This window comes from Musa acuminata, chromosome BXJ2-8, assembly GCF_036884655.1.
Source record: "Musa acuminata AAA Group cultivar baxijiao chromosome BXJ2-8, Cavendish_Baxijiao_AAA, whole genome shotgun sequence".
NCBI classification, from domain to species: Eukaryota; Viridiplantae; Streptophyta; class Magnoliopsida; order Zingiberales; family Musaceae; genus Musa; species Musa acuminata.
Genome location: NC_088345.1, coordinates 5,460,620 through 5,738,633, shown reverse-complemented (window position 1 = coordinate 5,738,633; position 278,014 = coordinate 5,460,620). Strand labels below are relative to the sequence as shown.

Sequence of the window (278,014 nt, the reverse complement as noted above, 5' to 3'; positions counted from 1 at the left end):
CCTCCACTTAAGTCAAGCACTAACTTAGATTAGGTTGTTTAAGTTGTTTAAGTTTATTACCTCATGCCCCTCTCTTGTTGGGATAAGCTAATAGATTTTATAAATAATGATAAAATTTATCATTATTTTGGTAGTTTTAAAATAGATGGGTTAGATATCTAAACTGTTTTATCTTATCTTTTAGATGTAGGTTGATTTTTTTTAAACTTATTTTTGTAAGCCTATTTAAAGAGATTAGTGAAATAAATTTTGTTTCCTCCAAACTTTTCTTCTTTCCAATTAATAATTTGGTATCAAAGCAAGAAGAGTAGATATCTATCTAGAGGGCTAAAAGGCCAGAGATCCTCAGAAGACTATATATAGATCGAGAGAACCAAAAGGTTAAAGATCCTTAAAAAACTAAAGATATGTATAGAAGTAAGGTTGAAAGTAGATTAAAGTCTTAGTTTTTCTTTCTATTAGCCTTTGTTTTGCTACAACATATATCAATGGCTTCTGTGAATTGTATGCGACCCATTATCTCTCGATTTAATGATTGTTATGATTATTGGAGTCTGTTGATGGAGAACTTTCTTAAAGTCAAAGAAGTAGTAGTAGATCATAGAATGTGGAGTACCTGAACTAGCTAGCATCAGGAGTGATGTTGATCGATGTAGAAAAAGCAAAGTTAGAAGAACAAAGATTGAAAGATATCTTAAGGCAAAGAATTGACTGCTTAATCTTAAAAACAATTCTTTGTGAGGACACTTCTAAAGTATCAAGGATCCACTTAGGATGAAACGAGTGCAGCCTCAAGCACTCGTTTATTGAAGATTTCAAAGATATTGATGAACTTACTATTGATGAATTACAAAGGTGTTTTTCCTTTGTTCATAGTAAAAACTCATCTAATAAGACAAAAAAGAAGAAGAAGCCCGGCAAGTAGCAACCATTAAAAAGGGTAGAATGAGAGCCTTAACTATGCTTTGAAAATGGAGAACGAGAGCGAGAGAGATTAAAAATTCAATTACAAATAATCTTATCTTAAAAATAAAATAAAATATGCTATATAGGAATAAACAAAAAAAAAACACTATGAAAAAAGTGAAAAGTTACTATTATTATTATTATTTTTTTAAAAAAAGAACTTGACCTTTTAGCCATAGCAAAATCGAGTTCTAAAGAAATAAAAACCTACAAAACGTGGCCAATATATTGAAGAAGTAATCGTAGGACACCTCTTCACATGACAACATACTTATTGCCTGAGATCCATGAAAGTAGGACATACATATGAAATCAATATTACCGTTTACAGTTGAATCAATGGAAAAATGTGTGTGTGTGTATATATATATATATATATATATGGCCATTCTTCGTGTTTACAATTAATTGTGCCGCAATTGCTGGTATTCCGGTGATTGATATCTTGCATCTCCAGCTACAACTGTAGGTTGCAGTGCCCACCATTCAAACCTGAGCAAGCCAGTAAACAGAAACAACTCGAGTGCTAGACATAAAATTACTTCAGAAGAAACAATGGTGAAAGGAGAAAGAAACTCACAGTGAGTCAAATCCCAATGGCATCCAGAAGATCAGAGTGCTGCGATACAGAAACTAAAGTATTGGCAACTATGGCACCACTAGCTGCCACCGCTGGGACACCGATCCCCGGAAATGTTGAGTCACCACAACAAAAGAGCTGCGGAATAGGCGTCGAATGGCCAGGGAAAGTGGCTTCTCCAGCTTTTATAGCTGGTCCATACGTTCCTCTGTTCCTCCTGAGGAATCTCTGATGTGTCAATGGCGTTCCAACTAATTTTACATCACATTTCTCACGGCTAAATCCAGGGCCAAGAGCACGCTCCACTGCTTTCCACATCACCTGCGACCACAAAACATTTCTCAGTCTGCGGAAAATCGCGAGGACTTTTAATTTCACATGAAGCAACATATCTGAGGAGATTATCGGTCATGAATTCACCAAAATGAGACGGTATAACAACGGTTAAGCAATGCATTCCACATGTGCATGGATTCAAAAGCAGATAGAATGACAAATTCACTTTGTCCTTTGCCTTTGGTTTAAATTATTTTTAAACCGACTGGAAACTGTGAGTTGCTCCTCAACTAATAAATATAGATGAAGGATGTGATGTCTTGCTGATCCTACTTGACGATAAATGGAAGCACTTAAACTAGCATCAAACAAACAAAATGACACTGCAATTTCAATATGTTTGTCTGAGCAGCACAAAAGTTGCTGATTAATTTGTTAATGAATTCTCAATGTCCTTTTTATATGAACTCCAAATGGAGGTTTGACACAAGACAATAGAATAAAAGAAAGAATCAGTAAATACAGGCATACCTGGAAGAAACATATGCTATGGAAGTCACCTGTCAAAAAATGTTGATAAACTGACATTGTTTGACTACCTAAAGTGATATAAAAGCAAAAAATAAAAATAAAAAGGTAACACCAGTAGTGTAGTTATTGTCTACCTCTGATCTCTCTTCCTTTAGTTTTTGATACTCCATGCTTCTACGGTCGAGCCCTTCCCACAAGCTATAGGGTTCTGTACCAGGAGTATAAGCATGCAAGACATGCTTTCCAGGAGGTGCCAATCCTTTACCATGAACACTTGGAACCGAAATTAATACAACATTCTGATCAGCATCCACACCCCTGCTCCAATCATTAACAACTATGTGATGGATCCCTAGGTCTTCCGAAATATTCTGTCAAATACTTAAGGTTAGTCATTCCCCAGAATGGACAAGTATATAAGACTACTAATAATATAAAAAAGAGATTTGTCTGTTGACAATTATGCAAAAAAGTTAATTCACTCTTAGGAATTAGGATACACCCACATGGTATAGTTTATTGCAATGACATGATGGAAATAAATGGAATAAAAAAAACATTGCGCTTGTTTGCTTGTATAATTTCATCTAATCACAATTGTATTAATAGTCATCCCAAGAAAAAGAAGAAAAAAGATAAATTCTTGCTCTGCCCCCGCCAATAATCATCATTCCAGTTCCATAATAGAAATTAATGTAAACGGGCATCTCTGAATGCAAAGAATACAAGAACTTATGTTTGACAAACAACAAAGACCTACAATCGACAATACAGGGAACACAATGATTTCATCTTTTTAATTGACAAGTGAAAAATGCTTTTCTCACTATTGCTTTGGTAACATTCTCATCTGGTCTTATATGGAAAAAGTATATGCTGAAGCCAAGGGATAGAGAAATTCAAACAGCAGATCCTGTTTAGTGTTTATCAAATGCAATAAAATTTGATATTTATGGTGAATTATATTCGAAAAGCAATGTAATTATAAAGGTAAATAATAGTTTACCAAAAAACAACAGACGTCTACATGAATCTTTCATCAGCTGACCTGTGCATCAAATCCCAAATGAAGATGCATGAATGATTCACACTGAGGGGTTGCTTCAACTTGTTCTTTGTAAGTATTTGGGACAACATCTGGAGGAAGTAAATTGAGTGTATCCCACATAGATGCATTGCTAACAACGGCTTTCTTGGCACGTACAAACTGGAAACAAAAAGTACATGCAGATATACTTGTTGATAGTCTCTTCAATTCTCACTTCCAGAAGAGAGAAAACATATATCAAGACCTACATAAAGTGATCACAAGTACTTACGTGCCCACTACTTAATTTAACACCCGTGGCTCGACCATTTTCAACCACAATTTTGTCAACATGACTGCCAAGTGCTAGTCTTCCACCATATTTCTTCAATCCTTGAACAAGAGCATCTACTACAGCCCCACTTCCCTTGAGTGGGTACTCGAGCACACATCCTGGCTTATACCATTCAGCAAACATATAAACCTGAAAATTTCAAAAAAGCAAAATATATATTAAAAAAAAGAGAAATAGGCCCTGTAGATGCAAAGACAGGCAATGAAAATTGGAAAAATTGAACACGATTGTTGACTATGCTCAGTGGTTCAGAGAAAAAGGCTGCCTAGGTATGGTTTATGCATTCAACGGTCTTAATTGTGCTATCTTTGCAATATGTGAAATTGAAACCTCGGATACAGTCAATTCCAATCGATCAAGATTAAGAAGGCTGCTTAAGTTGGAAAATGGTTCTTAATGAGCACAGTCCACTGTCAATCTGTAAGTTTACAGTCTTTCACACAATTCAAAAACTTACAGACAATGAAAAATCATATCACCACACAAATCCTCATAAGGCAAACAGAAATGGACTTACAATTTCTGCTGATATTATGCCATCCGATTTAACTCCTGCAAGTAGAAAGCATAGCAGATCCACCCAATTTCGAACAAAAGGATGTTTCAGCTCAAGAGAATCAATTATCTCTGAGAAGGGTCTCAAAAGTTTTGTAGCACCTAGAGCTCCTTGAGGCCCCATTTGGATGAATGATTTCAAGAGAGATGGAGCATATCTTGCTGCTGCAGTGGAAACAACGCCCCAATCCCCTCGAATAGAAAGAGGAGGTAGAGCCATTGCAGCTGCAGACATTGGAAGAACTGCTTCCTGCAGTGTTATTTTGTAAAACATTTAAAACATCTGGGATCAAAAAACAGTAAGGAATATTTATGCTTCAGTAAAGAAATGCTAAAGTATACAAAATGAACTTGATCAATGAAATTCTGCATGTGCAACTAAAATGCATTTAGGAGCAGTCATACACCAAAAAATGGGTAGTGAGAAAGGCAGGAGATTACTGATCACACATGAAATTTTATAAGTTTCCCTAAGCTAAGATTGGGTATCGTATCTGAGTATACATTAGATTCTGATGTAGTATTACATGAGCAGCTGGCATGGGGAGTTTGAAGGAAAGCTACTTGAACTTGAACAGAAGATTGGGAAATTTTGGTTTTCAACTCAACCTTAGTTGAGACCATAATGGCATATTTCTTTAGGTACGCTAAGCTGAATAACCACGCAGAAAGTTCCCACATATACTTCTCAGGTTCACAACCTATCATAGAAACAATACACAAGCTCATATGCAAGCATAGATATATTTATATTCCACATAAGTAGGTGTCTACAACGTTATATAAAGTATGCAGACTATATACTTTCCATATACATATACATTTAAGTGTATCTAACCAAGTCAATTTAAGACATCACAAAGAAAAGTTAACCATAACTCATCTAAAGAAGACAAAATCTTCCATATTAAAAATATAAAAAGTTAAGAGACTGGCCGAGTTCCTTATGCAATAGCAGTGCAAAATATCTCACAAGCAATCATCTTATAATTACACTTTCGACAAGCAATTCTTGGCTACCTAGTTCTTATAGCTTTTCAGTGGATTGAGATATGATATAAAACTATACAGCCAAAAGATTAAGCAGTGATAAACTCAGGTAATTGGTTCTAGGTTATGTCCATTGAAGTATTTTCAGCTGCATAAAATTGTAAAATTAATAGTCGAGGAAACATTAAAAGTTCAATTAACAATCACATGCACAGGTTCATTATGGTGTGTGGTTTTTCCTTTACAAGTGAATAACATCACTAATCAAGAGTTTGATCCAGATGAATCTGACGAGATTAGTATTTAATAAGGACAACATATATCATCCAAATATGTGCTATGGGAAAAGATATATGCAAAGGAATTTATTGTTCACACTCACAAGAAGCTTTTTCCACTCATCAACAGCATCAAGACTAACAAACGTCTCTAGGTCCTGTAAAGAAATAATCAATCATCAGGTATCTGAAACTGCTACACTGCTCAATGAACTTTAGTGCAAAGGAAAATTTAAACTTCATAGATGAAGGAAAACCTTTACTGTATCACCATGATTGTGTAAAAAAACTTTACAATTCATGAAAAAAAAAACTATATGGCACCATATATAGAATAATAAACTGAGGTTCTCTAACAGGATGGAATTAGATCATTGGCTGTCCATAAGTCCAGTGAAATGACTTACATTATCACATGGCAATTCTATATTTCAGCTGTTCCATGATTATTCTTGTAATTGAAGTTTTATTTTGCCTAGAACAATCTATACCAACTTGCTGCAAGCACAACACACGTGACTGGCACATATCTTCACTGTGCCATGACATATATGCTAGTAAAATTAAAGGGGAAGGATGAAGAAAAGGGGGAAATCTTGGTTCAGGTCTCCTCAACTAGGTGTGTGTTTAGTAAACAAATGACATTTTCTTAAAAAAAGAAAGATGATGCTATAAGATTGCCAAGCTGTACCAACTACCAACACATATCCCAACAAAACATTGGCATACTGTTTTAGATAGAAAGATTGACGTTATTACTTGAGCTTATGCTTCTCCACAAAGGATTTAATCCTCATGTGGAGCAATTGCTCCACCATCCTTATAAATGAAGTCATCTCTTCACCATCACAAAAGAACCCTAGTTCGAGTCTTCCTCTATCTTTGTCAGAACACAAATCTCGAAAGAAGTCCAAGCATGCTTGCCATGCTAACCCCACTTAAGGACTCACTAATTAAACAAGTTCAATCATGATAATTACATGGACCCCACTTAAAATTGACAATCAGGTTTTTACACTGGTTTCGCACAGATTAACCATCAGATCAGGTCGAAATATGGTTACCATATGAGTTCCACTGAGAATCGATGTGTCCAACTTCGATTACCATGTGGGAGTTACATAGGGCTGACCATCATATCAGGCCCAAGCATGGTTACTGTAGAAGTCCTAATTATGGTTAAGCCAGAATCAGATTCGAGAATGACTTAATTGTGGGTCCCACTAATCAGCCACAAGGCCTAGCTATTGTACTATGTGGATCCATCTGAGTATGGTTATTGTATAAGTCCTAATTATAGTTAAGCAATGAATCAGATTCCAGAATGACTTAATTGTGGGTTCCACTAATTGGGCACAAGCCTGGCTATTGTATTGTGTGGATCCAGTTATTTCTGTCATGGTCACACCTAGAATTGCCCATCTGATTAGATCCAAGTACTATTGCAGCTTCAGCCCTACTCATATAAACCAGTGGTGTAGGTTAACTATGATTATTGTGTGCATCACACACATTTGCTTCATCAAAATCTTGATCTGGTTCATTTTACTTGATGTATATCCACATTGTCATTCATAGGGTAACACAGGGCAAAATTATCCCAAACACGTCAACATATAACTAGTAGAATATCCTCTTAGATTTTAATATTGGTTTTGATTGACCACAAAATTCAGAAAATATTTATATTTCCTATCTGGTTAGTTAGTTCAAGAAGTTCTTAGAGAAAATTTTAGTAAATCACTACAAGCATATTTATGAGAATGTAATACTTCCTACAGCCATTTGGTCAAACACTTGTCAAAGACCAACAAATTCAACAAGAATAGATGATTAAATTATATTTTTTTCAGAAATAATTAGTGTGAGGATTTTTGGAATATAATTTGGTCACATTAAAAGGGTTGATTGGTGTTGAAAAAGGCATGACAAAATTAAAGTGTGTTTGACAAAGTGGTTTTATTGAAGTGCTGCCATAGAAAATTCTGATTGCAACCACAGCATGTACAGTTACATATGGTGGACGTCTATACGAGCATGTACTCAGAAAAGGTCAAACACACAAATCAAAGAACCTATTTAGTACAGATTTATTTATACATCAAAGGTTGGATTATTGGTTGCATAATGTATAGATCTGTGTCAAGCTTATATTCAGCAGGTTTTTTTTAAAAAGAAATGGCAGACTAAGTTTTTTGCACCCACTAAATAATCTTTGATATCTTATATAGCTTCATGACAAACAACTGTCGATGCATGTTGTTTTTCAAGAGTTGGATTATGATTTTTATATTAAGCTAGATTTGTAATGCAGTCAGAACAAGGATGATTCTGGCAAAACCATAACAAAAATGAAATTATATAGTTAATATATAAAATCAGAGTCTTGAACTCTTGATCACCTTAAGAAACTCTGTAGGCCCAATCCGTGACAAGAATTCACCTTCAGGAACGTAAACCATCCATGAGTCGTAAGTTGCACATGGAACTGGCTCTCCCAGTGCATCAAGAACCTAAAGTTTATCAAAAGCAAATCAATGACTCATAAGTTGCACATGGAACTGCATCTCCTATTGCATTGAGAACCTGAAGTTTATAAAAAAAAAAATCAATGTTATGCTTTAAAAAAATTGTATATCACTTAGAAAAGAACCCGAGGTTTATGTTCAACATCAATCACAAGATAAATTTAGTAAAAAGTCCAATTGTTATACAGAGGAAGCAAGCATGAAAGCATATAACTAACCATAGATAGATTTTTGTCTGAAAGATAAAGGAAATATAGTTATTCAACAAAACAAGCAAAAATTGCTCCAAGACTAAACTCCTGAAACTGCTTCTCAAATAACAAGATATTACCGTCACATATGATTATGCAATCAACAGATGCATTGACTAAACTATTGCTTTTGCTCAACTACCTAGTTCATATACAGATTATGGTGATAGCAGAAGATGCTACCATGCATTCCCTATCTAAGTTTATAATTAATACATAGTTGCATTTGTTTCAGATGTTGACTAACCCATCTAATACCAAACAGAGAGCTTTGGATGACCACATTGTGCACTATTCTTTTTTTGCTTCAAGAAAAGATCTATTTGATAGACAGATATCTACATATGACATCAGGAATAACCTGTGAAAGAGGATTAGCTTGAGGTCCTCTTGACTGAAATCCCGAGAATAAAGATGGTCCTGAATCAAATTTATACCCCTTCACTTCAAATGAATGAGCAGCACCTCCAGGAAGATCATGACTTTCTAAGACAAGAACATCCTGCTGATATCTAGCTAAAAGACCAGCACAACATAATCCACCAATACCGCTTCCGATAACAACTACATCTGCTTCCAGCTTCCCTGAGCGACACATAATGATTAGAAGAAATTTTCAGTGGAACAGTAATCTAAGAAGTCAATATGGTGACAATAAATTAGGTTTGTAAATTGAAATGCTAGACCAAAGTATTCAAAGGATATATTGTCTAATGGAATAATTGTTTCTGCAACTCCAGTGCACATATCGCTAGCTTTCCCAACTAAAATTACCATCACTGAAGTCTTTACCATGTAAAAAAACTCAATCGGGTGTCATATTATTACAGCATGATTACCTGATTAGATGTAATTATTCCTTAAAACGAGTAAACAATAAATGTAGTTTCCAATGATGAAGTATTGGAAGTAAAGAATTTCCAGTTTCAATGTCATTGTTATTGGTTCATTCCTTGTTGGAGGACTAAAACTATGTTGAAATTAAAACACATGCAAGCACAGACCTGAAAATACGAGGAAACTACTATATGATCAACATGAGGATGCCCTTTTGTATCACAATAATCATGTACATATTTGGAAGCGGTGAAGAAGTTCGTAGATTTTCATGTAGTGAACATTAAAAATCATCAAGAAATCAGCAGATTCAATCATGACAGAAGAGCTAGCTCCAATCCACTGACTCACTGGTCGGTCCACCGATCCAGTGATGCAAGACTTGGCCACATCACTGCCTGATACAGATCTAGTAACTGTGTTTTTGTATTTGTGTTTGTATTATGTCTCTTCGGAGACATCCGATAACATGTTTTTGTATTGTTTCCAAAAAAAATAGTCTTCTAAGGTTTTTCCTTCTCCCTCCTCACACCACTGATCACTAATTATATTTGGGCTAGTGCATCCAAATTCTTCTTGAATTTCTATTTTCTAGTCAGTGACAAGTTAATAGACACAGTATCGTTTCCTATTCTGTGGCCACGAGGAAACAATGATGCAAAGAACGTGACCGATCCACATCCGGTTCTTCACGTTCCACGAGGGTGAGGAACATCATGATTCGCGGCAAGAACCCCTCGATTTGAGCAGATGACGAACTAACCTACTTCACTCTCACCAGAACAAGAAACAAGTGCCGAAAGGATAACGCTCCAGACCAACGCCCAAACATTAGGTGAGATAGGGATGGGAAGAACATTAGAGCAACATCAGTAGCTGGAACCCCTCGATTCGAGCACATCACCAACTACCTGACATGACAACAGCCTCACTTGACGAAGAAACAAGAACCGACATGACAACGCTGCAGCAATTCTTGATGAACAAGGAACGAATGCCCAAACATTACGTGAGATAGGGGTGGGAAGAGGCGGCACCCGGAAAGGGATTCCTCGATTCGGAGGTGGGCCGGCCGCTGGCGGTGAGCGGCTGCTGGCCAACGGAGCCTCGAGCCAAGACCTGCCTCTTCCTCCCCCGCCGGGATCCGAGTCGAGAACGGAGCAGCGCCTTCGCGTGGGACGAGGGGTAACCGCAGAGACCGAGCCCTAGAGACGCCATGGACGATCAGGGGACGAGTCGAGGAGAAGGAGGAGGCGGACGACGAAGCGACGAGGGGAAAAGAGGAGGCAGCAGAGAGAGACAGAGGCGCGAAACGGGAAGAACGAACTCATAAGCTTCCCCGACTTAAACCGCACTTTAGACGGAGGGGTAGGTCCCACCTGTCCATGCCGTCTATTGATCGCCACGCCAACAGGTACAATTTCGGGTACAACCATTTCGGAGGACCGGCCCGGGAGCGCGCGCTCGACCATATCGCGTGTCACGGGCCGCGAAGCCGCCACGCCTCTCGTGTCCGCGACCACTTTGTCCTACGCGGAAAACGCACTGCCTACCAAATGCTCCGTGACTCTCTCACTGACCTGGTTTGCGGGGCCCGTGTGCTCTGGGCCCAGCGATTCGGTACATTAGCGGGCCAAATTTTCGGGGACGGGTGTTTGGAATGATCCTCACATTTATCCGTCTAATTTTATTAGCATATAATTCACACAAATATTTATTATTTGATTCTCTCAGCAGTTATGTTTGAATGAAATGAGTCAATTTTTTGATTATATAATACTTTTAAAATATATATTTATTTATTATAATCGATTAACGTTGGTCATTTTTTATAGATAAAGAAAAAAGCATATATATATATATATATATATATATATATATATATATATATATATATATATATATATATTAAATGGTTCATCAATATATTTATCTCATTAAATTTATATATTAAAATAATTTATTTTATCGATCAGTTATATACGTATTGAATTGTACCAAACATATCAACACACGATACACAAAGCTACATCTGTATCACCCATATAATGGGTCCATATCAAATGATTGAGATATAAAATATTTGAATTAATGAGAAAAATAATTTGATGACACTTCAAATGATGCTATGAAAGCAAATATGGCCACATTATTGTTGATTTATTAGGCCAAGTAATTACTATTACCCGTGATTAGAATGTGATCTAAGGAAGAGCATTCCAAATTGCCTCATTCCCTTCACCGCATTTGGTGTGGACTTCCACCATCCTATCGACCGGCTTGCAGACTCCGCTACATGTCCAATCGAATGATGCAATGCAAATATCCCCACTTTGTATCTTCCATTCACAATCTACAAAAATATATGGCATCCATCATTAAAGTCAACAATAATCCATATATATACATTCTATTAATCAACTTTTTAGAGCATAAAGAATTTAAATATGTTAGTGTAGATATTTTTTATTTTTAACTAAAATCAATTTTCTTAGAGTATAAAGAATTTAAAGATAATGAATGAAAAATTCTTTAATATTTATGTGAGAGAATATACCGAAGACTTTGTATTCGTATTTACATTACATTGTTATGTAAAGCCATAATAATAAAGTCATTTTGTATAACAATAAAACCTAAATATTTTTTTATTAGAATAAAAAGTCAAATCTTTATACAATTTTGATACTAAAAATGGATGCAAGATTAGTGCAATGTTGTGTTTCACATCTCTTAAAACTAATAGACAAGAATAAAGCATATGTTGTTTACTTGATTATTTCATGGATTATTGTTTGGGGTGTGTGTGTATATATACATGTATAAAAATACCAGGAGGTGTTCCACAACACATTCCTCGTTCATCGATGTGCTCAACTTCCAAGCCAATCAACCACGAACCTAAGGATACATCCTCGTTTGCATACTTGTGAAGTATTGGCCTACAAAATATAGAGATTAATGACTCACCACATATAAGATAGTATAATATTTACATGAATATACTATAATATAAGTTATACATAAAACATTTGAGATAATATTATTTAGAATTGACTTAAACCATTTTGGTTCGGGTAGTTTCAATATTTTTTTTTCGATCGATCTTTCGACTCATCTAATTAATTCTTCCTAATTATTAAAAAAAATATATATTTTAGTGCATTAATTTCAAATTATGAAGCAATTTTCTGTAATAATTTCTGAATTTTTGACATAAGAAAATGATTAACTAAATATTTCTTCCACTAATTAATTTTGTACATGTTGCTCTTTTGCAAATATAAGATATTATAATATTTACATGAATATACTATAATATAAGTTAGACATAAATATTTAAGATCATATTATTTAGAATGGACTTAACCATTTTGGTTCGTTTTCAATCTTTTTTTCGGTCGATCTTTCGACTCATCTAATTAATTCATCCTAATTATTAAAATTTATATTTATTTTTTGTCAGTACATTAATTTCAATTTATAAAGCAATTTTACATAATAAAACAAATAACTAAATATTTCTTCTACTAATTCATTTTGTGCATCTAATTTCTTTTCTCCTCTTTTCTTTATTATTCTTTCGCAAATATACAGTAGATTATATAGATATGTATGTATCAAGAATATAGGAGATTTAAACTTACGCATTTGTGGAGATATATAAAGCAAGATCTTTGGATATGGCATAGATTTGGCCAGTGGCATGTCTAAAGTACTTGTTCCCTTCCTCTCCGAACTTCCAAAACTCTGGTTCATGATACTTGGCATCCCTAGAGAAAGAAAAGAAGATATGAGATAGCTTTGCACAAAATAATATGTAGCATATCATGACAAACACAACCTCGATCTTACTTTTGGAACAAAACTTGATCGGATTTCATGCATCCAATGTATACTCTTGGTGTGGTTCGATGTCGAGCAAGGGTTGCGATAAGCATTCCTGAAATAATATAACTCACCTAAGTCGTAAAAGAACAATCTTAAGACTTAAGATCATATGAATTTAAATAATCGATCGAAAATGAAACTTTTAGAATGATGATATATATAATAGGGATGAGAATATTAAGGTAAATATATAAAAATTTATTTAGAATCGATTTATGTCGGAAGAAAAGAATAAACTAATGCTTAATTTATTTATCTCTTACTGAGATGAAAATATTATGCTACACATATAGAATTTTAGGAAAGATTAAAAAAAATATACATGTGAATAATTAGACCTAATTCCGATAAGAAATATTTTAAGATGGCTTGTAGGCGAAGATATGATATAAGTGGTACAAAAATAGGTTAAAAAAGAATATTTTACTAAATATTATAAATAATATTTTTTTAGTTTATAAAGATATTTTTTTGTATACTAAAAAAATCCAAATATTAATTCCAAATAGTTGAAATAGTATGTCTTATTATTGTTATAAATTAGTGTTGATGGAATGAATTTATTGAGCTTTGTAAATTATTGGTTAATTTATATGTGAAAAATCAAATATAATATAGAATTAAATATTCTAAAAAGACCTATAGATGAATAGAAAGGTAAAAATTATTATATATATGTATATTCATTTAACTAAGAATATTATTTTCTATAGAGTTCGATGATGAAAAATTAACATATACAGTTATCATTATTATTTTATAGCGTCGTAAATTAAGAGCTTAATCCGTATTTATTGGTGATGGAATTATATATGGTGAGAGCTGACCGAGATTGACATGCACGTCATCGTCAACCTTGGCGTAGAAATCGGCGTCCCACGTGGCTACCGCCGTCGCGAAGAACACCTTGGTCTTCGTGGAGAGCTCATGGTATCCTTCCAAGTGCTCCAGCCTCAGGAAGTCCTTCGTCTTTGCGTCTTCTTCGTCGATCGCCCGATCAAGAGCTCCTCCGGGCGTGGCACTGCGGCCGATCACGAACCGCACGACCACGCCCTTCTCCTCTTCCAATCTCCTCAGCTTCGATCCTGCAGAAGGAACAGAACGGTACTCCTCGTCCGCTGAGCATCGAAACGAAGAAAGGGAGAAGAAGCCTTGTCTCTACGACCTCTCGGCATCCATGTCGCTCGAACCGATTCCCGCCGCTTCTTGCTGCTGAAAGCGGTGTTGATTCCGACGACGACGAACGCCTTCTTCGGGCCTCCTCCGAGGCTGTTCGTCCTCGCTGCAGCCAGTTCCGTCTCCAACGATGCGACGAACTTTTCCAAGGACCTTGAGATGGATGGATAGAGAGAGGTCGAATTGAGACGAGCAAAGCGGATCATGGCGGGGAGTCCGTGAGAAGTGAGCTCACCGGATTGCTCGACGGGTGTTCGATACTTCCTTCCTTATATCTCTCGGATTGGGTTCGCCTAATCTCTACGAACACACGTAGCAATGGGTGAGCTTAACGTCGAGTCGGGAGGGGGTTAACAGGAAGCATTGCGTACGCGGTTGCGCTCGCAGTCCTGCGAGGAGTTGGCGATGTTCGGATCGCAAGAAGAGGAAGCAGCTCTTGCTCTGTCATCCGATGGCAGGAAGTCGACTCCCCTGCTGAAGAGCACACCCAGGAGGAAGCAGGCCGCGCAGAGCAGGGCGGCCGCCCTCGCGCGTAGCGGCGGCCTGCCGCGTTGCTTCTTCTCCGACTGCTGCTGCGGCCTCTCGATGCCTGCCTTCATCGACCCAACCATCAACAACATTTCAAACCAGAGCAACGATGACGAAGAAACAGCATGGCGATGTGAAGCGAATTCTACCATGATTTGCTTCTCTGCTGGCAGAGGTTGATGGACGCAAGTGCAAGAACCGATAAATGACAAGGTGTTTGAGAAAATGACACATGATAATAATTGCCAATGGCAACACTAAAATGAATGGGAATGGGAATGGGATCATCTCGCAAGACATTTGTTGTGAGCTTGGCTCATGCTGTGTGTGTGAAATGGTGCAGAGTGTTGTATGGATTGGGGACTCTCAGATGTTACAGAACTTCTCCCCAACCATTAGTTCAAGGATTCCATAAGCCAAACCTCTCATAAAACCACACTAACACAGTAAATTATTGTGCATGGCCTGCATAGCTCAAGGATTCCATAAGCCCTGAAGAACTTCCACTGATCCTATCTAAAGATTATGGGTTCAGATTCACCATTTGGTAATATGAAGTTTGCCATCTTAAATCATGACACTTGACTTCTTTTAAGGGTTTGCAGTAACAAGCAATCAAAACCACCAGCTATCAGAACAACATCACTTTCTTGGAAATGTAGGTTTGCATTAGGGCTTAAATCTACAACCTTTAGTAGGTTGGTATCAGAAAGTAGATTCTTAGTTGCATGAAACTCCATTTTGATCCATCAAGAATTTAGAGTATCATGACACCTTCCTCTACATATTTCTCCAATCTGCATGTAAATCTCTTTTATCTTCTTGTCAGCATATCTTAGACAGAGTTTACCAAAGACAGACTGCATGAAGGATTGACAGACTTTGAGTTGCTTTCAGTGGTTTCTTTGTATAAATCACATTGAGTAGAAAAACAAACTGTATTCTGATCACTGAATAATGTCAATTTTCTTTGTTGTTTGATTAAAGTAATATGAGATTAAAGGTCTACTACTCCACTCCCATTTTGCTTTTCTGGTGCAACTGAGACACAGCACTCTGCTGTGCTTTCCAACTGGTCATCCAACTTTAGTTCCTTCTCATCACTATAACATGTCATGGAAGGAAAACAAAGGTTAGTGGATGTTCCTAATGGGATTAGACCTAACTTGCTTTGAACACTCCTTTTATTGTGGGACAGTAACTCAATTATTAAAGGAAGCAAAGCATGATAAAGAGCAGTATCATTCCACCACTAAGTTGGGTGCAGTGCTAAAAAGTTAGAGGAATAATTAGTAAGAGGGTATTGTGGACTTAATGGTTCTTTTAGAGTGGAATATTCTGAGCTTCCATGAGCTTTGAGGAGGTGAAGCTGCTGTAGTCTTCCTCGGCACAGGGCAGGTTGATGGCAGCAGAGTCTGCAGATGGATTGTATGAGTACCATCTGGACCAGTACAGGTAGTTGACGAAGTTGACGAGGCTGAGTGCTGCAAGGAGCCAATAGAAGAGGTCCAATCTGTCCTTGTCCAAGTTGTTGTCACTGAGCCACCCACTCCTGTGAGCTCCGGATGACACCTTGTTCACCAGGGAGACGAGGAGAGAGCTGAGGTAGAACCCAAATGAGTAGGAGCAGTAGGTCATGGCGGTGAGGAAGGACTGCATCCCGGCCATGGACTGCTCGTAGAAGAACTCGATGAGACCCACGGCTGTGAACATCTCCGAGACGCCGAATATGAGGAACTGTGGTGCGATCCAGAAGATGGAGAGTTGCTTGTCTGAGCCAACGGCAAGCTCTCGCCTCTTCTTCTCCACCAGCGCGGCTGAGACCATGGAGAACGTCACGGTGAAGAGGCCCAAGCCGATGCGCTGCAGCGAGGAGATGCCGGAGTCCGTCTTGGTGAACCTTCGAGCGAGCGGCACGAAGCCGATCTCGTAGAGGGGGACAAGGACGATGAGCATGAGGTAGGGGATGGCCTGCAGGGAAGCAGGGGGGATCTCGAATGCTTCGGTGACCTGAGTGTTCATGGCGCTTCCTTGTTGCACCGAGAAGGTCTGGAGCTGGGCCAGTATGGTGTTGAAGATGATGGTGCATGCAAATATCGGGATCACGGAGAGGATTATCTTCACCTGCTCGACTTGGGCGACCGTGCACAGCGTCCATGAGCTCTGCTTCCTGTCGGCCACTCCCTGGATCTGCATGCATGCTTTGTCCAAGAACCTGGAAATGGTTGGGACAAACTTGTCTCAGAATTCAATCGAACAAAAGGATGGTGGACAAAGAATTCGAGCTAACCTGAACTTTTCGGTGTGGACGCTGCCTTGACGAAGCAGCTTAGTGTTGGGGGAAACTTGTTTTCTCTTGATGATTGCTGCCACAAGAACCTGCCACAAGTTCAACAGCTTAAGCGATCATTAATGGCTATCCGATAGAACAGTGACAGGGAATTAACAGAGCTTACTCTTGCAATTGGGGTGAAAAGGGACCCCCGTGGCGGCTTGTTTCTGTAGGACAATATGCCACAGATCAAGCTAATGAGGCCGGCGGCCATGGTGGCGGCCGACAAACTGAAGCCGACATCCATTCCCGACCGAGTCTGGACCCAGACAAGAACTGTTAGAGCGATGAGTTCTCCGACGCAGAAGCTGAAGTAGGCGGTGTTGAAGTACGTCGAGAGCTTCTTGGAGTGGTTGGGATCGTCCTTGGTGAACTGGTCAGCCCCATGAGAGATGATGTTGGGTTTGAGGCAGCCGCTCCCCAAGGCCACCAAGTAGAGTGCAGTGTAGAATACGAGTGCCTCGAATCCTTTGGCCTCCACGCAGCTATCGCCTCCTTCCGACATCATGTTGCAGTGAGGAGGCCTCAGTTGGGGGAGGTGTGCTTGCACCGTGAGCAGTAGGAAGCCCTGACATCGACAACAGAAAAAGCTTGTTCAGATGGTTGTGTTTGGAACCTGAAACATGCAGTTGAAGTGAGAAGACATACCGAAAGCTCGACGAAGCCGAAAGCCAACATAGTGCGGAAGCTCCCAAGATAAGAGTCTGACAAAAATCCACCGAGCAGAGAGAGAAGGAACACAGTGCCTATGAAGTTGGTCACTATGTTTGCCGATTTGGATAGAGGGAAGTGCATGTCGTTGAACACATAGGTTATGAGGTTGTTGCCTACAGCTGCAATGGCCATCATCTCCAGTGCTTGAAGTCCTGCAGCAAAGAAAGAACAAAACTCGAGTATAGACAGATTAGATTAGATAGATAGATAGAGAGAGAGAGAGAGAGAGAGACCTAACAAGAAGGCAGCAGCTCGCATGCCACCATGCTTGGTGGGCATGCAGGATCTGCCCTTCCAATCGAGGAAGACCACGGCATGCATGGATTCCTCACCGACGCTGTGCCTTGCTTGAGCATCCATGTCTTAGCTTCACAGGCACCGAGACGCTCTTCGGAGGCTTACAACCAAACTCAACCAGGAAAAGAGAAGGAGATGTCGTTCCCAACACAACCAGGGTAAATCCTAAACAGCTCGATTCCGCTATTTATATTGTTTACCAGAGAGGGCATCGTGGAGAGGAGAATGATGAGCTTGAAAACAGCCACTGGGTAGTGCTGCTCGCTAATCAAATTTTGTAATGCCATCTTTTGGTGGACATTCCAATAAGTTGGACCTTCCCACAAGCTAGTATAAGAGATGCAAGTACACAAAGACTGCATCTACTGCATGCAAGAATCAGCTGCTGGCTGTGCGGATATGGTGGTTACATGTACGTATAGCATCTACAGAGGGAGGGATGTCGGAGGGTCGAGGTGGTGGCGACAAAAAGGACGAGATGTAAAGCTTGATGTTGAAAATTGAGCCTCGTTAAGCTAAGTTTTCTCAAGGCAAGCGGAAAAGACATAAAAGAAGGTGTCTTCGCGGACATAGTGGAGCATCGTGCATAAGGATCGACCATATTAGAGTAAACTAGCAATGGTGAATGCTATCCTGTGTGTATGCTGTCTCGTTCTCTTTCGGTTGGCAACTAAGGGTTCCTTGGCCAAAAAGTGAACGCCATGTTCTACTTCTTAAGTGCCACCAACTGGGTGATGTCACGTACGTCTGTAGGGTTGGAAAGCCTAAGAGGGGGACACCATCATCAACCCTCCTCCACTGGAGCGTGGCGAAGTCGTCTCACCGATACGATTCATTGCGTGTGTGTGTGTGTGTTTTAACGGAGCAGACACACTTGCCCGGTGCCCACTCGCGCGGTTGCGGTGCAACTTGAAAGGTCAAAAGGGCAACCATACCAGCGTCATGGCTTCTGCTGCACTCCACAACCGCTGGGTCGTCTCAGTCGGTGCACGATTTGGGACGTCGCCATCCCATCATCCAAAAGTGATTTGTCCACGTGGTCGTGACTCGATCGCAAGTGAATTGATCGAGGAATATGCTGGCGAGGGCAGCTGTCCCGGTCAAAATTGATCGAGTATCCCCAGACAGCATGACTCCATAGGGTGATGGAGATGGAAAGTTGGAGCGGACACTCGCCTCTGGATTTTGTCTCCTTGTCCACAAGAACAGAACTTTTAAGAACGGACAACATAGGAATAGAAGATGTTACTGAATGCCGAGGAAACCTGCATCGAATCTGGTGGTGGAATTAATGCAGCAATAAAGTGGGGGCGCTATATGAAGAGACAACTACTTTATGTAGCTCCCAAGTGGTCAACCTGTGCATGATATGTTTTGAATATTATGCAGTTGGATTGCCTGATGTGGGAGACATATCCCACCACCAACACCACCACCATTAACAAGTATCTTCGAACGGCCCAATACAATCACCGGAGCAGCACGCTACGTCATTGCTGAAACCGATCTCTTGGACATAGAGAACGTCAACTCATAAAAGCCATCTTCAAAGTTCAAATTACTTCCAGATTATACATGCTCGATGCAGTAATAGTGGTGGTTCATTTAACTTTGACCACCTACACGATTATTTACTAAAACACAATGGGAGGCATGCAGTTGTCGAGACGGGGAGAACGGCCAAGCATTACTGCGCCATCTAAGCTGCTCAAACTGGAAAGTGAATTATCATCTGCACAAGCAGCAAATCTGACGTAGCGTTCAGATAGCTTGCACGAAAAGCATCATAAACATGAACATTTTATGACAGAGAATGTCTGAGCAAACAAAAAAAAGGTGACCCTGTGAACACAAAAAAGAAGCGGTCTCCTCGTCCATCCACTTCTTCAGATGTTTGTCACTTCTAGCGTGTTGAGGAAACCAAATGGAAAGAGGGTCACATGAACCACTTGATATTCTTCAGTCAGAACAGAGAAGTGAATATTACTGACCATCTCCATCCACGATGTAAGGGCTTCAACTCAAGGTCCGCTTGTTGAATGACTCGATTGTCAAGTTAGCCGTGAATGCAGGAATCGAATTCATCTTCTTTATAAATATCTCAATCTGCAAAATGGAACAAAACCTAGTCAAAATGCCCTTCGGTACAAATGGAATTCCATAAATAAACATATCCTGTATTATAAAACCAACAAACTGCAAGGCATAAATAATTGCTGTTTAAAAACCTTTGAAGCTCATGATACTGGCCTTATGGATATACTCTATACAGAGAGGATCAGAGACACAGCAAATCTACACTTTAAAAAGAGATTTTTCACTACGTCAAAATAAAAAAGGGCAACTCTATATTGCAAAAAGGAACTAAGAATGCACTGCTTTTGCAAAAGAGGAAGTGTGGATCTTTCCAGCAAATTCAACCATACCAAACAAATGCTGCAGTTCTTTTATTTCCAATTAATTCTCCTGATAATCGGCAGCACTTCTGCCTACTAATGGTTACCAAATTCCATATCTTTCTACTACCTGCTAGCAGAGTTCTGTTCACCTATGCACCAATTACTTCACTGTCCAAGTGCCCTTATCTAACATAAAGTGCATATATAATATGTAACAGTTCAAGGAATATGGAGTTCAGACCAATATAAACCTAAAACTACACCAAATTTTGTGTTGGCTATACTCCACCACAAAGTTGAGCATATCGAAACGATTAGGGAAGCATAAGAGGAGTATCCGTGAAATGGTTAGGGAAAAAAAGGTAATCATCATAAGAAAAACATCAAGTTCAAACATAACTTTTAATGCAAAGATCGGGATAGGATCAGGGTGTCAGCTAGCACAATATATGAGACAAGGACCAGAAAATTTAAATAAATTTATATTGTAGAAGAAGGTGAATATGACTTGCTTGTATAGAGGCAGCCTTTCCAAAGCTTAAACCAAAAGGATGTCAGAAGGCATCATTTCATGTAAGTCATAAGTAAAGCTTGAGTGTTTCTGCAATCATTTTTTTGCAACGAAAGTAGCATAATAATCGTTAAAATATTTTTTTTAGAAAAGGCCAAGTGCATGAAGGTCCTGATGGTGCAGGACCTAGAGATGGTTTACATGGAGCTTCACCCTTGCATGCAAAAAAGGCTGCTACCAAGACTCAATAACAAATGAATAAACAGAAGTTAATACAATGAACACTAAACTCATGCATACCTGATGACATATCTCTGGTTGAGAAGAGTAGTCATTAACCTATATCACCAAAATCCAATTCCAGGTTCAAACAAACCAGTGACAGTATAGCAGCATTATATCATTTTGGTAGATAATATTCATACCAATATGTTTGTATTTCCTGATTCATATTCAAATTCCAGCTTTTCATCATCACTTTGAGCATATATAGATTGCAGTGTGAACCGTGTGACAGGAATTCCATCAGGCCGGTGTTGATCATCCATTACGATCTAAAATGACAAAACGCAAGAAGGTCAATAAGATGCTTCACACCAGAACTATGGATCCAACATTGTAGGTTAATAGATTATATAAGAAAATAACATTTGAAAATTGAACACACTGAGTTTACTTAAAAACAGGTTAAAACAGGGTTGTAAAAGATGCACCATGGAGATCATAATATTCACAGGGGTTTGAAAGGGACTCAGAGTAGAGATAGGATGAATAATACTAGTTATTCTGCCTAAAATGAACATCAACATCAAAGAGCACCAGACAGAAGCTCCAAGTAAAGACCAAAAAGAGAGCTTCAAATCCTGAAAGAATCCAGCTATCCTTTCCAGGATCATGCAACCCATAAATGATAAGGTACTAGTAGATATAATTTAGCTGAGCTAGAATATGAACATAGCTGCATAGGTAATATCACCAACAAAATTGCATTTAGTTTCAAATTTTAATACTGCTATCAGCATGGAAAATGTGAGAAACAGCTGTGGAAGAAAGTACAGTAGGCTGATGGCACTAAATCTGGTCCAAGTTTCCACTTCATCAACATGGGTTCATTTCAAGCCTAACCATTAAAACTCTGGCTTAGTAATCAAGAAATGGAATTGAAAAAAAAAAGAAAAAGAAAACATTGTACAACAAAAAGAAAATGGTGGGAGTAATCGATTGCTACCTGCCATAACAAACATGAACAAATTGATATATTTAAGAACATATGCCTTACTAAAAAAAGATTAAAAAATCCAAATAATAAATTTTCTAAACTGACAGTCAAGGAATAAATAACAAACTGACAGATTCCACATCTGGTATGATTGAATAGACAGCAACAGATATACATGTAATCATTTGAATTCTTCCATATAATTGGGATATTACCTTATATCCAAACAACAAGCAACAGGCTCTTCTAAATACTGAAATTTTCTCAGCAAAAACTGCCTTGTATCTGCTTTGTACATAGCACACAGTTATAATAATTCCCCATAACAATGATGATGATAACAATAATAAAAATCTGAACATGTTCATATGGACCAATCTTCCAATCACCTCTCTTCACGTTTCTCAAGTGTTGCAATCTGACCTTTAAGTTGTGCTAGTTTTTCAGGTATGCCTCCATCAATGATATTGGTGGCATCTGCAAAGCATATAACTCCATTAGGTAAACAGAATAAGGAAAAAGAAAAGGCTATTAGTAGTGCAGTCTTGCTAGTCCTTGTGCACACTGGTTCAGGTACTAGTGCAGTGGGTGTACCAACAAGTGCCGACCACTACGAGTCCAGCCACTGGAGTTGAAGGAGATGACAGCGGCATAGAGGACGAGGAGGATGCTGGTGATGAGGCAGGTGCGGAGAAGGTGGCAACACACACTGGGAGCAAGTGGTGGTGGCAGCATGTGACAGGAAGGAAAAAAAGGCGGTGACTTGGCAAGGTGGAGAGGAAGAGAGATGTCGGGGGGGAGAGAGAGAGAGAGGGAAGGAAAGCAAAGGAAAAAAGAAGAGACAATTATCTCACAGGTGCATGTACCAGGCGGTAGGTTTACCGCCCAACGCACCTATATACACCGATCAAACTGTGATCAAACGTGCATCGTACATTAATTGTACTGGATAGTAAACCTATTTGAACTAGATAGTGAAAGTGAACCAACCATGGCTCAGACCTGTGAAAACTGCCTTGCAGTGGCATGATCTTTCTTTTTTATGTTGACTGACGGTAATCAAAATGGTAACCACAGAAATGAACATGCATCAATCTGGAAGCAGCAATGTATTGAAGTTATACTAAATTTATCAGGCATGATAACAACTTAAATATTCCCCAGTTGAAATGAGTAGAAATCTAAATTATGTTATTTCTAATCCTAACAGTTCAGAACTGAATCCCTAGTTAAAATAAATTAATGTGATGTGTTGCAATCCATATTTTTAATCAGCCTAGTTCAGTTATTGAAGCATTGTAACCCTACACCACAGAACATAGATAATTTATGCTGGACAAGAAGCTTTGGATGATCATTATGGTACATAATTACTCTTCATAATTTTCATTAAATGATACTAATAGTAAACAACGATGACAGACAAAGTAGAATAATATTCTCTAAATGCATACCAGTTTTCTGCTACCAGGCAGTTGCACATAACAAAGAACAATTTGTCATGGAATTATACAAAAGGTTCAGTAGAGCAGCTTAAAAAAATCATGTAACAGATCAATGTTCCATAAACAAATATGCAATGCCTGAATCCAAGATTCTAAAACTTGTGTACTGGATCCATGCCAGACCATGGTCGGACCAACATGGGTCTGATCCATACCAGCATAGGATACACTGGTATATACTGTGATACAAAGACGAGAAAAAAGGGAAAAGGGAGATGATGAAGAAAAGCGAAGAAGAGGAGAATAGGAGACGTAGAAGGAGAAGCACCAGGAGGTCCAGCAGCAGCAGATGGTGGGTGGACCTGCTGTGAGGCAGGTGGCAGCACGAGTCACGAGGAACACCTATCTGTGTCCCAACCCTAAGCCTGCTGCTTTACAATATAGAACCAGACCGGAGAACATCCTGTGCTTCGATCTATCTGTAGGCAACTCACAAAATACTAGTAGCTACAGGCCTGAAACTTTCCAGATTCATGAAGATCAACTCATAAAGTACAATGGATCATGTGGTTATTCCAGTTGTCAATAAATGACAACACACATCAGGAATTATGGTTCTTACATGTTCAAACCCACCAAGACTGCAATTATGGATTGGGAGATGCAAAAATCAGGAAAGACACACAAAAACACAATATAAGAAACACAAGACAACACAAAACGAAATGAATGCCTACTTTAATAATTGGCTTAAGTTCTTACTCATTAAAATGACAAGTTTATACCAGACTGTCCCTTCAATTCTTCAACAGCTTGTAGCTTTGCCTGTGTTCTTTTCAGCTCAGCCCTCAGTGCTTCTATGGTATGCTTTGCTTCATTATCGACTGCTAGCGTATTTACCATGCGCAGCACCTTTGTGTTTGCGGCAGAATAATCACCATGTCCCAGCTGTGTTAGAAGTACCAGTTTCAATAGGTACAAGTTATTCTTGGTTAAAACCTGGTTCTTGATTTATGTATACTAAAATGCAGTGGCAAAATAATTTATATATTACCAAGTACCAATATAAGCAGATACAGAACCAAAAAAGAATAGGGAAAACCAACACCAAAGAACCTGGCTAAAGCAAGAAATAATCTTTTTTCTTACCTTTGACTCCAGTAAAGATATCTCAGAACGTAACCGATCACCCTCCCGCTCCAAGGATTTAACTTTTCTTTTTTCAGTACTTAGCTGTTCATTCAAAAGCTTAAGTTCATCATGTAGACGATGAACCATTTCTCGCTGTTCATGCAAATTACTCTCCAGTTCTTTGATCGTGTTTTCCCTTTCAACAAGAGATGACTCCATATCCTATAGTTTACAAAAATAGCAGTAATGTGTGAATACTGAAGGATTAAGTTCATTAAGAGATTAAGATAAAGACCCTTAATAACTTCAAAAAATAAGACGCATGCAGCCTAACCTTGACTAATGTTTCAGTTGATAGTCCACCTTCGCTCCCAATCTTCTGTTTACTTAACATGATAGCTTCCTTTTTCACCCTATCTCTTTCTTCCATCACAGAAGAAAGCTGTTATTTCAAAAAGACAATATCAAACAGTTACTAATACATTAACCACATATATAAAATACAAAATATACAGAGACAAAACTGGATAACAACAAGAGGTATCTCAAGCACAAAGGCATTGACATAAATATGGTATGACTTTTCCCAAGCAACAGCAAATAAGCAGGTCCACACTTATGTCCAAAAATGAGGTTTCACCAGGATAGAATTTGAAAACATTCTGCATGTTTGCACTCTGTACATCAAGCATGGAACAGAGGTATAAACCTATTATCATGTCCTTTCAATGAGTATTACATAATAAGTATTATAAGTAACATGCACCCACAAATTTCTATTGTTGTATAGAACATGAAGGTACACTTGGTGGCAAAGAACAAAATGGACACAAAAAGATGCAGTCTACGACTGGTAGGATACTCCAAGCCATGTGTGGTGACCCCAGTCTGATGGACTAACTAGCCTATCAACTTCATTTGACATAAACCACTGGCCAAAAATGTTTAAGTTGAAATTGATAATAGTACACTCATTAGACCTTTATAAGTCAATCTTAATCTTGTTCACTTCCAATGTGGGACTAATCGGGATTTTTCAATCTTCCCCATTCAAAAGCTTGACATCCTTGTCAAGGTCCGACATAGCCAGATTAAACCCTAGCATGGTGTATGTGAGGCCTAGCTCAGTGGTAGCTCCACGTTGTGATGAGTTTTCTGACTCTATCCATGGGTAGCCGTTTCCTACACGAGCTCCCTCACCGTGCCCAAATACTAGGTAGCCCTAATACCAAATGTCACGACCTGGGCCTGATGGGCTAACTGGCCTATCAAATTTCGTTTGACTTGATAGTAGTACACTCATCAAATAAACCAATCTTAGTATTGTCCACTTCCGATGTGGGACTAATCGAGGTGTTACATTATGTTTAAACCTTCATATGCCTAAGGTCTGTGCAAATAGTCTAGCTTACTACACTCCAAGTAATCAACATAATTGTATGGCTGTTACATAGTAAAATCAGTTCCAACACACACAAGGCAGTACCTACTCCAGTGGCCTTAACAACATACAGGACTACATAAACCACACAAAACTTGGTCAATTTCAACCATTTAACCCACTCATGGCTGTGACCGACGTCATACACAGACCTTTTTATGTGATGATTCAAACCTAATTTGATCCAACAATAGAGTGGCCCTGCAAACCTCGCCTCATTGTTGATCACGGGCTAACCCTACAAATCAATCAGCAAAGACCAGCTATAAAGTGGGTGGCTGGCAGAAGGTATTTCTAGTATTTTTCCCACTGTTTTTTATTTTTTTTATTGCATATATGCTGATGGAACTTAATCTTTCTTGTACATATGCATGTATGTGGCCCTAAGATGTGTTTTTCTTTTTTTGGCCTTGTGCACGCTTGCTCTAAGATTTAGAAAATTAGGATCTACCAATGGGGGAAAAAGATCCTAGATTATGTGGTGCAAATTGGAAGATCAGGTTTCAGCAAAAAACAGAAATCAGTATTTATAATTTATTAGAAATGAAAAATAATATAACATTGAGAAACTCCAAAATATTGAAATTTAATCAAAATACATTCTGTTAGCATTCAGTTGAAGCATTAAAATAATTGGAGCTAAAGAAGCTTTTTGACATTTGTCTCTGTTGATGTACATGCACAATTTTATTATGGACATTTGATTCAATATATATGCTTTTATTTAATCATCATGTGCAAGCATTATTAAATGAACCTATGTCATGTCATTTTTAAATTCATTACCATACATAAATTCTTCTATAAAGAATAATTTACATAACATGTTATAGATTTATAGTATACTATTTATTGGTAGTTATTTACTATATTATGCATGTTTTAATCAGGTAAAGAATAGCAAAGGGAACATATAAATATACTAGAGAAAAAGAAACTATTTAATAGAAAAATGAACAAATGAAAACATAAAAAACATAATGTGTTTAAATAATAATGAATAGAGAATCATTACCAACTAGAACAAAAATAGTTTAAGAAAAAAAATATTGTGAAGATCAAGAATTTGTTAAAAAAAATTGTCTCTGAAGAACAAAGAAGTTACTTAGAGAAAAAAATAAAAAGTATATTCTATTTAAGTAATATAATAATTTAAAGATTATAAAGGATATTGTTGGTAAGGACAATAAAATGTTGTGTTTGGCCGGACCTAAAACCAAGCAAAGATCAATCTTTATGATAAATCTTGTATTTAAGTCTTTTTTTTCCTATCTATTGTTTGTTACTGAGTGCTAAAAGCGACTGTCTGACTCATCAAGGACTACATCTTTCACTAGCGTTTGCCACCGAAGGGTTCACAGAAAAAATATCGTACCCAATGCACGAGACTCCTGCTAATGCGGGGTCTGGGGAGGGTCAATGTACGCAGCCTTACATTTCTTTAACCTTGACAGAAGCCCTACCTAAAAATGCCACAAAGCGGCAATTAGCAGCCACCAGGAGGTAGTACAAACCACTGGAACTCAAACTGGCAGCTTAGATAAGTCATACCCAGATTCTAGTCAATATGGGACCCCAAAGTGACCAATCCTGATTCTTTTAGGGTGTATGAATATTGGCTCCAGCTTATCCTGACACCAATTAAATAGGCTGATCTTTTGAACCATAGCTTAATCATCGTTAGAGGATTGCTTAAGAAATAAACAAACTTTGTGCTACTTCTTCTAGATCCTTCCTTTACATGGGCATCATGGGATGTGAGTGACTGAGATGGAAGAGCTATGTGTGGTGCAGTTGATCACTAATAGTTATGCACAAATTTAGAAGACCAGCAAGACCCTGATGGAGAGTTGTGGACATATGTTTGAGACACCCTATATGGTACATTGCACCAACATAATGACAAAGGATATCGATAACACCAATAGATTAGAGAGGACCATATAAAACAGAGAAATATTTGTTCATAATCACCACTAGGTGTCCCCTACAACGCAAGCATACACACAGGTAATATATTGCGGGAAGCAGAAAACAACATAAATGGTTTGAATATAGCAGCAGAAGCTTTAGAAGATTAAAAATAAAAGAGGGAAATTGAAGTGAAAAAAGGGGGAAATTTGACAAGTAAACATAATATAGAATGTAAGTCATGTTGCTAGTTTTTTCTTTTCTTTTCCTGAAATAGTATAATGAATGACCCATTTCGTAGCAGTAAACAATCAAACAATGTACCCAACATACTTTTGAATGAACCAAATTTCCCAAAGATGGAAAGAAATGAAATATATTTGGAATGGCTCCTTTAAGAGCCAATGAATCAATAAACAACTTGAAACACTAAAAGATGAACAACCAACTAAAAACAAAAACAGCCAAATATCTTAGCAAAGACACCTAATAGGACTAAAATTATATAAAATGTATCCTTTTTAGTCTAAGTTAGACTTGATACCCAACAGACCAATTACAAACTTACCATTAAATCCAAATCCAATTAACTGAATCTAGAGCAGATCCTGATATACAAGACAGTGTGAAATGTGATATTTACTATCAAGTTCAAACGATATATACCAAAACAAGCAATCTGATAACATGTATCAGTCAAAAAACAGTTACACTGCCATATATCATATTAGGAGTAATAATTACTTGGTCTTCTTGGTAAGATAGGTACATACCATAAGCTCAAGACGCCTGATCTCCAATGCAGAATTACTAGCTTTTTCTTTAGCCAATGAAGACTCCTTTTCAGCATGCTGTCTTTTATCCTCTGCCAACTCTAGAGCAACCTCTAACTGTTTCAAATGTGCTTTTGTTTCACCAACCTCCAACATGGTTTGAATTGTTTCGCTAATGAGCAAATGAGACAGTAAAACATGTAAACAGACAAGTTAATGACCAACCTCATAAATGCACCAGAAAATAAGATGGTCCAAAGCTCCATACAGCAACTCAACACACAAAAAGTGGCTTCAACAATTAGATAATGAATTTGAGATTACTCATTATTGTAAAGAATTTCAACATACTTTTGCAAAGCTGCAAATTTTTTGGGTATATCAGTGACAGCTGATACATCAGGTAGCTCATCAAGCAATGATTTCCAAGACACAAGTTCAAGTTCCAAGTTCTGTGCATAAACTTGGGCCTCCTGCAATTTAGATAACTCAGTTTCTGCCTTTTCCCTGCGCCCCTTTTCTTCTAATAGTTTTTCCTTCAATAACTCAGTATTAACATGATATGATTTCAATTTCCTAGCTTCTTGAACTTCTGCCTCCTACAAAAAATAAAAAAGAACGAAAAAAAGCTAATATTCAAAGTAAAGGTGAAAATTAATTGGCAAGATGTACAAGTAATAGAAAAACAAGACCAACAAAATACAAAAGCATCACAAAATATTTGGAAGGCTTATAGACAATGTAAATTATGTAACTAATTCTCTAACAATATCAACAAAGAGAGAAAAGATTGATGAATCAAGTGAAATAAACACAGTAATACAGCCCATTGTAATATTGTAGGACAAAATGCTCTGATCCCAACACGAACATAACAAGGCAAAATAAATTCTTTTTATGGATTTAAAAATAAAAAAAGGAAAACGTGAGGAAGACAAAGATAATAATGACAAAATATGATGATGGAAGTTAAAGGAGACGATAGAAAGGAAAAAATAACTATCAGACTTGCCATAGCTAAAAATTCAACCACCAAGAATCACGATCTCAAACCTGTGCATAATTCACACATGGATAATGGAATTACATCATCAGAAAAAACAATGTGATCCCAATCCATTTACATAAAATGTGGGAAAAGTACTATTCATGTAATCATTCTATAGTCTTCTATTACAATCTCTTTCCAAGTTCAAAAAAATAAAAAAAAATGAAAGAATACATCCAAGAAAATTACTTCGCACAAAGCAAGATGTTTCCTCATTCCTTTTTTTTATATATTTTTTTGACAATACTCTTCTTGTTCCTAAAAATTTGATGAATGGGCTTCTTTCTTTATAAATGCTTTAGTCAAGAAGAGAATTCCTTATAGGAATGAAATGTTATTTCAAATCCAAGACATATATTGTTCCTTTTTTCTTTCGCATCTACAATCAACCCTAAAAATATCTCTGTTTCTTTATTATTTGGCTATCATTTTTCTTCTATTTGCACAATCTATAGTTTCATAGAAGACGTTATCATGTGACAACTTATGATATTTATAAAGGCAATCTAAACTAATAAAATATATTTAATAAAAAATAAATCAAAATGTTCTCACATCAAAGAGGATATTATATCTCTATAAAGTATGGAACTAAGTCACGAACATCATGCCTGAAGGGGGAAAAAACATTGACAAATCAAGCAAACAATAATGGTACAGCTTATTATAATAAGAAGATATTATGTAACCGTTGTTGCTTAATAATATGCACTGAACAAGCTTACAGTCTCAGGTACCAAGATGCATGTATGATTGTCATCCCCATGTTCTCATACAGTCTTTAAACCGCAAATGTGAACTCTTATAAAGTAATAAAAAAGAAAGTTAGAAGTACATCAAACATACCATAAAAAAGGCATCTTTATAGTTTAGATATAATGTAGGAAAACTTATTAAAGCACAAAAAAATCTCAAGTATCAGTTATGTCTCAGGCAATTTAATAGTTGTGCACATATATTCACAACTTACATAGTTTCGGAGCTGCTCTCTTAGATGCTTCACTAAATTATCATCTTCAGAAGTACTTTCTTGTGGAGCAGCAGCATGTGTTACAAGCTTGTGCTCTAGTCCACTCTTCTCACGAAGACACTGATTAAGAGAGTCATCATCATATTTACATGAAATATTGTCTAAAAAAGTTATATTCCTAATGAAATATATAGAAGACAGCTAATGCAAGTTACAATTTTCAGACACAAGCATAATACAGTAAGTTCAGTGATATGACTGCTTCAAGTTGATCTTAATTGGCTAATGTCACTGAATTCAGTTCAAAACTTCCAGAAACATGATGACAACAAGAACATAGCACCCAAATGATAGCTATCATATAATATAGTGCAATTACATACATGAAAGTACCATGAAATACACTGGTTACCTCATCTAGTTGTATCCTCAAATCATTCAACTGCTCTCTTAACAATTCTGACTCTTTTTCTGAATTTTCTGCTCTGAGCTTCATTCTCTCCAGCTGAAACAAATTAAAAACAAAATTCAGATTTCTACAAAGAAACTATCAGACAAGAGTACGACATAAAACACACATCAGCAGCAATTTTATAGGAAGAGAGCCTCGAGTCATCTTGCAGATGTTCAAGTTGTCTCTTGAGAATATTTTTCTCCCTCTCAGAGCTGTCGGATAGCCTCTGAAGCTTCCCTTCCAGATCTCTAGATCTTTCATTAGCCGATGTGATTGATAATTCAGCAATTTTACGAGACTCAATTTCTTTATTGAGTTGCATCTGAAATCCAATAAACCTACCAATCAACTTGCATCATAATAACAAGAAATATATAAGAAGCAGAGTAAATAACTAAATAATGAAACATTTTTAAGTAATAGGCTTCAGCAATATTTTTGCCAGCCAGTAGAACTTCTGATGTAGGGCAAAACATAATGATAGCCTCTGAGCTTAGTGAGACCTTATAGCAAGAAAAAAAACTGCTAGATTATTGCCAAGAAAATCAAATAAGAGTACTGGAACAATGATACAACTAGAGTATAAATTATACAGCAGGTTTTTCAACTTAGATTTATTTTAAATTTAAAATAATCCAGAAGGCTAAATATAAACTATAATGAAGGTCTTTCAACTTCAATTATTTTTAGATTGAAAGCAAACAAGGCTTAATTCTTTTGACAAGCAAAGAGAACAGAATGCAGAAAATAAAAATAAGAATAAGAGGACTACTATATAAATAGTACTATATAAATAGTTGAGAGAACAAGGGGACCATATACTACATAGAGTTTCCAGACAAACCCAATCAGGAACTTCTGAATCATGATCTCCAAGGATATTTAAGACTTCTTCTTTGCACCAAAAAACAGGCTATACATGGTTCATGGGCATCCTGATTGAGGTTTGTAGATAAGGGATTTGATAAGAAATTCTCAAAGGTTAGAAGCTAGGCTCAGGTGCGTCCCTGGCACCTCAAGTTTTGAGGCTTAGGTGCTCTCAAGTTTTGTGCAACGCAACACGGGTGTTGCTCCCTCCCACATTTAGTATCCTTGTGAGTAATGTCACTCTGGAAGTGAGTTCTGCCACAACTTCGTGCAAATGTTGCACGAAGTCTTTGGTGTCTTTCGTCAATCGATCGACTAGGGGCTCAATCTTGTCGATTCGAGATTCAGCTTCTTCTTGCGAACTCTCTACCCCAAGAAGCCTTCGTTGACCTTGGTAGAATTCCTCCAAACTCGCTTCAAGAACATCCAAGCAAGTTTCCGCCGTTGTGAGTCTCTCCTTGTGGCACTTTTTCCCAGTTGGTGCTCTAGATTGTGCCTCCTCCGTTTGCGAAGAGTAGCCAACTTCTCGCTCATCATGTTTGCTGTCGTGCTCCTCTTGAGTGGCTCCAACAGTATGAGAGCGAGTTTGCACTTGCAGCCCAATTGCGGCTGCATGGGGCAATGGTCCGGCTTGCCCCATCTTGCTCAATTCACCACGATGCTTTGTTATGGCGAGATTACGAAGTTTCTTCGTTGCTTACTCGAATTGTTTGCCCGCTTTGATACCACAATGTCACGGACTTAGCTGGAATTGGCTAAATCGTGAGGCACCCTTGCGGCAGTTGTCACGGATTTAGCTGGAGTTGCCAAAGTCGTGAAGCACCCTTGCGCCAACTTCTCAAACTTAGCTAGGATTGCCTAAGCCATGAGACGCTCTTGCGATATTTACGTCCACAAAGGGTCAACCTGGTTGCAACCTCGTGCAGGTCCCGAAGGACCTATAAAACAGCAAGTTGATTAGTTTGAAAATAAGTGGCGGACAAGTCCCGACGTCTCACGAAGAGGGAACCTTTATAAGCAATTCAACGAGTACCTTGAGTGCAAGAGAGAAAACAATGACTTTAGAGGGTTGAACGACCAGTTGCAATTCTACAAACAAATGTTCATCGGGTGTCGGGTGCGAAGGCAAGTTCCCGTTAAGTTAACATGCGAACTTGTGAAGATTATTCAATGCCCGACACTACCCCTAGTGACACTCGAGGGGTTCCAGGGTGCTGAGATGACTGACGTTTCGCGTGCAACTATGGCATGCAGAAAACAGATCGTGGCACGCGGAAACGAAGCCATTTTTGGGCAGTTTTGCCCGACGCGGTTTGCCAAGCATCTGTACAAGTATGCAAAAGCGACGAACGGTTCGTTGAACAAAGTTGTTGCGGGTGCGCAACGACCGTTCGTGACAACACGATACACTAAGGTGTATCGATATACCACCTGTACCGGTCCTCTATCGAACCGGTACGTCCCGCCCATATTGAGCGGTAAAGTATGGTATTGCAAACCATGCATAGAACACCTCACATGGGAACAAAGCCTCTACATGATAACTGACAAATTACTCAGGCCTATTACTTGCACTAAACCGGCATGCTAGCTCAATTAAATAACAAAAAACAATCCCAAAAAGAGAGAACACAAAACTGAAATAGAAATCCAGAATTCTGGACCTTCCTTGAGCCCAGAATAAACTCAATGTTGCAATCAATTTTGGTGCAGATTTGCATACATTGCAGCTTTCTTTGGTTTATAGAATTGGTCCACGATATGGTCTGACTGACCTTTAAATTATATAACTACATGATTATAGAATCCGCCATATATATAAGAAGAAAAATTGGCTCAGTGCACAAGATTCCCACCAATGCAAGATCTAGACTGGGTCACCTTACACAGCCATTATATGACATAAGAAAGAGTCATAAACAGAATCACAGATATATAAAGTAGTTAGATAAAAACTAATCTTTTTTATTATATGGTTATGATTCCAAATTCTGAACAAATCAGTGACTTAAAAAGGCACTCGGGCGCTCACCTAAGCGATTGGGCGAGGCAACTGCCTGCTACTATCCGCGACACAACTCCGCTACCGCTACTGCTGTCCATTGCCTCGTGCTGTCCGCGAGTCCGTTGCCTCCTATTGTCTGCGATTCTGTAGCTTCCACTGTTATCTGCTGCCTACGACTTAGCTTCTCACCGCAACTTCTTCGATCTCTACTCTTCCCTACTGTTAACAGTAAATATACTATTAACAATAGATTATTAATTACTATTCAAAATAATCTTTATTAATTATATTAATAATATACTATTTAGATTTTAACACTGCTAATCTTTATTCTTAATTTAATATCATATTTTTATTTAAATAATTAAATTTATTAATTATATTATATATTTTTTTATATTTTAATATTTTAGAGCGTCGCACTTCGCTCGAACTAGTGCCTAACGCCTTGGGCTGTTTTGGGATCTTGGCGATTAGCGCTTTTTAAATCACTGGCACAATTATACCATGTAGAGCCAAAAGCAAACTTAAAAAATTCTCAATGCTCAAAATGATTCAAAAAACTTATCCAATTTCAAAAACAAGGAACCAAGAATCATGGTAAGCATCCAATAAAGCAGCATGTAGTGGATCAGCATGTTCTGACATCATAAACTGAAGATATGGGATGTATATACAGGCTAGCAAGCCACAATTTGCAGCTAAAACCAAACCAAACCAGCCGAACCAAGCTGGTATACCACCAAGTTTAGTGCAGTAAAAGGATGGGCCACACAAGTTAACATTGAGAAGTTGGAGAGTCATACTATCATTAAGCTTCTTTTGCCCTAATCATGAGTTAGAAGCAGCACCAACTTAAGAAAACAATGAGAATCAAGGAAAAGGAGCAACAAGAGCATCAGCATCAGGAAAAAGTAACCAGTTCTTTTCATACAAATTTTCTATTTTTGTCTTGCTTCCTTCATTTTGTACCAACTGAAATAAAATCTTGCAGTAAGATGTTGAAACAGCTGGATTTCAGAGCACACAGATGCCTAAATATGTGAGACAGGTATCAACATCAGAGAGTAGTGATTTATCAACATATTCAAATTACCAAGACAAACTCTAATGACAGCAACGGCTGCCACACAGCATTACTCTCAGTAGACAATTCACAAAGCTAAATGATATGGTCTCTAGCCTTCTCCATCATAGTTATCAAAATCGTACAGGTCATGGTCGTGCTTCAATTCACTAAATTAATTATTGTTTGAAAAAGTGGGTCAATTGATAATATCATCTAATTAATAAAATACATCATCATAAAATAACATGTTATGACATCTTTATTTAAAAAAAAGAAGGTTCTTTTTCACTTTTTTCTTCAATATTATCTCTTTTTTCTTCCCTCTTCTTCTCCTCCATCTCCTTTCCCTCCTGTTCCTGTTTGCCGTCTCAGTCTCAGTCTCTGCTCTTCATTCCTTTGCTCCTATCTACCCTTCTTTTGCTGCTTCACTTTCCAATGCTCATATTCTCCTTCTTCCACTCTTTTTTTCTTTTTCCTTCCTTTCCTCCTCCATCTCTTCTTTTCTTCTTTGACCTTTTCGTATGTGTTCATTCTTCTTCCTCTCCTCCTCCATACGTTCCCCTTCTTAGGTTTCTCCTCTTCTTTGCTTGATGGTTGTGATGGAATGTGGGGCATCCATAGGCTCATGAAAAAGAAGGGAGCGATAACAAAGATTTGGGATTTTCTTGGATGTTGATGACCATTAAATACCCACTATTATTATTTGATCATTTGATGTGATATAGATGTGCCAGTTCCTACGTATCATTAACCAGCTGGGTAAATCGGTCCAATAAGGGCCTTTTACACCTCCGAACTTTTAGGAGGACTGGACTAGTCACATCTACGATCGGGTAAGCTCCATGAATAAAAGTTAATATAAGAAAATATCAAATAGAATACGTGCATCACAGGAACAGACACTGAAATCCATTTACCAAAAAACATCTAGAGTATGCAACTAGCAATAACTGAAAGTGAAACACAATGGCACATAAACATTAAAAACATCAGATAAACTCAGTTCACTATGACAGTATAGTAACATACCTCTAGTTCACAGCACCGCTTTACTTGTTCCTTGTAGCGCTCCATAGAATCACCTACCTCTTTCAACAATCGTTCTTGTAATGCATGTTCACGCCCTTTTGATGCATCAAGTTCTTGCTCCAAAGACAAAACACGATCTTTATAATTCTTTCTCGCATCCTCTGCAGCAACAGGTATAGAGTCACTCTTATTCATTCTTTTAATATGCATGAGACATGGATAAATTCATTTTCATGCATTCTGTGACTAAAATCAACAGAGTTTCCACCATAATAGCAAGATATACCTTGATGGATCTTGCATGATTAAAATTGGGCGCAAAGATAACAGCATAGATACCAGTAATTATCAAGCAAAAAAAAACATATTAGAAGACACTAGACCATAAGCTAGATAAGACATTCATTCAATGGTCACCAATAACCTTGATAAAGACAAACCTTTCACAAATCAATCTTTTAATATAATAAAGAGAGCTGCCCTTAGGGAGGAACTGCACGTACCACTTTGGCTGAACTCGCTGTTCAGCATCACCAATTTGGCTTCATATTCAGCTACTTGCTTCTCGGCATTATTCAGGGCCACCAGAAAGTCTGACTTGACCTGACAGCTGTAAAAAATCATTATCCATCCAAAGAGAGGGTCCTTTACCAGTCAAAAGTCCAGTAAGCCTCTGTATCTGATTAAGGAAACCATTTCAGGATGAGAGATCCTTAAGAAAACGTTTGATTCATTCCAGGTGCATATTGTGTTCTTCTGAAATTACATATAATCCAAACGGTTGTTACCTCTATGAAAAGTGATCCAAAATGGCATATTCTCCTGTCTTCTGATTTTGAAACCTATTTCCCTCCCATTTACTAATTTTTCCACATAGAATAGTTTGTTTTACAATTCAACAATTGAGAAACTATGCATACATTAACATCCAAAACAAGGAAACAAGATCTGAAACCCTAACATTCTGACTTCTTGAAGCGGCTAACATTCTAACTTCTTGAAGAGGTTAACAAGATGATCAGAAACCAAAGCGACAAACAGATGACAAAGATCACTAGAAGGTGAGACTTAAACAGGAAAGATCTATGCCGCCATACAAGGGTACCAGGTGACAAATTCTCCTCCGTTCTTCTGACTTTGAAATCTATCACATTTCGAGAGTTGAAGCCCTAACAGCCTAACTTCCTAAAGCGATTGAGAGGATCATTGGAAATCGACAAAAACAGAAAAGAAAGTACAATGAGGCGGGCTTAAAGAGGAGAGATCACCATCTGGCGGCAGTGGGAGGTGCAGGCCATCTCATCGGAGGGGTCGACGGCGGTAACCGGCGCCGGACCCTCGTAGAGCACGAGGCGGCGATTGGAGACGGGGCTCTCATGGTCGGTGAGGACGGTATCGGGCCTCCTCTTCTTCTGAGCTGGGGTACGAAGGATCATCTTCTTCACCGGATTCGCGGCGGAGAAACTAGGGTTTCTGCCTCTCGATCCTCCGGTCTGGTCCTTGCCCTCGGTGGCTTCAGCAGCGCGAGGGTAGGGCGATGGAACGCGATGCAGCAAGGCGCTGCGATCGAGAGAGCGAGAGAGAGAGAGAGAGAGAGAGGAGCGCGGTTCTGACGAGGGATTTGAACTCTGGCGTCCCGATGCTTTTGATGGGGGGAACGAGGCCGGGTCGGATAGTTCAAGCGCTAAACCGCACCGGTGAGTGACTGTCCTCCCCAGTTTTGTGTCATTAATCACCTTGATCGCTCGCAGCCAACATCTCAACCATCCATTTAAGATAAATCCACCTCTCCGGGCTCTACACGTCTTGTCGTCTTCGATGGACGGTTGATATGCGATGAGCAAGGGATGGTGAATGGATCTCCAACGATTTATTATATTTTATATTTATTATCTTTGATAAATTATTTTAGATTATATTTTGTTCAGATATTACATTACAAATATTGAAATACTAATGCCACCATGAGATAGCATTAGTATTTTAATATTTACATGATACTAATGTAATTTTTTAATTTTTAAAATACTCTATGATATTATATAAAATCATAAGATTGTTACCATGATTTATGTCTTTTTATAAAGTATAGTATTTTTTTTAATATATTTTTATTTAGTATATATCTAGGTTATACAAAAATTTTGTAAGATTATATATTTTCTTATTAAAAAATATATATATTTTTTGAATACATATTAAAAATATTAGAATGATAAATTCATAACATAATATTTAATAAGATTTTGAAATGTAATTTTACATAATAATAATAACACCAATGCATATTTAAAATATAGTTTTCATATATTATTTACCAAGCACTTAGAGTATTTTGTACATTCACTCAAGTTATTTTCTTCAAATATATATTAAAAATATAAATATATTCATAAATATAGTCTATTTTATTTAAGTTCATGACAAAAGATGATTATATATGCTTCTTATAAGAAAATTATATGTTAAACATTTTTTTGGCAAATAATCATTTCAATGTATTTTGAATGAAAATAATATCACATTATACAGCAAGATTCACCATCTTAATGATAAAATACATCATTCATATTAGATTAAAAATAATAACAAATAAAATTTTCTAATCAATAAATTAAATAAAATAATATTTGATTAAAATTAAAAAAATACGAAGGCACGAATTGTTGTTTAACGAGGGATTCCCAACCTTCATGCTGGTTTGAACAGAAAAATCATCTTAATAAGGCATAAATCAATCCACGAGCACAATCGAGATGTCTCGATCTAAGTAAAAAATAATTATATGAAAAAAAACAAAGAAGGAAAAAAGAAAAATTAAAAGATAAAACTATGGTCTTTTGCATGATAATTTCACTTAGTAAGAATCACATTTTTATAATATTTTTTTATCTAATAAGATGACCATATCTTGACTCTATCTAAAGAAGTTCTTAGGCCTTTTTGGGTTGCACATTACATGAGCAACACAATAGCAAAATAAAATAAATAATATATATATACATATATTTTATATATATACATATATACAAATACATAGATATATATACATATATATACATATATACATATATACATATATACATATATACACATATATATATATACATATATATATATATGTATATATATAAAATATATGTATATATGTATATATACACACATATACACATATATACATATATACATACATATATGTATATATACATATATGTATGTATATATGTATATATATACATATGTATATATACATATATATATATATATGTATATATACATATGTATGTATATATGTATATACATATATTAGATACTTGTTTGGCTCGACTAAGAGTCCCGACAATACAAGTGTGAAGTGAAAATTTAAAGTTTTCTCATTATTATTTCAATAATTTAGATACTAATATAACACACAGGTGAAGGAAATATTTAGAGTTTTCATTAATATTCCAACAATTTAGATATTCTGGTGACGTGGCATAAGCACTGACGAGTCGACTTGATTTCTTTAGTTATCGCAACCACATCATCGGATTCCATTACTTATAGCAATCGACCACATTAGCGGATTCGGGTCGGACCTAGACAGATCCGATAAAGAGAAATAATTTATAACTGGCTTTAATCGCCTGCTTCTTCCGCAAGACAAAAGCTAGAGGTATTTATAGATAGAAGACCGCCCAAAGAGTACTCCCAAAACCTCCCGAAGCCCCTGGCTGCCGAACTCGCCGCCACCGCCGCTGGTGAGCTCTCTAACTCTCTCTCTACCGATTTTGATCTCCATTTATTTGCCTTATCAGTGATTCTCCTCTTTCTATTTCCAGTGTTGCTACGAATCAGCAGGAGGGAGTGGCAGCCATGAGTTTTAGGAACGTCAAAGTCCCGAACATCCCCGGCTCGGGGGCATCGGCGGCGCTGGTGAAGGTCGCGCTCATCGGTGGCACCGTCGTCTATGCTGCTCTCAATAGCATCTATAATGTCGATGGCGGTCATCGTGCGATCGTCTTCAATCGCATCGAGGGCATCAAGGACAAGGTTCGATTACACCCCATTGCACAAAGATAGTAGATCTCAGGTGCTTCTTTGATAACTCAGTGATAACATTGTCTTGTTAGAATATTCATATCTTAGTTTCTCATATTTAGGGTATGGAGCAGCACTTGTTTTCGTGTCGAATTTATTCTATTCGGTATTTCAGGTTTCATTGGGCTTTCCGTTTCCAAATTGTATGTTATGAGACATGTCAACCACGCATTAGTTGCTGTTGTATGGCAACCATGCGCTCCCTGTGATGACATCATCGAACATTAAGTTCATTTAGTTCTTGAAATGATTTTGTTTGACCTATAATCTTGATCTAGCAATCCTTTTATTTTGAGATTTATAACTGTGGTATAAGATTTTGATAATATGGTTAAGTATATTTGATTATCTGATGGAACAAAAGCATCAGGCAGCAGGATTCTACTATGTTTAAGCAAATCACCCCGTCCAATTTTACAGTTACAAAATGAATTATATGGTCATATCTGGTACTAAGATAATATATAAGCATATCAGTATTAAGGTTAGGTTTAATCTATAGTTCTATGCTTCTTTTCGAACAATTCTCATGCATTTCCATTTATTTCTTGAATTATTTCTGTGCAAACCATGGCTTTTGCTTTTATCAAGACAAACCTTATCTGCAGGTCTATCCCGAGGGAACACATTTGATGATTCCATGGTTTGAAAGGCCGATCATTTATGATGTCCGTGCCCGTCCGAATCTTGTAGAGAGTACTTCTGGGAGCCGTGATCTTCAAATGGTAACTTCCCTATTTTTAGTATATTTCCTTTTTAGTAGGAACTGTAGTGTCGATGTTGTCTTCCCAGATATCCTATACAGTGGCCAGGATTCAGCTGCTCTTCTATGTTTCATGCTCTTCAAACAAGTTGGTCCTAAGTGGCTGAGATACTTTTACTTGATTGCTTAATTTATTTGGGAAAAAAAAATATACATTGTTGTTATCATGTTACAACATGACTTTGCATTGTATATGGGTCAGTTTTTTTTTTCACTTGCAAACATACATCCATGTCATAATTTTGGAGACAATTTTCTTTGTTATTTGCCGTTCCTTTTCTTCCTCCTATTATGTCATTAGCACTTCTATTCTTGACTGGAGAGCTAGAAATGAAACATTAATAATTTGTATCCTCACCGCCCTACGAGAGTTTTGAAGTATATGATCTAATATATTGTTCATGTGAGGTGTAAAGCTTCTTGTGGATCTTAAATTTGTCTGTCTGGCTTCATTCCTCTGATCCAATATTTTGTTTCTGTAAGATGTCAAGCTTCTTATTGATATTAAATTTGTCTGTCTGGCTTTAGTGCTCTTAACTCATATAACCAAGCAAACCAAGTTGGAGCTTGGGTTCTAAATGCATTGCTTTTTCATAATTGTCTTGCACATTGAAAGATGTATTCCAAGCCAAAGACCACTTTTTGACAGATACAGCTCACCTAATTTAATCCCTTATACGCACAACAACATATCACTTTGTTTGGATTCAATAGTTGTTGACATTTAACTTATAAGAGGAACATACTACACTTGATACATTATGTACAATCACCAATGAAAAATATAATTTACCCCAATTTTGTTATATTCATTTTTCATGTCATCTTTGTGGAAAGATTATTTCTAGATTGTGTCTTTAGTAAATCTAGCAAGGTCAAAGCATGCAGATGTAATATATCATCCAGCATCTAACCAAAACTCCCTGATTTTTCTCCCAGCAGGTAGCACTTACAGAGATATGTATCTTATGCTAAGAAACTTCAAATGTGTCTTAACAATTGCACGTAAGTTGAACCATCAATGGATGAGTGACCAAATATCTTGTTAAGAAATTTTAATGGGGGAACCAATTGCACATAATGGTTGTCCTTGGAGTATTGGTTTAGAAACCTTGATGCCATGATTTGATCTTTGTTTCTGTTTTCTAAGGACCGTGTTACTGTAATTTTGCCTTGTCCACGAAACTCTGTCATGCCGTTTGATAGACTGTATTCTGTCACTTTTTTATGTGCATTTAATATTTCTTCCAGTAGCATGCCTACTGTAGTCGCCCCACTAGTATTTCAAGTACTGTAACCAGCGAATCTGATATTAGTAATTGGAGTTGGTAAGCAAATCAGTCCAATTTTGATTTGTCTGTTATTTATTCATCTTACACTTGCTATTGCTGATGTTGTATTTATTCATTTGTTTATAGATGCTGTGAGTTGTTGCTTCCTTACTTTGTATGGTATTTTCCACTTATATTGGTTGGTTTTGGCATTTTAACTGTTGATGCTATTATACTTGCACAGGTGAAAATTGGGCTTAGGGTTCTTACTCGGCCCCTTCCTGACCAGCTGCCCACCATCTACCGAAGTCTTGGGGAGAACTACAATGAAAGGGTCCTTCCTTCCATTATTCATGAAACTTTGAAGGCTGTGGTTGCCCAATACAATGCTAGCCAACTGATCACACAAAGAGAGGTATGAGATTATAATGATATTAATTGATTTCGAATTTGGTAGGCATGTCTGCTAGCATAAACAAGGATTAAAAAAAACCTCAGCTTTTAGATGTCAATTGAGTAATATGACTGTGCTGTAGGCTGTGAGTCGGGAAATACGAAAGATCTTGACCGAGAGAGCTAGAAATTTCAACATTGCTTTGGATGATGTTTCAATCACAAGCTTGAGCTTTGGGAAGGAGTTTACTAATGCAATCGAAGCTAAGCAAGTTGCTGCTCAGGAGGCAGAGCGTGCTAAGTTCATTGTTGAAAAAGCAGAGCAAGATAAGAAAAGTGCTGTAATAAGAGCACAGGTAACAAATTTTATATGCTAGTTGAGTGCCTTCATAACTAATATATTTTGTTGTTGGCATGGACTGTTTATCTGAATTGATGCATGGCCAATTCAACACTCTGTTAAGAAGATAATTAACAATCTTTCATTTTGTAGTTTCCTTAAAAGATAGTATACCAGCTTCAAGCCTATTCGAAGCAGCAGTACATTGAGATGTTTCATAATGATCTGGAATGGTTGACAATGTTTTTTCTTTCGCTTACAGGGTGAGGCTAAGAGTGCACAGCTTATAGGTCAAGCAATTGCAAACAACCCGGCATTTCTTGCTCTAAGACAGATTGAAGCTGCACGTGAAATAGCTCATACAATTGCAAATTCATCCAACCGTGTCTTCTTGCAGTCCAATGATCTACTGCTGAACCTACAGGAGCTGAATTTTGAAGGCACAACCAAACTGAAGAAATGAGAATCATGATCTCCTCCTGTTTCTTCAGGAGAACGAAAAAAAACTCCAAAGAGAATAATTCCTGCTTTGAAAGGGTCGATCAATTCTGCATTTTTTGATTTAGAAAAAAAATCAGAAGTCATCGATTGAAGCGGGACTCAAACTGTAACTGCTGAACTTTACCATTTGACTTGCATGTTTGTTTGTTACATTCTCCTCTACCATCCTTTGAAACTTTGCAAGGTTTTTGTGAGCTTCACTGCTCTGTCCAGAGATTCCTTATTCGTAGATGAGCTTCTTAATAGATTTGTAGGATTGTGTTTCTGATTACATGTCATTTCGTAAGGAATTCGTTTCCTTCAGTTGGTCAAGATCAGAGAAATATTCTGGTTGTCAGTTGCCTATCATGCATTACATTGACATAACTCGCACAATTCCTTAGTGAAAGGATGGAGATTTAAACGCCTTTTTTCCTTAATGTTTTGCACTGAAAGGGAAGTTGAACCGTGTTCGTACGTGCAGGGTCATATGAAGGCTATATCACTACGGGTCGGGTTCATGAAGCGGGCTGCGCCCGTCTAGTTGTTGGTAATGGCTCCCCATGGTTACGGATCGGGTCGCGTGTGGATCTGACCCAATTTGAAATCAAGCTTTGAACCATAAACCGAGAGGTACACGGGCTGATCCGCACTCTGTTCACGACGGACCGACCGATCCATAACTAATTTACGGGATCGATCCACCTATCGGCCGATCAAATTGAACCACCGAACCAAAGAAAACCCCGTCCCCATCTTCCTGCGTCGCCTCTGCATCCCGAGGCCGCAGCGCGATTCTTTTACCTCCCTTTCCCTCCTCTCTTCTTCGATTTTGATTCTCTATCGGGAAGCATAGAGCTCTCCTCCCCCTCATCCGATCGCAGAGGGCTCAGGGGCTTGGCGTTCTCTGTTGTCAGAGCGTTCTTCGGGTTCTTTTTGGTCTTGGATGGCTCTCGTGATCTGCGGGGAGCTTTGCAGCGGGAAATCGACGGCCGCGGCCTGCCAAGCCGACGATATCGAGACCATGGACCCCAAACCGACGGTCGGGATCGTTGACGAGTCCTCCTTCCACCTTGGTCGCAATAAAAGCGACGCGGGTACTCGCTCACTCATCTCTATCAATAGCACCATGCGATATAATGTGGTGATTACATGGTGTGCATAGAGTTCCTGTGTATTATATCAGCATTTCAATGGTGCAATTAACTCTATGTGCTCCATGCTAGTATCGCATTTAGCAAAGCTGATATCTCAATACATTAATGGTTCTGAGTCGATTATTACGAAAAATGAAGGAAAGATCCATTGCATCAAATTTTCAGATGGTGAGCTACATGTGTGTAACACAAGTTTTAGATCCATAAAAAACCCTCCTTTGTTCTTTTATGGTAGGTTTTCGGAGTAACTACCGGGTAGGAGGACATCAGAAGTCTTGGTATGTTTGAATGGTGAATATTAGTTGATTTTGAGCATTATTTCGACTAAGCAAATCCTTGACTTCCAGTTCACATAAACCTTCCAAGACCAATTGGGTTGCCTGAGCTCTGAAGCCTGTGGTGTATCTTCATTAAGCTAACAGGGCAATCCAGCTTGACTGGCCCTCTCCCACTATCAGATGTAGATAGTGCAAAGAAGATGTTTGTCAACTGCGTGAATCTGGAAATTGACACAGCTTAACCTCTTCTTTTCAAACTTATGCTTATAATTCCTTATTTGCATAGAGATGATGTTTTGCATATTGCAGATGTTCAGCACTGAGATAACATAAATAATTGAAAGCCTTACTCCTTTATATGATCTTGAATTACAATTTATTCATTCTGATTTAGTTTGTTTTGACTGGTTGTATTTGTTACTGCAATTTGAGAAAAGAGGGAGGGCAAACGATTCTAGGAATCAACAGCAGGAGTCTTGACAGCTGCTCTGTCATCTCGGCGAAGCACCTAAAATATTTGGTTTACAGACTAATTTGCAAGCAGCAGATGGAGAACAATATACATGCAATGCAAATGTGCCACACCATATTGAGCTGATATGCTACCTAACATCTAACAATTTTTTTAAGTTTGTTGGCATTTTTTTTCGTGTGCAGGGTTTTGGCACCTCTACTGCCCTTGGAATATAACTATGCTCGCTCTCAGCAGAGTTACAAGCTTAAATGTTCCTACAGATGAACTGCAGCAAAGAAGAGAACCAGAAGGAAAAAATTCCGGTGATTGACTGCATGACTGAAACTTCATCTTCATCAGAACATCCTGCTATAATGCATGAGGTAACATAAGCTGTCATTCTGCATGGAACTCAACTTACAGAAGGAACAAAATATTCTTCCATCTTGCAGCACAAGTAGTCGTTTTGTAAGGAGCTTGCCTGAATCAGAGGTTCATTGTGGTCGTTCAGCCTCTGATCTTGGATGAAAGTTGTAGGGCCTTGCATCATGTCTCCAAGTGTATCAAGGTCTGACTCTAAACCTACTTCACCTAATGCCTACAATGCTATCATTATTTTCTATTTCTAGGCACTTGATCATATTTTGGCTTTAAACCGACTATCTTTGATGATGCCAAATTGATTATCTTGCTGGAAACTCAACGGTGTTTCAGAAGTATGAAATTTGCCATGGTTTGTTTCATGTCATACGGTAAGTAGCCACCTCAGTTGTGAAGAGTGGTTTTCTGGTTCTCTTCATTTTGCAGCCTTGCATGAAACACTACACCTTCTCCATTTATTAACTCAGCCACCATCTTTGTGCCCTTTGGGGTGATGCCCTTCAACAAGATATTTCTTCTTCACATTGTGATATTATGACCAGGACTTCTGGTTTGATCCACAGCTTTGAAGGATCAGTATGAACTAGTTATCTGCTCACTCAGAACGCCAAAAGCGAAAGCACAGCAGACACTCCTTCAGGTCACAGAGCATAATGGAATCTGTGGTGCCATGTATTTGAGATAGTGGAAGATCACCCTCGTCAACATGTGGATGTTTCAGTAGTTTATTGCTTTGTGCCGCCTACATGATTATGGTGAGACCTGAAGCTTGCCGGACACTATCAGTGCCTTCTTCTGGGTTCTCCTAAAATATGCAGTCTTCTTGATGGGTTATTTCAGCTCATTTGCTGCACTTGCCACTTGTTTGAGTGGGCATCTTTTGCTTCCCATTCCCCCTTCCCTGTCCTACTTCAGTGGCTGTAGAAAGATGTCATTTTTCATCCTTGGATCTCCTGCAAAGCTTGTAGGGGTTTTAGAGGCTTCTTTTACAGGTTTAACTTGTCTTCCCAAGTGAGAGAACCATAAGAACCCTATTAGTTGGATTGAAAAATCAATTAAAAGAAATGTAATTAAATAATCTTATTAATAAATAATTAATAATTAATAAAAATCAATTAAAAGAAATGTAAAGAAATAAGAATAGTTGGATTGAAATAGTTGTATAATCTTATTAGGATTGATCAAAAGAATCTTAGTAGCACCCTCATTGATGTTGTCTTCTAATAAAGATCAAATTATGACTAAAATCTTATATTAGTAATAATATAGTTTCATTTGCTTAAGATATTTGGAATAACATTATGTATATTTCGATGTTAAAACTTATGATTAATAACATCAAGTTCACCTCAACGTGGATAATAAAAATAAATGATTTGTGAAAATTTGTCTATTTTTTTAATGCCATCAAGATAGTTTTTTTTTTACTAATTATGCTATAATATTTAACATTTTAAATAATATCATATTATTATTAAAATTTAGATATTCTTTCAAAATATTTTACTAATATGAATTACTTTTATTTTTTAGTCATTACTATCAAAGAGGCAATTGTTGGGGATGAGATCAGATTTATTGATATTAAACCTTTAATCATACCTCGCCTTTATAATCTTGTACACTTTTATAATCTTGTGTTTTATTTTTTTAGGTTTACTAGTTAATTGTTGATATAAGCACATCTATGTTAATTGACTTGAGATAAATAAAAGACTTTCAACAATTAAGATCGAAAGAAAAAGAAAAAATGATTCCTACAAAAATGAGGCTCTCGTGTCACGAACATAAGAATATAATTTTTCTCATTTATTGATATTTTCTTTATATCAAGAAAGAATATGCAGGCTGATTACAACATGTATAATTAAGAAAATTGATTCTATATAATATTTTTATTCTAATTCATTTCCTATAATACTGATTGAGAATCTCTTAATTATGATGCTATTTTATTTTTTTTAAATTTGATACTAATTTATTTTTTATTGTAACATTATAAAATCACTTAATTATGAGATTCAGAATCTTTTAATCTTTAGAGTTTTTATAATCACATCAACATGTATTCATAAGAGCACGCCAAAAAAAAAAAAAAAAACAAAGGAAATCTTTTCCTATATATTAATATATTAAGTAATGAACACAGTATTCAGTATCTCTTTTTTGTCTGATCTATCCTAAATTATTTCTCATGATAACAAGCACAAATTCTCAACATGAATCAAGAAAATAATCTCTCTACTTATAAAAGTAATACCACATACATTGATCTGACCAATTTTGTATTAATGAAATTCCATTATTCTGAGTTCACTATTTCAAAATCTTATAGTAAAATGGTGCACAAATCAAATAGTATATAATTTTAAAAAATACATATATATATATAGTCCTTGAAATTTTTTTTATTGGTACTTGATTTTATCATATATATCCATGCCAAACTAAAAAAAAAAAAAGAAGCACATATGACATTGTTGTTGTTCACATCAATTGGCCATTAGCAATATGATGTCTAAATTCAAATTGCCATTAATAATCATATAAAATATTTGAAAATTCAAGAGGTAAATAATTTATGAAAGTTGATGGATGATGGAATATATAATATAACCTTAATTGTTACATTAAAAAAAGTCATTATATATTTCCTAAACCACCTATACTTATTAGGAATTTGATTCAATAATTCATTAGTATTTTCTATATTAACATCACAAATAAGGGACTATTTATTTTTTTCTTAAGAATAAAAATAAAGATAAAATCAAAATTCCTTATCTTTTTTTGTAACCCTCCTCATCTCCTTTATAATTTGGTGAACTCCCCCCCTTTATATTTCATTTGACTGTGAGGAAGGATCAGCATATTTCTTTGGCTCCAAGAAGGTTCTGCATATTTTTTTGTTATTTGGAGTTTTTATTTAATGTTTTAGTTGTTTATAATTTATAAGGATTTTGATGGTTATTAATCTTTCATTTTAGATTTTAGATGAATCTCGATGATTTCTTTGTTATTAATTAAGTCACAATTTAATTTTTACGAGACGATAATTTGTAAATCAACTTTGATATCGAAACAAATGTTAAAATTATTTCTAATAGTGTAACATTAGTAGCATATTAATCATATTTAAATGCTTTTTAAACATTTTAATAGTCGTGGAATTGGTACTATGATGCTACCATGTCAAGGTTCAATTTCGATTAATTAGGATTGGTAGTTCGATTCGCTTGATACTAATGCTGTGCCTTCATGTATTTTGATTAGATTTCAGTTGCCATTGTTATTAGAATGTTGTAAATCCTATCTATATGTTTGATATTTCATATTATTTATATTGTCATATTAGAGATTAATTAAAAAAAAATAGATTTACTATCGGGTGTAGTCCAAGTTGACTCTATCTCAATTTAGGATTGAGTCTAGCTTGAATCAAACTCGACTTGTGTCAGATTAGTTCGCTAAGACGAACAAAACTTCGATTACGTCAAGTCCAACCTACCTAGTATTAGTTTCCAACGATAACCCCCATGACATGATGCTTGCGACTCGACGTATCTTGTGATCTAGCATTATGGTTGGTGTGCGTCAACGCGATTATATGCCAAACTACATTAGCCTTGGCTAGTTTAGATTGATTCAAGATAATTTTATTTAGAATATTTAAGCTTATCCTTATTATTGTAAGACTTTTTAAAGAATCCAACTAACTATTATTGTTGAAATATTTTATCACTGCTTATTAAATTAGAGAGGTTTGTGATTGTACTGAAGATTGAGCCACGAGAGCATTTGCAAGGTGAAGTATAGACTCCACCTTGTCGGGATGCCATAAGATTCCTCATCTGTGTTGTTTGAATGATTAATGTGGTTTATATATATATATATATATATATATATATATATATAACATGAAGGGGATTGAAGAGAGGGGGGATGTCCATATCACTGCCCAAAATTGCATGGCACAGGATGTCCGGATCATCTCCAGTGCTTTGCAGATCATCACAGAACGATCTTTGCAAGTGTTGATGTGCAGAGCCACACGAGAGAGAGAGAGAGAGAGAGAGAGAGAGAGAGAGAGAGCGCGTTTGATGTGCAGAGCTGCACGAGGGGGAGAGAGAGAGAGTGTGAGAGGTGTCTGCCATGGAAGATGGTGTGATGCCAATATGGAGCCAAACCCCGCACTGTCCCATCCGCCGCGCCAGTAACGGACACACACCGTTTAGAGCCGCTGCCGTCTTCCATAGTTCGAAGCTACGCCAGCTGCTTATTTGGCCTCCCTCTCTCTGTCTCTCTCTCTCTCAGTCCATTCCAACATTCACTTTGCCTTACCACAAATTGCGACAGTGTCTGCTCTCTCCCGCACTTGCTCTTCATGGCAAGAAGGACCTCAGAATACCCGAAGACTTTTCTCATCCTTCGCTGCAGGATAACTTGATCTCCCCTTCGCCAACTCTCTGAGGTCTGCTTCCTTTCGTTCCTTCTTGGGTAATAAAGGCCCTGCTCATTAATCTTCCTTATCATTTGGTATCTATGTTGGGTATTCAGCAAATAATAATTCCTCTTTCTTCCCCCTTGACATAAGCTATGTTCGCATGCTCATATATCATTTCTGTTGTTGTATTCCCGAGAACAAGTGTTCTGTCTCAATGAACAACCTGTCTCATTCATCAAAAGAAATGGTGTTGTTGCTTCATTGATTTTTGCAGTTGGGATTAGGATATGTTCACTATTAATGAAGTCGTAAGGGATGTGGGTGGGTTCTTCCTTTTCCTTCCAATTGGAAGAATATTTTTTGTTGTAATCACTAAAGTCCAGTAAACATTTATCTTTGCATGATTTGGAATAAGTTATTTTTATTGAAAGTCATTAGACTTTGTGATTACCAGTTGTAAGGATTTAATCGAACCTGATCTGGCTGCAACCTATTACCATATGCAAATCTATTGTTTTGTCATGCTGTCATAGACAAATTCAGATAATTCAAGCATCCTATGGGGTAGTGCAGGAAGAAAAGATAATGAAATGAAGTATAATCTAGCGAATGGTACAAGTATTCTGTCTTTGCATAATCAAAGCAAGCATAATTTGCATGGAACTGCTTAATTTTATGATCTTTAGGAGATGCCAACGCTATATAATCTGCTGATGGGGTGTAAATAATTTGTCGAACAATCTTGCCAGAATTGTTTACATAAATGTATTAAGTCTGCTTCACCTACTGATGATTGTAACTTTAGTTCTGTTTTCGAGAGAATATAGACCTTTTCTGACATTAGATTTTCTGGTCTTCATTTTACAGGTATAGAATCTTCGGGTTGAGATTTATTGAATTTCTCACTATAATTTTCATCTCGTCGATCTTCTCAATGTTGAAATCAACTGTTTGCTTTAATTTCTTGGCCATTCTTCCTGTCTTTCTTGTCATTCCAATCTCTTCATCCCTTTCACTGGAAACCAAAGTGCTCCTTGAAATTAAAAGTCACTTCAAGGATCCTTTCAATTATCTTGAGAGCTGGAGTGAACTTCGATCTTCTTGTGAGTTTACTGGCATCCACTGTGACATTGATTCTGGCCATGTTATTGGCATCTCTCTTCCAAATATCTCTTTATCAGGGGTGATATCACCATCAATATCTCTCTTACCCAACTTGACTACTTTAGAGCTTTGGGAGAATGCCATCTCAGGCGTTGTTCCTTCTGCCATAGCCAACTGCACAAACCTTCAGGTCCTCAATCTCTCAGCAAACTTTTTGACTGGCCAGCTGCCTGATCTTTCATCCCTGCAGAAGCTTCAAGTTCTCGATCTGTCGAAAAATAGCTTCGATGGAAAGTTTCCTGCTTGGGTGACGAAAATATCGGGCCTGGTTAACCTTGTCCTGGCAAGGAACAACTTTGACGCCGGAGAGATACCAGAAAATATTGGTTCTTTGAAGAACTTGACATGGCTTTTCTTGGCAAAATGTAATCTTCAAGGGGAGATACCAGCTTCCATTTATGAGTTGACATCACTAGGAAAATTGGACCTCTCTTACAACCAAATCTCAGGACAATTATCAAAGGCAATATCCAACTTGAGCAAGCTTTACAAGATTGAGCTCTACCAGAATAAATTAACTGGTGTAATCCCACCAGAGGTTGCCAATCTCACTCTACTACGTGAATTCGACATCTCCTGCAATCAGTTCACCGGGAAGCTTCCTCCTGAGATTGGTAGCCTTAAGATGTTAACTGTCTTCCATGTGTACATGAACAACTTTTCAGGTGAACTCCCTCAAGGTTTTGAAGATTTGAAGTTTCTCGTGTCATTATCCTTGTATCAGAATAGCTTTTCTGGGGAGTTACCATCCAATCTCGGTCGGTTCTCGCCGCTTGAAAAGATCGACATTTCTGAGAACAACTTCACTGGCGACTTCCCAAGGTTCCTGTGTCAAAACAACAAGCTGCAGTTCTTGCTTGCTCTTGACAACAACTTCTCAGGTGAATTTCCAGAATCGTATAACAATTGCAAAACATTGATTAGGTTCAGGATTAGTCAAAACAGCTTCACAGGTAGAGTTCCGGATGGACTTTGGGGATTGCCGTCGGCAGTGATCATGGATATAGCTGACAATGGCTTCATTGGAGGGATATCTTCCGATATAGGAATGTCAGCCAGTTTGACTCAGCTGTATGTGCAGAACAATAGATTCTCTGAGGAGCTCCCAGGAGAGCTGGGGAATCTTTCCCAGCTGGACAAGTTATATGCCTCTAACAATTCCTTCTCTGGTCAAATACCTTCTCAATTTGGAAATCTGAAGCAATTGTCATCCTTGCATTTGCAAAAGAATGCACTTGCAGGAACAATACCATCAGAACTTGGAACCTGTGACAGCTTGGTAGACCTCAACCTTGCACACAACTCACTGTGTGGTACGATTCCAGGAACACTAGCCTCTTTGGCTTTCCTCAATTCATTTAACCTTTCACATAATTTCATCACTGGATCGATCCCTAATGGTTTACAGACATTGAAGCTTAGCTCCATTGATTTGTCGGATAACCAGTTATCAGGAGAAGTTCCGGCAGGTCTTCTGCTGATTGCAAGTGAAGGTGCACTTTACGGGAATGAAGATCTCTGTATTGGTACAAGTAATCAGAAGCACAGACAGTTAAGATCTTGTAGTTCGAGCAATAGCTACAAGGATGCAACAAGGAAGCCTATAGTTGTTGTGCTCACCATCTTGCTGGTAATGTTTGTGCTTTTTTTTGGTCTAGGCTTTGTGAGATACTGGAACTTGAAACTCAAAAAATATTTTAACAGAAGAGATTTGAAGGAAGGAGAGGAAAAAGATTCAAAGTGGCTGCTTCAATCTTTCCATCCAATGGTGCTGAATCGTGCAGAAATATCAGATTTAGATGAAGAAAATTTGATTGCATCTGGTGGCATGGGTAAGGTTTATCGATTAGATTTGAACGGGAACAGAGGAACAGTTGCTGTCAAGAAATTGTGGAATACTGTTAGTGAAAGAGTTTTAACAGCCGAAATAGGTATCATGGTAAAGATCAGGCACAGGAACATAGTGAAACTGTATGCTTGCTTGATCGAGGAGGAATCAAAGTATCTTGTCCTTGAGTACATGCCAAATGGGAATCTCTATCAAGCTCTTCGCCGGGAGATGAAGGGTGGACAGCCAGAGTTGGACTGGAACGAGCGCTACAAGATTGCATTGGGTGCAGCAAAGGCCATTATGTATCTTCACCATGACTGCAATCCAGCAATCATTCATAGAGACATAAAGTCAGCTAATATACTGCTAGATGAAGAGTACGAAGCAAAGATTGTTGATTTCGGGATTGCCACAGTTGATGATGGATCAGAGTGGACTTGTTTTGCTGGTACTCATGGTTATATTGCTCCAGGTATGTGCATTCTTAGTTCCTTTAACTGTATTCTGAATCTGAAATTAGTCGTCAACAATCTTTTCATGAACAATGCAGTATTTTGTTTATTTAATTGTTCTGAATATGCCATCAGCGTCTTATTTACAGTATGATGATTTCTTTAGGTGTTTGCTATATTTTTAGTGAGGTAGATTACTTTGCTTCTCCCTCTACTTCTTTCAAAATGCCAATTGAATTGACATGTATATTGTACTTGGTTATTTGATTACCAAGTTAATTGAGTTTGACTAGAACAACATTCGTTTTATTCCAACAATTAAGGAAAATAGGAGCACTGCTCATGTAAATCTTTATTAACATGCAATTACTGCCTTCAGCTTTGCTTCTGAAACCTTCGAGCTTATGGAAAATTAAGGTCATCTCTAAATTTTATCTACTTTTTTTCTTTAGAACTAGCATGTTCGCTTAGGGTGACCAAGAAGAGTGATGTATATAGCTTTGGTGTGGTGCTGCTGGAATTGATAACTGGCCGCTATCCAACTGATCCTTACTTCGGAGAAGAAGACATTGTCTCATGGATTTCTAGCCCCTTTAAAGGCCAAAACCTTTCAGAGGCTTACGATCCAAGGTTGTCGAGTTTCGCAGCAGAGGGAATGGCGAAGGTGCTAGATATTGCTATCCTCTGCACCTCCAAGAGACCATCTTCACGCCCTACCATGAGAGAGGTTGTCAACATGCTTACAGATGCCAACCCTGCTTCAGTTGTCACTACTGGGAAAAGTTCCAGTAAGAATTGGTAGCCTTTTGTCTCAGCAGTTCATGTATTTTGTTTAGGTCTTTCATGACATCCATGAACCAATCGGGGATCTGCGTGCATGAACGACTCAGGGACTATGTCTAGATTTTGTAATTGGGATCTGTATACATGTAATGAACCTAGTTTTTTTCAGCTGTTGTCTACAATGTAATATAGTTTCATGTGCTTATATGCTGCCACAGATGCAGGTTTCTAAATGAATATTGATGTGAGATACAGGGAAGCTATCTTTATAGTCCTTTGAGCAATCTATGTAGGAAGGATTCCAATACTATCATTACAGTGACTGGAGAAAATGCCCATCTTCTTCATGATATTTCCCACATTTCTGAAGATATATTTGACAATAGCCATCCTCTTCAATCATATTATGCTGGCAACATAAAGGTAATAGTAAAACATGTGGTTTTGGTTAAATATTTGAAATGTTGACTTCTTCTTTAGACTGTGTCATAGGTAGTTTCAACTTTGTACATGAAAACTTCTCTTTGTTTTAAGCTGTGCTTGGAGTGTTTTGGGAACCAAAGCCATAAGAAATAGACCACATCATTCATCAATTGGCAATGCCAATTTTTTACAATGTATGTGCATGCTATCTTTTGTTGGATAACAAATCGGTAATGTGGAGTCAACATCTAAATCTTTTGTTGAATGGTAAAGCTAAACATTGTCAGCTCTCTGCTAAAAGAATGACAATATTACCTCAAAGATCAGAAACTCAATATTCTTCAATTTGACTCAGATGTTTTAACCAGATCCAACTATGATAAAATGGAGCTGAAATTTAATACATCTGAATCAATTCTATGGTGTCCAGCATTGCATGTCTCCTGACTTTGTGCAGTTTCAGCATCTGAGCCCTTATTACCCACAATGAGATCAATAAAAGGTGGTAAACCAAGATTTCACACCAGAAAACTCTATTATGCTTCCACACTTACAGTCAGTAGATTGTGCAGCTACACTAACAATTTGAAGAAGTTGCATTACATTACTCTTACCAACTGGGAAGACAGTAACTGCACATCTTGTGCAAACTTGCTAAGACGACACCCAACCATGAACCACACACCCCACAATTATGCCATCCATAGCCTTCATGAAACTCTCTGATCGAACTAGAGTTTGATCTTGAAAAGTTCAGCATGCTTGAGATGTTCAATGATGTCTGCAACCGATCCAATGACTGCGACAAGCGAGACGAACAGACAGACTAAGCTCAAAACCTGCAACATAACCCACTTGAATTGCCTCCTCTTGATCTTTGCTTGGCTCATGTACATGGACATAGGATAGTATACTGTCAATGGCCAGAAACCCAGGGCACCAAGCAAGCCAACAACTGCATTGAAGAATGGCAGCATCATCGCCACCACTGTTGTGATGAGCACGAAGAGTGTTCGTAGGATGAGCTTGCAGAGTGTGAACTTTATGCTTCTTGATTTGGAGAATGGCAAGTTTAGCGTGTAGACCCTTTGAAAGAAGCCTGCATTGAGCCATTTCTTGGCTGACCACTGTTCATAGAAGGCAAAGATTGGTTGTGCAAATAGCTGAAAGAAAACAAAGGAGATAACTTCAGTAAGTAGAAATGTAATCTTCAACTAGGTCTTACGAGATACTGAATTTAGTTTCCAGTAATATCGCTTTTTTTGGTTATTTGTGTTTGTGTAGTTGATCTTCACAGAAAATGCTTGTGTAGAACATCTTTTTGTTGTTCAGCTAGATGAACAATTCTTTGCTGATAGGAAAGGGCTAAATTATTTGTTTCAATAAGCTATTTCTTTGTGCTACAAGTTGCTATTATCTGTCATCGGAATCTTTGTCCATCTGTAGCAACATCAGCAAAAATTTATTGTAGACTCTTACCTGATATGCTCCAAAAAGATGTACGAGGACAGCAAGGTTTGCAATGTCGACGAGCCAAATTGGTTTCCGAAACCCGGTTAGAATGTTTCCAGGGGTGTCATTTCCAAAGGTAGCATAACCGAGACACCCAAGAGATATGTAGAACAATGTCGTCAAACCAATGCCATATATACTTGCTTTCTTCATTGTACCGTTCTCCGAAGGGGGAGATTTTAGTGTATCCTTCAGAAACATAAGCTTGTGAGTCATGAATAGATGATGACCAGTATTCATGCACTTGAACATTTGGAAACAAAAGACCAGTTCTTAGATTATCGGTAACAATCAAAGTAAACATTGAGCGAAAGAGCCTTTACGAGAACGAAACATGGTGATTTATGAGTAAAAAAAGTCTATAATCATCAGAAAAATTTTGTGATAACATCATACCTGGATCTCAATCAGAAGCATTGAAAAGGTGTAAGCAAAAGCTACATTCCCAAATGCTTGGAAAGAATCCCAGATCTTGGTGGTGGAGGAAACATTTCTGATTCCTACCTGAACCCCGGTTAGAGTCCCTTTAAACTTCGGGTGAGAAGAGAATTCCAACAGACACAAACACAATCCAATGGAGGAGTAAGCAAAAGACATTGCTGCAGCAATGTAAGAAAGCACTGTGACTTTCTCCAAGCTGGAGAATTGAGATAGCAATACTTCCATTGCCCCAAAGATCACAACATACAATGTTCCAGAGACCTCACATGAAGCATTGGGACCTTTGTTGCGGAAGCACATTGATAGATCAATGGCCCTCCACATGAATTTGAACAAATTAGTTAGGAAATAGATGCATTCACCAAAATCAAACAAAATAAAAAAGCTTTGGAATAATGAAGAAGAACAAAAGCATTTAGATTCTTCCAAAAAAACAAAATACTCACATCATACTCATAACAGAAGTGATTGTATATCCAACCATGGTTCCCCAGAGTATGCTGTATTGTGTGATTCCACATATTAATACATCCTTTCGACCTGCAAGAACAAACAGCATAAAGCAACTAGAATATAGTATATAGTTTACACTTTATTATACATAATTTAAGTGATTATGTTTCCCTCTATTTTTTACTGTCTAGTGTTAAGCCAATTATTCCCAAATATGTCCAAAAATGCACTAAATTTACCATGATTTGTTGAAACAGGTTTGCGATACCAACTTTGATATTACAATTAAAATAGTTTGATTATTAACTCTCAGTTTTCCCTTCACTTGTAGAAGTCATACTTCTAACTTTCTGCTCAACTAATGATTCCTGAATGATGAAAACTCAACAAGCAACTATCGTGATTCTAGGGGTAAGGCATGGAGCTTCCAAGTCAAAAATCAGATATAACACAGTCCTAGAACAAAGTCAAAATGAAAAGATCCTTACAAAGGATATGAACATCATTTCTTTGATTTAGTGTAGTAGTAGTACCTAGACATGCTCTTATAGCATCCATGTAAGTGTGGTTTCGCTTTCCTTTCGTAGGATCAGGAAGCTGGTAACAGTCCGACAGGAGAGTGGCAGTGAAATAAGTGATGAATGCAAAGAAAAATAGGACAACAGGACCCAGAATCCAGCCCAGCTGGGCAACACTCCAAGGCAAAGTCAGCACACCAGATCCCACAATTGCTGTAATTACATGAGCTGTAGCAGTCCACACAGTCCCTGCAGGTTCAAAACAAGTATCAGATGATAAATGGACTTGAGCTATACTGTTCTCAAATATAGCAGAAAGTTTGACATTTTTACAAGCTCAAAATCAATTCATGATCTGGTCGCCATCCCTGAATATTCCTTCCTATTAAACCAAGCCCGGATTTATTCTCACAATGATTCAGTTTTACAAGCAAGATGGTCAAGTAAAAGAAATATTTTCCCTGATTTTGAATGATAGAAAATCCAATGGCAGCATGAGTATTCATCTCCAGGAAAAAGATTTTATTTTTTTTTAAGCATACAATAATACAATATCTCTGCTATGTTTTGCAACTAAAATGGTTTTCCATGTAATGAATCAAATGGTAGATTCCAAACTGACACATGCCATATGTGAAAGAATGACTGGCTTTAATTTTGTGATTAATGTAGAAAGTAATTTACAAATTTGTTCACGCTATAAATATGTCATTAATAAAATATAATTTATCTATCATTCATCTTTTTGAACACGAAAGAAATTTAGTCTGATTTCTAAAATTATCTGAAAATATATACTAGAAGCAACATTAAATGAGGAATAAAAACTATTTTCATATCTTAGATATCTGCACCAGGAAGCAAAAAAATCACAAGGTTACCTTAAAGGATAAGTTTGTCCAAAAAATAGAAGCAACCCCACATGGAAGCTTATGTAAGGTAGACTACCTTTGAAAAATAATAGACTTATGACAACACAACTAAAGGTAGATTTGCAAGAGAACTCCACCAAGTCTTATTAGCGCTGTGCAAACCAACCTTGAAGGAATGCAGGGGGCTGAGCATGTAACATTATGATGATTGTCAAGATTACAGTGAGGTGGCGTCTCATACAATGATGATATAGGAAAAGGAAGCAGAATGATGGAGTGCAAGCCAAAGATGAAAAATTAGTCATGCAGATGTGTTCAAGTTGAAAATGAAGACAGAGACCATTTATCCTTCACCTGTAAGCAGCTGGTTTGAGATCTGTGTTGTAAAGTTAATTTCTTCACACAGTAAGGAAGCAGGACATAATATCAAACACAACATGGGCGTAAAAGTCACTATCGGACGAAAGAAATCTGAAAGTCTTCCAAAGAACTTTTGCTGTTTCCAATCACAAATGCTCTTAAACAAACATACAATCCACACCAAATTAAAAAGAGGATTCAGGTGAAGAAGAAGCAACATTACCTGTTCTAACGCGGCCATCTTCGCTAGACTCCTCCATTTCCATCTCACCGAAGCAGGGATGATTCCAAGGCCAAAGGCATGTCACCTTGCGCTGCCATCTCCACTCCCATTTATTGTGCATGAGCATGCATCACAGAAACCGATGCAGGCGCCTGAACTGCACCATACACTTGTCATCAACCTGGTTTGGAGTTGAAGCACTCTGCATTTATTGGTTCGCTGTGTTTCCTCTCGAGAGAGAATGGACACCCGAAGCAGTTCTCTGGCTAACTTCGACAAGCTCAATAACCCGACCGAAGATTCTGATGCTGAGAACGAAGACCGATGAAGATAATAGATAGAATGTACTGTTCTCGGCATTCTTGACGTGAAAAATGCAGGTAATGTGAGCACAAGTTGACGATCTGCAACCACAAACTGCGCAACAAAGCAGTGTTCGTATTGGATCATCGAGATAACAAGTAAGCATCATCGACTCTGTTGAGACATTCGACATCTGAGTTAGTTAGTACATTATTATATAAGTGATATATGACATCCGAGTTAGTTAGTTAGTTAGTTAGTTAATGTATTATTATTGAGAAGTAGGGCTTATAAGTCCGTCAGGTCTCTCTTATTCTCAAAGGCATCTTTTATCGTACGAGTACGCCCATCGTCAAAACGGATAATTCCTCACAAGCCTATGAGTCGCACTATTGGTAGACTGACCAAATGGTCCCTTATCAAATTTGCGCTAGAAGAAGGGTTCGATGCCTGCATCTCGACCGAGCAAACTCGCTCCCAAGCCACACCAATGGCTATCAATTATATAAATGATATATCTTATGTGCGAGTCTATAGTATAAGCATCATATATATTATTTGATATAATATATTACAAAATTAATAATTAAACGATCATAGTAAAAAAGGTCATGAGATTGAAAGATTAAGACGAAATGATTAGTTCATTGCTCTCAATTCTACGAGGACAAGACATCCTAAGGACAAGACATCCTAAGGACTAAGTCTAAATCTTACTATAAGATATTATGTGATATTGGATAAAATATTACAAAAATTTCAAATATTTAGGTCATTATTAAGAATGGTAAAATGTTTAGATCTTTATTTAACATTAACTAAAAGTGTTTAAATCTTTGTTTAACATAATTGATGTCGATATCAAATTCGGATGAAAAAGGTGAAAAATTACGGTAAGTAATTGATAGTCAACATAAAACATGAATCTTAATAGCTTTCATATGTATGCATGATATAATATGATTGTAGTAACTTACAGCAAGATGACATTTTACATTCAAAATCACATTAGGAATCTGCCAAGTGCACAAAAGGCAAAGCAACAAAATGGCATTACTCTTTACCCGTTTGCAATGGCACTAAAAGTGTATAATGTCTTGTTACCACCACTGTAAGTTTGCTACTGACATATATCAGGTAGTAGACTTGACATTACCTTCATGTTCAATCTGTTGAGGAAGTAATCTTTTCTGCAATACTAGAAAAGAAGAAAGGAAGAACATTATAAAATCTGAACAAGAAAAACAGGAACACATTTGGATTTAGTTTTCTCTCTCTACTCATTTGAACATCTCTTCCTTGTGGGCAAATCTGATGTGCCTGTTCATCATATTTCAGTTTGATAAACTATGATCTTGCGACTTGTAAAATATAAATTATTTCATGAGTGTCACAACACTACATATAATCGGCACATGACCTGAAACTGGAATGTGATAGTTTACATTTCTGTGGAGGATAAAAGCTTCTTATTAATGTTACAATTTAAGCAAAAGGGTGTTTGGATTGAATACACTGAAATGAGCCTGTCGGCTATATATAACAATTTGGACGCCCATCATTCTGCAGCGGTAAACCTGTATGAGGCGTATGAAAGAGTTCGCTCGGTCCAGCTATGATGAATTAACTCAGCCTTAGCTTTTTCCCCTGCAGCTCCAAGGGCCACATGCAATGGATAGAGATGTTCCGGCGATGGGTGCGCCATTCTTGCATCAGGCGCCTTCTCCTCGTAGTTATTCAGGTCATCATGTCTACCAAAATTGTGGAACAAATGAGGATGCCAGTTAAGATCATGGTCAACTTGATCACTTTTTGATAATAGCAATTCATAAAGTTGTAGGGTGTAGAAAACAAAGCATCATCATTTTCTCGAAACTAAATCAACATCATGAATTATGGGTGGTGGTGCTCCTTACCTCTTATTTATCAGTGACTCCTTGAGCCAAGTATCGAAGTCCAGGGCCCATTTTTCGATAGGTCCATCATCCAAAAGTGCAATACTCAAGTTGTGAGTGGCACTCCCAGACCCAATAATAAGGACTCCCTCATCCCTAAGAGGGGTTAGTGCCTTCCCCATGTTATAGTGGTGTGTCGCACCCTTCTCTGTTTGGAGTGAAAGCTGACACACAGGAATGTCTGCCTCTGGATACATAAGCATCAGTGGAACCCATGCACCATGGTCGAGCCCACGGGTCTTCTCCTCTTTGACATGGCTGAAGCCAGCATTCTGTAGTAGCTCCCTCACTCTCTTTGCCAGCTTGGGTGCACCAGGTGCAGGGTACTTAAGCTGCCATGACACTATAATTTGGTGAGGTAGATATAGGGCTCAAGAATATCACAGAAACAACCTATACATTTTTATGGAACTTTACATGGATCACATATGTACCTTCAAATTCATGCTCATTTCGAATAAGCATACCTTTGCTGCTGTGAGGATACATAAGATATGCCATATAAAAACTCAATAGAGATTAATTAATATAAAATAGACAATCATATGTATAACAAATCCTGCACCAGTTAATGCAACAAACTCAGTGCTCCTTAAATCTAGAAGATCAAGATAGTGTAGGGCAAGGTCTATATAGGAAGCCAGACAGTATATCTTTACAAATTTATTCATTGGGTCACACATAATTATTTGTATCCTCCTGTCATCTTGCAACTTAACAAATATCTTCCCTATATAATGAAACCTGTGATTAGGATTTCTATCGTACTAATGATTGAGTGAGATAAAATAGATGATCATGCCTACAACGAATTCTGTACCAATTAATGCTGCAAACTCAGTGCTCCTTGAATCTATAAGTTTGACATATTGTCAGCAAGGCCTATCAAGAAAGCCAGATGGTATATATCCAGGAATTTGTCCAATGGTCATGCACAGTTATTTGTAGCTCCAGTCCTTTTGCTACTCAATGAACAAACATCTTCCCTATATGATGAAACACATGGTTAGAATTTTCATCTCACATTAGTTTCCTCAGTCACAGAAGTATGGTTTAAGATAAACATATAAACAGGATCCCACCAGAAACTTTTTTGATGAACATGCTGATCTAGCAAGCAACGACATATCTAACCAATTACACTTGTCATTCAGTTTCAACTATCTAGAAAAGTAGCATGTTGATCTAGCGTCTAAAAGTATGACTAATTCAGATCTTTTTCTTAACATGAACTAGGAGATCAAAGACCACAAACCTATCATGCTTACCATGATACTGGTTGGTGTAAACCTTCTATTTGTTTAACATATGTACACAATGAAAGCAATTACTATTATAAAGAAACCATAGAATTTAAAACAGATGATAAGGCAAACATTTTTTTTTTTTTTTTTCATTTTTAGCTCAGCATCATACTTTGAATGTTTATAAAATTCATACTGATAACAAGAAGGGGAGATGAACTCTTTTTAGCTGCTCTTGGTAGAGCCATTATCTGTTCTTTGTATCTATCTACCAGGAACTGTCCGTAGTTCTCATACTATTCTCAAAGTACATCATAGCTCGTAAACTGCTGTCATCTTCTTGCTGATTTGATTCTGTCACATTTCACTTTATATAGTGATTTTTTACATGGTATAGCTGATGAATTCCTGGGTTTAGCTTGAATTGGTCGACTTCATTGACCCCACAAATTATTCAGTTCTTATATGACTTCATTGTTCCCACAAATTATTCAGTTCTGATATGACTTCATTGTCCCCACAAATTATTCGGTTCCGATACCCATTATCATGGCTTGGCCCGATGGAATAACTGACATATTATCTTATTGAGTCTAAACCACTGCTCCAAAATACGTAAGCTTAAATGCTCTTATAAGCCCACTCAATTTTTCTCCCATTTTGAGGTGGACTAAACCAGGGTATGACAATATCAATTAAAGAAAAGGTCTTGATATACAAACAAAATAAGCTTAAGATTAGCTAATATTTGCCTTATCCCTGAATACTTCTTTATCACAAGAACCCTCTAAAGTTGCTATAATTGAAGTATTGTAAATTTTATTCAGGAGGATAATCTCATCGATCATCAAGGACATGGTCAAACCTCAAAATCCATACTATAAAAAAAATCGATGGATAGTCATACAAACCTAGACTAACATCAGCTATTGAATGCACTAATTTCTTGTATGGATCGAAACAAGCTGACAAAAAACCAAAAATTTATCGACCAAACAACGTCCAGACAAAAACAAGATCAAATCTTTCACAGGGAAAAGCCAGCAAGAGATCAAATTTTGGCGTTTCCATCTAATAAAGCAAAGATTAATCAGCCCCAGAGAGAGAGAGAGAGAGAGAGAGAGAGAGAGAGAGGTACGGAAGAGGGAGACCTGATACATGGGCTTGGGGAAGCCGTAGAAGTCGTGGATGGTGTCGTTAGGGCCATCGATGACGTTCACGGTGGGGGAAGCGGTCTCCCAGTGAGCGGATACGACGAGGATCGCCCTGGGCGCCGCCTGCAGCACCTTGGACCGCCACGACTTAAGGAAGGGCCTCGCCGGCAAGCTCTCGTCGATCGACAGCGTCGGCGACCCGTGCGAGATGTAGAACGTCTCCATCCCCCTTCACCTCCGATCGAACCAGAGGTCGAATCCTACACGTCACCCAACACTCCCAACAACGAGCGAAACCCGCGACAGCTTGTCGCGTCGTGCCGACACCAATCTCTCCCATTATATATATATATATATATATATATATATATATATAGTGACTAATATACATTGACTAATATAGTGGCAAATATATTATTTATATATTTTGATATTTAAATGAATAGTTTAACTAATATTAGTATTATGACTTTAACTTAATAAGATAATTAAAATATTCACCATTTGTCCAAAATACTTAAGTCTAAATTAATAATACTCATCAGCCTCAACTCCATGCCTTACCTCACGTTCTTTCTAAGTTTCTTCTTTACTCGAAGCTCTTACTATGCCATATTACTAGTTCAATTCTAAGCTTAAGTTAACAGTAAATCACCCATTAGATCTAATTCTATGTCATGATATGTCATTTAGTTTCTAGTAGAGTTGACTTAATAATTATCCACATATTAGATATAATATTGCACGGATTACAACATGACCGCATAGCGCAGTGGATTAGCGCGTCTGACTTCGGATCAGAAGGTCGTGGGTTCGACTCCCACTGTGGTCGTTTTTTTCGTAGATATTTATATTTACTTGTTTTTTTTTATTTTAGCTTTTTTTCTTTATTTCTGTCCCACTTATGGATAATAATAATTGGATTAAAAATTTCAAGGTTTATTGGGTAATTATGTTACTCTAATTTTCAATATCCAAAATAATATTCAATCCAACATATTTAGAGATTCCTTAAAAGGCGAGCGGTGGAAACAAATCAGACGTCGGCTCGAGCCAACTCATGTCGTCTCGGTCGACGGACCGAGCTCAGAGAGCCCGCGGCCCATCTCCCCCTTTGCAGCCTTCCACCTACAAAGAACTCCTCCGTCTCTCCACCACAACCCGGTCTTTGGTCCTCGGCAAGCTCGTCCACTCTCACATGATCAGGGCTTCCTACAGGCCCGGCCTCTTCATGCACAACGTCCTCGTAAACATGTACTGCCGGTGCGGCGACCCGACCACCGCCCGCCAGGTGTTCGACAGAATGCCCGTGAGAGATGCCGCAACCTGGAATATACTCGCCGCCGGGTATTCTCGAGTCGGGTACTGCGGCAGAGCGTTGGATGTGTTCAGGGAAGCAAGAAGCGCTGGCGTTGGCCTTGACCGGTTCAGTTATGCTGGCGCTCTGAGCGCCAGTGGTGATTGCGGAGATGTCAGGATGGGCAGGATGGTCCATGGGATGGTCGTCGTCACTGGGTTTTCTCGTCGTGCTTTTCTGACCAATTCGCTTATGGATATGTATTCCAAGTGTGGCATGATCGACGAGGTCAGATTGGTGTTTGATCATGCGGAAGAACTGGATGAAGTCTCGTGGAATTCTTTGCTTTCAGCTTATGTCAGCGTTGGCTGGCCAGAGGTGGCCGTGAATATTCTTGTTTGGATGCATCGATCAGGTGTGAAGTTGAACAGCTTTGCTCTTGGTAGCATTCTTAAAGCTTGCTCGGGTATGAGGGATTCAGACGATGTTCGAAGGATGATGCATGGGTGCGTGACGAAAGTTGGATTGGACTTGGATCTTTTTGTCGGCAGCGCAATGCTTGATATGTATGCGAAGAATGGTGGATTGGAAGAAGCAATCAAGATCTTTGAGTGCATACCGAATCCAAGTGTGGTGGTGTTCAATGCTATGATTGCTGGATTCTCTCGATTGGGCACAAAATCTAGTGGAAAAGACAGATTTAAAGCTTTAAGCCTTTTTCGTGAAATGCTAAGGAGACAAATGAAACCCTCAAAGTTCACATTCAAAAGTGTGCTCGAGGCCTGTAAGTCAGTGCGTGCATTTAGATGTGGGAGGCAAATCCATGCCCATGTAATTATAAATAATCTCCAAGATGATGAGTTTATTGGGAGTGCACTGATATCCTTGTATTCAACCTCAAATTTGACTATGGAAAGCTTGAGTTGCTTCCAAATGACTCCTAAGCAAGAAATTTTCACCTGGACCTCCATGATCTCAGCTTTTACACAGAATGAACAGTATGAAATGGCTCTGAGCTTATTTAAAGAATTACTAGGACTCAGAAGAAAGTTGGACCAGGTCATTATGTCATCCGTGATAACTGCTTGTTCACGTATGGGTATGCTACGGATTGGAGAACAAATTCATGGCTATGCCACAAAGTTGGGACATGATAAGTTCACTGTTTGCTGTAATTCACTGATCGACATGTATACCAAAACAGGAGATGTAGGTGCTTCTATTAGGATGTTCCAAGACATTGGAAGCCTTGATGTTTTTTCTTGGTCTGCTATGATTTCAAGCTATGCCTTACATGGCAATGCAGGAGATGCTTTGGTCCTCTTTGAGAAAATGAAAGAATGCAGGGCTGTGCCCGATCATGTCACCTTCCTTGCTGTTCTTACTGCTTGCAGCCACGGAGGCTTGGTGGATGAAGGTTTCAGGTTAATCATTCTCTCTAATCTTTATATTCAAAACTTGCTTATCATGTATTTCATGTCATTGGCTCCCTTTTGGTGACATGTTTCCATCTTATCATGGTGATGGTAGGTATGTTTCTTTCCCAAATTTGTCTGGTCTCTGGAAATACATATCATTAGGCAGATGACATTTATAGAAAACCTGAAAGCTAATTTGCATATGTAAATAGGCTTGTTGGTTTGTATCATATTCTCAAGCACCGATTAGATAATTTTAGAACCAATGTCGAGCTAGTTACTTACTGTGAAGTTAATTGGAAAAAAAAGTAATAAAAGAACTAACAGATGTGCTAAGGCATATCATGCTAGTTAGATAGACATAAGAAATTGTCCTGCATGTTTAGATCAAGCAATCCTTGTGCATTAGTTTTTTCTTTCTTTGCCTCTTTCTATATGATTTAAAAGCAATTTTTGAGAGTTGCTTCCAAGTAGCATGAGCTTGAATGCCACCAAATGGTTTGTGGCTTGTTGCTTGAGGTTTTGACATTAGTCACAAAAGCTACATGGTCTTTTTTTGGTAATTTTGTTGGACTCAAAGTAACACCGCCAATGCCGGTCCCAAGCCCGGATTAAAAAGGTGGAGGGTTTCAAACTAATAGGCAGTAAAAAACAATGAGGATTTTAAGTTCATATTATTAGTACATTGCCAAAAGCTTGCCTCAAGAAAGTTCAAATTTCGGCATAGTATACTTATATATCATGAAAGATGGTTCGTATTTAACAGCATACGCAGGAACGTTAAGTCTTGGTTATGCAGCTTTTAGCAGTAAATCTATGTCTCCATGATTGTTGTGTATCTTGTCTTAATGCAGGTACTATGAAAGCATGAGTAGAGAATATGACATAGTTCCAAATTCGAGACACTGTGCTTGCATAGTTGACCTCCTAGGTCGGACTGGAAGAATTGTTGATGCAGAGGGCTTCATATTGAGCTCAGGATTTGCCAATGACCCAATCCTTTGGCATGTACTTCTGCGAGCATGCTTGTTCTATGGTGACACTGAAAGGAGTATACGTGTTGGGGAAAGCTTAATGGTAATGGAGCCCTTTTCTGCTACGTCATATATGCTGCTGTATAACATGTATCTGGATGTTGGTAAAGTGTCCTTGGCCATGAGAACAAGAGGTTTAATGAGAGAACGAGGGGTGAACAAAGAAACAGGTGTAAGTTGGATTGAGATTGGAGCATCTTTTCATTCCTTTGTGACTAGCAGTAGCTACCACCATCACATTGATTTCATTTATGAAAAGCTACAAGAAATGATGCTTCACATAAAACAAAAGATGGGAAAAGCTGGTCCTAGGATTTTGGAGTTGGAGTACCAAAGTGAAAAGTGGAGAGAGAGTCTAATGAATAGCCATGGTGAGTTGTTGGCCGTCGCATTTGGAATGTCTAACTTGCCAGAGTCAGTTCTGATACGAGTTATGAAGAACCAAAGGGTATGTGGTGACTGTCATAAGACACTGAAGTTGTTCTCGGAGGTTGAAAGACGGGAAATTCTTGTCAGAGATTCAGTTCGGTTTCATCATTTTAGTTGGGGTTCATGTTCTTGTGGTGATTACTGGTAAAAGAGAGTATATCTAAGACACTGTTAATTTCATACTTACTAATAATCACTTGTTTGAACAGTGAAATGAATGGATGCCAGGCATTTGGAATGTTTAATTTGCCAAGAGCCAGTTTCTGTATGAATTATGAAGAACAATAGTGTCTCATGGTGGAGGTTCAAAGGTGGGAAATTGTTGTCAGAGAACCTGATCAATTTCGTCATTTTAGTTGGGGTTCAGGTTCTTGTGGTGATTACTGGCCAAAGAAAATGCATCCGACACATTGTTCATAGTTTTCTTTTATACTGATGATCACTTTGTGATGCTGCAATCACATGGTTGGACGGTGAATAAGAATGTCCGTTAGGCATTTCAAATGTCACCTGTGAGAGTCAGATCTGATACAAGCTCTGAGTACCAAACATTTTGTGGGATAGGGATCATACTCAGAGGTTGAAAGGCAGGAAACTGTTGTCAGAGATCCAGTTCCCTGTCATTATTTTAGTTGGGGTTCATGTTCTTGTGGTGATTACTAAAGGAAAAATGTGTGACACATCGTTCACAATCTCATATTTATCATGATAATAACTTTGTGATACTGCAATCACTTGGTTAACAGTGAACAAGGATGACAATTTGGCCCCTCTGAGAGTTAAAAAGTAATGGAAATCCCAACTGAAACTGATAGATTAGGCAACATGTTATGATAGCTAAAAGCAGTGACATTGGGTCTCACTTAATTTCTTTGAAGCTTCAAAGGTGAATATGGTGATTTTATTTTCTTGGTTTCTAACGTATTTACCAGATGATTGCCATATATCAATGAGCAAGCTGATATTTTGTGCTGGTTCTTTTGTGTTAGTGAAGTGGTGATACTGATAGCCATATATGGCCAGAGATCTGCAATATCATTCAAGTCTAGAATGTTGAAAGGCAGAAAAGAAGTTGATGTAATTGGATTATGAATTGTTTTCATTTTTTTACATTTGCACAGGGATTGACCATGAGAAATGTGTTTTCTATGATAGTTTAACAAAGATTAGTCATCAAAATTTCAAAGACCAGCAAGGAATCAAATAAAATTCTCCTTCAAGAAGTCTCTATTCAATATGTTCTTATCATCAGACATTTTGAATCTGTACATTACTGATGTTGACTATTTGCATATGAAGCAATAGATAATGATGATTAGCTACCCATTACTCAATGTTATGTGATGCATGTATCATGCAATTTTTAAGATTCTAAGAGTGATGTTGGATACAATGTACCAATTTTTATTTTCTTCTATGGTGTAAGAGCATTAACTGATGGTGTTTCTTTATGGGAAGAGTCTCCTATGGAATCTAACATAAATATGCTTATGTGATAGTAATGAAGAGTTATTATATCTCTTGGAAGGTAAAGATAACATTTAATATGGCTAAACTTCATCTAAGATGTAATGGTGGTTTGTCAACTGCTCTTTGCTCAAACAAATACACTGTTTTTTTGAATTCTCAAATCAGCTGTTTGGTTCTCCAATAATTATAGCTAAGCATGGATGTGGTTTGTCAATGTCAATACAATACTTGGTAGACACAAACTACTCATCTCTTAGGTCTGAGCCACTTTGTATTAAACTATGAAGAGTATTGCCTTTGTTTTTGGAGCTGCTTCTCTTGCATTATGTTTGGAAGCATTATGGCAACAAGGAAACATATGGATCAGATTAGCATGTGAGCTTTTAATGTCTCAGGAAGACCTGTCTAATTGAGTAGTGGCATGATGATTAGAAAGAAACAAATGATCATGTGAGTGGCGGTCATACTGCTCAGCCACAAATTAGGAGACTTGTCTATTTCTTGGTATACAATTAGGGAATCATCCATAAGAAAGCCTAAATTAGTCAATCAGTTCCATTGATTCTGTTTTGATCCTTCATTGATAGAAGTATCCTTTTTTCAAGTTTAATTTAGCTTTGATGCTTTTTCTTTTTTATATTTGCTCATCTAGATTTTGGTTCATCTTCTTACTTCTCCCCACCAGAATCAAGAACAAGGCAAGAGGATTACATTACAGGTTGAGAGATGGAGAGAGGTGGAGCTCAAAAAGAAGACATGAGGCAGGGGTGGTCATGCATCAGGTTGGCTGTGGAGGAGCTGTCCTTGTTCAAGCCCGAGGAGAAGAAGATGTCCACCTTGGCCTTTCTGGGCGCCTCTAATCTGCTCCTCCATGTCCTTGGTTTGCTCCCTCCTCCTCCTCCTGTTCTTTGAGCTTTTGTTAGCCTTGAGAATGCATGTAATCTGTTATAATCCTTCTGCAGCCATAAGCATTGCAAGAAGAAGAAGAAGAAGCTTTCAATATTATAACTCATTTATCTTACTAAAGATGCATATATTTGCCTGCAACTATCTGCCTCTTCTTCAATTGCTTTCTTTGATATCACAGACAAGATTGGACCAACAATGATGGTGCTAAGGCAAGACATACTACGAAATATTGAGGTATATCAACTTGCAATGATTGAATCATGTTGACTGATCTACTTCTCTCTTATCTAAAACAAGTTACTAAAACTGTTCAGAGAGTGGAAGAGACATACATGTTGGATCCAAATCTGTATTCAAGTTTGGAAGAGATAGTGCAGAAAGAGGTGGTGGGTGAAGGTTCTGCAAGACAAGATGATAGCTGTTGCAGATCTATCCTATGGCTTGCGAGGTACTGCTACACAAGCATACTTCTTCTTACTGCCATACATGCTCTTGGAAATCAATCTACTCAGACAAACATCTTTTGATTGATCAGGTCGATAACTTTCAGCTTAGCTTTGTTGGATAAGTTAGATAAGAACCCTGAGTCAAGCCTCGAACAAGTGGTGGAAGAGACCTACAATGGCACGTTGAAGCCATGGCATGGTTGGATATCCTCAGCTGCTTACAAGGTACTCTGTTCTTTCTGCTCACAAGTTCATCTTGGTAGCTCTTTTGCCAGTTTCCTAAGCTAAGTTGTGAATGAATGAATGAATGAATAGGTGGCCATCAAGCTCGTTCCGGGGAGAGAAATGCTCATCAGATTGCTGATGGGCCAAGAACAAGATTACAATGACCTGAAACAAGACATCAAGAAGTATGCCTCAGTGATCCAGCCTCTTCTGGATGATACACACCAACTCTTGGTGAGTAGAATTGGCTTCTTTCTGTGAGTTCGTCTTCTTTGTGTGATTGGATTCATTGCATTGTGATTTCTGATGATTTGGTGCAGAGAACGCATGAATTGGACAGGCTGAAGTCTGCCTGATGGTTGAGTTTGATGATGCGTATGCCTCACATGATGTAAGAACAGAGTGTACATTGCTGCTTGCTTAGAAGAAAGAATGTAGCCTACTATCACGAAATAACAGCAGGTTTCATCTCTCTCTCTCTCTCTCATCACAACCAAACATGAGATCGTAGTACGTGGTGGCGTTGCACGTCGTCTGGACGAGGCTGGGGGTATTGGTGGAGAGGGAGAAGACGGGGAAGACAGAGGAAGAAGATGAAGGGAAGAGTAGAAGCCGTGCATGGATTTAGAGCAGTGCAGTGCATGCATTGTTCCTGTCCGGTGGTAGCACGTGAACCGACGGAGGCCGGCATGGACTCGTCCGACTCGTTCGTCGGACTCGGCAACGGTGAGTCGTATGTGGCCTGTTTCCGAACTCATCGGATTCGGATCCGGATCCTTCACCGTCGCAGTGCGGACCGTCCATTAAGATGTCCTTGAGACAAGTCAAACGCCCGTTATAATGACCTCAATCGATCGACGGGCGTCGATGCTGCGGGGCGGCGGCGGAGGAGATGGCGAGGAGCACGGCCCTAACGCGGCTCAGAGACGAGGACAGTGACCGGTGCCAGAAAAGTGGTGGGGCGCGGTGGTCCATAGGGATCACGAGGGAGGCCGAAGAGGGAGGTGGGCCTCGCTTGGAGGAGGAGGAGGAGGAGGAGGATGAGACGTTGTCGATGGCGTGCGTGCGTGCATGCCTGTCATTTCACCATCAGAAAGAGGAGGATGAGCAGGACAAGATGATGAAGAAGAAGAAGATGGTATCACAAGGCATGCAAATGGCATTTCCATGCAGCAGTAATTTGGAGACTTCCCCCTCACTGTAATTTTTGTTACAGGAAAAGGATAGAAGGAGACAACCTTTCCCTGCACAAGTAGATGTAATTTGTTTGACTTCATCTTGAACACCTTCGATGCGATGAGATACACAATGCGATGCTCATTTGTCCTCAAGTCAAAGTTAAGGCTCTCATTAGACCACATGGTCGAGATAAATATTTGGATATTCATATATATATATATATATATATATATATATATTTGCAAAAGGAGACACTATATGGGAAAAAGATTAAAAAAAGATTTTTTTTCCTCCAATATAAGAAAAGCTCACTCATTTTTCATGAAAGGAAAAATAGGGGAATAAAGAGGACACAAACAAAAAGGAAAGCGAAAGGAGAGGAGAGGAGGGACAGCTACTTCACCGAGCTCCTCTCCCGAGTTTGACTGCCTCGGCCTTGACGACGATCCCAAAAGCGACGCGTAACCAAAGCTAGGAATCCTTCTCGTCGGCTTTTCAGGCGCCCACAGCCTCGCCACCTTTGCCTCGTCCGCTTCTGCACGCTTCCCCGACCCCGCCTCCCTCCGTCCGATCGAGATCCGACGGTTCGAACCCCTCGCGCGAGGCCCCTCCAGTCTCCTACGGGCTAGCGGCCATCCTTCGACGACCCGTCCGAGCTGGTGATGGCATGTTCTGCCCTCTGTCCCATGGAATACTGGCAGCCGTCTGATCGCCGTTTCCCCCTCCTCCTCAGCCTTTCACGTAAAATTCCTGATGCAAAGCTGCCACCCTGAGAAATGATGCGTATCTCATACACTGATATGACTTCGCCAAAAGGATCGATGCCAAGAAGATGAATCGAGAGATCATGTCTCATTTATTGACGTTGATAAAAGACTTAAAGCCACAGTACTCCACAAGAATCAAGCAGAGAAAGAACTGACAGTGTGGGCTTGGGGACGGGGACGTACGTACTCCCTTACCTGAACTCATCACTACAAGAAACCCTTGCTTATTCCATGCAAAGCATATGGTTTAGGCGACGCTAAGTAATGCCGCAGCGCCTTTGTCTTCCTCTACATATACCCCATGGGGCTCGCGCTTGTCTCCCCACCGCTTCACCACGCTCGCAGAGATGATCACCTGGGAGGACTTTTACACCGTGATGTGCGCCATGATCCCTCTCTACTTCGCCATGTTCCTCGCCTACGGCTCCGTGAAGTGGTGGAAGATCTTCACACCGGAGCAGTGCTCCGGCATCAACCGCTTCGTCGCCACCTTCGCCGTCCCCGTCCTCTCATTCCACTTCATCTCCTACAACAACCCCTACCAGATGGACTCCCGCTTCATCCTCGCCGACACCCTCTCCAAGCTCCTCGTCCTCATGGCCCTCTCCCTCTGGGCCGCCCTGTCCGCCGCCTTCGCCAGCCCCCGTCGCCGCGGCCGCCGCCTCGACTGGGTCATCACCCTCTTCTCCGTCGGTACGCTCCCCAACACTCTGGTGATGGGCATCCCCCTCCTCCGCGCCATGTACGGCGACTTCACCCAGAGCCTCATGGTGCAGCTGGTCGTCCTGCAGTGCATCATCTGGTATTTTGCCGATAGCTCACTGCGTGTTTCCGTAAGCCAAGCGCTCGCGACTTGCTGCTGATCTCTTCACCATGTGCTAGGTACACTCTGCTGCTCTTCCTCTTCGAATACCGTGCGGCCACGCTGCTCATCGAGGATCAATTCCCGGGTACGGCGGCGGCCGCCATTGCCAAGTTCGAGATAGACGGCGACATCATCTCCCTCGACGGGCGAGACCCGATCCAGGCGGAGTCGGAGATCGACGCGGACGGCCGCCTCCGAGTACGCATCCGACGGTCCACTTCGTCCGCGCCGGGCTCGGGCATGTCGTCTTCGCTCGGCATCACGCCACGCCGCCTGTCGAACGTATCCGGCGCAGAGATATTCTCGGTAAACACGCCGGCCAGGCAGCCGCAGCCGGCGCCGGCGGAGCAGCTCACGGTGCGAGACATCACGTTTGGGTACCGGTCCGCGAGCCCGCACCCGTCAGGGTACGCGTCCTCCGACGCGTACTCGCTGCAGCCCACGCCGCGGGCGTCCAACTTCAACGAGCTGGAGATCTGTACGCCGGTGTGGGTGCGGTCGCCGGCGGTGGCTGGGGGAGTGAAGCTGGCGTGGGAGGGCTGTGGAGGACGATGCGGACAAGTCGACAAGGATGTCGGGGGTAAGTACACTCATGCCATCCGCTGCTGTCAGGTCTCTCTTTGGACTCTGTTTGCCATGGCATCACATTGAAGACAAAGAAAAAGCATCACATTACTCTGACACTGCAGTAATTTACAACACAACTCAAATTCACGGTCTCAGATTCTTCAACAATGTCTCCTTCTTAGAACAGCACTGCTGTTACTCGCATGTGATAGCAGGCAGCTCGGCTGCTGTCACTGTCCAAGGTTGTAGGAGATGCTCTCTCTCCCTGCGTATGCCATGTAACTTAGCATCTCATTATGTCCTTGGTTTGCTTCCATAAAGTCTCATTACTGAAGCTATTCTGTTTCCAGCACATCACAGATACAGGTTTAGTAGAACTCAGTTCATTTCCTAGTTAGGGTAGAAGCATGAAGCAAATCCGTTTGAAGAAGATGACTAATGAGATGTGAATTCATGAATGATGAACTTGTATAGCAGGGGAGAAAGATCTGAGCTTTAGGAGCACCTCAAAGTTTGTGGTTCGCAAAGAAGACGAGATAGAGATGGAGGGAGAAGCTGAGCAAGAGATGCCGGCAGCGCTGGTCATGCTGAGGCTCATCCTCACCGTCGTCGGCCGGAAGCTCTCCCGCAACCCGAACACATACTCCAGCATGTTAGGCCTTCTCTGGTCTCTGATCTCGTTCAAGTAATCCCCTCCATTATGCTCGATGTTACTGTCTCATGTTTTGCCTCACAATGTTGTCGATACTTTCTTTCGGTCATTGATTAGCATTTGAATCTCTTCAGGTGGGATATCAGCATGCCAAGTCTGCTAAAGGAGTCCATTAAAATTATCTCAGATGCAGGCCTTGGCATGGCCATGTTCAGCCTTGGTAAGCTTGTTACACACACACACACACAGAGAGAGAGAGAGAGAGAGAGAGAGAGAGAGAGAGAGAGAGAGAGAGAGAGAGAGAGAGAGAGTACATGTGGGGCTGAAGACCATAAAACAAAACTTGATGAGTTCATGTTCCACTTGCTTCCAGGATTGTTCATGGCTCTGCAACCAAGGATCATTGCCTGTGGGCCAAAGATGGCAGCCATAAGCATGGCGATTCGGTTCCTTAGCGGACCCACGGTGATGTCAGCTGCATCCATGGCGGTGGGATTAAGAGGAGTGAGGCTGCACACAGCCATTGTGCAGGTACAAATCCAGCGAGCTCCATTGATGCTTCTTCCATGGGTACTCAATATTCCTCTAATCTTTCAGGCAGCTCTTCCTCAAGGGATCGTGCCTTTCGTCTTCGCCAGAGAATATGGACTGCACCCTGATATCTTGAGCACTGGGTACGTTCTAATCATCTCATGATAGATCAACACCCTGCATACTCATAATGGAACATCATCGCCATCAAAGTCTGCCATTCTGGTGCTGCTTGTCTTCTTCTTCTTCTTCTTCTCCACCCTCAGTTTACTCTCCTTGTACCTCTGCAGGGTCATCTTTGGGATGCTTGTCTCCTTGCCTGTAACCCTACTTTACTACATTCTCTTGGGTCTGTGAGAGGAGAACACCCAACCATCAAAGTAAGGTGAAGGAAAGCATCCAAAGTGCCCACCGGTACAAAAGCTTCAACAAGCGTGAACACACTCAGATAAAGTGTAGATTAGGATCATTCGGATCATTCAACTGTGTGGTGAAGACTGTAATGGAGTGCACCACCCTGCAAAGCTTAGTGGCATCCGAAAGGAAACTCCAGTGTGGGGTTGACCATGTATGACTAATCATGCCATTGGCTATCCTTTTTTGTGTTTGCTTTCTGTGTTAATGATTGCCTGCTCTGAGATTTAGGAAGTCAAATCTCCATTCTCGTAGAAGGTTTGAGCATTTTGCACTCTGTTTCCCCTGTGTAATTGATGTGGGTTGTCTTGTCCTGTAACAAGGCAATGCCTGAGCACTGTGTCCCTGAAGAAGACAATGAGTCGAGGAAAACGCTTAGTACAGCGAAGAAGACGATCAAGAAATGTCTTAAATTTTTATATTAATGTTCTAAGTAATCATATTGGGGAGAGGGAAACAGCACTCGAGGCACATCCACGCCAACTTCGTCGGGAGAGCTCTCCACCGCCACTCCGTCCTCGTCAACCGTCCCCCGTCGGCATATTACTCCGACCGGGCGCCGTTCCTCTGATTCTTGAGCCTTCCACCGCATTCCCAATAAGATATTTTTCTTTTTGTTGTTGATTTTACGAACGGAAGATATGACATATGGATTAGAATGCCTTGCACCTCTTGTGCCAAAAGTTCCAAATAGTGAAAGCTAGGCTGCATGACAAAATAAGAAGCTGCAGACCGGGAGAAGTGATTAGCCGCCTGCATCCAAATGAATTGGTCCTTGAGGACTAACACCATCTTGGTAATGGTGATTTTCCAAAGGGCGTCAATATCGGGCCATGCGATGAGGCCATCGCCTATGCGGAGGATGTGGTCCTCGACGATGAAGAAGCTGGCGATCTGCAAGAAAAAGATCTAGTGCGACTCAAGGAAGAGAATCAAGGAAGAAATCTATTATAAGTCAAAGATGAGTTGTAATTTGCAATTCTCAAAGTAATATCATAGGAAGCACTCCTCTTGGCCAAGGGTTGTGTGGATGTGGTGAGCATGATAAAAAAGGGTGAGATCAAGGATCGAGAATCGAAGATTTGCCATCAACGGTGGCCACAATGAGATCATTGAAGTCATTGCTCGATTAGTCACTCCCCTCCTCCTCGTGGCAGAGGGAGTATGGATGGTTGTGAAAGATAGGGGTAGCGTCTTTTTATCAGTGAAATTATCTTTTTATCCTCTTTTGCACATATTATATCTTCCGACGTAAAGTCGACGATGTGAGGAGAAACGAGATTAAATATTTTATTTTTATAACTATAGGGATGTCAATATAATTTTTTAAGTTTAAGGATCGAAATACCAAAGATAACTAATTACATATGGTAATCTATAATTGTTCCTTTGGGGTACGCCTCTACCGATTGTAAGAACTTGATATTTTACTCTCTCCATTACTGCTTCTTGTGTCTCTTTTGCTCGACAAGCTAAACGAGGACATGGATGTACTGTTCACTTCAGATCGAGTTAATAGATTATCGTGCTTAGTAATTTACTCATTGATACATAAGGAGTAGCCCTCACCGATCATATTCTCTTCCTTCAATATGATCTTATGACAGTTAACTATCATTCATGAAAAACATAAACACTAAAATTTATATCATATGCTCATATACCTTTTATTATATATAAAACAAGTCTTCGGTGGGGATAATTGATAACATTGGATCTATATCTTTAAGTTTCTTCTTTCAAAAATTTTTTTTTTTAATAGCATGGCCACAAAAGTCACCCCTATAATCCGAGGTGATAATTAAGAAAAGTCCTAGCGACCACTCCCGTCACCATAAAACAATAGCTAGATGCACTTAGCATAGTTTGTAATATACATGTGTGATCAAGAAAAAATCAAAATGCTCTAATGAGGTTGGAATGTGCCGATGTCTAAGTTATAATATGAATACTCTAAGGAAGTTAATAAGAATACAAAATTAGAATATACCACTTAGATTATCTATAATACTCTTAGAATTAGTTTCTATATAAATATGATTGACACCATAATGTGCAACTTAGCATAGAATTGAGGATATAAGGAAGCATGATGTTATTCTATGTGTGTCTCTATCATACGCTTTTATCATTATCTTCTATTACTTAAGTTATCTACGATGCACTTAGAATTATTTTCTATATAAATACAACTAACATCATCCAGAAAAGCTTTAGAGAGGCTATAATTAATAATAGCAACTTCCAAGAAGAGAATGCTTCTTCTTCTCTAATATCTCTTCTCTAATATCTGCAACTAGCAAAAAGGACATCATCAGTATTGAAAGGAGCCATTAGAGTTTAATTGTAGGATTGAGGCCTAGTCCAAGTAATCTCCAAACGAGATCTTCCCTTAGAGACTTTAGGAGAATGTGTCTTCTCATAATAAAAAATAGAAGAAATCATCCTAAGAAAAAATATTATTAGAAGAAGTTTTGCTTTGCTTAAAGATCTGATCAACCTTGGCCCTCCAAATCTACATGAAGCAAGTTGCGATCAATGCTCTTAGAGTGGAGGAGGTTTTAAAGTCAAGATTAGACCCTTCATAGAGCTAGAAACTATCATGCCAGAAATCAAACAAGGAAAAGGAGACCTAAAGTTTGGTTTCATTGGCTTTCCAAAGAGAAACAACTATAATGCAAGAGAAGAAGATATGGATAAACTCTCATCGGCAGCAAGATAGAAAGGACACAAATTGGAGGCAGAGATACCGAGCGTGATAAGTCTATTTAAGGTAGGAAGCTGGTAATGTAACAAGACCAACTAGAGTTGGGAGTGGAAGAGGCACTCCATAGTTGGATAGTGTGAAGTGACTGTCACCCAAATGTTATCATCACTGTTAAGATATTAGGATATTCTTTTGACTTGTAATAAGCTAAAATACTTTCAATACTTGAAGATATGACTCGTCTCTCTACTGGTGGGATTCCATCAGCCATGTGTTTTACTTTATTTCATCTTAAGACTATGGGATTTGTCTTTTGTTCTGCTGTACCTGTTAACCCAATCAGTCTTCAGCAGCAAATAAACCAGTGCCAGATGAGCCACACCAAGCTGGGAAAATCTTAATCTGGTATTGAGTTGGACCCAACCATGGTTACTTCTGTGCAAGCCTGGGATAAGACCAGACTCATATTCACCTCACCTCACCTCACCCACCCACCCACCCACCTTCAATATGGTCACTGATTTAATGCATCATGCTCATCAACAGTTTGCATCAAATGTCTGCCTGCTGTGAGTGAAATTTATCACAAGGATCATTGAAAAGAATGATGTAATCTGTCACCTGTTCATCAGTCTATGTAGTCAGCTACTGTGTCAACCCCTTCTCTCTACACCAAATGAACATAAATGATGTCTTAGCTGTGCTATGCTCTCTGTCCTCTTATGTCATCAAGCTATATTTGGATAAGTAGATTTTTTTTTTTAAAGACCGATAAGGTATAACTCGGACCCACGTTACATCATAATCGATGTCACGTCGTACTATGATCGAGTCAACAAGAGAAGCACTCCCACGTGCTGAGCCAACAATCGTACCAAGACTTGACATGTCCCATCCCGGTAAGCCCGGGACGACGTCGCATGGTGTCATTCCGTACGTCCCGGGACGGCGACCGCACAAAGATACCATCTCACCCCTCGATGATCAGTCGTCATGCCAAATCCACGTACGACCGACTCTCGTACAGTAATATAAAAGCCCCTGGCCGGTATCCGACCAAGGGAGAGAGAAAAAAAAGAGAAAAAAGCAGAACCCCACACTGACATACTCGTTGAGGGGCCACAGTCGGTAACCACCCGACGGGGCCTTCTGTACAGGAGAGCGGTTATCCCCAAAGTAAAATTATCTCGATTAAGAGAGATCGCCTTCCCCCTACACGTCGATCAGCATCCCGATGGAGAGTCATCAACTAACGTCTCGAGCAAGGGCCATCAACCAACTTCCCAACCTCAGCAACTAGCTTAGACGATCGAAGACTCCCAACATCGACCCGTGAACCAAGCTGTGCTGACTCATCAGCTACGGTGCATCTGTTCACCAACGGATCTTATACAATATCATATAGTAGTATAGTAGAGATGAGACTAAACATATTTTTTTATCACTATTATATAATAAATTTTTTTGACTTTTTCTCCAATAAACCCTACCTGATAAGACTATGTTCATCCTCATCTTCCTTCATGTAACATAAATCCAATCCGGCAGAATAGGGTAGTCAGTGTGTCAAAAAACTATGAGCCTGTGATGATTCTTTACCCTCCATAGTCCATTCCACCTCATGAATCACTGTGTGAAGTAAACAAAAAGATTCACATGTTCTTTTTCTTTTTTAATTTTACATATAAATCCCTTGCTCTATCTCATTAATATACCCACTCTACCCCACCTTTCTGCCTAACTTGCAAAATCCTCCTATTTGGATACAGATGTTCAGTATGATTGCAAAGGGATTAATGTTTTATTTTTATGGAAATATCATATGAAATATCACATGTTAGTGATGCTCTTAAATTGTTTTATTAGAAAAATATGTATAGAGTAAGATATCTGACAAATTTTTCTATAAATAAAAATAGAAAAAAAATGTATGAAAATCTCATATATATATATATATATATATATATATATATATATATATATATATATATATGGTACTAATTATATATTACCTAATATAATTAGCTAATTTTAGTATTTCGATTCTTATATTTTCAAAAATTACATTCAGATTTCTATACTTACAAAAATAACATATTTAAATTCATTTCTCCATCGTCTAATCTACTCTACTGATGTACATTATTACATAAAAAAATATACTAAAATAAAATTAAAAAGATAATTTAATAGTGCTATTATCATCAATATTAATTTCTCTTTTTATCATCAATATTAATTTTTTTCGGCTTCAACGAATGAGGAAATAGATCACTAGAAAAAGATCATTTCTATTGAGTGTCTCATTTCGTCTTTCAACAAATCATCAGAGGATAAAAAGAGAAAAGGAGCAATTGAATAGCGCTAGCTCTTTTTATTCTAACAAAACTCCTTTGGATTCATCATATAATTTTTTTAAATATAAATTATAAAATATAAAAAATAATTAATTAGATATATATATATATATATATATATATATATATATAGAGAGAGAGAGAGAGAGAGAGAGAGAGAGAGGGGGTAATGGTAGCGCTCCTCTTTGTTTAGTTATTTTTATTTATTTATTTATTTATTTATATTCACTCCCTCGGTAACCGACTCTCTCTTGCTCTCGCGTTCTCCGATCCAATTCTTGTTCTATTAAACCTTCTCTCTCTCTCTCTCTCTCTTGTTCCGTTCGTGGTTTCTCTTTGCTCGACTCCACAGACTGCCGCCAGATCTTCAGCCAGGGCCGCGATCCCCCCTCGATCTTATCGCCCTCCCGCATGCGCCGCGACCCCCGCCGACAGGATCTAGCGGCGGCTCGCCGATGAGCTGCGCCGTCACCGCCACGGCCCGTCTCCGGAGACCGACGGCGGGGATCTCGTGGTAGTGGCGAAGGGTCTTGGCTAGGTTGTTGTCTTTTGTTTGTTGTTTATTACCCTTATCTGGGTTCCGCTCGGGATGGCGTCCACTGATGCGGCGTCCGCGGGGAGTTGGGTCGAGTCGTATACCGGCATGTCCTCCGATAACATCAAGGGTTTGGTCCTCGCGCTGTCCTCGAGCTCCTTCATCGGTGCCAGTTTTATTGTCAAGAAGAAGGGTTTGAAGAAGGCTGGAGCTTCCGGAGTTAGAGCAGGTGAGAGAGACTCGATCCTTTTGTGTTTCTGGCTGATAATTGTGATATTTTTTGCTTTGCTTGTTGATTTGTTGATCTGCTGTAAATTGTTTTGTTGATGTTTTCTTTGTCATGGTTTGGCAATCTGAACTGCGAGATTATGGTGATGAGCTGTTTCTGGGTGAGGTGAATTGCCTTTCTTATTAGATGTGTACAAGATATGACCATTGTGAAATTAGATCTAAGAAACAAATCTGCTTGAGGAACGATTGAGAACGCCTGTTTCATGGAGATCATTCTGGGTGATGTTCATTTTGGAATTTCTTGTTCAGTAGTGGAAGGTGATGCTATGGATGGACAGCAGGAATTAGCTGTTTGTTGTGTTTCTGAGAATTCATTCAGCATAATAAACTGTGACAAGTTATAGAAAAAAAAAACGAAAAAGAATGCCGGAGAGTGAAAAGAATGCTCACACTAAAAAGAAATGAAAAGTGGAACTTCAATCCACCGTTTACATATATGATTGTTTAGACCGGACTTATGTGTAACATAAATGCATTAAATACAGCTAGGTAAAACACATATTTGGATAAGATTTTTGAGCATTTGACATAGAATTATAGAGTCAGGTGTTGATAAGTCATTGTGTCAGATGTATTTCTAAACTTTACTCCTGTTCTTTCTGGCAATTTGAGTTGTGGATCATAATGCATTTTAATGTATTTAATGATTCAAGGTTCACCAACTTTCTAATACCTTTTTTTTTTCTTCTGATTCTAGACTTTCCTGGAACAAAGAGACCATCTTTGCTATATTTTGTAACTTTCAGGAAGTAATAATGGTTCTGATCATCTGATGTTTTATTATATCTTTCTCTGGAAGAGAATCCAGCATACTAGTGAACAATAATTTGTGGGTCCTTTGCATTTTACTCTCCAGATGCAGGATACTTTTGCAGCTAAGTTATATGGTAGGTGTAGTTTTTCCTTCATTACGTAGTCTCTCTTCACCTTAATTGGAACATATTCTTGGTGATACTGATGGTAATCTAATTTTACTGGATGTAATTAAAATGCATTGAGTGCTTATTTTGCAATTACATGATTTCTTGCATCTTCAGTCATACAATGTTGTAAAGATGTTTAAACCTTTTTTTTTTGTGACTTGACAACAGGAGCTGGTGGATATTCTTATTTATACGAACCGCTTTGGTGGGCTGGCATGATAACAAGTGGGTACTCAGCTGTTGCAGTTATTTTTTTTTCAAAGTTTGATTCATTGGTAAATATTGTTGGTTTCTTTGCCTTTAATTCGACTTTGGACACTCAGATGTGCCGAGACTTGTCTCGAAAGTTAAAATTGAATTCGTCCTAATTTAACAGAGTTTCTATCCGACTGATTCATTTAGAAACTGCATTTTCTCTATTTTTAAGTCACTGCATATTTCTTTTGGGAGAGCCATAAGATGCTTGCTGCTAGTTCTATAGAAGTACTTGATGTGTATGCTATTTCTGATTATTAAGTTTAGTAACTGTTCGCATAGGCTTGAACCATTAATGTATTCTAAGAGGAGCCCTTGTCAACTTATGTTGAGTTCTATGTATGTATAGGTCTGTGGGTATCCAGAGGGTTACATTTAGCATTTATGCCATAGTGGTAGTGGCTATTTCCTTTCCAACTAAATTGGTGGGTTTTTTTTTTCTGATTTGGAGACTGGGGGCGACGTACCCATGTCCAACACGTTCGGACACAGATTCGTCACCAACATGGCAGGACACATGTTCGACATGTGTCTGACACGTTCAGATACGAATTCATCATCGACACGGCAAGACACATGTTCGACACGTGTCCTTTATTTTATTTTTTTTTAATTCGTTGGATACGACGTTCGCATGTTGAACTCGGTGCTCACGTACAGAGGAACCCTTCTTCCTCATCGGTTTTCCTTTTTGCTCACCGTATTGGCTTTCCTTCTTCCTCATCAGTGAAATCTTTGCCCCCGCCTCACCTTTGGAAGAGGAAGGCTCTGCCCCTAGCCCGAGTTCCTCCTAGACCACCACCACTCATCGGCCACCTCTACTCCAACTCTCAAGTGAACTAAAGGTTTTAACCCTCCTTCCTTGGAGACACACCTGCAAGTGACCTGACGACCTGTCACGGACAAACTTCGAAACAGGATGTTTGATGTAATGCTTATGTATGTCCGTGTCTTTTGGCATGTTCATGCCTTGTACAACATGTAGAGGGGCAGCCGAAGGCTTAATAGTCCCATTTTAGTTGGGTTGGTGGCCTCTTTAGGCTTGTAAATAAAGGTTGTGTCATGTGGACACGTGCGAGAGATTTTCGGTCTGTAATGGACCATTTTACCCTTTGTTGTGCCACTGTTCAGAGCTTGTAAAGTCTGTTTGTAATTTGCATTGTCTATGAAGTATTTTTCGGAGATGTTTGCTTGTGGATCCTGATTGAGGCGTTCTCTCTAGCCCGTTCTCTCTCTTGTTGGTCCTAAGGGACAATGGGAGTCTTCGGGGAAGCTGACCTTTGCGGACGGACACGCAAGGGTGCCGCACGACTTAGGCAAAACCAGCTAAGTCCGTGACAGACCGTCATTGCGTTGCATGCTCTCGGGCCCTCCACCCCGAGCGCATCTGTCTATTGCCCGCTGTTATCGCATTGTCGTTTGGCCCTTCGCCCTAAGCGCCCCACCTGCGAGCGACTCAGTGGTCGTTGCACGCCCTCGGGCCTTCGACTACTTCACCAGCGTCCGACGAAGCTTCTTCCTTAGTCGTGTTGCGGAGCAAGGTATACTGATTTTGTTTAGCTTTTTTTACTACTAAAAACACCTATCTTTGATTATTATTTTTTTAGTTTTTAGTTTTGATTGAAGTGTTAACATATTATTAACCTGTTTTATTATTTATTTATTTTTTTTAATCTGTGTTTTTTTATTGCTTTTGATTAAATTGTTATAATAATTTGAATAAAATATCAAGATTCTGTTTCTTAATAGTAACATCAATCACTTGATCCTGTTCTTCTTCAGTATATATATATATATATATATATATATAGACACACACACACACACACACACACACACACACACACACACACATATATATATATATATATATATATATATATATATATATATATATATATATATATATATATAGACACACACACACATGTCCTCGCCGTGTCTATGCCCCATGTCTATATCCACGCTTCTTAGTTTGGAGATGGGTCTTGTATTTTATATCACTAATATGTTTGCAATAATCTGTCATTGAGTTGCAGTATACAAAAAGATATTCTATGCTCATAAATATTTGTAATTTACTATTTCTTGAGTTATCTTTCTTTATAATTCAGTACTGGTCTCTTTGAAAGGAATATGAACTAACAAGTTGTCTTATTTAACAGTGATTGTTGGGGAAGTTGCTAATTTTGCAGCATATGCATTTGCTCCGGCTATTCTGGTCACTCCTCTTGGTGCTCTTAGCATAATTATTAGGCATGTTCTCAATCAACATAATGCATTCTGTTATTTTTTTCCTTGAGTTATTATGAACAAATATTTGTGCTACAGTGCAGTACTTGCACGTATCATTTTACGGGAGAGGCTACACATTTTTGGCATTCTTGGTTGTGCTCTCTGTGTTGTGGGATCAACAACAATAGTTCTTCATGCTCCTCAGGAGCGGGAGATAGAGTCTGTGACAGAAGTCTGGGATCTGGCAACTGAACCAGGTATTGAACCTTTTGTTCTCTTCTTTTAAATAATTTTTAAAAAGACTCATATATTCCTTATATTGGCAATGCCACAATCATATGTGGTTTGCATTCTATCAATTTGTACATTAGAGTGTTTGTGAACAACACTAAGATACTTCTCATCTATTATTGTGCAGCATTTCTATTCTACGCAGCAGCAGTGCTTGCAGCAGCATTTATACTTATATTCCATTTTGTCCCCCAGTATGGGCAAACGCATATTATGGTCTACATTGGTGTTTGCTCTCTTGTAGGGTCTCTCTCGGTATGAAATTTATCTGTTTGATGTATCCATTATGTTCTGGACCATGAAATAATGATCTTATGGTGCCCTTGCTATTTATTTATTGAGCAGGTTATGAGTGTGAAAGCTCTTGGCATAGCTCTCAAGTTGACATTTTCAGGAATGAACCAGTTGGTTTATCCCCAGACTTGGATATTCACAATCATAGTAATTGTCTGTATCATTACCCAGATGAACTATCTGAACAAAGTATGGAACGTTTCTGAGTTATGGCTATATTTTCTATTGATTTAATTTAGTCATGTTTGAATCTCGACTTTTTAATTAATTTATGTTTTTGTATAATTCTCAACATGATATCATATGCAAGTAGCATTGAATATCTTCGTTCTGTGAAATTGAACTTCATGTTGATCAGCATGTCATATTCTGAAGTCAAGCATTTTTTTCTTCTGAAGTTGTCCATAATGAGACAAGCCAAAAAGATACTGAAACAACAACATAACTTCTTCAGTATGCTACCTCAGTTTGTTAGGCAAGAAGCATGAAATCTTTACCAATTTCTTGAGTAATTATAGTTTTGGTGAACAGGTAAAAACTTATATGCTGGGAGGAATCTTTTTCTGTACTGCATGATCTTCTAGACATTCCAATGGTAGTTCCTTTAATGGTCATTGCGATCATCATACAATTTATTATCATCTACATATTGTTTGCTATTCATTATATTGCAAGTCAACAATAAATGTTATAATGTTTTTTGTGTTTGATTGTCTTAATTTTCTTATCAATTTTCAATATTTTAGATGTGTCTCAGTCCTGCTGACATGTAGATACTGTTATTTGCATATTATATTTAATCTCATGTTAGTAGTTCATTTATTTGAGACTAATTATTACACAGAATGGAATGAAATGTAGAGGTAATAGTTGTCTGATTTATGATGGAATATAAATTAAAATCACAATGAATTTTGTTCTTAGCTGTCAATAGGCTGATCTCTTTGAAGTATCTAATACTCCTGTACTTGCTTAATTTTGTCCTCAGGCTCTTGATACATTTAACACAGCAGTTGTGTCGCCCATATACTATGTGATGTTTACATCATTAACCATTTTGGCTAGTGTGATTATGTTCAAGGTACTGCTCCTACCTTACTGGCTTCTTTGTTGTTGCATTTATGTTGGTTGAATTCAAGGTTCGCAATACCGTACCGTACCGGAGTTTCGATCTGGGCTCGGTACCGGTACGGTACGGTATACCGCTCGGTACACCCAGGTGTACCGAGCGGTATATTCAGGCGTGCCGGGCGGTACGGACCGGTACTGCAAACCATGGTTGAATTATTATATTGGACCACTGCCATTTACATTGAATGGTGATACAGCAGAGATTAAAAATGAAGTACTGCTTAAGTAAACAATCATCCTTATTTTTTATCAACTGTCTAGAGAAACTACATGGTGGAGCTTTAGTATAGTATCTTGCATAAATTAAAAATGGAAACTTTACAACGACTTTGATCCTTGTTTCTGTCAACAATAGTAGTTTCTTGTATTTTTGCCACATCTAAAGCTGGTCTATGGGCTTTCTTGAAGGTGTACAGTTTGTCTTATCTTCCATGATTCATCCCATGCTTTATTCACACATAAAAATATTCTTTCACATTTTCTTTTTGTTTCTTCTTTTGTTCTCATGTATATCTTGTATGAGATGATCATGTTAGGGAGAGTAAAAAAGGAGAAATTAAAAAAATGAGACAGATTATGGTAATGGAATTGGAAAAAAATAGAAAAAGACATTGAGCTTACCACTTTATCAGAAGGAAACATCAGTTTGGGTGATTAATAATGAGATACTTTATTGACCCTAGATTGACAGTGATCTTAACTGGTTACTTGACCTGTTATTTTGGTGTTTTAATGATAAATATTGGAGATTATTTGAAAATGATGAATCTCTACTGAAGAATCTCTTTATCTTCTTCAGTGCATATATATCATTATTTCTTGTGTTCAGTGTGCATCAATGACAAGATTATTTGAATGTTTGTGTAGTCAAGCCTTAGCTTGCTCTGTTAGCTATCAGTGGCTACCTTAGGTTAGCTATCAGTCACTGCCTTGGATGTTACTTCTAGCTTCGAGAAGAGAGAAGTTTTTTGTCTTCGTTTTTGTTATTCTGATCTTGTTATATTTGTTGTAATTTTTTAGATCTTTTACAGAATTTTAACTTTTAAGCGTTGAGACGAAAAGATATATAATGTCAAGATCTCAACTACAGTTAACTTAAGGATCATTTAAATGAAGAAGAGGGAGGTTCAAATTGACAATGTGATAGTTAGTCCATGATATACAAGCCAAGATGGAAGATACTAAGTGTTTAGAGTTTCTTGCAAGAATGACAGCTCCAATCCATGATTCTAAATTCTCAGAAGATGTTGACTGATTCGGAAGAAGAAAAATGGTTCTTAACCATTTGTTGTCTTTGTGCATGATGAAAGATGACCATTGTCACCATCTGATCGATCATCTATCAGAAACAAACAATCAGCACGAAGATCAAGTGCTAGCTTTTCTTTTGAATAGGGAATGATATAATTAGATAAAATATAAGTATAGCAAGCTGAAGATATCTATTTTGTATAATATCTGCTTGTGCACCACCTCCCATTGCGACATTCATCGTGTAGCTACGTACTTTTGGGCTGAGGCCAGGTGCACTTGAATCAGTGACCATGGAGCCCATGTCTTACCTGCAGCTGTTTCTCATTGGTTGGTCAGCAGATATTGTTAGTAGTGCTGCTGACAATTATAGTCCTAACAGCATCACTCGCTGAAGGGATCGTCCATCAAGTGGCGACCATGGAGCTGATGTCTTTACTTGCAGCTGTTTCTCACTGGTTGGTCAGCAGATATTGTTAGTAATGCTGCCGACAATTATAGTCCTGACAGCATCACTTGCTGAAGGGATCGTTGATCAAGTGGTGGCAACAATAGATTGACTGGAATGTTTGGTTGGGGCTTGGAGGAATAAAGGGAAGGGAAAAAAGAATAATAATGTACATATAGGATATATGTAAAAAGAGAAGTCTAGGATGCTTGGATCTGAACCCATTGTCCATTTACTTATTTCAATTGCAGTAGAAACTAGTTCTGGCATGTCCAGCTAATAGATTTGATCTCTTTGAACTTAAGATGGTTTCATATTGGATCCCAAAAGTGTATGGTGTTATTAGATTTGTACCAAACTAAACATGATTTCATATTATGATCATAATTCTGGTGATGCTGGGTTGATGAAACTTATTAACCATGGATGGACTCTACTAGATCTTGGGCTTTGACTTTTATGTGTTCGAGTCAAAGGTGTCAGCTAGCTAGCCTCGTTGGTAAAGTCTTTGTCGTAAAATCCGGGATCAAATCTAGTCGTCACTGCTTATCCTTTGCAGGGAAAAAAAGAGAGAGGAAGAGTTGCATGTGGCAGTTTCATATCGGGGCATATGTTATTGTCATCATCTCCTGACACTAGGACGCATCCTAACTGGGGCCATCCTAATCCTAACTATTGGCACTAGTTAGATGTATTCAATCCCATCAAGCCAATTTAACATATTATCATCAGCATAATAAATGTGCTTAAATTATCGGTCAAGATCCCAACTTCACCAAGACAAGATCAACTTGGTGAAGGGATGTTCCCAATGTAATTTCATTCAGGACTTCGATTATCTTATCAGCTAAAATTTTTGGTGGTCCTTTTGGTGTGTAGGTGTAGAACAATGAAGTTGTTCTGTTACGTATTAGTGTCTTCTGGCTTCTGACAGGACTGGGATCGGCAGAATCCAACGCAGATCATCACGGAGATGTGTGGCTTTGTCACGATTCTTTCTGGGACATTCCTACTCCACAAAACCAAGGACATGGCGGATGGTATGTACTGGATTTGGAGCATGTCATTTGTGGTTTGGTTTTGTGATCGTTTACTGTTTCAGGACCTTTTCGCCTTGCAGGTCTACCATCATCATCTGTCTCTGGGCGCCTCCCAAAACATGCCGACGAGGATGGCTACTCTTCCGAAGACATTCCCCTCAGGTCTCCCGAGTCATTTAGGTCATCATGACAGGTTGCAGTGGTCTGTTGCTTGGAAGCATGGACTTGATCTGCATCATGACTTGATTGCACCGAGATGAACCTGCATTCTTTCCATACATAAAGCTGTAGGTTTTTTTTTTTTACTCGAAAAGCATAGGATCAATCCCCACTTGTTAGGTGAGACGTCTGGTGAATACACTCGGGGATTCACATTTTGTTATATATGTAATGTTACCTTAAATCGTCCAGAAAATTTGATATCGTGACAGTGCGGAGACGGAGGTTAGACTGATGGCTAGTGTCTGAGTTTCCCAGCTCTCTCTCTCTCTCTCTCTCGGACACTGTTAGGTCTCCAATGGTGACGAGATTGCTATTTATATTGATAGCTGCAGTATCTATCGTGACCTAGATAACTGCATCACATTTACCTCCAAGCTGATGTCTGGTTAACTAATAAGCAAGGAATACCTCCTTGCTTGCTTGGCAGGTGTACAACTAAACTGATCACCAAATTATTCGTACAGTTGAACACAATCGTATTTTGGCATCCTTCTTCTTATCCCGATAAATGCTGGAAACAACAAATGATATCAGCACAACGTGATCTTGATTTGTATGCGACGAGCCGTTCGAGGTAGGGTTGGGTTTCTTCAATCTTGTTCTCACATAAAGATGATCGAGGTCATGAACGATTTTTCGAGTTGGTCTCTTCGCTCAAGTTAGTATTTAATTACATCTTTTTCTCACCTTCTTTTCCTTTTTGGGTGACTCTCGTAGACCCTAGGGTTTTGTTGGATTTAAAGTTGATGAAGAGTACGCACCACTATGACTCAGTAGTAGGCATTCCGCTCCTAGAAGGCCTGTGAATCAAATACTACATCCTGGTCGAGTTTGATTTAAATCAAATACTACATCCTGGTCGAGTTTGATTTATAGGCTCGTCGTCTTGGTTAGTGCATGTTTAGTTCGACATCAGGATCCTTGTCCTTGTAATGCGATGCCCTTAAAGTGGGACTCTGCCTCCACCTTCACCTTGTAATAATATCTTGTCTTAAATGATAGGGCATATCTTTTTCTCATATGTCTCTTAATTTCTAACGTTATCTAGTGGCTTTCATTGGGGAATGCAAGCGTGTCAGCATCCCCCCGTCCTACAAGCTATTTGTTTCTTGTTTTCAGTTATGCAAAGGGAAGAATAGCTACTATTTGACGAGTCAGGAAGGTTTTAAAATCAGTGGTGCCCCTTCAAATAATAAGGGTTGGAAGGAGCGTTTTTTCTTTATAAATCTAGGTCGAGATTGGGGGTTCAATCTTTCTTGGTCGGTTCATTCCTTTGACAATACCTCTCCTATTGTCAAACGAGGAAGGGGACCGGGTGTTTCGATTGAGGGATATTCTTTCCTCGTCCGAGGCCATATGAAAGATGGACAAGGACTAATTGGTCAATGCAAGTCTCAGTTCAACTTCTCGAGGTATGTCTCGGTCCCCTTCGTCCTTGCATACTTCCGATTTTCTGTAGTTTCATAACATTGGTCTTTCTTTTTTTAGGCATGGACTTGCATTCCTTGAAGAAATGAGGATGTGGCTCCTCTTCTAGCGTAGTTGCTATCTCGGTAGTCCTAGCCCCCGCTCGTGAGTTGCTACTCGAGGAATTGGGTTCGACCGAGTGGGGCTAAGACACAGGCACCAACCAATCAAAGAAGATATATAAAGTAGTTGTAAGGAGGGCCCCTCATCTTTTGAGGAGGAGGTCCAAGGAGCCTACCGTGAGCGGAAAGCATGTTTTGCCAATGTCGGAGCCTATGGAGAGTCCTATTTTGGCAACATCGAAGCCTGTAGAGAGTCCTATTTTGGCACCGTTGGAGCTTATAGAGAGTTCCAAGAGCCCCGGGTCTCCCTTGGGCCAAGGGGGAGAGAGATTGATGCGATGGTTGACCTGTACAAGGGGAAATCCTGAGTCTTTGTAACTTTGGTTATAGTCGACCTATTTGTTCTAACCTTGAGTTCTCTGCAGGAGGGTTAGAAGGTCTGGGATGAAGGCAAAGCCTTAGAGCAATACTGTTAGGGATCTCTTTATTTGGGTCTAGTAAAACATATCTCTCTCTCCTTCTTAGATATTGCTTGATCAGGGTTATCGCCATGAAGTACTAGTAAGTCAGGCCATGACTTTTATTATTATTACTATTACTATTACTATTACTATTACTATTACTATTAGAAGGTCGGTGCGATAGAAGAGTAAGCTTGAGAGCTCGAGAAGATGCTAGAGGTTGAATGGGGCAAGGTACCGAGGTATCAAGAGGCGATCACTTAATACAAGGCATCTATGAGATTTCAAAAGGAGCTAGAAAGATCTGGCATCGCCTCATAGACATTTGGGTATTTGATCACCTTAGCTCGTTTTAATGTGTAATATCTAGGATTGAGCTTGAGGAGGACCTGTTTACTAACCACCCCGAGGATCAGGTCGTTTAGATAGAAAGTAAGATAGCTTTCAATGACAACCTCGACTCATTTTCTTACTCGGGCATATGATCTGTTGCAATGTTCTTTTGCTTTTTTATAGATCGACGTCTAAATTTGTAACTTTCTTTTGGAGAAAAAAAAATATTTTTTATAAACTTAAAGTGTACCTTGATGGAACCCCCTAGGGGCCTCAAGGATCAAACTTCTTTACGTTGGAGATATGCCATGTTCTTGGTAGTGTCTCATATTCTATTGTTCCGAGGCGATAAGTTCTTTCTCAGACGACTTTGATGACTCGGTACAATCCTTCCCAACTCGGTGCTAACTTTTCTTGGGATCGGGTCGAGTCACTTATCTCAACCTTGCGTAGCACCAAGTCTTCTAGTCAAATTTTCCGAGGGCAAATACCTCAGTCATAGAGCTTGGCCATTGCCTTCTTGTATCTTGGTACCATTGATTAGGCTGAAGGATAATTCTCCTTACCTTGTTTTTAGTGTCATTCGGGAGGCCCATAGGATGCTCGATAACTCGTCCACCCAGGTGTCATTCGATCTGATGACTCACCTTTTGAGACCTTCAAGGATAGCTTGATTAGTAACCTCGACAATACCGTTGATTTAGGGGTGAGCCACCGAGCTGAACCTTAGTCCCATTATCTATGATGAAGGCTTTTGGTATCCTAAAATGGGTAATAATATTCTTCCATGCAAATCTTTCGACCTATCTCTTAGTTATGGATGCTAGTGGTTTGGCTTCCACCTGTTTTGTAAAGTAATTGACTCATACGATGAGAAACCTTCGCTAACCCGAAGCAAGAAGGAAGGGATTGAGAAGGTCTATGTCCCATCGAGTGAATGACCACCCATAATCAATCGAGCTCAAGGGGAATGCTGGCCGTCATAGTACTCGAGTGAATTCCTAACACCTATGACACCTTTGGGCATACTCGATTGTATCCTTGTATAGTGTTGACCAGTAGAACCCATGTCGAAATATCTTGAAGGCAAGGGTCTATCCATTGATGTATTCTCCACATATACCCTTATGAACCTCGACACGCACCCTCTCAACCTCGCAGGGGGTTGAACATCTAAGGAGCAGTTGGTTGAAAGATCTACGATATAATCAACCATTGATCAGATAATACCAGGCTTGGTAGTGCTTGACTTTTCGAGCTACTACGAGGTCAGTTAAGAGCGTCTTATCTTTCTTATAATGTAGGATTTCATCCATCTAGCTCGATTCCTCTTGGACCATAATCGTGTCAAGCTTCTCGATGGTTCGAGTTGATGTCTTGACCAATAAACAACTTGGCTTGGGAGTTTGGGTGGATGCTAGTCAGTCGAGTGCATTTGCCTCAATATTCTCCTCGCGTGGTATTTGGAACACTCGAAGCCAAGAAAAGTTGTGAGCTAAATTTTGTACCTAAACGAGGTACTTTTGCCATAATTGTATCTTTGGCTTTATAACTTTCTCCCACTTAGCTTACAACTAATTGTGAGTCATTGAATATCATTAGTTCTTAAACCTGGAGTTCTTGTACAAGTCAGAGTCTCGAGAGGAGCAGATTGAATTTCATATTCACCACCCCTATCGAAGGTGGTTGAACCATTGATGAATAATGTCCACGCCGTGGGAGCATGACTATCGTCTTCAAGTGGGGGAGTTAATTCTGAGATGAAATCCACCATAACCTAGGTTTTATGATAGTTCTCGATACATATCGCATATAACTCACTTAGCTCCACATACCATTTAAGTGATCACCCCAAGACAACGAATCGAGATAAAACCTAATGGAGTGGTTGAGGAATAGAGGAATCAAAAACTTAAAAGCTTTTAACATCACTTATACCTTTAAAATATATCTTTTGGGACACACCGAAAAGTAAAACTGTTCGAACTCACTCAAAGCTAATATTAACTTATCAGAATGATCATAGAAGCAGGGCCATGAGCTCCCCTATTAGGTGGTGACGATAATTTAGTTCTACGTTTGTTGACTTATCAATCATAAAGCTCAGCTTGGCTCGGCTCAGCTCTAATTTTACAGATAGCAAGCAAATGTACAGATCTTTCTTACGACACCACCACAAAATTACATATACACTCCATGTTTAAGCTATGATTTTTACAGACAACTTTGTAATTTATTAGAGTTCTTATGACTATATGCATCAACTCAGATACAAATTACTACAACCATTCCAAACGCTATGTATGTATCACAAGGGTGCGCCGAACAATACCTTGTTAGCAAGAAGTGCCCCGGGCGGCTTCGTCCAGCTGGGCCTGTATGTTGAGCCAGTGGCAATCATCGAATTCGCACCAAGCACTGCCTTGTAGCGATTCGGCAACATCAGCAGGCTCCAAGAAGTAGGGCGTCCATGTCGGAGTCCCATCCTCGAAGGAGTTGTGCGTGAGGCGTCGGATGTCCGACCCATCGATTCCGACGGTGAAGATCTCCCCGTACGGCTGGTAGTGGTGGGGATTGGAGATGGGCTCCGCCGACACGGCCCCGTAGTCCGACGTGAACACCAGGCTCTTGGAGTCGGGGCTGAACCAGGGGTGGTTCGTCCTTCCCCCGCTCCCGCTGTGCACCACCCTCCTCAGCCCGGTGCCGTTTGGGTGCACCATGTAGATGGCGAAGCTCCCGCCGCCCGGGTTGTCCCTGTCGGAGGCGAAGGCAATCCACTCGCCGTCCGGCGACCAGTTGCACATGGTGTCGCTCCAGGGCCCCTCGGTCAGCCGGTGGATCCCCGCGCTCTCGCCCTCCACCGCGTCCATGATGTACAGATTCTTGTGCCCGGAGCGCCCCGAGCGGAAGACCACCCATTTGCCGTCGGGGGACGGGGAAGGGAACGCGTTGTTCGCGCCCACCGTCGTCAACTTCTTGATCGATGGCTGTGCATTCCCAGCATCGTCGTCGTCTTCGTCGGGCAGCGTGATGGAAATGATGTCCACTTGGGTACCCTCGGCAGCGAAGTCGGGGCCATAACTAGTGTAGATGGTCCCCTTCCTCTTCCAGTCCCACGCCGTCGGGAAAGCGATGCCAGAGAAAACCTCCCGCGGCCCGCCTGAGCCGTCGGAGTTCACCACGAAAAGCCCCGGCAGCTTGACATAAGCAATCCGTTCTCCATCGGGCGAGAAGGATGGGAACGAGCCATCGACTCTTAAGAGCGAGAAGGCCTCCGGATACGAGCTCTTTATGTTCTCCAGCAACAAGGAGGGACTGCCATTGCCGCTACCCCTGCATCGGTGGTAGCCGACTTGGGATCCCTCGGGGGAGATGAAGGGGTTGTAGTTGTGGGAGTACGGCGTGACCGGCCGTGTCACCTCCACATAAGCATTCGTCCCGCTCCTCATGTCGATCAGCTCGATGTGCCTGTAGTTGGACGTTTGCCTCCTCGTCGCGACAGCTATAATTCCCGGAGCACCGGCGGACGTCGCCGGAGTGAAAGCATGGAAACCAGCAGGTGTGATCCGGACCACGGATTCCAGGGACACCGTGGTCGTTCCGACACTGATGGTGGCGCGGTAGATGCTCCACCATCCGTCGGAGCCCCGGCGGTGGAAGTAGAGAGTGGACTCGTCGGCCCAGCATGGCCAACCGCCATGGTCGACGACCAGAGTCCTTCCGGACCCGTCCTCGGTCCGGAAGACGTATATGGCCGTGCGAAGCTCCTCGACGTCCCCCGGCCACCCCGCGGCGCCATACGATGCGACGGCGGTCCAGGCGCCTGAGGGGGAGACCGCGGGGCTGAAGTCGGCGATGCCCGAGGGGGTCAGGCGGCGGGTGCGGCCAGTGGGAAGGTGGGTGGAGTAGACGGCCGCCCAGCTCTGCCTGGGGGAAGGATTGGGCTGGTGGGTTGAGACGTAGACGAGGAGGTCGCCGGATAGAGACGGCCGGTCCTTCATGGAGACATTAGGGTCGGATTCGGCGGCGGCATCGTCGGGGGCCGGAACCAGAGGAAATTGGAGGCGGGTCTGCAACTCAAGGGCGTCTCTTCGAGTGGACGGAGAGGAGGAGGCGAGGAAGAGATCGAGGTAGATGGTGGAGGAGCCGTTGCGCTCGGAGATGTAGAGAAGGGAATCAACGGAGGAAGAAGATGAAGGGAGGAGCGAGGAGAGGAAGGAAGAGGAGGCGAGAGAGGGGAAGTATCCGTTGAAGTTGACAGAGACGCCGTCGGTGAGCCGATGCTCGCCGTGGCGATCGACGGCGATGGAGCGGCGGCGAGAGGAGGAGGATGCGATGGGGAGGGAGAAGATATCGAAGTTGTAGCGGCTACGGCCGAGGGTGGTGAAGATGATGGTACCGGCGGCACATGTGCTATCCGGCAAGATGGAGAAGGCGAGGAGAAAGGGAAGGAAGAGGAGGAAGTGCTGAGGGCTCATCATCGCTGTGAACTATCGCTCTGCCATCGATAGTTGGAAGGAGAGAAATAAAATGACTCGAAGAGCGTCAAGGGAAAGCAAAATTTATGCGCATAGGGAAGCTTTAGGGGATCTCTTCTAGACCCTCCGTCTCATGCCCTCCAGTCATCTCCACCGTCCGAATATTTGGTAAATCAAACCTATGATATATACTTTTAATTATAATGAAATGAACGGTCGTGATGACAGGGGATGATGGTATGGACGGTATCGGAGGACCAATCATAAGAAACAAATATTTCTTATACAGGGATCCCGCATAGAGTTCGCATTCAACCTAAGACGATGTACAGAAACTGGAAAGGTCAACATGCGATGTCCAGCGGATGCCCTATCGTAAGGCTGGTGATAAGGTACGGCTAAGAATTAGGAGGCTATTATTGTTGCTAGGATAAATCGTTAAGACTGACGAAACGAACAAGTGCCATGTGAACATCTAGAAGACACGTTACGACCTACCTGACACCAATTTAAACACATCATCAGTTCGGCACGTGTTAAACGCCTCACATGATCGATGTGTGGTGATTTTAAGTGTAACGCCTAGCGGTCGAGACTGACTCTTCCTATTCGAGTAATGTTCTCTATAGTTCTACATAATTCCTCCCATAAATTAGCTCTTATGTACTTTCGATAGTCTAATAAAATCTTTCAACAGTGTAATAAAGTCTCAAGCATGTTCAAACTTTTAGAAATCTCTATCACTCCACTATCTTCTCACTAATAAAGAACTTTTATTGGACACACTTGGTTATAATTTTATAGGATCATTTATCAAATCCAATTATCTCCTGAGACCAGATTCGTAATAGACTCGAACAAGAATCAAGATTAACTTTGTAATCTAGGACATAGAATACTTAGAATCTCTATCGTTCATGATAGACTCGAACGAGAAACAAGGTTAGCATAATAATCCGGCACATCTAACGATGCTTAGAAAAGCACAGCTGAAGATCCAACCCCTTGAAGGCAACTGGCTGTTGCAACCAAACATGTAGCTGGAAGAGGGCAAAAAAAAGGTTGAAGTCCATACACCAGTAGAGATTCAATTTATACTACATGATAATACGTGCCATGCTAGATTCTAGTTTTGCTTATGGAGGAGTAAAGAGTGACTAAGGAATGAAATTGATGTCATCTAGGAAAACAAATGCATAGCAAATATGAAGCAAATGCAACCCTGGAAGTTAAATTGATTTCGTCTAGTAATACCTTTCGGTTTCCTCTTGTAAGAGAGGTCTTTAACAGTTCAGCTCTTTGGTGCTTTTTATATAAATTTTATCAGCACAAAGCATTTTTCATGCAACAGATGCAGGAACTGTGGTGCTTAAGATACCTGCAACAAATGGAGAAGAAGAAATATCAGTTTCACAGAGGGGATATGAACAGCAACAGAAGAATTAGTCAACCTTGAGCAGCACATCTTATATCTCCTAATAAATTGGGTTATAGGACATTTATTCTTCCTGCAAGAGGTAAAATGGTATTTCTGGAATTTATATTACTTACTGTGACCAAGAAAATTATCTATGCATGCTTGTCATGATGTAGTTGCCTTGTAGGTTCCATCATTCTTCATGACAAAATATGATCATAGCTGAATTGAACATATATTGCACACTATGAAAACTAGAGAAAAAATGTGAGTGGCAAAACCACTAGTATCGTTCCACCCTTATATACATATAAAACAAAGAGCCAGAGCAACTCAAGTCATCCAAAACATTTACTCCTTATCAAGGGTTTCAAACTCTTGGTTTTCTAGTTAAAGGAACTTGAGAAATTATATACAATGTTTTCTTCAAAACAAAATATAGTTTTACTACAATGAAATTTAGGACATGAACAACAAAAAGCATAAAGTGAATGTTTTGTTCAAAACAAAATATATGCCTTTTGTTACATAAAATGAATGCCCTGATCATCCAAGAATTGCCAAACACAGTAATCAGATATCGTTAAACAATGTGCCAACCAGTCTAATCTCATAAGTGTTACATAAAAGTTTAAATCCATCCATGTAATACAAAAAGAGCATAGTGTGCAAATTGTCATAGCTCAACACAAGAAATTACAGTTCCAAATCATTAATAAAACTCTTCAATGAGAAATGTAACTATAACAATTTGCAATTTCTACCACATACTGAAAAATATTTAAAAATCAATTCTTAACCAAATATGAGACTTAAAGAGCAAAGCTATTACAGTCTGACTGTCATGGAGGGTGAAAAACAGGAAAAAGCAATGAAGCACATCTGCATATACAAGATAGTATATATCATCAGCCAGCCCATGGAAACTAGGTCAACCCACCTTATAGGAGAAATGACAGGAGCCAACTGATTATATGAGGGATCAGACAAGAGAGAGTCGTGGAATAAATGGCATGTCACTCAGGGATCTTTCAAAAATAGAGAAGTTGGAAAAGAAAGCAGAAGAGATTTGTCATGCTTTCAGATTTATAAGTGGGCATCACAAAAGGAATACCAACTCTAGATAATGGCATTTGGTAGCAGCTAATTTTGGAGTAATGCAAGCTAATAAAGCTGGTGGGGTCCCCTAAGAAGCCTGATGTTCCTTTAAGATTCGTAAATCAGATATAAATATTTTTCTGCAACACTGCCACTAATTTGCAAAAGAACATTGAAAGCATAGGTGCACCAAATTGACAATATGTACTAAACAGTTATCCAGAAAATTTGCTGAAAGATCAGATGATAGACGGTCAATTCTCTGACAATATCTGAGGCCATTTTTAATTGTGCAAAACATGTTCCAAACATGTCAATGGCCATCGACCAACTGCTCAGGAACCCACATTTTGGGGTCCGATTGCACGAATAGTACATGGAAGAAGGCATAATTATTACAATCTCAGTTCTCTATGTTTTGTCCTAAAACAGATCAAACAGAAAGGAAAAAGAACTTATATGATCAGGATCAGCTGAAAGTATCCTCTAAACCAATCTATTTGTACTGATCCATTCTTAATAAAATAGCAAGTAAAGTTCTCCAAAGCCAGAGCAAAATTACATCCAGTATATGTGTGAAAAAGATTGAAGTCCTTTCCTATTCTTCACATATTGTATACTTAGTGGATAGGCAAGTACAGCATATGACACTTTTGTTTATCAAAGGAAAAACCTGATATTGATCCAAGACGAGCCTAGAAAGCAGAATTCAAAACCCATGAAGTAGCTGACTCCATCTGAGGCACAAAATTTTGCAGTTTCAAGAGCAATGAATACGACTAACCTAAAAAAGGGTATGCTAGTACAACAGTATTCTATTTCAAAACTTAGTGACAGTAAACATAAATTACCTTGTCGATATATCAGAGACTGGTTTTAACTAAATCGACTTCATCTGGGTAATCAGAAAATAGTTCCAATAGTTGTTCATCTGTCCATTGTGCAACAGATACTTCGGGAATCGATCTTTTAGCTTCATTTATTCTAAGGTCAGACTTGGAGGGCATTGTTGTGGTGGAAGTTTTGGCAATAGTATCACATTGAAAACTTCTGCCAGTGTCCAATTTGCTACTGTCGATCATTCTTTCACAGTTCAAAGTTCTTCCTACTTCATTGTCAGCATAAGCTCTGTGCCCTACTATTGATTCTGCAGCTTCCCCAACTCCGATTTCTATATCACCTGCTAAATAACAACTAGGCTCGGAAGACATCAATGTAGTGGCAGCTGTGATAGTATTGCTAAAAGGTAAGCTTCGAGCAAGACACTCATCATCCCCATCTATCGTCCTTTGGGGGTTCAAGCTTTTTGTCACTTCTTTCCGAGCATTAACTCTAAGCATTGCAGCTTGTTCTCCAGCTACCGACCAAAGTTTTTTCAAGTGTCCTGGGTCAGGCCTGCCAGCAACTGTTGTGGTGGAAACCTTAGCACAGGGTTCAGATGACATCTCTCCAACAAAACCTATTTTTTTATTGCCCATCATTGTATTATGATCATAGTTCTTTCCAGATTCATCTAAACTAGTTTCAGCTACATTCGACTGGGTTGGTTTTACTTTCATTGTCTCAAATCCAGATTCCACATTCTTATCTGGAAAAGTATACAGCCAATTCATTTGTCATGAAGGAATATAAGCAATTCACATGAGGATAACAATAAGAAAATGAAATGACCATTACACCCATCTCTGGCTGTAAATGAGGCCAGTAATTGCTTACGAGGGGGTCCACAGTCCTTATTGATCAGCTGTTCAGGTGAAAAAAACCATGTTAGATGTCTTGTCCATGAAAAATAAAACTCAAAATGCACTTTAAAAACATGTTCACAAGAAGAAAATATTGCAGAAATAATTTTCATGAATGAGTATCTCTTACTTAGCATAAAATTTTACCAAGTTTTCAATATGGAGTCAGCAATGAAGCAAAACTCAAGAGAAAATGCTCCATAAAAAACCTTTGACAAATTTTACATCCAGCTGTGAACACTCTAATGTCGATGCCTCGATCATAGCCAGATTTAGGCAAAAGAGAGCTCAGATACTGCCAGCAGGACTAGATAGTGCATAATGGTCTAACTTATTCCTTGCAATTTACATTTACAAATTAATAGCAAATTGTCCAAAATTTTCTTACAGCTGGAAGTATACATGTGTATACATATATATAATTCTATTGGAAGCAATGCTAATCTCAAAACACAAATAAGTCAGTTGAGACCAGAAATGAAAGTCACCAAAGCACCCATGGCAGTGTTGAAGAATACAAAATTGCAAGATATTATCTATAAGACTATATACTGCTCTATGTACCAAGGTCATGTAATTTTCGCATTGTACATCAAAAGCTACATTTATGATTTAACAACCATTTTGTTCACTCTATTACAAATGTGCTTCCAAATCAGTAAAAACAATTTCCAGCATGTTCCTCTTCTTTTCCAAAAGAAAATCAATCTCAAGGCCAAATTGGTTATTAACTAAATGTTACTATCACATAACCACAAACCTCCCTATTTTCTTTGCAAATTCATAAGATTAGGTCTTTAATTGATGGCATAAAAATTGTCATTAAGTTCTCTTTTAACGATCCCTTATCTTACATGCAAGACAAAGTGACACCCAATAGTATTTTTCCAAAATGTAGTGGATGTTTCTGTTGGTTTAACATCACTTAGAAGCATCTTTATCACTATCCATTTTCACATAATCCCACATTATTGTATCATTTGATGCTTTAATTTTTTTTTGTAATTAATGATATCTAACTTATGGCTTCTGATGTCTCCTACATAAACATGGTCTTCCCAACATAATTCAGCCACCCCAGCAGTAAACAACCCTCTTACAGTCTGGAATGACATTCTTCTTTATTTTCAGTGTCTTCACCAAGATCAAATCATAATGTAAATAACTTTTCATGCTCCTTATTGGGTTTCCATTGGTTGTTCTCCAAGCTAAACCTAACATAATTGCCTTTGGTAGTTAGGGAATATATCATATATGACTTTTATAGATCTCAATGGCGGCAAAAGATCCATGTAACCAACTCTAAATAGTAGGGACTTATGACTTTGTTGTTGCTGTTGTTCAAGTCAGGGAATACATCAAAAGGACATATGCTATGGAGTACAGAGTGTGGCAGATTGTTTTGAATTGGAACTTAGCTGGCAAAGAAATGTAGTAGCAACGCAAAAAATTACAGAAACACCAAGATAAAAATTGTATTTGACATATCACATGAATATTTAATGAGGCATCCAATGACAGGTGACATTACAATTCAATAACAAAAGGTGTCTGATTATTAATAGAATTGTCAGCCTATGGATTAACCCTGAATACTCATATATATGTAACGCACCTTCATAACATTCTTTGATGTCGCATTTAGATAACAAATGGAGCGAGCTGGACAGAAAGCAACCACCTGAAATTATTTCATTTCTAAGCATATGCAGTGTACCAATTGAAAAAGTAAACCACAGAGAATTCGCTAACTCGGCCAATTGAACTTCAGAGAAAAGCTGATGAATTATTTGCCACCTGCTTGAGAATAAGGACACAGCCAACAGAAATATCGTCATCGAGATTGCAATCCGAGAAGACTCCATGATGGATGGAGGCCCCAATCGAGCCTGTCGGATCCTAAAGATGGGTTCATTGTCATTTCCGCATATGATTAGTGACACTACTGTCGTCCAAAGGTTTAAAAGTACCTTCAGGGTCAGAAACAGGTTGCCCAATCCATTTGGCGAACAGGATTTGACGATCCCTACCACCTGACGGTCAATGCACCAAGTCAGTCAAAACCATGCAAATCGAATCAAAACCCTAGGCCCGCAAGATTACGATCTGCACCTGAGGCACTCGCGCAGTAGCCCGGGTCTTGATCGAATCAATCGGCCAAACCAGATCGCAGTCCTCCCCTAATCGAGACCACGCGACATCAAGAAACGCCTCTGCCCAAAGAAGACGGAACCATTAATCTCGAAGCAGAGGCTTACCTAGAAACTCCAACGCGCAAAGCCAAGGGTTGAGCTTGAAATCCCCATCTTCCTCGTCGAGATCCATTCCGTGATCATCCATCCGGTGGTCGTCCAAGAGCGGCCTGTCTCGACGTGCGGAGGCAGACTGGCGGCGCAAAGCGGCCTGAACGGCGCCAGCAGGGCCGGGGATGAGTGGGGTAGTGGTAGCTGGCAACGGAGAGGGCTCCTCGGCGGATCGGTGGACGGAGGGAGGAGATGGAGAAGGGACGGGGGCGAGGGTTTGAGGAGGGGGAGGGAATCGGGAGCACGGCCGGAGGGGGGGAGGGAGGGAGGAAAGGGTATGGGGATGGGGAGAAGAAGAGGAGGAAGGGACGAGGAGGTGAAGGAGATCGGAGTCGTCGACGTCGATGGCGTCTTCCCACCGAATCGGCTCCTCCGCCGCTTCTCTCTCCCCCATGCTCGTCTCAGTTTCCCTGTTTCTTTTAGGCGGGAACGCGGCCCCCGCAGCACTGTTATGCGTCGCTTGATCACGTGCAGTGCACGTGTTGCTGCGACCATGATAATTTTTCCCTTTTTTTCGTTTGATAAAGAAAATTGGCCTATTTATTAGAAATGTTTTTAATTTCTATTTTTCTGGACAATTCCAAAATACTCATATTTTAGATATTTTCCTATCCATACCCTCAAGTTATTTTTCTCAGACAGTATCTCTAATTTTTAAAATATATTAAATATCCCTAAAAAATTTACTCATCAAATTTTTTTTCTCTCATTTTTTTACCGGTCTTAAATTGTTATAATATCTTCATTTCACTTATTTATAATATTTTTAATAGTATTTATAGCATTTTTATTAAGATACTATAAACTTTATACTATTAAAAAAATATTATAAGTGATATCATATTGTATCTCTTATTATTGGTAATCCATTAAGATATTATATTTTTAGGTTTATAGTTAATTTGATTAGGGTTATGAGTCCAATTAGATAATTTATAATATTTTTAAGTATATTTTATAAATATTTTTATAATATTATAAAAAACCATTATTTGAATTCTTTGGGTTATATTGTTCTTGAACTACTATAAATATTGATTTAAATCATAGTACGATATGTCAAATAGTTTATAGTACGATTTGATTTTATTTAACTTATTTTATATTTTTTAAGTATATTTTATAGTATTTCTATTGTGATGAATAAAATACTATAATTGGTCAAAAATATTGTAACAAACGAAAACATTATACTATGTAAAAAAATGTTTAAGAATAGTTTAGATATTTTTTAAATTAAGCATAGTGTTAAAAAAAAAGGTAGCGAATGAGAAATATCTAAAATATGATTGTTTTCTCACTCATTTTTACAATATATATATATATATATATATGTGTGTGTGTGTGTGTGTGTATGTATGTATATATATATATATATATGTGTATATATATATATATATATATATATATATATATATATATATATATATATATATATATATATATATATATGATTTATCTTTTCATTAGTTTCCGCAGCTGACTCTATTCGTCTGCTGACCTCAAGCGAAGCATCTCGGAGCATAGTCCGATCTGCTCTTGCAGCAGCGGCTAAAAGAGGAGCGTGGCCGCTGCAGCCATCCCTTTTGGCCCTGCGGAGATTCCTTTTGGGATTCTGATGCCGACCTCTGTGGAGCGGAGAAAGCGAAGTTGCAACGGTGGTCCACCCGGAAGGAGTGGTGAGCTGGGGACGAAGACGACGACCAAATAGTACGCTCACAAAGAACAAGCGTGTGGACCGTCTCTCTCTCCCTTAAATTGGTTGAAACGAGCACAATAATTTAACATGGTCGTCGGAAGAGCAGTTCTAATGCAGCACATGATTGGCGTGATTTCATCTCCAACATGATGAATTGTAGCTTTCATTGCAAGATTGCAGAAACGTAGAGCAAAGCAGCAGCCTACATGTCTGTGAAGCTCTAATGGCTCCTTATCTTGCCTTGAAGGGATGGTAGACCTTGAGGTCACTCACTACCCCGGCAATGGAGCCAGCGGCCGAGGCTATAGTGATGATGAGGCAGGCCAAGCTCAGTAGCTGCAGGCACATCCACCTCGTGCTCCACTTGGCTACCTTCTTCTGCACAATGTACATCTCCACCGGGAAGTACACCGTCAACGGCCAGAACCCCACCGCCCCGAGGAAGCCCACCACGTCGTTGAAGAAGGGCAGCAGCATCGACACGACGGTGCTCACCACCACGAACGCCGTGCGCCAGGTAAGCCTGAAGAGGTTGAACTTGTAGGAACGGCTCGCCGGCAGGGGGACCTGGATGTCTTTGCTGATGAACTGGGACTCTGGCCATGTCCTGAGAGCCCATTTCTCCACGAAGGCGAAGAGCGGCTGGCAGTAGACCTGGTATGCGCCGACGAGGTGGATGACGATGGCGACGTTGGCGATGTCGAGGAGCCAGTAGGGGTTGTAGAAGCCGAAGCCGGTGAGGAGGTTGCCGGGGGCCAGGTCGCCGAACGCGGCGTAACCCATGCACCCGCACAGCATGTAGAAGGTCGTGGTCACAGCCACGCTGATGAGGGTTGCCTTCTTCATCACCTTCGCCTCTGACGGCGGCGGCGCTCTTATCGTATCCTGTCGAAGCACGAATGCATGAAATCAATAACCACGCCGCACTACTGCATTACTCTGTTTGTTTCCAACGCTTCTCCGATCGAATCAAGTACCTGAATCTCGATGAGAATGATGGAGTAGGAGTAGGCGAATGCGATGTCACCGAAGGCCTGAAGGCTGCGCCAGACTTTCTCCATCTGGCTGACTGTGCCGATGCTAATTCCGGTGAGACTGCCTCTCATACCACCATTTTCTGATGAGAGAAGCGTGGTTTCAGTGTCCAGAGTTTAGACCACGGAATCGAATATGTGGAAGGGATGGTTAAGCTTCTTACTGATCACTTGGACGATGCCGAGAGCGAGGCCGATGGAAGAGTAAGTGAATGACATGACGGCGGCGACGATGGACAGCCACCATATCTGGTCGAAGTCGGGAATCTGAGAGAAGACGATCTCCGCCACGCCGAACATGATTATGTAAGGGTTGCTGTTAACTTGGCAGGGGCTGTCGTCTCCGTTCTCGTGGAAGCAATTCGACCTTTTGATCGCCCTGTTTCCAATCCAAACCAAAACCAATGTCAAACACCTTCTCGGTAAGCATCCTGCACAAAGCAGCTGTTGCTTCTACTTACACCATGCTAATGGAGGCGGCGATGGTGTATCCGATCGCGACTCCGACGATGTTGAGGTACTGGAGATAGCCACAGAGCTCGACCTTGAAGCCGTCTGTCGATCACCATTTAGTGCAAGAGACAGTCACATTACAAGAAGACGTAGTATTCGCGCAAAGATCGATCCACTGCTACAGTGTCGAGACGTACTGAGATTAGCTCGGACGGCATCCATGTAGGTGTAGTTGCGCTTGCCGGCGACGGGATCGCCGGAACGGTAGCAGTCGGCGAGGAGAGCTGAAGTGTAGTAGGTGACGAACGAGAACAGAAGCATGACGGCAGGGCCGGCGACCCACCCGAGCTGGCCTATCGCCCACGCCAAGGATAGCACGCCGGAGCCGATCACCGCTGTTATGATGTGCGCGCTCGCCGTCCACATAGTCCCTGTAAGCATCTCAAAGCTAAGAACAGTGCGGAAACAGAGGATATGAACAGAAAAGAGACCGTTCTTCCTCCTCACCAGTTCTCTTGAGGCGGCCGTCATCGTCGAAGCATTTGGAAGCTCCCTGCGGCAGGCCAAGCTCCAAGGAGACCTCCATGGATGGGAATGCCTTTATCCACACCACCAATTCAATTCAGAGAAACAAGAACAGCAAGCAAAGCACTCAATACAAAGAGAAGAAGGAACTGAAGCAGAGGAGCTGGGAATGGGATGGGAAGATGGAGATGGAGGTATATATAAGCAAGGTAGAACAGGGAAAGCACGTGGTCGAAGTTGAACTCCGGTGGTCAACGAGGGTGGACGCCGCCCTCTGTCTCCCACACTCCGCCACTCGTCTCTGATCTCTCACCTCCCATTAGGCTCTCATGGAGACCCACACGCAGCAGAGCATTAAGTGGGGGAGGAAATGGCTAGGAAGCGTCCACGTTAGTAGTGATCGAAGGTAGCTCAGATATCAGCATCAGTGCATGAGAAGAGACCAAACAGAGAACCGTAACACAAGAGATCGACCTCACCTTCTGCATTGGGAGTTCTCTTCTGCTGCGGCTAAAGCTCGGAAGAGGAAGAGATGGGTCGAGAGAGGGATGACAGTTCTGCTCTCTTATAGCCGCACGGACGGTGTAATCCTCACTCGTGTGTGGCATTTCAGCCATCCTTATTTGACGCAGAATAGGTTCCTTCGTACTGAGCCATTACTGGTGACCATCTCTGAGCATTATTTACTGGGGATCGTATGCTGCTCTCTTTGGTTGGTTCCTTGAATTGTTCTCTTTGGGAGGAAACATATGGTTCATTGAATCGAGGAGGAGGGAGACATTATAGACCTGCAAGTTGCAGACATGATAGAGCTTTGTTTATGCTCGGATCAGATGACTGGTTTGATAAAGTGCAGATCGCTGTGATGCATTTGGAAATCGGGTGGAGTATCTTTGAATGCTGAACTTTGTGTCTCCTCTAATCATATCTTGATGGTGATTAGAGGGGAATGCTATACAAAATTATGCACGTAAAGTTGACCACCTTCGTTCTTTTATCAACTTGTATTTAAGTGGAAATGATTTAGAATCAACATAGAGTGCTAGGGAAATAGTTGTTAATCCGACATGATCCAAACCTGAGAGCGTAGGAGTGTCCAAGATGGTGACAGAGGTGGTTCCGAGGTAGAAGTGTCGGACTCCCGAAGTATCAACTGCACTAAGATCGATATTGAGAAAAAAATTTTAATTTGATCCCTATGACACTCAAGTTAGTGACCGAAGTCTCTTAGTAAGTGTGGAATTTTTTCTAAGAGAGCCTCATGGCGTAGCATCAGGGATTAACTTTTATACTTGAACTTGAGGTGATAATCTATAAATGCCCCAACATTCTCCTTTTGACATTTTATTCATGTGGATGGTTGGGGAGAGACAGAACAGTCTGTCTTGAATTTTTGTCCATGCGGACAAATGGGTGAAGGGTAACTTCAACCATTTCCTTTTACGATAATTTTCATGCGACAATTATGTATCGAATGATAATTAACTATTAATATTTTTTTTATCAAAGAGATTAACATAAATCAATCATTCCTATGAAATAACTTATCATTGCAATGGCTTTAAGATGTTTAGAGTTACATATTATCTTGTAAACAATCACCAATGGAGGTTGTTATTTGTTAAAGTTTATCAATACTATAACAATAATAATAAAATTATAAATTTTAACTATTTGAGGTCGACTATATGGATATTTTATCATCATTAAAATATATAATTAATTATATAATTAATTAAACTTAATTATAAATTTTTATTTATAATTTTTATATCTTTCTCTACCTCTCCTCTTACTACTAAAATTAATCATTTTATCTAACTATCATACTACTAAAATCGGTTATGATTTATGCTTACGAGGTCAGATATAATTTTACGTTAGTTGTCAATGACCTACTAGCATAACCCTCTATCATTTTCATCTTAGTATGGGATTGACATTGATGTTGTTGTTAAAGCTTTAAATACATTGAACTGTTTTACGATGATTTAAATTATTTAAAATTTTCATAAATTGATCAAAATCTTTATCATGGTATTATAATAGAACATGAGTTCAAGAATCTTATATCTATCTCTTTCTCAGTGTCTAACTAAAAAATATTTATCTAATATTTATTTTTTATTAGACTTGTAGTACATTTGGGTTTCGTTTATACATTAAAAGAAATATTAAAACTTATAATTATATTGAATTCCGTTCTAATAATTTACACTCTGCGGATTTGTGGTTACTTAATGAAAATTTTTATCATATTATTAATAATATCATGAGTCAACCCAATCAAAACCTTTATGATAACTATTTATTTATTTATTTTTATTCTTGTGATTATGATATATGCCATATTTATAACATCAGCAGTATGGTTATTCGCAATCTATGCCCAAATTAATGTTTGACTTACTGTCTGCAGGAAACCATTTCCTCTTCAAAGTCAACGGTCGTCAAGAAAATGAACGAATCTCTCATCGCCGCCAGGGTGGGGTTCTGCAGCCGCACTTAATGCTCCATGGGGTCAATGGGGTTGGATCATGGAAGATCTTGCAGGTCAGTGCAGATGGATCATGGCGGAAGTCAGAGCTTATGGCCATGTCCAACGCTTCTGAGATCCAAGAAGAGCTTAGTGACGGTGACTGCAGCGTCGGGACAGCTTCCATGGTGATTGCATGATGTGTGGTGGAACACGCAGTGTTTCCATGGCTGTGATGAAGCTAGAGAGAGAGAGAGAGAGAGAGAGAGAGAGAGTTGCTAAAACCAATCACAAAAGAAAATTATTGATCATATAACCAAGAGACATTTTGGTTTTGAGCAGCATCCAACTCAAATTCTGAAGAATAGCAACTATTTCTTGTAGTATTCTCATGAACTGCTTTTGCAACAGTATAATGAATCACCATTAGGAGACATGAAACTTCAATCAGTGTTTCATGATACAATTTTCTAGATACATTTTTGTGAACAAGGACATCGATGAAGAACAACAGCATAGAGAAGAAGTAGATAACCCATCTCTGGCAACATCGAATCGACCAAAACATACAGGACTGTGCAAGGTTGTCATTCACCAGTTCCTTGTCCGCACGAAGAAGAATGAAGGAAATCAATGATCCGATCATGACAATCGTGTAGCCTAGAAGAGGACTTGCTTCTATCGGCAACAGCTGTTCTCTCATAGGAGGATCGTAACTAGGGCATGCAAGATTGCTTTAGGGCTACCCCACTTCCCAATGCTATCAAATACCGAAGCTTGAGAAGTATCAAATCTGTCGTCGAATGTTCTCTGCTGATTGAACTTTGTTAGGTTTACATGCAACAAATAGAACATAAGCTACAAAATTCAAATTTAAAGCATATAACACACCTGTGAAGCATCTTTAAGAGGACCCCAGCATTCTACTCTGTTGTATTTCTTCGATTTTGAATGGAAGTACACCCACACCTTAGCTTCCATCAGCTCAGGGTGTTTGCTGAATAGGACGGAATCTCCATGTACCACAGCTTTCAAAACCTAAATACAATCAAACTGATACTTCATACGATCAAAGTGTCAAATTCTGTTGCTCTATCTTCTTTTGATGGACAAGATCTTGATAATATGAATAGATCAAGTTTCAATTCCGAAAACCTAACAATGGTCATTTTATGCCTCAAGGGAAAAGCTGTGATTAATAATTACTGCTGTATCTTCCTTCAAATGTGGACTTACCAGTGGCAGCTCTTTAGAAAAGATATGGTATCGGAATCCAGCAGCCAGATCTTGAAGGATATTAGATCCACTTACATAGCAATGCACATGCAAAGACATTTCTTCTTTTATCTTCTTCCACTCTGCCACCACATCATCCCTATGTAGCGTGGTTTGCCAGCCCATCAACTGCAATTCCATGATGCAAGCTTTCATCAGTCATTGGTGTAAGGCATCAAACAGCCATTGGAACAATGATTATGTTGTAAAATTATGTTACTCTTTAATACTTTTAATCTCAAAAAGTAACAAAATTCACATGAAAAATCTCAAACAAACTCATGACTTTTTGGACTTTAGAGATGTATTATTTATGCTAATTAAGACCCATAAACTAGTAACTATGAAGAAAACAGAATAAAATACTAGTGTTTCAAGAGAAACGAATACATAAATTTTCCAATATATAACATTTGCAATGTGGCAGAATTTGTTCAATGATTTTATAACATCAATGCAAGCAATGTTTTACATCCATTGTACTTCTCACCATTAAACTCAGACAAAATTCTATAAACATTAAACATAAGTATTTCAAGAGAAATGATCACATAAATTTTGCTATATATAATATTTACAATGTGGCTGAATATGTTAAATGATTCCATAACATCAATGCAAGCAATGTTTTGCATCCATTGTACTTCTCACCATTAAACTCAGACAAAATTATATAAACATTCCAGATGTCTACATCCTCAACTAAACATCAGGTCGCAACATGCATGTCAATGTAATTCAAGAGCTTAGTGTCCAAATAAATATATCAATCGATTATACCTTGTTACTGTGCATATTACTGGATACTGCTAAGGTCAGATTTGCTGTGAAATCACAGTGTGTCAGGGTGTAAGCCCTTGGAATGGTGCTTGAAGACTGCTTCTCCAATTCTTCTCCCATGAAAACTACTTTCAGCTTTGATGCTTCAAATCTTGTTGGAGGACCCAAAAGCCTAGCTGCCTGATAATGAAACAAGACATACTGAAATCATTATCTCCATACTAATTGCCATGGAAAATTATCTTGAATGCTGGTTAGGTTAATGCTAGCGAATCTATAACTCAGAGTGAAGACAAATACATTATCAATGCTAAGTTATTCACGATATGGCCCTGTGTTGTTTGTTGTCATTCTAGAACAGGAGACTAATATTCACAAAACTACAGTTATCATCACTATTAAAAAGCAATTTGGCTGAGAAAGATGGGGAAGAAGAGTTCTGAATCTATCCTATTCTCAGACCAAAAATTGGCAATAGGCTATGCTAATAATTCTAATCAGAATTACTCCTTGCTAGCATAATAGATCTAGCAAGTTAATGTATTAAGAAAACTGATACTCTTACAAAACAGCTAGATGAATAGTAATCACATGACAGGTTTTTCCTTCTTTTTAGGACAATGGCATGAATGAGCTGCAACTTCTCCATATAATATTTACTTCGGACACTATGCCAGTGGATTAATCTGTACTCACGAAATGCCTGACCATATTTAAAGAGAGTCCTTCCCTTTAACACATTTCTTTCAGATATCTTGGAGACATCTTTTCCAGAATGCCCAAGTTAGGGCATGCATTTGAGCTAGAATCTCACAAGTCCATCTATTTTAACCCAACAAGAACAGAGAGGGGAATGGAGTTCGCGTACCAGAGGCCCGTAGAAGTCTCTCCTTTCACAGCTCAGGATCACCGGGCGGTTGGCCGGGGCAGCCGAAGCAGACACAGAAGACCTGCCCATGGAGGAAGAAGGGATGGCGAAAGCATTCCCCGCCGAGAAGCAAGAAGCCATGGGAGCTCCTGAGGAGGCGACTCCTTTTACGCCTCATGCATGGCCTCGTCCACTCCCCATGGCCTTCACGCCACAAACACCAGCACGGCCTTGGTTCGCGTCAGGCATTAGAGATATGAGGAGAGATGTGGACTTCTTCTGTCCCTTCTTCTTGTGGCTCGAGATCGCCCACAACCATGCAAGTCTATTACATTTGCACCACCACGCAAGCTGCTGCCTCGTGGAGCCACTCCATTGGTCGCCAACATAAAACTGGATAATGTGAGAGATTCGGCCACTGGTGAAAGCATGTCAACCGTGTGCCACAAATAAATCACTGTCAAGCCAACAGATGGATCTAAAATGACTGCTTGGATGAAATGTTGCAAGGGCTGACCTGATCAATCTGTGAGGCGCACCAGCAAAATAGGTGCAGCATTTTGTCGAACACAAGACCTGCAACTTCACTGCTCTGTCTATTTGGTTCATCCAACTTTTTCCCAATAGCTTCCACTTTGTGTTGGAGCATCAAAATCTGTAGCAGAGTTTTGATGTGGCATGATGATTACTTGGGTATGTATCCATCAAGATCTTACGTCTGCTAAATATTTCAGATGAACTGCAAACCAAGTGATACAATGCCATATTTGCTGCCATTGTGATTAGTAGAATTCTGCATTTGACAACACCAAGGAAAAAGATGGAAAACTCATTTGCATCTCTTGATGTCTGTTTCAGACAGCCACAGCTTTGTGAAAAATGTTGAAATGGTCCTGAATTTGATAACAGTAGCACTTTTTGATTCATGTGGAACAGAATTGAACTTGATACTTGGGCATTGATTTCATGCATTTCTCACTCTCTGTTTGCGCCTTTCTATACCTGACATTATATTCTACAACAAAAAAATGAAAAGATAAGTTAATACTCTTCACAGTTGCAATGATTTGTTTGCATCAGGGTCCTAATTTAGACCTTCAAGAATTTGTCTGCATTTGCCCTGAAGGAGAGGAGGCTGCTGTGGTACTTCAGGTTTCACAGATCCACTGTCTAGGTTTTTCAGTATCATCACCTGAAGCTGTCGATATGTGCCAGTTATCGCCTTCAGATTCCTGGAACCAAAAAAAAAAGTTAAAAACCGAAAAAGACCTCAAAGTTAATTATAGCACTTGAAGAAACACTTGTGCAGAGAAAATAGTGGATTGTTCATCTGGCAACATCAGATTAAGCAATTTTTCACACAGCTGCCTATTTGTCTCGCAAGTGTTTATTCGTAACAGATTACATACGTAAGGGTAAAGCTTGAAAGCGCTATGTTTGTGCAGTTATTTTGAATCATTTATTTGAACACTAGTAGCTAAGAAGCAAAAGAATCTAAAATTTATATGAGATATGTGCACACGGACCGATCAGGGAACAAAAGACACATCTTTGGAAGCTACAACAGGTTCTTAGAAAACTGAAGCCATCTTTCAGTCACCATAATAAGCTTTAGGTTATAAGAATAGTTTGTTTAATTACCTGTGTTACTATTGGATATGGAGAAGGCAATGAAAGTTGGGGCCATTTTTCGGAGAAGGATGACTGCACTGAATCGGCAAACTAAAGAGTATGTTATGAATATGAATAAATTTTCAGCAATATTTTCCTTGCATCAGTTTATGTTCAAGAACATAAAAATTGGTTATTATGACAGTTAAACCTTTTAAAATCGATAAAAATAAAGTTGTCGTAAACACAATTTGATATTGAAGCACAAGCGAAACTCAAAATCAAAGAGCACAAACCTTGAATCCCTTATAGACAACACCTGCACATACCAGTCTCATCCATCTTCGCTTCACCATCCCTTCCTCCACCTTCCACACATCTCGTTTCTCCAATCCAACATCCTTCACGGCCTCTGTACCATTCCAACTCTCTAGGTCTTGACCTCTCTGGGAAGACGGCCTTGAGAGCAACACCAGCACACACTAGTCTCATTCATCTTCCTTCCACCTTCCACACATCTTGCTTCTCCAATCCAACCTCCTTCACGGCCTCTGTGCCATACCAACTCTCTAGGTCTTGACCTCTCTGGGAAGACAGCCTCGAGAGCAACACCGGCACACACTAGTCTCATCCATCTTCCCTCCACCTTCCACACATCTCATTTCTCCAATCCAACTGCCTTCGCGGCCTCTGTACCATACCAACTCTCTAGGTCTTGACCTCTCCGGGAAGATGGCCTTGAAAGCAACACTGGCACACACTAGTCTCATCCATGTTCCCTCCACCTTCCACGCATCTCGTTCCTCCAATCCAACCTCCTTCGCGGCCTCTGTACCATACCAACTCTCTAGGTCTTGACCTCTCTGGGAAGACGCCCTTGAGAGCAACCCCTGAACACACTAGTCTCATCCATCTTCCCTTCACCATCCCTTCCTCCACCTTCCACACATCTCGTTTCTCCAACCCAACCTCCTCCACGGCCTTTGTACCAAACCAACTTTCTATTATTTCCGCCATTGACTCGGACACCTGCAGAGCAGGCGGTAAACATGATCTCCCCCGCCCTTCTGAACATTGAGCTGACAGAGTGCAGCGAGCTCGGCTTCCTCGGGCTCAATGCCATGGGCATCTATGTAAGCCTCACCTCATGGGCCTTCCCGACCTCTCCCTTCTTGCAGAATTCGAACAGAGCGGGGCCGAAAGACCTCAATTTTAGCGGGATCTCGGTTAAAGACATCTGCTTGACGAGATCAAAGGCGAGTCTTCCTTGACGCCGTTGAGGCTCATATGAAGGTAGATCTTGGTGCCGCGCTCGAGGCCGATGGCATCCGCGGAGGAGCAGAGGCAGGGGAGGACGTTAAAATGGTCGAGGAAGAGCAGAGTGAAAACGGCGCGGGTGGCGTCGTAGAGGCGGAGGGCCTGTGGGAGTTCCCTGTTCTTGAAGCATATGTCGAGATTGCGACGGAGAAGGCGGCAGAGCGGTCGACCGAAGGGTGTTCGAGGAATAACCTCAGAGAATGGCGAGGGGGGCGCAAAGCGGGGGTTTGCGTTATGAACTTGGAGATGGAGGGAAAGAGGCGGCCAACGGCATCGACCCCTCTTTGAAAGCAAACCGAACCGTTTCGAGTGTCTGAGCCAAAAGTTTGGTTCGATCCGGACTCGTATAAATGCGAATTTAACGTAATATTCTATTTTATGCCATACATACATCTTAACAATAAAAATATTCATTTTAAGGTTACAAATAAGATATAAATTATTATATATTCCCGGGTGGCATAAATTATTTTCCTTCATTCTATGTTACAATAACATCTATAATCAAGATTTTAGCTAATTGTGATATGAAATTATCCGATATTTATCGATTCAACAAAAAATGAATATACACAACCTTAGATATAAATATAAAGAGATTATTTTGAGATTTCTCAAGCCATAAAGAAACAATCTTACTATTGATACATACCCTTCTTTCTTTGCACTAGATGCGCTAAGCCGCAAAATTAGATCATGATTTTAGACCTTGTTTGAAATTTTAGTGGCCACCTTATCATTACAAAGCTTTCCAAGTAATATGGGATGCAGAGAAAATGCAACATCACAGAATTTCTCAGAGCAAGAGACATCATCAAATATGAAATACAACCGAGGTCAAGACAATCTTGCCATTCATTCATCTTTGATTACTTAGGTTTTCTCGAGGTGCTAGCTAGCTAGCTAGCAAGTTCCTGAATCCAACCTTACAAGTCAGACTATCACAACATCTAGACTAAGCTCTAGCAAAATCTGATCTTTTACGATAAAAAAAATGTACGAAATTTTCATCGATCAAAGAATACATTATTTTTTCAAAGGACAAGCATGGTTATGCATGCAACGAAATTATACACCATTATATCAAAACTGCTGGACTTTGTCAATGTATCTCTTGTTTACAAGGTGGTTGTTTCGACATCGGTTGGCCGCCACATTGACTTCTGAGCATAGAGCAATCCTTCATTGTCTTTTGAGTATGTCAGACGGATTTCCCAGTGAAGTGATTTTGCAAGGTTTTCTATCTCAGAAATTGTACCAACATTGTCTCTTACAATAAAGTTCCCTCCAGGTCTCAGTATCCGATCTACCTCAACAATTACTGGCGTTAGTTGGCACCTAGAATGAAAAACACAAGGCTCCAGTGTAATATCGAGAAGAAAACACAATTGAACCATCCTTGCATGAAAATCTATGACAGCCATAGTAGATCAAATGGCAACTTAGAAAAGGAAATATCTGTGCAAATCTTAACATAACAGATGCAATAGTATCATCAGTCTTTAAGTGTAAAAGATCTGTGTAAAAGAAATGTTTCTTATCTACTTAATAAATAAAAAGACATTTTTGTATCTTTTGAGTCACTATAAGGTTTGGCATAAGAACTGTTTTCAGGAAAGAAATACTTAAATTCATGTGAACAATAAATTGCAAAAGTTCAAGAACTATTCGGACTCTAAAATGATTAAAGGATTAGTATGATACTAATAAATATAGTAAGATTTTAAGTGATTGAATAAATATAGTAAGATTTTAAGTAATTGAAAATGTTTTATTACAGACTAACCTCTTTTTGAGTTTAGAGAATAGATGGTCTGCATGGAGAAGATCATATGTTCTTGGGTAGGTGCTAAATGATTCACACCAGTCATGATACATTCCAAATAGTCCACGCTCATAGATAATTGGAAGAGTGTCAGGTGCATCGATTGAGACAATATTCATTACCCAGACCTTCATGTCTCGCAAAGCTGCAGCAAAACTGCAAACAACACCCCAAGACTAAACACAAGGAGCAAGCATCAAAGTGATTTGCTCCAAATAAATAAGAAAAGAATATACCAACAGAAAGATGATTTGAGATAATTCAGTACTAGAAAATTCCATCGCAACCTTGTGCTATTGTTTCAAAAATGTAACGAAGTTATTGCGAATAAAAATATTTTGCTCGATGCTACAGGAATCATTAGATAAGCACAACAGTGTTCCATAATGTCCAATAAGATGAATATGGAAAACAGCAAAAAGTTTGCAGGAAAATGCATAGACCTCTCGAAGAACACAAAACCATGTGGAGAAATAGGTCATTCACTTAGAGAAATACTTGAATCCAGAAGAGAATACAAAGACATGTTGACAAAGAAAATGTCGAGGTTAAGCAAAATACTGGACATGTGTGCTCCGGAACTTCATGCACAAAAGTGATAACATATACCATGGCAATTAAATGATGCAATTTCTGAGACAATGTCAAACACCAAAACCAAGTCAGAGGTACCATCTGGTTAATTTGCAACTCATGAGGTGGCATACAGTGATTCATAAAAATTTAAATTCCTTTTGACTGAGAACCGGTAACCGGAAAAGAATGACAACTTACCCTCCATAAATAGATCTCATGTCCATGACATTCCTCACGGCAGACCAGTTAATCCCCATCCCATTCAAATATGATCTGCTAACCACATGTTTCCAATGCTCATAGTCTGCTGCGAAGTCTTGTGGTGCAGGTTTACCATAAACTCCAATTTGGGAACTATTAAACCAGTAAGGCGTTTTCTCCAGTCTTAGTGGCCATTCATCTGGCCACTGCACCCCACGACTACTGGAATATACTGGCAACCTGTGCATGCATGCTTGTAGTGGGACATTCCTATATAAATATTAACAGATACCACTAATATTAGACACATTTCAAGTAACAATGAAGCAAACTAACCAAAGAAGAAGTGAAGAACCATGTCTAATTTTTGAAAGAACAAGCATACCAGGCTGCATCAGGATCGTCAAGTTCTTGACAGAGTGGAGGGTTTTCTTTCGTTCTTTTGTCATAACAACTATTATCAGAAGGTTTTCTATAGATTGCTAGACCAACATTGTTTACTTTATCTTTTCTTTTAGCCACCATCTCCCAGCAAATAGATCTTGTCAGTTCAGACATGGCTGGCATCAGTCATAAAGGAAACTAGTTAGTATTGTATAAAGATATTTGACCTGGTGCTAAAACAAAGGAGGTCAATTCATGAAGCTCTTGCCAATACAAGGTTCTGAAGAGGGTCAATATAGACAGTTTTATCACTGTAAGCAAAGACACTCATGCTTGAACCCCAGTCACCAAGATTGCTAAGGAGCAGCATTAAAATGACACTATATTTCACTTCCTAATATTTGATCTGGTGATCAGATTCCTAGAAGAATACATATCCCATGTATTACACTTAGACATTTAACAGTTTGATTAATGATGGTTAGGTTACATATAGATGATGCTTATCTGAAGCCCACAGTATGAAAGTCCATTTGAGGTCTATATGGTTCGACAATGCTAATATATGTGGACAATGACTTGAAAATTAAGGAATTATGGTGACTGGGGGCCTAGAATATATCTCATCAACCAGAAAAAAGGAACCAGCTTGTAATACTAGAATATGATTATTAGGGACAACAATCATGTAAAAGTTCATGCTAAACCATTAGGGACGACATTTTAGCCTCAGATATGTTCACCATTCTGTAGTTTCCTATAAACAAATTAGAACCTATTCTCAACTGAAAAAAAAGTAAATATAAGCATGAACAAGAATATTAATTTTAATTGACATGATATCTTTGATGAAAAAAAAAAAGAGGCAAAGAGAAGTTGGCAACATGTTATGTATTCTAATTAACCTGAAATTTTCAGGCATTTGGTTCCTTAAATCTACTTCTTCACTAGCAATAAATCATAGCCATAACTTTTATGACCAATCATTGTTGCGGGTTGTACCTTGCCAGATCCCCACATCTTCAGGAAGCTTTTGGTAAACTGGGGTTGCCGACCAGACAAAATAACCACCAGGACGGAGCAATCGGTTCAACTCCAACAAAAGCATACCACCTACAAGTATTGACAATAAATATCCAAACAAAAATTCCATGGAACATAGATCGTTAAAGATTAACACATATCACCTTCGATGTGCCATGGTACCCTACAGCGTGCACAGTGTACAACATCAAAGACCTTGCTGGGGAATGGAAGTCTTTTTGTACCCATGACTGCTAATATAGCTGGGATTCCTCTCTCAAGAGCAAACTGCACTTGGGCCTCGTGCTCATCTTTTGGTGCAAATGACATGGTAAGCACATCTCTTTCAAAGAGATAGCCACCAAAGCTAGCCACTCCACAACCAACATCCAAAATAACACGGCTTCGTTTTCCCCATGCTATATCTGGCAGTGACTGTGAATGTATAGACAAAAGATGCATCAGTCTTCAAAATAGTTATCAACAACTATACTCTTCAGTACGGATTCCCAAAGAAAAGAATGTGAAAAGACAACATTATAGAAACTGAGCATGCTAGTATGTCTCTACTGCAGGCTTCCATAGACGATAAGTCAAATTATACACAAACAGTCATGGAATTCATCAAAATCAAAAGAAACATACGAGAAGACTGACAATTAAGTAAAGGAAACAATAGCAAAACAATTGAGAATTTAAACAAATTCAAGGAAGGATAGAAAACTAAAAAAAAACATGGTAGATGACAAATACAAGAGAAGTAGGCCTGCAAGACATCCAAGATGGGATTAAAAGCGACACATTTGGAAACATAGCAAAGATGGAAAACAGACTTCACATGAGGGACTTTGTACTAGGCTAAATCATAAAACATGGTTAGTATTGAACCTCCTGAACAAAATCGATGTAGTGAAGTGCACCATGCTTGAACTGAGTTCCACCTCCTGGAAAAATGAGATGCTCTCCTGATACTTTCACCCAATTTTGGTGCCCTTTATATTCTACAAGCTTGGTGTGTGGAACATTGTTATACCATACCTGTAGTATAGTCATAAAGTAAGACAAATGAAAAAAGATTCTTTAGGAAAATATTAGGCACAATAGAATGCAACATCTGACGGCACAGTTGTTACCTTGTCCCTGCTCCTTGACCACTCGATTGGTTGTTTATATCCAACAGGAAGGGGAACGAGGCAGGTTGGGGCCTGTTCAGGGCAGTGCCTCTCTCTGTGTTCATAGTGCTTAGTACTGCGGAGCTTCTTAATAGCTGCCACATTGTCAAGACAGGGGATGTAATCTGCTCTGGCAGTGGTATTACAGAGTTTCCAGCTGTAACTTACTTTCTGGCCCTTTGATGACGCTGAAGCTTGCACCTCTTCCTCGTTCTTTGACTCTACAGCATGTGTAGACCATGCTCCATTCTGGCCGTTGGTCTCCTTTAAAAGCTCTGACCGATCCCCAGAAGGGAAAACCTCGCTCTTTTCTTTTTGGGATCCATCACCATCAGATTTCTCATTTTGCACTGCTTTCTTTTCACTTTCCAGTCTTTCTACTTCATTTTCATTTTCTTTTAGTTTCTCTTCCGTCATGGCATCTTCGCCATCAACAGATCGTGATGTGTCATCAAATGTATCATCCAGATCATCATTCCCCTTTGCCAGGCTACCCTTTTTGGATTTCTCCACTAACTTCTCAATTGTCTTGTCCGATTCAGACTCTGATTTATATCTAACAGTGTTCTCAGTATTTTTGGCATCCCCACTTGCTAAACCATCATTTTCACTCCCTAACTTATCTCCAAATGGCATAGAAAATTTATCTTTGAACTCAGATTTGGGAACCAGATAAGAAAGATCTACAGGGACAATATTCAAGGAAGACAACATCCATATTCCAACGAAGCAAAGGGCAACAAACATGAGAATTGCCGTCTTCAAGCAGTACGAGGATGATCTCCTGTTATTCGTCTGCATGTTTCTCCCAAATGCCATGCTTGCCACCTAAATTCCTGGAGTGGATTGTCTGAATTATTAAGAGGAAAAAAAAAACAAGTACTCAGAGAATGACCCAATCTTCCATTTGCTTTCTTTACAAACCCAAATATCACATCTTGCAGCTCAACTAAACAACTAAAATGAACAAAATGGAATACTTTGCAGCCTGCCCACTATGGACTCGACTTATCTGAACAAAATTAGATGGAGTGCCTATATCGACAATAATAACAAAAGCGGCAATTCCCAAGAACATTAGATAACATTACCTGGAATCCAGCAGGAGGAATAAGATCTATAGCTCTCCAGAGGTCAATTGACGGTAGATAACGCCCAATCTACTCGATTACGGCCAGTTCTTGACGATTGACGAAACAAATCCTAATGATCAAACTGAAGAGCAATGCAAAAAAACGACGAATAATCAAAACCTTAAAAAATCGAAGCTTACACACTCCAAGAACAAAAGGGACAAAAGCGCATCACGAAACAAATACGGGGAAGGAAATCAAGGAAGAAAAAACATGAAGAAAATGGCAAGGTAAGCAAAAGGAATTCGTGTCAGGATGGGTCGATCCGTAGATCCAAACACGAGACGATCGATGCGTTACCACTGAGCGAGCCGAGGGTTTCGTCGTCGTCCTCCCATCGATCGGCACCGAGAGGGTACGATCGATCGATCGCTCGCTCGCCGAAGGAGTGCGCACGCATCTCCTCATTAGTTTATACACGTGACGGAGGCGAGTGAAGTGTAACCAAACCCATTCATTAGTCTTTTCCTTTTTTGACTGTTTATTACCGAGACGCCATTCCCGTGATGAGGAAACGGAACGGAGAGGCGGAAACCCCGTTTCCCGTGGCGGCGGGTCCTTAGATGCTACCGCGGGCACACTTTTTTCGGGAAGATGTAAGAAACCAGTCTGCTGACCTCAGCGCCATCCTCAGGGAACGGTTTGTATTTGATCATGGGAACAGCTTTAGCTAAGTAAAATCCCGGAAACACGAGATGCAAGCGCGTTTAGGGCCTACAGCGGACACGCACGCGGCTTCCGCGAATCACGTGCGGCCCAAAATGACGAAATTACCCCCTATCTCCTCCGGCAAAACTAGAATGGCACCAACCATTCTTTCATGCTGTTCAATGAGAGGAGCGTTGCATAACACTTCGATCTGTATAAATGTCAGCTTGATCTTTCCCTGTGTTGTGAAGACTGGATCGATCCGGGAGAGCATGTTATGATTGGCAGAAAGGCTCTGTGACTTGCTGCAGGAGTTGCGTCATCTTTTTGCTGGCACTGTGATGGGAAAGTCTGGTGAAAGTTGTAAGCGTCCTGATCTTGGTTGGGACTTTGTGCCATCTATGATTAGAAAGGAGCAGAAAAAGGTTGAGGACACTATGGTTAGACAATTCAAAAGCTGATAAGAATGAGTGTGGCTATGGAGTGCTCTGTACCTGATAGCGCCATGAACGGATCTGCATCAGTTGTGCTGCTGTTTCATCTTCCTGTTTCTTCCGCATGAGTTAATGGTGTGATATTGGATAAGTCTCGAGGTTAAAGATGGAAGTCCAATCATAGACTTTGGGGATGAAGCCATTAACGCACTAGTTTCAGTTCCCGACGACAGTGAGGAGAGTAACAGGGGACGGCAAAGCTTCAAATACTAAAGACATCAGTGGACTGGTTTCAGCTCAGCGGCACTCACTCAGCTTTACAGGGGCAGGATGATGTAGAAACTGCGTCTCTGTTCGCTTGGTGTTCTGGAAGATGACCTGCGGTTGGGTGATGAAACAAGCACTGTGAAGCTGTTCAATATGTATCCATGAACAGAGCTGAGGGAACAACCAATTGGATGAACAGAGCTGTTCGATAGTCACGTTATTCGAATGCCGTCCTCATCTAAGTAATCCTCTGTTTCAATACAATTGCGTCCCTACCACTGTTTCTTTGCGTGCAGGGCAGATCATCTCCCGCACAGTGATATGTATGCGGACGTCCGCAGCTTACACAGATTCTTGTCGAACGCGGCATAAGTTGTGACTCTAGTCCACGCGGCGGACATCTAGATGACCACACGCCCTCCTCGCTCCCCGGATGTTCGCCACGTCATGAATCGTAATTTGCGTCGTAACAAGGTCGTGATCGTAGAGCGTTGTATTGGAGCACTTCGATCAGTCGATCGTGTCAAAGAACAGAGTGACAATTACCCCCCTTTTCGCTCTATTATTCGTTGGGGAGCGAAGTCCGATTTCGGTGGCGAAATCTTTCGACGGCGATGTCAGGTGAGTCTACCCCTATCTGCCCTGCCTTAATTCCGATATTTTGCTTCCCGTATTCGTTTGCTTATCGTCCGTAATTAGAAGATATTTCGACCATCTCTTTGGAATCCCGCTATTTTTTGTCTGTTTTGCAAATTGCCAGACCACAGAAAATTATGAAGATTTATGGATGGTTTTAGTGGGCGGACTTGATTGTTTGTTGGGTTGGAACGGTTCCTCTCAAGTGTGCGCTCTTTATTCGAAGCTTAGGTCGGCAGTGATCCCTAAAGAACAGGTGTTTTTGGTTGATATTTAGTCCGTTTTGCCCACGGTATCTATGTTTACTTGCGTTCATAAGTAATATTGGTTGCACAAGATGTAATTGTTGATTTTTAGTCTATTTTTTCGACAGTATCTGTATCTACTTGCGTTCTTTAGTAATATTGGTTGCGGAAGATCTAATTTTTGGGTCTTATACTTCGGTGGTACGTGGGTATGGACTTCTCCTGCATGTTTGTTGTATCAGGAAATGATCACAATTCAACATCTATTTGGTTTCTGGTTCCGTTTTGGCCTCGGGGAGCATGTGCTCATTGATATTAAATTTTATCCATTTGGAATTTTATATGCTTGCATTCCAGGTCCTTGTTGTTATAGAGCCCATGGAATTTTGGTTGGTAAAATTGGTCTCAATTTGAACCTTTATAATTTTTTTTTGAATCATGATCTTTTAGGTTCGAACAAGTTTCATTTGGGTCGTACAGAAATTTTGCCGTCATTTGCTTAGAGGAAACGAGTAACTTGCCCTGAGCCTGAGGGAAGAAATGATGCAGCCATATGACAGTGACAAAAATGAAAGGAGTTCATGCACTTCCATTAAGAACGACAACTTAGATATGCCACGGACATCGGATGATAGTACAGATAAGGATGTTGATATTGTACTTTGCCGTGTTTGCCATTGTTCTGAATGTGACAGAAGGGGTGATGCTGCCTTGAGTTTTTTAAATATTGTTCCTCCGTCACAAGAATATCTGGAAAGCAATGTTGATGGAGACTCCAGTGATAAACTTCCCAGAGAGTGTACTCTAAAGGAGGTCAACAATAATAAGACATCCCAGGAGCAGAAGGAATTTATTGAGTTCGTAGGTCCTGAAGGCGAGATATTTGTTTGCAGTGCTGATGTAGAATCAGGTTCATACTTTAATCAAGACACACTAATTGATCTAGGATGTTCTTGCAAAAATGATCTTGCTCAGGCACATTATGCTTGTGCTCTGAAGTGGTTTGTAAGCCATGGTTCTACCGTGTGTGAGATTTGTGGAAGTGTGGCTAAGAATGTAAGGGTGACAGATTTCAGAAAGGTTATGGCATCTTTGAAGGATTACGAAGAATTAAGGAATAGGACAGCAACCGGAGAATTTTCATATTCACATGTGGGGATGAATTCAGGTGTCGATCCTGATGCTGTTGCTGCTATCCGAAGACAAAGACTGAGTGAAATATCATTGTGGTTCAGTCCTCATAGTAATTTGGTAACAGTCTCCCAGGAAGCTTTAGAAGAATTTCCATATAATCCAACAGAAAATGTTGTGAATATGGAGACTCAAACGGCCAAATGGGCTTTGGAAGGTACAGGGATTTTAGTTGCCGTTGGACTGGTCACTGTTATTCTCACATGGTTTATTGCTTCACATGTTGGAAAGGTATATCCTATTCGTATATTATGATGTTTCTACACCTTTAATGATTACATGGGCATGACTTTTTATTCATTGATCACTAAGAGACTAGATGGCAATTAAATTGTGCTTTTCTTCTCTGGTATTTATTAAGGGATCCTCTATATTACCAATTCATCTTCATTTCCTGTCTCTTTGTGGTCCTATTATTCCAATAGTTTTGTAGTTATGTCATTTATTCCTCTGAGAAGCCAAATTGCATGTGCTTCTCTTGTTTACTTTGCTAATGTGTCATGACACTTCAGCTAACAAGTTTGGTTTTGTAATGCAGAAAGCTGCTAGATATGGTTTTAATATTCTTCTTGGAGGCGTATGTGCTTTGGTGGTTGTGATCTTTCTTAGATTTGTAAGTAGAATGCTACTCCATGTTTTATGGTTTACAAAGTTATGTACTATTTTTTTCATTAAAACTGTAGAGTTGGTTTAACATTTATCAGGCATTTCATATATATAACCACAAAGAGTGATAAAGGTACCATGTATTGCTGCGCTGCCTAAAATGGTATGAAATAGGCGATGCATATCGGTCCAAATGTGGGCTGGTATGCGGAGCACCCCTGTTTCAGGCGACCCAGTCTAGAAAAAATAATAAAAAAATCACTATCAGGGCTCCTGAAGCGTTCTTCTCACGTTTAATGCCGTTGCCACTATCGCTGCTTTGTTGCTATCGTCATCGTACTTCGCCATTGCCGCTGCCGTTGCCATTACCGTTGCTTCACGACACTGCTGCCATTGTCGCTACCAATGCCATTGCCACTGTGTTCCTTCTTCTTCCCAACTACGCATGTACTTCTTCTCCTCCTCCTCCTCCTCCTCTTCTTCCTTCTCCTCTTCTACCACTTCTTCTTCCTTTTTCCTCCTCCATTGCTTGCTCTTCTTCCTTCCTCCTCCTTCCTACTTTGTTCCTCCACTGCTCATTCCTTTCCCCCTCTTTTTCTTCCTCCCCAAAACACTGGTATATACCGGTGTACCACGTATCGTTACACCAGTACTGATCGGTATATACCAGTCTGACAAATTGCCGAAATGGATCAGGTAACTGAAACAGCATTCCTTGAAAGGCACTATGTATTTTATATTTTTCTGCACTTATACCTCAGTACATATGTTGATGAAATAACAAACAAATGATGGATTGTTACGAACGAAATTCTTTGATTAGCTTATGCTATTAGATTGAGTCTAGTTTGAGCTGTTAGGCTATAACATCAAAAGGTTGATCTTTAAATTCGGAATAAGAAGTGGGTTTATGATTGTTTCTGTTATAAGTGACAACTCTACCAAGCATTTCTCTAAATCGAGGAGGAGAAAAGGCCTCCCAGACCTGCTGAATATTAGACTACAAAATAAACTTTCACTGCAATAAAAAAAGAGAATCATCCAACTAGGCCCTAAAAGGTAGAGGCATGCTGACCACACCTCTTTTACTAGGATTATAATGTAGTTTAGGAATTAGAATACTCTTATGTGTTATGTGAAAAACATGTTAAATTTGCTATGATATTGCTACAATGTTTGTACAATAATATTTATTTATAAAATTTTCTTGTTGCTTCTGGGTTCTCAATATCGTCCTCACTTTGGATTACTGCTATTCAGCTTCTGCCTATATTGAATCATCCCTAATCGATGATGGGATGAAGAAGAAAGAAGTGAAATGGACTAAGAGGAAGATTAATAAAACTCACAACCAAAGTAAAAACACCTAAGTGATACAAATTTCATCAATCATAGAAGTATAAATAGGACTATAGGAGCACAGTTTCAATGAAGGTTGGAGGCTTAGGAAGGTTGAAGTAGGTATTTCATTATTTTTCTCTTTTATTACTGCCTCTTATTTATCTTATTATTGGGTTAATGATTTTTTTCACGATTGTGATGGCACATTAGTAATGTGCATCACACAAACCCTGGTGGCCAGCCTGTATCCTCATGCCACTTGAACTTGTTGTTTATTTTAACAGCTAAAGCGTTTTTAGGGAAATTAGTTAGATTTTATTTTTCATTTTTTGTATGCAGAAGTGAGACCATAATGCATGAACTGAGTTTTTTTTTTTCTTTTTTTTTTTGCTGTTTTCCTTCTCAATTGCAGGTTTTTCGAACAAGATTCAAGTATGGAGCAGCACGCTACTGGACAATCTCATTTGTATTTTGGTTTCTTGCTTTTGCAATATGGGCCTCTCGGACTCGGAACGTTCGGTCCACATGATCCTGCCTGTGGAATTGGAGCGACCTATATTCTTTGACAATGGACCAGGCTTTCATCATCGCTTGATTGCTGTTTGGCAATAAGACACAGACATTAGTGATAATGTCGGTATTGCATCGTCTAAAGGAGCCACAGTTTTTGGTTGACATCAAAAGATGTCAAAAGATGGTTCAATATCCTGGTGGCAAAGATGATGATTTGTGTATACAACTGCGCCGTAGATCCAGACGGCGTGCGTTGAGGTATAATAGAAATGTGGTTGTTATGCATTCAGGCTAGATAGTTTTTCATATTGCCTAGTGATACATACTCAATTTTGTGTTTCAAACTTTCAACCCTATCATAGTAAGGGTTTTAATGCAATGTGCACGTCGTAGAATCGATTTGTTACTGAGTGCTGTCAGTATGACGATAATGTCATCTCCATGGGAGTTTGCATCGACTTTTCACTCATGTTGCTGTTCAAATCATAAATGTTTCCACCTCTCCCACTCCTGAGAAAAAGAAAGCAGGTCAGCTAACCTTTACACTTCTTTTCTTGGTTTTCATCAACCTGAAGTTTTCCATGCTGTTCATAGACTGTCTGATTCAAGGGTGAAGTCCCTGGTGCTGTCTAAGTGCCTAGGGTTTTAAGTAAGGTTCAGATAATTCAGATCATCCTGAATTTTGAAAAAGGCATGAAAAAACATTTGCTAATACTAGGTCTGCACTGTTCTGCATCGGGCGATAAAGAAGCTACAAGTGTTTTGAAAAGCTCAACCAAGGAAACAGATCCATAGAGTCAACCTGAGATAGTCAACACATTGACTCATTAAATCAACTATTGTCATAAAAAAAATATATATTGAGCACAGACATGGGCCAAGAAATACTTCTCTGATTTGGGAAATGCATCACAAAAACTAGGATCCTTTGAGCTTCTACTATGCTCTAAAGCAATAAATAGGAGAGGACTATTTCAAACCTTCCTTCAGGTGAAAACTTCCATCATTACTAACATCACATCCAAGTTGAACTTCTACCATTACTTGGGAGTACAAATCTTTACACAGTTTTCTATCTCTATGTGCAAATTCACAACTTCGAAGATGCATGGGTCAAAATGGCATCCCATTCTCTCATCACTGCAACTCAAACCTTGAACGAGAGATCTCATTCCGAAAACCTCCTTTGCGAATGCGCCTGCCATTGCCTTTCTGAGCAAACTTTGATGTGTGAGTCACCTTAATTTTCTGGAGTATGCTCCCATGTCCATGACGCTTCCTTGGGTCCTTCTCATTTATGTATATGGAGTGTTTGCTGATCCCAACTCTTACTCGGTGACTCCTCGGCCTTAGGGACCTTTCCAAGTGCATCCTTCTCCGTTCTCTTGACCTTTGCGAAAGAGATCTCAGTGTGCGAGCATACAATACACTCTCCTCCAAGTCATCATCACTCGAAGTCGAGCCATAATCTTGTTCCATCCTCTTCAAACGCTCTTCCTTCATCTGCTTCACATTCTTCAGCTTAAACCACACGAACATGCATGCGTACTCGCAGGTCGAGAAGCATGACATGAAACATGCCCGCAGCATCTTGCATGCGCCCCTGCCGATGCACCGGCAGAAACCAATCTTGTGTAGAAGGTACAAGAATAGCAGCACTGTTTTGAAGATAGATAAGTGATGACAAAAATGACTCGTTTGATTGTAATAGATGATTTCAAGAGTATGAAGATACCTACCTACATAAAGGAGAGCCACCACAGCAAGCAGCCTCAGGAGATTAGCAATGCAGAAGTTTTCAATGTAACAGATCAGATCCCATGTTGACCCACATACTGAACTGATGAAAAGTTTGTGGAATGAGATACAAGAATGGAAATAAAGACTAGTAATATTCAAAGACATATTGTTATTAGCATAAGGATCAAATCCTAATGCTTGGTCAATGCATTTCTGGAATCAGAGCAAAAAACAACTAAATTTAGCATAGGAATAAAAGATGTGGAGAAACAGAACACAATTACTTCCTGCTCCAACTAAGAAAACTACACAAATCCAAATATCCAGTCGTTGTATAGGAACTCTTTTTTTTTCCAGAAAACAAACAAAATCAAATTACTTGAACTATCTAAAACAAGCATAGTTCTGTTCTTCATAGCTCAAAATAGAAAGCAGCTCAGAAGGTAAAACAGACCTCCTCCATATTTTATCCACATTTGATAGGAACTTCTTCAACACCTATTTGTCTATGTTTCTGCGATGTTACTTTGCTTTGACTCGAGAAAAACAAGTATCCAGTTATGAATGTTTCTTATTCAACGATTTTTTTCCCGTAAATTGCATTTGCCATGAGAGATTTATCAGTGATCTTGTCTGTGAATCAATGTATTATTTAACAAGCAATGGGTCATAAGAATATTCTGTCAAAATTAGCAGAAAAAATAGCAGTTAAGTTTAAATGTCTCTGTAACTGAAAAAAATGACATGATAGACTGCTGAGTGGCTATCATTCTCAATACCTGCATGATTTGCCAGAAAGAAAATCTACTGGGGCTCCAAATAGATCGCCAACAACTTTAACAAAGCCTGATACTAATGAACTAACAATATTACCCATTGAGTCAACTTCAGTTGCAACTTAACACTGTTTATACACAGATCACGTTGATTTGTGATTTCCTTGTTGACTTGCTCTACAAGGACAAATGCAAGTGAGTTTAGATCTCCAGTAACAATTAGATCATGAGCAAGAAACAGTAACAAGATGAAGAGTACTCTTCTAATTTAGTTGCACCATAAAGATGACAATAAAGAGTGGCAGCATAACACCAAGTTTATATATATGTGTGTATATATATATATGTACGTACGTATATGTATATGTATATGTATATGTGTATATATATCTGTATATACATATGTATATGTATATACATATATATATATACATGTATATGTATATATACATACAGACACACACACACATATATATATATATATAAAGTGAATTATCAAATGCTAGTCCAAAATCAAATTGGCATATAGATACTCAATAACTAGTCTTTCTTCAATATTGATTGTTGGATGATTGAAATTATAGTTTCCCAAGTATCACATTCCACTCAAATGTTTTCCCTAGGCAACTAATTTGGAAAACAAATTGGATACTTTTTTCAAGCATACATCAAAACTTAATGATTGTCCAAAACAAAGTCCTTGACAGAAGAAATCTTGAATAAATCATAATAAAAGAAGTTAGTAGAGCTAATTTCAAATACGACTTGTAAACTATTATTGATTATTGAAGAAGTTAATTTATCAAAAGCTAAGAATGTATGGGACTAATACCCAAAAGTTCACAATTATTGTATCCATTAAAAGTTTCATTAGACTTTAAGGAATATGCTAGGGACTATATGCACTATGATATTATAGGTACTGTGAAAGTTCACAAAAGAACTCAAGTACATGCAAGGATGGACGATAGTAATATAATTTCATAAAATGTGTAGGAAGATCTTTTTTAATTTATTCATATAAAATCCTCGCTCAAGTATTTGGTTTATAGAATTCATAAAACTTAAAATCAAGAATCACCTTAATCAGATAGGCTCAAGCAATAATCAAAATTATCCAAATCACAAAATGTAACACCATTTTGGAAATTTTGCATGATTTATTGTGACAAGTATTGGGTTTATGGTTTCATATCCTAAAAACTCAAGATTATGTAGGGAGAATACTAAGAGAATAGTCAACATCCAAAAAGAGAGGAAGAGAGTCTATCCAACAAGGGAAGTTATCCTGCCTAATTTAGGCATCCTCCATCTCCACATGCCCCACACTAGCTAATGAAGGGATCAAAGTAAGCAAGAACATGAAGATGATGCATGTATTTACACAAGTCCCTGCTCTGCTCTCAAGTCGTGAGTTCTTGGGGCAGTGCAAAACAACATCTATTTTAATTGATACATCTGCCTCAAGGGTGAGATTGTTCCTATCCATCAAAGAACACTGTAAACCCATCAACCGAGCATGCTCTACTTTCTTCTATTACAATTTGGGATGAAATTGCACTACAAAATAAAAACAAAAACACTTTCAAATCAAGGAATGAGTCAATATGGCCAAACATTAAAACTCTTCAAATAACAAGTGGTTCCTCTTTTATATTCGTACTCTTTTTGTATATCTAATAAAAGATGCCCTACGTATATATATATATATATATATATATATATATATGCACATACACATACACATACACATACACATATACATACATATATGTACATACATATATATATATATATATATATATATATATATATATATATATATGTATATACATATATATATATACATACATATATATATATATATATATACATACATATATACATACATATATGGATTGTGTGTGAATGTTACATTGGGAGGACCCTCCGTTTATAAGAACAGAACTCAATCCTATTTGAATTAAAACTTTCATTCCTATTGTTTAGACATGAGAAAGACGTCACACGAGCATTTGTACAGATCAACTCTCAATAGAGCATCTATATCACGGTTAAGGACTGCGGCAAGACGCAGAAGCAAACAAAATCGATAAAATGCACAAACAAGGGGCGATAATCTCTCTCGGGGAAGAAAAAACATACAAGAAAAATGCCTCGTTTTGCTGAAAGATAACAAGGCACGGGACATCGCCTTCGAAGAAGACGATCCGAAGCGAAGAGCTTGAGTGGAATCAACTGGGCGGGAGCGAAGGAAGCGTACCAGTTGAGACAGGAACCTTAGAAGACCCTTTGAGGTGTGACAAGGAGTCGGCACTGCGTCGTTTCACTCACCCTTTACTTGCAGACAAAGAACGAAGTGGAGAGAAGAAGGGGGAAGAAACGGCCTTTCGCCCTTCGCGGCGTTCGACTTGTTAGGCTTCTACTTCATCATGGCCGTCCATCGAGGAGCGCACCCTTGCACCAACGGTTTGATTCTAGTCAACTGGGTTCCTTTGCGCTCTCTCTCTCTCTCTCTCTCTCTCTCTCTCTCTGTTTGATTTTGACTTTGATTTTGACTTGACCAATATGGTGTTGGGAAGGAAGCGCAAGCATGCCAAATATTGGATCCAAAGTATTGAATAAGCATAAAAATTAAAGTTTCAAAAAGACAAGTTTGAATTTAGAGTTTATTGAAAAGTACCATATATCTTCTCATATTTATGTACAAAAAATATATATTTTTTATAACATGTTAAGCCAATTTTTGGTTCATCCAATTTGAGTTGGGTGTTAAGAGTCAACCAAAGTTGTTCTTCCACGTATTTCAATATATACAAAACTTATCTAATCATGACAGTGTCGAACTTTACAAAATTATGTCAGGATGTTCTATACATTGTTTCTTTGATATTTAATTCAATATAGACATGAGAGATTCGACTTATATCTTTGTGCACTATTAACATAGTGTCCATATAACGCTACTTTTTGTGCATTATTAACATAGTGTCCATATAACGTACTTGTAGAGTCATTTTATAGTAAGCTCCTAATACCCTTATTTTCACGATTAACAATAATGTATCTCTCTCAGACTAAATTACCTTCACGGTGCATTGAATCTAGAATATGTTAATGCTTAATCCACTCGACCTAGAATTGAAGTGTCGAGTACGTAATATTAAGATGTTGGTTGAGTAGTATTGAGGTGTCAATCACAAGGCTATGAGTCGTTGACCTTATGATGATGAAGTATTTGATCAAATAGTACTAAGTGTTGAGGTATCGAATATGTGGTGTTAAGTTATCAGTTCCATAATACCGAGGTGTCAATCATGTTATTATCCCTATATTAACAAAAATTAACACAAAAAAAATCATTCGTTGGAAAAAAAAAAAGAGTCGAGACGAAAAATTATTTAAAGCAAAATTTGACACATAAAAAAATCATTAGTTAGAAATCTTAACACACAAAAAAAACATCATTGGTTTGAAAAGAAAAAAAAAAGAGTCGAAATGAAAAATTATTTAAAGCAAAATTTGACACATAAAAGAATCATTAGTTTGAAAATATAAAAAGCAAGGACTAAAAAGTATACAAATTTAAATCGACCCCAAAAAAATATTAATACACTAAAAACACATTATCAGTTTTAAAAGAACAAAAAAGAGCATAAGAACTGGCACTAAATAAATATTAAACAAAAATCGATAGATAGGCTGCAAAAATAACAACAAAGCACGCCCGGTGGGACTCGAACCCACAATCGCCTGATTAGAAGTCAGACGCCTTATCCATTAGGCCACGGGCGCCTCTTGGTATCTTCAATATCTATTCTACCTAATGTAATAAGAAAAGGGCTCTTAATAATATTTTTTTAAGTGACCACTATATTTAAAAAGATTCATAATATAAAATTTGAGAACATATTCATTCAATTCTCATTCGCATACACTAAAATATGTATAGTCTATAATCATTCAATACATTATTTGGTAACTCCATAAAATCCCAACATCAACTATAAAAAATATTAATAATCACTTATAAACTCACAAGATCAATAAGATACTATAATCATGAATTAATCATTTATATCAATATGAGAAGTCTTTTAATATTTAGAACATGAATTGAATACACATCAATCCTTTAACTTATTCAATGAGAACAGATAACATTTAAGTCATAAATTTCTTCAACAACTTTCATTGATTATAGTCAAGTTGATCATAAAATCAGACTTTATCCCATTAAAAATAAATTATGCAATTATAGTCTTTTATGAATATTATCCATTTTCTTTACCTCATATTAACTCTACTAACTCAAGTGTAATTTTATAAAGAGGCTTAAATATTAATATTGTCACGTGAAACAAATCAATGACAACCTCAGTTTTTTTCTTTCAAGAGGTAATATGAGTAAACATCCAAAAACAATTTATCAAGAAAATTTCTGGCTCTAAAGATTTTGTTTAAATTTTCAAGCTCTAAAAATCTATCATGAAATAAATCCGAGCACTCCTCTCTCTCTCTCTCTCTCTCTCTCTCTCTCTCTCTCTCTCTCTCTATATATATATATATATATATATATATATATTTTCAAGATAACACGTGTAACACAGACAATTATCCTGCGTCAAACAATTAAGTCCTATGGGTAAGTTCCTGAAAGAGTAAGTCAAGGAAGAAGCATAATGGCACTGAAGTTACAGAGTGGTGGAAGAAAGGCCATGGATGGTGCATGGAATCCCATCATTCCCTTGCACAGCTCTGCTTTGTCCCATTTATTGATCTAAATCTTCTCTCTTCTCACTACCTACCACTCGTCTTCAAGCTGCTGAACATCACCATGAACAAGCAAAAGTTGTCACTAAGAGAGAGAGAGAGAGAGAGAGAGAGAGAGAGAGAGAGAGAGAGAGAGAGCGCGCATAGCACAGCACTTGAATTCAGAGGGCCCTCCTCCTTCCACCCTCTGTTCTTGGTCCCCAGCTTGGAGCTAAAGATTGTGCTGCCCCTCCCCCACTCCACCCACCCCAACATGAGGATGCAGCACCAAGAGGAGTTGAAAAGGCAGCCACCGATCTCACAACAGTAGGCAGTCCAGGAAGAGGAGAGCAATGAATGGAACTCATGAGGCTTGTGTTCCGAATTCCATGACCTCCTCCTCCTTTCTGCCACTAAACAACGCAACATGGCAGATTCCTCATCATCCTTTCTCCCCCCACAGCAGACATCCATCATTGTCCTCCAGCCATCCCTTTCAGGGCAGCAGGCCACCCCATTACCATCTCCTTAATTCCACCTCCCACAGCTCGCCTCCATCCACCACCGCCACCACCATGAGACCTTCTTCCGACGCCGTCCGCAGCTTCTTCTCCTTTCTCTCCTCCGGCCTCGATGAGCTCGACCGCTGCCTCGCGTCGAACGCCTTCATGTCTCTCCATGTCCTGCAGCGAGCCGTCGCCCTCCTCCGATCCCTTAACTCCCAGCTCGTCAGCCTGGTGCAGAAGCTCCGCCTGCCCCCCGGCGAGAGATGGCTCGATGAGTACATGGACGAAAGTTCCCTCCTTTGGGATGTCTGCCATGTGATCAAGCTCGGCATCTCAGGCATGGAGAGTTACAACTCCCATGGAGCTCACGTGGTCTCTTCCCTGGAAGAGTGGCGCCGGAATCCCAATCCCCACCTCACCCTACAGGTCCTAATTGGTTTTCTGGCCTTCGCTCTTTCTTTTCTCCTCCTTCGCTCAAAGTCCCAACTTTTACGTGATTTCCTTTGTTAAGGTGACGAGGGCGATCTCCGTTTGCCGGAGAGAAGCTGTGCGACTGGAAGAGGAGAACAGGGTGCTGGTGGAGACAAAAACCAATCCAGCTTCGCTCCGGTTCGACGACGAGAGAGTGCTCACGGATTCCAGACTCAACGGATTCAATGGCTTCAGAGGAGTGCTTTACGCGCTGAGGAACGCGAGCTCGCTCCTCTTGCAGATCCTGCTGTGGGGATCAGTCTACTGCAGTCCCGAGCAGGGCGTCTTCCACGGCCCAGCGTGCTCCAGCTCAGCGTACGCGGTCTCAGTGGCACGGCTGCGACAGAGGCTGCACGGCGAGGTGGAGGGACTCGGCGGCCGACCAGGAATCCTCATGCACGAGTTCCGGGCGGCGAGGGCGTCGGCCGAAGAACTGCGAGAAGAGATGGAGAAGGGTGAGACTGAGGGACGCGAGCCGGAGGGCACTGCAGGGAGAGGGAGTGGTCTCAGGGAGAAGGTGGAGCGATTGAAGGGATGGCTGGCGACGCTGAGGTCCGGGACCGAGAACCTTGTGGCGCAACTGGATGACCTGTTTGATGAGATTGTGGAGGGCAGGAAGAAGCTACTGGAGATCTGCAGCCACCATTAAAGCTCAAAAGCAGGCAGAAGTAGAACCAGAGAGAGGAAAGAAGACGACTTTGGCTGATAGTCTTCTTCTAGCTATTGATTCATGAAAGAGAATTACTAGTCCTCCATGGAAACAGAACAAGATCAAGTATATTGGAATTTGTAGACATCTTATCTTACTTTTGCTTTGCAATTTAGTTTCTTTGCCACTACTGTAGATTCCATGGGAGGAAGAGGAAGACGAAGAAGAAGGGAAAGGTGGGGCTGGAGACTGGATGTGCTCACGGTTAGAGAGAGAAGCGAGTAGACAGGAAGACACGAGGACTGTACCGGTGGAATCGCGTTGTCTGATGATGAGGTTGATGCGCCAACAGATTGCAGTTGCCACGGGAAAGCCGTCTGCAGCGGCAGGCAAAATCTCTACTGTTTCTGCATTACTCGAGTGTTGCTGCCAAGTATTACCTACAGCAGCAGTAATTTGCAGATACAGTAAATTATATATTTACATTGGGTTTGAATCCAAGAATTCAACTAAATTATCGAGTTCGAATTGAGACATGATAGAAATTTTAGGTTATTTATGTATGAGCACATGTCTTCCTCACCATCATTGTTATGGATGGAGACCCAAGCTTTTGTAAAGTTGCAGCAGTAGCGGCTTGGCCACTGGGGCATTCCCACAAACACATGTCGCGCTGCCTCCGTCACCCTCTTGTTTGCTTGTCTTTTCCACTCGGACGTCCGCCATGCATACCTTTACCACTTCTTACCGCGGTGAGAGCAGTCGAATTCTCGGAACCCGGTTTGGATTGTAATCATGACTACCTGGAGATGTAGAAGGCGCACACGAGCGTCACAACTGGAGTAGAGAGGCTGAAGAGTCTGCAATCAGAGAAGCAGACCGAACCAGAGGGACAGAAGGCTAATCCGAGAAGAATGTTAGTAGCAGTATAGTTTACATAACACCAGCAGTATTGACAAAGCAAAAGACGATCGAAGAATTTTATTAGGCACAAAGAGGAAGCAATGCACGAGAGCTCTACGACACCATCTCGATTGACTCCTTAGACCAGGAACAACAGCACATCAGCCATCATCGTGTATCCGGTGACGTTGATCTCAACTCAACTGTGCTCTGTCCCAATCAAAAGGGCCATGACCATCAGATTCTTTGAAAGCTGTGGGATGATGGTAGGGACAGTGATCAAATGAACAAACACATGGCGTGCAATTATTCGTTTGGTTATATGGTAGAACATGTCACGCACGCCGAAACCTTATCTTTGGACCGGGCAGTGGTTCGACGGCCCGGACCGGGGAACGCGGACGGCCGAGTCGGCGACCGCGCATGTCGCCTTGCACGAGGCGTAGAGGCCGAAGAGCCCGAGGCGGTCGGAGACGGACCACGCCGCCGCTGGCCCTCTCCGGCGCCGCTCGACGACCGAACCACCGCCCCTCGCGAGGAGCTCCTCGATGGCGGGGCCTGCCGGGTCCTTGGCGCACTCGGTGAGAGCCGTCGCGAAGGGGTCAGCGGCGGAGGTGGCGACGGGTCGCTTCTTGCGCGAGTTGCCGGCGGGGGCGGATCTGAGAGAGGGAGGGAGGGGGAGGAGGGGCCCTGTCGGGCGGGAGGTGAGGGGGCCGGAGGTCTTGGGGATGCCCGGCCGGTGCTCCCACGAGAAGGGGACTGCGGAGGAGGAGGGGCGGGACGGCGATGCCCGCTCGTCAATGGGAATGGGTCTGCTCTGCCGTGGCAGCGGCCGACCGTACCGCGGAGATCCGGCGTCTAGGTCCTTGTTCGTGGTGGACGGTGACCACATCTCCGCTAAAGCCTGAGAGAGAGAGTACCTGCGGAGGAAAAGGGCCGTGGTTTTATAGCGACGAGAGCGCGAGGTGAAGAGGGTAAATTGTTGCGTTGTTCCTCCAAGTGTGTTGAACTTATCGTGGTCCGTGCATGGCGGTCGTCCGATTTCACTAATCCTGCACGAATCATGAAGCAACCGCTCCCGACCCACACCATGTAAGCGTAGTCAAACATATTAAACGACTTCAAATAAATCCGAGCTTAAGACCATATATATTTATATAAATATATATATACATGGCCTGAAGGATTATAATGCCTACACTTAGCCTATGAAGAAACAACATTATTATTTATATATATAAAAGCTTTACATTATGTATATATAATATAAATAATATTATTTATTTCAGCTACTGAAAGCCGCCGGGACCATTGACCTATTATTTATCATCCTGGTCAACTCTTTGTTGCAGGTGTGTATGTCTATGTATCTCTTCTTGATGTAGAAATTGGTAAGATATATGATTGTAATGTAGGATGGGAGAAATAATAGTTGGTGAATGGAGGTGTTCATCAAGCAACATGTCCAAAGGTCATTGAAAAGGGAGTGATATTGTGATGACAAGCTTTATCTGAAAGTGACTCTCTCACTGTTACTAAACATGTGTATTGGATGAACAGTCATACTCTTTGCATCTCATGGCCAATGTTTTCAGACAAAGTTCTCTGCTTACAGGAAATCAAAGGACAATTGTAGATTAATTACTTTGACCGAGGTTGGTCCAATTTCATGTATGTAGGGGTGAGCAAAAAGACCAGATTTGCATCTATGTTTGACTAATGGATATGATTTAAGACATGAATATTAGATCTGAATATAAAATGAGTACAAGTGAGAATATTACATGAATCAGACACAAGACTGATAAATAAACAACACATTATGGCAATTATATTGATATATCATATATGAAAAAGCTAATCAAGTGGCATGTTACTTTATACTAACACAAGTGAAGAAATAAGACTAAAAGGATGGGTTTCAACACAGCATTCTATTCAAAAGCTAGAGCAGTAGAAACACCTTCATGATAACAAGTCTAAACTTGCTGCTTCAGTATGAATCTTGATAGAAACAAAAACACACACATTTGCAGTGTAAAATATTCAGAGCAGACAGAATAAACAACCACCATTAAGTTCCAAGACAGTCCTTGTTAAGGATATCTCATGCAAGAAAACACAATAAGTTAAAGGCTACCATGAAAACAACAGTCAACACATTGAACTTGTTTGTGACAATTTTACCTTGATGAAGCCAAGTCTCATATGCAGTAGCCATGCAGGTGAATCCAGACGTCAAGCTCTTCCCACCAAAGCCCATCTCAGTTGCTGTGGAGTTTCCTTGTCAAGAAGTTGGTTCACTGAACGTTCAGAGAAGAAAAAGAAGTTGATGTAATGAATTAGGACTAGAAACCAGGGGCCAACAATTATTGTGGAATCTATGGAACAACTAATAAAGCTCATCCCTGTGTCTGTGTGGCCTATAAATTTCATTCAAGTCTATATTAAAAAGGAGCAATTATTAATGGAATCTATAATCCAACTAATAAAGTACATACCTGTATCTGTGTGACATATATATCTAATTCAAGCCTCCTTTGTAATTTGCAACTTGGGTGATTCCTGTCGGAATCATAAAAGCAGTGGTTTCACATATTAACAGGAGCCTTGTGCAAGCAGGTCAGTGTTGAAACAAAGGGATATCAACTGTACCTGTCTCTTTCATTTACTGTCAAAATGAACATGCATGTTTTTTTTATTCAACTAGTAAAAGAAGAATTACTGTTTTTTTTTTAAAAGAGAAACACTAATTCTGAAATTATAAAGATATGAGATTGTCCTTGAAATTTTCTGGGAGCAATTTTTACAAGTTACAAGTTCATATCTAGGTCTTAATTTCCTTGCCAATGTCGATTTAGGAAGAAAGCTGGGTGAGAGCTCCAGTCCATCAAGTCAAACAGGAGTCCTTGCCATGTGGTTCTTCTTTGTCAGGCTGGGGACTAGAAAATCTATTGAGAATCACATCCAACCCAGGTTGACAAGATCACAGGCTTATATGCTGCAGCAATTTATTTCCATAGAATCTTTCAATATATGGGGATCATTCGCAGTTTAAGTAAATTGTTTCTTTGCAAGAAATGTAAAGGACAACCTTTACAGCTTAATTTATATAATGCTCTTGGCATGGATAGATTTAGTGCTCTCTTTTCCAGGTCCCATGAATAGGAATGCATGTAAGACTAATTTGTATTCAACGAAATATAGTTCCATAAGAGCTGAAGATACATTTCATACATTAAACCGAAGGGAAATATAGTTGTCCCAATAAATTGTGTACCTACTGCTCACAATAATAGAGGACAATTTATAAATCATGAGGGGGAAAGATTCAATATCGGACAACATGAACTTTGAAAACTACAATTTAACTAACCTGTCCTCATTCATGAAGTTAGTGCATTAAGGCCACAAATTTTGCCAGAGCAGTAATACCATTAGATTTTCCAACTAAAAATATGGCTTTCAAACCAAGGAAAACCAATAGAAAGAGCTGAGATTAACTCCAGGGCTGAATAGCATCATGCCATGCAAACTCACATAACTGCCTAGATATGTAAACAGTCAAGGCCTCCATAGACACACACTCAAGAGAATGAAAGAATTTTACCTGATAGAGGAGTATAATTGATATCAAAAGGTGGCCTCCATAGACACACACTCAAGAGAATGAAAGAATTTTACCTGATAGAGGAGTATAATTGATATCAAAAGGTGATATATAACAAGAATCTGAACACCATATAAGTCTTCAGTTGGTGTTCCAGAGAACTAGCCAAACTTGGATGACTAAATGCTCAGTTACTAACTAGCTACTGGAAACAACAAGTTCCAGTTTATTTATTGTTCAAAGCCTCTCTCAGTGCCATTTTCCACAAACAAATATGAACATCTAAAAACATAACAAGAGTTAGCTAAAAGTCCAACTGCAACCAGACTACAACAGCAGGATTAGAGTCCATAGCTTTTTGTCAATTTAACATCAACCACACACACCACTGCCTGCATTTCCTTGATTCACAGCACTTGTATTCAAAGGAAATCAATAAGGCCTTTGCCTAATGGTTGGTTCATCTCTTCATCTTGAAGAGGTTCTACGAGAGGAAATGCCCAATCTATCAGAAATACCATCTCTGATAGCACAAAGATAACTCACTTGGGTTAGCATACATCAGATACCATCACCAAGAGCTCAAAGCAGCATAACATCGAACAGATAGAAGACTCGTACGAAAGGTATCGTAGAACACGCTAAAAAACACAACACAAATCGCAAGGTAGCCAACTGAAGTCTTCAAGTCTTGAAAGAAGGCGGAAATTACAGTAACATCAAATAAATAATGGAGCAGCGCAGAAATTAAGTCTAAAAAGCACCAAAATATTCTAGTGAAAGTTTAAACTCGGAGACAACGAAGGATAGCAAACAGTAGATCGAAGCATAAGGGTCCATCAAAGCATGAATTTTAGTTCATCCACCAAGCGCTTTCACCAATAATAATAAGAAGAAGAAGCAAGAGTCCTTCCCCGCTAGCCCTGCTCCGCGGACTGGAGGGGGAGGCCGAGGCCGACGCCCCTGGTCGAATCGCGGGGAGGCACCGGAATGGCGATGAAGGTCTTGGCCTTGCTGATGGGGCGGGACTTCTCGAGCTGGACGTAGTCACCGACCTTGAACTGGTTGTCGGGGTCGTGGGCCTGGTACTTCTTCTTCTTGCGCACGCGGCGCTTGTACTTGGGGTGGGGGGCGAGGCGGACCACCTCCACCGACACCGTCTTGTCGCTGGAGGCGCACACCACGAGGCCCTGCGTGACCTTCATGGCCCTGACGGTGAGGACCGAAGGCGGGGACGGCGCCGGCGAAGAGGAGAAAGGTCGGATCTTGGGAAGAGAGGGTATCGGGAGGGAGCCATGGAGGAATTGAGAGGGGTGGTGAGGCTTGAGGATAGAGGAGAGTCGGACGAAAGAAGAGGTGAGCGACATGGCCAAAGAGATGAGGAGAAGAGGCGAGAACTGCTGCTGCTGCTAGTTATCTTCGGTTTGATTTAAGCGAAATCTAGTTTGGGTTTCATTTTATTTCATTTGATGTATTGGATAAGGTATTTTTCTTGTGGTTCAAATTGATCCCCTCTCTTCTTGCTGGTTGTGCTAAACCGTTTCTAGTGTTGGCTGCGCTAAAAACCTTTTCAAGTGATTAGATACTCATCAAATATATTTTTGAATGTCTCAAAGTTAATAAAGATCTTAATAATATATCATAAAGTGATTAGATACTCTGAATAATAATAATATCCTTGTCGCCTCAGGTGACAGTTTACCACAGATGACAGTGGCAAAGTGCCCTAAGGTAACATACATCCAATGAGAATAAGACATTCGAAGAAGGAAACTTTTGGATGAATAAATGAACTAGATTTAAAATTCTTTTTTACAAAGAATAAATAACGAAAACGAAATTCAAATCTATCTATACCATCAAAATCTTTACCACTAAACTGACTAGATTTAAAAAACTCCGTTAAGCATTGAAGTAAAGAAACATGAACTGTACATTAAATTACACCAAAAGGGCTCCTCACAATTCACCTTCTTACAGTAAAACCAGGGTTAAAGTCCACAATCTATATAACCCAGTCATTAGCAACTAAATGAAAAAACCAGGACTTACATGGCTTCTACTTATCGGCAACATGAGACTCGAACAAAAATAATAGAACGTAGAACTAGAACAATGGAGCATGGAAGCATCATCCAGATGACTGCATGAAATGGCAAGCAGTAATCAGAGGACATTAACAATCTGGGCTACTGTATAATCTACAAAACTCTATTCCATCTTCAGCCATCTTTTAATTAAGTCGTGTTTTCTGGTATCACGTAATTGAAGGAAATACTCTCTATGTGAAATGATCTTGGCGCACTACAGCAACAAATTCCCCAGACAACAAATCATCATCCTTCAGCTTTCCCAGCTCACCATTTCCTTGGATGTGCCAAAATATTTTAGGAGAGAGTGGTGTATACAAATCTGCAAGGTTGCATAAGAAACGTATGTAAGGTGACAATGATATAAAGAAAACAATGAACTGTAGGTAAGACTGTAGAAAATTCCTTTATAGCAACCAACTGGTAAACAAATAAGCTCATATAACAAGAAGATGATTAAAGCTTAATGTTTCTCTTTATGCAGGGAAAATGATCATGACCGATTATATTGGAGGAGCTACAATTGTGGTCCTTGCATAAGGAATTCCATAGTTCTAATGCTCCAAGATGGCATCGGTAAAGTCACAGCATAGGAATTATGAGTATATCAGAAAAAATGAGATAAGTATACATGACTTGAATCATATGAAAGATGCAAATGAAGAAAAGAAACAGAAGTAGATGTCAGACAGGCCACTTCCACTATCACAATGCTTAACTTAGTGTATCAATTGTTATGCAGAGATAATCTGGCAAAAGATTTAGAATATCCACATGTTTGAAAAATCCTAATTATTGTAATTCAATAAACACCTTGAAAACTGTCATATATCACTGTAGTATGAATATACAAATACCAAAATGAGACCAAAGCCCCACATACCTTTCATGTGTTTATATATATATATATAAATAAATATATGTATATATATATATATATGTATGTATGTATGTATGTATGTATGTATATATGTATATATATATATATATGTGTGTATATATATATATATATTTGTATATATATGTGTATATATATGTATGTATATATGTATATATGTATATATATATATATATGTATATATATATATATGTATATATATATATATATTGAAATTCTGTACAAGTAACAATCCTACAACTGCTCACAGGTAAATAATCATCTCAGTGAGAGAATTGGTGAAAAGGGGAATAATGTAAAAGCATCTATAATATAGACAAGGACATGTAATCTTGACTTTCAATAAGAATAAACACTATATCTTATACTGAAAACCAAGAGGTCTTTAAGGTAAATGAAGAGAAAGAATGTTATACAGGCCAAAGTCGCATTGTCATTATCTAGGTGGCTTCAATTTACCTGAAGAGGAAGTTTGATCTGATTCTCTTGTAGAATGTAACACTGTGGTCCCGGAAATTACTGTAATGAGCCCACAAATCTCTGATGCAATATTACTTGCACTCTGGCCAGACCAATCCTGCAAATGCGCAAAAAAGTTAGCTGTAGATGAGCCTCATTGAGAAAAAAAAAAGAAGAAGTGATAATACTTTGTCAATGACATGTTCGGTACCTTGAACATAATGGCACTTGCTAATATTGTAAGAATTGTGAACATGGCATAGTAGACAGGAGAAACGACTGCAGTATTGAAAGTATCTAATGCCTGAAGAGAACAGAAAGATTAATTAAAATAAGAATTTTCAAGGTCTTGAATTAATTTTAGAAGAGAAACTGTGTCAGATGACAATATAATTAAATTCTTTTGGTTAGCTCTTCAGTTCACATGAATACTAGTAAACTGTCATAAGCTAATTCACAGATAGAAAAATAAATATAACTTTAATAGCAAACTGACAAACATCCTGATCATGAATAAAACAATATCCAATTTGAAATAAACAGATAATGCTACTGGCACTTACATTAATCATAAAATCAAACACAGAAAGGAAACTCTTTTCATGTTTCATATCACAAAATCAAATACAGAAAGCAAACCTTTTTTCTTATTTTAGATCATGCTTTTCTAATTCTTAAAAGTATGACTCTCTGATACAAGCATCACCCAAATGCCACCTTACCAGGGAAAAAGAGTCATTAACCAAAATTTTCCCTGGATAGCAAAATCTGGGCCCGTTGCAACTCTTTCCAGAAGCCAAAGTGTAAGTCCCTTCCATGTTGCACATCCTCCCTAAGTAAATGAGTAGCAGATGGGACCCTCTACTAAGGCTCGGCCCAGACTTGCAAAGCATCAGGCACTTCCATAAACTATAGGAGAAGGTACGTGTTGACAAAAAATTTTAGTAGATTTTCATGTACTTTCAGCAGAGTAATAATTTATCTTATTCTAGGATCTAAAAGTAGATTTGAGATAGGAACTTTTGGACACACTAAAGAGCCCTATGACAAAGATTTAAGCTATGCCTGAACATTATTTCATTATCCCCTTCTTTTTCCACTAATTAAGTTAGATTAATTTAGTTTATTTGATCTTAGGAGCTTTTTTCTCTATCTGGAATAAGGCAAGCGCTTATTAGAGGCGTTATATAACAGTTACCCTAATGTAGTAAGGAATAAGAATTGTGAGCCTCTTTTGGACACCACTTGGCTATTCTCTTCAGAATTTAGTGATAAGTTATTTTTTCTTTCAATTCTATATAGAAGACCTCTTCTCTTAAATTCAAGAAGCACCAGTTAAAGGGTATCATGCCTACATTGTGCTAAGACCAAACTGATATATTAAATGCCTATATTCTTGATAAAATTGCTTCCAAGTGCACATCTCACAAACCTTAACCTGATTAGTTCATGACTAATTAGTATAACCAAGGTTTGTAATATCACCATCAGTTTCATAATCAATCATGAGATTTGGAATAGAAATTAAGCTGGATTGACCAAATTGAACCAGATCATCAGATCATCTTATCCAACTTTTTTTTCAAAAAATAATCGGAGATTGATCAGAACCAGCCAGGGTCATCTGCTAGAGATTGGCTCCTACTCAGCATCCACATCCAACCAAGATCAGCTCCCAACCACAATCCAATGAGATCGACTTCAACAAAATATGATATGTCAGAACCAGTTAGGAGCAGCCAGAACTAGCTGGAGGCCGGAGGAACTGGCTGGAAACTCATCAGAACTGTGAAGTAAGCTGAAATTAAGTAGACATGAACAAACTTGGATAAATCCACGTGGCTGCATCTGAGTCCGACTGATTCCCTAACGTTACAAACGTTTCATTGCTGGCTTTTAATGATCATAACCTGGATCTAACATTCTAAGTCAGCTGACAATTGCTAGAAGAGCCAAAGAAAACATCAATAACCACAACATTCTTAGGCCAAATCTGCAGAAAATGATTCTGAAGCACAATTTCAGACTTATAAATATAATTGAACACTGATCTTCATGTTTCTGGAGACAAACCCCACTTTTTTATTTGTGTATCTTAGATCAGCTAAGTTTTATTCGGGAAATGTAGCAATTTCATGGGATTTCCACGGAGAAATGCTGGCAAACACAAAAAAAGCTAAATTTATATCAAAAATACTTCTACAATTGTGTCTAAAAGATTACATTTTCTATGTTAGCTACACTGCTTTATTACAAATACAATAGAAAACTACCCTAATGAAATAAAATATCTCAAGTGGCCAAATGCATGAAAGACTCATGTAATAGATCAAAGATGCAATTATAGATCAAGCATAGTGTATTGAGAAGTTCAACAAAAAAAGTTTACACACAGTAGAAGACAACCAGAAATTTCCAACAGGAGGAAAAGATAGAAATGTACCTTGATCACACACTAGTATGATCTACTTCATTGGAAAACACCAAACAAGTTAAAAAACATAGCAACTGAGATCCAATATATTTTATAACATAAACTAAACAAAACTCATACTATACAAGTGCATATACATAAACTAAACTAAACTAAAGCTATATACATACATATAGAGTAAAAGAGATATACTAAAAGAAAGAAGGATTCAGGAAGTTGTGAATATTGCAGGAAAGCAAAGCTGTAACATCTCAACGGGATATGCATAAACTAGCAGCACCATAAGACACCTGTGAAACTGCACGCAAGTGCAAGTTTTGCAACAGGCACCAACCTTGTTTAAGTAATTCAACTGAATTATGATGCAGGAGATTGCCACCATTGCAAATACCCATGTTTGGAAGTAACCAGCTTGGTTGACACCTTCCAATGTAAGCTTGATTGCAATTCCTATGGCCTTGATACTCATGACCTGCACAACTTATAAAATATTAAGATGACGAATGCAGAGAATCAAGGGAAGCCAAACACACTATTATTATAGCACCATTACCGTCAAAGATCCAATTGCAGAGCATATGCCCAAGTACACCATTATGTTTGTCTGCCCATAACGTGGAGAACAATGCAACATAAGCACCAGAGATACTGCAACTGCCGATGCCGTATACAAAAGAAAGGCTGAAGAAAGAATAATACGCAAAAAGCCAACATCAGCACCAAGATGATCAACTAAGTAGATTGATTGAACAAAAAGTAATGCATGAGAATGAATAGGCCTCAAGCAATCGATTAGATCAAGAATTAGGCATCGTAGAATACCTGGCTGCGTCGCTAAATCCCAGATCTGGTCAACAGAGCTCGGCGTCCTCTCCTCTGGGGCATGAAGCACGATGACTGTTGAACCCACAATGCAAAGCACACAGCCCAAAACACCCATTCTCTGCAATTTCTCCTTCAGGATGAAATGGGCCAAAACGGCACTGCGGCCACCATTTTTCCGCGTAAAAACCAATAAAAAATAGTTTTTAGCCATTAATCGAAATCTGCATTCCCCAAAACTCTTTTAGATTTCGCGCTTCTTACCTAACGATGATGCTCAAAGCACCCAGAGGCGTCACCATAACAGCTGGGGCAAAGATGTAGGCCACAAAATTTGCAATCTCACCGATAATCACTGCAAAACTTTCAACTTCCCTCAAGGATTCTAACCATAAAAGAAAGAGGCGACGGAATCGAACGAGAAGGGGCTTACTTGTGACCATTCCGATCCACCAGAGAGGCTCCAGTAAGTATCCGTACCCGCCTATGCCTTAAAGAACCAAACCATGGAAGCTCTATTATTTCAGCACGTTCGGGATTAGGGCTAAAGATACGGAGGAGGAGGGGGAGGGGGGGGTGGGGGTGGGGGGAAGGAGTTACGTACCGGCGCGGGAGCCGGAGGCGCCGGCGCGCTTGAGGCCCTTCTTCTTGATGATGAAGCTAGCACCGATGAAGGCGCTGGAGGCGACGGCGAGCAGGAAGCCCTTGAGGTTGTCAGCGAAGAAGTGCGCAGACCCCGCCGCGGGCGGCGGCCCAGAGTTGATCGGAACTTTGTCCATAGGTCGGACGGCGTCCTCCGGCCGCTCATCTACCAGTCCGCGGGCCTCATTCGAAGGCCTCGGCGCAACGCGAGAGAGGGAGAGAGAAGATGAGGAGACGAAGAAAAGGGGCAAAAACAAAAATATAAGAAAATAAGCTTTGACTACAAATCGGACGGGAAGAGAGAGAGAGGGAGAGAGCGAGACGTGTGGAGGGAGAGAGAGAGAGAGAGAGGGGCGGGCGTTAAAATATATCATATTCTCAGAAATAGCATGAGAGCAGTAAAAATAACAAAAAAAGAATTATAATTTAATGTGGGTTGTCGGGGAATTGACGCTTAGATGGCCAATTCACATGAGCCACGGCCATCCAGGGTGTCATCAACTACGAAATTAAAATTATGGATCGAGGTATAATAATCCCCAGATTCGGATCCGACACCAAATCTATAAACCTTATCGGAGCATGGATCCGGGATTTCTGTACCCGACCCGAAAACATTTTCCGGTACCAGAGCCAAATGTGGGAAACAATACCCAAAAGTACGGGTGGCGTTTTGACCAGGTTTCGGGTCGTTGGCTCCATTGGCAACAACAATGTACAATGTGGAGATCTATAAACCGTCCACTTGTCCTCGACGAGTATTTCGTTTCTCCTCTGTCTCGGCGGTTCTTCCCGTGGCATTGGTCATCCTTGCTATATCTAAATCGCTCGCCAATGTAAATATATGTACCTCCGAATCCGAGAGTTCAAATGAGAAGGTGAGAGTGGTGTGGGGTGTTGTATTATGCATGGATCATCTGCCGGTCCAGTCCTGTCCATAAAGGGGGGACAGGGACAGCACGTCCCACGCTGCTCTGGGATGCATTCGTAGGTGTAGAAGAATTGAGGTGTGAAGCAGATCTGTGACATGAAAGCTGAGTCAAAGCAGCAATAGCAGGTATATATGTGGGAACGGGATTACAAGCCTCACAGGTGTCGTCTCTGCAACCGAAACGCTCCTACCGCCTATCGGACGGTGCTTATGATGAGGTGTCAGCGGAGTTTTGTGTTGCTAGCATTATACAATCTACAGGGCATGAATCATATAGTTAAGGAAAGAGAGTACATATTAATAAAAATAAAATCCATTCCCTAGTTTTACCTGTTGGCTACTGTAATCAAGAATTGAAATATTGAGTATGTTACCTACTATGCTGTTATCTTCAATTGTAGACGTCAAAATCATACTTCGCATGATCAATGATATCTGGATATCTCTTTTCTGATCCATGCAGTGCAAACACTTCAAAAGAAAAGAAAAGAAAAAAAAATCCGATAGCCTATACTAAGCTAAACCTTTCGTCCATGTACAGAATTTCGATTGCGTATTTTGTGATTTCGTAAACAGGGATGACCTGATATCAATGACAAGTTATCTCTTCCTTCCTGATTGCATCACGAATATGATTTCACAATAACTACAGATGGGCATAGCTAGTCACCTGGCTATATTAAACTTGGTATATTGACAACATTTCCACCACCTGGGGCGCTCCACGTATCTAGAGCAGATAATTGTATTAGTTCTATTAAAAATTTAAGATATAGTAGGTGAAAAAATAAGGTTTAAAAAGAAAATTATGTACCTGCTTATATCAATTCAGTAATTGGCAAACTTCATTATATGTCATATATTAGGTAAAAATATCATTGATATCATGACAGCCGTTCGAACCCGTATACACAAGACTGTCCAAGATACCTCCGAGGTAAAAACGTTAAGCATTTTGGTTAATGATTTAGACCAAATGAAATTGATAAGCCAATTTGCTCATCATATCTAGGTCATGACATTTGGTATCAGAATCGACCTAGTATTTAGACATAATAAATGAGCTCGAGTAGGAAATGACTACTCATGGATGAAGTCAGAGGACTTATCACAGGACTATTATTGAACTACGTCTCACATATACTATGCTACGATTGATATGGGACATGCTATGTTGATGATTCGACTAATCCTATGAAAAAATGATTAAGACTAAGATTGACATTACTATCAACTTTTGGCACATATTGACCAGTAATACAAAAACTTTAATAATGAACATCATTATTCTCTTAAGGAAAGAAACAGATTCATAATCCTAGCAAACCTGAAATTAAGTAATTCAGAAATAATTTTATCATTGTAAGGTAAAAATATGTAAGACCATAATTTCTTCCTGATATAACCCAAGAATTTCATTAAAAAAAGACATGAAGTGGTCCACAATAAATAACATCTTACTTGAATAAAGCAGAGCACCAAGGCTTAAAAAAATGTTGCAAATGTGGTGCTACCAGCTCTGGGCACATCCAGCCGAGCCTCCCAAGAGTTATGACACCGTTGTTTACCAGTATACCTAGCGTATCCTATCATCACAAAACAAAACAAACAAAGGAAGAGAAAGGATTGAGAGACTGAAATTACAGAATTCGAAAAAGAAAAAAAGATAAACTCATTCACCTCTGAATTTTGCAGAATTGCAACCAAGAATGATATTATTGTGGATGCTAGAGAATCATAAATCCAAAATACATCTATAACCAGTCAGTAACTCTTTAAGTACCACAGAGAACTCTGCGTACAAGAAAAAGATGTCACACTGATAATTTGTTGCGTGTTCAATATGACAGAAACCAGAAATATTCATATCAGCTCATCATCAAGAATTTACTGGACAACACTTACCCAACAATTTTTCATTATCTGAACATATGCATTTTAAAGTCTTCGGTTACATGAGAAAGATTTACTCTCATTCAACAAAGACATTATTACATAATTCAACCTTTAAAGAAAATGTATATGGTTTTAATAAGATTAATGATAACACAAAGAGCCGAATCAACCTTCACATTTTTCAGATAATCTTGTTATGTCCTAAGATACTAGTAAAGGTTTTGATATTATGTACCTACTTAGCCTTTGTGCCTTGACATAAGAAGAAAGTCAAGCTTAGAGGCTTATAGAGAGCGAGGCTCCTGGCCAATGTAAGATCTGGGTTTGATTAATGTAACAGTTATACTCCTACGAGCTGAGACTTCTTTGTGACTTGAACACTAATCACCAACAAAGTAATCTGTTCATGTCAGCCTACACCAGAAGCCCAAATCTGGGATCAACTAATAACATCACATCTCAAAATTCTCTAATAATATGAGTCATTAAATTTCTTTCTTTTTTTGCAAAGGACAAGTGATAAAGGCAAGATTCGACTTAGAATCTTACGATAAATTATTTAAGTTTTTATCAACTAAATTAGCTGATACCTTCATTATCTTTTTGTTAGTAAAATAAAATATGTTAAATGAGATTTCGAACCTCAACCTTTGATAAACGGGCCTAGTGCACCATTAGGCCAAAGTTTAAGATATAAAAATATTTCGAATGAAGTTTTGAATCCTCAATCTTTGGTATATCATCACCAGGCCAATGTGCAAAATCTCATCCGATATATTTTACACCTAAAACATTAGTCTAGTGGTTATATACTAGACCCGTTTATCAAAAATTATAGTTCAAAATCTCATCTGTTTTTTTTATCTCACTTTCCCAACCACTTATCCTTTGTAATATATATATATATATACATATATATATATATATACATATATATATATATATATATACATATATATATATATATATATACATATATATATATATATATACATATATATATATATATATACATATATATATATATATATACATATATATATATATATATACATATATATATATATATATATATATATAGCCTGTCATGTTGTCATGTTTGGTATATACCTTTACAACCCACGTTTATTTCACCGTATTGACAACAGATCCAAGAAAGTAAACGGACAATCAGAACAAAGTAGGTGCTGAAGTCCAGAAATCTAAATAGCAGCTTCTGATATCCCATCAAAGCATCGTATCTCCTATTTTTCTAAATCAGATCACGAAAACATTTTCACCTGCGCATTAAAAAACGTTTCTCCTTCTAAGTTTCCTTTGCCTCCGTAGAATAATAAAAAACATGCATGACTAAAATTATCAGCATCTAAGATACTTAACATTGTGCAGTTCCACTATCACATCATCCCGAAGTCAAATTTCAAGTAAATTGCAACAGGATTTCTGGTACCATTTTTGTTGTTTCAATCAGGAAACGGCCCAAACAACCTTTTTCACAAACTACGACATGGCACGGAAAAAAAGAAAGACAGATTGAAACAAAGAGCGAAAGAGAAAAGAACCAGAGAAAGAAAGAACGAACGAACTAAAGAAAGGTCTAATGATCTTTTCTGGGCAAGAAGTAGAAAAGCAGGAGGAAGACGAGACAACCTCGGCGCTCACGAGAATGATGACGAGGAAACTGTTGAATTCGGGGAACCGGTTATAGAACTCGATTTGCTGCGACATCTGAGACCGATCGGAGAAGGGCGAGATCTGCTGCTCGAGGAAGCCGATGATTTCACGGAGCCCTTCCTCCTGGGGTTGCCATAGTCCCGCCGCCGCCTTCGATCGACAAGGACGATAAGAGAGGAAGCGATCCCCTTATCGAGCTTTCTTCCGGAGAAGAAATCGAGATGGGGATTCAAATGGAAGCGAGAACATGCAGCGCCTTCGTCGGCAGGAATTATTGGGAAGCTGCGAAGCAAGATGCTTATATATAATGGCTAGTGAGGGGAGTCCGGTATTCAGTTTTGGTGCTTTTACATTTATATCCTTGTACAATTTGAAATCACACATTTGCTTTTACAAAAATCAATGCAACAAATATTTCCCTCCTTCCGCATGTCTTTCTTGATATTCTTATTTTTGAACGAAATTAAATATAAATCCATGGATTTGTTCTAAATTTGAATTTAGAGCGATAGACGACATTAAAATTGCAGGCTTGCAAATTATTATCATTATCATATTATTATCTAATATGATTGACTATATATGTGAGACATATCCGAAGATGAATCGATGCTATTCTTTTCCGAATTAGCTTCTCTTTTCTCATAATTATCGTTGCATGGACATCAGCTCCTTAAGATTCGTGCATCCATCCGATCCATGGCGTCCATTTTGGAGGGATGCACTGCATTGATCCTGATCCGTCCATCCCTGATGGGCCCCACAACCGCATCGAATCTGAGCCGTCCGGAGCTGCTAAATGGAGTCGTCTCTCCTTATAAACAAACGACGACTGGAGACGACCGATGCCGAGGTCTTCGTTAATTATTAGATGGGGCAGGTCGTTGGCTGCCGCCCGCTTCCCGAGGGGCGGGTTTAGGAGGACCATCTGCGTCCGCTCTTGTTGGAGTCGAGAGAGAGAGAGAAAGGAAAAGCCATGAGTTCGCCGCCGGTGGACGACTTGTGCTGCGTCTGCCACGAGAGGTTCAACCTCCCGTGTCAGGCCAACTGCTCCCACTGGTTCTGCGGTGAGATCTGCCTTTCTCAATCCCTCAATAGGTTTAGATGTGTTCGTTTCCATTTCTTGATCTGCAATCTCTGGCCATCGTGTCGATTTCTTTGCACTGGTGTGCAGGAATCGGTTATGATTCATTGCCAGATTATTTTATTGTCACCAAGTTTGGCCTCGATTTGGGTGTATATGCTTTGCCGTGCCGATTTCGTTTGGAAGAAAATTTGGATGTACTTTAATCTGGCTCAAGTAGTAGTGTCTGAAACACGGGAATTAACTATCCCAGCATCAAATGGTCCTGATATTGTAATGTGCATAAAAAATTACTATGTTTTTTATTTTTAAAGTTACATTAAACGTCTGATGATGTTTGTAGCTGTATTGTTGAGGATTATAAAGTGGTTATATGGATTAAAAAGGGGAGCTTAGTGCACAAAGCTCCCTTCAATGTGCGTCTTGCTTTACCCCCGCAAGCAAAGAGGTTATTTACTTGACCTTGAGTTCTAGTCACTTGAAGTTGTTATTTAGACTGATTTGAATTTTGTGGTACACATATTAAAGTACAGAATAAAATTTTTAGATACTCCCTTTCTGTTTTTTGGAGGCTCGCTGACACTTCTTGGAGATCAACAAACTTGATTGGTTGCTGAGCATCCCATTGAAACCCGATACACAATTTAGATGAATGGTGCCACCATGTCGGCAATAGAACATTACTAAGTTTTATAGGAATGGTTGGCCTAATGGGTTTATCCTTTCTCTTTATGTTTTTTTCTCTTCTTGATGAACTAAGCTGTGGTTCAACCATAATTATAAAGTTGGCTTATCATGATTTGGCCTTTAATCGTTTAAGTTGCATAAACAGCCCTGTACTCCACATGGATGATAACCTCATGTAGTAGGCTATGTTTCCCATGTTATAATGTTGAACAAGCTAATCCGTATTTTGTTTAAGGAATTGAGGCAATCTGTTTCTGTTGTTAAACTTTTGTTTGATAGTTCTGATAAGTTTTTTTATTCTGAAAATCAAGACTTGCACACATCTGCAGGACTACTTTGTTTTTCCTTTTTATCTCTTCCATTTTTCACCTATGGTGCTTTTAAATAGTGATAATGTGGCAATATTTAGTCTTTTCTCTTTGATATCCGTGTCATAATTGCTTTATCTCGATCAATTGTAGAAAATTTAATGTTTTAGTTGTAACGAGAAGAATTACTGTAACGGTATATGGTTTCTTATATATTTAAGGATGGTATATGGCTTAAGGTCTAAAATGGACTCTAAGTACACATCAGAAGTACAAGAAAATAATTCATTCCCCGATAACTAGAGTAGAAGATGCCTCCAATCAGATATCTAGTTCTGCAAGATTTCTTTTGTCTTTCCACATATCACCCATGACTGCTGTTTCTGCATAACCATTTTTAGTGTCTAAGTTATGATGGTGGAATATGATCTTAGTTTCTACATATTGTTGAATAAAGGTATAGAGATCAAAACAGGTTATTGTCCCTTCTCATTAGATATGCAAATATGCAGTGGAGTCAATAGTCTATTGTTACCACAAAAAGTTCATTGGTTTAGTGATTGTTATGGCTAATGATTCTGTGTTCTTAGGAAGCTGTATCATGCGGGTATGGAGTTCTGGATTTACCCTTCAGCCATGCAAGTGTCCTCTATGTCGACGTTTGATAACTTTACTTCTACCTGGTGCCTCGTTATACCAAAGCTATGACCGTGAAGCTTATCGAGTACTTCGAAATATTGAGAATTACAATCGTCAATTTGGCAGCGGCTCAAATGGCCTTATTCAGGTGTGTTTCCTGTGAGCATTTCGATACAAATGGAGTCTCTAAGAGGCTTCTAGCTTGCTCCACTAAACATATTCATTCATGTGCTATATAACTTTATGATTTGTCCCATCAATCTAGTTGGTAAATTTTACAATGTGAGTCATGCTCGTATTTACAATCATCTAAGGTCATATTAGTAATAATTAATTGTTCTGATATTTGTTAGATAAATATCCTTTTTAGTTTTTAGAATGTGTTTAGCTACTGTTAATCAAATGGTTAAAGATCTAACCAATGCTTCATGTTATGCAGAGTTTGCGGGACGTTCCATTCTTCCTTAGAAGGTTGTTAAGAGAATGGATGGATCCTCAGAGGGCACTTCCTCTTGCCTTTAGGGCACGGACAGTCTTGTCTGTAAGTTCATGCAAAAATATAACTTGGCAGAATGTGATGCATTAAGTAGTATTAATATGTTCTCCTTATGTGAGTTGGTTATAAATTTGTTATCAAGATATGAGAGGCAATCTTTATTGACTTTCCTTGCGCATATGTTGCATGACCATTTCAAGATTCTATCAATCTAACCAATATTTTTGGTTCCTTTTCGAGTTAATAGTTACAGGCACAGAATATTTAAAGGAGGTGTGAAACATGAAACCAGATGTATCCAATGAGTTGTAGGAAACTAGTTTCCATTGACATTAATAGGATCATATGTTCTACAGATATCAGACTTGGGATCCTTCTTAATTTGGAGGGTATTTTAAACCAAAGTCTTCGTTCATGCAACTGTGCAGGAAGGTTGTATATCAATAATGTGCATGGTACTCTGATATGTTTATGCCCGCATCTAGGTTTTAGGCTTGTGTTCAGAATGGGCATGATTCAGCATGATGCTTTCCCTTGTCTTGCATAATTAACCATTAATTAGCATGTCTGCCTGCAGTCACGATATTTGTGTTCCTTGGAGTTGGGTGAATTTTACTATATAACCTATCAAATTAGCTAAGCCCAGCATGCTAAGCTTATAATTCATCGTCATATTTGGTTGAGTTTGTTGAGCTTATAATTCATTATGTATCAACTTTGAGCAATCAGCAGAGCATCACACTGCATAGTGGGCTGCAAGAGCTAGTTTAAGAATTAGTGGATACAGAAATGCAACAACAGTAGATTCTGATAATCTGAAAATATTTTCAGTTTGACTCTATTATTGATGTCTAAAAATAGGAAAGAGATCGAATGTTAGTCTTAACATATACACAAATTATAAAACTTAGACCCTGTTTATTCTTTCTGCAAATTACAAATTTATTTAAATTGCAACCTTATTCCTAGTTCTAGTTTGTTAAAGGCTAAGGTTTAACTTAATTAGGTCAAGTAATCTGACTCAAATTTGCAGATGCTGTTCAGTGTGATTTATGTACTCAGCCCCTTTGACATTCTCCCAGAACGTAAGATGACATTGACTCAAATCTTGTGGATATAATTTTGGATTATTAGCAGTATCATGTTGGTGTTACTTTCAAGTTTCAATGACAAATTTTAATGCCTTGGTGTAGGAATCTTCGGTTTTGTCGGTTTCCTAGATGACCTCCTCGTACTGGTGATCGTGTTCCTCAACCTTGCTGCTGTATACCGCGCTTTACTTCTTAACCGTCATGGAGGTGCTTGAATTGCTTGCTTTTGGATGGCTATATAAAGTATTGTTCCAATAGAGAAGTTTCTAGCAAAATTTCCTGAACAATCAAAATCTGGAAGTTATTCTGTCATTTTTCTTTTTCAAGTGCTTCTAGTTATTTTAGCAGTACTAGCTCTCTTCAGTTTGATCATATATGGCACCTCAAGTTTAAGAAGACAATTTGTAAACATGTATCTTGAAGTCAACTGTTTTGAGTTCAGATGGTACCTTATCTGTATTATAGATTCTTCCTTGTCAGAATATTTGGAATATTTATGTCATTAAAAATCTTGATGTCGAGGTTCATTTAGTAAAATTTTTTTCTATGAATTTTTGTTTGGAAAATGGTCATAAATTAACTCCAAGTTGGTAAATGTGCCTCAACACTGCTCTTGGATTCCCTGCTACTATTTAATGGCTTGATAGAGTGCATTTAATTTAATTTTCACTTTCTTCGGAACTATGCAGATTTAGAGAAAGAAAGTTGATTTGTTAAATGCTAAAAAAGTAAATTTATTTTGGAAATGCCATGATAATAAGTTGATCTAATGAATGCATGGATCTAAGTAAAGAAAGTTTCAATATACAGATATTGAAACATAAGTTACAGATAAAACTAAAGAGAGTTAAGAGTTTACAGATTGAGTTTGGTCAGTCTTAAGCCTGGATGAAAAGGGCAGAGGATTACATTAGATTACTGACAATAAGAATAAAATTATGTTAAATCTTATGAATATTGATCTTAATCAATTTTAATATAAAACTAGATTATCATCCGAAAATAACACAAGGTACCTTAGCTATCTAAGTATCATGAATTGCAAATAGTCGATTAGGAGGTTGCCCTGACTCATTATATTAATGCCCGAATATAGTGTCAAGTAGTTAACAACAACCCAACTATCACGAATACCTCAAAACATGTAAGAATAAGAAATATCCAACACTTAATCCAATCAAACCCTAGATAACATATCCAACACTTATAACACCCCTCTTGTCGCCTCCTCGGCCCATGGTTTCTCACTCGACCCTCGTGCCCTTACTTATCGCTTCCACTCTTCCCCTCATCCCTGGTCCTGAACCTGTCATTGACTTCCCTAGTGAGGTTGGTATTAGGTAACTCCTCCCCAGAGGACGTCTGTGATCAAGTGAGTGAGCGAGCAAGCGAGCGACAAGTGAGGAGTTGATAGGAAGGAGTGTCACAAGGCAATAGAGGGGCCTCATTGAGGTCAAGGAAGAGCAAGTCTAGGTGGACCTCATTGGTCTTCGAGATGACGACGAGACACCCATGCTTGCCACTTCGATGTTTCTCACCCCACCCTCTCCTAAACCTGTTGTTGACTTTTCTGGTGAAACTGGCATTAGGCCTTATGAGTCTTTAAGGTGGTGGCAGGAGCAGAGGTAGCCATGGTGGGACGATGGGGACGAGGGTGGCCATGGCAATATGATCGGGTGATGAAGTGGAAACGATCATAACAATCGTCGGAGTCATCTCATTTCTAGAAAATAAGACACGTTCGAAGGGAATAAAGCAAAAATGGGAGTTGAAAAACGTGAAAAGGAGTTTTTCTTTTTTTCCGAAGAATTTACCCACACATATATATACATATATATACATATACATACATATACATACATATATATACATATATGTATATATATATATACATATATATATATACATACATATATATATATATACATACATATATATATATACATACATATATATATATACATACATATATATATATACATACATATATATATATACATACATATATATATATACATACATATATATATATATATATATATATATATATATATATAGTTAGTTAGTTAGTTAGTTATAGATTTTTATTGCTTATTATCTCATTTTTTAAATGTTGACTTAAGTCCATTTTGATTTGCTTTATTTTAAAGAGGAAAAGAAAACAGATCAAATCAAACTATTACAACAACTAAATTATTTCTGAGAGAGAGAAAGTAAATCTTTGATAAAAACAGAGGTTTTGCTCTAAAGAGTTAAAAGTCTAAAATTAATTACTCTAAAGTCTAAAATTAATTACTCTTCAGTAATCATCCAAACTAATAATAAAGGCTTTTCGGACAATAATTATCATTCTATAATATAAAATCGTGATGTCATGATCATAGCCAAACAAGTTTTGCATAATTTGATAGCAACATAAAAGATTACAAACACCTACAGATCACTCCACCAAATCTTTCATTTTGTTATGCAAGTTCTATGTAAACAAGTCCTATATTCACTTATTTTCTCTAATTATATTTAATTTGACAACCTATGGAGATAAATATTATGATGGAAAGCTTTAGCAGTCACAAACACCCTATAGTATGTTGCTATCATAAGGAATGCATCAGAAATATTGGGTCAAAACTGAATCTACAGCATTAATATATACAAATCAAGAATTAGAAAATTGCCAAGTCAAAAGTTTTTGAGCATTTTGGCCAAAAACTGAATGTTATATGTTACTAACAAGGAATATATCAGAAATATTACATCGAAACTGAAGCTAAGGTATTGATATATACAAATCAAGAATATAAAAATTATGCACCAAATTGAAAGTTCAGATAGTTTCTTTGTAGGAAAAGCGAGTGTTTCGGTAAAAATTGAAAAAATAAAGGTTTGTTCTTAAAGTTCATCCTAATTTTATCACAAGCAACAATTAAAACCAACCAAAACAGCATAATTTCGACCAATAACGTACATAAAGTACACATTGTTGACAAATCCAGGTAAATTGCTAAGAGGAATAACAGCAGATGCTGTGCTATGCTAGATCTGCATTGAAAAGCTGCTGTAGACTTAAGCTACCTGTATCAATTTAATAAAGGTCTTATGACCACCATGTATCAGTACTAATCGGTTTACCAGCATCTTAAGCACAAATCAGCTGGTCTGCTCGAAATGCTGCACTAAGTCGAGTAGCATTATCAGGTGTTGCGCTGCCGCTGAAGAAAGTAAAACCAAAGCAACAAGATACACCAAGTGATGACTAGATTTCTAGTGAGAGCGGAGCATCTTCACCCTTGGCATTGACTTCTTCAGTTGCCGTGCACGATCTTTCTCTTCTTTCTTGCGAATTGCCTGGGCAGTAAGCTTCATCTCAGCCTCTTCCAACGACTTCTTCTTTTCTGCCTTTTTCTTTTGCATCACCTCTTGTCTCAGATTCTGTTGTTCTTTGTATTCCTCCTTGGTAGCCTTTGCTCTGGCTGCTTCTGTTTTGGATTGGGCCTGTGATACAAACGAATTACGAACATTATCACAGTTAAAAAGTTAGTGGTCTTAACGTCAAGAAACAGATGACTTAAATGTTCAGAATGGTCACACTTCACTCACATGAGAACTTAGTTTGTACCGCCCAATTAAATCGATATAATATGGTACAAGAGCAACCAATCTCGACATGTCAGCCATGTTGTTGGCATCTGGAAGAGCAAACTTAAATATGAGTCTCTTCTTGTGAGATCCTGGATGTTGATCAGAGAAATGTAGTGAGATGAACCACTTCCCAAACTTCTCAAATGCCTTGTCACCAAAAACCTGAACGTAAAATATGTATAATGTTAATGACTCAATAACATCTACTTGATCGGGCAATGTCAATGAAAAAGTCCTAGCCTATACTTTGTTAAATAAAGAAATATAGCATAAACATTTAGCAGACATTCTAGCGACAGCATCCAATGTCAACATAACAGTTTTGTCCATCTGTAACTTGTGTTACTCCACATCAAGTTGAATCACTACAGATTCTCTAATAATTAAGAAAAGCTGCTGCTGAGCCATGTACAAAAGCTTGATGCTATCAAAAGAAGGATTGGAAACAGATTCTCTCTAGAATATTTTGAATAATCTCTCCTATTATTCATTTAATGCAAGAGGAAGTCCTCCAAAATAGGCTTGTTTCCACCAGTTTAATTGCTAATCGATGAGCCTCATAAGAACCAGAGCACTGTCAACAATCCACAGCACTTTGGATAAGATGAGCTGCTGCAGACAACAAAAAATGATAGAAGAACCACAAGGGGGCATGGATTCATAGAAAATATATCAATGCTTATATATGATCCAATGGAAACAAAAATCACAAGGACTTAAAAATGGATATTCCTTGAAACTTGAGATGACTGTGGTTTTAAATCATAAAAAAGGAATTAATATCTTAGATTTACTAAAATCAGCCATATTGAAACTAATAACGAATCAATCTGGACAAGTGAAAAATTCAAGACCAATATGGCTGCCAGCAGCACTTCTTCAATCAATAATATACCTTATTGTAAATTGTCATGCCAAAAAATCGATGTTATTCAATCAATATGACAAAATTCAAAAACAATAACAAAATTGTAAAGTCTCAATTATTTGGGGTCGGCTATGGGGATATTTTGCTACTATTGAGATCTATAAAGAGTCATATTTTGCTTAAATTTTTATTTAACTAAAAAATATATAAATCTTTATTTATAATTTTTATTAAAGTCTATTAAATGAATTTGCTGTCCGAAGCAATGCATAATATAAATTTTTATCTATAATTTTTATCAAGGTCTTTATTTATAATCTTTATTTACATTTTATTAATAGAAATTATATAATGCTTCATTATGATTTATAAACATTATAGAAATCTTTATTTATAATTTAGAATCTGCTGTCCGAAGCTATGCATAATATGATAAAATTTAAGTGAAAAAATAATGAAAAAAATCTAGTAGCAAGTGGCAATCAAACAAACATCAAAATCTGGTATAGTTGTTCGCATAGAAGTAAAAAATTATACTTCTAAACCGAGTTGCAAGAAAATTAAATGGTTTGGACATGAGTGCAAGGGTGAGTGATTTGAATGGTTGGCAGTGTATAAATCAAAAACGGATACCAACTATGCAGCATTGCCTTATTTACATTGAGTATGGCTGTCGGGCATGTGGGTCTCAAAAGAAGAATTGACAAAGGTGTTGGAAAACGTAATGAAATGCGACAAAGAGGTACCGATTAAAGCTGCAGCTTACCAACTGAATCAAACCCCAGTGACTATAAAAAAAAAAGCCAATTACGTATTACGGTTGTCTTGGGGCTGAACTCACTTAGATACTGAGATCTTGAGACGGAATATCATTCTAACAAGATCCAATGTGTCATTTTAATCGGACCATAGCATGAAACCTTCTATTAACATAACCATATTAACAATTCTTTCTTCCGTCACAAGCAAGTGATACCTTCACCAGAATACTACAGTGATAAATACACATACCATGGGTGTGAATTTGGCATTAGCCAGTAAGCACCAAATGGTATTTATTGGTGTGGCAATGAACCGGCTCGTGGACACACTTTTTCGACCAACCCAGGTGTGATACAAGGCTTAGCGATCGTAAGTCTTGTGAACGGGATTACCACCTAGATTTTTTATTTTTTTAATCATAACAACTCTAATATTAAAGTTTGAGGATTTAAAATCTCATCCGACATATTTTTTTGAATGTACTGGCTAGCTTAGTTATCACAAGGTCCCAAGCTCGAATCACACCTTCACTACTTGCCCTTTGCGAAAAGAAAAAGACACCCTAACGCCTCTCTCTCCTCACTTGTTGTTCGTGTACTCTTCTTCTTCTCCTCTTGAGAAATTCACAAGTTGTTGTCATAAGTTATAGCTTAACAAAATCTAGTGATGTAAAAGCTATTTCATGCACCACGTAGGTAATATTTCCAAACAAGACAGATAATGAGAATGAATCTGCAAGAGGACATTCCCATAGCAGCCTTGCCCCAATGAGTCTACCTATTGTTGGCTGTCCTAAATCTCAATAATGATCATGGACAAGGTTTATCGTATCTTCATGAAGGGCCTTCCCCTGCAACCTCAGGTTGTGCCTGACCATGAAGCCTTTTATCATGTTACTATTTATGTGAGCCAAGTGCAACTTACTGTCCAGTTGCATTGTGATGCCTGACTACATAGGTTGTCTAGTCGAACTAGCCACATTCAGATTGTATGTTAGACTAAGCATTAGACCATGCAAATAAAGCTGTGTGGGACCAAAAAACAAAAACCATTAGACCCACAAAAGAAGTTGAGAGGATATATATATGTGTGTGTGTGTGTGTCTGTGTGTATACACATACATATACACACACTAAATTAATCAGCATTAAGCCCATAAAAGAAGTTGAGTGAATATTTATAAGGTCAAATTATATAAAAAAATACAAATACTTGAGATCTACAAAGATAGTAAACGTGAGAAAATGAAGAAATCTTCGCTGAACCTTCTTTTCAGAGTATATTTCTCTTCATAGGTTTTCAATGAGCATCCTCTTGTTCTATATCACACAATAGGATTAATAACAGCGATTATACAAGAATCCTCTTGTTCTATATCGCACAATAGGATTAATAAAAGCAATTATACAATAATAAAGTTAACAGAGTCGTAAGAAAGTATGTGAAACACATGGCATTAATCGACCATCTAACATCCTAACAATACTTTGTGCAACTTTTCTATTCCATGATGTTATTGGAACTAATGTTGGAAAACAACCCATCAAGAACATATGCTTGCAAACAACAATTAATTGGTTATTTTGTCATTCCAAGAAACTAGAAATATGATTTTGTATTGTGTGATAAAGTCATCCTCCGTACAAGGGAGGTAACACAAACATATTATGCAGAAGGCATAAATCACTAAGTAAGTTCACCTGATCAAGAGCGACCTCCGTGATCAGATCCCCTGCGACTTCTTTTGACTCTGCGACCACCAAAACCTCATCAGCTACCCACTTCCTCCCAGACAGCGGCATCACCCCCAGGGTTGCAAATCTCTCCAGGTCCCTCTCCTCCTTGTGCATTGCCTTGGCCATCTTCCTTTTGGCGAGCGCCAGCACAACGTGATCCATAGCGTCCTCATTCATCACCACCTCAAACGTTATCACATCTCTCTTGCGAAACACCAGATCGAGCGCCCTCGAGATGAGGTCATGCCGGCTTCGCATCTCCATCGTGGCCAGCATACTCTGGCAGTACCGTCGGCCGCTGGCATAGAATTTGAACACATCCTGGCCCTCCTTCAGAAGGAGAGGAGTGTCCTTACCGTCGCCGGTGCCCAAGAGGCTGAAGTTCTTGTCGAAGATGGAGTCTTTGGTGGCGAACTTGGCGGCCCAGGCAAGGGCGATCTCCTCGTTCTGGCGTTTCCCGGTGAAGTAGTTGATCAGGAAGCAGATCAAGAAGCTGATGCACACGATCTCAGTGGTGTACGATCTGACTGAGGGTGGCGCCGGCGAAGGCAAGGGCAAGGAGGGGGCACGGGTCTGATCTGCCGGGGCAGCCGCCGGATCGGCCGATTGGACGGCGACGGGTATGCCCTCGAACTCGTCCTCGTCCCAGAGATCGGACGACGGCGGGGGTTTAGGAGCGGAGGGGGGCCCATGGTGGGACTCTGGGGAGGCCGATCGCGAGAGGGAGGTGGCGGGAGGAGGAGGAGGGGAGGCAGCAAGGGGGACTTCGTCGGAGGAGGAGAGGTCTTCGGCCTCGTCGAGGTCGTCGGAATCGAAGCCCTCGAAGTGGGCGGCAAGGGCAGAGTGGCGGGAGAGCTCGTGTGTAACGAGGGAGAGGACGAAGAGGGGGGCGAGGAGGAGGAGGAGGGCGTCGCCGCGGGGGGCGAGGGCTGAGGTGAGGGAGCGCGGCCAACGACTGGTCATGGCTTTGTTTGGTATTGCGGTGGGAGGAGTAACGGCGAGGGCGAGAGGAGCCGAGGTGCTCTCTCTCTCTCTCTCTTATCTTTCCTTACGGGTATGGTTGTGCTGTTTTGAACGCGAGAGGAAACACGGTATCTTCCCCGCAGAATCCCAGGACAACCTCCACTGACGTCACGATCCTCCATATTGACATCAAAGCCACGTTGGGATTACGCGTTTCCTGTGTCGGCACGGTTGCTAACCGGACGTGGCCGGCTCTGGCAATAGTTTTCTACGCCAAGGAACCAAATGTGTGATTCGATCACATCATGTTGAGTTCGAACCGCATCGCCCCGGCCCAATGGCACGTGACACGCACGTGAACGGCTCTATGCCGGAAGGCGCAAGACGCCTTCTGAAGATGTGGGCCCCTATGTCAATGTCGACCCCTCGGTTTGGAGCGATCTCTGGAGTAGTCCTCGTGTCCGGGAAAGCTCCATGCATCCGTTGGTTCTCCGATTCACCAAGCCACACTACCATCCGTCGGGATCCCACCGCCTCAGCCTTGAGGCCAGGTGCTCTCTCTCTCTCTCTCTCTCTTTGTAGGATTGATTTCCGTGTGATCGCGAGGCATGGCTTCTCGAATTTGGTATTGAGCACACCGATGGCTTTAAGGCGGAACAAGTCTGTTTCGCAGATCTGCTATCTTGTTCATTTGGGAGCAGCCTCTGCAATGGAAGATTTGAAAGCAGCACTGAACGAGCATGTTGATCTCGCTTCCGAACTCTTCGAGAAGTTCTCCGCCGAACTCCGCAGCGGATTCGGCCCGGCCGTGGACAACTTTGTGAGTTTCTTCCACGCAATTGATTGGAAGGTGCGCCCTTTAGCCAAATACTCTTACATTTCTGTTACTGATTTGACTTCATGCACCCTGTTATTTTGCTTTTCTTTTATCGAATTCGAGGTAACTATGTAAGGATTTGGTTTCTGGTTGGAATTCATAGTTGGAACTTCTGCAGCATGGTAGATTTTGATTGGACCTGTTGAATGAATTCAGTGTATTAGGGTTATGGTAGAGATAAAACTAGGGGATGAATGAACCATCTGAACTCGGGCAAAGTTAAAAAGATGAGTATGAAAAAGCAAATGTAGATCTTACTAATGTTGACAATTCTCAAAGATCCTTTGACAGTTTAAGAGGATACAACAACGACAACAAGACCGTAAAGTCCCAACTACAATTTTGAGATTCGATATCATTGTTAATGAAGGGTAGGGTGGATATTGAGATGGACATGGCAAGGACAAAGTATTAGGAGGTTATTTAGTGTCCTGAAATCACAGTTATGGAAAGGAGAAAATCATAAAACTGGACAATGATTCGAATGTGAGAATCGTCAGTCTTTCACAATTGCACTGATTGTGAGAATTCACAAATTAAGTATATCTTCTATGCATGATGAAATAACTTCATAAAGAAATTTCAGTGTTTTGGGTTGATTGCTATGGTGTTGTATATTACTGTCAGAAGCATATTTCTTTTATTGAAAAGGATTGTAACTTATTTGACACTACATCATGAGTAGGTTTGCTTGACAAATTTTGAGGACTGAATATAACTTCATTGTCAACATTTGCATATATACAATTTATAGCATGAAATGACCATGTTTAAAGCATCTGCTTCTTCCTACCTTCCTCTTTCTCTTCTAGTCTTGCACTGGCATGCGTGGAAGAAAGGTGAGTAAAGAAGTGTGATAGAGGAAGGCATAATAAACAATGTTGATTTTACTAGCAAATGTTTTGGCAGTCAATTAAAAGAATGAAAAAAAATTTCCTATCCTTGAATAGAAAATGTTGTTTTGCAAAATATAACAATGCTATGCAGTGTCACCATTTGTTGGTTTCTTTTCTATAATGTTTTATCGGTGTGTATAAGTTGATATGCCAACCACTTAATTGCCCCGATTTTGGTCTCAAGTGGAACATTGTATCTGTTTGATTCTGTTTTCTGATTTGAATTTCATATATAACAGTTCATGTTACTAATGTGTTGTAAATGCATGTAATTTTAAGATCATATTACTGTCTCGCAAATTTGCTAAATAAAAATGATTCCTGATCCTTCTCATGCCTCAGTTGCGATGACAAGAAGATTTTCCCTTTTTACTTGGACTTTCGAAAGTAAATGATTCTATTTGTTGTTCACTTCTCCTAATTTAAATGGTCTTTTTGTTTATTTTGGCCTTAAGCAAAAGATTGTTGTTTATCTTTTAGTTTCATTTGTGATTCCCTTGTTTTTTTGCTTGACTTGCAGGAACCTTGGTTGATATGCTTATTAGCTTTCTACTTTATTTTGCTGATCGTAACTATATTATCGAGGACAAATGTGAACTTCCAATTATGCTTGTCTCTTCTAGCATATAAGTTAGTCTCTTCTTATCACCTTTGCTAGAAGTAGTACTACTAGTTTGTTTTTGAGTCTGCTAGGTAGCAGAATTTTTTAGCAATTCATATGCTCCACTTAAGACTTCCATTAGTTCACATCTTGTTTTATTATTTTTATATGCTGCTTATAGTGAGCATCTGTCATGTTTGTCGAACAAGTTTAAACCTAATTGTCACTATTAGATGAATAAAAAAAATCCTCTGATAGTTGAAAGGCTGTTCAGATGATTGAATGAGGATAAATTAGTGAGTGTAGCTTTGTTTGTATGATATTAACATGTCAACTGGGAGAGTGTTGGTGGATAAAGTGAAGCTTCAAGCTTTGTCATGAGATTTCTTGACACTTATAAGATTTCTTTTTCGAGTAATAACTATGAATGTTGAGTTTTCATAGCTCACGCTGAACTTGTATATATTTATTTCAAATTAATTTCTTCTTCCAGTTTCTGGTGTGTATCTTGCTGAGAAGGTAAATAGTTTCCTGGTCCCAGGAACTGGAAGAGCTTTTCAAGCCAGAACTATTTTGATCCTCATGGTCTCTTTATCTCAGTGCTGTGGTCATAATTGTGGTTAGTAAACATGTCTTCACGTATTACAATTGCAATTCTCATTTCTTGTTCTTCATCTCAGACTTCTCTTCCAATTTCAGGTAAATACTCTCTTCACACTTTGCCATCTTATGGTGAAATGGAAAAAAGCACAACTGAGGCATGATGCTCGGCTTTCTCGTGGCAAACAGGAATAGCATGTATTGTTCTATGTTTTGAGCAATTCATACATTGGTTTTCTTTCCATAAGCTAGGGAAGCCTGCAATATTAAGCTGTGTTGCACGATTCATAGGGATTTTGATCATTTTCTAGCGGCATCACAGACTTGAGAACTGGAATTGATAACAGAACTAGCTTAGAAATTTGAGATTTCAAGTGATAAATTATATCCAAAATTCGTTTATCAAACCTAACCAGCAGGAATTCTTCTGGGTTCAATTAATTGAGTCCAAACTAACCATTTGCAGCATTGGATGAATTTGAATGGCTCTGAAATCTGATGTTCTAAAGTTTTTCCAGGTTTATCTTGAATGTGGTATAAGAATCTGTCTTGAATGTACAGCTCCACAGATAAGCAGCACCATCTTATTTCAAAATGCTTACGACACTTTTGTATTGCAGGTGGATAGCCCAATTTCACTGTAATTTGCATGGTGTTGCATAATGTTCTGTTGAAAGCATTCCTTTGTTGTTGCTGCTTTTATGTGGTCGTGTACCCTCAATTAGTGTTGAGCCAGTTGATGATTAAGGCACTAACACATGTCATGCCTACCAAATTTTTTCCTTCTTCCGGTTCACCCTACATCCATGCATGCTAATCATATGTTCTCATCAGTGGTAAGTATAATCTTTTTAATGACTTGAATATTTCTCCCAATTATCTATTTATTCTAACAATCATGGAGGTACCTCATCGATATTTCTTGGGAGAACTTTTCTCTTTGATGGTATACAAGATAGAGTAACGATGGGATATTACCATTGTTTATATACTGTTTGTATGAATCTAAAATTATGAATTGATTCTTCATGTTCAGATAAAGAAGATTCTTTCAAAAACCAAGTTCAAATTTTACTCCATACATTGATGTTCATGTTTTTATTCTCAGAGAACATTAGAAATAGAAAAGAGTAATCATGATTGTCCCACAACAAAGCTGCTAACTAAAGCTTGTAACTATAGATAATAGGAAGCCACAATCCTAAAGAAATGGCCATGTAATATCTTCAGTAAATATACTTACCACATTTCAAAATCTACTGTTCAACAAAAAAACAGATGATCAAATATTTCAACATCCATTGCTAACTTAAAATTAACACCACCATATGGATTTTTCACACTTATTCGGAGATCCAAACAACATTGACAACAAAAGGAGATGAAGAAAAAGAGTAGAAGGCAGATTCCCAAGTATCTCAAATAACACTCACCTGAGCACCACTAGTGGGTTCATGGATGCTGTAGGTCCTGCTTGGCATAACTTGAATGACACCAGGTTGCTCTGCATGATCCAATTCAGATGATTAATCAGAAAGAAACTCAAAAAGTAATTTAATCGACTATAAAACATATTTTCCAAAACTTTGAGAAGAAAAAGATAAGAAATTCAGATCGAACTCCACACATTTATCCATCAAACAGTGTAAGGGCTATAGGATGCCTTTCTCAACTCATACAAAATTTGACTATGATACATTATATATATTCAGGAAATAAAAAATAAAAACCATATTTAAATCATATAAACTTGAATGAGCAACTTCCTGATAAAGTAGTAGGTATAGAACCATCAAATGAACACAAAGCTGTCATAAAAAACACATACTGCTCAAGTAAAAACAATTTATGAGCCAAAAGGGCAATGAAACTTTCACATGGGAATATTTGTCCCAAAAAGAATCGGTTACTCCAAAAATCACCAGAGATCAATTTGGGTTGAATGATAATGGAGACACTACTACAATGTTACCACACCAATTTACAACTATGAGAACCTTAGATTCTTTAAAAGCCAACAGGTCATTTTACTTGCCTATAGTTTGCACCGGTAGACGTCCACAATGAACCAAAATTTTGATTATTTTTCTTAAGCTTCACCAACTAAACTAGCATGACAAGGTTATAGTCCTACAAGTAAAATATAACCATATTCACCATATTAAATAAATACGGATATCTCGTATATCATTTGCCTGACACATCATACTAACCAGGTGACACCGGCAATATCAATAGGGACCCAAGAATGAAATATGGACTTCTAACTAGTAAATTATCTCACATTGGAAATAAATGGAGTCCATCACTTCAAGTCAAATTTTGTTTCTTACAAACAGATCAGAACAAATTGTGCTGATTTCTATTTCCAATATACACTTTTCCCACTAAACTTCCACAAGAAAATGAAAGAAAAAGGAATAAAGAAGGTAGAGAGTCCTTGAACTGATGTTTGATTAATAAACCAAACAAATGATAATAATTTTCACACTTTCTAACATTTTTACAGCTACATGCAAGCTTTAGTATCCATTTACAACCATCAACAGCAGACAAGAAGGTAAAAGAGAGCCAAGTGCCACAGAGAAGTAGAAATTATGGCATTACCCTATGAAATATCAAACTTCCATACATGTAAAAGATAATTGACAGGTTTAATCAAACCCGATAATGCTGACTTTTTTCATTTTATTCTAGGTAAAGTTTGACAAAGATCACCAAAAAAGAGAAACATACAGAGCATTCACATAAATTTCTCAAGACTAAGTCAATAAAACAATGTAATGCAAGGAGATTATGAAATGAACACATACAGATAAGGAACACAGTGATCTTTGGTGAGAACACAAGAAAGAATCAGAACAACCAATTCATCATAACAAGATTTATCAAGCACAGAGATGGTATAAACAATCTTAAATAAGAACAAGATCTACAAAACAAAGATTCGTTGTAGGCACGATATGGCCAAACTGAAACGCTTAACCAGATGCATTTGATCACTCGATCATCTTTGCAAATCCATGGATTTAGCTGCAAGAACATCATATTAGATCCGCAACATCTAAAATATACAACAGTGGAAACAGAACCCACTCTTCAATTCCTCGACCTGTTTCGGCGTCAGCTTCGCCGCGAACCCGCTCGCCGCATGCGTGTAATGGAAGAGGATGGCACGCCTTGCTGACTCCTCACTGCATCGCGAAACAAAATCAAATCTTCACCACGAAACCGGAATCACAACCCAGGAAAAGAGGAAAAGACAGAAGAACAAAGAAACATCGGCCGATCGGAAGGGAACCGGAGCACCGACCTCCCGAGGACAGCGGCGAGGGTTCGGATGTGGAAGGCTTCGGGCTTCTCGCCCACGGGCTCGTCTACGAAGACGATGTAGACGGCGGCGCCCTCCTCCGCCGTCGAGGTCGAGAGGGATGAGGAGGAAGAGAAGAGAAGCGACGCGGCGAGGAGGGCGGAGGCGATAAGAATCGACCGGAGTTGCTTCATGGCTGCCGCTTAACGCGTGTCCGTCACCTTCTTTTGTAACGGCCTTGTGGGTATAAAGAAGGAAGTGAAGGTGAATACTACGTCATATTATATATATATATATATATATATATATATATATAAAGTTATTACACTCGAGTTATATTCATTAATAGTATATATTAAAAAAATTTAAATATAAAAATATTTTTTAAAAAAATTATCATAAAACTAAAAAAATTAAACTATTATAAAAAAAATATATTATTTTTTATATAAAAAAAACTAAATTGTATATAAAAAAATATTATACTCAAGTTAACTTAAATTATATACGAATTATACTCATTCACAAAATATTCTAAGAAGTATATATATTTCTATATAAAATTATCATAATTATCTAAAAATCATTATATTTGAGTTGCACTCTGGTACACTCTAGTTATACTTATATACATAATATATTAAATATATATTTATCCTAAATATATCATAGAACTAATAAAAAATTATAATTATAATTCTTTATTTCTTACGTTGACCTAGTAATGCTCGAAATTGAATTAAGTTAAGTTCGATCACCTATTTTTTTAATAATATATATTTTTAGGTTATTATAAGATAATTAATTATTAAAACTATGATAATTCTACTTAGACTATAATTCTAATAAAATAATAATAGTTTTAAAATTTATTATAAATTTAAAATAAAAGTTATATAAAATTTAATATATTTTTAATATGTCGTGAGAATGAGTATAATTTGATTATAACTTAAGTATGGAAGGATCTTTCTAGGTTAAGAGGAGGAAGCCGATGAGAGGAATATGGTTGAAAATGAGTATAAGGTAAAAAAGAGGTAGAGGAAGATGCGAGGAAAAGGTAATTAATGGAGTTTAAAGGTTTATTACGTTACGTGTGTATATACATATATATTTTTAATGATGTGTTGTCATCGATAATCCAACATCACACCAACTCAGATTTCTTGTCCGTCTAATATATCGACCTACACATCTACCAAATTAATATGATACATGGTTGCATGGATTGTAACTCTTATTGTTTTGATCAATATTTCATGATCGAGTAATATGATCTTCCACTACTATCACGCAAATTAATAGCTCACTTTCTCTCGATCATATGCTATAGGCTCTCGAACTCCTTACTAACTTAATCATTCCATGAGTCTTTATGAAATATACTAACGATATAATTTTCTTTTTTAATGAATAATTAGAATTAACAATTGATGAGTGGCACCATCGATCAACACGAGATGAAGATATACTTGTAAATTGAGGTCACAAATATAAGAGACTAAAATAATTTTTAAAATAAAAAATATTTAGGATGGCTAATAAATATATATATATTTCATTGAATTCTTTCCACAACATAAATTAAAAAGTATTTAAATGTATATTCATAGTTCTTAATAAAATATTCTTTTATCCTTCATACCATTAATCATTTATTCTGACAATATAATTTAGGTAGTGTCATCCATAAACTTCAGCAATAAGTGAACATAAAATAATTTTCCTCCAAAAATAAAATAGATGAACATGAAATATGTGTAAAATGAAATCCTAGTTTTGCATCACTTAAAATATGGGTCCAATTAATTTAATTATATACTTATTGTATTGGTAAAATACACTATAAATAAATTTTTGGTATTTTTTTCGATAATAATAATAATATTATTATTATTGGTAAAACATATTTATTTATCTTTCTATCGAACCCGACAATGTAAGATTGGGTTCGGATGTACATTTGGGCTCTTCGACGTATCCTATTGGATTCGGGTATAAGATGAAACCAACATGCATCGGACTCCGATAACCCACTTATCTATAGGGTTCAGGCCTTCTTCATCACCCTTCTGTCCGATTCGGCCGTTTAGAGCTCGCTGCGCAGTTTCCTTAAACCCTAAATTCATCAGGTGTCTCTCCGAGTCGATTTCTTGATTTCTTGGAGCGCAAGTCGACCTCCTCCCCCCCTTCTCTGTACTCGGTTTCGTGCTCGTAGAACCCGAGGGACTTAGGTCGCTCCTCATCTCCCTACTCGTGCCCGGAAATGGCGACCTCCGCGCTATCGAGGGCCTTGAGGCGGCCCTCGCTGCTGTACGCATCGAGATACGTAAGTTCTCACCTCCAATCTTTCCTCGAATCGTTGTGTTTCCCGCTTGCTTTACGGTGACCGGTATATCGGTCATCAATAATCCAATTAATTGCCAGTCGCGAGAGTTCTTGGGATGGTCCTCTGTGGTAGAGACCAATGAAGTCTTTCTTTGATTCGCCAGTTTCCGTTTGTGTTATTGTTTGACCGAGAAACGGCACGTTCCGCGTTAGTTATGATCAATCGAGAAAGCAAGACACTTCTAAGCTCGTCAAATGCAAAGTAGGCCTTGCCTGAGTATCATGCATTACCATATATCTGCTCTGAATTAATAACCCTGTAGGTAAAAGCTAATAATTTATCTTTGCTCTTTTCAAGTTCATCTGTCATGTGTTTGTGCTTATGCCCTATCTAATGGCTTGAAATCTGTCGATGTCCCCACCATTGTGAAATTTGATTCTCCTAATTGATCTCTGGTTTAAATGACTGGCAACGCCATTTTTTCCAAAGAACTAATGTTAATATCCAGTCTTTTCAAGTAAACGGAACAACAGGTGTCCAAAGGACAAAAGGTATGGGGCATGATGTTTCCCTTCCGTACCATCTGCACGCGCTAGATACGGGCTATTTATAATTAAGATTTTCTGGAATTTTTCCTTTCCATTTGATGGTGAAGAAAATGAAATACTGATCTGCATTGCTCTGTGTGCCATGTTCAGATTCGATAGCTTGTTCCCTATTTGTACCATTATACTACCTTGTGCCGTGTCATGCTACATACTGACATGGTGAATTTCAGGCATGAGATGCAGTGCAACATAAACTTATGACTTGTATGAATAATTATGGTTTTATGAAATTACATACCACGGTACCTTTCTAAAAGTTGACGTAATCCATAATTGGAAATTTGGCATATATAGTTGCACAAAGGAAGAAAGACAAGTCTAAGTTCTACAAATGGAAAATAGATCTTTCCTATTTTTTGTACAATTTCATATATCTGTCCTGAATTAAGAATCTAAAGCCCAACTATGTCATTCATGCCCATTTGTTGGTGAATTCGCCCGAGCAGGCTTATCTGTTACCATAGGTAAAGCTAATAAATTTTCTGTTCTGTCTAGTAATTTCTCTGAATTTTTTGTCTTTACAAGTTCATTTTGTTTTGTGTTTGTGTTTATTTCTATGTCCAATTGTCTATAATCCATGTCACTTCAGTGATTTTAGTCCATGTTATATGACTTGAATGTTCTATTTTGATTAGGAAATGAATATTAATGTTCAAGTGATTAAAGGAAATAGGCATTCAAGTTATCGACGATTTAGTATCTTCAATGAGTTCTCAAAGCAATTGAAAGGAGAAGCTAAAAGGTAATATGACTGGTACCACTTTGATCACCATTTGTCCAAGTTACTTTACTGGTCTTACATGGTGCCATGAGGGATAGTAATTGTAGAATAAATGTACCGAGCTTCTTGGTATATGGTTGGAACATAAATACTGTTTAATTGTGAATTAGACTTGGTGTCATATATCGAATTTGAATTCATCTATTTTCCTAGTTATTTTGTAAAGATGAATATCTTCTTTTGAAGAAATGTAGCTATTCTTATATATGTGCTATATATGTGCCTCTTTCTATCTCTATAACATAGAGAAGTTTCTATATTAATACTTCATTGTTGATTCATACACTTTTATGCTCTTTTTTTATTTATCTAATACCTCAATTATTGTCTTTTCTGCAACGAACTTTTCATTTTATATCTTCTGCACGCATTAGCTGGATGTTAATTACTTCTTGATTTTAATTTATTCTTTATAAGATCCCTTTTCATGGAGAAAAGAGCTTTATAAACGATGTGATGTTTTCATAACTTCTGACTTGGTGAAGCAGGAAAGGTCTTTTTAGTTTGAGGTAAGGTGTTAGCTTGAGTCCAGATTCTAGACTAGTCTGATTTTGTGACAAGTTTCATTATATTTTCTTTCATTCTTTTAGTACTTCTTGATATAATTTTTGCCATCACCTTTAGTTGTTACTTTACAAAGTGTTTATTTGTCTTACCTGAATGCTCATGAATCCTATTTTAGGTATAAGTTTGTTGATTTGCTTAACAGTATATGGTAGAGAGATGATTATGGTTGGAACATGGGAGAAAGATATTAAAAGAAAATTTTGGGGGAGTTTCACTCACTAAGTAGGTGTATGTTCTTCTTTTCCCTTAAAACAAAGCTCAAGTACAATTGAATCAACACAAATTTAACTTGCAGTTGAAATCTCAAAGAAGATTTAAAATAAATGAACATCTTTATGTTTCCTAGGTTGCATATCTGAATCCTTCACATATTGGAATACTTCCTTTCCTTGTATCTTCAGTAGACCCGAATACTGCTGTGTTGACAACCAGTGAGATCCTATTTTGGGTAAGTGATAACTGCCCGATACTTAATTCTAAGTAGGGTTCTTAAAGAAACTACATGCCTGTCTGTTTTAAAGCTCAAGTAATAAATCCTTTTGGGATATAGCTGGCTACTCTTTCCTACTACAACTGTGACCGTCAACCAACTAATAAAAGGATTCTTAAATTGCATGTATATCGTGCTCAAAACTATTACAAAATTGGACAGAAACAGATGTAAATCCAAAGCTGGATTATCTTGAACTGACATAAACTATAGTTCATTAGCTGCCTGTCTTCAAGTTGAAGAAAAAGGAGCCAAGATGCAGAAAAAAGGTTTGCCAGCTTGCTGATAATAGTCAATTTGCTTATTATGTCTACTTAGTTGGCAGTGTGATGGTGTAGGTTTTGGCATCCTTACAGCTCATACTAGATTTCAACTATTTTTGGTCCTTTTTTGTCTTATTAATTTTTGATAGACTATGTATATGCTTAGTACATAATTATTTTGATGCCTCATATCTTGTTATGAACAAATCTTTATACACAAGAAATTAGATGGAACTCTTTAGACGCCTCATTTTTTTCAATGAGGACATCGGAGATATATTTGATTGAATTTTTTTATTGAAGTTTTTGAACTGCTGAAATTAGTACATCGAGCAATTCTCATCACTTCCCATCGATCATATTCAATTTATCAGGGTTGCTATTATGATTTTTCTTTGTTTTTCCAAGGAGTTTTCCCTTACCCCAGTTTTTATATTGTATTGGAATTTCTAGGGGTTTTCTAGAACAAGCATTCACGTATTGAGATATTCTGCATGTACCAGCAAAGACATTTCATGCTGACACGTTGTCAAGACTCGATACAGATTGGGACATTTTGACACCATGTCAGGGTTACACTAACTTACATACTTTGTTATTCCAAATTGACCATACTACATAGAAATCGACCAGATTTTGTTTACTGGCCAATATAACGCCACAAATTTATACTTCTAGCACATGTTTTGTAAAGTCTAGTGCTTCAGACATTGTTGAAGAGCAAAGGGTAATTGCCACACTGCCAATTCCTTCCAATGTCTCCCACCGGAAAGTAAGTGGGATCAAGGAAAACACCTATGTTGCTACAACCTGCAGGTAGTTCTTTTGGCTTGATTTCAGGACTTTTTGTGTTTTTATCTGGATTTTAAAATTCTGGAGGTATGCCAGTCCTTGCCAACTACCAAACATGCCACATTAAATGACTCAACATGAGCCATTCTTGCAGCCAGCTTGCAATTTTTGTGCCGTTTCTCTTTCCCTATGTATAATGGGAGACACATTGAGTTTCTATGTTGACATGTTTTTTAACATGTTATCCAATTGGGACAACTAGAAAAGCATTCCTTAGTATAACTCTTATGTTTGCTATCAATTCATTATATGAGTTGTTATGTTCAACTTATCTGAATAAATCAATGTGTTATGCATATTTCAACGAACACATGATGGTCCTATTTTTATCCTTTGTCATGTAGAAGCTTGTTATTTAGAAGTTTAAACCTATTATGTGCTTACTCTAAGTTGTACTTCTTGGTGTTGATGACAGTAATACAGAATTCCAACAATCAATGAAGGACCTAAATGAGAAAATTGGAGTGGTAAAGGAAGATATCAAAGTAAGGTAATTTTGCAGGAAGAGCTCTAATTTATCTGTTGTCATTTTTACTACTCTAGTTGTATGTTAAGATGTAACCTTGTATATCAAGGACCACAGCTGTTTTTAAGGTGCTGATTAGAAGATATTCTTTCTAATGCAGAACACAGAAAACCACAGAGAAGTTATATAGGACAGTTGATGATGTTTGGACAGAAGCTGAAACAGTATCAAAGAAGGTTGGTTGCAGTGTTATCTAATATCATTTTGCTACTATCTTATGCACTCACTGTCTCTACATGTATAGTTTGTAAATTTGAAATGTTATATAATATTATTGATAGCTGTTGCAAATTCGCTCCAGGATTATAGGAGACAGTGCCTGTCGATTTTTTGTTCTTTTCATGTCTTCTATATACATCTCTGACATATTTTTCTCATCATATATATGATACTAATTTTTAAGGCATGTGGCTAAAAGTTGTACCTGCAGTTGCCTGGAATAGGAGTTGACTTGAGGTAGAGTGGTGGATTTCTGACCCTTATAAGCATGGTGTACCTTTCTGCACCCTTCTCTTTTGACACAAACATATCTACTGGAACCCAAATTGAAGTGCCTTCTGTAAAGATGAAGTCTTCAAAATCAATCATTTTTGTCACCAATTCATTTATTGATATTAGATATCTTGGGCTTCTAGATGCTAGTCATTTGTGGTGATTCATTGAGTGCTTTTTTTTTTGTTGATCATACTGATTTTTTATTTGCACTATTTTCTGTTTGGTCTCTTGCAGAGATGTTCTTTTTTTTTTCGCACAAGTGCTGCACTAATTTGGTTTCATCCAACACCACATTGCTTCTCTTTAAGATTCTGATTAAGACATAACAGAACTTGTAAAAAACGAATCTTATGGCTTTGTGCTACAAGCTTTGGTCTGTGGAGATATCCTGTGTTTGAACATCATTATTCTAATCTTGTCATATGCTCTTCATTGTTATTCATATTTTGAAGTATTTATTTTATTCTATATTTACAGGTCTCTGAAAATGTGAGAGAGCAGTTATCAGCTGCTAAAGAAGAGGTAATTGTATTCGTTTCCTATACTTTAATTTCATTAATGTCTAGAAATAAATGCCTATGCAACATGCCATATGCTTTGGGTGCAGTAACAATAGAAATATCTTTTTGTAAATTTTGGATAAAATAAAATATTAATGAAAAAAATGTAGGTAATGACTAATAACTGAAAATTTTGTGAAATCAGTCAACTTTTATATATAACATTAGTACAATCTTGTTCCAACTAATGGCTTGGTTTTTTAAAATTAATTAATAAAATTTTAATAATAGGAAAAATCATGATTAATATCTATAACTGATGCTCAATGATCTAAGTCAGGTTTATACAAGTGTCATAGAATTTAGTTTTCTGCTAGCTTAATTGTTTATTCTCTGCTGTTCTCTTGTTTTAGGTCAAAGACACGCTCGGACTTGGAAAGCAGGAGCCGTCTACAACGTCCAATTCATCAAGCACTTCCAGTCCAAATGATGGAAGCACACCAACATCAGAAGCAGAGAAATTTCAAAATTTTAAAGCTAACAGTAACGAAGAATCATCTGGAGAAACAGAAACACTGTTTGGCAAGTTCAAGTCCACAGTTTCATCAACTTCTCCTACAGTCTCCCAAGCATTTCGGAAATTGACGGAAGCAAAGATCACAAACTTAGCTAGGAAAGGATATGAAATAGTAAAAGATGAGCTGAGCTCTAACCAAACCAGGAAAAAGCGCATGCAGTATGCTTCTGCTTCTGTTTCATCTGAACCAAGAAGCACAAGAACTGATATAGTTGTTGTTCCTACAAAAAAATCAATTTTAGGTGAGAAATGGGAGGCATTTAAGAAGAAGGTAAATAGAGGGACATGTTTGAGAAATTTTCCTTTTATTTATTGGTGATCATCTGTTTTTAAAAAGCTACATTTATCAATATCAATTACTGAAAATCCATTGGTCTTTTCAGATGCATGACCATCCTATTTTTAAGCACGTTAGTGGCTACAGCCAACCAGTTGTAACAATGGGACAAGAGGTAGGTCTTTTTTATGCCCCTCCACTAAGATTGTTCTATGAACTTTTGGCCTTCCAGTGAACTCTAAAATTGTTACAATATTCAGAATGATTATTTTATGCTGACAGTTAGCGGAGGACATGCGAGAGAGGTGGGAGACAAGCGACAGTCCTGTTGTTCACAAGATTCAAGAGTACTTCATCTATTTTTCCCCTCTTCAGAAGTTTTTATATTATTTCCTACTTCAATACTATATTATTCATTGTTGCAAAAACTATTGGTTGGATCAGTAGATTTTTTATTACGAACAGATTTTAATGCAATTGGTCTAGTTACTTTTTTACCTTTACTTCATTAGTATCTAAGGAGCTACTGGACACTGAACATTTACCACTATAGCTGCTTCGCTTATTGAATGTTCAGTTTACTTTCCTTGATATGCAGTCAATTAGTAAATGAACTACTTTTATGTGATTTTTGCAGGCTTGTATTCTAGCTCATTGACATGGTCTAGGTGACTATTGACTCCTTTGTTGTATACAATTTAAATAGGTTTCCTGAGTCTGGAGCATGGAACAACAGGAGATACTTTTATATTATGAAAATAAGACCTATAATTTGCACAAGCCCTGTTTACATTGAAAAATGCAAAAATCTGGAGCTTTTAAGTTGACAAGTTGTGTTGTATGCTACCAGTGCATTTGGGGACCTCATGTGGTGAACTCATGTTTTCTCCTTAGTTTATATGGAAGTTCTTAAAGCTCTTTAATTATGTCCATGTGAAACTCATGAATTTTTGGCCATGTTTCTGCTTCGGCTAGGCTCTCACCTCTGTTTTGTTATCTATACTGGGTTCTTCAGGACTTCCTTAGATGCCCATCAATCCTGCTATTCACTAAATCTGGCTTTGTTCAGAAGCTTTGATAATTTATGCTGTTAGGGTGTTGTCAGGTTAAAGTCCAACCCAAGCCTGGTTTCAACAATTCAACCAAATGCAAATCTGAATATGTCAATAATTAGATTCGGGTTGTATATTGGTCTTTATGGATAATATTGGTTGCCAGTTGTGGATTCATATCCAGTAACTTAGTGGACTTAGTTTGGGGGATACATTCTCTTGTTGTAGGGTCGAATTTAGATTAAGTGGGTTATCATGGTCTGCTAACACCCCCTACCCACAGGATGTCAGATTTGCAATATAGGAAATACTGTTTTGTTTATATTTCTAGCTGCATTTTGTTGTTTATAAAATTCTATGGATTCACATTGTTCATTGGTTTAATTATTTGTTTCAGTTTGAATGAAACTGTTTTTGGAGAAACTGCAACTGCTCTGTCTTTCAAGGAAATTCGACGCCGAGATCCGTAAGAGCATACTTATTATGATTTACCAGTGGTCTTTTTTATTGTAATCAATACTCTGATTTTTATGGAATTTGTATGGCAAAGATCTTTTTCGCTGCCAGACTTTGTTGCTGAAGTTCAAGAAATGATCAGGCCTGTTCTGACTGCTTATTTCAAGGCAATTTTCTTCAACTTATAGGAAGCATTTTATATTTTCAAAAGAAAGTGGATAATAATCTTTTATGTTCTCATCGACTCTGGTTTATTTTGTGACATCCCCATCAACTTGTTGATGCATGTGATCTTGTTCTTTTAAATCAAAATTCTATCAACAATTTGTTGTGATCTGCAGTGTGATGTTGAAACTTTGAAGAAGTATTGCAGTCCTGAAGTGATTGAACGATGTAAGGGAGAGCGAATGGCTTATGAGAGTCAAGCCATGTTTTTCGATAACAAGGTATAACAGTGGAGTTGATATCTCTGTTTGTTGCATCATAGTGTAGATGCTCCTTGCATTCTGAGCCTCCTAGTGGAATAGACCTTACACAAAAGAAGTGAGAAACTGTATGAATCTGATGACATGTTCCATGAAAGAAGTGATGTAGGCAATTGTACATATCTGGAACACATACTTGGTGTTGGCATGGCAGTGCAACAATTAAACAGCACTCACAGGCTACAAAGACCATGTCGACACAGGGCACTTAATTCATAATTGCATCTCTAGAGATTCTGCTTGGGGTTGAATAGAATTAATTATGGTTCTTTGATTTAAGCAAAGATTTCTTTGAAGTTTCCTTTTATCTTGTCATGACAGCTTTCTGCATATGCTATATTGCAAGATTTTCGAACTTGTCTTTATCATAAATCAAATTTTTTGTTGATTTTACCAATGTTTTCCTGTTGGCACATAGAATAACATGCTCTTTTGTTTTTCTTTGGTGCTGCAGATTCTCCACATTTCTGAGGTTGATGTTCGGGAAACTAAAATGATGGGTTCCTCTCCTATAATTATAGTAGCTGTAAGAACTTCAACCAAGTACCTTTATCTATGTTATTGGAAGAACGCATGGCAACAGATAATGGTTAATCTTGAAGCTAATGGGCATTTTTTTTCAATTTTCTATAGTTTCAAACACAGCAGATCTACTGTGTGCGTGATAGAGAAGGCTCAATAACAGCTGGTGGAAAGGTAAAATTTTTCATCATCACCCTGGGTTTACTGTGAGATGTAGCACATTAGAATTCTTTCATGGATTTTAACTACCAGCTTATTTCCTTAATGATGGAATTTGATGTACATTTAAACTCTCTAAAAAGATAAAACATACAGCTCATTTTGGTAAGGTTAGTACATGCATAAAATGAGGAAGTTCCACTCTTTACGTTGCAAATAATTCTCTCTTATCTATAGGACACAATCCAGACTGTATATTATGCATGGGCTATGCAGCAAATGGATGCCGAGGAGCTTGGAGAAGGAGCATACTACCCACAATGGAGGTTACGAGAAATGCAGCAACTGGGCGTTCAATCACTTATCTAGGATTGACCACCGTCGTACCATGGTCCCAAGGTGTTTTCTCGGGCGTTGGCTGCTTCAAGAGAATCTATGACCATTTCAGTTTAACCAATCTCTTAGGAGAAGGTGCCATTTTTCCGTATACAGATGAAGCGAACCTCTGAAAAAATCACCTTTAAATAATTGTTTTCTTCATCATGGTGGGTTGTTTTGAGGAAGGCTATTCTTTTTCTTTGTAATATGCTCAGCAAAATTTGATACCCAGAGGGTTCATAGTGGTGTATAATGTACTAGTAAAATTGAGCTGCTGATTCCAATTTTGTTTTCACGTTACACTACTATCATAAATCACTCATGTCTTTTATTTTTTTTTCCACTTTTTTGTCATATGGCGGCCTTTTTTCCTATTACCCAGCCCTGTCAGTAATTAGTGGAGTGAAACATTGAGATGTAATCATGGTTGTAAGACAACATTTTACTTCGAAATAATATCATATGAAGATTCTCTTCTAAACCTGTGATGTTGGTGATGTTTGAACATTGATTACTGCCTCCATTCGATCAAGTGAAGGAAGATGAGTTCTCAAAGCCTTCATGTCAGATGCTACGTGTAATTTCAGTTGTCCTTGAGGTAGAATCAGTAGCAGACTAATGGTTTCATGCTTGAAACAAGGAAGCCACATGAACAGGCAATTTTTGTGCATCATGATTGAAATGGAAGCTGCTTGACGAACTCAAGCAGCAAATTCTGAATACTTGAATTGGTGATATGCAATGGCACCAGAAAAATAGGAATCAGAATGATCAGCCACAGCAAGAGAACGGTAATACCCTCCACGGCAGGAAACCTGTTACCGCAATCCTCAATCTGCTGTACTGCGTGCCCGAGTGAGCTTATTCAAAAGTCGTGCAGTGATTTGATTGCAGCTTTAGGATTCGTGCAAGGTCAACTGTATCTCACCAATAAACGAGGTTGATTGCTCTCTCTCTCTCTCTCTCTCGCCTCGCCCCCCGACTTACCTGAAGACCGCAGTCGCGGCTGAGAGGCTGTTGTTGTTCTCCGTCATCGACGTTTTGTTGGTGTTAGAAGACAGATGGCGTCGAGGCAGATGGAGGTGATCCAGAGGAAGCTGGAGATGCTCAATTACCCTCGATCCAACGCCCCCGCTCAATCCCTCCTCTTCGCCGGGGTCGAGCGATACGCCCTCCTCGAATGGCTCTTCTTCAGGTATCCAACGTACCTTCTTTCGCTCGCCTTCCTCTTCGGTTCCACCACCCCATTTCCAAAACTCTTTCTTTTCTTTCTTTTTGTGAAAGATTAGTTCACTACTTTTGCTTCTTGAATCTGAATCCAGACTTTGATCCGTGTTCTTTTTTGATCTTACAAGTCTTGGAGGATTAAAGCTCAAATATTGATGGATCTTGGCATAATTCGTTCTTGATTTTCTTCCTCGTCTCTTGGACATTGGTTCGAGGTTTCGAAATGAAGATTGGTTTTTAGAAATTGCTCTTCTTACGATACTGACTTGTAATTGTGACCTAAAGTGTAAAATGTTATTGATCTTGATGTAACTTCCATTGTTTCGGTTAGATATCTTGCTTCTTTCTTACTTCTTTGTCCCAAAATATCTCTTTTTTCCTTCAAGTTTCTTTTTTCTTGAACCCTAGTTACATTGACGCCATTAAATCCGAGGCTTTGTTTCCTGGTAGGCTTTTAGGTGATAGGTCGCCGTTCACTCAACAGAACTGGCAAGGAGATAGCATGGATCGGGATGAGGAAAATACTCGAATTCAACGTGAGTATTACTATTCTATTACGAGATGATGACTTATTATTTTTAACGACTTCAAATTCCCCCATTCATTCCTAGACTGCTTGCTCTTAACCATGTGCAATAGTGTCGCTTGGCCATGTATGGCCGTGAAAAGCATTACTTCAAATTTGCACCAATTTTGAAAACGAATTTTTACAGAATACTTTCTTGGATCTGAAAAATATTTGTTTCAGTTTCTTGTGTCCATATCCATGCAACGCTGCTTTAGGCTAGAGATGAAAGCATGTAAGGATTGTTTAGCAGCTTCAGCACAATGAGGTAGTTGATGACAAAGATAGGCACTGGAGTGTGTACAGAAACAATATTCTTACAATACGTTGACTGCTTTACAGCTTAAAGGTTATAGTAGGCTTAAGTTTAACTCTTGTGCTATCCTGCCAGTGCTTTTGCTGACAAATATGATATTTTCATATGATAATACTATTACATGGGACACATTATTTTTCAATTGCAGATAATGTGGTTGTCTAAATGTCTTTTATGTCTATTCTTTGCACATGCATGATCATGCAATTTATTCTGTTAAAGATTCATTTTAATAAGAAAATGTTTTCACTATTTTCAGACTTGGCTGAGATAGCAAGCTTCTTGGGCATTACATCTTCAGTTGACACTGAAGCAATCCAAGTGAGTGATTTGATTGTTTAAAATTTAAAGTCCTTTTGCATAACATTAGCTGCATGAGACTGAAATGTACCATTAAGTATTTTTATCATTTTTATGTTCCTCTTTTTGTTTTCTATGTAAATAGAAGTCTGATATCTTGTGCTGGCAGAGCTTTTGTATGACAATAGCTGCACTAGTATTATACTACACCTTTTGTGATGACAAGTTTATTGATGTTTCACAATGAATGCTTCTCAAGTGATAGTTTTTCCCCAAACTGACAATGGTGAACAAATAGAGTATACTAGACTTGTTTCAACTTTCAAGATTATTTTTATGTTCAGTAAATACAGTTTTAACATGCAAAATTTGTATTCCTTTCAAGGGGATCTCTGAAAACCTTTTAATCTTTCTAAGATGGTTCTCCTTGTGAGGGAATTGTGTCATTCTGTGTGAACCATGGTATATTCCTGAAAGTGACTTCAGATTATATGCTGGATGAGGATCAGGTCTTATCACCATTATGAGGTAGAAGTTTCTTATATCAGTTGGATGTTGAGATGTTCTTTTACTTTTGTAGTACATATATTATCAAACTTGTTGAAAAAAGATACAGAACTGAAACATAAAAGATCAATGATTGTACAAGAGACAACAATGTGAAAGATGATGGATATAATTTAGTTAAATATAACAATGATGTAATTATTAAAAAAATTAATCATATTATATAAAGATATTATTATGGCAGATAGCAATTACATGTCATACAAAATATTACAAGACTTGTCTGCTTTTAACTTGGAGGATAGAGACAAGGCCCACTGTGATCATGATGTTTTTCTAGTTATTGTACAGGTAAGTGTTGGTAGTGCAAAGCCATATAAGATAAAACGGTATCTAATGAAAGTGCTCATTGGTCTCGAATATGATGGAATATCCATCCTTTGTGATAGCATTTTTTATTTCCTTGAAAGGTAAGAATTACCCTGTTCTCCCCTTTACTCTCATTAGCAATGTATGACAAACATTAATAGTTGGGGTGGACAGCAATTTGAGAAGTTACATCGAGTGATGATGGTAGAGACTACAAACCTCAAAAAAAAAAAAATTCATTTTTCCTCCTCTGCTGCCCTCTTCTCCCCCCTCTCCTACTATAATTGCCACCTATTGCAGCTGCCAAACTCTTTTTTTGTTTTCCCTCCTCCTCCTCCTCCTTTCAAGATTGTCTGATCAGTTAGAATTTGACCGTAATTGGCCAACTCCTAGCACGTTCTATCAATTCTGGCATTTTCTACTGATTTGTATGAGAAATCTATTGAAACTGGATCAACCTTTGATGATATGAATATGGATTGGGTGCATACTATATGGGGAATTTTCCGATACCACGAACTATGATAAAATGGCATTTGGCTCCAAACAATTTTCTTGTGTGATTGACAGTCAACTAGGAAGAAGACTTCTGTTGTGGTTTTGCCAGAAAACTAGATCAAAAAGATATCTGAAGGAGGTGGTTTTAACTTGGGTGATTTTAGTTGCTCTTTCAGGTTTCTAATCAAAGACTAATTTTAGTCATACTTGAGTTGTTGATTTTTTCTGGTTTCAGGGAAAAGGTAGCTATGAGGAACGTGTTGAATTGCTCCATTTAATCGTAGATCTTGTTGAAGCAAGCCAATATGCTGATAATCCAGAATGGAGGTCAGGATTTTATGATGATATTCAAAAGCCTTATTCTTTACATTGGTGCAAATAATGTATTCTAGCTCTTCAAGCAATATAAAACATAGCATGCAAATACTATTTGATATTACCTATATATTCTAAATTCTAAACCCGAATGTACTTTCTTTTTGGCAGTGTCGATGAGCAATTAGCAAAAGATGTGCAGTTGGTAGATTCAATTGCAGAAAGACAAGCTCAAATATTCTCGGAAGAGTTGAAACTTTTTCCAGCAGATGTGCAGATTCAGTCTGTTTATCCCTTGTGAGTATTATAAAAGATTTTGATCCATCCAAATCCAAAATACTGGAGTAGATATATTGTCATTAGACTCATTACCATATTAATAAGAAAGCTAAGAAAAATAAAAATGATGTGCTTTGAGCATATCCTGTATTTATTTCATTTTGGTTGGGATTTGGACACATGTCCCTTACATTCATTGTCAAGCATCTGTGGTTCGTCCATGCTGAAACTATGTGAAATTGGATAATTACCAAACTTTCTGTAAGGATTTAAATAATAGACTGACTCTTGATGTGAGAACTTTTCGCTTTTGTTTCACCTTGTGTAATTCATTGTCATTGCTCCAGTATGTGTTAGTTTTATCTCGGTGATTTTATTACATAACCGAAATGGTTTGCCGCTCAGGAAGCACTTGCATTGTTTCAAATATCCAATTTTATCCAGATAATAGAAATCAATTTTCTTAGTTAACTTGGTCAATTTGTCGTTCAAATATTGTACTGTTAAACATATGCCTGCTGAGCAAATTACAGATAGCAGCTTTTACTCACATGCAGTTATCTGGAAAGAGATGATAGTTTCAGTACTTTATGTATTGGTTAGCAATATCATATGTTTCTTCTCTCTCTTACCTGTCTGGGTTCCTAAATTAAATAGCTTATAACTGTGCTGATTTTTCTGTTTCTTTTTTTCCTTCTTGAACCTTGTACATGTGAAAAAGAATGCCTGATACTTGTGTGACACTAATTTTTCTGTAGTCCTAGCATTCTTATGAAGCACATTCATTCTGCAGGCCAGATATATCTGAACTGGAGCTAAAGCTCTCTGAGCATTCAAAGAAACTATCAAATTTGCAACAGATGGTCCAGGAGTTAGCATCTAAGGTATTTTAAAGCAGATAGCATTATGAGCTTGCTTATTTTTTGCACGAACATACATTACAGGGAAATGTGCCTTGCTGTGAGAAGAATCAATCAGTTAGAGACATTATGAAATGACAAGGCAAACTCTGACATTCATATATTTGAAATTGCTGCACCTGAGCTTCCTGCAATCTTGGGTTTCTGAGCATATTCCAAATGAGTTTGCAATTGATTCTTAAGGATGGTTTATGAATGAAGCATCAGATAATTGATTTTTTGACCATGGATATGTGCTTTTCTTGGTGAAACCTAAATTTGTTTGTGTTATTTGTCTCTTAGCTTTTTCTTGTTTACTAAAATTGGTTTCCATAAATTTTATACAGTATGATTACAATCCTAATGAAGACTATACAGAGGTAGAGTTAAAGCTGAGGTCACATTTGGAGTCTTTCCTCGAAACTGTGAAGTATTTCAATTTAATTTATACGAAGGTAACACTGAGCCTTCTGAAATATTTTCTCTTGAAGATTTGCTATTTGGTTTGCTGTCTTCTTGGTTTCAAGAATGTCCAGCTCTAAGGGAAAAAATTGATCTGAAGTATATTGAAAGCAACTTTTTTGTCTTTGAGAGTTTAGCTCACCATGGAAAACTTGTTGACACTGAGACCCATGTGTCTTGGTTTCTTTATGTAAACAATACAGGAAATCCGTCCTTGGACCCACATGATGGAGGTGCCACAATTACATGGGTTTGGCCCTGCTGCTAACCGTCTGTTGGAGGCTTATAATACGCTTCTGAAGGTATATTTAGAATTTTCTACTTTTAGCCCACCGAAAGTTAAAATTCAATAGTTGGACCATCTAATGGTCAATTTCATGAAAAACGTTTCTCTTTTTCATTTATTCTCATTTAAGGTTCTTTCTTTTCCACTAAAGATCCCCCTTATACACTTTTTGCCTTTTGTTTCAAACATCTCATAGTGACTACACAACGTGTGTGATGTAAGGCAAAAGGTTTGTTATGGGATACAGTGATCCTTAAGCGAAACAAAGCACAAAAAAGGGTATTTTGATAGAGGGAAAAAGAACAATGCTAACTAAAATGATATTGTTATGACACCATGTTCGGACAAGTATGATGGTCCCTACACTGATTTTGAATGTACTTTTTTCAACTTTTTTTTCAAACTTCTTTTTTCAACTTTCAAGAATTCAAAGATATATCAAACTTAATAGGTTCACCTGGATTAAATCTAGTTTATATAAGTATATGCGATAAAGCAACTTTGATATACAGTTTTACTCTTCTATTCTTCTTTTCTAGTATCGGTAGTGGTGGATCATAACAAAACATAGTTGGACTGCCATACAATCAATCAAGCACTAGAATGAAGTCAGCATCTGAATATGCTCGCCCTTGCCGATTTCTAGAAAATAGTTCCTGTATTAAGATATCTTTATATTGTCATTTATTCAGCATGACTGATGAGGAATTGATATATTTGACAAGTTAGAAAATTCAGGTCTACCATAAGAACAGTTCTGTTACATAGTTCCTTACTGATTGACTTTGGCATATGCAGTTTTTGGGAAACTTGCGAAGCGTACGAGATTCATATGCAGCTATGTCTGTTGGATCACTATCGACGACAACCGATGAGCCATCCTCTATCACGAAAATAATTCTGGATTGTGAATCTGCTCTGACATTTCTAAACCGCAGCCTCTCCATCCTTTCTACTTCTGTGGCTAGGGAGCAAGGAAAGACCCCGTGAGTTTGTAAACAGTTAGTATGTACAGATGTCACGGCAAATCCAATTTTCTTTCCCTGCAACTGCGTGTGTTCTTTCATGTTGAGAGAAATGCCAGCGAAAATTAGTGACATGGGAATAACATGAGTTCAGTCTTCTTGACTTTGCCAAAACCTCAGACTCCATATGTTAGCAGTGGAAATATATAGCATGGTATGTTAGTTATCTGATCTGATGAATTTTCACTCTTTCGTCAAGAGCATAAAATTAATGACAGTGTTGCTTCACCATGTTTATAGCTCGATGCTCATCAGATCAATCACCTGCTGCATCTTTTTCCATCACATGATGCTTTTCTGAATTGAAGTTTCAATAATCTTTTTAGAAGTGTAAGTTTGCCAAATTTTCACTTGCCATGAAATCCGCTCCGATCTCATCCGCCACTCTTGGCATGTGTTCAACGTGCGCGCACATCTACGAACAAAGGGCCAAAGACGGATCCAAAGAACGTCCAAAGCATCCCAGTGGTAGATCTTGTAAATTATCCCAAATCGTAGCGGTATTTAACTTAGCCAACCCCTCGTGTCTCTTCCCCGTGCGTCGTCGAATCCTACCGGGCAATTAGGGCTCCCAGAAATCTTGGTTGCGTCCCGACTCCGCGCGACGATGTCGACCTTCAGCGGCGATGAGACCGCCCCCTTCTTTGGATTCCTCGGAGCCGCCGCGGCTCTCGTGTTCTCCTGTAATCTCTCGAGATCTATGCTTTTCTAGGGCTCTGTCGTGTTGTGGGTATTCTTTCTTAGATCTGAAAGGTTCGGGTTTGACTGGTGGTTTTTGTCGAGTGTAGGCATGGGGGCGGCGTACGGGACGGCCAAGAGCGGAGTCGGGGTGGCGTCGATGGGAGTGATGCGGCCGGAGCTTGTGATGAAATCCATCGTGCCCGTTGTTATGGCCGGAGTGCTCGGGATCTACGGGTTGATCATTGCGGTTATTATTAGCACCGGGATAAACCCCAAGGCGAAGTCGTACTACCTCTTTGATGGGTATGCGCACCTCTCCTCGGGGCTCGCCTGTGGTCTCGCTGGCCTCTCTGCCGGAATGGCGATTGGGATCGTCGGTGATGCCGGAGTCAGGTAACGCTTTTGATTCTATCTAGTCTTCTTGTCTTTATGGTAATTAGTTTTTCTTCTTTTTAGTTAATTGTCTGGCAAACTAGATGATCAAGTGCTTTTACCTGTTGTTACATTGCCGTCATTATTCATGATCAGTGTCTTCTAGCTTTGTGTTGCTTTGATTTGTTTTGCTACCCAATTAAACAAGTATTTTAGGATGTCAGTTTTTATATTTTTGGTATTTTTATTATGATTTTTTGATTTGTTTCTTGATATATGCCTGAGACTTCCAGTTTAGATATCTATTAAGACTTGTATACTATGAGCCTATAGAAGGCTTGAATATTCCTAACTTGAAATAGCTCAATAGAACTCAAACATCTTGATATATGGAGGGTAATTTGCCGAATCTTGAAATTTATTTGTCTATTCTGTTTACTGATTTTTTTTGTTTGGGTTCTATCAAGAGACATGTATTTTGACCATTCTTGTATAAGGGATGTTCATAAAATGGAAGTCTTGGCCCGAAGTAAGTGGTCTGTTTCTGTATTTGGTCCATCCATGTTACTTCTATTTTAGGATGGTCTTTTAATGAAAGTTTGATAGGGAAATCTTATTACCTTGCATGCTACCTTGTATGTTGTGTCATGTCAGCTTGCATGTCTAACAATGTGGTTGCATGGATACTTCTCATTTTGAGCATACTGAACACTGTCAATTACGTGCATTATTCTGATACAGGCAAGCAGAGAATATGCTAGATTGTCAGAAAGTGGAAGAAGTCCTATCATTATGTAGTTTTTTCTCTGTGTCCCTATCTAATCCATTCTTGGGCTTCTTAGTTACCCCATATCCTGTTGATAAGCCCATTTTCCTTGTCCTTTCTTCCATTCTTATATCGCCAGGTGAGTATGCATTTAAGACAGTGTTCTTAACTTCATCGTTTGAGTTGTATTTTTAGTGATGGGACCTCTGATCATATCTGCTAGAGCACCACCACGACCATGCCACTTGCTATGGCAGATCCCAGACTCCCCTCTCTCTGTGTCTTGTACTTAATTTGTATAGATTGCATTCATACTTGTATTCAAATGGTTCATGCATCTATGCTTTACTTATGCAATCGTCTAAGTCAAACATCTTAACATCATGCTACTCGTACTCATCTATGGTTTAGCATGCAGAGGCTAGTCTTTGTTCCCCGGTCTCATTGCTTTCTCCTTCAAATTGTGTTCTTTTCTTGCCCTGTTGATTCATTGAGCTTCATACTAAGTTGGGGACTTATTTAATTACCTCACTTATGCCAAGTACATGATTTGAGACAATCCAAGATTGTGAATTCTTTCTGTCCGAACGTCTATCTTGGGTCTTGTTCAAACATGACATAACGAACAAACAGGACGATTGGGTAATCATATGTTTTAGGTTGGTAGCACTATATGCACAGAGACTTCATGCATTGCTGAACAATAATTTATTTATTTTTAACTATAATTGACTTGATAAGTAAATTATTGAGATAAAATATGATTTACAATTCAGGAGTTTCTTAACAGAATTTGAGTCATTCTCTCTGGACCCATCTTTAGGATTGTCATAGCAAACTGTGTCATAGATAGGCTGATGCTTTTGGACTTGTGACCTAAAATGCTATATTAGTAATGAAATACCTATGTTCAAAATTCTGGATTTATGGTATTATACTTGGAATATGACATGTCAATGTTTAACTGGAGTCCATTTATTAGCAACTTATTGGAGCAAACAGTTAATTTTAGTTAGGTGCTCCAGTTTTCTTATATCTGTTTTTTACCCATTTGATAATTGACTTAGAATATCTTTTTAGTTCATGTTTACTTGTTCCTTATTTCTTTCTTAACCAAGTAATCAACCAAGAAATGTAAATTTAATCTGGGATATCAGAAGTAAGATCAGATCTAGCTTACGTTCATTTGTAATATTGTGAATCTTGACCCACGACCTGTTTCTAAGTCATGATGAGCACCGAAACTGGATTGACTGTAAGCGTGGAGTGGAGATAGGATGAGAAGAGGTGACAAAAACACGTTCAGTTCAGTTGTTTACACACAGTTGGAATAAACCTGTGTCCTGTACCACTCGGCACTTGCACTGGCAAAGTACAGCTACTTTTATGAAATTAGATTCAAAACTGATCATTCTGAAAGTGGCACACTGATTTCATTTTATAATATCAAAGTTATATTTATTTTTATGCATGCCACATGACATTGTAAATGCATGTCTATTGCAGGGCCAACGCTCAACAGCCGAAGCTATTTGTAGGCATGATTCTTATTCTCATTTTTGCGGAAGCCCTTGCTCTCTATGGTCTCATTGTTGGAATCATCTTGTCTTCTCGGGCTGGTCAATCTCGGGCAGATTAAGAAAACATGATTGCTATGTCATATTCCGTGCCCCTATATGTCACTGTGGAAACAAACAGGTGTTCCCTTTAAGCTTTATGATCACACACTAATATTTGTTTGGCACGTTACTGGCATGAGTCATCGGTTGACTGCTGTTGAATTCTTATTCTTAATAATGTGATGTTTTGATCGATCTTGTAAGGTAAGGTTAGGGACCTTTTGCTGCAAATAACATGAGGTCAGCAACTGCGAAGCACAAGGATTTGTATAGTTATTCAATAATTCTCATATGGATCAAATTGCTGAATATGGTGGTCTGTTCTTCCATTTTGCTTTCATTTAAAGTTGAGTTTTAGTTAAATTTTAACAAATATTTTGCTGGATTAGTGTATAACATGCCTTAAATAGCCTCGTGTTCCTACACAAGCAGTATTTGTGGAGGACCACAAAAAAAAACCTGAATGTTCTATAAACTTGGCAATGCAGCAGAGATGCAAAGAAAAAGAAGGAAATATAGCTCACTTGAACTTCTTGTTCTTCCAACTGTGGCCAGACTTTTTGGGACATAACAGAAACATGCGATTGACATCTAAAAGAGCAACTGCAAAAAGTCGCCTCCCCGAGGTATAAGGTTTGTATGCAGATTTAAAGTTGTCATAGCCATAGGTGAAGTTGATCCATAACACATATTTATGGATCGCCGAACAATAGAAAGATAAAGTTGTTATAGCCATAGGTGAAGTTGATCCATAATCCATATTTATGGATTGCAGGACAATAGAAAGAGTGCAGATCTCATAATCTCGTAGTGCTGTTTCCGGCCGATCGCAGTTATTTTGTCCCTCCCTCTCTCTCTCTCTCTCTCTCTCTCTCTCTCTCTCTCTTCTCTTCTCTTTAGATTTAAAAGATGAATCTTCACACTTCAACAAAATTGTTGCATTGTCCACATATCACTAGTAATTTATATTTCGCACATGCATTGATCAAGCCCTCATCAACCTGTTGTATGACAATCTTGCCTATCAGGATTCCTGTGAACCAAAGGGGTTACCCAAACCCTAATATACACGCAGTTTACAAGCTTTTGTTCTTTGACCACCACAATTAACGACTTTGAGCCCAACGTGATCAGGTTTTACATTTCTGATTAAACAGCTTAGAAAAAATAACACCAAAACAGAAAAGAGGCAATCGTCTACTAAAGAAAAGACCTTTGTCCGTGGAAGCAGAGTTTTGGCATCATCTGACTAAAAAAAAGAGCCCCTCATGTACCCTTAAGGAGACCCACGACGTTTCACTGATGGCTTCCATGTGTTTGATCTGCACATGCACAAATATGTGAACAAAAGTTTGGTTGGGGAAAGAGTATCCCATGACATCCCACATAAGTTAAAAAAGTATAACAGCTCCTGTAAAAGAATTATAACCAACCTCCAGGTGTGTCAGCATGTGGTGCAAATTGTGATGAAAGCATCCCCACAACAGACCTCAATGCATCTGATACTTGCTCAAGACCACCGCCAAAATTCAAGCTTGCATTTGCATCAATTCTTACCTCAGGTTCACTTGATTCTCCCATGTTTCCACTATTTTCCTGGGTGGCTGAATCCATGTTGACATGTATATTGGCAAAATCGGTGGGAACAGAAGAATTCATGGTGAATGATGTGAACAGTGGGCTGCTGTTTGCTGGCGTCGATGCTTGTGAAGATGAATCTTGGCCATGACCCGGAGCCATGCTCCTGAAGATGTTAGCAACAAATTCAGGGGTGGGAGCACCTATGGGAAACGATGCAAATGGGAAGCTATTATTGTTTGTAGACCCTGCTGATCGTGTGTTTGATCCTTGGCCATGATGTGACCTTCTATTCTGTAAAAAGTAGCAGAGGTAAATAGCAATACTGTTAACACAGCTATAATTTTTACAAGCTGCACTACTTTCATGGGAATGATGGAGAAATCAAAAAGTCATAACCAGTTAATGTCACAAAACCCATCCCTACCAATCCATAATCAGGCTGGTTTCCAATACCCATGACGGCCCTTTTGATGAATGTTCCTATCATCCTGTAATGATTTTGGGGAGGGTTCAGGCAGGTTGATGCAATAAGAAACTTCGACTCTAGGGCATATGTTCAGTATTTGACCACTAGCCACAGTCTAGTAGATGACATTTTGGTATTTTTGAGATAATACAAATACACTAAAAATACAGCACCAATAAATAGAAAATCTGTAGTTTAAGGTTATTAAGCTACGAGTGCAAAACAAATGAGAAAAGGCAGAAAATTTTAGTTGAACAATAAAGAACCGCATCAAAATTATGGAGCAAATTGTAGAGGACGAACCAAAGAAAAAAAATATAACAGTTCTAGTTTAATCATATAGCTTAGACCAAAAGTTATCAGGATTACAATATTTAAAATGGTATCAAATATAGGTGCGATCGGTACACACAGACTGGTATTTACCAGTCCAACTAAGGATCAATACAGGATCATATATTTTGGTACCTGTCAGTACTTATTTTATTATTATTAATTTTCAGTCATCCCAAACAGTACATGTCAGTATACTACTCGATATAAAAGTATTGTACCAGTCTAACAAGTCATCAAAACCAATATCAGACCAGTATGTGCCCCTAGTATTTATCGATCTGACCAAGAAGCTACAATGGTACATATGCTTCAGTATCAGCAGGTATTCATTTTTCTATTACATTTTCAGTGACACCAGGCAGTCCATATACTACACAACATGCAGGTGTTGTGCTGATCAGAGAGACTAACAAAATCAGAACTGGACTAGTATTTAAACAAGAGGTCAGGATCTGTTCAGGACACATAAATTCTAATACATAAAACCTCTAATTACCTGATCTGTTTCTGCCTGCTGTTCCATCAGCTTTTTCTCAGTTACCTAAGATTTGATGTGCACAATAGATGAAACAAGATATCTAAAATCAGAGAAGAATAAAAAGATGAATCAGATGCTTACAATTGAAGTTTAACCATACCTGAATGTTCTCTCGAATTGTGTTGTTATTTGGGTCCAACTCCAATGCTACGAGAGAAACCAGCTCAAGGTTACAATAATAACCACAATGTAAATATGTTAATATTGTGCAGGAAGAAGCTTCATTGCTCAGAGCAAAAACAATAATTATGTATGAAATTTCTATCATGGTGTTAAACACAACTCATGCTTAAAGAATAATATATCACATAGAATGTCAAAGTTATTGGATTGTAACACTTTTCAGAGATCTCATGAAACAGATCTAGGTGCAAGTATAATGGTGACATGTCTTGGCTATAAATGCAACAGGGGAGTTGATGAGGTTCATACTTGAAATATATCGAGATTATAAAAATAAATTAAAATTCCCTGTTTACAATTTAGTAGAACTGATAACAGAAGGTTTGTGTAGTCTTTAGGAATTTGCGAGTACAAACATAGATTTGATGAACGAAAAATGCTAGAAGCAACTAATTGTGATGAACAAGATTCGAGCTTTTCCAATAGGCTCACTAGTGGGTTTGGTTAAACACTAGACTGAAAAAAAAAGGGATTGGTGCTCGACCAAAAAAAGTGGGCCAACAGAGAGAATGGAACGATGTTGCAAAAGCATTTTCTATTTAGTATCAGGATGAGGTCGTGAAAAAGGATTGGTTAGTAAAAAAACCATATTGGTATTTATTTTTGGTCGATGGATAGAATTGAAAACGGATATCAAGCAAATACCAAATTACGTAACATAATTGTTTCAAGCAGATATGAATACAAACTGGATATATAAAACACATACGGATTTGCAATAGAATTTTGGGTGATAGTGGATGTGGATGTCATATGAATCTATGATAACAGAAAAATAAGATTTCTGAGACTAATTCAATTCTACCAATCATATATCTAACATAGAAAAATTTTAGATAAATATGCAAAACATAAGAATCATGAGAAAAATGTACTGTAAACTAAAATCAATCAAATATTAACTTTTCTCAAGTACATGTCAATTTAATACTTGGATATATTCAGATATTTAAATATTTCAGCTATGTTTGAAACTCAACCTACGTCCACATCAGAAATATTTTGGGCACCCACATTTATGGGACTCCACTTCAACATGGAAACAGAATTTGATAGATAATGCATAGTTGCACAATCAATCCTTCCGTAGATTATGGTATTATCTGGTTGGATATGATGGGCTAATGCTAGCAGTGATTTAAAAAGCGCTAGGCGCCAAAGTCCAAAAACGCCCTTGGTGCTAGGCGCTCGCCCGAGTGAAGCGAGACGCTAAAATATAAAAATATATAATATAATTAATAAATATAATTATTTAAAATTTTAAATAAAAATATGCTATTAAATTAAGAAAATCTAAGATACAAAATCACAATGTCACATTAACAAAAAGTTTCAAAATTCAAAACAATAAAATTTTACATCAAAATAAAAATTAACAACATTAAAATCAAAATAATATATTATTAATCTATTAACAGTATTGAAAATTAATCATTTCAAAATTCAAATAAACTTAATATTAAGAGTATACTGTATACTGAGCCTGACGGAGAAACGAGGAAGCAACGGCGAGCGGCGGCAGCGGGAAAGGGAAAGGGTGCGGGAGGCGTGAGCAGCGGGAGGGCTCGTGGGAGGCGCGAGCAGCGAGAGGGCTTGCGGGAGTCGCGAGCAGCGGGAAGGCTCACGGGAGGGCTCGCGGGAGGCACGAGCAGCGGGAGGGCTCGCGGGAGTTGCGAGCAGCGGGAAGGCTCGCGGGAGGCGCGAGCAGCTAGAGGGCTCACGGGAGGCGCGAGCAGCGACAGCGACGAGCACCGGTAGTGGGAGCATGAGCGACGAGCAACGAGATCGGGAGCGGCAGCGGCAGCGGGTTAGGGTTGGGTAAGGGTTAGGGTTGGGTAAAGGTTATATCGGTTTAGTTGGTTCGATTGAACCAACTAACAACCGAACCAGGACCGAACCAGACCTAAAATCCTGGTTCGGTCACTTGGTTTACCCAGGCGCTCGCCCGAAGCGCCCAGCGCCTGGGCTCGGGCAAGCGCCTGTTTGAAGCACGCTGCCTGGGACATTAGCGAGGCGCTCGGGCCTCGCCTCGCCTCGCCCGAGCGCCTAGGCGAGCGCCCGAGCGCCTCTTTCAATCACTGAATGCTAGGGTTGGAAAATGTGTGAAAAAAGGCTAAAAAATCACCCCCCACCCCCAAAAAAAACAAACATCCTATTTAGAGTTCTTTCTCCTTTTCTTCATATATACAATCAAATTAGATAATATAAAAATAAATTTAAACTGTAAAACAATAAAATACAAAATTGAAACATATATCAAATAAAAATTAGAAGCAGTACAAAAGAATACATATACAAACTAAAAAAGAAAGGAGTTATAATTAACATTTATGAATAATAAATGAGATGTAAAACCAAAACATATACCTACTCGGACCGATATCAGTTCGAGCTAGGACCAATACAGGTCAGGTACCCGAGATGAATATTGTAAATTCCTTGCAAAGCTCGTACCACCAAAATAAATGATGTGAATCAATGGCAGATGGATCGGGGTCCTTCACCTCATAAAATTGTATATTAATATGGTACATATGCAGGACCCAGCATGGAACTGCTATCCCTACATCTTGATACTAATAAACTATATGCCGTTGTTGCAACAACATGGTATGTACTAGACTGAATCAAGCAGTCTAGCCCTGGGTGGCCTGGCAATCGTGCCTGGGTAAATGGATTATGTTTAACCAAGTAGCTTAACCCTACACCCCGAGTGGTGTGATGTATCCTCTCTCGCAAGAACCATACCTCAGCACTTGCTTCTCCTCCTTGTGTGCAAGGCAGCCGATGACCAGTGATCAGCATTTGTGCGCAAGGTGCGTGTCGATATGCTAGAATGGTTCGAACCTGTACCAGTCTGACTATGGACTGGCATGAGTCTAGTACCCGAATTAGAAACCTTGCTCTCAACCCACCCCAAACCCAAAATATTCATATCATTGTAAGATAGTGTTTATTAAATACAATGGATTATCTAAACTAAATATCATTTGCTGTCTCAATCTTTGGATTTGATATCTATAAATTTAGAACTGAGAATATAAAAAAATAACAGATGTCATAAGATTTGCCAAGCAACACAGGTAGAAGATAAGAAGCTTGTAATTAAAGAACCAAGCAACACATTGAGGCAGTTCACTATCTGGTCAAACAAGGTTAATAGAGATTAGAGAATAACATATAAGAATAAAGATTTAAGAAACATGAACAGATAAATAATGGAGAAAAGGGAGGGGTATAATAAGTTCACAAAAAACAGAACTTCTGAATATACAGAGTTGCAAATTTCACTACTCCATTGACCATCTCCTGGAAGCCAAAGAAAGAAAAGGAAATTGTCCCATGTTACACAGCTGAAAGATTTCAAACTTGGATAATGAAAATGGATGCATGAAGTGTCTCATTGTAGTAATTCATAAATTTAAGTAGAACAGTGAGTAGTAATGAAAATGCTGATGCAACCAGGATCCAGTATCATGTACCAAGACAATCCAAATGTCAAAAACTAATAAAGAATCATGAAAAGCATACAGAAACTTCTTTTTATCATATACAAATAGCTCCACAACACTTGAAAAAAATTATCAAATGCCAATATTCAACTAATAGTATCCAGCGTAATAGATATTCTAATAGATTCACTTAAGACAAAAGAAAGATAATCCTAAAATCTAAATGCACAGAAGAAGAGATGACATATAGCTCGAGAATACAAATTGCACATAGCAAATTTTAGTTGACTAGAATGGTAAAAGAGAGTAACCTCTCAGATAACCCTTTTCTAGAGCATCACGGTAATTTCCTTGAGCGAAATATGCCGAGCCAAGGCGACTATATGCTTTGCTATAATTTGGATCAATTTCAATTGACTTTAAGCAGTCTTCAATAGCTTCAGAATATTTCTTAATATTAGTATATGCAGCAGCCCTGGAAACAAAATATAATATTGTTAGCTTGTCAAACTTCTAGTAAAGTTGCAAAGAGCTTACAATATACATTGGGGCATAAAAAATGACAAAGGAAAAGAACGGTAATGAATGAAAGGCAGGGAAAAAGAATACTAAAGCTGTCTTCACTTTAGACCAAACAAAACAATCTCCTGGAACAGAATACACTAAAGAAAATAAGTTATATCATAAACCCTTCCAACTTTATGTCAAAAGGTAAAAAGGGACTAGGGGTAGGGAACAGTGGAAGGGGTAAGGGAAAAGCAATCCTGATCCGGAAAGATTTTCAATGAAAAGGGGCATGAGCTCTAAACAAAATCTAACATTCTTCCACTGTTTCTCACAGTCCATATATTTTTACTTATTATTTCATTTCATGTGAGAGAAAAAAAAATCAAGAACAGCACTCAGGAGCGGGATTATATCAGATAAATTTGTCAAACTGAACAGGCGGGAATTTGCACTCATCACTAGAATCAGCTGGTCAATTGTTAAGATTGAGTGAAATATAACCCTGAGAAATTGGGGGTATCATGGATTAGATAATTATGTAAATATAAATAGAATCATCAAAAAGTGCTTCAAGGCATAAATAAAATAAAAATAAATTTCATATCTGCTATGCTCCAAAAGCTTATGAAGATTCTATGTGAACTACCAACAATGACGAGAAACAAAGATATCAGTTTCATAAGATTCTGTATTTGCTAACCCATGGATAAAATATTTAAATGACAGAATGCTCCCTTGTCTTTGGAAATGCATTGTGCAATAATTCCATTTATGAAAATAAAAATATTTTAGTAATAAATGAGCCAAGAACTCAAGATATATGCTAAATTCAAGCAATGAAATAAAAAAATGGGAGTTCCTCTACAAAGTGGTGCATCAGCACAGTAAAAATATGGGAGGCTGCTGTCTTCACAATATGAAGATTTAGGTAAATGAGAACCCATCTGTGACAATGATTTCCAGCATACTTTGCATACTGAAAATGTCAGAATTGTAGGAGCAACAAACCTCCAGAACTTCCCCCAATTTCTACTCTATACCCTCCTGACAACTGCTGATCCCACCATGTCGGGTATCATGAGAATAGGCTGCTGGATATCCATACAAGTGCAAATAGTACAATTGACACAAACGATGAGTTCATGAATTCCATTAAAAGTTTTGGTAAATTGTGCTGGCTTGACTGACAGATCAGTTCTTACCTGTTACTGTAGTAAACAGCCTTCTCACATATTGCAATTGCACAGGTATACAGTTCAATAGCTTCAGAGTATAGCTTCATTCGGATGCAGTCATTACCTGATGAATGTAGTGAGTTAAAGAAATTTGTATTACTAAACAGATGCAGATGTAATTTAAACATTGAACACCCATATCCAGAAACAAAACAACACTGGAACGAATATATCATATAGATGCTAGAACACACCAAATCTGTCATCTGATTTTTGTTGATTGCCATAGGAAGAATGAGTTCCAGACAATATAACAGGAGAATGACAGTACAAAAACCATCTAGTCACAGTAACAATTGCAATGAAAATACACCATTAACTTAATTTTTCATCTTAAAACATTGAGTACCTTTTGACTTAAAGATTTCAGCAAGGTTGCTCAAGTTCATAACTTGCCTCTGCGAGCTTCCTATTTCCTAACAAGGAGGAAAACTGCTACAATCAATCATGAACATTATCATATAATACAAATTAAAGCAGAAAAATGAACATAATTTCCACATCAATTGTGATCTCCGATGATTGCTAGCTCATTGCTTGCATCTCCTACTGCTATTAGTTAAAAACTGAATTGTGAGAATTGTAAGAGTATCCTTGAACCTCAAACAGAAGTATCTAAAATTAAGCACAAGCAGATTTTATGTGATGAAGATGCTAGATCCTCACAGGAACTACACTAATATTAGGCATGTGCCTCGCATGTGATAGCACCTGTTTTATATGAACAGTTTATCTATTCTAAAGTAGTGACAACAAGCTTCATAACATTGGACAGAGACCATTATTATAAAAGAGATAGAAATATACTTAATATCCCTATTTTTGTTCATTCCAGAACCATACATGGTTGGTCAAGAGAGATTCATTATATAATGCAAATTGAAGATAAGAATGTGGGTAGCATTTTCTGTAAGTGCACCCTCAATTAGTGTTTCCTAAATTTCCTTTATTTTTTCTGCACCTAGAAGTGTGTGGCCCTTATACTTCACTGCCCTTACGAGTTGTTAAACTGAATCTATTTTGAATAGACCAAAGGCTCCAAATTTAAAGGTGAAACCACTGAGCATCTCATTGTTATTATTGCATCAAGCAAGGACAACATGGTCTTGGTTTTTACCACTTTTAAACTAATTGTAGAAGATACTTTTACTTTTGCATGACTAGTTCAACTGAGCAAGTAAATCAAAGACATTCTGGCCTGAAACATTAAACTAAGCAAAAGGGATTGATCCATGTATATGCTTTAGAAGATGTCTGTTTGCATGTTTATGAATTTTACATCGATGCACAATATAGCATGAAAAACACATACCATCCATGCTTCATCAAACAATTGTGTTGCTTTTGCTATTCGGTTTGGGTCTTCAGGTCCACCAGGTGAGCTCGTGAAGAAATTGATTTTATCAAGTCCAGCATAGAACCTACCAAATAATTCATCTCTAGAGACAGCTCCTGCAACATTGAAAATTTCCAAGTATTGCAAAACAACCTGAACAAATAACAAAAAATAAAAAAAGGAACTTTGATCATAAAGAATGGCATAATTTGATTACGAAGGAATCAAGATTGAATCTAGAATACAAGATAGTTATAATAAAATGGTAAAAAAGACACAAAACTATAAATAAGCACTACATAACAATCTACCATATTTCAGAACACCCAAAAAAGGCATGTTCCTGAATGGTTGAATCCACAAGTAAAGAAATTGATTGGCTATGCAAGTCATTCAGCAAATAACAAATTCTTATTCCAGCGGGAAAAGAATGGCTAAAATATAGTCGAACCAAAATTCTCATCTGTGCAGACAAGATTACTGTTAAAACATGGGGCCTTAGATAATGAAGTAGCTAAGGTTCAAAATACTAGTCAGACCGCAACATCCTTGGTATTAACTAGTCTAATCAAGGACCGGTATCAGACCATACAGATCAACATTGCCAGTATTTAATTATTTATAATTTCTTCAATGACACCAGATGGTACAAATGAGTCTACCTCCCAGAATACTAGTATCATATCGGTCTAGTTGCTGAAACAGGTATTAGACCACTATTTAAAACCTTGATATTAATGTTGTATTTCATCAACAGAAAAAAAACTTCATTGTTTAAGACTTACAGCCTCACAACATAATATGTTATATAAGAAGAATTATAAAAAAAATAGAGCTCCAAGTCTCAATTTCTTTCCTATGCAACAAAGAATAATATAGAACATGGACATAAATCATAAGAAATGACATGCTTGCTGCCACAAGAATGGAAAATGCCACATCAATAATGATAAATTGCAAGAGACAATCCATATAGCAGCTCCTAGTTACTTTGTTGCTTATAAATCAGTTTGTTGCATTAGTTGTGTGGTAACTATGGTTACTGATGGATTTCTTTGTCTATAGAGGAGTCAAGAACTTCAAAATTAAAATTGCATCCCATTGATCCAATTGATCCAATTGCATGATTCAAGTCAATCAGTGAGTTGGATACATTATCCACTACCAGCATGGGAAGCATCTTTTTCTTAACTGACATTATTTGAACTACAATTTATTGGAGACCAGCAATAGTTTTCTTGAAGAATATGCAATGAATAAATGCATTGGCAATGTTTTAAATCATTTCTTTCCTTTCCATACAAAAGTTTTAGAAGTTGACTTGATCAACAAGCTGAGATACAAAAGCAACATAAAACTGTCCAAAAATGTTATAGACCTAAGGACAACAGATACCATTTTAGATTTAAATTATTACCTAGGCCATGGAGCCCTCCAGCTGAACCTTCACCCTGACCGATAATAGGAGAAATTAGACAGAGTTCATTACAGGACATTAATAATAATAACAATAATGATAATCAATAATAATAATCATAAAAATGAGCACCAGGAGAAAAACAATGCTCTTTCGAAATTTCTTTTGTTTTCTAGGTTGCAACCAGGTTTGTAAAAGTAAACAAAGCAACAAAAATCCAACTGGCACATGACAGTAATTAGCATATAGCACTATTATCTTTGCATTAGAAACAACCGAGTAATGATCAGCACTGTATCTTTGATTTAAAAACAGCCAAAACCTGATAAATATCAAATAGATTAGAACAATCTGTGACAAATTGAGGATCTATCAGATGGAAAAAATGCATTTATTCTAAAACCACAACTGAATTGGCCATATCACAAAAGAGTGGAAAACTAAAAATATCTATCTGCACTAACCAAAATGAACTTTAAACTTTATTATCTGACTAATAAATTTAAAAACCTTACACCTTGCTGTCATGGACTTAGCTGGAATTGCTTAAGCCATGAGGCACCCTTGCAACGATGTCACAGACTAAGCTGGAATTGCCTAAATTGTGAAGCACCCTTGTACCAATGTCACGGACTTAGCTGGAATTGCCTAAGTCGTGAGACGCTCTTGCGCTAATGTCATGAACTTAGCTGGGATTGCCTAAGTCATGAGGCACCCTTGCATTATCCGTCCGCAAGGGGTCAGTCTAGTTGCAACCTCGCTTAGTTCCGAAGGATTTGTAAAAGAATAAATTGATTAGTTTGAAAGCGAACGATGGACAAGTCTCGACGTCTCGCAAAGAGGATAACTTTACAAGCAATTCAGCAAACACTCGATGTACAAGAGGGAAAAGAGAAGGAGAAAACAAGGGCTTTAGAATGCAAACGGACAGTCGCAAGTTCACAAACGATTACTCATCGGTGTCAGATGCGATGACAAGTTCTCATAGGCTTTACGTGCGAACTTGTAAATTCAATCAATGCCCAACACTACCCTAAACCCTCATCAAGTCCTGTGCCACTTGGGGGGTTCCAAGGTGCTTAGATGACTTATATTTTGCACCACACCACAGCCTACAGAAAACAAGCCATGGCACGAGAAAGTTGGGCTATTTTGGGGCATTTTTGCCTATTATGGTGAGCAGTCGCTCTACAGCGTTGCAAACTATTCCTACTCACAGTTTCCAAGCAAAAATTCACAAAAACAAAACAAAACATGTTGCCAAACATATGAACAAGCAAACAAAAACGATAAACAATCCGTTGACGAAGATGTTGCGAGTGCGTGACAACCGTTCGTGACATTACAGTGGGGGATATGATTTAAAGCAGCGGAATTGGTCATAAATAATTAGACAATATTTGTAATAAAACCTGATTGTGCTCCACAACAAGTAAAAAATACAGGAATCTAATAAAGGAAAAGAAATTGTAGAACTAAAGTATGAAAAATCTCAAAATATTTATACCATTACAGCACTAATAAATTTATTAAAGATGTTGAGCACAATAATTCTGACGTGTGTGCATTCATTGTGCTCTTTTCTTTTTTTCTCTGTTTCATTCCCTTCCATATTTATATTCGACAAAGTTGTAATGTCTCCTTTAGAAATTTTAATGCACATGTTGGCTATACTTACAAGTAAGTTAAAAAGGTTGCTCATAGCATAGAACTATATGCAATTTAATAAGGGCAATTAAGATAAACAATGGATGGGCTAGCCAAAGCCCAAAAAAACTTGAATTGGGCTTAAATACCTGTTAGCATTGTCACAGTACACAGTTGACTTTCGGTCGGAGATATGTAGATCAGGTGTCAGTCACACCTACACATGCTCTCATGCCAAGGGCTATCTCCTTTCTCCAGCTAGCATGTGCGTCAATGTGGCTCACATAAATAGCAATGATCACTCACTTCTCCCTCTTTTCTCACCCACCCACCAAAGAAACCAACGCCACCCCACTCCAGCCCACCCCCAACCCCCCAAAAAGAGAGAGAGAGGGAGAGAACAAAGTAATCTCACATGGTCTATCATGCATTACCATGCCACTAACCTTAATCTTCTTGTGAAACTCGATGAACACCTTGCCCAACCCAATCCATATGACATGCAGGGGTTGGGTTAATTTGTGGATTAGGTATTTGGGATATAAATAGAGCATAGAATGAGCCCTTAGCCAATCTAGTATCCAATGTATACAAGAAGCAGTAAACCAGAAAAAACAGGATACCTCTTCTGTGACAATTTACTAGGTCTGTGGAGTGGGAGGACAATAATCTTAAAGTTCCAGGATTTAGAAGAATGCTTGAAATCAAGTAGTTTCTACTTCCAACCACATCTTTCTCATTAATTAATTTTAGCTGCTACATGAAACCCATTCTTGGCATGCTCATTCACCTGCTGTTGACACACTGGAGGAAGAGCAGTCTTTTCTCCTTCCCTCCGCTAGCTTCTAATATCATTCCAAATTTAGCAGGTACCCCAGCTCTTAAAAATGAATTAACAAAGGGTTCCAAATAAGTTAATGCAGGATATCTAGAACTCTATACTTCACATATCCATTAGAAACATTACAAAGAGAAACTAATATTAAAGTACACAGACCATGAACAGGAATCCACAAAAGCACAAAACAATGGCATATACATCAACTGACACAAAGTTATGAGAACGAAAGAAAAAACATACTTTTGATGCCTCTAACATTTCAGAATCTTCAGCTGCTTCCGGGGAATGTAATGTTGCATGGGATGTATCCCCTGCTGCAGCAGAATCCAGATATGATCTTAACTGGTGTTGACCAATTTCTTCTGATGTGAATAAATCCAACAGCAATCCAGGACATATCTTTTCACAAGAGGAGGAATCTAGCTTAAAAACATCTTCCAGACAATCTCTGACAACATCAATTGCTTCAGAATCAACTCCAGGAGCCATTTCAACTGTTCTCACAAACCATTTAGCCTATTAGCACATAAAGAGATGAAAGGCATTGCTATAACTAATTGTTTGTGAATTGATTAAAGCTTGTTGCTTGAATAAGCCTATAATATTGCCATAAAGGTCGTTATCAGGGGCGAAAACTAAGACACTCAAAAGAAACTTTTTCACCTTAAAATTTTATCAAATTATCCCAAAAAATGTTATAAAATTCAACAGATCAAGATGAGGTCATTCAACTATCACATCACAAATCTTCAAATATAAAAGGCTACCTGCCAGAAAGTTGGCCAATAACCAATGCAAACATCTTAAGATTGTTTTGTTTGTATTGTTTATAGCCCACATAAAGAGGCTTGTTCACAATCACCTGACTCCATAATAGACTCAAAGATTGAAATGAAAACAAATTAACGAGTGCACAAATGCTCAAACACTCCATTTTTTGGCTGTATCAGAATCTGAATTCTAATTAAAGGTGTTCAACGAAATTAGATACTAAACCAGTAAAGGGCCGACATCACTATTTTGTATACTGTGTTGGTCCTTTAGGATTAAGCACCTGCAGAGTATCGAGTAAATTAACTCCTCCAACTATATCCATTTGATATGATCAATATATAATTGAAACATCCTAATACTAACAAAGACTTGAATTTACTGAACTAAGCACCAATTAAACAACTCCTTTTAGCAACATCACTGACGCCAATTTTAGTTTTCAGTGGTGAATCTTTTAATTTTCGGTGCAAGTTAGGGAAATGTTATGAACCAGTCAATCGGCCACAATCTAATGAATCATTCTTCAATCTAAAAGGTTGGTTGCAAAATATGTAATGCAATTGGTGATACAACGTTAAACTTTAAAATGGACAAACTGACGTCTAGGTGTAGGTTGGGTCACTTTTACCAAAACGTAGAAAGATAAACCGCTGATCTCTAAAGGTACTTCATCATGATATTGTCACCAAGTTATGGTCATAATGAATTCCTGTTTTCATTTAGAAGGTCTACACATGAAACAGATGGCACATCATGAAGCCCTCTTTCTTTTCTTTTCGAGGCAAAAAAATGATAATCCTAATAATTCGTGTGCAGGAATTTAACTACCGCAAGCGACACTAGGGTTCTGCAGGTGCATTCGACGATGGAACTTCATCGAAGCAACTGTTTTTGTTACCGCGTCGGATCCCAAAATTACCAGCATACGTCCCCGATCTTTTAGCTTGTTATCCATCGGGCTTCAGAACCACGTTCGATCGTGGGTAGGATATTAAATGGAACGGAAAGGGGAGAAGGGGGAGAGAAGACGGACCAGATTGGAGGAAATCGAGGAAGGCGAGGACGATTCGGCGGCAGGTCGGGGAGTCTGACCGCAGGTTCACCATCTCCCCTTTGACTTGGGAACGGGGGCTTCGCTCCTCCCTTCGCGTTTGCTTGCGGCAGCGGCTTCGCTCTCTTCGACGGGAAAAGGATTATTAGGCAGCGACGAAGTTCGTTCCTTCTGCCTCCGCACTCGGGTCGAACATCTGGTGATCCGATGACGGCTATGAGGGGATCCGCATACAATGGATCTTGGTCCACTTCACCCAAGGCAAAATTTTAGGGGCAGATTCTTGGATCGGCCCGGTCCACGCTGTTTCCTCTGGTTCAATCAATCACAATCATGCAGATCGATGGTGGAACTTAAACCTCAATTGATTCTGAGCTTTATCATTGATAGGATAGTGACGTGTCCCTAAATGAAAATTCCAAGACCGATGATCGATTAGAATCTTTTTTAATGCCTTCTTACTTTCATCTACGGTCCATTTCGGGCCGGTTTTTAAGTGTTCAAATAACAAAACAAAAAATTAGTTTGGTGGTAGGGCATTTTACTTATTTATTAAAATCCCATCTTATAAAATTGCATGCTTTGATTAGCTCAATTGGTACAAAAATTGTATCAAATTATTGTAATGCTTGGGATAAAATCCTGCCTTCATTTTGAAAATACTAATTTTAAGATGCTGATTATCTTAGTTTGTAAGAATTATATCAAATTATTGCAATGGTTTTGGGATCAAATCTGGCCTTTACATATTTGAATAAAAAGAATGATGTGCATCAACATGACAATAGAACAAAAGAACAAAAAATTGTCAGTCAGATTTTAGTTTAATTTATTCCAGGCGATACTAAGAATAACAAGAAACGCTGCATCTTAATTTAAGAGAATAAGGGATGAATGGGAAGGTAGAAAATCGAACCGATAGAATGATCAAAATCAAGAGTAGCATTGCATTTGTGAAAGATTTTCTACTATCAAATCAGAATTGCGAGCTTATAGTGGCAAAAGAGAAATGACCAGAAACTTTAGGAGAAATTTGCTCAACCATAGCTGACATGAAAGAAAATTTTGATGTGAAGATGACGTAACTATGAAACTTCCTCGTAGTTCACTAGTGAAAATGGTATCCAATATATTCAACATGACTTTGAACCAGGTGATTTGCCCTTTGTATAATTCAGACAAATTAAAAGCAGCCACCTTCAAATATGTATACCAATGCACACACCAAGCACGAGGATATACACGTCCCAAATAAAGCAAAGGCAGACAAACGATGATAATTGGTAATGTAAAAATTTTAGGCATCTCAAAAGAACATACACAGGAACAGAATCAGTCTTAAAGAGGTCAGTAGTCCAAAAACTTGAAACCACTTGGAATCATAAGAGGAACAAACTAATGGTGCAAATCTCCATTTAAACAGAGAAGATAAGGCAGGCGCCATGGAACTACTCAAAAGATGCAGATGGTGCCCCTTGTCCATAGCCTCCACCACCACGGCCGAATCCTGGTCTGCTGCCGCCACCCTGCAAGGACTTGTGATTAGTAATCTCTCGACACAAAATCAATGGATGCATCACCATCCACATCACTAAACAAATATGAAACTTTTCACATTCTGTCCCCTCGAAGAATCACTACACAAATGTCATGTTTGTTCCCCCCTGGATTGATAGAATTGAGTTTTGTTCAAGCTAATCATGATAGCTGATGACACAAACTGATTATATGGAGATAGCTGAAGACTTCAACATACCATGAAGTGTGCAATTTGGAGGGTTTCTATAGCTCTGTCCTCCTGGAGCATTTGTGCTTAATCTGAACTAACGATGTGGATTTACAAGAAAGGTAGCCATTCAACAATAGATCATTACTGCATCTTTAGGTTCCATAAAGAACAAGACACAAATACTTTACAAACATGCTAATCCTAGATAAGTAGGCCATAACATAGTATGAACACAACAATAAATAATCACACAATTACTTTACACACGACAACCTTAGCTATGTAGGCCATGACCTAGTATGAACACAACAATAAATAATCATTTTCATATATTTGTAAAATTTTGTCAAAAAGATGCATTTTGATTTAGATAGTTAACAATTAATATTAAATTGATAATAAGAAGATCAATATTTTTACATAAATACTCAATTTTGCTGCTGCTTTTTTCTGTAAGTCATATCCTTAATTGTGTTCTCCCTTGATGGGCACTAAGCACCCACTCACTTTTTGGGTCATGGGCCATCCACCTGTTCCTGCTGTTGTGCCACACAATAGACACATTGCCACTGCCATTGCTACTACCTTAGCCACCACTGTGCTGTTTTCCTTTTCCTTGTGCCATCATCATGTGCTGTTTTCCTTTTCCTTGTGCCATCATCATGTGCTGTTTTCCTTTTCCTTGTGTCATCATCATGTGACGACTATTGCCCCTGCTGTGGATTAAGGGAAGTGCAGAAGAGAGGAGAAAAAACCATCGCCTGTCATTTCAATCCTCGGTAATCACAGACATATGACTAATCCCTAGCCTCATTTATAGAATCCAAAAAGCATACTGAAGATATCTCCCACAAACTTTTTCCTCATATATGCCTCCTGAAAACTTGACCTGCTGCCAATCAGATTCAGCCATCCAGGCATTTCCAATCCTCTGATTCAATTCACCTATTACAACATATCTGATCCAGATCATTTTAAGAACAATTGGTCCTATACCTGATCCAAATTTTTAGAACCTCAGTACATAAAATTTAATTTGATCAATTTTTAGAACCTCAGTCCATAAAGTTATTGACAGGTGCCACTGTCAAACACAAAAGCAGAACAATCTTTAGATTTGTTGTATCAATGCTTGATATAACTAATAGCCATCTAGAACAATCCAAGAAAGGTCCAGTAACCATTTACTCAAAAGAACATAGAACATCAAAGGATGGAAGTCCTAGCTGGCTACATGTCAAACAGCAAACAGTTCAATTAGAAAGTTAAGAAAAACAATACAAGTTTGACATTCCTTAGTACAATGAAACTCTCCGGATGAGAAAAAGAAACTGATGAACATGGTGATTATCACATATGTTTTCAAGGCAGAATGACAAAAGGGAATCAGAGATGAAGTGTTATCAACCCAGACAACATGGTATCTCAGATGATTATCATGAGTAAGAAACATCTTCTCAGATGGCTCCTTTGCTTTTGGCATGATCTGTACCCAAATTAAGCATAAGAAAACAATAAGCAATCTCTACAAAATTATTTAAAACTTAGTCCGTTTCTGGATTAGACATCTTGGACTGGTATGGTATCAGTATACTGGACGATATTCGGACATACACCACCCTTATCCTTCACTGAAAAAAATAAAAAAATGTGCGGTTGTACTAAGCCATATAGTCTGATTCTTAGTCTGACTGGCAAACACCAATCAGTATGTGGTACTATCAATATCTGAAACCTCACCAAGGATGATGTCCAAGCGGTATGTAATCAACGAGATGTCAAGACAACACAGAACATATGAATAGAAAAGGTATGATGTTACAAGTTGACTAGAATGAAACATAAATTAGAAGATATATTATTCAAATAAAAAACCAAGAAGATAATTCCAAAACACATTATATGAGATGAAATCTTGCTATCAGAAATATGCCAGGAGTCATAAAACATAGCAATAATCATGAATTTTAGAAATATTATATCATTTTCACTATGACCCATTCTTTAAAGAGTACAAGCTCCAATACATTTTCTAACTAATTAAGCCCTCCATAGGATCTTCTCTCCTTATATTATTTCAGTAACATATTTACTTCTTATCCCTTTAGACACACTTTCAACTACACAAAATTGTTTCCCCTACAAATTTTCCTGTCAATAAAATCACCAAATGCAGAAAAGCACTGAAGTCCCTAGATATATATTGATAGCCTACTGGTGGCATAATCTGAACAAACCAGTAAAAAGAACATAGGTATAAGATAAGATAATTGATTAATCATTGTCTCCAATGACATAGGCTGCAGAGCAACAAACAGGTAGAGACAATTTAACTTGACAACTAATAATTTAATATTGATACCCCTTCTATCTATAATAACAATAATCTGTAAAATCCGAATATTTGAAAGATTGGTAGATGATAATGTAATAGAGTTTAACTGTACCTCTTCTATCTACAACAACAAGCCATAAGGTCCCAACACTAGATTTATGAACTTTTTCTGGCCACGGAACACTACCGAGGGCAGCAACACTAGTGAAACTAATAGCTGTCTGAATCTTCTTTCAACATTTCTTTTACTTGTAGATTCTATTATAGATGGTCTCACAGAAAGCATCTTATCGCTTTACAGGTTTTCCTAAAACATTGCAGTACCAAACATAATGTCTATCCTACATCTGATTAAGGATAAACACTTACCTAAATATCTATACATCGCATTCATCCTCTTCAAAATTGGAAAGAGAGATTTGATACAAAATGCACATAAAAAATAGACAGATTAAATATTTACCCGGAAAGATGGCTGGAACTCAGGAGGTGCTCCACTCTTGTCACCAACATCATCTGGAGGGCCAGCACGGGGGCCTCCACGATAACCATCCCTATCTCCAAACCTCGGCCTATCTCCTTCAAACCGGGGTGGTCCCCTGCGGAATGATTATGATTAACACAATGTAATCACTGATAGACAAGTAAAACCACTGATACATTGAATGAGAAATAGTAGTACCTGGGACGGTCACCAGGAGGACCAGAGCCAAATGGGCGGGTCGGCGGCCTCACAGACTTCTTCAGGGTGGCAGGAACGATCTCCGAGGGCAGGTTAAGGAAAGTTCTCAGGTACTCTATACCATCATTAGTGAGGTACCAGTAGTAGTGCTGCCAAGCAAAGGTCTCCCTCACATACTCCCTCGACTTGAAGCTCTGCATCAGCTTGATCACCTGGAGGTTCGGCACATCAATCTCCGGGTGCTTCGCAAGGTTATAATCCTTCTTTGCGTACAGTACCCCCTCTATAAAGATCACAACAAATGCAGATAAAGATGCAATACTTCAACTATGCACAAGCAATGTTACGACTGAAAACCCTACACCAGAAGATGCACCGATGTAGTGGGTAGAAGAGAGCGACGTACCTTGGAAGAGGTACTTGCAGATCTCATGGCGGTTCTTCTTCGGAATGATCTGGGAGAGATGAACAGAGGAATCAGAGGAATAAAGGATGGAGATCGAAACAGGAAACGGAGAGAGACTGTCGACAAAGGTGAGAGATGAGAGTTCTCACCATGGCTTCTTCACGCAGGAAGGGAAGCCTCTGCACGCGAGAGAACGAAGTGCAATGCGCCGACGAGATGAGGCAAGCAGCCAGCAAAACCCTAGCAATATGATTTGTTATAGCGGTCGCCGATGGGCTCGATATGGGCTAATGACATGGTGGACTGCTATTTATCGGGTCCTTTATATATACGCCTAAATAATTTTAGGAGATAACCCCTATCTCTTAAAAATAATAATAATATAATATTTTACTAATTAGAATCTCATTAATTTCGATTTTATTTTATTTATCATCGCCTATGTATCATACCATCACCAATGCTCCCCAATACTTACTTTCGGCTTGTATCATGTTATCACTTATGTATCATGTCATCGTCTATGTATCGATCGTCGTCCCTCATCTTATACTCTCCGTCGATCATTGCCTTCAACCTGTGTTCCTTATTATTTATTGTCGTCCCTATCTCGCACACTCTCGGCTTGTGTCTTTATAACCAACGCGCTGGTTACAAAGGCCATCACCATCGATCTCCTCTTACGTCAATTAACATCCCTCAAACAACCTAACACGAAGGTAATAATATCCATGGACTCGCAAGCCCCGTTGATCAAATTCTATCGAGAAGACCGATTCCAAGAAAAAAGATATTATCCGAAATATACATCATACAGGTCTCTTCTATCATACCTTCAGCACTCATGTTCCATACATTATCAAGACCATCCAGAAAATGTATCTTTTGTGCTCTTTCATCACTATCGGGAATATATATTTTTGAGTGCCTCAAACACCATGATTTCTGATTGTTTTTAATACTTTATCTTTTAAGCCTTTAGCAATTTGTTTGTCATCGTAACATAGTTGTTCACACATCTCAATTTATGATGTGACATCGTTCTACTACGTCTCAAAGGAGACGAAGGATGCGAGGGCGAGGCATAGGCCAAACCTATTACAAAAGTTGTTGATGATGTCCCTCAAAGGTGGCCCCAAGGATCCATTAAAATTTTAGAGTTTTGGAACAAACATCACTTATGCTATATGTGAGCAACACATATATTATGTCCATCGTCAACTTAATTATTCATATTTATAGAAGTAGAGATTACTAAAATGCTTAAACCATGCTCGATAAATATCTGAGTGGTCACTAAGTGCAGATGGGCCCCAACAACATGTTCAAGAATATGTGATGTAGTGGAGCTCGGGAGTACTGATGATATATTTGTATCAATATATTGAATCAGTATATTGATCACACACTGTTGTCACTATATATGGAGCGGTGGCAACTAAAGAGTGGCATGTTAGTACTTTTACATTTCTTAGTGTTTCTGGGAGATTTACAAATGCCCAAAATTTGTAAAAGTTACATCTTTTGGGTTAATATAACTGATAAAAAAGATTACATCTTCTGGGTGGAATGGAATATATAACTCTAAAAATATTAAATCATTATAACAAACATAAAAAACTATTTCTCACCTCCTCTTTGATCTTCACATTGCCTTGTTCTATCATTTATTTTTTTCTGACATTTGATGTCACCTCTAACGATTAAGATGAGAAAAAAAAAAAGAAAAAAAAGGAGCGAACACTTGACCATGTAGGGGAGGAGGGACATAATGGACCATGTAGGGGAGGAGGGACGAAAAGCCCTACTATGGTCGCCTTCTTTCCTTTTGTTGACCATATGATAGTAGGATGGATGAGGGCCTTTGGTGGTGCCACGACAATAGTGGATGAGGACGAGGGGTGGAGGCAACAACTAACTTAGCATAGTTTATGTGTAATCTTATTTTTTTAGAAAACAATGAACAGAATAAAAGAAAAAAGCACACTTTACGAAAAAAAATAAAAACTTTAAAACTTTTTTTAGAATTTATCCTTATTTTTAGAATATGAAAATTATATATCTAAACGTGTTGTTAAATTAGTTTTTGATTGTCTAAGATTAAAGCTAATTTAAATCCAACATAGTCTTTTTCTCAAGTCGATATTAAGTCAAACTTCTTTAGTTCAATCCAAATCTTGCAAAACTGTTCGAGGTACTCTCGACATTACCCTGATACTTAAGTCAGTACGTTAGATATGTTTTGATTTTTAGTGTGTTAGGATGTATGTGCAGAACCGCTTTTTATAGTGGGTTCCCAACGTTGTTTCCTCAGAATAATATGCTGCTTGTGGGAACGTGGAGTGTCAATATCGAGCATAATTATCGTTAGCCTATGTTGAGTGTGAGATAATGTAATGTTCTGACATGTGGTGTAGATTACATGGTGGGGCTGACTAATTGGCTAGAAAGGGTAGAGCCATGGGGTGTTGGCGTGCCCATTGTCTGAGGGTTGTTTGATGTTGGTGTAGCATCCAAATGAGGCTTGGGTTTCGGCCACATGACATTAAGGTAGTGCTGAGCTGCTGCCTTTGATGCGTCAGTTGTTCAACACTATGGCATCGGTTACGTGGATCTGACATATCAACCTCATAGTGCCAAAGTGTTGACCACATGGCATCGTCATGTTGGCTACGTAGTGTCTAGCTTTTAGCTACATAGTGCCGAGATGTTGGTCATACAGTAACGAGGCGTCAATTGCATTATTACCATCTTCTTATTATGACGTATCGATTATTTGGCCTTGGTGTGTTGGTCACGTGGGTTTGACAGATCGATCATGTGGGTTTGACACATTGACCACATGGTGTCAACGTGTCAGTCATATCGCCATAACACATAAATATATAACGATCAATTAATTCTAATAATATTATATTTCAAAATAATTCAAAATTAGAAAAAACATGTAGATTCTAAACACACATAAAATAAACTTTGATAAGTGCAAATCAATCAAGTTTTGCTAAGGGTATATAGATTTGTTAGTCCATTTAATTTTTTCGATTGGATTAGTCTGATTTTATTAACAATTAGAGTGTTAACCAACAACATGGATTACCACTTTTAGAAGGTTTGATTTGATTCAATTAAAAAATTATTTATTTAAACCCTTAAGTCTGTCTTTGGTCTATCCACCATCAACCCATCAATTATCATCTCTTTTTTTTTTTTTCTTCCTTCGACTCTCATTATTTGTCCTGGTCCGATCATGCACTGACATAAGTTTAGTTTTTAAAATTATATTTTTAATTTAAATTAGAGTTAGTTAGCCTATTATATACGATAATAGATTGATTATTTTACCTTTGTATCTTTCAAAGACAATTTTTTTTTGAGAATTGTTTGGTGGAGTCTCCTGAGAGTACTTGAATTCTCTCAATAAATAAAAAATATTATATTTGAATCTAATCGGAGTTCACGATTACTAACGAACCAGATTAAAAAAAATGATAAGATATCTAATGAAAGCTTATTTAGAATTAAGATCTCATTCAAAAATCGGATACTAGGTAAGGCCTACCCATTTTAATTATTTTTCTTTTTTACGGCCAATTTAGAATTTGAACCGGAGGCCTTGTCTGCGGCGAAACTGATTCGTTATTAGAGCTCTCTGGTGAGGGCCCCGATATGGGTTTGGGTCAGACCAGTCCGAACCGAAACAATGGACCGGTGTTTGAATATCGAACTCCTGCCGCTTCATTCCGGCTCCCGAGCCGGTGTGTAACGGTCTTTAGTGGAACCTTCTGGATGTCGATGCCGCTATAAATATCTGAGCTTGGGATGCCTCTTAACGGTCGGGAGAATGGAAGAGGAGGGAGGGCAACGATCAAGCTTTGCCGTAGGGTTGATAGGGAACCGAGCGAAGGAGGTAACTCCGATTCATCACTCGTCTTTCTATTGTTCGCTTCCATCGGTACGATAGAATCAGATCGTTCTATTGATTCTCTCTCCTCCCATTAAGATCATTTACCGTCGTTTACTTGATCCTGCTAATGTTCTATTCCGATCTTGCTCTGATCTGAAGCTTCTATTGAGTGTTTGAACGGAAGGATTGAATCCTGTTATTGGTTTAAGTTCGTTTCAGCTTTTTGTGTTTGCAACTTGTTTCTAGGGTTTTTTTTGCGACTCCATGAAACAGACGACAATATAAGTTCACCATCCGTTCTTTAGGATCCGATCTTTCTCCGTTTCCGCAGCTTGCATTGGCGCATTTGAAGATAAAAATCTAATCGTGTTTTCCGTTCTTTATTTCTTGGTAATATCTCACTAGGGCTCCTTCCTTGGGACGTACAGAAAACGGGTGAACGGACGAATTAAATCATTCTTTCTCTGCTTCGTGTTCAGATCTTTCTGCCTGATCTTTCTGATCTTCTAATCCAATCTTTCACTGGTTCAAAGCTTGTATTAGAGTATTTCAACGCAAGAGTCAAATCTTATTCCTAGCTTACGTTTCTCCAGGTATTGTGCCTTCAATCGTTTCTAGGGTTCTTATTTTTCTCGGAACACTGTAAAGTGGACAGAAAGTAAATGTAAGCCGGGCGTCCGTTCTTTGATCTCTTGGGGAATATTACCGCTCAGCCTTAGCTACTCCCCTAATCCCAAGCTCTGTGATACAGTTCTGATCAGACAGGCGTCGATCTTTAGTGTGATTGGCTAGGAAGAGGCGGAAAGCAAACACTTCACTAAGATATTAGAAATAGAGCTTGAAGCAACCATAGATTTCATATGTCCAACTCGCCATGCCTTTGTGTTTCCAAGGTCCAGACGCCTTTTTTCAGACATGAACGAAGTGAGTGAACAGTGAAGGAGCTTTGAAGCACAGGTTCGTATTAGTAATACAGAAAAAAAAAAAGAGAAAGTGATAGCTCAGAGTGTAAGGAGTTCCAGGATCCATTATATAAACATATAAAATGATAACCAATACACAGAGAAAAAAAATCAACCCATTTCCCCGGGAGAAATGCTTCTCTCAAGGGAAAATTTGAAATGCTCTGAAGGATACCCACCAATTTCCATTGTCCTGCTATATACAAAGATTATAATATAGCAGAGCATTGGAAATTGGCTCAGGAAATATTGGATATGTTGCAAATGAGTGAGAATAGCAGTCGAAAAAAAGGATTCAGTCGTTTTGCTCCCTTGAACACAACCCAACAATTTCCATTGTCCTGCACTCCTGCTATGGACAAGGATTGTAATATAGCGGAAACATTGAAAATTGGCTCAGGAAATATTGGATATGTGTTAAATGAGTGAGAATAGCAGTAAAAAAAAGGGACTTGGTTGTTTTACTCCCTCGAAGACAACCCAACATGGATTCAGAAAATCATGAGCTGCCTTTCCCCGAACATCCAATTTCAACCCAACATTGAAAATTGGCTCAGGAAATATTGGATATGTGTTAAATGAGTGAGAATAGCAGTAAAAAAAAGGGACTTGGTTGTTTTACTCCCTCGAAGACAACCCAACATGGATTCAGAAAATCATGAGCTGCCTTTCCCCGAACATCCAATTGGATTTGGGAAGTTAGTGTGCTTAATCCCCATACATTTCTCCCCTCAAACAACCAGCACAATCAAAATTGTCTATGCATGAACTAGCTTGTCGGGAGTCTTTTTTGGGTCCGATCTATCTACTAATAGCTCCAGAACTTTCTCTGTTTCTGAAGCTTGCATTGAATTACTTGAACATAAGAATCCTGTTTTTTGTTGTCTTCATTTCAGGCTTTAATTCGTGGTCATGTTTTTCTAGGTTCTTTTATGTACATGGAGAAAAGATAATTATAATTTGAATGTGGTAATTTACTGTGCCTTTGACTCTTTATTTTGGAAAAATGTGAAGTGGATAAAAAGAAAACTATTCAGTTGAGAATCTCTTCTTTGAATGCTGGCTTGATAGGTTAGATTTTATTTTATATCATGGCTTTGTGTTTTTTCATGTCCATGTGGAGAATGAACAAGGTGGGCATCTAGTTCTAATTGATGTCCCATCAATGATTCGGTACATTGATTGATTCTAGGTTGTTTTTATTTTTAGTTTAATGACCTCATTCTGAATCAAGAAACAAGCAAAGAGACAGGTTTTGTTTTTGTATCCTCATTTTACTTCTCGCCATTGTTCTTTTGCAGCCTTCTTGTGGTTTTTAAGTGTGCATTTAGGAGTTCAAACGAATTGTATCTGAACATCTAGGTGATTTATTTGTTCTCTAGGTTTATTCTTTTTTTATGGTATACTGCAGAACAGAGAAAGATAGCCGTGATAGGTGATCTGTTCTTTGATTTTCTAGGGCTGATGAAATATTGGCTGTAATACTTTACGGTTTTGAAATTTTGGTCGGCACTCTTTTAGATTGTGGTGATTATTTTTTGATCAACTTCTGTTATATCATATTGGGATTGATAACGAGTGAAGGATGTTAGGTTTCTCTTATTTCCTTTGTCTGATTTTCTGGAATCAATGTTGTTATTCCTTGCACTAATATGAAATATAAGAAGTTGCAAAACTGACTGGATTATTGGTTTCCACTTTTATTTTTTTATATGATTATAATCACAATATTTCTATTATCAGCTATTGAAAATGGGATGTAATTATCAAATTATCCATTATGTGTCCTGGATGATGAAATTTTAGTTAGGTCATTTGGATTCTTGGTTTGATCTACTTTTCCATCATCATCATCATGCTTTGTCTAACATGAAAATTTGTTACACTATGAAACTTATTTGTAAAATTATAAGCATCTTCAGAGTTTTCTTGGACAACATATTATAATTGGTGAAGCTGCTTAATGGCAATTTGTTTTTAAATCATGGCTTGAATACCCAAAATAGTTTATTCTCTAAGTTTGTGTTGTGTCCATCTAGAAGGTATTGACATCACATTTGAATAAAAAAGTTACTCTATTTGAGATAAATGACATACAAAATAAGGCTAATTTTGTAACAAAAATATAGCTTAATTTTGTAATATTTCTTTTTTATAAATATTTGCATAAATAATGTTAATTATAGTTGTATATTTAGAATAATTATTTTGAAAAGCATGTGTTTGGCTTGTCAGGTGGAACATATTCATACTAATTGGTGTACTATTGGATTTGATAAAAATGATATCGAGCTTTCTATTGAATTTTATTTTCTCTTATGAAAAAATTATGGTTTTGAATTTTACGTCAGATTGTCTGAAATGGTATTTTTAGACAATTTCAGACAATCTGACATAAAATTCAAAATCATAATTTTTCACAAAAGAAAATAAAATTCAACATAAAGGCAAGCCTATATACATTGACCCTCCCCAGCCCCGCATTGGTGGGAGCCTCGTGCATCGGGTATATCCTTTTTTTATTGTTTGAAATGATATCCTATAAATCTAAAAATGATGACTACCTTTAAAGTTTAGTTTCTTCTTATATGAAGTCATGAACTGAATCTCAAGATCCTATTATAAACATGCCTGGTCGGAGGCTGCATAGTTCCTTCAATTCTTCATATTTTGTGCACTACATTACCATTTTGATAATCAGGTTGATCATGAAATGCCAATCTTCATGGCTTGCACAAAAGTATTTATCAGTTCTTTTAAATTATGTCATCAGTTTTAACTTTTCCATTGGGTTTTTCTTCAATGGCAGACAATAGGACATTCATTTGTATGGACAAATTTCTTCCAAGCTAGATTTCGAGCACATAGTAATCCTTATTGTTGATTTCCTATGTCATAATATGTTAGAACTTACCATCTATGTAGGTTGGTGTTGCAGCTTTTGACTTGAGATCAGCCTCATTACATCTTTCTCAATACATTGAAACTAGTCGTTCATACCAGAACACAAAGACATTGCTGCATTTCTATGATCCGATGGTTATAATTGTACCACCGACCAAACTGTCTGCAGATCATATGGTGGGAGTCACAGAGCTGGTAGATAAATATTATGCATCCAACAAAAAGGTCATAATTACTTTTCAACTTCATCTCCAAGTATTTGTCATATGCTTAATGACCTTCAAATGTGCAGGTCACACTACCTCGTGGTTGCTTCGATGATACTAAGGTCATCTACACTTTGTTATTTTTCTTTGGTTTAGTTATTTAATACTTCTTACATGCTTCTCTCAAAGTATCATTTGCTGCTTTTCTCAAAGGGGGCTGTGCTTGTTAAAAGTTTGGCAGCTAAGGAGCTATCTGTCCTTGGTTTGGGTACTTTCCATAAGCAATACTATCTATGCCTGGCTGCTGCTGCTGCCACAATCAAGTGGTATGTTAGTGTCACTTATTTAATGGTTCCAAAATTTATGATATTGCTATCTTGTTATTCATGTGGCTAAATGCTACCTTTGAAGTTTGGAGTCCTGTTTACTCTCTTTAGGTTAGAGGTGCATAATGAAGCCGGCCTTTTTTTTTCCCTATCAAGCTCTTCATAATTTGACCTTGCACATGATTGGGATTTTTCTTTAAAAAGTATAATTTGATTTTTTTTTATAATCCAAATGACCCTAATATGAGGTTTTACACATAAGTATCTGATTTACTAAAACTCTGTTGGGTGTTGCTACGGAAAATAGTAGTAAAATGATGGTGGTTGAATTGATCAAAGATAATGGTTTCTGAATAAAAGCTAAATGACAGTCAAGGATTCATGTGGGCAACCGAGTTAAAGATATCTTGTTTGTCTTAACACAGTTTCAACACCATAACTAATGGATACTTATTTCTGAACTTATGGTTTTACTACTTTCAATAATTTTTAGAGACATCAGATTGGCTTGAAGCAGAGGTTTTTTTTCTTGTATTCTTTTTTTCTGTTAAACATTTAATGGCATTGTTAAATTATATCTTTTAATGTCAAAAGTCATACTTGTATTAGATTCTATTGTTACATAATAAATTATGAAACCTAGTTAGTTGGACTTTTGAGTTTTTTTTTAGAGCATTAACTGACTTACCCAATGAAATTAACTAGGTTCTTTGCTCATTTGGTACCATGAATGGCATATAGATTTTGTTGCCATTCATAAAAATTCCCTAATTTTGATATTACAGGATTGAAGCAGAGAAAGGTGTAATTGTTATAAACCGCTCATTATTGGTATACCCTTGCATCCAACTTCACATGATAGTTACCTTTTCTGATAGGAAGTTACTAGATGCTGTGATGACCTTTTTGTTTGTTGTCACATTATTGCATTACTTTTATATGTGTTGTCACATGTTTAAATATTATTGCCATTCAATGAAAATAAGGATCCATCTTTTTGTACTTAATATTTACATTTGGCTCTACTTTTTACTATATAATCGGCTAAAGTAAATTGGAAAATGGACACAGGGAATATTACAATCATAATACTGATTTGCATATATAAAGAGCAAAAGTTTCCAATTTTCCATGGTCAACACAAAAATTAATTTTAATATAAATGTTACCAAAATCGTACATCTTGCAATTAGACCGGCAACAATGCTCGGTCACTTCAGTAGTGGTAGCATGAAAGACTTCATAAGCTAAGTACACATGACAAATTGAAACTAAACATCAAAACGTTGGATAAGCTACACTTGCCTAATTTAAAGATGGTGAAGTCTTTGTGATTAGTATTGGTGTCGGTGATCCTTGCTTAGGTGGCCAATCGGGCAACTCTGTCCAAAATCCAATCCTTGCTAAAGCGTAATGACCTCACTTGGATGGTTGGAGGCACTTGAAGACATAGTTCCTGAGGTGGAGTTAGACTCTTGATCCCTCTTTGCCTGCACCAAAACAAAATCTATTTTTCTCTCCAAATGGAGGACTTAGAGGTGGCTTTCTTGTCCTTTGTCATGGAAAGATGAACAATAAACACTTTAGAGGCCTTGAAGGACCCTTTGTCCTTCGATGTTCTCAAGGCCTTCAAGAACTTGTATCCTACTAGTTTTGTTGAAACCTTTCATTCCCTTATGCATGCCTTTCTCCTTCACACCTTTTTGCTTCTGTTTTTGTTCTTTCCTTTTGTTTCTTTTTTGGTACTTGTTTCATACTTAAAATAAAATAAGCTTCACCTCTACTGTTTTTACCTAAAAAATTAGTATGTCATCTGCTATTATTTTTATCAAAGTTCTTGGTTTCTGTTTGACTGACTAAAGATCTCTCTCTCTCTCTCTCTCTCTCGCTCTCGCTCTCGCTCTCTCTCATGCCTTCCTTTCCATCTCGTGTTTCTTACTCTTCGCTATTCCTTTTTTATTTATGTTACAATTTCAGTCTTCTGCACCCTTTGCATGAAATTTATTTGTTGGACTTGTCAAACATCTCGGGTAAATGGCACTTATTTTTTTATTTATGTGCTAGAATTGATAATTATTTCTGACAGCATACTTCTCAGGTTACCTTCAATGGTTCATTTGACCACATGAACATCGATGCTACTAGGTATCTTTTCTCAGTGATGCTTTGCTATATTTATGATAGATGTAGAGCTAGGAGCATGAACCAATTTTGCTTTGTGTATTGTCTCTTAAAATTTTATCTGAAATGATAAAGTGTTTTAAGTCTGTCTGATTCATGCACCAATGTAAACAGTGTCCAAAATTTGGAAATTATTGACCCGTTACATTCTGAATTATGGAGCACCAGCAACAAGAAGAGAAGCCTATTTCAAATGCTGAAAACAACGAAGACTGTAGGAGGGTATGCAATAATGCAACATCTTGGTGGTCATACAACATCTTTTTGTGCTAATATTATATCAAGCATAATCTTTTAGTAGTTGTAAGGTAGTTTTAACTTTTAACAATGATATTTTCAAGTAGATACATGAGAAATCAAGGTTTGTAATTTCGTATTGTACCAGTGTTTCAAGCTTTGCTCGGTATGGTATGATACAAGCATACCAAGCGATACGTTAGGGTGTACCGCTCGATACGTATATATATATATATGTATAATTATATATTAAAAAAAGGAGGCGTATGCTGCCTCGGCGATGTCGTCTCCTTTTCTTCTCCTCGTCACGTCAGACGAGGAGAAGATTATCTGCGGCGTTCGGTGAAGGCGTCAAAAGCCACAGACGCCTCTGGACTTAGGCGAAGAACGCGGCGAAGGCTACAGGCGTCTCTGGCCTTCGGCGAAGAACGTGGCGAAAGCCGCAAGCGTTTCCGGCCGTTGGCGAAGAACGCGGTGAAGAAGAAGTCGAGCCGTCGCCACTTCGGTACCTTCTAGATCGGGATCGTGGAGGGAGGGCGGCACCGGATCGGAAAGCGTCGAGGTTCTCCTGATTCTCCCTCTTCTCCCTCAACGCTTCTTCTTCCCTCGTTGCAACCAGGCTGATAGTGCATAGTAGCGGGCGGTCTATGTACCAGTATGTTGGCGGATGGTATGTACCACCCACTACGGGCGATATTATTCGAAATTAAAATCCTCGTGAGAAATCATTATTTAATTTTATATCTTAATATTGTTTGTTCTTGATTTAACAATTTGGATTGACCGTCAAGTACTTGGATAATGTTTGGTTTGTGGGTCATGTTTTCATAGAAATTTTAGTCTGGCATTAGTTCTCGATTTATATACTAGCTTTTAAGATTTTCTTCCAGAAGCTGTAAAAAAGAATAATAAGGCTAATCCAAATAACCATTATCTTTAAAGGAACCATTATCCAAGTAACAATACATGATATCTTACCTAAAACTCTTTTATATTTTTTTTGTTTTTGTACAAATCTTATTGATTTTATATTGATTTGGTATCCAATACTATTACCAAATCTAAATTTTAAACCATGTCCTGATCTCATTCCATTTGTTGTTGGATATACCAAGTCATTTTGGTCAGCACATCAAATGTGGACTATTATCTTCTAGGTACTCTTTCTAGTTGCAAATTTGATTTTGATAATTATAATATTTGATGGCAATGGCGTTTAAGATTTTGGTACCAATAACCAACATTTGATGTGTGGTTATAGAATAAGATGATACACAAGTTGCTTGACTGCTACAATATTTTTAAGCAAAGCATGGGATTTTTAAGAATGGATTTTATTTATCTATTGTTATGATCATTGCTTTCATTTGTTAATTAGAAAGAGTAGAGTTTTTTTTTCCTTTGCTTGATAAATAGACCTTCATTTTCTTCAATACATTTTCAAATATAACCTAAACAATTATTTATTTTTCACTCCATGTGTACGTATAGGCCAACTAAAATTGTTTTGCATACACGATGACCATCTATATCAGTCATTTAGATTCTAGTCTATTATATATTTAAATATGGTGGACAAGGATTGCCTAATAGTTTGCTGTCTGTCGGCACAAGCAAAGTCATGCAAAACCATGCTCCATCATGTGGAGTTATGCTAGTTGTGTTGAGATATGTTTATGCACTAATTTTGGGGCATGTTGTAGACAATGCATTTGTAGTGCTGAAAAAAGGTATTAACAATTTGGCATGTCCCACTGCCACAAAAAATATTAGTTCCTACTGAATGTTTTGGTGAGTTTAAACTAGTTGAAATTCTCGTAGATCACCCGTCAACATTGTTGTAAACTTGTAATTGTAATTTTGAGGGTTTCGATCAAAGTGATAGTTAAAGCTCTAACTGCTCTTTTCCTTTCTAGCACTCTCTAAGCTAGGGTTTTGACATATCTCCTTTCTGTCCTTCAATTTCTCTGGCCATCAATTGGCTGCCCAAATGTAGATGACCATCTATGTTCCTTTACCTGCCCCCCATTGCTCCAGCTATTGGAAGGCTTCATTTTTATGTCATTATATTTTCTCACTTATCAGTGATCTATTTTTTGAACTTTGACTAGATATATGACTTTCCCTGTCAAGCACTTATTACACCATCAGTTATTGATGGTCTGAGACTTGTTGGATGGTATTTGGCATATGGTATTATTTTTTATTCTTTCCCTATTTTCTTAGAGCTGATGGACTTTTCTCACTTATCAGTGATCTATTTTTTGAACTTTGACTAGATATATGACTTTCCCTGTCAAGCACTTATTACACCATCAGTTATTGATGGTCCGAGACTTGTTGGATAGTATTTGGCATATGGTATTATTTTTTATTCTTTCCCTATTTTCTTAGAGCTGATGGACTTTTCTCACTTATCAGTGATCTATTTTTTGAACTTTGACTAGATATATGACTTTCCCTGTCAAGCACTTATTACACCATCAGTTATTGATGGTCCGAGACTTGTTGGATAGTATTTGGCATATGGTATTATTTTTTATTCTTTCCCTATTTTCTTAGAGCTGATGGACTGAATGATTCTTTTTCTGACTTTTCTCCTAGTTGTACCATCAACAAATTGGCATGCATTAATATGATTTTGTATGATATTTTATTGTTTTGGCCTAGGGCTAGCAGAGTACCAACTTGTTTATGTTGTCTGTATGGTACCACTTTTATATACAGGTACCAAATAATGCTTCTTCCAGCCCAACTTCTTCGAGTCATTTTCTTTTTAATTTTCAAGGTCTAAAGATTGATGAATAGCTTCAGCTACTGTTGGGTAAAAGTTGTATGACTTCTTTTTTTCTCTGTTTTCCTATTTATACCTTTGACAAATCAGCATGCATCAAGATTATACAATTTGATATTCTATTGTACTGAGCTAAGGCAGTTGAACACTATTGACACCAAGATAAAAATTCCTTTATTATTCATGATTTTTTGTCTGTGGAACCTCTTGTTCCACAAATAAAAATTCTTTTTTTTTTGGGTAAAAGTTGTATGACTCTTCTTTTTTTTTTTTCTCTGTTTTCCTATTTGTACCTTTGACAAATCAGCATGCATCAAGATTATACAATTTGATATTCCACAGATAAAAATTCTTTTTTTTTTTGGGTAAAAGTTGTATGACTCTTCTTTTTTTTTTTCTCTGTTTTCCTATTTGTACCTTTGACAAATCAGCATGCATCAAGATTATACAATTTGATATTCTATTGTACTAAGCAGTGAGCACTATTGACACCAAGATAAAAATTCCTTTGTTATTCATGATTGTTTTGTATGTGGAACCTCTTGTTCCTGTAGACAACTATTTTTTATGGAATATGTAGATATAATGGTTATTTTAGCCCAGCTTTTAGCATCACTTTCTGCTCCAAGGTCTACAGATGATGGATAGTTAAGACAAATCTACACAGTAGTAACTTGTAAAAGTAATGCTTAGGAAGAGGAGTGGAAGTATGCTTATAAGTTGGATGAATGCTATTTGGTTATAAGGTGGCATGATAACCAAGCATTGGTCTTCTCTTGATTATACTGTCTATTATTCCAAGCATGCAGAAAAAAAAAAGAAATAGACATTTACATGTGTTTTTCCAGTGATTTATTTCATTTACAATGTAATCAACCCAGTGACACTTTCCCTCTTCTTGCTTTGCTTATTACAATACAGATAATCTGTTATATTCCAGGGCTAGATTACTTCGCGCAAACTTGTTGCAACCTCTAAAAGATATTGAAACTATCAATGCTCGATTAGATTGCTTGGTAAGTATATTTTATTTTATTCATATTGTATTATGTTATTTTCCCGAAGCTAATATGAAATCTTTTAATTTTGTATTCATAACAAAGAATTTTATATTTTGTGGCTACATATATTTCAGTTTATTTTTCATTTTGTATTAACCCCTCTATATTTCTTCTGGTGTTGTGCTAATTATCTTTCAGTTTACATTCATTAAAGCCTTTTAGTGATGTCTTAGTTTGAAGCTCAGAACATGATAGTCATTAAGAATCTGAATCCTGTGTTGAGATATTTACTGTCATAGTACTTATATTCAAACCAAGGTTTTAAATTATCAGACCGCCACCAATTTCGGTAACATATTAGACCTTCACAGTTCCTGTATACCAAGCTATATTATCCAAAATCATTGACTAAAACAATAAAAAAATATAAAATGGGTAGTATATGTATGATATCGAGGTGTCTGTTTTAATCATTATTACTTGGTCAGTTGGTTGTACCAATAAATACTGGTGTGTATGTACTGTTTTGACTTATATTTTATTCAGGTTATGACAGGATGTGTCAAACTATCAATGTTCTTATTTGTGATGTTTGTTGACATTTGAATATCCTCTTAAATAAATGTAGGAAAAAAGGTGCATTGTTTTGTCCAATGTTGTTATCATTTCACATATGCCTTGTTCTGTATGAAACACATTTTTTATCATTTCTTATTATTTTTAATTGTAAAATACAGTTATTGGTCACTTATTGTTCAAATTGTAAAATACGAAAACAACACCTGTATGAAACACATTTTTTATCATTTCTTATTATTTTTAATTGTAAAATACAGTTATTGGTCACTTATTGTTCAAATTGTAAAATACGAAAACAACACCTTTAAATATTTAAAGGTAAGGCTGCGTGCACATTGACTCTCCCCGGACCCCACATTGGCGGGAGCCTTGTGTACTGGGTATGCCCGGTCACTTATTGTTCAAATTCCCTTCAAGTTAAGTGTATTTTTTCAGGATGAGTTAATGAGCAATGAGGAGTTATTTTTTGGTCTGTCACAGAGTCTTCGCAAATTTCCAAAAGAAACTGGTAAGTTTGTATATTTTATTAAACAAGATTTCACATGTTGGTTATTTGTCAAATGATTACCATCAGCTGTTTAACATTCTCCTAGATAAAGTTCTCTGTCGCTTCTGCTTTAAACCTAAGAAGGTCACAGAGGAAGTTTTGAGGCCTGCAAATGGTAGGAAGATTCAGATACTGATATCAGACATCATAGTTCTCAAAACTGCTTTGGATGCACTCCCTTTCCTTTGTAAGGTATACAGATAAATTTAATTTGAGAGTATGATCATTGAGCTATGTGAAAGAAAATTGCAAAACTCATTGTCAGCTTTAGCAGTTTTAATCATTTTATTGTTCTGCATATGGTACATTTCTTTTGCATTTTAATAGCTGATTACATTCTCTGAAACCACTGCCTACTGTGTGCTTTGAGAACCATTTCTATCACCTGTTCACCACAACCACAAACCACTGACCGTGTACCTCTGTGATTATATTTGACTAAACATACCCAATATTGTTTATAGGTGCTTAAAGATGCGAAAAGTTTGCTTCTTCATAATATTTACAGGACTGTTTGTGAAAATAAAAATTATGAAGGAATGAGAAAGAGGTTTGTTCTTCTAACATTTTCTGTATTTTGTTCGTTTTCAGCATTCAAGTTCGTCTTTGCATTTTTTTTTTAGGGATATTAACTAGGCCTATTTGACTCAAAGCTAAGCGAAATACTAACTGTTTCATGCATCTGAATCAAGGAGAGTTTTACAAGATCTTACCTTGAGTAGCTATTACTTTAATTAATAAAGATATCTTCTCTCTATTATGTTCATCACATATCTCTTGAGTGTTAAATTGAAGTCAATGTAGTGATTATTATGTTAGATTATGTCAGATTTATGTCTTACCAATCACAGGAGGTTGGTGCATGCTGGACTTTATTAACTTAATCACATAAGTCATTAGATTTTGGTAAGTGTATTCATGTTGACCTTAAGCCAATACAATGTGAACCCAATATATCTTGCTCCAAGTGTCACTTCTATTTCCGACTTCCAAAAAAAGCAAAGATTTTTACATGGTTAGCTCTAAAAGATAGGGCCCACTTGGGATAAATTATAGCAAGGAAGAGATGGGGGAGGAGAATATTATGTCTTTGGCCATCATTCCGTGACTCAGTTGGTTACATTCTCTTAAATTGACCCTTTCTCAATCAAGATTAGAGAATAAGACGTAAGTGAGCAATTTTTGCTACTTTTCAATTAGTTTTGCTGCATCTTCACCTAATTTTCAGATAAAAAATTAAACCTTGTTCAGATAATTTATTTGGTATTAATTTTGTTTTGCTACACTTAAGCTATTGATTGTGTTTTCTGTAGTAAGTTTCTCCTCTTATTTTAATACACACACATATATGAAACCTAATCCGTTTGATCTTTTCACCCAATAACTTGGATATGATGGTGCTACAAGTTCTGAATTACAATTTCAATATGTCTCGGGCGGTACATACCGGTCCGAGAGCCTCTCGACACGCGGACCGCTTGCTATTGAGCAATATCAAATTTTTGGCCCCGTATTGAGCGATACGGGGCTGTACCCGGGCAATAACGATCGAAATTTCGATCGTTACCAACCTGTACTATGTTGTAACGGTCGAAACCGATAGTTGTCGATTTATATTTATTTTCTAACGATCAATTTGACTGTTGGAGGCATCTTAAAGGGTTTCTAAACTGTTTTGCTCCCCCCTTTTTCAATTCATTTTGTTATTGCCTTGATGCTGTCGACTGTGAATCGACACGACTCATTTCCGTTCGGAAGGCCCGAGGTTGTCCTGACAGCCCTCGTGGCAATTAGGTGAGGTGGTTGGAGTTGGTGAAGGTTCGATCGAAGCGATCTCGAGGTGGTGGTTGAACGCATGAGGTTGCTTCTGAGTCGGACCGAGGTGGGCCCCGACCTCCTCGGGGTTCTAGGGGGTGAGCCGAGGCGTGCCTTAACTTCATCGGGACCCTACATAAGAGGTCAGTGTCGGGGGGGATTTCCCGATCCGACACCTTCGATAGTAAAGTTAATCTTTGTGGAGTGGGAACAATAAAGGTTTTCGAGTTTGGCGCCTTGTTCAGGCCTTGGGTTCAGCTTTTATACTTGGGCAGCCGACGAAGGAAGACCGATGGTTGGTGAAGACTAGCTCGTACGTCCTCTTGTGGCTCATTTATGTGGACGGTTGATCGATACAATTCTTTATGGCACATCGTCAGTGAAGGACACCTGCAGGGGCATCGCTTGCCAGTCCCGACGGTTGCCCGGAACAAGTGGACGATAATCGTCTGTGGAAGCTGACTAGGGAGAGGTCAGACAAGCTTTGTTGCCTGGGGGCTGTTGCTCCTGGCGGTTGGTCTATACCGCCTTTCCCCGAGTCGTAGTCTACGAAGGGTAGTAGGTCATTGCCCTGTCGTTTGCTGTTGGGAAAGCGCGATGCAGGAATTTCCCTGCCTATGTCAACGTCTTGGTGGCAGCTAGTTGGCAGGTCACAACTAATGTCAGTATATTCCCTATCATTCGTCCCCCCCAGAAGGCGTGTTTTGAGACTTTGACAAGGGGGCTCGAGGCACGTCATTCGGCCTTTTTATTCATTCAGGGTCTTCGATTTTCACGTTTCGGGTGAGGATGTTTTGAAGCGGGTTGGGTTTCCCAACTCGCACGCCTCGAGCGTGTTATGCTCGACGCCCCGTTGTGGTGCGGGTCGGATTTCCGCCGTGGCGGGTCTTGGATTGATCCCCATAGCTAGGCTTGTGGCTTCGCCGTAGCAGGTCTTCAATCGATCGCCATGGCAGGATTTATGGCTCCGTCATAGTGGGTCTTCTATTAATTGCTGTGGCAGGCTTCCGTCGTAGTGGGTCTTCGATCGACCGACATAACGAGGCTTGTGGCTTCGCCGTAGCGGGTCTTCGATCGCCGTGGCAGGATTTATGGCTCCACCATAGCAGCTTATGTCGTAGCGGGTCTTCGATCAACCATCGTGGTAGGATTTATGGCTCCTCTGTAGCGGGTCTTTGATTTACCGCTATGACAGGATTTATGGCTTAGTCGTAGGCGCTTCTGTCGTAGCGGGTCTTTTATCGACTGCCATGGCAGGATTTGTGGCTCCGTCGTAGCGGGCTTCTGTCGTAGCGAGTCTTCGATTGATCGCCTTGGTGGGGATTTATGGCTTCCATCGTAGCGGGTCTTCAATCGATTGTTGTGGCGAGATTTATGACTCCGTTGTAACGAGCTTCCGCCGAGCGACTTTTGCCATAGTAGGTCTTCGATTGACTACCGTGGTTGGATTTATGGCTCCACTGTAGCGGGTCTTCAATTAACCGTCATGGCGGGATTCGTGGCTCCGCCGTAGTGGGCTAGAACAGATGCATTCTCATTACCATATCCCGGCGGAGTACACAGTGTCCGTTCCCGAGCTCGGGTAGCGTCCCTTCCATTTGGCCCCTAGGGGTTTTTTGCCTATCACGTGATGCTCTGGAGGCGGGGTTGCACCTTCCTTTTCACCTCGTTACTGTTAATAAGGCGTATTTTGGGCCTAAGACACGTCACAATTGATGCCATACGCCAAGTCAGAATTTGTATCGAAACGCTGTTCAACATGTCCCGTCCCGAGAGCTCGGGCCGGTGTCGTCTGACGTCGCTCCGCACGTCTCGAGACGGCGACCAGTTAGAAGTGTCGTCCCATCCCTCGAGGATCAGCGGCCACGTCGAACTAGCGTGCAACCGACCCTCGTACAATAGTATAAAAGCCCCTGGCCGGCATCCGGCTTGGGAGAGGACAAAAATACAATTTAACCCATAACTGACTTGCTCGTCGGAGGGGCCAAAGTCGGGAACCACCCGACGAAGGCCATTTTTGTAGGCAAGCGGCCACTCCCGAGCCACGAGCGCCTCGACCTGGGAATCGTCGTCTAGTGAACGAAGGCGAGCTGCCAACCAGCCCGGGAACGGAGAGACGCTGCTCGACGCTCGGATCGAGAAACGTTGATCAACACCCTGTTACGAGGGCCCGGCCTACCTCGGCGTCCAGCTCAGCCGACAGAGAACTCCTGACATCGACCCGTGGACCAGGCCGTGCTGACTCACCAGCCACGGCACATTTGTTCACCAAAACTTTTGGCGCTAGAGGAAGGGCCACGTCGCAGGAGCTCTCCCCGAGGGAGAACCACCGACCGGTCTCCCCTCCATCGAGCCCGGAAATCAGTCCCTCCCCACCCTCAGAGACGGGGGGATCCCGGCCTCCCGACCTTCAACGACCCAGGTTTGTCGCCCCCCAGACTTACCATAGGACCCTCGGTCGTGACACCCGAGGCGTTCCTCAACCTGACCAAGCAAGTGCAAGCTATGGCGGGCATGATGCAGACGCTCGTTCCGCTCATTCCTCATATCGTGCAGCTAGCGGCTCCCCCGACCGACCCGACCCGACCCGGCAGAGGCCGAGCGGGTAGCAAGTTGGGACGGGAGAAGCCCGAGAGCAAACGGCGGACCTGAGAGGTCCGCCCGAGCAGAACATACCCGCACCCTGCCGAATCACACCACCCCACTTTGAGCCTGACACCATATCGTCTGACTTCGCGGATGACTCGCTTAGGGCCCAACTATCCCGGGTCAACCAACACTTGGACGAGTTCCAGTGCGAGTTTCGAAAATCGCGGAGCGAGTCTAGCGAAGGCGGCTCAGGCGGATCCCCTTTTACTCAAGAAGTAGAGGACAAGCCGGTACCCCTTAATTTCAGGCTATCAGCATTAGAGACATACGACGGCGGCTCCGACCCCGAGGAGCATGTCTTCGCATTTCGGACTCAGATGGCCCTCTATGGCACCTCCAATGCATTGATGTGCCGGGCATTTCCGACCACTCTCAGGGGACCGGCACGAGCGTGGTTCAGCCGGCTGCGCCAGTCCTAAGTCTTGTCCTTCGACTAGCTCGCTAGGGAATTCGAGCAGAACTTCCTCGCCAGCGTGCGACCTAGGCCTTCCATGGCCACCCTGCTCGCGTTATCTCAGCGCGAAGATGAGTCGCTCTCCCAGTTCGTGGCACGTTTCGCCACTAAAATCCAGGGATTTTCGGACGCTCACCCTTCTTTAATCATGCAGGCATTTCTGATGGGCCTTCGAGGTTCTTTTGGTCGTTGATTGAGAAGCCGCCAGTAACTGTCTCTGAAATGCTCCAGTGCGCCAACTAGTACATCGCCGTCGAAGCGCTGGTGGCGGGGAAGCACATGGATGGCAAGAGGCAAGGGCGGAACAATCCCGGGGAATGACCTCCGCAGCCCCGACGCAACCCCACCGAAGGCTCGAACGACAAGAGCTACTGCTCCCGAGGCCCTCGCCTCTCCCCCTGAACACGTCTCGTATCGAGATCTTTCTCCACGTCAAGGAGAAGGGTCTCTTGCGACAACCCTATCCCATGAGAACCACTCACAAAGATCGGTCCAAATATTGCAGGTTCCACCGGGACTATGACCATGACACGGAGGACTGCCGCGACCTCCAGAATTAAATCGAGGAACTGATCCGGAGAGGTCACCTCGGACATTATCTTAAGGAACCCCGGGAAGCAACTCCACGCCCCAGGGGAGCCGTTGAAAGACAAATCGACGTCATCTCCGGAGGACCAGTAGCCGGCGATAACAGCTCTGCGACGAGGAAGGCCTACGCTCGTAGCGCGGTCAAGAAACGTCCCCGGCCCGAGCTCGAGCCTGAAATAACTTTCGAGGCCAAAGAAGTCGAGCGCTCTTATCATGACGATGCTTTGGTGATCTCCATCCGGATCGCCAACGCTCAAGTCAAAAGGGTGATGGTCGACACCGGGAGTTCCGCCGACGTCCTTTACCTCGACGCCTTCAAGAGGCTCGGTTTGACCAAGGAAGACCTCACCCCCATGGCGTCAGCACTCACTGGGTTCACAGGGGATTCCATCTCCCCGCTCGGGACCCACCGTCCTCCCTGTCACCATCGGGGAAGAGCCGAGAGCAAAGACAATAATGACCACCTTCATGGTAGTCGATCTGCCCTCGGCCTATAATGTCATCCTCGGCTGACCGACACTCAACAAGTTAAAGGCGGTGGTTTCCACCTACCACAGGGCCATCAAGTTTCCGACCTCGGTCGGGATCGGGGAGTCCCGAAGTGACCCGGGAGAGTCAAGGCGATGCTATCTCACGGCGGTTACTCTCCCGGGGAAATCGCGCCCAAGTCAAGTCCCCAACCCCCGTGAGGGACCCATAGCACCGATGCCGCTGGAGCCTCCCGAGCAACTCACCGAGGTACCCCTGAAATGGAGCCGACCCGATCTGACCGTCAAAGTCGGAACAACGCTCCCCGAAGCAGATCAGCTCCACCTCATCGACTTCCTGAGGAAACGCCGATATGTTCGCATGGTCACCCGAAGAGATGCTCGGGATTGACCCAGAAGTGGCCTAGCATCGACTTAACATCGACCCCGGGGCTCGGCCAATGAGACAAAGACCAAGGAAGTTCGCCCCCGACCGATAGAAGGCAATCATCGACGAGGTCGACCACCTTAAAAGAGCAGGATTCATTCCCGAGGTTCAATATCCTCGGTGGCTATCGTATGTAGTCCTCGTTAAGAAATCTAATGGAAGCTGGAGGATGTGTGTTGATTACACCGATCTCAACTGAGCATGCCCCAAGGACTGCTATCTGCTTCCCAAGATAGACCAACTAGTCGACGCCACCGCGGGCTATGAACTCCTTACGTTCATGGGCGCATTCTCGAGCTACAACCAAATTCGAATGACGACTCAGGATCAAGAGAGCACCGCCTTCGTCACCAACAAAGGGGTGTATTCCTACAAAGTGATGCCCTTCGGCCTAAAAAACGCTGGGGCGACTTACCAAAAAAGGATGGTCGATAAACTTTTCAAGCATCAGCTCGGGAGGAATATGGAAGTATACGTTGACGACATGATCGTAAAGAGCAAGGCCGCAAGCGCGTCGACCTGGCTGAAACATTCCAAACGCTCAGACGATTCAACATACGTCTGAATCCCGCGAAGTGTCTTCGGGGTTAAGCTCGGGGAGGTTCCTCAGCTTTATTATTCACCAAAGGGGGGTAGATGCCAACCCAGAAAAGGTGTGGGCCGTAATCGAGATGCACTCCCCGCTCGGTCAAGGAGGTGCAGCGACTCGTCGGGAAGTTGGCAGCGCTCAACAGGTTCGTGTCACGTTCGGGCGACAAATGCCTCCCTTTTTTCCGGGCTCTACAACAGGCCGACAACTTTACATAGACCTCGGAGTGCGAAGAAGCCTTCGAAAAGTTTAAGGCGTGTCTCGCCCGCTTTCCCCGACTTGCCTCGCCCGAGCCGGGCAAAACCGTTGGTCTTTACTTGGTGGCCTCGGCGTAGGCAATCAGCTCGGTGTTAGTTCGGGAGACACCACCAACGCAGCAACCCGTATATTACGTCAGTCATATCCTCATCGGGCCCGAGGCGCGGTACTCCCCGATTGAGAAGCTAACCCTCACACTAATGAAGATGGCTCGAAAGCTGCAGTCCTCCAACTACGATAGATCCTTTCCAACTACGATAGATCCTTTCCAACTTCGACGCATTAGGTCGGATGCTGCGGTGGTCGGTCGAGCTCAGCGAATTTGACATTCAGTACTCCCCCAGGACCACCATCAAAGCCCAGGTACTGGCTGACTTTATTTCCGAGCTAACTCCTGAAGACCATGCTATGGAGTTGGAGAACAACAAGAGCACGTGGACCCTGTACGTGGATGGCTCGTCCACTACCGGAGCAGCCGGGGTCGGGCTTATCCTCAAAGGCCCGTCAGGAGAAACCTATGAGAGGTCGCTCCAATTACAATTCCGAGCCACCAACAACGAGGTCGAGTATGAGGCGCTACTTCACGACCTACGCCTCGCTCTGGAGATGCATGTAGACAACCTCGAAGTCTTCAGCGACTCCCAGCTAGTAACGGGACACGTCAATGGGAGCTACGAGGTCCGGGACCCAATGATGGCGTTATACCTGATGGAGGCAAAGCGGCTCGCCCACCGCTTTAACAACCTCTCAATCGCTAGAATACCTCGGGCATAGAACACGCGGGCCGACGCGCTAGCCAGATCGGCCTCCGCTCTCAGCCCGGCGTTGGCTCCAACAACTGAGTCCGTAACGGCACCGACGGTGACGACTCATGAGGTCGCCAAAACAGATGTACCATCAAGCTGGATAGAGGAGATCCTTCGCTTCAAGGACGGAAAGAAGCTCGACAACCCGACGGCTGTGAGACGGTTGAGACGAACCCAAGCATGGTACTGCGTTGTCGGCGGAAAGCTGTACCGAAGGGCCTTCTCTCAACCTCTCTTACGCTGCCTCGCGCCATCAGAAGCTGAAACGGTCCTCGCCGAGCTCCACGAGGGGATTTGTGGGGAGCACATCGGGGGACGAACCTTGGCCTTTAAGACCCTTCGACAAGGGTACTACTAGCTAACCATGCGCCGGGACGCTATGTCATACGTGCAGCAGCGCCAACAATGCCAAAGGCACGCCCGACTGCAACACCAGCCAGCAGTTCCTCTTACCCGGATGGATGCAGCCTGGCCCTTCGCCCAATGGGGACTCGATCTCCTTGGACCCTTCCTCCAACATCGGGACAACGACGCTTTCTTATAGTCGGGGTCGACTACTTCACGAAGTGGGTAGAAGCTGAGCCCTTGGCCTCCATTACCGAGAAGCAAGTCCAAAGCTTCACATGGAAGAACATCATCACCCGGTTCAGGATCCCAAAGGCTATCATCACCAACAACGGAACTCAATTCAACAACGCTAAATTCAAGGCCTATTGCCAGTCATACGGGATCCAATTGAGGTTCAGCTCGGTCGCGCGCCCCCAAACCAACGGCCAGACCGAAGTAATGAATCGGGCGATTCTGGAAGGCCTCAGGAGGAGGATCTCGGGTGCGCACGGAGCCTGGGTGGACGAGTTCCCCAGCGTCTTGTGGGCAATGCGAATGACTTCCAAAACCGCCTCGGGGGAGTCTCTGTTCAGCCTGGCGTTCGGGATCGAAGCAGTCCTTCTACCCGTAGTGCTGGCTCTGTACGAAGAGCGGTGTTAGGGCCCAGGCAAGAAGGGATCGAGCAGGGAAAAGAAGCCACCACTTACCCAGATGAGCGACTTGGCCGCCCGCTTTACCAGCACTTCGGAGGGGGCGCAGTAGAGATCCTTGGCTATGATTGGATGGAGTGCCCCTTGGCAGTGGCCCGTCGCCCCAGACGCGATTGTCGACCTTGAGGGTCGCCCACCGAGTGGCGTAGGGGGTCCCCGGCTCCCCAGCCTGGAGGTCAGCCATGTTCAACCTTCGGCCCGAGAGTAGACGCGACATAGCTCCCGTATTGACGTCGGGCGCGCCGGCGCCCTCTTGGAAGGGTCACTACCGGACGACCCGGTCGACCCCTTCCCCTTCACGCTCCCCGAGCCCTCGACTTGGCTGCCCGCTCTGGTAGCACTTCGGAGGGGACGCAGTAGAGATCCTTGGCTATGATTGGATGGAGTGACCCTCGGTAGTGGCCCGGCGCCCTCTTGGAAGGGTCACTACCGGACGACCCGGTCGACCCCTTCCCCTTCACGCTCCCCGAGCCCTAGACGCGACTGTCGGCCTTGACGGTCGCCCACCGAGTGGCGTAGGGGGTCCCCAGCTCCCCAACCTAGAGGTCGGCCATGTTCAGGGTCTGGTACTGCTCACCTTCGGCCCGAGAGTAGACGCGACACAGCTCCCGTATTGACGTCGGGCGCGCCGGCGCCCTCTTGGAAGGGTCACTACCGGACGACCCGGTCGACCTGGCCGACCCCTTCCCCTTCACGCTCCCCGAGCCCTCGCCTTAGGGAGCGGCCCCGGGCAACTCCGGGATAGTGCTCGTGCCAACAGCTGGGTCCGAAGGCGTCCTCCGGACCAAGGTCTTCGTCTTCTTCGGAGGGCGACCTACTGTCGGAGACAATGACGACCTCTTTGGTGTGCCCTCCTAGGGGGCACCCCCACCTCCGAAACCCTCCCCGTCTCGAGACGGGGGCACGACGGCCTTGACGCTGGTCGTCATCTTCACCGATCGAAGATCCACCATCTCTGCAAAAAATATCGGTCGGTCAGATGGTTCGGGACCAACGGACGAGCCATCATATGCGAATGGCCATACCCCCAGCGGCGGGGCTCAGTTCTGCTTCGACCATCCACTCCTCGCTCATCTCCTTAATTGCCCAAGAAGAGGACAAGATACCCCTCAGTCGATCCACGTCCGTTGTTTCTCCGGGTGCAACGGGGAGGTGCACCGCTGATCTTAAAACCGCTGCGGGCGGTCAGGTAATACCCGCCTTGCCCCTTATACAGGCAGAAGCAAGCCAGGAAGAGGGTCCGGGGCGGTTCGATCCCAACCCCTCGACACTCCCAGATAAAGGCCACTAGATAGCTCCAAGAGTTTGGCGACACCTGGGACGGCGAGATCCCCCAGTAACGAAGGCAATCCCCGATGACAGCGTGCACTGGGAGCTGCAGCCCCGCCTCAAGGACCCCCACGGTCAACCCGAACCCGTTGGGAAACTGATCGTACGGTCGCTGTTTGGGCCGAGGGGCGTGGAGGCCATAACACTATGGGATGCGATAACGATCCCGGAGTACCCTCAAAAGATCCTCGGTCACTACCGAGTCCACATCATGCCACGACTTGAGAACCTCAAGCGCGGCATAACTCCCTGAGGCCTCCGAGGAGGCGCTACCCGAGGACACACTGACTACTTCATCCCGTGGACTCCCAGAGGAAGAAGATGAAGGAGATGGAGACGGAGACGAAAACGAAGATGAAGACGGAGACATCCCGACCTCGAGGTTGCAAGAAAGAAGCTCGGGTGTGGGACGAAGGACCGAGCAAAGATGATAGCAAAGGTGATGACAACCGCTCTGGAAGGGGTTTATAAAAGGCAGGCTGCACCGTTGCAAGACGGCGATTAGGCTTTCCGAGAAGAGAAACAGTCACAGCATTTAAGACCCATCACAACCCCTCGGATCTACCAGATTCGCCCTCCTCGGAGCTCCCGCCAGGGGCATCCCATCACCCGAAACCCCCCGTCGAAGGCCATTCGAAACAAAAGTTTCTCGCCAGGTCCCATGTCGCTCCGCCTGGCTCGTCACGTGGCATGATAGCGTCCGGGCAAAAATCGACACCCCGTTCCTCGGGAAGGATTACCTCCGCCGATCGGGCGGCCGGGGCCGGATGAGGCGAGACCGACGCGTCGTAAATCGGATGACTGGTTTGGCGCGGCTCAGAGTCGGGGCCGGCGAATCGTAAATCGTGGGCTGTGATGGGGCGACTTGGTGAAGGATTGACGAGTCGCGGATCGAGGATCGAGCTGGAGTGACTCGGTTTGAAGGTTGGGCCTGTGGGCCGAATGACTGAGTCCGGGCTCAGGTTACCTGCTGAGCGTTGCCAACTTCCCGACGAGTCGCTGCACCTCCTTGACCGAGCGAGGGGAGTGCATCTCGGTTACGGCCCGCACCTTTTCTGGGTTGGCATCTATCCCCCTTTGGTGAATGATAAAGCCGAGGAACCTCCCCGGGCTGACCCCGAAGATACTTCGCAGGATTCAGACGCATGTTTAATCGTTTGAGCGTTTGGAATGTTTCCGCCAGGTCGGTCAAGTTTGCGCTTGCGGCCTAGCTCTTTATGATCATGTCGTCAACGTATACTTCCATATTCCTCCCGAGCTGGTGTTTGAAAAGTTTATTGACCATCCTTTGGTAAGTCGCCCCAGCGTTTTTCAGGCCGAAGGGCATCACTTTGTAACAATACACCCCTTTGTTGGTGACGAAGGCAGTGCTCTCTTGATCCTGAGTCGCCATCCGAATTTGGTTGTAGCCCGAGAATACATCCATGAACGTAAGGAGTTCATAACCCGCGGTGGTGTCGACTAGTTGGTCTATCCTAGGAAGCGGATAGCAGTCCTTGGGGCATGCCCGGTTGAGATCGGTGTAATCAACACACATCCTCCAGCTTCCGTTGGATTTCTTAACGAGACTACATTCGACAACCACCAAGAGTATTGTACCTCGATAATGAATCCTGCTCTTTTAAGGTGGTTGACCTCGTCGCTGATTGCCTTCTGTCGGTCGCGGGCAAACTTCTTTGGTCTTTGTCTCACCGGCCGAGCCTCGGGGTCGATGTTGAGCCGATGCTGGGCCACTTCTGGGTCAATCCCGAGCATCTCCTCGGGTGACCATACCAACATATCGACGTTTTTCCTCAGGAAGTCGATGAGGTGGAGCTGATCTGCTTCGGGGAGCGTTGTTCTGACTTTGACGGTTAGATCGGGTCGGCTCCTTTTCAGGGGTAACTCAATGAGGTGGAATGCTTAAAAGCGGCCCGTATCGGACGATACGGGGTTATATCGTTCGATACGGGGTGCTTAGTTATATCGTCCCGTATCGTCCGATACGGGACGATACGGGGTTACCTCCCGGCACAGCTCGGTAACGGTTGATTTCGACCGTTACAGCTTAGTAAGAGTGCTCTAACTATCAAATTGATCGTTGGAGCCCTTTCTCATATGTTTTTAATCCATTCTCCCCTATTTTACTCTATTTCATTCTCATACTCTCTTAAACTATCTCAAACTTTTTTTTTCTTATATTTGTACTCTCCTAAACTCTAGAAAGCAACGATTTGTGAATTGAATCGAGGCTAATTTGGGAAGATTAAGAGGAAGAACTTTCTAATCAAGATGTATTCTCTTTCTTTAATTGAATCGAGACCATGCGAACATATCGACGTTTTTCCTCAGGAAGTCGATGAGGTGGAGCTGATCTGCTTCGGGGAGCGTTGTTCTGACTTTGACGGTTAGATCGGGTCGGCTCCTTTTCAGGGGTAACTCAATGAGGTGGAATGCTTAAAAGCGGCCCGTATCGGACGATACGGGGTTATATCGTTCGATACGGGGTGCTTAGTTATATCGTCCCGTATCGTCCGATACGGGACGATACGGGGTTACCTCCCGGCAAAGCTCGGTAACGGTTGATTTCGACCGTTACAGCTTAGTAAGAGTGCTCTAACTATCAAATTGATCGTTGGAGCCCTTTCTCATATGTTTTTAATCTATTCTCCCCTATTTTACTCTATTTCATTCTCATACTCTCTTAAACTATCTCAAACTTTTTTTTTCTTATATTTGTACTCTCCTAAACTCTATAAAGCAACGATTTGTGAATTGAATCGAGGCTAATTTGGAAAGATTAAGAGGAAGAACTTTCTAATCAAGATGTATTCTCTTTCTTTAATTAGAGAGTAATTAAGATCTTTAATGTTATGATTAGTGTGTTTAATATTGATTAATTCAAAATTAAATACTTAGTAGGTCAAATATTTATATTCTATGCATATTAAATATTGAAAGATATTTATGATAGTAAAATAAGTTTTATTAAGTTTTATTAAAGTTATTGAATGTTGCGATTAGTCATTTTAATGATGAATTTAATCAATTTTATATCAATTTAATGTGTTTAATACCTATTAAGATATTTGCCATGTTTATAATGTTGAAAGAGAAGTAATTAACTAGGTTAATCAGGTGATTAGTGTATCTAATGATCATTTCATCATAATTTAACCCATATTAGATCAAAATTACGTATTTAATGCTTCTTTTATGTATGTACCATATTTATGATGATAAAATAGGATTAGATATTTTAATAAAAATATTTAATACGATGATTAGTGATTTTTGATCGATATTTGGCAATTCAATATGTTTATACTTTATAGCTTATTTGATTTAAATTTGGTAGGATCATTGCACCAAAAGAATAACCACATGATGATGCATGGGTTCATGCCCGAAAGATAGATGAGAACCGTCATCATTGGCAATGTATTTATTGTGACTACATTGGCAAGGGTGGAGAAATAACTCGGGTGAAGATGCATTTGACCGGCGGGTATCCTGATGTTGCAAAATGCAAAAAGGTTCCGACGGAGATCTGTAAATTATTTCAAAGCAAGCTACAACAAGCAAAGGAAGATACATTAAAAAAGAAGGCAAGAATTGGGGAAGAATATTATATGGCTACGTGGGAACCAGTTTATGATCAGTATGAGGGTTGCGACGATCAAGTCGACCCGGATCTCACAGTTGGGATTCGTGCATCATTGGAGCATCAATATACGGTCGATGAAGCAATGAGGTATCGACAACCTGACTCACAATTGGAGCATGGAAGTGGTAGCGGAATCCAGAGGTTGCCCAGCATAAGACAGCCAACTGCTCCTCCTCAGTTAGGCCGAACTTGTAGCATGAGATATGGTGGACTCCGTGGTTTTATGAGAGGTCTTGGTAGGAGGTCCGAACCAAATATTGTTGATATTGATCCGTAAGCCTATCCTCACAAACTGCGAAACAAACACGGATTGACGATGCATGCACAAAAGAAAAGAAGCGGGATATTGGAAAGGCAATTTCAAAATGGTTGAACTTCCATAAGATTCCAGCCAACACAACCCACGGTCCATATTATCATAGCATATTCTCTTTTATTCAAAAGTATGGCACAGGGATCCAACCTTCAACACCGAGGGAGATTTACGGCGTGTACTTAGATTACGAGGTGATAGAATTGAAGGATTGGATCAAATCCTTGAAGAGGCAATAGGATGAATATGGGGTCACACTGATGTGTGACAATTGGACAGGGCTAACAAGAATAAGTATCATTAACTTTCTTGTTTATTGTAACAGAAGAGTAGTGTTTCATACGTCAGTTAATGCTTTTGATAAGATCCAAGATACAAACTACATTGAGAGCTTGATGGACACTATAGTAGAAGAGATCGGACCACAGTATGTTGTCCAAATAATAACCGACAATGGAGCGAATTTCAAGAAGGCAGGTTTGCAATTGATGGGAAAAAAAATTTTTGTTTTGGACTTCATGTGCAACTTATTGTATAGATATAATGTTAATGGATATTTGTGAGCTAGACGCAGTCAAGAATTGTGTAGCTCGAGCACAATCAATTATAAAGTTTATATATAATCATCATCGAGTCCACGCTTTAATACAAAAGTTTGTAAACGGTGAGATCCTCCGACCTGGAATCAAGGTTCGCCGCACCATACCGTACCGACGTTTTGACCCGCGCTCGGTACGGTACGGGTGTACCGATCGGTATACCGAGGTGTACCGAGCGATACACCCGATTTCACCGATTTAACCCTCCGAAAATACCTGAAAATTAAAAAAAAAGTTAGGATAGGGTTTTCAAGTTACAAATAAATATAGTAATAGTATAAGTTTAGCAAAATCAATGTAAATTAGGTAAGAATAGCATCACATATCTTTTTCAGGCTTTGAGGTAGTCTTGTTCGAGGTTCGTATTTCAGCTCGTTATAGATTGAAATATCTACAGAAAAATCAGTTGAATTGTTAGACTATTTTGTTACAATATAAACTCTAAAATTCAAATGAATTAAATAATCATATATCTAGATATATCTGATTGTTAATTCTACCACCAAAACGAACGACGGGCCTCCACGGGTGGTGGATCAGGGTCCTCGATCCGATACATATCAATATGATACGTTTGTTGGACCCAATCATGAAATTGATCCCATGACATAGTGTATTGATACACCGTATGCCATTGATGCATCAATGTGGTGCTGATCGTAGATTGATCGTCATGAATTATATTTGTCCGAGGCAGCTCTTGAGGCATATATTGATGTTGTTCTATATCATGTTGTTGCTCAGAGAAGGATGACCAACTATCACTATACTGTTGTTGCCCATATGATTCTCCATAATACGATTGCTGTGAATACGATGAGTCTCTTTCTGTGTTTATATCATGTATGCTCTGTCGCATTTGTTCATATTCATCCACTGCCTTCCCCTTTCCCCCTTCCGCGCATAAACTTGACCAGTACCTTGTCGAGTTTCATGATCTGAATCTAGAGTGGCATGTGTAAAATATTGCTCCTCAGTCCATTCACCACCCTCAAGTTGTGTAGACGAGACCAACGACTGCCCGGCATCACCGCCATCATCTGTTGAGGCACTGCTGTCCGTGTTGCTGTCATGTCTCTGGACCGAGCGAGAAAGAGAATGTGATTGTGAAGGTGTCTCGTCGCCCGACTCAATTCTTTCCAACGATGCAACTGATGCTACTGCCTTCCCCTTTGCCTTTGCACGTTGGGCGGACGAGTGTGACCGTTGGGTATCGGTAGTTCCTCGAGCAGTTTGACTCCTACCGAGGGGGGTTTTCTACCTGTTGGGGTTATGCTTCTTCTTCTTCTATTGCCTCGGTGATAAAATGTGAAGGACGCTGAGGATCTCCCGCCTCATCAAGTAGAGGATCCTCTTGGTTCTCTGCTGCTTCAACCCAATCTAACATTGGCTCTGAATCTTCGTTGTAGAATTGGAGGTCAATGGGATCAATATCTGGTTCCTCTGGCTCCTTATCCAACTCAGCACATCGTAATTTTAGCCGCATGTTATAATGGACATATACTAGTTTCTCTAACCGTCTGTAGGAGAGTCTGTTACGGACCTTCGTATGAATCAATGTAAACGTTGACCAATTACGTTCGCAACCATTAGATGTTGTTGTCTGTGAAAGTATACGAACGACAACCTTCCTTAAATGTGGTGCATCGCCTCCAAATTGTAGCCACCACTCGACTGCAAAAAGATATAAATAAGATTTTATTAGCATAACAAATAATCAACATTAAATATAATTGATAATCAATATGCATAACTTTTCCTCACCAAGATCAATAGTGTAACGGCACGATACAACTACAACGTCGGAGAATGAACCAATTGTTTCTCGAAATAATCGACCCTCCATAAGAGCATCGGTTGCCTCGGTAGTGTTTGGCAAGAGCCGATATATAACATTTCGTAGTGTCGTTAGGAAATTATTTTGCGTTCCGAGAGCATATCGATATTGAATTGCTGGGTTTAGATAATACGCTGCAAAACATAATTTTGTTAGTATGATTTTTTATTATCTAAATAATAATAAATTAAATTATTCTGAATATGAATTTACCTGCATTATGGATATCTTGATCCATATGAACATCGGTCCGACGATCAATGATTCGTACGTATTGGTCGGTCTTAAAATCATCTTTGAATGTTTTCCTGACCTCCTCTCTTGCTGAAATCAACATATATTTAAGATACGACATTTGTGGACGCTTGTCCATATCGACCTTACGGAGGACAATATAAAGTGGTTCCACACCTTTTATGATTTCTGCTATAGTATCCCAAAATCTAGAGGAAAGAATGGCCTTTTCTACTTTCCATCACTCAATTTTGAATATCTGGATTCAGACCACTCTTGTGAGCTAGCCATTGCCTTCAAGCCTTGCCTTTTTTGCTGTAATGACTTTAATGCAATAAAATTGGTAACAAACCGAGTAATTCCAGGTCGAAGTATCTCACCATTTACATACTTTTGCATTAATGCGTGGACCCAATGATGATTATATATAAATTTTGTAATTGATTGTGCTCGAGCTACACATTTTTTTACCGCATCCAACTCACCAATATCCTTCAACATTAGATCTATGCAATGAGCTGCACATGGAGTCCAAAACAAAGTTTTTCTTTTTTCCATCAATTGCAAACCGGCCTTTTTGAAATTCGCTCCATTGTCGGTTATTATTTGTACAACATACTATGGTCCAATCTCCTCTACTATAGTGTCCATCAAGCTCTCAATGTAGTTTGCATCTTGGATCGTTTCAGAAGCATTAACGGACTTATGAAACACCACTCTTCTATTGCAATAAACAAGAAAGTTGATGATACTCATTCTTGTTGGTCCTGTCCAACTATCACACATCAATGTCACCCCATATTCTTCCCATTACCTCTTGAAGGATTTGATCCAATCCTTTATTTCTGCTACCTCCTCATCTAAGTACACGCCGTGAATCTCCTTTGGTGTTGGAGGTTGGATCCCCGTGCCAGACTTTTGAATAGAGGAGATCATGCTCTGATAATATGTACCTTTGGTTGTGTTGGCTGGAATCCTATGAAAGTTAAACCATTTTGAGATTGCCTTCCCAATATCCCGTTTTTTTTCTTTTGTGTATGCATCGTCAATCCGTGTCTGTTTCGCTGTTTGTGGGGGATAGGCTTACGGATCAATATCAACAATATTTGGTGCGGACCTCCTGCCAAGACCTCTCATAAAACCACGGAGTCCACCATATCTCATGCTACTAGTTCGGCCTAACTGAGAATGAGCAGTTAGTTGCCTCATGCTGGTTGACCTCTGGATTCCACTACCAGTGCCATGCTCAAATTGTGAGTCAGGTCGTCGATGCCTCATTGCTTCATCGACCGTATACTGATGCTCCAATGATGCACGAATCCCAGCTGTGAGATCCGGGTCGACTTCATCGCCGCAACCCTCATACTGATCATAAACCGGTTCCTGTGTAGCCCTATGATATTCTTCCTCAACTCTTGCCTTCTTTTTTAATATATCTTCCTTTGTTTGTTTAAGCTTGCTTTGAAATAATTTACGGATCTCCGTTGGAACTTTCTTGCATTTTGCAACATCAGGATACCCATCAGCCAAATGCATTTTCACTCGAGTTATTCCTCCACCTTTGCCAATGTAGTCACAATAAATACATTGCCAATGATGACAGTTTCCATCTAGCTTTCAGGCATGAACCCATGCATCATCATGTGGCTGTTCCTTTGGTGCCATGATCCTATCAAATTTAAATCAAATAAACTATAAAGTATAAACATATTAAATTGACCAAATATCGATCATAAATCACTAATCACAACATCAAGTAATTTTATTAAAACATAACTAATTATATTTTATTATCATAAATATGTTACATGCATAAAATAAGTATTAACATCATTAGATACATTAATTACGCGATTAACATAGTTAATTTTTCATTAATTACTTCTCTTTCAACACTATAAACATGACAAACACCCTAATAGATATTAAAGATATTAGATTCACATAAAATCAAATAAATTTCGATTAAATCATCGTTAAAATGACTAATTATAGTATTAAATAACTTTAATAAATTATAATTAAACTTATTTTACCATCATATATATGTTAAATACATAAAAGAAACATTAAATATGTAATTTTAATCCAATATGATTCAAATTATGATAAAATTATCATTTATCTACACTAATTATACGATTATTATAGTTAATTTTTCACTAATTACTTCTCTTTCACCACTATAAACATGACAAATACCTTAATTATTAAAGACATTAAATTGATATAAAATCAAATAAATTTCGATTTAATCATCATTAAAATAACTAATCGCAGCATTAAATAATTTTAATAAAATTTAATTAAACTTATTTTACTATGATAAATATTATTCAATATTTACTATGCATGAAAAACACTAACCATAATCTTAAATATCTTAATTACTCTATAATTAAAGAAAACGAATACATACCTCTTGATTAGAAAGTTCTTCCTCTTAATCTTCCCAAATTAGCCTCAATTGAATTCACAAATCGTTATTTTATAGAGTTTAGGAGAGAAAAGAAAAGTTTGAGAGAGAGTTTAAGAGAGTATAATGAAATAGGGGAGAGAAGATTGGTTTAAATAGGAGGAGAAAGGGCTCCAACGGTCAATTTGACCGTTGGAGCACTATAGCACTGCTACAGTGTGGTAACAGTCGATTTCGACCGTTACCGAGTGGTACCGGGCGGTAACGGTCGAAATTTCGACCGTTACCGCCCGATATTACCCCGTATCGTCCGATACGGGTTTTTTTGGGTGTACCGCCCGGTAGCGGGCGGTCCGCGTACCGGTCACCTATCGGACCAGTACATACCGCCCGTACCGGGCGGTACGATTCGGTATGTCAATCCTTGCCTGGAATTACTCGGTTTGCTACCAATTTTATTGCATTAAAGTCATTACAGCAAAAACGACATGGTTTGAATGCAATGGTCACCTCACAAGAGTGGTCTGATTCTAGATATTCAAGATTGAGCGATGGAAAGAAGATAGAAAAGTCCATCTAGATTTTGGGAGACCACGGCAGAAATAATAAAATGTATGGAACCACTTTAAATTGTTCTCCGTAGGGTCGATATGAACAAACGACCACAGATGTTGTATCTTAAATATATGTTGATTTCAACAAGATAGAAGGCTAGGAAAGCATTTAAAGATGATTTTAAGGTCGACCAATACGTACGAATCATTGATCGTCGGACCGAAGTTCATATGGATCAAGATATCTATAATGTAGGTAAATTCATATTCAGAATAATTTAATTTAATATTTTTTAGACAATAAAAAATCAAACTAACAAAATTGTCTTGCAGCGTATTATCTAAACCCGACAATTTAATATCGATATGCTCGCGGAACGTAAAATGATTTACTAACGGCACTACAAAATGTTATATATCGGCTCTTGCCTAATACTACTGGTGTAGTCGATGGTCGATTATTTCGAGAAACAGTTGGTTTATTCTTCGATGTTGTAGCTGTATCGTGTCGTTACACTATGGATCCTGATGAGGAAATGTTACAAATATTGATTATCAATTATATTTAATGTTAATTATTTGTTATGCTAATAAAATCTTATTTATATCTTTTTGCAGTTGAGTGGTGGCTACAATTTGGAGAGGATACCACATTTAAGGAAGGTTGTTGTTCGTGTACTTTCACAGACGACAACATCTAGTGGTTTTGAAGGTAATTAGTCAACGTTTGCATTAATTCACACGAAGGTCCGCAACAAACTCTCCTACAGACGATTAGAGAAACTGGTATATGTCCATTATAACATACGGCTAAGATTGCGATGTGCTGAGCTGGATAAGGAGCCAGAGGAACCAGATATGGAACCAGATATTGATCCCATTGACCTCCAATTCTACAACGAAGATTCAGAGCCGATGTTAGATTGGGTTGAAGCAACAGAGAACCAAGAGGATTCTCTACTTGATGGGGCGGGAGATCCTCAGCGTCCTTCGCGTTTTACCACCGAGGCAATAGAAGAAGAAGAAGCACAACCCCAATAGGTGGAAAATCCCCCTCGATCACAACGAGGCAGGAGTCCAACAACATCGAGTCAAACTGCTCGAGGAGCTACAGACACCCAACGGTCACAGTCGTCCATCCAGTATGCAAAGGTAAAGGGGAAGGTAATAGCATCAATCGCATCGTTGGAAAGAATTGAGTTGGGCGACGACAATCACAATTAACAACTCGTTCGATCTAGAGACATAACAACAACACAGACAGTAGTGCCTCGACGGATGATGGTGGCGATGTCGGCCAGTCGTTGGTCTCGTCTACACAACTTGAGAGTGGTGCATGGACCGAGGAGCAATATTTTACACATGCCACCCAAAATTCAGATCATGGAACTCGACAAGATACCAGTCAAGTTTATACACAGAAGGGAAAGGGGAAGGGTAAGGCAGTGGATGAATTTGAGCAAATACGACACAGCCTACATAATGTAGACATAGAAACAAGCTCATCGTATTCACAGACGTATTATGAAGAATCATACGGGTAATAGCAGTACGATGATAGTTGGTCATCCTTCTTTGAGCAACAGTATGATATAGAGCAACAGATCAGTAGCGAAAGTAAAAGCTCTGACATTCACCAATATATGCCTTAGGAGCTATCTCGAACAAATGTGATTCATGACGATCAGCCTATGATTATCACTGCATTAATGCATCAATGGCATACGGTGTTTCAATACACTATATCGTGAGATCAATTTCATGATTAGGTCTAACAAACATATCATATTGATATGCAGATGTATAGGATCGAGGATCCCGATCCACCACCCGTGGTGGCCCGTCTTTCGTTTTGGTGGTAGAATCAACAATCAGATATATCTACATTTATGATTATTTAATTCATTTAAAATTTAGAGTTTATATTGTAACAAAATTATCTAACAATTCAAATAATTTTTCTGTAGATATTTCAATATTTATAGAAGGACAATCCGTAACGGACTGAAATACGAACCTTGCATAAGACTATTCCTCAAAGCCCGAAAAAGATATGTGATACTATTCTTACTTAATTTATATTGATTTTGCTAAACTTATACTATTATTATATTTATTTCTAACTTAAAAACCCTATCCTAACTTTTTTTTTTTATTTTCAGGTATTTTCGGAGGATTTTACACCTAAATTAGGTGTACCGCTCGGTACGCCCTAGCGTACCGAGCGGTATATGGTACCGTACCGTATCGAGTCAACCTCGAAACACTGGTACGATACGATATTTCAATCCTTGGTAATTGTATAAGTTTTGCAAAATCAATGTAAATTAGGTAAGAATAGTATCATATATATTTTTCGGGCTTTGAGGAATAGTCTTGTGCAAGGTTCGTATTTCAATCCGTTACATATTGTCCTTATGTAAATATTGAAATATTAACAGAAAAATCATTTAAATTGTTATACTATTTTGTTACAATGTAAACTTTAAAATTAAAATGAATTAAATAATCACATATGTAGATATACCACCAAAACGAATGACGGGCCTCCGCGGGTGGTGGATCGGAGTCCTCGATCATATACATCTGCATATCAATATGATATGTTTGTTGGACCCAATCATGAAATTGATCCCACGACATAGTGTATTGATACACCGTATGTCATTAATGCATCAATGTGGTGATGATCATAGGCTGATCGTCATGAATCACATTTATCCGAGGCAGCTCCTGAGGCATATATTGGTGAATGTCAGAGCTTTTACTTTCGTTATTGATCTACTACTTTATATCATACTGTTGCTTAGAGAAGGATGACCAACTATCACCGTACTGTTATACCCGTATGATTCTTCATAATACGTCTGTGAATACGATGAGCTTGTTTCTATGTCTACATTATGTAGGCTCTGTCGTATTTGCTCAAATTCATCCACTGCCTTACCCTTCCCCTTTCCCTTCTATGTATAAACTTGACTGGTATCTTGTCGAGTTCCATGATCTGAATCTTGGGTGGCATGTGTAAAATATTGCTCCTCGATCCATGCACCACTCTCAAGTTGTGTAAACGAGACCAACGACTGGCCGACATCGCCGCCATAATTAACATTAAATATAATTTGATTATCAATATGTGTAACTTTTCCTCACCAGGATCCATAGTATAACGATATGATACAGCTACAGTGTTGGAGAATGAACCAATTGTTTCTCGAAATAATTGACCCTCTATTAGAGCATCGGCTGCATCAGTAATGTTCGACAAAAGCCGATATATAACATTTCGTAGTGTCGTTAGTAAATCATTCTGAGAGCATATCAATATTGAATTGTCAGGTTTAGATAATACGCTGCAAGACATAATTTTGTTAGTATGATTTTTTATTATATAATAAATAATAAATTAAATTATTCTGAATATGAATTTACTTTCATTATGGATATCTTGATTCATATGAACTTCGGTCCGACGATCAATGATCCGTACGTATTGGTCGACTTTAAAATCATCTTTGAATGCTTTCCTGACCTCCTCTCTTGCTGAAACTAGCATATATTTAAGATACGACATCTGTGGACGCTTGACCATATCGACCATACGGAGAACAATATAAAGTGGTAAAACACCTTTTATGATTTCTGGCATACTCTCCCAAAATCTAGAGGAAAGAATGGTCTTTTCTATCTTCTTTCCATCGCTCAATTTGGTCGGCCTTAAAATCATCTTTGAATGCTTTCCTGACATCTGTGGACGCTTGACCATATCGACCTTACGGAGAACAATATAAAGTGGTAAAACACCTTTTATGATTTCTGGTATACTCTCCCAAAATCTAAAGGAAAGAATGGTCTTTTCTATCTTCTTTTCATCGCTCAATTTCGAATATCTGGAATTAGACCACTCTTGTGAGGTGACCATTGCCTTTAAGTCATGCCTTTTTTGTGTAATGACTTTAATGGAATAAAATTGGTAGTAAACCGGGTAATTCCAGGTCGGAGTATCTCACCATTTACATACTTTTGCATTAAAGCGTGGACCCAATGATGATTATATATAAACTTTGTAATTAATTGTGCTCGAGCTACACAATTCTTGACCGCGTCTAGCTCACCAATATCCTTCAGCATTAGATCTATGCAATGAGCTCACCAATTCTTGCCTTTAAGTCATGCCTTTTTTGTGTAATGACTTTAATGGAATAAAATTGGTAGTAAACCGGGTAATTCCAGGTCGGAGTATCTCACCGTTTACATACTTTTGCATTAAAGCGTGGACCCAATGATGATTATATATAAACTTTGTAATTAATTGTGCTCGAGCTACACAATTCTTGACCGCGTCTAGCTCATCAATATCCTTCAGCATTAGATCTATGCAATGAGCTGCACATTGAGTCCAAAACAAAGTTATTCTTTTTTCCATCAATTGCAAACCAGCCTTCTTGAAATTCGCTCCATTGTCGGTTATTATTTGGACAACATACCGTGGTCCGAACTCCTCTACTATAATGTCCATCAAGCTCTCAATGTAGTTTGCATCTTGGATCTTTTCAGAAGCATTAATGGACTTATAAAACACCACTCTTCTGTTGCAATAAACAAGAAAGTTGATGATACTCATTTTTGTTGGTCTTGTCCAAACACATCAGTGTCACCTCATATTCGTCCCATTGCCTCTTGTAGGATTTGATCCAATGCTTCAGTTCTGCCGCCTCCTTATCTAAGTACACACCGTAAATCTCCCTCGGTGTTGGAGGTTGGATCCAATGCTATGATAATATGGACCTTGGTCTGTGTTGGCTGGAATCCTGTAGAAGTTGAACAATTTTGAGATTGCCTTCCCAATATCTCGTTTTTTTTCTTTTGTGTATGCATTGTCAATCCGTGTCTGTTTCGTTGTTTGTGGGGGATAGGTTTGCGGATCAATATCAACAATATCTGGTGCGGACCTCCGGTCAAGACCTATCATAAAACCACAAAGTCCACCATACCTCATACTACTAGTTCGACCTAACTGAGAAGGAGCAGTTGGCTGCCTCATGCTGGTCGATCTTTGGATTCCACTACCATTGCCATGCTCCAATTGTGAGTCAGGTCGTCGATGCCTCATTGCTTCATCGATCGTATACTGATACTCCAATGATGCACGAATCCCAACTATGAGATCTGAGTCGACTTGATCGTCGTAACCCTCATTTTGGTCAACTTGATCCGGGTCGACTTGATCGCTCCAATTATGACTATACTGATCATAAACTGGTTCCTGCGTAGCCCTATAATATTCTTTCTCAATTCACGGACCTCTGTCGGAACCTTCTTGCATTTTGCAACATCATGATACCTATCAGCCAAATGCATTTTCACTCGAGTTATTCCTCTGCCCTTGCCAATGTAGTCATAATAAATACATTGCCAATGATGATTGTTCCCATCTATCTTTCAGGCATGAACCCATGAATCATCATGTGGTTGTTTTTTTGGTGTCATGATCCTACCAAATTTAAATCAAATAAGCTATAAAGTATAAACATATTGAATTGACCAAATATCGATTCAAAATCACTAATCGCAACATTAAATAATTTTATTAAAACATAATTAATCTCATTTTATAATCATAAATATGTTACATATATAAAAGAAGCATTAAATATATGATTTTAATCCAATATGATTCAAATTATAATAAAATCATCATTAGATACACTAATTAATGATTAACATAGTTACCTACTAATTACTTCTTTTTTAACATTATAAACATGACAAACACCCTAATAGGTATTAAACATATTGAATTGACAGAAAATCGAACAAATTTCGATTAAATCATCATTAAAATGACTAATTACAGAATAACTTTAATAAAACTTAATTAAACTTATTATAAATATTTTTTAATATTTAATATACCTGAAATATAAATATTTGACTTATTAAGTATCTAATTTCGAATTAATCAATATTAAAAATACTAATCATAATATTAAAGATCTTAATTACTAAGAATAAATACCTCTTGATTAGAAAATTCTTCCTCTTAATCTTTCCAAATTAGCCTTGATTCAATTCGTAAATCGTTATTTTGTAAAGTTTAGGAGAGCACAAATATGAGATTTAGAGAGTGAGAATGAAATGGAGTGAAATAAGGGAGAAGGGTTTAAAAACCTATGAGAAAGGGCTCTAATGGTTAATTTGACTGTTGGAGCACTATTACCGAGCGGTAACGGTCAAAATCGATTGTTACCGTTTGATACACGATACGGGGCACTTTTAAATGTTTCGCTCGGTAGCAGGTGGTCCGCGTACCGGTATGCTGTCGGACCGGTACTTACCACTCATATCGGACAGTATCATTCGAAACTGTATACTTTGCCAAAATCCCCACAAGTGCCCACATGACACAACTTTCATTTGCAAGCCTAAAACGACCACCAAAGCCAATCAAAATGAGGCTGCCAAGCCTATAGCCAGCCCTCTACATGCTATGTATAGCATGAACATAACCAAAAGCCACAAACATGCATGAGCATTACATCAAACACCTCGTTTACAACTTTGTCTGTGGCATAACGTGCAAAGGCAAATTTGAGAGTCCAGAGACATGATAACGATGTGGACAGTAATGCCTCGATTGATAATGGCGATGATGCCGATGGTCCCATCTATATAATTTGAGGGTGGTGCATAGTGGTATTTTGCATATGCCGCCCAAGATTCAAATCATGGAGATCGAAGAGGTACTGGTCAAGTTTATACATGAAAGAGGAGGAGAAGGCAGTAGATGAGGTTCAAGTTGTAATAGTATGAGTCATTACCCACATGTAAATAGCATCTTCTGAGTACTTTACTCTGGAGTCTTGACCAATGTGGTTTTGTTGTAATAGACATAATATTGGAGGAACAATGGCTTGTGGTGTGTAATTCCCTTGGGAACATTATTATGCATAATGGTAAATATTTATCTTGCAAGCACAAATGTTATGGATGGTGGCAGTTTCATGGTGGGTTGGCCATAGAAATTCAATCTCACTTGTAGGTAATCCTGCTGATCCATGAAGATTTGTGAGTGACTTTATGTGGACCCGAAGAAGATGGATATTTTATCTTGCATGCATAAGCATCATGGATGGTGTCAACGGCCTGGTGGGCAGGCCTATAGACTATAGACTACAGAATATTGGTGATCCATGCAGATTTCTGGTCACTTTATGTAGACCCAAAGAGGCTGTTAGATATTTATTTGATTAGAGAAAATAGTGATACCCTAAAGAAAGCCCTGCTTCGAAATTTGGCCAATGATTTAGAGTTACCACCAACTTCCAAAGAGCACTCTCTGGGTACTTTTTGGGGATAGACCCACATGTTTCAAAGCTTGAGTTGTGACGGTATAAACAATGATTGTATATATCTGTTATTAGAGAAGCCTTCTATTGTCTTTTGTTAGGTAATTTGTTTAAGTATAAAGCTCAATGCCCTGACTTATAAGGCTAATCAACAATAACAATTTAGTAGCACCTTTTGAGTTATGTATGCAATGTTCATATATTTGCATTTTGTTGATTAACATGTCTCAACAAACTACTATCATGATTTATTGTTAAATAGTTCAAAAAATTCTCATAGTGCTTGAACCTATGTTCGCCTAATATTTTTCTTTCAGAATTGGGGATGTCATTGATGAGGATGTAGCACATGCGAGGGCTCCTTTTATTGCTTGCACACAACAATGTTTTGCTATTAAATCTGGAATTGATGGACTTCTAGATGTTGCACGACGCTCTTTTTGTGATACTAGTGAAGGTTATTCATCATCTATTCTTTCTGTTAACTTGTGTAGCTCAAATTCTCATATGGAATGTAAACACAGCTATTCATAATCTTGCAAACAAATATCGGGAGAAATTTAAGCTACCAAATTTGAAGATCCCTTATAACAATAGGCAAGGATTTTACTTTAGTATTCCACAAAAGGACATCAGCGGAAAGCTTCCTGACAAATTTATTCAGGTTTGTGTAAAATCTGTTTATATATATATATATATATATATATATATATATATATATATATATATATATATATATATATATATATATATATATATATATATATATATGTATGTATGTATGTATGTATATATACACTGATGTTTCTTAAACTCTAACATTAGGTCATGAAACATGGAAAAAACATACACTGCTCCAGTTTTGAACTTGCTTCTGTAAGTATAACTTTTTCATGCCTTTTCTCTTATATTCAACAATATTTGTGTTTTAATGAGCAATTTTATTATCACTTTGGTTGATGCCTTAATAGTACCTAGTCGAAGGGAATGGTAGCTAAATTAAGGTAACCTTTTATGCCTCTAGGCAACTCTAAAATGGCAAATCCTGATCCAACATCGGCCTAACATACCTTGGTGAAAGTTGAGTTAGGTTGAGGGCTTCGAGGAAGGTCCCAACTTTGGCTTTTGTCACTTAGCATCGGCTGAGGCATACCATTTCGCACAGGAATCTGGTTTGTGGAGCAGGGCCTTTAAAAGTGGCATGTAAGCATAGGAATACCAACACAAAATATGTTGGTATGTATTCTAGTACCAGGTCGTTTAAAAGTGGCATATGAGCTCAGGAATGCCAACACATAGTATGCTGGTATGTACTGTGGTTAAGGGTGTTTAAACGGAACTAGTTCATCAATAGTTTAGTTTTGAAGGCTATATAAATGGTTCTGGTTCAGGGTACTCTTCTTCGGTTTGGTTTAAACCGATTAATCAAATTGTTCACCGTCGATTAATCAAATCGATTCAAACCGATTAATTAAATCGACTCAATTTCAATGCCACAATTTCACAAATGACGTAGGTCAAATTTCATAAATCTTGTCGTGTCGTCCCAATTGGACCAATTAAACGAAACTTATTCATTTGAAATATATATATTTTTAAATTATTTAAAATTATAAATCGATTAACTGGTTAACCGAGTAGGATTAACTGGTTTGGTTATCAGACCTACCTTACTTTAATCAAACCAAACCGGAAATTGGTTTGGTTGGAACAAGTTAGAACACCCTAACTGTGGTACCAAGAAGGATGATGAGAAGGAGAAAGAGACAAAAGAGTACTCAGGCCAGTGGCAGCAGGCATTAAATGAAGTGAGCATTAGGTGGGCCAGTGGTATCTAGGTTCACACTTAAATCGAAAAATACCAGTACCGGTCCGATGAAATAGGGAACTTTTTTGGACCTAAATCGGGTTCATTCATTAGTTATTTATCTCTAAAGAAAATATGTTCTATTAGGTTTAGGGTTGAACTCCATTATTTAAAAGATACATCTCATGGGCATTGTCATATATTCCTATTAAATGTTGCCACTCTTGTAACAATAGGCTAGGGAGGAGAAATTGATACAAAAAGAGGGAGGGAGAGCGAGAAAGAGAAGGCAAATTGTTGACATATATATATATATATATATATATATATATATATATATATATAATTTTTTTTTTTCTAATTAAAGATTTTCTGTAGGCATTCTAATTTTTCTTATGTTTTTCATTTATGCCAATACAATACTAAGAGATGATAATTTCTTCTACTATATTGTGGCACATATTGTGATGTTGAAGGGTCAAAGACCTTTGTCCTTATATAATACCAAGGATTAACTTTTTTGTGTTGATCGATTGCACATAGTGTGCTACTGAAGGTTCAAAAACATTTGTCCTTATGTGATACCAAGGATTGACTATTTGTGTTGACTGGCACAGTCAATTGGCCAACAACACGACATGTATCGTTCAATACCGGTGTACTATGTGTCGGTACACCTGAGCGTATAGTCCCAAAAAAGCCCAGAAGATCTCTGAAAGTACCTAAAATTAGGAAAAAAACATAAATTAGGGTTTTCTAATTAGAACTATATGTAAAGTTAGTTTAATTTCATTAAACAATATCTAAATAAGGAAGGGATAGTTGATTTATCTTTTTTGGACATTAAAGAGCAGCTTTGCTGCACGTTTCAAATCGTTCTTCCGTTGATATTGAATTACCTACAAAAATATAACTTGAATTGTTAGATAACATGTCAAAACTTTAAGATTTAAATAAATCAAGTAATAATTGAATCGGTTGATGGATCCACAATCGGTGGGTTGATGTCCTCGATCCCATGTATTTTTATATTGATATGGTATGTTTGTTAGACTCAATCCTAAAATTGCTTCTATGACATGGTACATTGGTAGGTCGTGATGCATTAATGTGATAATGATGGTTGTGTGATCATCCTGAACCATACGTGTTCGAGGTGGCTCCTAAGGCAAGTATGATTGTGGCATGTGTTGTCATCTTCTCCAATTAGTCCATGTCATTGTCTTGTCCTCCTCAACCTCATCCTCCACCTCCATGTCCTATTCTCCTCCTCCCCTCTTCTCTGCATCTTTCACTCTGATCTAAGCGGTAACAACCTGTACCAAGTGTTGATTCATCAATTTGTACTGGTATTGTATTTGTTTTTGTTTTTGATACCAGACTGAGTTCTTAAACCTTGCTCTGAACAGCTTTTTTATAAAATTCCTTTCTAAATTGAAATAATGCATATTCTAAAGTGGCTTCTCCTTGAGAAATTCATGAAGACTAGGTCTCTTCATAGGGAATTTTGGCAGTTCAAAATACCTCCACTTGCAAACTTTGATGAATCTTTGGTCTCCTTTAAAGATATGCTCTTAATCTTATTGAGTTCTTTTAAAAGACTAGAGGGACGAAGGAAGACGAAGAAGAAATGGCTTGGTAGAGTCGGTGATCACAAGTCTACCTGTAAGGAATAGGAGCTTGATCTTCCCCTCATCCAATCCATATCCAACCTTATTGCGAAGTGCATCCATCATCTTGGAGATGATAGTCTGTTAGGTTTGAGAGAGAAAATGAGGTACCATACAGGAAAGCTTGAAGCTTTATCAAAATTCGCAATACCAAGATGACATTTATTCTAGCCATGGACCGCATGGTATAATATCAAGCACTTGGCACCTGTGCCAGTCAATACATATTGACTGCATTGGACAATCGAAATAAAATTTTATTGGAAATATTTTCCTCTTTGATATTTGTATATCAAAACTTTCTTAGTATACAAGCCAATTTTGAGGGATAAATTCAATCCAATAGCAGCATGTTGATCAAAGTGTAGGCAAAAAAGTCCACTCCAATCTTCTGATGAGCTATTGGTGATGCAAAAAAGAACTGCCCTCACATTGAAGTTCTTTTATTCTAAAAGTGTAGGCATTTATTTTTTGTGTGATTATTTGTTTTCTTTCTTTATCTCAGTGGATATTCATATGCTAAAAAGATTTTTTTGATCTTAATGTTGATAGCATCATGTGTTTTCTGAGGCTTTGTACTAGAAGTGCTTGACAATAGCCCATGTAGTCCTAATTTCAAATTTTTTTCTCTATCTAAAAAAATGATGTGCAGTTATTTGGTTATACTTATAGTATTAATAGACTGGTTATACATATTGCAGCTTAATGTTAGAAACAAGTCTGCTGCTGTTGAATGTTTCATGCGTACAGAGATCTTCTTAGAAGGTTGTTGTTATCTTTTCTCTAGATGAAGGTGCCTAAGTCCTATGCGCCATTCATTTTCTTATATTTAAAAGATAGAATATATTTTTCCGGCTTTTAAAATATGACATCAGACAAGTAGAACTTTGTATTGAATGAATATAATGGAATCTGTTCCCATAGCGAATATTTTCTATGGTAAACTTCCTTATAGCTACTTATTGTGCTTCTTTCTTTATCATGTTCATCACCAAACAGTATAAATGATTCACAGTACACCTAATTCAACTGACTCATTGTGTTGTTTCTTCAAACAGTAGTCATATCTGATATCAATGTTCTCTTACACTTCATTACACACTTCACATTCATGGAGGAATCTCCAGAAGCCTGCATTTGCACAGATCTGTTTGACACATGGTTTATGCTTTCACATATCGGTGCATGTTACTAGCTTCTCCTTTATTTATGGCAAGTTCTAGAGAATGTTAGAATTCTTTTTTTTGCCACTCTGGCTTGTAGGTTCTATATTCAAATAGAGTTGCTTGTTCACCCTGATCCCATTATATTGCCATTGAGCAATAGAAGCAACAATAGTTTTTAACTGCTTTGTTGTTAGTTCCTAAAAGCATGGTATGCAATTTCGAATGGTACCACCCGGTATGGGCGGTACGTACCGATCCGATGGCATAATGGTACGCGGACCGCTCGCTACTGGACGGAATGTGCTACAGTGCTACACTGTAGCAGTGCTTGATATTAGTGATACAGTGATACAGTAAGAGGAAGACATATTTAAAATCGCTCGATAATAGTGATATAGTGCTCCAACGGTCAAATTGACCGTTCGAGCCCTTTCTCATAGTATTTAAACCCCTTCTTCTCCCTTATTTCACTTCATTACATTTTCATACTCTCTTAAACTATCTCAAACTCTTTTTTCTCACATTTGTGCTCTCCTAAACTCTACAAAACAACGATTTGTAAATTGAATCAAGGCTAATTTGGAAAAATTAAGATGAAGAACTTTCTAATCAAGAGGTATGTTTATATAAGGACAATTCGTAATGGATTGAAATACGAGCACAAGATATTCTTCAAAGCCCGAAAAAGATATGTGATAGTATTCTTACCTAATTTACATTGATTTTGCTAAACTTATGCTATTACTATATTTATTTCTAACTTAAAAACTCTATCCTAACTTTTTTTTTTTCAGGTATTTTCGGAGGGTTTTACACCTAAATTAGGTGTATCGCTCGGTATGCCCTGGCGTACCGCTCAGTACACGGTACTGTACCATACCGAGCCAACCTCGAAACATCGGTATGGTACGGTATTGCATACCTTGCCTGAAAGACTTTCTTTTTTCAAGTGAAATATACCATAAGTTTCAATTTGATACTTTGAGCTTTATACCGAGCGGTACATGGTACCATACCATTCCGAGCCAACCTCAAAACATCGGTACGGTACGGTATTGCATACCTTGCCTAAAAGACTTTCTTTTTTCAAGTGAAATATACCATAAGTTTCAGTTTGATACTTTGAGCTTTATGTCAAATTTATTAATCTGTAAACTCTATTTGTATCTTTACTGAATCACCAAGAAGGAAATCTTGATATTCCTAGCTTAAGTTGTAAATTGTCACAGTTGACAGAGCCGCAATAAGTTTTAGTATTATGATGTTAGGGAACTATCAGATGATTCATAGAACAGATGATGACCTCCTAACTAATACAAAATTGAATGATAAATAAATAAATAACAAAGTCCTCTTTTTTGGATAAAAATCAATAAAGACCTTGTAAACTATGACAATGGTATGTGTTGTTTGAAACCAAGTCTATAAGGTACCAAAACCAAAACAACTAGGCCCTCAAAACAAGGTCTAAACTCTAAAGGACCACATAAGGGTAGAGGTTTTTGACCCTTCAGCAGCACAATATGTGCCACAATACAGCAGACGAAATTCCCATTTCTAAGCATTGTATTAGCAGAAATGAAACACAAAAATAAGAAAAATTGGAAAGCCTACGAAAAATCTTCAATTAGAATATACACATATATACCCACAGAAAGCCCACTTGATCCACCATGTTGCTTTGCTATGGTGTAAGTTTAGTCGTTGACCACTTTTGGTTGTGTGCTTGCTCTGATACCATGTGTCAAGGATTTAGCTAGAATTTTTTAGGTTGTGAGGCACCCAAGCAAGCCCTACCGGCAAGGTTCAGTGTAAGTTTCTACCTCTTGTGATCTCAAAGGACCTACATAAGAAAAAAAGAGTTAGTCGAAGAGGTGAACGACGGGCAAAATCTTGATGTCGCTCGGAAGGCATGTGGAACAAACAATTGAAAGCAACAGAAACTTAATTAGCCTTAAAATGACACTTGCATTCGAACAACATTAGGGAGAGCTTGATGGAGTCTTGTGCTTGTATGAGTATATCGCTTATGGCCTCACAAGTTGTAAAGCTCAAGTACTATACAAATGCCCCATCAGGCTTGGTGCCACCCAAGAGGTTCTAGGGTGTTGAGATGGCTGACGTTTTCTCTACCAACCATTGACATCAAAATCCTATCTTGGCACAGGCGAAAAGGTCTATTTTGACTAGCCCGGGACTACTATTCATGGTCGATAGAATAGTCTATGTCTACTGCAAGAAAAAAAGTGAATTACATGCAAAATGAGGTTGCTAGGCTATCCCATGCCTTGCTATTTAGTCGTACACTGAAAAAGGTGACAAGAAACAAAAGACAAACTGCTCGAGCAATGAAGGTGCTTCATTGTAGGCTTGCTGCAGCTGTCCATGACTAGCCGAATCGGTATTTGAAACCTTGGTTTGTTTTTAGTAAAGGGAAAGGACAGTTATTACCTTGCTAGCCGAATCGGTATTTGCTAGGCTATCCCATGCCTTGCTATTTAGTCGTACACTGAAAAAGGTGACAAGAAACAAAAGACAAACTGCTCGAGCAATGAAGGTGCTTCATTGTAGGCTTGCTGCAGCTGTCCATGACTAGCCGAATCGGTATTTGAAACCTTGGTTTGTTTTTAGTAAAGGGAAAGGACAGTTATTACCTTTTCAGTTATAGCCATAATCCACATGTTATTTCCACCATTGATTGAGGGTTTTTTTGGTTGGAATAACACCAAGAGACCAAGGGAAACCATTGTTTCCTATAAACAATTAATGCAAGAAAACATTTGAAACCCTTCAAAAACACTTAGAAATGAATCAAATTGATTTAGTTCAATTTCATTTTTGTCAGTTAATGTGCCTTAGCATTTGCCAAAAATGAGACTAGGAGGGCATATGTTATGGGCTCACACATGTTCCATGTCAAACTTGGTATTTTCAATTAACAATGGCATCCAATTTTGACATTATAAACTCTTGCCTTAAAAATGCATTAAACAGGAGGCACTGGTTTGATATTTTACCTCAAAATTACATACAGGATTACTGATATCTGGGCAGTTGGCCTGCTAGTTCATACATCCTGGATAAGATTGCCAGAGTACTGTTGGAGTGGAGTTTGGACCAGCATTTGGATTGCTTCAGGGCATCAGTTTTGTTGGAGATCAAATTTACCAATTTTAATTAGTTGGGCGTCTAGATTTTTTTTATTATTTGGCTGGTAGTGTAGATGTTACTGCATCTCCTACTCAAAATTCATTTTCTGGTCTGTCCCTTGAGTCCTTTACCGCTTTAATTCAAGACATCTTTATTGCAATGCAAATATATTTTATGGTGCTTGAATTTTCTTCACCTAATATGTCAGATATATCTTCTTGAAGAGAAGCAAGTTGACTTGAGTTCTCTCCCACTTCATGTAAGTTTGATTTTCTTGAAGAAGAGGCACTTAGATATTGAAGTCTAGGATTTAGGCTTATAGTTTAATGCTGCATCCAACAATTAGATAATGAAGTAATTCTCTGCATTTTGCCATGGACATCTACATAATCAGATTCTAAAGTGAAAGGCTCAGAAATTGTAATTGTTTTCTTGACATTCATCCATTATATAAAGAACGGCTTGGCATAGGAAGTGTTACTCATGTTGACTGGTGCACAGAATGCTGGTCCATTACCGAGGGCATGCTATAAAATTGAAAATCTTATTTTCAAAGAATTATATATAAATGGAGTTGATCTTGATGAGAATTAATGTATGTTGGTAAAATACTTTTGATTAAGGTTTATAATTTTCTTCTGTACCGGTGTACCAACCAGGCGTCAGTATGGTACGTATCGAGGTATACTGATGATATACCCAAAATCATCAAAAATAGCTTCCAAAATACCTAAAAATAGATAAAAGTTAGATTAGGGTTTTTAAGTTGGGAATAAATATAAAATTAGTATAATTTTAGCAAAAATAATGTATATTAGGAAAGAATAGTGACATCATTTTCGGGCTTTGAGGAGTAGCTTTATGGTACGTTCCGTATCGCCTTTCCGTTAATATTAAATTATCTACAAAGAAATGATTTGAATCGATAGATTATTTTTTAAACAACTTTACCTTTAATATTCAAATGAATTAAGTAATCAATTTAATACGATGAGCTTCGCTTTGTGTCTACGTCATGTAGGTCCTGTCGCATTTGCTCCAAATCATCCATTGTCTTCCTATTCTCCTTCTGTGTATAAACTTGGCTGGTACCTCGTCGAGTTTCATGATCTGAATTTTGGGTGGCATATGTAAAATACTATTTCTTGATTCATGCACCACCCTCAAATTGTATAGTTGGGACCATCGACTCCCTAGCATCGTCGCCATCATTGGTTGAGACATTGTTGTCCACGTCATTGTCATGTCTCTGGACTAAGCGGGTTGTTGAATGCGATTAAGAAGGTGTTTTGTCACCCAACTTAATTTTTTCTAACGGTGTGGCTGAGGCTATCGCCTTCCCCCTTTGTCTTTGCCTTTGCACGTTGGGCGAACAACTGTGATGGTTGGGTGCAGGGCTTTTAATTTCGATGTGTATCACCCAATGGGCGGTATGTACTGATCTGAGAGGATACCGGTACGCAGACTGCCCTCTACTAGGTCATACCAGTGTTTTAATTGATACCGAGGCATATCGATCGATACCACCCCAGATTTCGATCGCTACTGAGTCATACCGGTCGGTACACCCTGGCGTGGTAGGTGGATGTATTTTTAAGATTTTATGATATACCATCGATACGCCCTGGTGTACCAATGGTACATATCGGTACGTACCATTCTGAGCATAGCTCGGTACATCGGTACGGACCGGTATTCAAAACCTTGGTTGAGTGTCTCTAGTTCCTCAAGCAGTCTGACTCGATGTTGTCTGGCTCCTTTCGTCACATTTTGACTAAGGGGGATCTTCCTCTTACTTCTTTTAAATTTGATCTAATCCACAAATCATAGTCTTGTTGAGTTTAGGAGAGTGGAAATGTGAGAATGAGAGAGAGATGTGAGTGGGAATGAGTTTGAGAAAGTTGAAGAGATTGAGAGAGTGATATGAGTTGAGGGGGGGGAGAGGAAAGGGTTTAAGAGAAGGATCTTCCTCTTAATCCTCCTATATTTGATCAATCCACAAATCATAGCCTTGTTGAGTTTAGGAGAGTGAAAATGTGAGAATAAGAGAGAGATGTGAGTGGGAATGAGTTTGAGAGAGTTGAAGAGCCCTTGATCAGTAACGGTCGAAATTCGATCGTTACTGATCCGATCGGTACAGGTCAATAACAATCGGATTTCAACCGTTACCGCTCGACACAGACCCCGTATCACCCGATACGGGGTCAGGTTATGGTACCGCCTAGTAGAGGGTAGTCCGCGTATTGGTCCCTATCGGACCAGTATGTACCGCCATACTGGGTGGTACAGGTCGATACGACGAACCCTGCTTTTGATTCTATTTTCAAGTTGGGAAAAGTCTTCAGTAACCATGAAGAGCATTTGCTAAAAGGTGGCCTTAAATCTTTAATAATTGTCAATGTATTAGCTGGAGTTCATCTTGAGAATCTTTTGTTGTTATTCTTATGTTCGGGGATCCTTTTGGAGGTGAAACTGGCATTGGTGCTGGTGGTGCAAAATTATCTGACACCTTTATCCTGTTAATGTTAAGGTTTGCTTGTTATATGGCTTATGTATGCATTGGAGTTCTGCTAATCTTGCCTCAGCTAAATTTGCAGGGCTAATTGATGTCATAAGGAATGATATCTCCATACTAACATTGCTTGCAGAGGTCTTGAACCTTCTAGATATGATTGTGAACTCATTTGCACATGTAATATCTACCAAACCTGTTGACCGCTATACAAGACCAGAATTCACAGGTAACTGCTTAGTTTACTTGCAACTCCATCTTCTTCTATATTAAGATGTAAGTAATATGAGATGCCTAATTGAACTAAATGTCCAGATAATGGTCCTGTGGCTATTGATGCTGGAAGGCATCCTATACTAGAAAGCTTGCACAGTGATTTTGTTGTATGTATTGTGATCACATATGATACGCTTTTCAATTGATTTAATTTCTTTCTTCAGATTGTTTCAGTCATGTGGTTTCTTCTCTAACTTATTAACTTCCTTTTTCATTCTAATGCAGCCTAACAATCTTTTCCTTTCTGAAGCATCTAATATGGTTATTGTCACAGGACCAAACATGTAAGAGGCTTTCTTTGGAAATAATTGCTTACTTTATATCATGGATCATGAACTGTTATCCATCATCTTCATATATAAGGTTTGCAATATTGCCAATACGATACAGCACAGTCGATATTTATCAGCCTAACAGCTTACCGGTCTGTGGAGTAGGGTAAACTGGGGAATATGCTTGATACAGGGTATGTACAGCTCATTATATGTCTTGTACTACCCGGTATAGAGCATGTATGAGTGGTATTTGTCAGGTGCTATATACCGGGTAGAACAAGACCTATACTGGTTACTGGTTGTGTTCGTCAGTCCAACAGCTTACTGGTACTAAATGTTATGCCCTGTATCCTGGTATAGAGCCTATGCTGGCCGGTACATGTCCTGTACAGGGCTTGTATATTGTTTTTTAGTATTTTCTTTGAAACTCAGTATATAATGGTGTATCTAGTGTCTGTGCATGGTATGGTACTGGCACAGTATCAACCTGAGTTCTGACTGGTTAAATACTGATACATTCCAAACTTTGTTCAGAATGTCTTGACCAGCAGCACTTGAAAACTTTTCTGCATTTAACTATCAGTTGCACTTGTGCTTCTTTGTGACAGGAGTGGTAAAAGCACTTATCTTCAACAAGTTTGTCTTATCATCATCCTCGCACAAATTGGTTGCTATGTTCCTGCTCGTTTTGCATCACTACGTGTTGTCGACCGCATATTCACACGGATAGGGACTGGGGACAATGTTGAAAATAACTCTAGCACGGTATGAGACTTTAGACTTATGTTCCTTGAAATAACAATTTGTATAATTGTGTTTGTCACCCCGTCAATTTTTTTTGTTATAGAAAGTGTATCCTACCAAGACTTGTTATTTTCGACACAAAGACATGCCAAAGCAGATATATACTTCAAATAATGACTATAAATCTATAAAATAGTGTTTGTCACCCTATCAATTTTGGTTTTATAAGAAGGATCATACCAAGGAATGTTATTTATAGCACAGGGATGCCCGGATATCTTTTTGGCTCGTCACACCCATATGCAAAAAATCAAATGCCAAAAATTGGTCTACCTATATATACATGTCGGCATCTTTTGTGCCAGTGGATATGGTGTATACTGGTACCTTTTTGGTATGCTATGTTTTGACATGTGCCACACAATCATGTGTCCCTTGGCATGGCAATTCTTGGAACCTGTTGAAGCTGTGTTGTCAACTACACTCTATCGGAACTGAGATCTTTTTGTCCATAAGAAAGAAAATAAAGTTCAAAATTCAAATTACCTGGTACTTGTATCTTGTCAAAAGTTTCTATCTTGAGTTGGTTTCCCCCCCATATATTTTAAAATATGTTTATGAGATATCAGATGGTGATAAGATCATTTTAGTTACATAAACTAAGGTTAGTATAAGAGATTCAAAATTGTTGAGATTATTGGTCTACCTATATATACATGTCGGCATCTTTTGTACCAGTGGATATGGTGTATACTGGTACCTTTTTGGTATGCTATGTTTTGACATGTGCCACACAATCACGTGTCCCTTGGCATGGCAATTCTTGGAACCTGTTGAAGCTGTGTTGTCAACTACACCCTATCAGAACTGAGATCTTTTTGTCCACAAGAAAGAAAATAAAGTTCAAAATTCAAATTACCTGGTACTTGTATCTTGTCAAAGTATTGTCACTCAACTAATAAAATAAATATGACATATCATAATTCCAAATGAATAACTAACTTAAACCTTTTAACATGGTTTTATCTTACCGATCCGTACCGATGTACCGATCGGTTATTGGTACGGTATGTACCGAACCATACTAATGTACCGACAAACGGTATGGTGGGGCATACCAACAAATCGATATGTACTGCCCATATCGGTCCCCTATTGGATTGGTACATATTGCCCGTACCAAGCGATATGTTACGATACGACGAACCTTGCCTTTTAGTAGGAACAGAAATAGTAGGTAAGGCAACAAAAGGACCTTGAAATCTTGAAGTTTTATGAGATTTTTCTGCCATGAACTCTTGATCTGCTGCCAATTGCCAAGGGTGTTTTAAATCCCTTGTTATGGCTTATATGGAACCAACATGATATTTAATATGTTTGGAAAACATGGCTATTGATTTGAAAAAACAAATGTCATTGTTCCTGTAAAAGGATTGTGAGTGATTCTGTACAACCAGATGGTTTATAAGAAATCAGCAATTATATATATACCTGAGGCATTTTTTTTAATCAAGATGTTTGTCATTTATCTGGTCTGGTCTCTTTCAATTTCAAAGGCATTTTCATGTATTGTGGATATGGAAAATGGTGGAAGCAGCAGAATCATTGCTTTCTTCTATTGGAAGTGCTTCTTATTGTGTCTCTATAATCAGTGATTATTCTGAAGGTCTCTCTCTATGTTATTTAGCCACACTTAATATCTGATAAGAATTTATATAGGGATGTAACTGTTGAAAATTTCATATCCAGTAAATTTTGCTCATTAGTGTATTGTGTTTTGCAGTTTATGACTGAAATGAAAGAGACAGCATTCCTTATGCAAAATGTTTCTCCAAAGTATATTCTCTGTAGTGATTGCTGTCAACAAATGTAACATTTTTCCCGAAAATTCATCTTATGGTTTTCTTTCATTCTATAGAAGCCTGATTGTTATGGATGAACTTGGAAGAGCTACTTCTTCTTCGGATGGGTTTGCCATTGCATGGAGTTGTTGCGAGCATCTGCTGTCTCTCAATGCGTAATTGCTAGCACCAACCATCATACTACCTTCTGTTGGTTTCCTTTGTTTATTGGATAATGATATGCACTGTTAATTCCTCTGAAGAAAGACTCCTCGTTGATGATTGGCTGGTTTTGTTTTTTCCACATGCTTCAAGTTATTTTTATAGGTTCCTTGTGCTGATATAGTAGTTCTCTGGACATTGGTTAACAGGAATTAACACTTTTCCATGTTTTTTCTTTTTTTCATGCATATGCTTCCTACTTGTTTGGATTTTTGGTTCTCCTTGGATTTTACATAATTGTCTTGAGCTCTGCTGCTTCATCAGGTACACCATATTTGCTACACATATGGAAGGCCTGTCTGAAATGGCAACCATTTATCCAAATGTGAAGATACTCCACTTTGAAGTGGACTTAAGGAACAACCGCTTAGATTTTAAGGTGACTATCTGGTAGTTTAATTTTACCAGAATTTCATGATGACTCCATTGTGTGTACCAAATCTTTTGTTGGTCATCAGTTCCATCTCAAGGATGGTCCACGCCATGTGCCACATTATGGCCTTCTTTTGGCTGGAGTGGCTGGTCTACCAAGTTCTGTGGTTGAAACAGCGAGGATCATTACAGCAAAGATTGCAGAAGAGGTAACAATCTTATTACTATGTCATTGTTGAAATGTTATTATGAACTTTAATGCATTACACCGCCGTCTTCTACTGGAGAAGAAAGCATAAAAAGATGTCAGGTCATCTAAAAAGGTTTCAAGCACTTAAATACTTTTTTTTTCATATTTATGTTAAAATCAGTAGTTGTTATGCTTTTTTATATACTATATACTAATCAAGAGAGTGCTGTAACTTCGGCATGCCTATAATTTTTGTTAGGATGTGAAGAGGATGGATATAAACCGTGAGCAATTTCATTCAATTCAAGTGGCATACCAGGTTGTCCAAAAGCTTATCTGCTTAAAATACTCCAACCAAAGTGAGGATTATATTCGACAAGCTCTGCAGAATCTTAAGGAGAACTTCACGAACGAAAGGTCAAATTGATGTCGCATATAAAAGTTGTGTGATACTATCAGTACTTTGTTATGTAGGTTTTACAATTTCTTCCATTTTAGTCATTGGCTTTTATATCAGAAGATGCTACTTTGCTTTTTTTTTTATTGGTAACTAGTAGTAGTCTCACAAATATGTGTTGTGTATTTACCATAATCTGTTCATCCTGGTGAGTGCATTAAGTTGGGTACACTCTGTTCATCTCTAGGTGACAGTATTGCACTAGTTTTATAATGGTTCACATGGTTATCTGGAGTAAATATATCTTCAAATTAACTTTTCTAATAGTTTTCAGAAGATTAAAGCAAATTATTCATAGTGGATACAAACACTATAATAAAGATTTGATTGTGATTTTTAAATCACATAAATTCTTAAATGTTGCTTCATTGGACCGATTTGTTCCAAACACTTGTAGAGCTGGTGTTTTAGCAGTTGATTGAGGCAATTTCTTGGCAGGATTCTCAATTTCTGTTCTAAATATACACTTTCGTTTCTTTGGAAAATCATTCTGTATATATTTATATTATAATTATATATACAGAATTAAATATACGCTTCATTGAACGTAGTTCTTTTCTTTTCTGGTATTATAATTATATTATTATGCCTGTACAATCAATTCTCCTATGCTATTTGTAAATATTGTTCCATCAGAAATTTTTTATGGCTTATTTGGTTGATTTAAGCCCTTGATTGACTATGCAATTCATCAAAAATTGTCCCAGGAATTGATTAAGCTGGAATTATTAGCTGACCGTCGTTAAGATTAAAAAAGTTCATAATATAATAAGGATTTGATGTGTTACTGGTTTATACTAGATTGCGAAACACAATAGTTGTCTTGTTACACTGAAATTTCTTTATGACAGTGAATTGGGATATATTTGACCTGTGAATTTTCTGTTTTTTAGCTCTTGGAAATGTGTTAGAACATCAGGTCTGATCTCTTAAGTTGATCGAGCTTAACCAATTAAATCACTTTGTTTGACCATCCTACCATATAGGATTTGAACCAACCCTAATAAGATTTAACCTCACACACACAATTCAGGTCCCGTCTTATGTCGGATGCTACCTCTCTTAAGCCTCTATGAGTTTTGGAATATGATGATAGATTTATTTTGCCTGCATTTTTTTAGAAGTTATGTAGTATGATGCTGTGTGTATATTAAGTGTCATATCTTATGTTGAATGAGTAATTCGTCTGTGCTTCCCATAGAACAATTAAATTTTTTTTAATGTGATACATAAAATTGACTGTGATCATTGTACATATTAGTCCATTCATTTTAGCGAAACGATTGATCGGTTCCTAACTTTATCGTTATCAATATTCTGGCATCAATATTTGCCGTGCTCCTATCAGTGGATTTGAATCGTAAATATTTTCTCTATGCTTGTAGTAAATATTTCTCAACAAATTTCTTCTGATTTTTTTATTCATATGCTAATTGAAGTCACTGTCATCATCTCTTCGGTTGGAAGTGCTGAATGAAAGTCCTTCCAACTGTGGGAATACATTAGGATCATGATTGTTGCGTATCCATCGTGATTTGGTGGTGCCACCCACCATCCCCATACCAACCGAACATTTAGATGCATGGTAAATTCTAACATGATTTACAAATTATGTATATTGTTCTGATATCATTTTTAATCACATTAAAAATCATCTGGATGAAGAGTGATTCGTATACTAATCAAAATTAGTTCACATTATGTAAGACTTTTGAAGTATTGCATTTACGATTCGGATCATCTGAAGCCAGATAGAAGATAAGATTTCTTTAACTATACGAGGAAATCTCTTTGAGAAAAATTCTCCTTGAGGAAAATTTTTTCTCCTAATCTTAGGAAATGGATATGTTAATGTATTTAAGTTTTTTCACTTATTCAATAAAGCTTTTTCAATAATTATTTTTATCTTCTATTATTTTCATCATGGTATCAAAGCAATGAAAAAAGTGAAGCTTTGCTCTTACCTTCGTCTAGCAACCAACGCCACTGAGAAAAACAAAGTTTCGCCCTTGCCTTCGACCAACGACCAACGTCGCTGCAGCCAAATTTCTAAGAGGTTCCATGGCCAATCCTCATCTTCCTCACTGCGATAGTCTTCGTTGATCTGCCAACAATCGACGGACTTAAGGAGAACGAATGGCGGACTTAAGGGGAACGAAAGGAACGCCTGTGCCCTCACAGCAACAGCAATCGCAGTAGCAGCAACGATCTGCTCTTGCTCTACTCACGACTCTCGCTCGAAAATCATTTTTTGCATCGTTCCAAGATTGGTATCCTTGACAGGAGCATCATCTTACAAGGGCATGATAGAAGATAATATTTCCCCAACTATATGAGTATATTAGGAGAGAGACATGTTAATGTATTTAAGCTTTTTTATTTCTTCTTCAATAAAGCTTCTTCAATAATTGTTCTTATCTTCTATTATTTTCATCACTTATCAAAATTAACCTACTAAAATTAAATGTCATCCGTTAGTATTTAACATGTGTGTTTTAGGATGAGTGGTAAATCATAATCTAACTAAAATCTTAGCTAAATTTTCATGTTAGACTGTTTTGAAATATTACAGTGACGCTTCAATTCATTTAACAAAGCTGCTCGTCAGAAATAATCCCGCTAGAATTAAATGTCATTCTTTAGAAGAAACAAAAACAGAGCTTCTCCTTGTGGTCTTTGGATACTCATAACAGTTGTTGCAGGAGATTGATTGTCCAAGGAGGCATGAGGCACCTGATCTCACACCATGTCATTAACTAAGAAAAGATTAGATATCATTTTTGTGATTGTGTGACAGTGAAAGACTTGTCTTTTTTTTTACCCACATTTTCTCGAGCTTCCAACTTATTTCATGGATAGTTTCTGCTATCTCAAAGCATATTAGAGAGAGAGAGAGAGAGAGAGATACTGTTAGACATAATTATTAAATCAAGATTGCTTTAATTAAAAAACGGTTAGGAACTAAAACCGGACGCTGGTAGTTAATTAAACTGTTTTTTATCCATATTAATAAAAATAACATTAATATGTTTATTCTTATTTTTGTCGATAATTTAATTTATAAGCAGGCAACCTTTTATTTATCAAAGCATATTCTTTTATTATTTTTTTGTTTATTCTTTACTTTAATAAAAATAACATTGGATATTTTTTATCGGTACTTTAATTTATTTTTATCCATATTAATAAAAATAACATTGAATATGTTTGTTCTTTTATTTATTTTTTGTCGGCACTTTTAATTTATAAACTTAATTTTTTGTCCATATTAATAAAAACTGTTGCTTGTTTCTATTTATAGCCCATTAACAATTTATATCAATTGAGTTAATTAATAACTTAAATAAATAATTCTGAGAATCCAAACAGCACAGGGCATTTGGTCTAGTGGTATGATTCTCGCTTTGGGTGCGAGAGGTCCCGAGTTCGATTCTCGGAATGCCCCTTTTATATATATATATATATTATTTATATGGTGGAAAGCTGAGTGATCTTACCATTTTACTAGATAAAATGTGATGAATAATTGATTGATGGAAGAAAGACTTATGACTCTTTACATTATAGCCACACTGGTCCCACTTTTAACTGAGTCCATAAGACAATTCTCCACCTGAACATGGTGAATGTTGTGGAGAAATAAAATATACTATATCCTACTTACTTTGTCCCACTTCAATTAAACCCACAACAACAAGAATCCCTACACAGTGTGGGTAAAGGAGAAAGAGTCCAACTCTTTATTCTTCCAATTCATCATCCTAAACGTATCTTTCTTTCTATACCTCATAATACCATTCAAATAATAATATTATTATTAATTATACGATTGTTCCTTAAAAAAAAAATAGACCATAAAATGGGGCTTATGAAAAGATAACCTTACATTCACCTTTAACCATTAAAAAATTAGAATTTTTTTTCTTTTAATGTTCGAATATCATATGAAAAAAAATAAAATCCATAACTAGTATAGAAATACTTAGTTCAACTAGAAGAATTGGGATATACATAACGTAGTAGTAGTAGTGTAAAATGAAAGCCATGATGAGGAATTTTCAACAGTTTATAGCATTTATCTTCACACAAAAAAAAATTATTTCAAAAACTTATTCTTCAATGTGTGTGTGCTTCTTAATTTTCTAAGGATAAGATTGAGGGATTAGAGGGACAAAATATGGCATTTGAGAGTTAATATACAAAATTGACTTGAATTTGTGCTTTATTTGTTTATTTATTTTCCAGCTATTTTATGTATATATGCCAAAGAAACACTTCGACATCACACTGGGCTTCAAGCTGTCAACCAGCAGCCTTTTGATCCAAAATCTCAAAACCCAAAAAGGGGAGGAGAAGGAAAAGAAGAAAAAGAGAGAGAGAGAGAAAGGCAGCAAAAGAAAAGGAAAAGCCCTAATTTTGCTGTCTTTGTTGTGAGATTCGTGGATTAGGCGGAGGAGGAGGCAGCAGAAGAACCCTACCTTTTTTGGTCGTCTCTCTTTTGTTTTTATCTTGTCTCTATCGCCATAGATTCGGAGGGGGAAGGTGGAATAAGATGAGCGATCTTGATAGTCGCTGACTTGTTTTCGTCGTGCTGAGCAGCGACGGCCTACTGCTCGCCAGCAGCCATGGCCAAACGGGTTTATCAAGCTTGGAAAGGGAACAATGTAAGATTCGGGTTGTTTGATATTGTTATTGTTTTCATTTACTTCTTTACACGGTGATTTTCTGATTTTTTTGGTGGATGTGGAAAATCTTGGATTCGTGGGGGTTTGGTTGTTTCGGTGGATTTAGGGTATTGGTGTTGGGTTCTAGTCGATTGGATGTTTTGCAAAGGTTTTCGTGGGCTGCAATGCTCAAAAGGAGAGTCTTTGAGGTTGCCTGGCGCCTACATTTAGGTCTTTATTCGTGTTGTGAGCTGGTCTAGGAGTGTTTACTAGAACTGGAGCTTTAACCCGGACCAACGTCTTTCAGCATTGGAGCGATCGAGCGCGTTGGGAGTGACCCGTTTGGGAGATGCTGGGGTTTTTTTTTTGTGCTTGAATTTTTACATGGCAAAAATATCAAAGCATGTTAAATCGATCATAAAAATAATCCAATTCGATTTATTTTGTTTCTACCACGTGAGTTCCTACTCCGTTCTGAACAAGTGTGTTAGTGTTATATATAGCGACTTATTTTACTTGGCCATTCAATTTCAACAATTGTACACCGCTGAGAAAACAATACAAGTAGACAAGGGCATGACACAAGGAAAAGAGGGCTTGCTTGGAGCTGAGCCAAAGATGATCAAACTTAGTTGAGTTTGTATTTGGCTCGTATAGGAATGAAACATCTTTTTCTGATTGGATTTGGTTTAAGGTGCTCTCAGACAAGAAGAGCATGGACTGTTCATGAACACTGAGCCATATTTACACTCCTAATTACAGCAACTCTGGTTATTTTCATGCTCCAAAGTTCTTGTCATATACATGCTTTCCTGTCGTTTTAGTCGAAATCACTGCCCTTTGTACATATATGAGTTATCCTGTTTTGACTTATTCTAGGACTCTTATATACACAGAGTCAATTAGACACCTTTCCTATCTACTTGAGGCTTTTGAAATTACGAAAAAGGAAATTTGTAGTTAAAAATATTATCTTTCCTCGTTTAGGCTTTCATAAATTTAATTTCAGGATAGAAACTAAGTTCCTATTTGTTCTGATATCTAGTGGACTTATGTAGCCAGTCAAAACTGACCTGCTTAATGTACTGTTTTACACCAATGCGGAATCTCACTGTTGTACCTGTTTTTTTGTTTCATGACCAAATACAATGCTACTTGATGTTTCTAAATGTCTAGGACGTAACTGGAGCTGGAAAGTACCAGTACAGTTATCTTGGATGTGCCTGGGCTTGGGTGTTGTTCCCTGCAAATCAATCATTTTCGTACTTGCTTCAGTCTGTTCATCCGTGTCTCATTCTTGTTTGTGTTCTCTTTTGTTCAAATCTTCTTCGATTGATTCTTTTTGGTTCTTAGTTTTCATATGCCAACCAGTTCTTGAGGTTGTATGCCGCTTTCTGATGAACCAAGTGTTTCATCATTTGCTTTGCATGATCTCATTTCTATGTGACGATGCTCATTTTGGGAGTGCTGAAGATTCCCAATATGATAGTTTGCTTTTGCACTGATTCAGGCATTGCATCTTTCTTGTCCATAAGTTCAGATCCTAATCCCATTGGTAGACGGGTTGTATAACTTACTGTTTGACAGGGTTTCTCCAGGAAAACTGAAAGT

The 278,014-nt window shown here is 38.8% G+C and overlaps 33 protein-coding genes, 1 long non-coding RNA gene and 3 other non-coding genes across 60 annotated transcripts in view; 17 read left to right on the top strand and 20 right to left on the bottom strand.

Moving 5' to 3' along the window:
• Positions 1 to 1,220: 1,220 nt before the first annotated feature.
• Positions 1,221 to 10,488, bottom strand: LOC103993518 (prolycopene isomerase, chloroplastic). 2 transcript variants are annotated; one of them, XM_009413609.3, is made up of 10 exons: positions 10,212 to 10,488; positions 8,699 to 8,922; positions 7,961 to 8,071; positions 5,663 to 5,716; positions 4,253 to 4,540; positions 3,673 to 3,864; positions 3,402 to 3,560; positions 2,488 to 2,724; positions 1,547 to 1,867; positions 1,221 to 1,458 (listed from the first exon to the last, which is right to left on the bottom strand). In XM_009413609.3, the coding sequence occupies exons 1-9, from the start codon at positions 10,390 to 10,392 to the stop codon at positions 1,553 to 1,555; spliced, it is 1,761 nt and encodes a 586-aa protein (XP_009411884.2). In that variant the 5' UTR covers positions 10,393 to 10,488; the 3' UTR covers positions 1,221 to 1,458; positions 1,547 to 1,552. The 2 variants fall into 2 exon arrangements, with proteins under 2 accessions (XP_009411884.2, XP_064976356.1); XM_065120284.1 differs by lacking the exon at positions 1,221 to 1,458 and adding an exon at positions 2,354 to 2,382 and having other exon boundaries at positions 1,743 to 1,867.
• A 753-nt stretch (positions 10,489 to 11,241) lies between these two features.
• On the bottom strand, positions 11,242 to 15,641 carry LOC135618889 (probable beta-1,3-galactosyltransferase 8). Its single transcript, XM_065120282.1, has 7 exons — positions 14,919 to 15,641; positions 14,231 to 14,834; positions 13,893 to 14,150; positions 13,030 to 13,117; positions 12,822 to 12,947; positions 12,007 to 12,116; positions 11,242 to 11,527 (listed from the first exon to the last, which is right to left on the bottom strand). Exons 2-7 carry the CDS (start codon positions 14,445 to 14,447, stop codon positions 11,379 to 11,381), a joined length of 948 nt encoding a protein of 315 aa, XP_064976354.1. The 5' UTR covers positions 14,448 to 14,834; positions 14,919 to 15,641; the 3' UTR covers positions 11,242 to 11,378.
• A 125-nt stretch (positions 15,642 to 15,766) lies between these two features.
• LOC135618888 (protein NRT1/ PTR FAMILY 4.4-like) lies at positions 15,767 to 18,315 on the bottom strand. The gene is made up of 5 exons (XM_065120281.1): positions 18,049 to 18,315; positions 17,750 to 17,967; positions 17,226 to 17,669; positions 17,060 to 17,148; positions 15,767 to 16,984 (listed from the first exon to the last, which is right to left on the bottom strand). Exons 1-5 carry the CDS (start codon positions 18,173 to 18,175, stop codon positions 16,093 to 16,095), a joined length of 1,770 nt encoding a protein of 589 aa, XP_064976353.1. The 5' UTR covers positions 18,176 to 18,315; the 3' UTR covers positions 15,767 to 16,092.
• Positions 18,316 to 19,638: 1,323 nt separating this feature from the next.
• On the bottom strand, positions 19,639 to 38,089 carry LOC135618887 (mitotic spindle checkpoint protein MAD1-like). 4 transcript variants are annotated; one of them, XM_065120279.1, is made up of 17 exons: positions 37,653 to 38,089; positions 36,888 to 36,987; positions 36,385 to 36,545; positions 31,539 to 31,736; positions 31,373 to 31,465; positions 30,961 to 31,080; positions 29,294 to 29,541; positions 28,943 to 29,114; positions 25,152 to 25,259; positions 24,836 to 25,039; positions 24,472 to 24,634; positions 22,631 to 22,718; positions 22,457 to 22,526; positions 21,448 to 21,576; positions 21,323 to 21,361; positions 20,104 to 20,218; positions 19,639 to 20,015 (listed from the first exon to the last, which is right to left on the bottom strand). In XM_065120279.1, exons 1-16 carry the CDS (start codon positions 37,818 to 37,820, stop codon positions 20,129 to 20,131), a joined length of 2,151 nt encoding a protein of 716 aa, XP_064976351.1. In that variant the 5' UTR covers positions 37,821 to 38,089; the 3' UTR covers positions 19,639 to 20,015; positions 20,104 to 20,128. The 4 variants fall into 4 exon arrangements, 3 of the variants coding, with proteins under 3 accessions (XP_064976351.1, XP_064976350.1, XP_064976352.1); XM_065120278.1 differs by having other exon boundaries at positions 19,639 to 20,218; XM_065120280.1 differs by lacking the exons at positions 36,888 to 36,987; positions 37,653 to 38,089 and adding an exon at positions 34,314 to 34,505 and having other exon boundaries at positions 19,639 to 20,218; positions 36,385 to 36,524.
• Positions 38,090 to 40,031: 1,942 nt separating this feature from the next.
• LOC135618886 (prohibitin-1, mitochondrial-like) lies at positions 40,032 to 43,964 on the top strand. The gene is made up of 6 exons (XM_065120277.1): positions 40,032 to 40,127; positions 40,209 to 40,419; positions 41,076 to 41,192; positions 42,746 to 42,916; positions 43,038 to 43,250; positions 43,497 to 43,964. Exons 2-6 carry the CDS (start codon positions 40,243 to 40,245, stop codon positions 43,695 to 43,697), a joined length of 879 nt encoding a protein of 292 aa, XP_064976349.1. The 5' UTR covers positions 40,032 to 40,127; positions 40,209 to 40,242; the 3' UTR covers positions 43,698 to 43,964.
• A 5,962-nt stretch (positions 43,965 to 49,926) lies between these two features.
• On the top strand, positions 49,927 to 54,903 carry LOC135582487 (receptor protein-tyrosine kinase CEPR2-like). Its single transcript, XM_065120274.1, has 3 exons — positions 49,927 to 50,455; positions 51,296 to 53,895; positions 54,328 to 54,903. Exons 2-3 carry the CDS (start codon positions 51,363 to 51,365, stop codon positions 54,675 to 54,677), a joined length of 2,883 nt encoding a protein of 960 aa, XP_064976346.1. The 5' UTR covers positions 49,927 to 50,455; positions 51,296 to 51,362; the 3' UTR covers positions 54,678 to 54,903.
• A 631-nt stretch (positions 54,904 to 55,534) lies between these two features.
• On the bottom strand, positions 55,535 to 59,881 carry LOC135618348 (amino acid permease 4-like). Of its 2 annotated transcripts, none has more exons than XM_065119231.1 (6): positions 59,461 to 59,881; positions 58,021 to 58,254; positions 57,481 to 57,574; positions 56,990 to 57,350; positions 56,561 to 56,782; positions 55,535 to 56,244 (listed from the first exon to the last, which is right to left on the bottom strand). In XM_065119231.1, exons 1-6 carry the CDS (start codon positions 59,585 to 59,587, stop codon positions 55,813 to 55,815), a joined length of 1,470 nt encoding a protein of 489 aa, XP_064975303.1. In that variant the 5' UTR covers positions 59,588 to 59,881; the 3' UTR covers positions 55,535 to 55,812. The 2 variants fall into 2 exon arrangements, with proteins under 2 accessions (XP_064975303.1, XP_064975304.1); XM_065119232.1 differs by having other exon boundaries at positions 56,990 to 57,086.
• Positions 59,882 to 61,125: 1,244 nt separating this feature from the next.
• Positions 61,126 to 64,473, bottom strand: LOC135618885 (extradiol ring-cleavage dioxygenase-like). Its single transcript, XM_065120275.1, has 3 exons — positions 64,114 to 64,473; positions 61,680 to 62,050; positions 61,126 to 61,514 (listed from the first exon to the last, which is right to left on the bottom strand). Exons 1-3 carry the CDS (start codon positions 64,339 to 64,341, stop codon positions 61,322 to 61,324), a joined length of 792 nt encoding a protein of 263 aa, XP_064976347.1. The 5' UTR covers positions 64,342 to 64,473; the 3' UTR covers positions 61,126 to 61,321.
• A 401-nt stretch (positions 64,474 to 64,874) lies between these two features.
• TRNAR-UCG (transfer RNA arginine (anticodon UCG)) lies at positions 64,875 to 64,948 on the top strand. The gene has a single exon. It is a non-coding gene; the product is annotated as a tRNA-Arg (tRNA).
• Positions 64,949 to 65,147: 199 nt separating this feature from the next.
• On the top strand, positions 65,148 to 69,175 carry LOC135618884 (pentatricopeptide repeat-containing protein At3g13880-like). Its single transcript, XM_065120273.1, has 2 exons — positions 65,148 to 66,837; positions 67,686 to 69,175. Exons 1-2 carry the CDS (start codon positions 65,177 to 65,179, stop codon positions 68,440 to 68,442), a joined length of 2,418 nt encoding a protein of 805 aa, XP_064976345.1. The 5' UTR covers positions 65,148 to 65,176; the 3' UTR covers positions 68,443 to 69,175.
• A 1,124-nt stretch (positions 69,176 to 70,299) lies between these two features.
• LOC135618882 (glycolipid transfer protein 3-like) lies at positions 70,300 to 72,674 on the top strand. Its single transcript, XM_065120272.1, has 6 exons — positions 70,300 to 70,644; positions 70,852 to 70,907; positions 70,988 to 71,121; positions 71,209 to 71,344; positions 71,435 to 71,578; positions 71,665 to 72,674. Exons 1-6 carry the CDS (start codon positions 70,491 to 70,493, stop codon positions 71,698 to 71,700), a joined length of 660 nt encoding a protein of 219 aa, XP_064976344.1. The 5' UTR covers positions 70,300 to 70,490; the 3' UTR covers positions 71,701 to 72,674.
• A 787-nt stretch (positions 72,675 to 73,461) lies between these two features.
• On the top strand, positions 73,462 to 76,559 carry LOC135618881 (auxin efflux carrier component 6-like). 2 transcript variants are annotated; one of them, XM_065120269.1, is made up of 7 exons: positions 73,462 to 74,092; positions 74,173 to 74,735; positions 75,200 to 75,407; positions 75,509 to 75,594; positions 75,748 to 75,905; positions 75,972 to 76,048; positions 76,196 to 76,559. In XM_065120269.1, exons 1-7 carry the CDS (start codon positions 73,638 to 73,640, stop codon positions 76,260 to 76,262), a joined length of 1,614 nt encoding a protein of 537 aa, XP_064976341.1. In that variant the 5' UTR covers positions 73,462 to 73,637; the 3' UTR covers positions 76,263 to 76,559. The 2 variants fall into 2 exon arrangements, with proteins under 2 accessions (XP_064976341.1, XP_064976340.1); XM_065120268.1 differs by having other exon boundaries at positions 75,197 to 75,407.
• Positions 76,560 to 81,594: 5,035 nt separating this feature from the next.
• Positions 81,595 to 90,531, top strand: LOC103993527 (probable magnesium transporter NIPA4). 2 transcript variants are annotated; one of them, XM_009413620.3, is made up of 9 exons: positions 81,595 to 82,147; positions 83,301 to 83,357; positions 85,553 to 85,643; positions 85,719 to 85,879; positions 86,041 to 86,168; positions 86,259 to 86,396; positions 87,196 to 87,288; positions 89,972 to 90,077; positions 90,158 to 90,531. In XM_009413620.3, the coding sequence occupies exons 1-9, from the start codon at positions 81,973 to 81,975 to the stop codon at positions 90,265 to 90,267; spliced, it is 1,059 nt and encodes a 352-aa protein (XP_009411895.2). In that variant the 5' UTR covers positions 81,595 to 81,972; the 3' UTR covers positions 90,268 to 90,531. The 2 variants fall into 2 exon arrangements, with proteins under 2 accessions (XP_009411895.2, XP_064976342.1); XM_065120270.1 differs by lacking the exons at positions 89,972 to 90,077; positions 90,158 to 90,531 and adding an exon at positions 89,917 to 89,940.
• Positions 90,532 to 94,759: 4,228 nt separating this feature from the next.
• On the bottom strand, positions 94,760 to 97,151 carry LOC135618880 (uncharacterized). The gene has a single exon (XM_065120266.1). The coding sequence runs from the start codon at positions 97,101 to 97,103 to the stop codon at positions 94,959 to 94,961; it is 2,145 nt and encodes a 714-aa protein (XP_064976338.1). The 5' UTR covers positions 97,104 to 97,151; the 3' UTR covers positions 94,760 to 94,958.
• A 1,001-nt stretch (positions 97,152 to 98,152) lies between these two features.
• On the bottom strand, positions 98,153 to 104,065 carry LOC103994285 (uncharacterized). The gene is made up of 9 exons (XM_065120267.1): positions 103,616 to 104,065; positions 103,470 to 103,537; positions 103,328 to 103,390; positions 103,155 to 103,256; positions 102,973 to 103,038; positions 101,293 to 101,359; positions 100,467 to 101,203; positions 100,289 to 100,352; positions 98,153 to 98,478 (listed from the first exon to the last, which is right to left on the bottom strand). The coding sequence occupies exons 1-7, from the start codon at positions 104,052 to 104,054 to the stop codon at positions 100,479 to 100,481; spliced, it is 1,530 nt and encodes a 509-aa protein (XP_064976339.1). The 5' UTR covers positions 104,055 to 104,065; the 3' UTR covers positions 98,153 to 98,478; positions 100,289 to 100,352; positions 100,467 to 100,478.
• A 1,441-nt stretch (positions 104,066 to 105,506) lies between these two features.
• Positions 105,507 to 108,003, bottom strand: LOC103993529 (amino acid permease 3-like). Its single transcript, XM_009413622.3, has 7 exons — positions 107,851 to 108,003; positions 107,354 to 107,444; positions 107,044 to 107,277; positions 106,855 to 106,948; positions 106,558 to 106,772; positions 106,337 to 106,476; positions 105,507 to 106,244 (listed from the first exon to the last, which is right to left on the bottom strand). The coding sequence occupies exons 1-7, from the start codon at positions 107,986 to 107,988 to the stop codon at positions 105,591 to 105,593; spliced, it is 1,566 nt and encodes a 521-aa protein (XP_009411897.3). The 5' UTR covers positions 107,989 to 108,003; the 3' UTR covers positions 105,507 to 105,590.
• A 2,199-nt stretch (positions 108,004 to 110,202) lies between these two features.
• Positions 110,203 to 113,027, bottom strand: LOC135618879 (protein STAY-GREEN LIKE, chloroplastic-like). Its single transcript, XM_065120265.1, has 5 exons — positions 112,771 to 113,027; positions 111,903 to 112,082; positions 111,084 to 111,251; positions 110,739 to 110,885; positions 110,203 to 110,657 (listed from the first exon to the last, which is right to left on the bottom strand). The coding sequence occupies exons 1-5, from the start codon at positions 112,909 to 112,911 to the stop codon at positions 110,547 to 110,549; spliced, it is 747 nt and encodes a 248-aa protein (XP_064976337.1). The 5' UTR covers positions 112,912 to 113,027; the 3' UTR covers positions 110,203 to 110,546.
• Positions 113,028 to 116,535: 3,508 nt separating this feature from the next.
• LOC103993531 (probable methyltransferase PMT26) lies at positions 116,536 to 123,296 on the bottom strand. Of its 2 annotated transcripts, none has more exons than XM_009413625.3 (11): positions 123,155 to 123,296; positions 122,313 to 123,059; positions 121,971 to 122,094; positions 120,841 to 121,729; positions 120,596 to 120,745; positions 119,872 to 120,142; positions 119,687 to 119,797; positions 118,686 to 118,860; positions 118,298 to 118,570; positions 117,485 to 117,679; positions 116,536 to 117,036 (listed from the first exon to the last, which is right to left on the bottom strand). In XM_009413625.3, exons 4-11 carry the CDS (start codon positions 121,696 to 121,698, stop codon positions 116,817 to 116,819), a joined length of 2,253 nt encoding a protein of 750 aa, XP_009411900.2. In that variant the 5' UTR covers positions 121,699 to 121,729; positions 121,971 to 122,094; positions 122,313 to 123,059; positions 123,155 to 123,296; the 3' UTR covers positions 116,536 to 116,816. The 2 variants fall into 2 exon arrangements, with proteins under 2 accessions (XP_009411900.2, XP_009411901.2); XM_009413626.3 differs by having other exon boundaries at positions 120,841 to 121,715.
• A 265-nt stretch (positions 123,297 to 123,561) lies between these two features.
• Positions 123,562 to 128,299, top strand: LOC135582471 (uncharacterized). 4 transcript variants are annotated; one of them, XM_065120261.1, is made up of 5 exons: positions 123,562 to 123,982; positions 124,122 to 124,451; positions 124,693 to 125,664; positions 125,972 to 126,046; positions 127,793 to 128,299. In XM_065120261.1, exons 3-5 carry the CDS (start codon positions 124,783 to 124,785, stop codon positions 127,907 to 127,909), a joined length of 1,074 nt encoding a protein of 357 aa, XP_064976333.1. In that variant the 5' UTR covers positions 123,562 to 123,982; positions 124,122 to 124,451; positions 124,693 to 124,782; the 3' UTR covers positions 127,910 to 128,299. The 4 variants fall into 4 exon arrangements, with proteins under 4 accessions (XP_064976333.1, XP_064976331.1, XP_064976334.1 ...); XM_065120259.1 differs by lacking the exon at positions 124,122 to 124,451; XM_065120262.1 differs by lacking the exon at positions 123,562 to 123,982 and having other exon boundaries at positions 123,998 to 124,253.
• Positions 128,300 to 128,766: 467 nt separating this feature from the next.
• On the bottom strand, positions 128,767 to 132,785 carry LOC135618878 (uncharacterized). 2 transcript variants are annotated; one of them, XM_065120263.1, is made up of 4 exons: positions 132,673 to 132,785; positions 130,413 to 130,586; positions 129,633 to 129,733; positions 128,767 to 129,551 (listed from the first exon to the last, which is right to left on the bottom strand). In XM_065120263.1, the coding sequence occupies exons 2-4, from the start codon at positions 130,508 to 130,510 to the stop codon at positions 129,031 to 129,033; spliced, it is 720 nt and encodes a 239-aa protein (XP_064976335.1). In that variant the 5' UTR covers positions 130,511 to 130,586; positions 132,673 to 132,785; the 3' UTR covers positions 128,767 to 129,030. The 2 variants fall into 2 exon arrangements, with proteins under 2 accessions (XP_064976335.1, XP_064976336.1); XM_065120264.1 differs by having other exon boundaries at positions 132,555 to 132,780.
• Positions 132,786 to 134,131: 1,346 nt separating this feature from the next.
• On the bottom strand, positions 134,132 to 134,204 carry TRNAR-UCU (transfer RNA arginine (anticodon UCU)). The gene has a single exon. It is a non-coding gene; the product is annotated as a tRNA-Arg (tRNA).
• A 1,310-nt stretch (positions 134,205 to 135,514) lies between these two features.
• Positions 135,515 to 136,932, top strand: LOC135618875 (uncharacterized). The gene is made up of 2 exons (XM_065120251.1): positions 135,515 to 136,093; positions 136,179 to 136,932. The coding sequence occupies exons 1-2, from the start codon at positions 135,515 to 135,517 to the stop codon at positions 136,785 to 136,787; spliced, it is 1,188 nt and encodes a 395-aa protein (XP_064976323.1). The 3' UTR covers positions 136,788 to 136,932.
• Positions 136,933 to 137,739: 807 nt separating this feature from the next.
• On the bottom strand, positions 137,740 to 141,828 carry LOC135618876 (uncharacterized). 5 transcript variants are annotated; one of them, XM_065120256.1, is made up of 2 exons: positions 138,034 to 141,828; positions 137,740 to 137,943 (listed from the first exon to the last, which is right to left on the bottom strand). In XM_065120256.1, exon 1 carries the CDS (start codon positions 138,580 to 138,582, stop codon positions 138,043 to 138,045), a length of 540 nt encoding a protein of 179 aa, XP_064976328.1. In that variant the 5' UTR covers positions 138,583 to 141,828; the 3' UTR covers positions 137,740 to 137,943; positions 138,034 to 138,042. The 5 variants fall into 5 exon arrangements, with proteins under 5 accessions (XP_064976328.1, XP_064976329.1, XP_064976324.1 ...); XM_065120257.1 differs by having other exon boundaries at positions 138,042 to 141,828; XM_065120252.1 differs by having other exon boundaries at positions 137,740 to 138,742; positions 139,878 to 141,828.
• Positions 141,829 to 141,968: 140 nt separating this feature from the next.
• Positions 141,969 to 142,721, bottom strand: LOC135618877 (small ribosomal subunit protein uS17c-like). The gene has a single exon (XM_065120258.1). The coding sequence runs from the start codon at positions 142,665 to 142,667 to the stop codon at positions 142,218 to 142,220; it is 450 nt and encodes a 149-aa protein (XP_064976330.1). The 5' UTR covers positions 142,668 to 142,721; the 3' UTR covers positions 141,969 to 142,217.
• A 463-nt stretch (positions 142,722 to 143,184) lies between these two features.
• LOC135618874 (probable magnesium transporter NIPA6) lies at positions 143,185 to 148,979 on the bottom strand. Its single transcript, XM_065120250.1, has 9 exons — positions 148,608 to 148,979; positions 148,437 to 148,493; positions 148,268 to 148,358; positions 148,004 to 148,164; positions 147,735 to 147,862; positions 147,516 to 147,653; positions 144,959 to 145,051; positions 144,748 to 144,865; positions 143,185 to 143,712 (listed from the first exon to the last, which is right to left on the bottom strand). The coding sequence occupies exons 1-9, from the start codon at positions 148,780 to 148,782 to the stop codon at positions 143,582 to 143,584; spliced, it is 1,092 nt and encodes a 363-aa protein (XP_064976322.1). The 5' UTR covers positions 148,783 to 148,979; the 3' UTR covers positions 143,185 to 143,581.
• A 5,015-nt stretch (positions 148,980 to 153,994) lies between these two features.
• On the top strand, positions 153,995 to 157,978 carry LOC103993539 (uncharacterized). The gene is made up of 5 exons (XM_009413634.3): positions 153,995 to 154,213; positions 155,816 to 156,012; positions 156,304 to 156,405; positions 157,394 to 157,445; positions 157,554 to 157,978. The coding sequence occupies exons 1-5, from the start codon at positions 154,123 to 154,125 to the stop codon at positions 157,664 to 157,666; spliced, it is 555 nt and encodes a 184-aa protein (XP_009411909.2). The 5' UTR covers positions 153,995 to 154,122; the 3' UTR covers positions 157,667 to 157,978.
• A 2,399-nt stretch (positions 157,979 to 160,377) lies between these two features.
• LOC135618872 (uncharacterized protein At5g49945-like) lies at positions 160,378 to 165,500 on the bottom strand. The gene is made up of 3 exons (XM_065120249.1): positions 164,424 to 165,500; positions 161,052 to 161,255; positions 160,378 to 160,946 (listed from the first exon to the last, which is right to left on the bottom strand). The coding sequence occupies exons 1-3, from the start codon at positions 165,420 to 165,422 to the stop codon at positions 160,716 to 160,718; spliced, it is 1,434 nt and encodes a 477-aa protein (XP_064976321.1). The 5' UTR covers positions 165,423 to 165,500; the 3' UTR covers positions 160,378 to 160,715.
• Positions 165,501 to 165,838: 338 nt separating this feature from the next.
• LOC135618873 (uncharacterized) lies at positions 165,839 to 168,778 on the top strand. The gene is made up of 3 exons (XR_010489193.1): positions 165,839 to 166,272; positions 168,290 to 168,415; positions 168,496 to 168,778. It is a non-coding gene; the product is annotated as an uncharacterized LOC135618873 (long non-coding RNA).
• Positions 168,779 to 169,619: 841 nt separating this feature from the next.
• LOC135618333 (subtilisin-like protease SBT3.1) lies at positions 169,620 to 171,958 on the bottom strand. The gene is made up of 3 exons (XM_065119217.1): positions 171,710 to 171,958; positions 171,493 to 171,590; positions 169,620 to 169,900 (listed from the first exon to the last, which is right to left on the bottom strand). The coding sequence occupies exons 1-3, from the start codon at positions 171,898 to 171,900 to the stop codon at positions 169,815 to 169,817; spliced, it is 375 nt and encodes a 124-aa protein (XP_064975289.1). The 5' UTR covers positions 171,901 to 171,958; the 3' UTR covers positions 169,620 to 169,814.
• A 1,816-nt stretch (positions 171,959 to 173,774) lies between these two features.
• Positions 173,775 to 183,354, top strand: LOC135618871 (mitochondrial import inner membrane translocase subunit TIM44-2-like). Of its 2 annotated transcripts, none has more exons than XM_065120247.1 (14): positions 173,775 to 174,035; positions 175,279 to 175,385; positions 178,012 to 178,086; positions 178,223 to 178,298; positions 179,095 to 179,139; positions 179,531 to 179,965; positions 180,078 to 180,146; positions 180,254 to 180,318; positions 181,421 to 181,489; positions 181,574 to 181,646; positions 181,821 to 181,925; positions 182,419 to 182,490; positions 182,598 to 182,660; positions 182,883 to 183,354. In XM_065120247.1, exons 1-14 carry the CDS (start codon positions 173,973 to 173,975, stop codon positions 183,012 to 183,014), a joined length of 1,449 nt encoding a protein of 482 aa, XP_064976319.1. In that variant the 5' UTR covers positions 173,775 to 173,972; the 3' UTR covers positions 183,015 to 183,354. The 2 variants fall into 2 exon arrangements, with proteins under 2 accessions (XP_064976319.1, XP_064976320.1); XM_065120248.1 differs by lacking the exon at positions 173,775 to 174,035 and adding an exon at positions 177,198 to 177,560 and having other exon boundaries at positions 175,294 to 175,385.
• Positions 183,355 to 183,979: 625 nt separating this feature from the next.
• LOC135618869 (AUGMIN subunit 7-like) lies at positions 183,980 to 190,237 on the top strand. Its single transcript, XM_065120245.1, has 9 exons — positions 183,980 to 184,218; positions 184,701 to 184,786; positions 185,391 to 185,452; positions 187,041 to 187,132; positions 187,292 to 187,417; positions 188,193 to 188,283; positions 188,646 to 188,753; positions 188,964 to 189,062; positions 189,845 to 190,237. The coding sequence occupies exons 1-9, from the start codon at positions 184,085 to 184,087 to the stop codon at positions 190,034 to 190,036; spliced, it is 990 nt and encodes a 329-aa protein (XP_064976317.1). The 5' UTR covers positions 183,980 to 184,084; the 3' UTR covers positions 190,037 to 190,237.
• Positions 190,238 to 190,594: 357 nt separating this feature from the next.
• On the top strand, positions 190,595 to 193,818 carry LOC135618870 (V-type proton ATPase subunit c1-like). Its single transcript, XM_065120246.1, has 3 exons — positions 190,595 to 190,754; positions 190,860 to 191,145; positions 193,397 to 193,818. Exons 1-3 carry the CDS (start codon positions 190,679 to 190,681, stop codon positions 193,527 to 193,529), a joined length of 495 nt encoding a protein of 164 aa, XP_064976318.1. The 5' UTR covers positions 190,595 to 190,678; the 3' UTR covers positions 193,530 to 193,818.
• A 727-nt stretch (positions 193,819 to 194,545) lies between these two features.
• Positions 194,546 to 209,081, bottom strand: LOC135618868 (uncharacterized). Of its 2 annotated transcripts, none has more exons than XM_065120243.1 (11): positions 208,856 to 209,081; positions 207,289 to 207,542; positions 204,561 to 204,594; positions 203,120 to 203,259; positions 202,157 to 202,223; positions 201,775 to 201,871; positions 200,377 to 200,540; positions 196,531 to 196,577; positions 196,389 to 196,433; positions 194,943 to 195,381; positions 194,546 to 194,831 (listed from the first exon to the last, which is right to left on the bottom strand). In XM_065120243.1, the coding sequence occupies exons 1-11, from the start codon at positions 208,926 to 208,928 to the stop codon at positions 194,806 to 194,808; spliced, it is 1,386 nt and encodes a 461-aa protein (XP_064976315.1). In that variant the 5' UTR covers positions 208,929 to 209,081; the 3' UTR covers positions 194,546 to 194,805. The 2 variants fall into 2 exon arrangements, with proteins under 2 accessions (XP_064976315.1, XP_064976316.1); XM_065120244.1 differs by having other exon boundaries at positions 207,289 to 207,564; positions 208,856 to 209,079.
• Positions 209,082 to 210,125: 1,044 nt separating this feature from the next.
• Positions 210,126 to 214,306, bottom strand: LOC135618867 (small ribosomal subunit protein eS10z-like). The gene is made up of 5 exons (XM_065120242.1): positions 214,175 to 214,306; positions 214,026 to 214,074; positions 213,620 to 213,902; positions 213,401 to 213,536; positions 210,126 to 210,399 (listed from the first exon to the last, which is right to left on the bottom strand). Exons 1-5 carry the CDS (start codon positions 214,175 to 214,177, stop codon positions 210,322 to 210,324), a joined length of 549 nt encoding a protein of 182 aa, XP_064976314.1. The 5' UTR covers positions 214,178 to 214,306; the 3' UTR covers positions 210,126 to 210,321.
• A 3,539-nt stretch (positions 214,307 to 217,845) lies between these two features.
• On the top strand, positions 217,846 to 271,925 carry LOC135586653 (DNA mismatch repair protein MSH4-like). 5 transcript variants are annotated; one of them, XM_065120237.1, is made up of 24 exons: positions 217,846 to 217,935; positions 221,820 to 222,023; positions 222,091 to 222,126; positions 222,218 to 222,330; positions 223,116 to 223,161; positions 224,429 to 224,475; positions 224,626 to 224,733; positions 228,483 to 228,558; positions 229,558 to 229,630; positions 229,716 to 229,861; positions 230,134 to 230,219; positions 257,375 to 257,514; positions 257,582 to 257,721; positions 257,883 to 257,933; positions 261,236 to 261,299; positions 267,448 to 267,591; positions 267,678 to 267,745; positions 267,864 to 267,922; positions 268,522 to 268,678; positions 270,441 to 270,493; positions 270,576 to 270,674; positions 270,985 to 271,099; positions 271,179 to 271,301; positions 271,542 to 271,925. In XM_065120237.1, exons 1-24 carry the CDS (start codon positions 217,870 to 217,872, stop codon positions 271,707 to 271,709), a joined length of 2,382 nt encoding a protein of 793 aa, XP_064976309.1. In that variant the 5' UTR covers positions 217,846 to 217,869; the 3' UTR covers positions 271,710 to 271,925. The 5 variants fall into 5 exon arrangements, with proteins under 5 accessions (XP_064976309.1, XP_064976310.1, XP_064976311.1 ...); XM_065120238.1 differs by lacking the exon at positions 224,626 to 224,733; XM_065120240.1 differs by lacking the exons at positions 217,846 to 217,935; positions 223,116 to 223,161 and having other exon boundaries at positions 221,969 to 222,023.
• Positions 271,926 to 275,112: 3,187 nt separating this feature from the next.
• TRNAP-UGG (transfer RNA proline (anticodon UGG)) lies at positions 275,113 to 275,184 on the top strand. Its single transcript has one exon. It is a non-coding gene; the product is annotated as a tRNA-Pro (tRNA).
• Positions 275,185 to 276,030: 846 nt separating this feature from the next.
• Positions 276,031 to 278,014, top strand: part of LOC103993550 (protein S-acyltransferase 8) — a 6,901-nt gene continuing 4,917 nt past the window's right edge. For both annotated transcript variants that reach the window (XM_065120236.1, XM_009413648.3), the window contains exon 1: positions 276,031 to 276,403. In XM_065120236.1, the coding sequence (XP_064976308.1) occupies positions 276,402 to 276,403 (2 nt within the window). In that variant the 5' untranslated portion in view covers positions 276,031 to 276,401. The remainder of the gene's footprint in view (positions 276,404 to 278,014) is intronic.

What these genes read in the sequence shown, in the direction of transcription:
- LOC135618876 (XM_065120256.1), bottom strand. Translation starts at nt 138,582, where the DNA reads ATGTGGTCACCGTCCACCACGAACAAGGACCTAGACGCCGGATCTCCG.
- LOC135618867 (XM_065120242.1), bottom strand. An exon ending in CCTCCTGGTGACCGTCCCAG is followed by an intron (nt 213,537 to 213,619) that starts GTACTACTATTT and finishes ATCATTCCGCAG; the next exon opens with GGGACCACCCCGGTTTGAAG. An exon ending in AGTTCCAGCCATCTTTCCGG is followed by an intron (nt 210,400 to 213,400) that starts GTAAATATTTAA and finishes AAGTCCTTGCAG; the next exon opens with GGTGGCGGCAGCAGACCAGG.
- LOC135618872 (XM_065120249.1), bottom strand. Translation starts at nt 165,422, where the DNA reads ATGACCAGTCGTTGGCCGCGCTCCCTCACCTCAGCCCTCGCCCCCCGC. An exon ending in CGGAGGTCGCTCTTGATCAG is followed by an intron (nt 161,256 to 164,423) that starts GTGAACTTACTT and finishes TTTTACGTTCAG; the next exon opens with GTTTTTGGTGACAAGGCATT. An exon ending in GGTACAAACTAAGTTCTCAT is followed by an intron (nt 160,947 to 161,051) that starts GTGAGTGAAGTG and finishes TTTGTATCACAG; the next exon opens with GCCCAATCCAAAACAGAAGC.
- LOC135618885 (XM_065120275.1), bottom strand. Translation starts at nt 64,341, where the DNA reads ATGGAGACGTTCTACATCTCGCACGGGTCGCCGACGCTGTCGATCGAC. An exon ending in TCCCCAAGCCCATGTATCAG is followed by an intron (nt 62,051 to 64,113) that starts GTCTCCCTCTTC and finishes GTGTCATGGCAG; the next exon opens with CTTAAGTACCCTGCACCTGG. An exon ending in GAGTCACTGATAAATAAGAG is followed by an intron (nt 61,515 to 61,679) that starts GTAAGGAGCACC and finishes CAATTTTGGTAG; the next exon opens with ACATGATGACCTGAATAACT.
- LOC135618878 (XM_065120263.1), bottom strand. Translation starts at nt 130,510, where the DNA reads ATGGGTAATATTGTTAGTTCATTAGTATCAGGCTTTGTTAAAGTTGTT. An exon ending in CTTTCTGGCAAATCATGCAG is followed by an intron (nt 129,734 to 130,412) that starts GTATTGAGAATG and finishes ACTTTTCATCAG; the next exon opens with TTCAGTATGTGGGTCAACAT. An exon ending in GGTGGCTCTCCTTTATGTAG is followed by an intron (nt 129,552 to 129,632) that starts GTAGGTATCTTC and finishes TCTTCAAAACAG; the next exon opens with TGCTGCTATTCTTGTACCTT.
- LOC103993527 (XM_009413620.3), top strand. Translation starts at nt 81,973, where the DNA reads ATGGCGTCCACTGATGCGGCGTCCGCGGGGAGTTGGGTCGAGTCGTAT. An exon ending in GTGGGCTGGCATGATAACAA is followed by an intron (nt 83,358 to 85,552) that starts GTGGGTACTCAG and finishes CTTATTTAACAG; the next exon opens with TGATTGTTGGGGAAGTTGCT. An exon ending in CTCTTGTAGGGTCTCTCTCG is followed by an intron (nt 86,169 to 86,258) that starts GTATGAAATTTA and finishes TTTATTGAGCAG; the next exon opens with GTTATGAGTGTGAAAGCTCT.
- LOC135618881 (XM_065120268.1), top strand. Translation starts at nt 73,638, where the DNA reads ATGATCACCTGGGAGGACTTTTACACCGTGATGTGCGCCATGATCCCT. An exon ending in TGGTCTCTGATCTCGTTCAA is followed by an intron (nt 75,408 to 75,508) that starts GTAATCCCCTCC and finishes GAATCTCTTCAG; the next exon opens with GTGGGATATCAGCATGCCAA. An exon ending in TGCACACAGCCATTGTGCAG is followed by an intron (nt 75,906 to 75,971) that starts GTACAAATCCAG and finishes CTAATCTTTCAG; the next exon opens with GCAGCTCTTCCTCAAGGGAT.
- LOC135618874 (XM_065120250.1), bottom strand. Translation starts at nt 148,782, where the DNA reads ATGGACAAAGTTCCGATCAACTCTGGGCCGCCGCCCGCGGCGGGGTCT. An exon ending in GCTTTGAGCATCATCGTTAG is followed by an intron (nt 148,165 to 148,267) that starts GTAAGAAGCGCG and finishes TGGTGGCCGCAG; the next exon opens with TGCCGTTTTGGCCCATTTCA. An exon ending in AGTTGAATTACTTAAACAAG is followed by an intron (nt 145,052 to 147,515) that starts GTTGGTGCCTGT and finishes TGTTCTCTTCAG; the next exon opens with GCATTAGATACTTTCAATAC.
- LOC135582487 (XM_065120274.1), top strand. Translation starts at nt 51,363, where the DNA reads ATGTTGAAATCAACTGTTTGCTTTAATTTCTTGGCCATTCTTCCTGTC. An exon ending in TCATGGTTATATTGCTCCAG is followed by an intron (nt 53,896 to 54,327) that starts GTATGTGCATTC and finishes TTTTTTCTTTAG; the next exon opens with AACTAGCATGTTCGCTTAGG.
- LOC135618884 (XM_065120273.1), top strand. Translation starts at nt 65,177, where the DNA reads ATGTCGTCTCGGTCGACGGACCGAGCTCAGAGAGCCCGCGGCCCATCT. An exon ending in TTGGTGGATGAAGGTTTCAG is followed by an intron (nt 66,838 to 67,685) that starts GTTAATCATTCT and finishes GTCTTAATGCAG; the next exon opens with GTACTATGAAAGCATGAGTA.
- LOC135586653 (XM_065120237.1), top strand. Translation starts at nt 217,870, where the DNA reads ATGGAAGAGGAGGGAGGGCAACGATCAAGCTTTGCCGTAGGGTTGATA. An exon ending in ATTATGCATCCAACAAAAAG is followed by an intron (nt 222,024 to 222,090) that starts GTCATAATTACT and finishes TCAAATGTGCAG; the next exon opens with GTCACACTACCTCGTGGTTG. An exon ending in GCTGCTGCCACAATCAAGTG is followed by an intron (nt 222,331 to 223,115) that starts GTATGTTAGTGT and finishes TTGATATTACAG; the next exon opens with GATTGAAGCAGAGAAAGGTG.
- LOC135618879 (XM_065120265.1), bottom strand. Translation starts at nt 112,911, where the DNA reads ATGGCTTCTTGCTTCTCGGCGGGGAATGCTTTCGCCATCCCTTCTTCC. An exon ending in GAGACTTCTACGGGCCTCTG is followed by an intron (nt 112,083 to 112,770) that starts GTACGCGAACTC and finishes TTTCATTATCAG; the next exon opens with GCAGCTAGGCTTTTGGGTCC. An exon ending in CTCTTAAAGATGCTTCACAG is followed by an intron (nt 110,658 to 110,738) that starts GTGTGTTATATG and finishes TTCAATCAGCAG; the next exon opens with AGAACATTCGACGACAGATT.
- LOC103993539 (XM_009413634.3), top strand. Translation starts at nt 154,123, where the DNA reads ATGAGTTCGCCGCCGGTGGACGACTTGTGCTGCGTCTGCCACGAGAGG. An exon ending in GCTCAAATGGCCTTATTCAG is followed by an intron (nt 156,013 to 156,303) that starts GTGTGTTTCCTG and finishes CATGTTATGCAG; the next exon opens with AGTTTGCGGGACGTTCCATT. An exon ending in GGGCACGGACAGTCTTGTCT is followed by an intron (nt 156,406 to 157,393) that starts GTAAGTTCATGC and finishes TCAAATTTGCAG; the next exon opens with ATGCTGTTCAGTGTGATTTA.
- LOC135618889 (XM_065120282.1), bottom strand. Translation starts at nt 14,447, where the DNA reads ATGATCCGCTTTGCTCGTCTCAATTCGACCTCTCTCTATCCATCCATC. An exon ending in AGCGACATGGATGCCGAGAG is followed by an intron (nt 14,151 to 14,230) that starts GTCGTAGAGACA and finishes TTCCTTCTGCAG; the next exon opens with GATCGAAGCTGAGGAGATTG. An exon ending in GATCAAGTTTTGTTCCAAAA is followed by an intron (nt 12,948 to 13,029) that starts GTAAGATCGAGG and finishes TTCTTTCTCTAG; the next exon opens with GGATGCCAAGTATCATGAAC.
- LOC135618868 (XM_065120243.1), bottom strand. Translation starts at nt 208,928, where the DNA reads ATGGTGAACCTGCGGTCAGACTCCCCGACCTGCCGCCGAATCGTCCTC. An exon ending in TGAAATCTTTAAGTCAAAAG is followed by an intron (nt 201,872 to 202,156) that starts GTACTCAATGTT and finishes TACATTCATCAG; the next exon opens with GTAATGACTGCATCCGAATG. An exon ending in ACATGCTGACACACCTGGAG is followed by an intron (nt 194,832 to 194,942) that starts GTTGGTTATAAT and finishes GTGCATGTGCAG; the next exon opens with ATCAAACACATGGAAGCCAT.
- LOC135618877 (XM_065120258.1), bottom strand. Translation starts at nt 142,667, where the DNA reads ATGTCGCTCACCTCTTCTTTCGTCCGACTCTCCTCTATCCTCAAGCCT.
- LOC103993518 (XM_009413609.3), bottom strand. Translation starts at nt 10,392, where the DNA reads ATGGCGTCTCTAGGGCTCGGTCTCTGCGGTTACCCCTCGTCCCACGCG. An exon ending in ATGAGTGGAAAAAGCTTCTT is followed by an intron (nt 4,541 to 5,662) that starts GTGAGTGTGAAC and finishes ATAACACTGCAG; the next exon opens with GAAGCAGTTCTTCCAATGTC. An exon ending in TAAAGGAAGAGAGATCAGAG is followed by an intron (nt 1,868 to 2,487) that starts GTAGACAATAAC and finishes TTGTGGTCGCAG; the next exon opens with GTGATGTGGAAAGCAGTGGA.
- LOC135618333 (XM_065119217.1), bottom strand. Translation starts at nt 171,900, where the DNA reads ATGAAGCAACTCCGGTCGATTCTTATCGCCTCCGCCCTCCTCGCCGCG. An exon ending in CTCGCCGCTGTCCTCGGGAG is followed by an intron (nt 171,591 to 171,709) that starts GTCGGTGCTCCG and finishes TTCGCGATGCAG; the next exon opens with TGAGGAGTCAGCAAGGCGTG. An exon ending in ACAGGTCGAGGAATTGAAGA is followed by an intron (nt 169,901 to 171,492) that starts GTGGGTTCTGTT and finishes TGGATCATGCAG; the next exon opens with AGCAACCTGGTGTCATTCAA.
- LOC135582471 (XM_065120259.1), top strand. Translation starts at nt 124,783, where the DNA reads ATGATGCAGCCATATGACAGTGACAAAAATGAAAGGAGTTCATGCACT. An exon ending in TTGCTTCACATGTTGGAAAG is followed by an intron (nt 125,665 to 125,971) that starts GTATATCCTATT and finishes TTTGTAATGCAG; the next exon opens with AAAGCTGCTAGATATGGTTT. An exon ending in TTGTGATCTTTCTTAGATTT is followed by an intron (nt 126,047 to 127,792) that starts GTAAGTAGAATG and finishes TCTCAATTGCAG; the next exon opens with GTTTTTCGAACAAGATTCAA.
- LOC135618348 (XM_065119231.1), bottom strand. Translation starts at nt 59,587, where the DNA reads ATGCTCATGCACAATAAATGGGAGTGGAGATGGCAGCGCAAGGTGACA. An exon ending in TGCTATAAGAGCATGTCTAG is followed by an intron (nt 57,575 to 58,020) that starts GTACTACTACTA and finishes TTGTTCTTGCAG; the next exon opens with GTCGAAAGGATGTATTAATA. An exon ending in ACTTCTGTTATGAGTATGAT is followed by an intron (nt 57,351 to 57,480) that starts GTGAGTATTTTG and finishes ATTCATGTGGAG; the next exon opens with GGCCATTGATCTATCAATGT.
- LOC135618875 (XM_065120251.1), top strand. Translation starts at nt 135,515, where the DNA reads ATGAATGGAACTCATGAGGCTTGTGTTCCGAATTCCATGACCTCCTCC. An exon ending in ATCCCCACCTCACCCTACAG is followed by an intron (nt 136,094 to 136,178) that starts GTCCTAATTGGT and finishes TCCTTTGTTAAG; the next exon opens with GTGACGAGGGCGATCTCCGT.
- LOC135618886 (XM_065120277.1), top strand. Translation starts at nt 40,243, where the DNA reads ATGAGTTTTAGGAACGTCAAAGTCCCGAACATCCCCGGCTCGGGGGCA. An exon ending in GGAGCCGTGATCTTCAAATG is followed by an intron (nt 41,193 to 42,745) that starts GTAACTTCCCTA and finishes ATACTTGCACAG; the next exon opens with GTGAAAATTGGGCTTAGGGT. An exon ending in GTGCTGTAATAAGAGCACAG is followed by an intron (nt 43,251 to 43,496) that starts GTAACAAATTTT and finishes TTTCGCTTACAG; the next exon opens with GGTGAGGCTAAGAGTGCACA.
- LOC135618871 (XM_065120247.1), top strand. Translation starts at nt 173,973, where the DNA reads ATGGCGACCTCCGCGCTATCGAGGGCCTTGAGGCGGCCCTCGCTGCTG. An exon ending in GAAATTCGACGCCGAGATCC is followed by an intron (nt 181,490 to 181,573) that starts GTAAGAGCATAC and finishes TGTATGGCAAAG; the next exon opens with ATCTTTTTCGCTGCCAGACT. An exon ending in TTCTGACTGCTTATTTCAAG is followed by an intron (nt 181,647 to 181,820) that starts GCAATTTTCTTC and finishes TGTGATCTGCAG; the next exon opens with TGTGATGTTGAAACTTTGAA.
- LOC135618882 (XM_065120272.1), top strand. Translation starts at nt 70,491, where the DNA reads ATGGAGAGAGGTGGAGCTCAAAAAGAAGACATGAGGCAGGGGTGGTCA. An exon ending in ACATACTACGAAATATTGAG is followed by an intron (nt 70,908 to 70,987) that starts GTATATCAACTT and finishes AAAACTGTTCAG; the next exon opens with AGAGTGGAAGAGACATACAT. An exon ending in ATGATACACACCAACTCTTG is followed by an intron (nt 71,579 to 71,664) that starts GTGAGTAGAATT and finishes GATTTGGTGCAG; the next exon opens with AGAACGCATGAATTGGACAG.
- LOC103993531 (XM_009413625.3), bottom strand. Translation starts at nt 121,698, where the DNA reads ATGGCATTTGGGAGAAACATGCAGACGAATAACAGGAGATCATCCTCG. An exon ending in GGTCAAGGAGCAGGGACAAG is followed by an intron (nt 120,746 to 120,840) that starts GTAACAACTGTG and finishes ACTATACTACAG; the next exon opens with GTATGGTATAACAATGTTCC. An exon ending in GGTACCATGGCACATCGAAG is followed by an intron (nt 119,798 to 119,871) that starts GTGATATGTGTT and finishes CAATACTTGTAG; the next exon opens with GTGGTATGCTTTTGTTGGAG.
- LOC135618887 (XM_065120278.1), bottom strand. Translation starts at nt 37,820, where the DNA reads ATGATCCTTCGTACCCCAGCTCAGAAGAAGAGGAGGCCCGATACCGTC. An exon ending in GAGAGCAGCTCCGAAACTAT is followed by an intron (nt 29,542 to 30,960) that starts GTAAGTTGTGAA and finishes TATTTTTTGTAG; the next exon opens with GAGGCAGAAGTTCAAGAAGC. An exon ending in AAATTTGCAGCTTTGCAAAA is followed by an intron (nt 29,115 to 29,293) that starts GTATGTTGAAAT and finishes TTTGCTCATTAG; the next exon opens with CGAAACAATTCAAACCATGT.
- LOC103993529 (XM_009413622.3), bottom strand. Translation starts at nt 107,988, where the DNA reads ATGGCTGAAATGCCACACACGAGTGAGGATTACACCGTCCGTGCGGCT. An exon ending in CGGCCGCCTCAAGAGAACTG is followed by an intron (nt 107,278 to 107,353) that starts GTGAGGAGGAAG and finishes AGATGCTTACAG; the next exon opens with GGACTATGTGGACGGCGAGC. An exon ending in TGCCGTCCGAGCTAATCTCA is followed by an intron (nt 106,949 to 107,043) that starts GTACGTCTCGAC and finishes GGTGATCGACAG; the next exon opens with ACGGCTTCAAGGTCGAGCTC.
- LOC135618888 (XM_065120281.1), bottom strand. Translation starts at nt 18,175, where the DNA reads ATGGATGCTCAAGCAAGGCACAGCGTCGGTGAGGAATCCATGCATGCC. An exon ending in TTTTCACCCCAATTGCAAGA is followed by an intron (nt 17,149 to 17,225) that starts GTAAGCTCTGTT and finishes AACTTGTGGCAG; the next exon opens with GTTCTTGTGGCAGCAATCAT. An exon ending in GTCCACACCGAAAAGTTCAG is followed by an intron (nt 16,985 to 17,059) that starts GTTAGCTCGAAT and finishes AACCATTTCCAG; the next exon opens with GTTCTTGGACAAAGCATGCA.
- LOC135618880 (XM_065120266.1), bottom strand. Translation starts at nt 97,103, where the DNA reads ATGATGAGCCCTCAGCACTTCCTCCTCTTCCTTCCCTTTCTCCTCGCC.
- LOC135618869 (XM_065120245.1), top strand. Translation starts at nt 184,085, where the DNA reads ATGGCGTCGAGGCAGATGGAGGTGATCCAGAGGAAGCTGGAGATGCTC. An exon ending in CTCGAATGGCTCTTCTTCAG is followed by an intron (nt 184,219 to 184,700) that starts GTATCCAACGTA and finishes GTTTCCTGGTAG; the next exon opens with GCTTTTAGGTGATAGGTCGC. An exon ending in ATTCAGTCTGTTTATCCCTT is followed by an intron (nt 187,418 to 188,192) that starts GTGAGTATTATA and finishes TTCATTCTGCAG; the next exon opens with GCCAGATATATCTGAACTGG.
- LOC135618870 (XM_065120246.1), top strand. Translation starts at nt 190,679, where the DNA reads ATGTCGACCTTCAGCGGCGATGAGACCGCCCCCTTCTTTGGATTCCTC. An exon ending in CGCGGCTCTCGTGTTCTCCT is followed by an intron (nt 190,755 to 190,859) that starts GTAATCTCTCGA and finishes TGTCGAGTGTAG; the next exon opens with GCATGGGGGCGGCGTACGGG. An exon ending in GTCGGTGATGCCGGAGTCAG is followed by an intron (nt 191,146 to 193,396) that starts GTAACGCTTTTG and finishes TGTCTATTGCAG; the next exon opens with GGCCAACGCTCAACAGCCGA.
- LOC103994285 (XM_065120267.1), bottom strand. Translation starts at nt 104,054, where the DNA reads ATGGGGGAGAGAGAAGCGGCGGAGGAGCCGATTCGGTGGGAAGACGCC. An exon ending in CATCAAAGAATGTTATGAAG is followed by an intron (nt 101,360 to 102,972) that starts GTGCGTTACATA and finishes TCACCTGAACAG; the next exon opens with CTGATCAATAAGGACTGTGG. An exon ending in ATTTACAGCCAGAGATGGGT is followed by an intron (nt 101,204 to 101,292) that starts GTAATGGTCATT and finishes ATACTTTTCCAG; the next exon opens with ATAAGAATGTGGAATCTGGA.